Source organism: Phragmites australis, chromosome 10 (genome assembly GCF_958298935.1).
Source record: "Phragmites australis chromosome 10, lpPhrAust1.1, whole genome shotgun sequence".
NCBI classification, from domain to species: domain Eukaryota; kingdom Viridiplantae; phylum Streptophyta; class Magnoliopsida; order Poales; family Poaceae; genus Phragmites; species Phragmites australis.
Window position 1 is genome coordinate 1501826 of NC_084930.1, and position 212992 is coordinate 1714817.

Genomic DNA, 212992 nt, shown 5'->3' on the forward strand with positions numbered 1-212992 from the left:
ATAGGATCTGTTTGGTTTTGTCCTCAATAGGTATAGCCAAATTTTGATAAGGAAAGAGACCGAGCTAAATTAGTACAGTGCCAAATTTTGACCGTCAAAATAGATTTGTTCGTAACCAAGCTAAATTTGAAATAGGTGCCAAAATTAGTGGAAAAAATGGTGTTTAGGTTGCAACCATGCTAAAGTCTGACAAAACTCTATGTATGACATGTGGGTCTCACTTGTCAATAATTTTTTTCATCAAAATATAATTATCTGAGATATTGTTTTGTAGATCTAATTATAAGAAATATTATGGCGCTAAAATATCATAAATTGGATATACGGTTTACAAGATAAAATGGTTTGAAATTTGTTAATCCTGAAATTTTAAAACTTGTGTACCCTATCACGTGCTGCCATGTCACACATGCAACTAGGAAATTTGGCTGGGCAGCTAGGGCGGCCGAATAAAAACAAATTTTGTAGGACCTTTCTACGAAAGATTTCTGTGAAACTCTGATCTAATCATATATCTTCTGATCCAACGACTAGGTTGAATAAGAGAGACAGAACGAGAAAAAGGAGAGACAGAACGAGAAAATACGTGTCATCATAGAAAAAAATGTCTTTTTTAAACCTATTCCTATAGAATTTACTTCGTTACCAAATTGCTCGCCCGAGAAAGAGCCTGGCTTTGTGAAGCAAAAGTTTGGCCTCCAATTATTTTTTGGGCTAGCCAAAATTTAGCTCCCAACCAAACTGAAGCCAAAATAGCCGGGTAAAGCCAAAAATTGGCTTGGCTAGGTTAGGTCAAGATCCAAACACGTCCATAAGGTGAAATGTTGAGAGCTAGCGTAACAGATCATGGACGTTGACACCGTGAGAGGGAGAGCCGAGCAAGCAAGGATTGAGAGAGACGGAGGCGATGGAGGGACGACACAGGGAGGCGGCGACGATGGTAGGAGCCGAGGAGTCACCGACGGCCGACAGCGGGAGAGTTTGGGGAATGGGGTGGGGGAGCTGAAGTGACGTGGGAGCAGGGGGGATGGACCTTTCAATATTAATGGATTAGTTATTTGTTTGAGACAATTGGGCCTTGAGCACTGAGCCTTCTAGGCTTAGGCTGAGAAGCGAATTTTTTACTAGCGCATCCAAACGTACAGTCTATGAGGATCGTTTATTTACGTTGAGATTTGTATTAAATAAATATGTAAAAAATATTATAGGATAAGTGAAAGAATAAATGAATAAAAAATATCAGTTGAGAGAGATAAATAACTAAGATAAATCATACTTACTTATGGACATGGACGTGCAGAGTTGCATTTCCCGCTGAGCTGCCGGTTTGTTGATGCGAAGTGAATTGCCGGTCAAGTCCCCGACTTTCCTGGTTCGCTAGGCTTCGTTTCCACACTGCAGAGACAGAGACGCACTCACTCCTGACCTGAAACATATTCTTCCCCAGTTCAGTCGATTCCATGTGCACATATCAGCTGCTGTGCAGTGCAGCCTAACAAAGTGAAAGTGAAGCGATGAGTTTTAGCTGCATCTGCATCTATTCTCACCCACGGCAACTCGAATCAAATTATATTCGGTCGACCGAGTTCTGCTTTCCCCCTGCAATGGCGATGGACGGACGCAGTTTTCTTGCGATAAATTAAGCTCCGATCTAGTTAGTGTGATTCTATTCCATCAGAACTGTAATTGATGCTCGCGAAAACGGCAAATGCTTATTGGCTAGCAATGAGCAGCTAGCCTTTTTCTCGAGCGCCCCTGTGGATCGTGCGCACTGATACATGTGTTTAGATGCTGAGAGAATATTAGTAACTGGTTGTTAATTGGATCAAGAGCAAAGGAGAGTTAATGGTGTCGAGAAGAAGAAGTGGGAGGGGAATGTTCTTGAGTTCTTGAGATTTAAAAATCCAGGCAAGAGATGCAGCATGCTGGATAAGCTATATATATTCCCTGTCATGATTAAACCTAACTATGAAGCTAACACCCGTGGTAAGTGCAGTTAACTTCCATGTATGAATGCATGCATGGCATGGCGCATCAAACTTTGTCGTTTGAATTTTCAACTGCTAATTTGCAGGTGACACGGATATGGATTCTAATTGCCTTTGTGTGTGCTCTTTGTTAGGCCAGCATATTGTCCGGTCTTATCTGTTGACATCCTCCCATTAAATCAGAAAATCTTTCTCTAGAGCCAAGAATCAAGGCAATGTAATGCTGCAGTGTCACTGTTCAGTTCTCCAGGGCCGAGGAAATTACTCCATGATCGGCACTCTTCATCATACAGTGATGCTGGTGGATGACTGAAATGCCTAATTAAGCAGCAGCACTACTACAGTAGTATTTTGGAATGCACAGAAAGAAGGCAATGACCTTAACTGATGCTCTGAAAGACCAAAATAAATAAAACCTGCCAAAAACAAAACATAATCTTGACAGTCAACAGTGCAGCAGCTGGATCATATCTTCCAGGCTCCAGTAGTTGCACAGTTCCTTCAGCTGGCAGGTCAACCTGTACAAAAGCGATGCCACTGCATCAAGTGGTACGCCCCTGCTTGCTTTGCTTTGGCTTTACGCGAAGACCAATCAGTTCGGGCCTGGTCGCCGAGGGAAAAGCCTGCAGCGCATCCATTCACACACGGTAGTCAGTCAAGTAAACTTCCAGCTCTCTCTCTCTCACACTACCTTGCAGTCTCCTATTCCGATAAGTGAGCAGCGAGGGAGAGAGTGGTCGAAAGATTGCATGAAGTAAATGCTGGGTAGATTGTACTAACTTTTTGTTTGAGTTTGAAGTAGGATTAACAAATACAACGAAAACCGTTCGAAATGCACGGTTTTAGACTGATTCAGTCTGGCTCATATTTAGAAATCAAGCGGTTTTTTATCAAATTCAAATTTAAAATTCGAAAATTCAACGAAATTTGATTGAATTTGACCGAATTCTCCGGTTTTCGAAGAATGCACTGGAGGTCCGATTTTTGGTCCTCAGACGCATTTTCCATATTTTGGAACCAAAATAATATTCCTTTCATCCATACATATTAATTAAGAATGGTAAGTATCTAGCTTAGTTGGTACTCAACTAACTTAAACTATCTCCAGCAGATACTCTAAAAATTCATCATTTATAATACTATTACAGTATTCCCTAATGCTATTACAGTATTCTTCTATATTTTTTCCATCTCCAGCAGCTAGTCTATTTCTTACCTTACCCGCTCTCCATTTTCTTTCAAACCTATAGTCACCTTCTGTGAACGGTTATAGAGATAGGTGAGAGAAGCGGTAAATATACAGACGACATACAAAATCCGCAACATTATTTGGACATTGTAGTACGTGAAAAAGGCTCCGACGAAGCTCTTTGTGGGCGTAGGAGTCCGCATCGGACACTGTAGTGCCCGAAAAAAAGCTCCGCTGGAGACGGCCTTAAGAATCCTGATCTTAGTGAACTCTATCTCTTGCAAATTCAAGGTAAAACACTTCCTGATCTTTGTTCATAAATATTTCAATCAAGCCACAAATTCAAATACTGTTCAAGTTCTCTCATTCGTGGCTCATTAGAATTTTGAAACTTAGATTTTACACTCCAGGTCCTTGTTCTTCTAAAACAATGCCACACAGATTTTGATCTGAAAAGGATATGCACAAAATCAATTTGTACAACAACATGAACAAATTTGAATCACAAAATTTGATCTGCACAACGGCATACGAATTTGTACAAAAAAAAATTCAAGAGACGTTATGAAGAGTTTGTACACATCGCTGATTTTCAATCACAATTCATCTATACAAATTTCAATCTCAAATTTTCATATGTACAAGCATCTGTAGTTCTTGTTCTCTCACTCATGCCAAAAATTCACACTGTTCATGTTCTCCCACCTATGGCTCCTTTCTTTTCTGTTCCAAAGTTCAAAAGAAATATTTGAGACTAGAATGTACACGATGTGTCCTGATAAGCATCTGTCCTCTCTCTCTCTCTCTCTCTCTCTCTCTCTCTCTCTCTCTCTCTCTCTCTCTCCTGATAAGCATCTGTCCTCTCTCTCTCATGCAGCCACGCTCCATTTGAACGTTAGACTTGAATGTACACTCTGTTCTTCACAAAAATAATAATCAAACATCAAATTGGAAGACGAAAGTACTGAATACACTCCTGATCATCAAAACATGAGATATACAATCAAAATTTCAAAAGAAAGCACAATTTGTTCGCAGATTTGATTTTTGATCTGTACAAAATTCAATCACAAAGTTTTGCTTTTCAATCCATGTTAGAAATTTCAGTGACATGAGCATGAACTTCACACACACACAAAAAAAAATCATATAATGCAAACAAGAGAGAATGAGGTGCGGTCGTGCGGCCCTGTGGTTGAAGGAGGTGGGTGGCGTGGTGCTCCGCTGCACTTGAATCGGCTGGACGGAGCTCCCGACGTGGAGCAGGAGGCTGAATCCGGCCGCCGACGGCTGCGGGGATGCCAGATCTAGCAGTACGACGGTCCGCTGCGCCACCGCTGTCGTTGCTCCCCAGACCCCAGTGGGCTTCGCCACCGCCTCTCGCCAATGGATGTCACCGGTGGTCGTAGATGAGGAGATTACGGAGAGAGGGGGAAAGAGAGGGTATACTGTGCTGGCGCGAACACTGAGAAGGTCAGCGCCAAACCTGTTGCGAACAGACATCCTTGTGAGTTCTAAGCGTATAATTAATTAGTCAAATAACTGACTTAAGTAGTTACCAACAAGGACAGCTATTCGGTGGAACTATCACCCGAATGGAACAGACATAGTTGTGTCCTTTAAACAGATGTGTGTGTGTATATATCAATAACGAATAGTTCTTTACTCATTAATTCTCTCTGTCTCTCTAATTTCCTAAATAATACATTATTAGTCACTAGTTATACCACTAATCGACCACAACAAACACAGAGAGGCACAAAGGTGTCGAGAGTTAATCTCTGACAATAATTCTGGAGTGTATCGGTCAAGGGATACATGAACAATACTTGCGAAGTGCATATGCCATAAACTTAAGAGCACATGAGTTATCTAGGTTTAAGCCTCTAGGAGTTTAAGGAAAAAATATAAAAATAAACAATATACGCTAGTGTATTTGTGAAAATAGATAATATATCGGCATATTTGTAAATCTAGCACCAATATTCGGCACCTTAAAATCCAAAAACTCAATTTCGGTACCTAAAACTCCAAAAATACGTCGGGCCCACTGATTTTGGTAACTGAAGTGCCGAATACGGTACGGTTCACCGTATTCGGCACCTCAAATACCGAAAACACTCTGTATTCGGCAACTGAGGTGCCGAAAGCCGTATTCGGCACCTCACTTGCCGAATACGGCTCTGCCCTGCGCGCTCCAGAGAAGCTAGCAAGCTACAGTAGAAGGAAGAAAGTAGTTAAAAATTCATGTTTTTTATTTAACTCACGATTTTATTTGGAAGTATAAAAATAGTCTAAAAATTCTAAACGTTTTCATGAGTAAAATAGAGGTCACTAGCAATCCGTTTTAATTGGTTTATCCAAAAAGCATGAGCCAATATTTAATTAAAATTCTCTAAATAAGCTAACTTTTATAAATTCTAGCAATTTTTAATGCTCAAATAAATTCTTAAAAATCTAAAAAAATCACTAATATTCTTCTAATGTGATGTACTAATTTATAAAAATATTTCCAACCCTATGTTATTTGGTGAAAAAATAAGTTCCTTTATAATGATCCATTTATATGCATTCTTATCATTTCATATGATATTCTCTTTTTAATTCAATTTGAATAAAAATAAACACATACATTCTCTTTTAATTCATTTCATGTGATATTCTCTTTTATGGAGGATGACCGCTCTTGTTGTCATGGGTGGAGTGGTGTGAAGATACACGACTGAGGAGATGAAAAGCATGACAAGGCAAGAGTATGTTGCGCACTTGCAAAGGTGTTTCGATCTACCGAGGAGTGACAAGGTTTGGTTGAGAATATTTTGCTTTCTTAGTGCAGACAACAAAGGTGCATGAAAAAATAATCTCAATATGTTCATGTTGACTGCATCACATGAGAAGAATATTAGCACATCTCATTGTCAAATGTGCTAGGTGAGCTTGAAATGATAAAAGAGAATATCACATGAAATAAATTAAAAGAGAATGTATGCGTTTATTTTTATTCAAATTGAATTAAAAAGAGAATATCACATGAAATGATAAGAATGCATATAAATGAGGATGTCAAATAGAGGGGATATTAGCACATCTCATCGTCAAATGTGCTGGGTGAGCTTGAAATGATAAAATATTAGTACATGAAATGAAATGAATTAAAAAGAGAATGTCACATGAAATGAATTAAAAGAGAATATATGCGTTTATTTTTATTCAAATTGAATTAAAAAGAGAATATGATATGAAATGATAAAAATGCATATAAATGGATCATTACAAAGGAACTCATTTTTTTCACCAAATAACATATGATTGGAAACATTTTTATAAATTAGTACATCACATTAGAAGAATATTAGTGATTTTTTCTAGATTTTTGAGAATTTATTTGAGACATTAAAAATTGCTAGAATTTATAAAAGTTAGCTTATTTAAATAATTTTAGTTAAATATTGGCTCATGCTTTTTGGATCAAACCAATTAAAACGGATTGCTAGTGACCTCTATTTTGCTCATGAAAACGTTTAGAATTTTTAGATTATTTTTATACTTCCAAATAAAATCGTGAGTTAAATAAAAAACATGAATTTTTAACTACTTCCTTCCTTGTACTGTAGCTTGCTAGCTTCTCTGGAGCACGTGTACGGCAGAGCCGTATTCGGCAAGTGAGGTGCCGAATACCGCTGGCACCTCAGTTGTCAAATACAGAGTATTTTTAGTATTTGAGGTGCCGAATACGGTGAACAGTGCCGTATTCGGTATTTCAGGTGCCGAAATCAGTGAGCCTGATGTATTTTCGGAGTTTGAGGTACCGAAATTGAGTTTTCGGATTTTAGGTGTCGAATACAGATGCTAGATTTACAAATACGCCTATATGTTATCTATTTTCGCAAATACGCTGACGTATGTTGTCTATTTTTGTATTTTAGCCGAAGTTTAATAGTCCTACGTCCTATATATTTGGTTTTGGTATTTCAAAACTGGTTACCCATCTGTTCCTTACAAATCGGCTCATCTCCTTTTTATATACTAGAAACAAGAAGAACTTACAAGTGGATCTTTTCTGCTGACCCATAACTTAGCTAAACCTTTCAACCCTAGGCTACTTAAAATGGGAGGCGCACATGCCTTTTTATTCTGGTAAAGCTACCGAGCTCATCCCATCCGCTAGACACCTCCACGCCTATGTTACCCCGGTCAGCCGGTCCGTCCCATCCCATCACCGATCTCGCATGCGCGTTTGTAAAGTAGTTTGACACGCCTGCGAGCTCATCCCGTAACGTTTAATGCTATGGAACAGGCTATGGCACTACTGCATCGGCCACGACCTGTCCGCTGGGGAGGAGTGACTAGGGAAGAAAAACACTTAAGTGGATTACATCTAATGAGAATAGACTGGTTTGATGAGTATATGTCCCAGAAGGTTGGTCGTGAGAATCCCTTATGTGGTAAGGATCCTTGTCGTGAAGATGCAGACTGGTTGCGCGGTGGGACTCAGATCTGGGAAAGAATCTTCTGCCAATTGGTATTGGCTGGTATGAGCCCTTAGAACAGCGAACCTTTCTATTTTATACACCGACAATGGCCCCTAAGCTCCCTCACGGATGTAGTGGTTTAAGTGGTTCGTCGCGTAGTCGCAGGATGGAGCTGTTCACACCACCTGGCCCCAAGTCAACATGAGTTCACCTTGGAACTGGCCATCAATGCAGTTCACTTTCATGATGGACTCATAAAACCACTGAAAGGATCAAATGGCCTAAGAGGAGGGTGAATTGGACAATTAAAAAACTTATACCGAAAACTAGAATAAAAGCAACCTAAGCAAGCAGAGACATTGGGAAAACACGGATCAAGCTAGCGATCGGGATAGGGGTTGGGGAATTTTGTGTAGCCAATCGGGATGGGGATCGAGATGTAGCCGATCAGAGAGCTTGCCGAGTTGGGCTCAGTGGGCTATAGTCAGTAGAAATTTGTGGGTTTTTTCTTAGTTGATATGAGCTGCTGAGTAGTATAAAAAAATTGGGCCGACATTACAGGGTTGTCCTGGGTCTTCCCGGACTACCTGTAGCTCCGCCTATGATTTGAAGAGCTACTGGAAAAAGTTTTTAAGATCAAATTCTCTATATTTAGCTATAAAAGATGAGTGAGAGGAGTTGGTGAAAATGCTCTAACCGGGGTACTAAAAGAGCCCTAAAATAAGAAGAAAAAATGCTAAAGGCCTTCACCCGTTGAGTGTGCCGGGTGGGGAGGGGGGGGGGTGCAGTGCAGTGCTCAACGCAGGTGCAGCCTACAGCTGATGAGTCAGTCAAGGGTCTCTCTGTCTCACGGCCAAGCTACTGCCTACGAGTAGCAGTAGAGCACTGCCGCGTGCACACTACTGTGCAGTGCTGGAGCTGCAGGACACGCAGCATGCTGCAGATGGATTGGGAAAGAAGACCTTCGAAGCGGACGCGGATCATGTACAGTAATGTACGAGGCTGACACGGTTTCAACCTGGCTGGAACTCTACTACAGCAATGGACCGGATTGATGGGCATAAGGGTTGCTACTACAGCAGTACAGCTTCAGCATCCTCTGTAGCTACATGCTATGCAGTTATTCATGTGTTTCCTTTTTTAAAGTACATTATAGGGCACACAATTCACTCACCCTTAACACACGTATACACATGCGCATCCTAAATATATGTTACAGATAAATACTTGTTAAATACATATGTATGTGCGTACTCTTAACTATTAGGAAAAATCTTGGTAAGACTCTTGGCCGTTCCTGGCACTGGGACACGCTGGGCGTGAATTTTCCTATCGTAGCCAGCCAAATCAAACATGTGTAAAATTACGGTCTGAATGGTTTTATCACCACAGGGAACGCAATTTTCATTTTCCACCCACTTTGTTTGACTGCTATAGTAGCGATATACCGCAGAGTAACCGCAACAGTACATGCATGCAGACGCAGCAGCAGCAGCAGAGGTCACGTTCAGTTGAGAGGACCAGAGCAGCTGACCAGATACTACTAGTATGCAGTACGTACTCAGCACGTATTGTCAGGGAGTGGGACCAGGTAGTCCTCGGTGGTTCACAAGCCATGAGGCACAGCTTTTGTCCCACACGACAAAAAGGAAAGGCCATGCAAGTACCCGAATCCACTTGGGCCTCCAAAATGCCCATCGAGTGCTAAAGGGAGACAAACGTAGAATAAAAAGTTCCCGTTGAAATTTCACCTGACCCCACGTCCTGATAAAACAACACAAATGTGCTGCCAATTTTGGGAATTTATCTTCGTCTCCTCCTCCATAACTAGTGATGGCAATTCACGGGTTCTATATCTATCGGATCTAAGTTTAAATTTAAATTTTTACTTACATGTCTGATGGTTTGATTATCATAAATGGATCAAATCGGACTGAGTTTTCAGTTCCACCTATGGAGGTCTACGGGTCACTTAAAATTCATTCTCAAATCATAAATAAAGAGTAACTTAACTCAATTTATCCATCAGCCCATCAAATACACACCTGACCTTCCCTCCACCCCCGGCCACTGCCCCTCCCCAACCTCCCTGATCGCCGCCACCTCGCCCCTCCTCTAGCCGTCACCCCTCCCTATCGTCGCCCCTCCGTGGCCGCCTTCTCGCTCCACCGCCATCTCTCTAAGGCCTTCCTGCCTTATCGTCGTAGCAAGATAAGCTGTGGTTAATGAGGCTCTCTGACTTGTCGGGCATCAAAAACCCGACGAGTGAGGTTCAGGTTCTAAATTTTACATATTTATTACTTTAGACTCGAGTCGAGTTAGGACTGCCAGGTGTCCGGATCAAGCATGATTTTGCTTCATCCGATCCCGATCAGACCCATTGTCTTGCATGTTCAACACCACAGGTTGACTTGGAGAAATACAAATATGCATGCTCTTAGAGCATCTCCAACCGACTACCCATATTTGACCTCCTATTTCTCTTATTTAGGGACTCCTCATTCAGATTTCATCCCCTATTTCTCAACGCGTTTCAATCGACCCCTCATATTTGACCCCCTATATTCGAATCACCTCTATTTTATTAATATTTGGTAACTCTCTCTCCTCTCTCTCCCCTCTCCCCCTCTCTCTCTCCCCTCTCTCCTAAATGAGGGGTTAGATGAGGAGTCCCTAGATGTAGGGGGTGAGGGATGAGATTTGAGGGTTCCTCAAATAAAGGGGGTTAGATAGAGGTCGGTTGGAGACCGTTTTTCATCGTTTTTTCCTCAAATATAGGATAGGAATGAGAAGAGGGCTCGTTTAGAGATGCTCTTATGTACCTTATATACACACGATCTACCTCGACCTTTCATCCATCTCCCTGTCTAAGCAAATGAGCAGTGCTGGTACAGCATGCGTCCGAGTTTTCATGTTTGGTTGATACTGCTGTCAAGGGAAAAGGAACATGAGTAATGCCGCATGGAAGCTGCTGCACCCTAGCCTGGAGCGGAGCTACCACATCCAAGGGAGGCAGAGCAAATGATGCTGCCTGTCCCGTCCCCTCCCCGCCGTCTCCGTCGCTACCTCGCTCGCCACCGTGTCCGCCATAACTGCCCCCGTCCTCTCCCTCTGCGCCTCTGACACCACACATCGCCATCCTCCCCGCCTTGACCCCAACTAACGGCGCAGCTCGTCTAGCCGTCAGCTCTCCGCCGGCATCGTTTGCTTCACTAGTGCACTACACGTCGGCTCACTTCGATCGATTCGAGATGCTCATTCCCTCCTCCACCACCACGGCCACCTCCGGCTCCTCCCTTTTATTCCCACCTCTCGCTCGCCACCACGCCGCAACCGCAGCCACAATGCCGCCCATCCTCCTCCTCCTCCTCGTTCTCATCTCCGCGCACGCCTCCGGCTCGTCGGAGCGGGACGTGTACGCGCTGGGCAAGCTCAAGGCCGCGCTCGTCCCCGCCACCTCAGGCCCCCCCTCCCCCGCGCTCGCCGACTGGGACCCGGCCGCCTCCCCGCCCACGCACTGCTCCTTCTCGGGCGTGTCCTGCGACGCGTCCACCTCCCGCGTCGTCGCGATCAACCTCACCGCGGTCCCGCTGCACGGGGGCTCCCTGCCGCCCGAGGTCGCGCTCCTCGACGCGCTCGCCAACCTCACCGTCGCCGCATGCTCGCTGCCCGGCCGCGTCCCAGCGTCGCTCGCCGCGATGCCCGCGCTCCGCCACCTCAACCTCTCCAACAACAACCTCACCGGCCCGTTCCCCGCGCCGGCCGCCGCGGGGGGCGAGCCTTACTTCCCGTTGCTTGAGCTCGTCGACGCCTACAACAACAACTTCTCCGGTCCGCTCCCGCGCTTCGGCGCCGCGCACGCGCGCCTCCGCTACCTCCACCTCGGCGGGAACTACTTCTCCGGTGCCATACCGGAGAGCTACGCTGACATCGCGGCGCTAGAGTACCTCGGCCTCAACGGCAACACGCTCTCCGGCCACGTGCCCGCCTCGCTCGCGCGCCTCAAGCGCCTGCGGGAGATGTACATCGGCTACTACAACCAGTACGACGGCGGCGTCCCGCCCGAGTTCGGCGACCTCGAGTCTCTGGTCCGGCTTGACATGAGCAGCTGCAACCTCACTGGCCCCATCCCGCCGGAGCTCGGCCGGCTCGTGCGGCTCGACACGCTCTTCCTGCTCATGAACCGCCTCTCCGGAGAGATACCCCCGGAACTGGGTGATCTCAAGAATCTTCAGTCGCTCGACCTTTCCATCAACGAGCTCACCGGCGAGATACCGGCGAGTCTGGCCAACCTCACCAACCTCAAGCTGCTAAACCTGTTCCGGAACCACCTCCGCGGCGGCATACCGGAGTTTGTGGGCGATTTCGCGCATCTGGAGGTGCTGCAGCTGTGGGAGAACAACCTCACGGGCAACCTCCCGGCCGCACTCGGAAAGAACGGCCGGCTCAAGAAGTTGGACGTGGCCACCAACCACCTCACCGGCCCAATACCGCCGGACCTGTGCTCCGGCCTGAAGCTGGAATTACTCGTGCTCATGGAGAACGGCCTGTTCGGGCCCATTCCCCAGTCGCTTGGCGACTGCAGGACGCTCACCCGCGTCCGCCTCGGCAAGAACTTCCTGAGCGGCACCGTGCCGGCTGGCCTCTTCGACCTCCCCCAGACGGACATGCTGGAGCTCAGCGACAACCTACTCACCGGCGAGCTCCCGGACGTGATCAGCGGCGATAAAATCGGCATGCTGATGCTGGGGAACAATGGAATCGGTGGCCGGATTCCTCCGTCCATTGGCAACCTCCCTGCGCTGCAGACCTTATCACTGGAGTCCAACAATTTCTCCGGCGCATTGCCGCCGGAGATCGGCAGGCTCAGGAACCTCACCAGGCTTAACATCAGTGGCAACTCGCTTACCGGCGCCATCCCGCGGGAGCTCATGGGCTGCGGATCCCTCTCCGCCATCGACCTCAGCCGCAATGACCTCTCCGGTGGGATACCAGACACCATCACGTCGCTGAAGATCCTATGCACGCTGAACGTGTCAAGGAACAGGCTTTCCGGCGAGCTGCCGTCGGATATGTCCAACATGACGAGCCTCACCACGCTCGACGTCTCCTACAACCTGCTGTCCGGCCCTGTGCCGATGCAGGGCCAGCTCTTGGTGTTCAACGAGAGCTCGTTCGTCGGCAACCCCGGCCTGTGTGGTGGACCTTTCGCCGACGCTTGTTCTCCTTCGGCTGTCGGGGCGGGCTCGCCCTTCTCCTTGCGGCGGTGGGACTCCAAGAAGATGCTGGTGTGGCTCGTGGTCATGTTTGCCTTATTGATTATCGCGTTCTTTGGCGCGAGGAAGGGGTGCGAGGCATGGCGGGAGGCGGCGAGGAGGCGGTCAGGCGCCTGGAAGATGACGGCGTTCCAGAAGCTCGACTTCTCGGCTGTCGACGTGGTCGAGAGTCTCAAGGAGGACAACATCATCGGCAAGGGAGGCGCGGGTATCGTGTACCATGGCGTGACACATAGCGGCACCGAGCTGGCGATCAAGCGCCTCGTGGGTCGAGGCTGCGGCGACCACGACCGCGGGTTCACGGCCGAGGTGACCACGCTCGGGCGCATCCGCCACCGCAACATCGTGCGGCTACTCGGCTTCGTCTCCAATAGGGAGACCAACCTGCTGCTCTACGAGTACATGCCCAACGGGTCGCTCGGCGAGATGCTGCACGGCGGCAAGGGCGGCCACCTCGGGTGGGAGGCGAGGGCGCGCATTGCGGCGGAGGCGGCGTGCGGCCTGTGCTATCTGCACCACGACTGCGCCCCGAGGATCATTCACCGCGACGTCAAGTCCAACAACATCCTGCTGGACTCCGCGTTCGAGGCGCACGTTGCTGACTTCGGCCTTGCAAAGTTCCTTGGCGGCGGAGGCGGCGGCGCCACGTCGGAGTGCATGTCAGCTATCGCCGGTTCCTACGGCTACATCGCACCAGGTGACCTGCCATCCCTGGAACTTACTGTTAGCTGCTGAACCATGCAATTGGACTGCACACGTGAATAAAACATCATCAAACTTTGCAACTACTAGGCATCCTGTGTTATTCAACTAGAATGTTAAATTTCTGCACGAGCAATAGTGTCTGGCTGGGTAAGGAAAGAATTTGATAGTAAAAACTGCAATTTTTGCTTTACCATCCGAGTTGTCTGTACAGTATTTGTACTAGCATTTTGTTGCCTTGTGCATGGTCAACTGGAGAGATGACAAAAGTTGCGTACCTCGGATCAAAATCAGATGGTAAACTTTTCCAGAGTCACAGTTACAGTTACTACTACCATCTTGCCGTTGCATGGCTGTAGCACTGACGATAGTGACAGTGATTAATAGCTAATGTCATGTTCTAGTTCTGTTTCTTGGATTGTAGCATGGATTTGGCATGTCCTATCCTAGAAGCAGATCTTGTTGCCATCTATGAGGTCAATGGCAGACATAAGACAAAACCTGCCTTTGGGTTACAGGATTGGGCATCCTGGCTTAGCACTCGTGTTGTTAATTTGTTGTGATGTGGCCTTGTGGGCCTCTAGGCTAATTGATCAGAGAGAAGAAGCCAGCGAGAAGGATTAGCTTCTCTCCATGCTTGAGTAGATCTGCCTGTGTTTGACTTGTCAGTTTCCTGGTAAATGGAGTTCACGCATCTATGGCTTCAGTTCCATCCGCGGGGTAGGATTTGGAACCATTTACGATTTACCACTGAATAAGTGTTTGTTCTACGATATGTCATCCATTGACACACTGATGGTATATCATAGAACAGTCAACTTATTCAGTGATAAATAGTATAATCTCCGGTAGGATTTAGGGTGCCAGGCGCGGTTAATTGTGATCAGCAGCTATTGATATAAACATTCACAGCTACACTAGGAGTGCTAGATGTTTATACTCGGTATCTCGTATGACGACCGACCGAAGAACGGTGATGAAGATAAATGGACTCCTTTTCTGTTGTCGGTGAAAGGTTTTGGTAATTTTTGCACAGATTGCCCTGTGTATGGTATTACTTGGACTGATTTTTATCAACCTCTTGTCTGATTTGGCAGAGTATGCGTATACCCTCAGGGTGGATGAGAAGAGCGACGTCTACAGCTTCGGCGTGGTGCTGCTGGAGCTGATCACGGGACGCCGCCCCGTCGGCAGCTTCGGCGACGGCGTGGACATCGTCCACTGGGTCCGGAAGGTGACCACAGAGCTCCCGGATACGTCCGACACCGCGGCCGTCCTCGCCGTGGCCGACCGCCGCCTGACTCCAGAGCCGGTGGGGCTGATCGTCGACCTGTACAAGGTGGCGGTGGCGTGCGTGGAGGAGGCGAGCACGGCTCGGCCGACTATGCGCGAGGTCGTGCACATGCTCTCCAACTCCGCCGCGGCCCAGCCCAACGACCTCCACACCTTCTGAACTTTCCGAAGCGTGTTCACTTGCTCTGCTCTGCCCTGCCCTGCCCTAACCTTCTGATTAATGGTATGATTTTGGTTTGCCTGGTGCGTTTTGTCGTGTCTATCATCGACTTGTATAATAAATAACTGCAAGGTGAAGGTTGCGTTCTTGTTGCAATGTGTAGCGGAACGAATATGAGCATATTGTAAAGTTGAAGTTGAAATATCTCAATCTCTATCTCTTTCTCGAAATGGAATCCGAAAAGGCGAATGAATTGATTTTTTTAGTTTCTACCAAGGATTATACTGTGATATGTGCCCGTCAGTGGGTGCCTGCAAGCCATCGCTGCAGAATAGAATCCCGGGAGAGCGGCGAAGAACGGGAGGTCGCAGACCTTTCGCGCCTTTATTCTCCTTCCATTTATCTGATCTGACTCGGACGTGTATCTCTCTCAACGCCCATGCAACCAACTGGACGGTATATATTCCCGATCTTTTTAAATAATAGTATTTTTGAAAAAATATAAAAATAGTAGTTAAATTCATAAATTTGTAAGAATAGTTATCTATCGGTACGTAGTATACTAATTATACCTGTCAATACTCCACATGCTGACATCCTACGTGGCAGTGAACTGAGATTTCGCATGCCGACAAATCCTATGACTTGTATACAATATTTAAAAAAAAAATCATAACTTTTTATATGCTTTTGGATTAAAATGATTTTTACATACAAAATATGGATCTTAAAGAGATCTACACATTTATAGTTTAACATCTTTTCATTTGAATCCGTTTAGATGATCAAAACTGGTTATAAATTTTAGATTTGAAAAATTAGATCTGGAACTGGTAGCCACCTTTTGGGCATTTAAACGGATTCAGATGAAAAAAATATTAAACTATAAAGTTATAGATCTCATCAAGAGACATAATTTTAATATAAAGATCATCTCCATCTGAGATCATATCAAAAAGTTTTCAAATTTTCTTTAAATATCGTCTACGGGATAGGACCTGTCCGCATACGAAATACCGAAAGGCCCCAGACTCACTGTCGCATGCCGAAAGGTCCTCAGACTCACTGCCTCGTAGGACGTTGGCACGCAGAATGCATATCGGCATTTTGCGTACTGACATATACTTATTTTTAAAATTTTATGAAATTAATTATTATTTTTGCAATTTTCAAAAAAATACTATTATTTAAACAAACTCTATATTCCCTGCAATTGCTTTGGTTCCTCAAGATAGATGTTTGTAATAGTTTTCTCATTTTCCCTTTTTTTTGTTTATGAGAGAAGCTATTTTGTGAAAGTTGAGAGGGATGGTGGATGCAAAATGTTAGGACGTGTTCGGATGGGTGGCTCAGCTCGTGCATGCACCCGTGGATGCAGTTCGCTCACGCAGAAGTTTGTTTGGATGCCTGGATCAGCGCTTGAGGCCTGCATCCACCCATGCAGTTGTATCCACTCAGCCAGGCTCGGGGAAACGCTGGAATCGGCCGTTTCCGTCGGGCCTGGCTGGAGAGATGCAAATATACTGTGTATATGAATTTTTTTATTTAACTTTCGATTTTATTTAGAGATCCAAAAATTCTAAATATTTTCGTGAATAAATTAGAGGTCACTAACAACCCATTTTAATTAGTTTGATCTAAAAAAACTCAAGTCAATATGTAATTAAAATTCTCAAAAAATCGTAAAAAATTCACTGATATTTTTATCCGGTGATATACTAATTTATAAAAATATTTTCAACCTAGATTATTTGATAAAAAAGTGAGTTCATTTGTATTACAACATATATTCGTGCAGACAACCAAACACAACCTCTTCTCAACCAGACTGAACACATGCAACCAATCAAACAGACCCTACCGCATCTCCCCAGCCTGCCTCAACTCAGCCTGTATGACTCATACAGTCAGACTGAGAGCATGCGACCAACCAAACATGCCCTTAAGTAGTACAGGAATCAGATCCAGAATGTTGTTGTGGGAGACGAAGTAGTCTGGGCATCTCCATGAACAGAGCAGCGATTCATGGACAGTGCAATGGACCTAGTTAATGAACCAACATATATAAATTTTCGAATTTTTTTATTCAATATATATTTTCGTTTTATTAAAGTTAGGTGGCCATTTCAAACAATTGATAAAATTAGGCGTTTGTCGCCTGCTTGTTATGGGACATATAAAAATCATCCAATCAAAGAGCGATGAGGTAGGGTCCACCTTTCTTTGCCTCATTTCTTATTTAAGATTCATTTGCCAATTCTAATCTGGTAAGGAGTACTTCATTTATTTGCATTGTGCAAGGAAGATGCGCTTAGCCTATCCTCTCATGGCCGTGTTACCGACCAAAGTCACGGGTAAGGATAGCAACGGATCGGATTAAGATTGGATGGAGCAAGAACACACTCAATCTGAAACTCGAGATCTTAAATCTGATCTAGCCTCAAAATTGTTACCAGATGCAAAATGACCCATGGCCCCAATGGGGACCTATGGACTCAAAACCTTGCATCCCTTTGTCCCTTAGCTACAGCCACACATCCTTCTTCTTTCCCCATCCAGAGTCGACACATCTCACCACCGCCTGCTCCTAAACTTTTCTACTGTCCCACGCTACCCCCTCACTCTCCCCTGCGGACCCCTCACTGTCCCCTTCTTAGTCTACAGCTGTTGTCGCTCATGTCTCGCTCCAGTAGAGTTGAGACCCACCCAAGCTGAGATCCCTAGTCTTCCCCAAAGGCACAGTGACCTCATGCAGCGGCCATCAGCGGCCCGTCTTCCTTGACGGCGCAACCTGATGACAACATTCTTGGCGGCAACCTCCTCCCTGGGGTGTAGCCAGTCAATACATGTTGAGTTACTCCACCTTGTCTAACACCATGTACATCCCCAAGTAGAGGTTGGTGGTCGTGCTGTTGCGAGGATGTTAGGGCAGCCAGGTGGGCCGAGGGGAGCATGGGAGGGAGGAGTGGTGCTCAGTTAAATCTAAATCAAATTAATTTGAACCCTTCGGGTTTAATTGGGACTATTTGGGATGGACAAATTTGCACTTCTCGATGATCTTCCTCGACCAATTCGACTTGCATGTTAAATCTATCCTACATAAATATACATATACACTATACAAAGGTTTTAGACTCAACTTAAACTCTAAACCCTAGCAATTTTTAAGCATATTTCATCGGAGTTTTCACTAGCTACCCGGACTATCCGGGTTCTGCTTGGACTATCCGGGTCCAGAGAGATTGCCTCAAGGGGGGAAACTCAGTCGATTTGATTTGCGAGGCTCACGAAACCAAAGAGAAATATGTTTGAGATAGTTCATAGAGTATAAAACTCACTCACCAATCTAGCAACACAATTTCTAACATAAAACTCATCTAAATCCTCTCTTTTTGTTCAAAAGCTCAAAAACTCGAGAACTCCACAACCTTAGCTCCAAACTCGAAATCGACCTAACAATTCATGCATTTTTACCGAGGGAAGCCTAAGAGACTTATCCATGATGCTTGTGGATGTTGGTGACCAACGGGTGATAAAGGAAACGAAGAAATCACTCGGAAAAGAGGAGTCCAACTGCCATTCCTCATGCTTCAAGCAACAACACCAATAAATGTCAAGAACGACTTGAATCTTCTAGGAAAACACAAATGAATTAGATGGATGAAAAGCTTATGAGCTAGTGATCACATGAACATTACATGCGTATCTCAATTCGGCTTCTAGAGGGAGGAATTAAGGGAGAAAGAGAGAGAGCTTGAGAGAGAGGGAGAGCTCTAGATGCACAATGGGAGTGACAGACAGCGAGGGAGTTGGTGGGGGCTGCTGTCTGAAGAGGAGATAGGTGGTTGGCCACCCATGTGGGCTCCACATTCTAGAGAAAGAAGCATGTTTCAACTGCGAATTCATTTATTTCTCTCTTGATTTTTTTTCTCTCATTCAATTGATTTAAAATCAAATGCTCTAATGCTTCGAAATAAAATCAAAATTAAACTTAATACTTATGAAACATGATTAGGCTTGATTACGTAATTACAACTTTAGGACGTGATACCCTCACTGTCCGCTTCTTAGTCTGCGGTGGCTGTCGCTCCTATCTTGCTTCAGTAGAGTTGAGACCCACCCGAGCTGAGATCCCTTGTCCTCCCCAAAGGCACGGTGACCTCGTGCAGCAGTAAGCGATGACCTATCTTCCCTGATGGCGCAACTTGATGATGGCATTCTTAGCAGTAAGCTCCTCCCGGTGTGCAGCCAGTACATGTCGAGTTACTCTTCCCTATCCACCACCATGTACATCCCCGAGTAGAGGTTGGTGGTCACGCTAGGGTGAGGGGGTTGGGACGGCCAGGTGGGACAAGGGGAGCAGAGGAGGGGGAGTGATGCCACCTAGGGTTCGTGTGGGCTCTGGGGTGGGTGCGATGATCTAGAGCTCTAGCGGTGGAGACACTATCATAACTATGTAAGGTGGGTTTAGAAATGGACCGTAGCTTGCAGGAGAAGTGGGCCAGGCCTCGAGATTTTGAGTTTCGGTGGCACCGCATATACAAAATATGACTCGAACCCAAACCTAACTTGAATTAAGTACCGACGTGATAACCCCGTGTGACAGTTTCTACACCGACCCAGCCCACTGTCATCCTTGGTCACGGGTGATTGACCGCAGGCATGGCCCACTGGCCAGTCAGATAGATAGTCGGCTGCTATTGGAGAACGAGATCTCACGTGGGTTGGTCGTGCCCTGCACGCTTCTCAATTCTCAACGAAAATTACTCGCCGACAGGTGGGTCTAAAAACAGTTAGCAACCCAGCAACAATACTTGGGGACCCATCAGTCATCGACAGCAGAACACCAGCCCAAACTACCCATCTACCCCAACCACAAAACGAGGCCCCACCTTCATCAACCGCGTGGACCCCACCACCTCCCTCCATCCCCGCGGTTCAACAACTATACAAGCGCTACGTCGCCGGCTCGCCGTCGCCGCCTTCCTCACGACTCTTCGTTCTCCGAGCTTTAAGCTCTCCTGGCGACGCGACACCATGGCATCACACAACTCCTCAACGTCGAACCCTAACCCTAACCCCACCCCCTCCGCCCCACCGCTCTACCCGACGCTCTCCATGGCAGACCTCGCGCCCGTCGCAATAGGGCCCACCTCGTCGCCGACAGCCGCTGACGAAGACAATGCCCCTCCGCCCTCTGAGGACGTCCTCCTCCGCCTCCCCGGCACGCAGCTCCACCTCATCGACCGCAGCCGCAGCCATCCGCTCGCCGCTGGCGATCTCTCCCTCCTCCGCATCCGCTCCGGCGACACCTCCCTCGCCGCCATCGCGCTCCTGCCCCCGATCCAGTGGCCACTCGCGCGCGACGTGGCCGCGGTCAAGCTCGACCCTTGCCACTACTCCTTCTCCCTCACCGTGCCCGCCTCCCCCGACGACCCCAACCCCGAGCCGCTCCACTACGGCATCACGCTCTCCCACCCCGACCCGCGCCTCGACGGCCTCCTCGCCACGTGCACCAACTTCTCCGTCCATTCCGTGGTCGGGACCAAGGAGTTGGAGAATAGGGTGCGCGACGAGGTCGAGGCCGCGGCGTACTGGACGGCGGTGGCGCCGAACGTTGAGGAGTACGGCGGCGCGGTGGCCAGGGCGATCGCGACGGGCGCAGGTCACTTAGCGAAGGGCATACTTTGGTGTGGGGTGGTGACGGTGGAGAGGCTCCATTGGGGAAATGAGGTCCTCAAGAAGAGGATGCAGCCCGGCGACACCAACGCCGAGGTCAGCCCCGAGATGCTGAGGCGGATCAAAAGGTAATGTCTTTATCTGTTTTTCATACTCAATGCCCTTTTGTCCCAGTTGTGCAACAGTATTATTAAGCATGCGTTCTAGCTATGCTAGCTTGATTCTCAAGTTCAGCACTTCGGTTGGCGTATTCTAGATGTGGCTTGGTTCTTTGTTTTGGTCATATAGGGAGCTGCCAATTCCTTCCTGTAGTAATGCCCAATGAAATTGTCATAGGAGTATGGTGTATTTTGAAATGGATTTTGCAGATGGACTAAACTGATGGACATCTAGATTTTTTATGTTACCATGATAGTGTTGTTTCTGAACCTGTAATTGCTTTAGTTCGGAATACATTATATTGATAGTGCGTTAAGATTTCAGCACATTAAATGTTGCTGTATTGTAGAAGTCTCGTACAAGGTGTTGAAATTGCTTTTGTGAGCAATTATACAAGTGCTGATCACCAATATCAGCACATGGTCTCTGGATGTTTAAGTTATATATGGTTCAGCTGACTGTCTCGTCTCAGATTCAGATATCTTGTCTTGCAAAATTTGACGATTTACATTTTTCTTTAGATTAGCTTCACAAAATTGGACATAGATAATTTAGGACATACATTGAAAATTATCCGCCTGAGTTATATGATTTCAGACAAATATTTAAGTTACATTCTTCTTCAAAGAATTCATTGCTTACAATTGCTCGCAGGGCTAAGAAAGTGACCAAAATGTCTGAGAAAGTGGCAACTGGGATATTGTCTGGAGTTGTGAAGGTCACTGGCTATTTTACAAGCTCAGTAGCCAACTCCAAAGCTGGCAAGAAATTTTTCAGCCTACTGCCTGGAGAGATTGTTCTTGCTTCTCTTGATGGATTCGGTACGTGTTCAACTATCCAGTGGTATCTCTATTAACATTTGTAGTAACATCATGTGTTTGTGACTTTGTGTGGCATTATTGATCTTATTTCGTGGCATCTTTATATCAATGCAAACATGACACCTGCCTTGCAGTTAACAAACTACCCTTGTTCTGAAGTATGCATTACCTACTGTGTTTAGACTGCATTTGTCTCATGAGGCAATATAAATCCTTGTTTATACTCTAATCTCGAGTCTGTGCATGTTTTTCTAGATCGTGGCTCAAATAAATAAATAAAAAGACGCCTTAGGTGCCCTTTCATAAGGTAATAACATTCTCATGGAGAAAAGTCTTACTGGTAAATTAACCTAGGATTTACAAGGAAAAATTGAATTTGGGAGTAAGATGGCAGCAGTTCTTGTTGTCTCTGTTCCCCTCCATTACCTCCACATCACACAGTAGTCATGTTTTAGTTTTGCAATACAAATGCCGAATCAGTGTTGCTGTTCCTACTCGTTGATGTTGTGATATCAGATCAGCTGCTGCCGCTACAATCTTCTGCGTAATGAGGTCAGTCACTGCCAGTGAATCATGCTTTTTCAGACGGAAGTTGGCTGTTACTATGTGCGATCTGTTTTCTGCTTGCTACAATGCTTTCTGATACGATAATGGTACAGAATTTCATATTCAGGTAGAACTGTTGGTTGCCCCTTATCTTTTTGTGCCATGGAGTTATAATTTGTTAGGCGATTGTATCACAAGAAGTTGATAGTCACTGTTACAAATTACTCATGTATGATAAGTTGCCAACATTGTTGTTATCTATTTTATCAACTCAGCTTATTTGGGCGGAGCTCTTAGTTGCACTGTTTGGCTGACATCTTCTCTGCTGCTGGTATTAAACAGGGAAGATTTGTGACGCGGTAGAAGTGGCTGGAAAGAATGTCCTGTCTACATCATCAACTGTAACGACTGGGCTTGTATCACACAAGTATGTGGCATTCTTACCCAAAATCCATGTCCTGCATCACACCACACGCACAACCATTCTTATCGAGTGGGAGTATATTCCTTACACTGAATTTGTCCTGCAGGTACGGAGACAAAGCTGCCGCCGCAACAAACGAAGGGCTTGATGCCGCCGGCCACGCCATCGGGACGGCGTGGGCGGTGTTCAAGATCCGGCAGGCCTTGAATCCCAAGAGCGTTCTAAAACCCACGACGCTCGCCAAGTCCACCATCAAGGCGAACGCTGCTAAGCTTCGCGCGAAGCACAGCAAGTAGTCCAGCGACACACTGCTTGCCACGAGCAGTCGTGCATCTTGGCTGATCCCGAGTCCACGCCAACAGAGGCTTGTTGGTTGTTCCAACTCTAGGTGTTATTTGTTAGAGCCCCACCTTAGATGGTTTATACAACTATTTTTAATTTAAAATAAGGATAATATGGTTTAATCAAATACTACCAATCTTCTCGGAGCTTTAACTCCAAAATCTTTTGAGCTATAGATGACACTTGTAATAATTTTTGGAGCTAGAGGTCTGCTAAATAGATTCTTAGTTTGGCAAATGCTTTGGTTTTCTCACGATACACGGGTCTAATGTTATTAGTTTGGCTTGTAAGTGTCTGTGCTGGAAATGAAAGCAACTCCTGATACGGCGTCCCTTTCATGCCGATGTAAGCAACTGAACACTGATGACACTTGCAATGTTTATTTTTGTCTTCCGGACTGTACCCGAGCCACCGGGGTTCTAATTTTTGTATCTTTTAATCATTAATTTGTTCTGGTACTGAAGGCGTAAGCGTGATTAGATTCCTGTTTTGGCGTGAAGGGGGGATTAACAAAGTTGTGCTGCTGCCGTGCCGCCCATAAGGTCAATTCTAATACTTTTGTTTCTTTGTGATATTAAGAAATAAGGTTTTAATGAATGCATATGTCTTACTAGTTTGTTGAGTTATCTCAAAGTAATTTATTGTTACAATCATTGAGTACTGCCTAAGGAGCTATTTTTTTTTATAGGAAACGAGTTCACTCTCTCTTATCTTTAAATTACTTATTATATTATTTTTTTACTTATGTAAATATCTAATTAATGTCTAAAAAATTAGTATTAGGAGTAGCCTAAGAGTATGTTTGAAGAGGGTGTCATTCTAGGAATTAAGTTTAACTTTGTATTAAATCCTAAGGATTTGGAGCACCAAACAACCTTTTCGAACAAGGCCCGTTAATATTTTTCGTTCATGCCCTGAATTCTGCCTTTCAAACAGACACGTTTTTGTCACCTCAAATCCTGTTTTCCTCTATCAAGTGCTTTTGTCCGCTAAACTGGAAACTTAATTTATGGACTATTTCTTTTTTATTGAATACTGTATTTTAGGGTGATTCAGACGACTTAATGGAACACACGCACCACCATAGCCTATTTGTTGCCATAATTTGTCCTCTGACACGCGTAGCGATGAAATCTAGAACTACTGGGATCGTTTGGCTAGACACTGTTTCCTGCCATCTCCTTAGCTATCACGCATATCTTTAGCCATCATTTGTCCTGGGATTTTAGAGTGTGCTCCCAATGGGAGCCCTGCTTTGTGTGTATTGAGTTTTTCATATAAATTCATTGTATTGGAGTTAGGACGAACTTATATTTGGTGTATTTGGGAGAAACCTATAGAGATTTGTATTTGAGATCAAATAGAGTAAAAAACAATATTACTCGAGTATATGACTGGAAATATTTTCCCCTTGTGTGGCATTCGCTGTTTGCACCATTTACTTATTTGCAGTAATATATTTTTTCCGTTATGAAAGTGAAACACCAACAAGCCAACAACCAACCAAACCCAACCGAGTCTATGAGGTCCACTCACCAATCGAGTCCATAGGTATTTATATTCGTGACTGAGACTATCTATGTTTATATCTATATCTGACACATCTATATTCGACTCCAGCTCTGATAAAAAAATATAAAATAAGATATAAAATCAACGATATCCGTTTGTATTCGATTCGATTACACCAACCAACCAAACCTAACCGAGTCTACGGGGTCCACTCACCAACCGAGTCTATATGTATCCGTATTTGTAACCGAGACTATCCGTATTTGTATATGTATCTGACACATCTATATTCGACTCCAACTCTGATAAAAATATAAAATAGAATATAAGATCAACGATATCCACCCGTATCCGATTCGATTACCCCATTACACCAACCAACCAAAGTCAACCGAGTCTACTGGGTCTACTCGCCAACTGAGTTCGAGCACCACTCATTCCTTCCCCCCGACACTTCACTTGTAGGCCAAGCACGTCTCTCCTGCAATACCTCTTCCGTCTGCCACAGTTCCACCTCTCGTCTCTTTCCCCTCCCGTCATCGCCCCCGCCCCCTGGATTGCTGCACAACGTAGATCCATCCGGGCTTGGATTGACTTCTTCGTTTGCTGGTAAGGAAGCTCTAGTGTGAGGGATATGTGACGTCCTAAGAATAGGAATGAGTGAATTAGGACACTTAAAACTATTTTGCTTTAAAAAATAACACAGGATAAATCTATATCAAAGTCTATCCAAAAGTGCTCTAGATTTATCTAGTGTGCCTACTCTACCGATCAAAACGCTTGCAACCTACCTAAAAAGGTAAATTGCAAGTAAGTAAATGCGGAAACATAAATAAGGTAGATAGAGCGAACTCAGCATAAGGATTTTTTTTCTGTGATATTAATGGCATGAATACCACCCCTAGTCCATGTTGGAGCTTCACAAAGGATATGCTCCCTAGTCTACGTTGGAGCCACCAAATCATAAAGACAAAACCTCCACCTGGATAAGCCACTAAGCCACCAAGGAAAGGCTCACTGCTAGCCTCTCTTTCGGTTCCTCGCCGTCGTGATCACTTCGGAGCTTGAGCCATAAAGGCAAGGGCTTCCGCGTCCCCGCACAATCACCTTACCGTTACTTCACACCAAGTCGGAAGATCAACAAGCTTGTCGGCGAGTTACCAAGACTCAAGGTGCCAGCGTACCAAGAGGTACACTGTTGGATCACTCCTTGATCCACTCTTTAGGCAGCAATCAGTTAGCAACTCACTCTTTAGGCCTACAAGCACTAATCACTCACTAATCTTGTGCTTAATCACCTTAGATGATTACTTTAAGCACTTTGGTAGCTTGGATGTATTCTCAGATATACATGAACTTCTCTGGACTCCAGCACCCTCAAATGACTGAGTGGAGGGGTATTTAAAGCCTCAAACTCGCGCACTAGCCGTTAACCCAACGGCTCTAAAAAGTTGTTAACATCGGATGATCCGATTAGAATAGTAGTACCATCACCGGATCACTCGGTGAGTACATTCTCAGAAACTAGCTGTTGGAACCCAACTCAAACCTCTGTGAACACTAGCACATACTACAGTGTGTACTCCACCTTCATCACCAGACTTTCTAGTGAGCATACCTTAGCCATCCGAGCCAACATCTTCTCTGTGTAAATTGCTCCGATGCATTCTCCGGTGCACATAACTTCATCACCGGACTATACAGTGGGTTAATCTTCCTTATTCAGTACTTAAAACCTTCTCTGCTGAAATTACTCTGGTGTGTATCTCCTCTAGTCACCGGACCATCTGGTGGGTTCAACTTCTTTTGTTCTGCTGCAAAGCTCACCGGACAATGAACAGTGCCAAACACCGGACTATCCAGTGAATTTATCTTCATTTTCCAATACTTGAATTCTTCTCTGCATGAATTAGTTCGGTGAGCATATTTGCTTATCACCGGACCATCCGGTGAGGTCTTCAGCCCTCTGTCCTCCTTTATCAAAAATGCTCCGGTGAGTTCAACACAGTGAATACCGGACCATCTGGTGAAGTAATTTTTTCTAGCACTTTTCCAATTCAACCAAACTTTTTCCTGATTTCAGTGGCTTTTTCATGTATTGCATCCATGAGAACTACTAACATTTATTATTGACAAACATGTTAGTTCCATTGACTATGCTGTCATTAATCACCAAAGTCACGATCATAGCCTAATAGGACCATTTTCGCTACACCTAGCTTTGCTTCAATGGATTGCTCGTCTTGTTCCCCGAAGTCTATTCGTTTTCTTTCTAGTATCAATTCTCTCCAGTCCGTCAGTTGCACATTAATTTGTTGCGCGATAGAGTACTAATAGCAGTATAGTATACAATGGTTTGTGGGTTCAAATGAACCCCCATTCCCCGCGTAAGATTTGCACTTGTTTAGGCTAATACTGATTGAAGGCACCGTAATGTTAACCAATCTGGTTCAATATTCATGGACATTTCTAAAAGAGGAGAACCGAACTGGACACAGTGACCGAAGGGGTAAAATTATTTAAAATTTGGCATCCATGTTTGGACTCTTATTTAGATTTGGGTAGAGACCTCAAGTTGGTTGTGAATCCAATCTATGTAGACACATGGTACCTGAAATCTTTTGTGCAGGTGATATGTTGTGCCTGTGATTCAAGTATATGGATATGATTATGACTTGGATGTTTCAGCATTTCATTCGTTAGTAAAGACATAATATTGCGTCATTTGGAACTTGCTCGAGAAGTCTAACTCAAGCTTTGATCGTACTATTGTGATGCTGTGGCTACCGACCAGATATAGTAGCAGATTTGGTGCAACCGAGCAATGATCCTTTCTTAATTTGGAAACTTCCATTTCTGAATGTCCATAGCCCCACTTTGACTGATTTCGGAGAATATTATCCGTAACAAAAGATTACCACACCACTACAAGGATTAGCTTATGTGGATGAATGCTTGGCTTGTTACTGTAGATAGTAACAAAAGTCACCGATTTGCATTCGACTGATTTTTGCGTAACTCGTTCAGCTTTTTTCTTACTGTCGGAATTCAGTATCCTGCGTTGACTGACGGGTGGGCCTGCACCTAGACGCCGCAGCTCCGAACGTTCTAGCACATCGACGTCGATTCCCCGGCCTCAGGCCAATCATGCCTCTCCACGTGTACACCACCGAAGGCACGCACGAGATCCCAGCCCTTCGGGGATCCAGATCTAGCTATCGGACGGCCGAGGACACGTCTCGCTCGCGCTCCACGTCAGGTTCGCCGCGCCGCCCAGTGACAGGCCGCCACGTGGAGTTATTCCAATCGGAGCCGTCGGTTTGTCCACGTGGCTATATCGCGCCCGCGGGGACCGGCCGCTCGGGTCTCCCGGGGGCGGGCCGTTTAAAGGGCTTCGGTGCTCCGTGCAAGAGGCAGTGCGCGACCAACACCCATCACGAGCGAAGCAACGATGCGCAAGTGGGCGCTCTCCTCCGCGCTGCTCCTCCTCTTCCTCCTCACCACCCTCCCCGATCCAGGCATGTCTCCGCCGCTGCAAATTTTCCTACCTCTTTTTTTTTTCCGAATTCTGAGTGATTTTGCGTGGGTTTAGCGCATTTCGGTGGTGATTTGTCGATCCGGTGGTTTCGGAGGCGAGTACTGACAGATTCTGTCTTTACTTGAACGCCCTTGAGTTATTGTTTTAGGATTTTTTCGAGGGACTTCCGGTATCATTCACTTGCGTTAGCATTAGATGTGGGGATGGATCGTGCAGTAATTTTGTCCCCAAAAAATCGCCTGTAGTTGCTCGATCCATTGGTGTAGTGGCGACTGCTACTGGGTGCGATCCCTGCTAGTATTTTAATTTCGATTCATTGCTGGATCTCGCGTTTATAGTTTTTTGCTCTTTGGCGAGGGGAGCTCGTGGCGACTCCGATCTGATGTAATGGCAGGGTTTAGTTGGGGATTACCAACTTATTCCATTCTTAGATCCGTCATTGAGTACGGCGCGTTATGAATTTTTCGGTGAATATGTGGTTGATTCCATCTGGGTTTTAATAGGATTTAGACCTGTACATCTATTTTTACCGACCTGTGTTTGTTTTGGGTAAATCTAGTGCTAACTGTGACCGATCTAGTGTTCTATCATACTATCCTTAGTGAATTTGAAGGACTCTACTCTTGTCTCTATCATACTATTAATAGTGAATTTAAGGGACCGCATACTCTAGTCTCTGCTCTGATTTCCATGTACTGCATAGTACTTGAATATCTAGAATCTACACCCACTTCAAACTATTTATCTTGGTCGGACTCTTCCTATGCTGCAGCTAAGAAGCTTCAAGTGAGTGCTGAGGAGAGCAGTGATGACTTAGCGAACCCGCCCAAGGTAGAGGAGAAGCTTGGTGCCGTTCCCCATGGCCTGTCCACCGACTCTGAGGTTGCCCAGAGGTGCGCACCATCTTCTGATATATGGTGATCATTATCGCCTTGTCATGCTGTTGATCTTTCTATGAACAATATGATTTTGATGTGTGCAGGGAAGCCGAGTCGATCTCTAGGAAGACACTCAGGAGCTCGGCGGAGAAGTTTGAGTTCCAAGCCGAGGTGTCCAGACTCATGGACATCATCATCAACTCACTCTACAGCAACAAGGACATCTTCCTGAGGGAGCTCATATCCAATGCCTCTGATGTATGCATTGCGTTTAACCCCCCATTTAGGCTAACATTCTGGGTGCTCGAGACTAAGTGGTGTTTTTCATGTTTATAGGCCTTGGATAAGATTAGGTTCCTTTCCCTTACTGATAAGGAGGTTCTGGGTGAAGGTGACACTGCTAAGCTTGAAATCCAGGTACGATGGGCTGCATCTTTGAGAGCCTATTTTTGTTTGGTATCATATCTTGCTTTACAATTGGACCTTAAGGCATTTGATCTGTGCACATGTAGATTAAATTGGACAAAGAGAACAAGATCCTCTCCATTCGGGATAGGGGTATTGGTATGACCAAGGAAGATCTGATTAAGAACCTAGGAACCATTGCGAAATCTGGGACTTCGGGTACTGCTCTTTTTTACTGATTGCTGCGCCCATGTTAAATTTCTGGGGCAAAATCAGCGTTACCTATTCATTGTTAAAGAGAATTGCACCAAGTACTATTTAACTAATAAGAAGATCCTTGGATGCTCTCAAATAACGTTAATTGCTTGCAACTTTTGCAGCTTTCATGGAAAAGATGCAGTCTGGAGGTGACCTCAATCTGATTGGGCAGTTTGGTGTTGGCTTCTATTCAGTATACTTGGTTGCTGACTATGTCGAAGTGGTCAGCAAGCACAATGATGACAAACAGTAAGACGTTGCTGCCCTTTTATTGTATTTTTGGTCCATTTCTTTCTTTGTCTTTTCAATTTGCTTCATGTTGTCGTGTTGTACTTCTCTTATAGATATGTGTGGGAGTCAAAAGCTGATGGATCATTTGCGATCTCCGAGGATTCATGGAATGAACCCCTTGGCCGTGGAACTGAGATAAGACTACATCTGCGAGATGAGGCCAAGGAGTACTTGGAAGAAGACAAGCTAAAGGTATTACCAACTTACCATATTACTGTGTCTTTTATCAGAGTTAATTGGCTTCTGCTGCAAATATGCAATGTGCACATACTTAGTTGTACCTGTTATGTGTATTTCAACTTGAAATCCAATAGTGTAGTCTGAATCAGCATCGTTTATTAGACTTATACTTGAATAACGTGATTATGCTTCAAACGCATTTGTGAGACTACTGCATTCTGTGTTGAAGTTATAGGTCCATCATGCCTTATAAATAGTAAAGCACAGCTGCCTTTTCACTAGCCACAAAATAATTACTGACAGTACTATTTTTGAGACTCATATTGACAGTCTACTAGGAATTTAAACCTGACCTCTGTTTTCACCGGATGATAATTATCATGTTACTGTCCGATGGCAAGTGAAACATACATACATGTGTCTTTTTTCCTGTCCACTGGCTGGGCTGGACACATTATACGACTAAACATATCTGTTATAGACATTACACGGTAAATTATATCTGTTATTTGTGCATCTGAGGTCATTACATGGCAAATTGTACTCCTTTTTGCAGGATTTGGTGAAGAAGTACTCTGAGTTCATCAATTTCCCCATTTATTTGTGGGCAACCAAGGAGGTTGATGTTGAAGTGCCAGCCGATGATGAGGAATCAAGTGAAGAAGAGGAATCCAGTGAGTCTTCAGTCAATGCTGTTTATTTTCTTAGATGAAAGCCATATTGTGTGCATGTGGAATGCTAACACATCATGTGTTTCTTAAAGTCCCAGAAACTTCGGAGGAGGAAGAGACAGAAGAAAGTGACGAGAAAAAGCCTAAGACAAAGACAATAAAGGAGACTACTTCTGAATGGGAGCTTCTGAATGATGTGAAGGCCGTATGGCTTCGTAGCCCAAAGGAGGTTACTGACGAAGAATACTCAAAGTTTTACCACTCACTAGCCAAGGTAATGACTTTAGTGATGAATTAATAGGAAAAATCAAATTCCCTGAGATAAAGCTTTGTGTGTGCGCTGTGTTGAAGAAGCCTTGTATAAATTAACATTTTTTTCTTGTAGGACTTTGGTGATGACAAGCCTATGGCTTGGAGCCACTTCAATGCTGAGGGAGATGTTGAGTTCAAAGCTTTGCTCTTTGTTCCCCCGAAAGCCCCACATGATCTCTATGAGAGTTACTACAACACTAACAAGTCCAGCCTCAAGTTGTATGTTAGAAGAGTTTTTATCTCTGATGAATTTGATGAGCTCCTTCCGAAGTATCTCAGCTTTTTGAAGGTACTGGATTGCTGTTTCAAGAATGTCATACTATTCTGTTTATCGATGTGGCAGACTACATCTTATAACGCGCTATTCTCTCTAGGGTATCGTTGACTCAGACACACTGCCTCTGAATGTATCACGAGAAATGCTTCAACAACATAGCAGTCTGAAGACCATCAAAAAGAAATTGATCCGCAAAGCTCTCGACATGATTAGGAAAATTGCTGAAGAAGATCCGGATGAGTACAGCAACAAAGATAAGACAGGTAACTGGGTTTGCTGTGAATGTCAAGTCATTGCCGTACTCTACATTTATGATGATAGTCCTCATAAAACATCCTTTTGTAAGCAGATGAAGAAAAAAATGCAATGGAGGAGAAAAAGGGCCAGTATGCCAAGTTCTGGAATGAGTTTGGCAAATCAATCAAGCTGGGGATCATTGAAGATGCAACTAACAGGAACCGCCTTGCTAAGCTTCTTAGATTTGAAAGGTTCGTACTGTATTACTGTCTTCCATTCATTTGAAATTTAGTTCTATATATTGGGCAAAAGAAAGCTGATCTTGTGTTTGTTTGTTTCAGTTCCAAGTCAGAAGGCAAACTCGCCTCTCTTGATGAGTACATTTCAAGGATGAAACCAGGGCAGAAGGACATCTTCTACATCACAGGAAGCAGCAAAGAACAGCTGGAGAAGTCTCCATTCCTTGAGAGGCTAACAAAGAAGAACTATGAGGTATGTCACTGAATTATTGTAATGTCCCTTCCTTTTGTCTCGTACAGCCAAGTTCAATAGAGCCCTGTGTTCTGAGGGTCCTCATTGTGAGGTCCAATATAATGTCATTTCTGTATGCTGATGTTCACATTTTCAGATGGCACTAGGTTTATTTCATGTGCACAATTTTTCGTTATGAGCCTTCTCTACTTCATCCTGCATTGATGATTAGAGCTTTTTGGCTACAATTGCATTCAGAAATTTTGATCTGAAGTCAGTCTGGACGTGTGTAGGATAAAACCCCGTGCCCTTTTTAATCATCCTTCAATCATGGATAAACCCCCATGCCCTTTCTAATCAGTTACATTAAATAAATAGCATGGACAAGGATAAAATCAAAATAGTCATCCATCCAGGAATCAGGACGGGGACACTGCATCACATGCTTTGCCCTTGTAGCTTGAATTCCGATTTGACTTTAGTCTGGACTCTGAAAATTCTGATACAGTTTGTGAATTAACTGTGAGCTTATCTGTCTTTCGCAGGTTATCTTCTTCACTGACCCTGTTGATGAGTACTTGATGCAATACCTCATGGACTACGAGGACAAGAAGTTCCAGAACGTGTCCAAGGAGGGCTTGAAGCTCGGCAAGGACTCGAAGCTTAAGGACCTCAAGGAGTCCTTCAAGGAGCTGACGGACTGGTGGAAGAAGGCCCTTGACAGCGAGAACGTGGACTCCGTGAAGATCAGCAATCGGCTGCACGACACCCCCTGCGTGGTGGTGACCTCCAAGTACGGCTGGAGCGCCAACATGGAGAAGATCATGCAGGCGCAGACCCTCTCGGACTCCAGCAAGCAGGCGTACATGCGCGGCAAGAGGGTCCTCGAGATCAACCCCAGGCACCCCATCATCAAGGAGCTCCGTGACAAAGTCGCCCAAGACAGCGAGGTACCTATTATATTTGCTTCCAAAGACTAGCGGTTTTGCAAAGAATGGGATGGAACCATGGTGGTTAATCTGTTTTGTTTCTTGATGCAACAACAACAGAGCGATAGCTTGAAGCAGACGGCGAGTCTGGTGTACCAGACCGCCCTGATGGAGAGCGGCTTTAACCTCCCCAACCCCAAGGAGTTCGCCTCCAGCATCTACAAGTCCGTGCAGAAGAGCCTGGACCTGAGCCCCGACGCGACTGTCGAGGAGGAAGACGAGGCCGAGGAGCAGCCGGAGATTGAAGAGAAGGAATCGGCCAAAGACGAGTCCGAGCCGTCGTCGCAGTATGACAAGGACGAGCTGTAGTGACGATCTCTCTTCCGAGCTGTTGTTTAATTTAGCTGCGTTAGGTGAAGGGGAGCTCGCTGCCTGGTGCCTAGGAATGTGACGGTTCTCAGGGACGCCCATTTTTCCATGCGAAAACGCACCATGATACGGGATTTTGTCTTTGTACCTATTACAGACTCTAGTTCAAATTAACCGTGGCCTATTCGGATCATCCAGAAGCCCGCCCATGTCTGCGTTTCTGGGCGAATGTGTTTTGTTTTCTTCTAGTGAGGGAACAGAGCTCGAGAGAACCAGGTTTATGTGTGTGCAGGAGCTAATCCTTATACCGGAACATGTTCAAGAGTATGCCGAATTCCTAGATCAGAAACAGGAACTGCAGATTTCAGTCAGTCGACGTCGTTTGCTCATGCAGTGTAGGCATTAGTTTCTATTTACCTTTTCCATTCCACCGAACCGACTCGAATTGGTCTGCTCTGGGCGGATCGACCGAGATGTTGTTTAGGCAATTAGGCCAGACGTCGCGCGGTACAATTCTACATCGTCACTTGTGAAAGCTCAAATGTACAATACAGTTCCGATCTATTTGAAAAGCAAAATTCTCTAACTTTCCAAAATTCTTCAAAACATGCTAGCGTCTAAGCCTATGAATGTTTGCATTGCATGCATGAGATCACCAGCGCCGAGTTGATACCACCGAGACGATGACAACCAGGAGGGCAGCGACGGCCTTCCTGCTCGCCAAGTGCTCCGCATCTCCGGAGAACGGCATTGTTGGGTTGCTGGGTGCCTCGGCATTCCCGCCAGATTTTTGGCTGCATCAATCATCAGGTCGCAAGAACCGCAACATTAGCTAATGAATGAACGTACAATTTTTTTTTAAAAAAAAGATACATTAAGATGCTAACGTTGCAGCGATGGTTACGGCTATTTTTAAAAATGAAATGAAATATATTAACGTGACGTTATGGTACTAATCGTGTGTAGATGCACGCCGGCCCTGTCAGGTTCAGCTGATGCACCCAAATGATGAATTGAAAAGTAACAACTTGCATTGCAACCAATCACAAGGACACGGTTGCCCAGATTGGACATATCTTTCGTTGTGTCAACTGGAACACCCAAACAAGTTGCAGACTTGAACCAGTTATTCGACTTTACGTAAGTTTAGGATATCATTTTAGTTTTGCTCCTGATTTATAATGACGACCTGGACTGCAGGAGAGGATGAATGAGAGCAACACATAAACTAGTTACAAACAGACAAGGCCAACTTGTCCAGCGACAAATGGGCAGAGCAACGACGTGCCGAAGCCGAACCCAAACCAGGCAAGGAATGAACGTGCTGAGCCAGCACAAAGAGGACAGGAAAAAGGAAAAAAATTACGTACGTGTGCGTGCATTGCATGCACGGACGTGCGAATATGCGAGCCCGAAAAAGCACAGCGTGCGTACCTGGACGTGCTGGGGCAGAACACGACGTCGTAGCCGCCGCCGGCCGCCGCGCAGGTGAACGTCGACGTCGCGTCGTCGTACGCGTAGCTGTACGCGCTCGGGCACGCCGCCTTGAAGAAAAGCGAGTACGACGTGGGCGCGCACGTCGCCGGCGACCCGTACGCGCCGCTGCAGCAGTACCGCGCCTCCCGGAACGCCTCGCACGCACTCCTGCACGCCACCGCCGCCGCGCCGCCGTCGGAAGACGCCACGCGGAGGTCCGCGGGGCACGCCTTGTTCAGGTCCGCGGGGCAGCCCGTGGCCTGGCAGCTACCGTTGGTCGCCGACGGCACCTGCGGCGCCACGAGCATCGGCATGTTGAAGCCGTCGACGAGGCTGACGTCGTAGAAGTCGTTCCCGCCGGTGCCGCCGGCGAGCGTGAACTCGGCCAGGGTAGCCGGAGGAGCGGCGCCGCTGCCGGAGCACTCGACGGCACCCGAGCCGCAGTCGCCCGTGGCGCAGGCGAAGCTGCCGGAGGAATCCGTGACGCAGAGCGTGCGGCCCCAGATACGGCCGGACCACGTGGAGGCGACGGTGACCGTGAGGGACTGGCCCGAGGGGAGCACGAAGCCGGTGGTGGACGGTGGCGAAACACCGGCGTTGGAGAGGATGCCCGGCCACATCGTGTAGTCGCAGCTGTTGGTTATGGTGAACGTCGCAGGCTCTGCACCTGGTAATTACAATGCACTGTGCACTGATTAGTACCAGATCATAGGAGAACACTCTGAACATTAAGCAACAACAATTAAGACGCGTGCATGGAACATAATAAGCGAAAATTTTGATCAACGACAAAGAAAAAAACTCCATTTAACACGAGAAAGAAATTGAATGTGATGCAGATGAACTGAAACTGTATGTGCTATTGCTACGTAAATCAATCCATGCTAGATGTTTGCTTTCTCTGAAATTAGTAGTTACCTTGGAGGAGTAATGTGAGGCTGCAGAGTAGAGAGAGAAGAGGGAGAAGTGCTCCCATGGAGGAGAAAGGGATGGAAGGGATACTAACCAGAGACAAGGTACAAGTCTGCTCATGCATGACATGAGAACTGAGATGCTAACCGGAGCTATTAAAATAAGAGGCACTTCCTTGCAAGAAACATTCAAGAAGGTTCTGCAGGCTCCAATTTGTAGTATAAAGAAATTTTAGTGTCAATATACACGTCTTGCATTGCAGGAGCAGAGAGAGTAAGACAAACATGCCGGGCTTAAAATACTTGTACAACATATACTCTGGCCTCTGGGAAACTGGGAGTTGCAAGTAGGTGAGCTTGATTTCATCATCTGATCATGCCAACTGGCAGGTTTGACCTGCAGTGCCTATTGCTGCCATGATTCAGGTGAGGTAAGCTCGATGCGAGCTGTTGATCGGACTTCACCTAGCTTGGTAGGTAGCTCGGCATTAATCCGAACCAGATCGACCAGACGACAGACATGTGATGCCATGAGCCATGAGACAGATCTGATTTGTTGCGTTGAGATTGAGATGCATGCGTGGTGGTGCAGTCCATGGCTCGGCTCGCTTGCCATTGCCGGCGGCGTAATTGAGTTCCACGTAGGCTAGGTTATTTGCATTGCAGAGAACATGCCGGGCCATCAGCCATGGCCATCGCATCATCAGCAGGCGTCCACAGGAACTGTTGCTGATGCCAAATTGCCAATCTTCCTGCAGTTCAACCATCCAAGATAGACTGATCTGCCGGCCCTGTTTCTGTCAGAAAGGAAGGATTGATCTGCCCGATTAATGACTGCCTTCCTCATCTGTGTTTAAGTTGCAGAATGGTCGAGTCCCACAAACAGATGTGCAGAGCAAGCACATGACGGCTAAACTTGCACAATATTCCACCGAAATGAGGTCACAGCGCTTCCACATTCACCTCGTCCTCGTCATCTTTGCTTGCCCAGAATGAAAAGAGTGGTTGGTTCCTTGATCATTTACAATCGAGAATGTTTATATTTACAAGGTGGTCAAATACACAAGAGATGTTTAAAATGCCTCTCTGGTGCACGGATCAAAAAGGAAGAGAAAACTGTAACTATGGAGCAGAACTGAAGACACAGACAAGAGAGGCAGGCATCCACCATGGCCGTCGTCGCCGCTGGTCGCTACCCAAGTTCAGGTGGGTCGCGGAGAATAACCGCGATCCACTTGATAGAGAATTGGGATCCTCTGGCTCATGGCGACTTCAATTCTTTATGGTGCTACAGTACTTTTCTCAATGAAAGATGTGAAGCTCCTCCATGGTTAAATGAGATGCAAGTCAACTTGCCAAACCGCTATATGGTGTTGAGATTAGTACCGTGAGCCATTAGATCCCAGATGGATAGATAAGATTTATAGGTGGGCTACTCCTCAATGTGGGCCGTCTAAACTGGATCGGATGGTGCGCAGTTGCCCGAGGGGTCGTTCAGTCAGCGACCAGGCTCCGGCGACTGCATCGCCGGTCGCGCCTGAGCAGGAGGCAGCGGAGGACGCGGCGCAATGGGCCAGCGGCTACCCTACCAGCACTGGTCCGTCTCCCACCTCCGCGGCTGAAACGCAGAAGGCGCCCGCCTGAACGCCGCGGGCCGGGCCACGGCGCGGTCGTATCGCGCGCGCTCGTCGGGATCGGCGAGCGTGGCGTACGCAGCGTGCAGCTGGATGAAGCTCTCGTCGCCGCATCCGGCGGCGTCCGGGTGCACCTCCCTCGCCAGGCGCCGGTACGCGGCCTTGATCTCCCCCCTGCTGGCTCCGGCCCCCACCCCGAGCACCTCGTAGTGCGTCCTCGCCGTTCCCGCCGGCGCCACCGCCACCGCGGACGCACGGGCCACGCACCGGCTGCCACGACGAGTCCCAGCGGCGCAGGGCGGAAGAGCAGCGGCAGCGGCAGACGCCGATGCAAACGAAGCCATTCTTTCACAGTTGCACTGCCTCCCGTGCGATTCCTGATTTCTTTGAAGAGTTTGGGAGCGCGTCGTCGTTGCTGTCGAGAGCACGATGTCGAGCCGCGAGCTGGTTCGTTAATTTATAGGGCATTGCCGGTGAGGAGCTTGTGGTGGCACTTGCGCGTCGAGTTCTTGTGCTTATCCTTTGGAGGACGAAGGATCTATCAGAGGAGGATGTGATCGAGTCCGTGCTGACTCAGCCAGGCCACCAGTGTGTCTTCCTTCTCCGCTTCTCGCTGCGGTTGCTTTCGCAATTAGCAGCATCATTGCGGTTTGTCAACTACGCCGACGGTTGTGACGGATCATGTATACTCTTCATCCCTGTTGGAAGTATTTACAAACGGTTGCGGTTATCTGAATTTGGAGCTCATCGGCCACTAAAACTTGCGGCTGAAAGCCACGGCTATGTTGAGTGATTTTGTTTTCCCACTGGGCTTGTGGTGATTTTGTTTTCTTGTTCTGGCACCGGATTTTCCCCGTGACCCGTTTTGCTGATGCTCCATTACTATGTCCTGCACCTCCTATTCAGATATGCAAGCGTATTTTGCATCTACTCTGAATCTTTTCTTATGCGGCTGTGTTGATTGCCTTTTGGATATTCACACATGCTTTGGGCTTATGCAATTATCACCGACAAGGCTCACATAGACAGAAATCAAGCTTCAAGCAGCAGACCAGGTAGGAGAAACGTAGCTCTCGGCTGCGTTTCGTTTCACACGGCTTCTTCTTTTTTTCCCCTCATGCAGCAAGATCCATACGAAGCTAAGCTGTGGGCCGAATTAATCTGGCGACGTCGGCGACGGCAAATGGCGGGAATCCGGTGCACCGCGTGCGGGTCTCTGTCGCCGCGGACAGTTGGGTGGTGGAGGGAGCAGCGCTCGACCAGGACGTCGCGGAAAATCAATAGTATTCGGTCGGATTAGAACTATATGATCATGATTAGAGACACAAGTAGACTTGGGAAGATTATTCTGTATATTTGTGGATAAACTCTTTTCTAGAAGGATATATGTGGACAAACTCGGGCCCACCCCTGCGATTTGTGGTCAAGAGCTGAGTCATGGGCGTCGGCGTAGAGTTCTGGCTCAACAAGATTTGTAGCTTCAGAAGCAGACATGGATGGACTGCTTGGGGCACCCGTCTTTGTTTTTCAGTTATTGTTGACAATCGTGGGTTTCTTTCTCTCTGAGCTGGAAATATCTTGCATAACTGATGGTTTTTAATTGTTAAATTCGAAGAAAAAACATTTTTCCCAAGGGCAGAAGATAATAACTTTCGTTCTGAACGCAGGATGAGAAAGAGCCATGGAACACCACTAGTGATTTCTCTATATATATTTCCACTCAAACGCAGTCTACAGTACTAAATTATATATGTACATAAACTAAGAGAATATATAGACAGATCACACATATACGAGATATACAATGGGCCGGGAGACGCAGCAAAAGAATACCTATATGAGCAGCATATATCTAATAAAATGTTGGGGATGAAGTCAGTCTATCCAAGCCATCTATTACATCCAGATCCCTCGTCTTGTCTCGACCCGAAATCGAGTTCCTACCGAATTCCCTTGCCGGCGAGTTGCCTTGGCTCCGGCAAGAGTCCCAGCTCCGGTGCGCCTTGTTCCCTCTGTCAGGCGGAGGCTCGCAGCTCGTGCTTCTTCCGTAGCTCGTCCTCTTGAAGCTCAGTTGGTCCAGCGTTTCGCGTTCGCAGTCCGACAACGGGCTTGGAACCGTGCCGTTGTTTATCGGAGATGTGTTGTGCTTGGTCTCTGCCTGTGAATCCAGTCCCTTGCGCGATCGAGACAGGTCATGCTTTGCGGATTTGTTTCCATAGCCTCTGTTCTTCACCTGGACCACCAAATGGTGGAGCAGCACCACCAGCTCGAGGATGTACTGCTCAGTCTTTGCCTTGTCTGCGTGATGAAGTGTCTGGATGCGGGTCACGCTGTGTTGGGAACCAGATTTCTTGCTCATCTCGCTCCTGTAACATGGCTAGATATTAGGTTATGCTGCAAGGAGAAATAGTTGATGCTATATCGTCAATGGGAAGTTCAAGACAAGGGAATCATGATTCGAATATTCCATACTAACCCATGGTTTGCCCATTCACCGACCCATCCAAAACCTTGGTGTGCTCTGGTCAAAGAATCAAAACAGCGAATTTTTAGGACAAAGTACTACACTATACTCAAGTCAGAATAACTCAAGAAGGTTCAACCCACCTTATTGTGTTTTCTGCTACTGGCAAAAGCCAACGAAGAGTTTTCTGCATTTCAGCTTTGATTTGAGCAACGGTACGCTGAGAGTAAAAAGGATTACATTTATTAGTGTGTTAACATTGACACACAAAAACAGCAGAGTCAAAATCAGGTCCTGGTATTTCATTCGAAATAAAATAAGGTTCTGATTCTTGTCATGAAAACATATGTCGATATGGACTGTTTAACTTCTAGTTCTTCAAAATTGAAGCATGCTTATGGAACTGACATAAAACAGAAATTTAAAGCTCGCCCCACCATCAGTTTTACAGACCTACTGCACATTCCATGTGCATGGAAAATAATAAGTACATTAACCACAGCAGGGTTGCATAAAAGACAAACCTCTTCTTCAGTATTAGATGATTGCAATCGCGATCGCAGAGCTGACTTTACTGTTTTTGGCAGACCATGGTATAAATTGTCCCTAGCACTAGGAGGAAGAGAGAGTGGCCGAGAAACCTGTACAACACATGATAGTTTCAGAATTTAATGGCTTTTTATCAGCGAAGCATCATCAATAGCAGGCTAAAGATTGAAAATGTAGACTTCGGTGATACAACATATGCACTATGATGTTGGAACTAGTACTTTGCTGCTAAGAGATAACATATATTCATGCTAGGAGACCATAAAATATTCATTACAATCCACAATTGCAGTTCGTCGAAGGGAAAGTAAAATGGATAAATCATGGCTTGTCAACATAACAGCAACAGATTTCAAGATGAACAAGAGAAAGTATGGAAACTGCCGCCAAGTCAATATAATGAAAGCAGGTCATCAACAGATAAAAAAAAAGACACGGCGTGGGTTATCAAAGGAACTTACTATGTTTTCAATTTGATTGATAATGTTAGCATAATGTAGTGCCAGACCACAGGAACCTAGCCTTTTGCTCTGAGCTTGCTCGGGATCAAAGAAGTCAGTTCCTGTGAGAACTTTATTTTTTTATTCAGAGAGGTGTTAAGATTTTATTAGGTACATTTTGTGTGAAGAAACATCAAAGTGTATAGTACTACTTACCAGCTTCATTAAATGCATCCCGGATTTGTTTATGTAAAAATATTACAATGTCCACAAGCTTCTCCACAATCTGCAATCAGGAAAAGAAATGCAATGTCAGCATTCTTCAAAAGGGAGAAACAATATGGGTAGCATATCCACCAAGAAATATCTAAGTAGCATAGCAATGATAACAGAGTCTCATCTCAGTAACTATAAAATAATGTAGCAAATATGGCTGAAGATTACCTCTTCTAAAGTTTTAGACCACAAGGATTTCTTCTTCAGATTTTTCACAAGCTTCCTCTGGCGTTTTAATTCACTATGCAATATCATAACGCTCTCTGAAAAAAGAAAAAGAGATAATAGAATTAGCATTCCCTCATAGCAGTTTTAGCTGAACATGGTGTGTAAAATGTAATAGCAACCATAAAAAAAGGTCATATGAAATAACAACTCATCCTATGAAAGAATTGATTATATCTATTCACACATTTTAAGTACTTTTCAGAATCTCTCCAATAAAACATGGTTGGAAGGTTCAGTGACATTTCTTGTGGTTCATTCTCTGAAAAATGGGGATTTTATTCTATGGTTACCCATGTAAGAGTCCTATAAGTCAGCCAGTCATAATTTTTATACCAGTCTATATATCAGGGGCTGCAAAAAGTTGGTTTAGTTGGAATAGAAAAGGTGAAGGATAATAGAATAGCAGAAAACATATAATGTTTTTTAATCAATGAACTAAGGGAGGTCCAGGGAAAAAGTGTGCACCACCATAACCAACAAAAGATTCTCCCTTATTTTTAACGCGAAACGGTAATAGCTACTTTGATAGCTTACTAATATATCTTCATTCTAGCCTCTGTTCACATAGTGAAATCACCGTTTCCCGGCGAGCTAATGGAAAAAAAACGTTGAGCTTGCATTCTAGCATCTACTGATACTGTACAAAAAAAATGGCATCAACTGATTGTACCTCGTCTAGCCGGTGGCACAGACTCATCTTCATGAAATTTCGTTTGAAAATCCTGCTCAAACCTGTCCAGAGCATGCAATTCATGGTAGAGTTCCTGCATTTATAAAAATAATTGGTCAGCATAAGTTTCACAGTCGGTGTAATGTTGCCAAAAATAGCTTGATGGTAGCACCACCCTCAATGATACTAGCTTGCTATTATGTTTGACTCTATGAAAGTAAGAAGTATTATCAGGTACAAGCAGGCAACTCTAACGGTGCAGAAATCAGGACATTAAAGAAAGCATAGAATATTTCTTTACAGCATACATACAGAAGTGCTTTGCGCCAAATTAATCAATTGCTGGACAGTAGCTTCCATACTCTCTTTTGAATGATCCTGAGGCGTATAATCTGTTGTTAATCTGCATATCATTATCAGAGTAATTCAGAGAACATGAAGTGCTAATACGATTGTAAATATCAGCATCTCAAATGAAAAGCATACTTTTCAGGGGCATACTTGTCAAAATATCGTCCCAAGTTATGCCATATAGGATCTTTACAGAGGTCACCAAACCGAATTACTTCTCTTGAAAAGATGGCAAGTTCTTCCCTGTTGGATTCCATTTCAAGTCCACATCAGCCACATTTATGACAGTATCAACCATAATTTTTCAAAGCAACTTCCGAAATCATACAGCCATACCTTTTATCAACAGCAGCAATATGCAACAGCTCACTGGAATTTGAGGAAACCAATATTCGCACTCCATCTGAATGCAAAATTTCTTCCTTCAACTCTTCTATACTCTCATCAGAGCATGACCTCCATAAACTAGAAGCTTTAGCTATGGTATTTGCAACTTCAAATGCTAATATACAGACTTTATTTCCTCGATTCGTTCCCCCAGAGAGAAACCCGCTGCCATGATTCAAACTTGTCATGCTACTTCCGAGGGTATCTAACACCTCAACAGCCTTTTCCAGACCAGCAATGCTAGCTCTTCCTAAAAGTGTACCTGTTTCTGATACCTGGCATAACTTAGTATGTCAGAGTTCAAGTGAAAAAACCTACTGCTATCTTCTCAGGAAATAATCTCTTATTTCTATGACTTCAGCTAGCAATAGAAAGATAACCAGTTATAGCACGAAGCAAATGGAAGAAAAAGGAGGTAGCATAGATTATTCCTTTTAAGAAACATAACATCAGATGTTAACTTACAACCTACAAAGGAAGATATCATGAAACAACACCATCTTTGAAAAACATTGTTACCATGGTATTATCTTCCATTGAAGTTCATGCAACTAAATGGAAACATAAGATATTGAATGAAATGATATATCAAAACAAAAATGGAAATATCACTCCTTAAAAGCTACTCCATAGCTATTCAGAGTTATTTGTGACAGAAGATCATCCCTCATGCTAATTGGCCAGGTCAAACTAGATGTGGAGAAATGATAGCAGAACAAAGGAAATTTCCATGGAGAACTAACAACGTTGAATTCCCTTAACCTGATACTTCATTATTCTATAGCCTAGTTTTGTCATCTCCAGCTATAAGATTTCGATCATGCTCAATTTCCAATCACTGTTTATCCAAACCAATCACTGTACATGTTGACTGTGAGATATACTACGCCTTGTCATGCAGAATGTACTTTGGCAAGCTTATTGCAAACCCAGAGCTTTCTTCTAATTGCCAATCAAAACTGCCACTTTCATGCATTTGCATGAGATGTGACGGAATAATTTATCAGTCTCCATAAGTGGCACAGATGAACTGCCAATAGCAATGGAAGGTAAAAGTTTGTGTCTGGGTCACAAGCTTGACCAGCCCAGGTAGTAGACTTTTGCTGACAGCAGCCTGAATGTAAATTAAGTGCGGCTGTCCTTCACTTATCCCGGTAAAAGGAAAGAATCATCGTCCTAGGATAAAGCTTAGAATATGCAAAACAAAGGCCGCCAAGCTTGACTTCACATTATATGCCGAAATGCAGATTTGTGTACTTTTTTTTGGCTTTGCTTGTTGTATCTGTTTCCCTATCGGCCTATCCTTTCCCTGCCCCGGTTAAAGAACACATGCAAATTTTTCATCGGATACTGATGGTCCGCGCCTCAGCCAATTGCCGAGCTATTTTGATGAAGTAAACTACAGCAGAAATCTTCACCGCCGCTTATAGATTGCGCAGCGGCGTCAAGTAAAGAACGCAGAAGACAGCTTAAGCATCGCAGCGACCTGTAGTATCACCTCTCCTCGGATCATGGCAACTCAAGAGCAGCAACTCGTTGGGCAGACAAGAGGTTCTAGCTGGACTGAAATTTCGAGCCAAACCTTCCAGCAGCACGTGCTCTGCGTGAATTGGTTGAGAATTGTCACGAACTGGCCAGCTGACGAATCAGAACACTCCGCAAACGAGCCGCGGCATGACATCATGCTGTCTATTGAAGCTGTCAGATTTTGCCGTGAACCAGCGAAGAGCAAACAGAAATCAAGCCCGCTGTCGCGCTTGAGCTCAACAAGACATGCACAAAGCGAAGAGGGGATGGAGGGAGAGAGCGGGGAAGGTGAAGAGAGAAGCTGTAGTAAAATTAAGTGAGTACCTTGTGCGAGGAGGGTGGCTTGGGCGGCGGGATGGCGAGCTCGCCGGAGTCAAAGTCCCCGGGCCCATACCTGCCGAGGCGCGCGTCGTAGGCTGCGGCGAGCGACCGCGGCGCCGCCTCGTCGGGGAACCGCCTCGAGCACACGCCCCCCATGGCTGGCAGATAGATACGCAGGTATCCAACCGCTAACCAACCCAACGCCTCGGCCTCGTCGTCGTCGGGCCCGCGCGGGAGGCTCCTAGCTCTTGCTCGCGGAGCCGGACGCGGCGGAGTTGGTGGGCCTCGGAGTTTGAAGTCGCAACCGTAATGGAGACGGAGCCGTGGCGGTGGCGGTGGCGGTGGCGGTGGGACTAATCGAGGGGTGGAATGGGGACGCGGTTGGGGTTGGGGTTGGTCCGGTCCTCTCCTCGGGTTGGTTTTGTTCTGGTGCGTGGCGTGCCCCATCCCGTCTCATCTCGCTCGCTCCATGGTCATCGCCGTTCGCAACCTTTGACTTGTTCCGTCACAGCCACGCTGCCTGCCCCGTGCGGCCTTGTCCCTCTCCTCTCGTCCTCCTCCATCGCCTTTCCCTTTCTCTTGTCCTCTCTCTTCCTTCTTCCACTCACACCTCCCTTTCCTTCTTCCACTTTAACCTCAGCTTTTCCTTTCGGAATAGTTGGTTTCACTTTTACTGTGTATAAAGTAAAAAAAAAGTCTTTTTTCTATTCCTGTATGTACTTAATTTTAAATAGTCTATGATGGATATTTTAAAAATTTGTTTTCTATAATACTATTACAGTATATCTTTTTATCTCCAACAGTTACTCTATTTCTTATATTCTATTACTCTTTTTCTCTCTTCAGACCTACAGTCATCCTATGTAAACAGTGTTGAGAGAGGGAGAGAGTAACAATAAATTTGCACCTATCGTATCACTATTGCGCTCCAGCCATATTATTGTAGCACTGAAACCGCTTCTGCTGAAGGGTGATTGTAACATCCTGAGTTTAAGCACGCTAATTAATTACAAATTTCACTCTAAATTAATTTTTTAGATTAATTAAGCTAATTAAGATTAAGAAAATATGTATGTGAATGTATATATACCATTATATATACATTCAATATATTAGATGTGCTAAGTTGAATAATTATTTCAAATTGCACTAGAATCAATTTTAAAATAATCTCTGCACTAAGTTGTTTCATCTACATTTGGATTATGGTTTTATGGTTCTTTGTGTGGAATTTTAAAATTGAATTTCTCTCAAATTTAAAACTATTCTTCATTTCTATTTAGCTCAAATCTAAATCGGATTCAAAACCCTTAAATTCAAGTACTCTTTCGAATATCTATATCCAAGTCCAAATCAAGGTTCAAATATTATAAATAGATTTGATCTTAATCCAAAGTGAAAAATCCAAATTCAAAATATTCCATTTTTAATTATTCCAAAATCTCTCTCTCTCTCTCTTCTTTTTTTCTCTTTCTTTTTCTCCTTCTCTTTTCTCCCGGTCCTATTTCCCTCCCTTCCTTCCTTTCTCAGCCCAGTCGGCCCGGTCTCCTTCTCCCCCTCCCCCCGGCGCACTCTCCCGGCCCAGCTCGCCCGCGCATCGCTCGGCCGTCCACACGTAGCACGTCGATTGGCCACCGCTGGTCTCCTTCCCCTTTCCAGCGCGACGTGCTCACCGGTCGCCGTTCCTCCTCTCCGGAAAATATCCCGCGCGCCGACCGGCCTCCGATTTTCCCTCTCCCTCCTCTCTCTCCCGCTCTCTCTTTCCGCACATTCCGTGCACACGCGCTCCCACGTGGGCGACGCAAAGCGCCCACGCCACGGGAAACGTAGTGAGCTTATCCTGCCACCTCGTTGACGACGACCTCATGATGCCCATAATTGCATCGTCTCTCTCTAGCTCCCTCTTTCGTCTATAAATAGCACATTCAGCTCCTTCTCCTCACCCTTTTCCCTATTTGTCACCGCTACAGGACTGTCGCTGCCACCATTCCCGCCGCTTCGACCCCGCCGTCGACGTGCTGCCGAGGAGCACCAGGGAGCCCTCGCTGTCTCGGTGCCACTCTCCATCCGCTGGAAGCTTGACGTGAGCCACCTGCGCATGGAGCCGAGCCGTCCATCGTCGCCTCTTCGACAAACCGCCAGCCACCGCAACCAACCCGCCACCGTTCTCCTTCTCGGTGAGCCTCTTGGTCCCCCTAGCACCCTCCTAGCTAGCATGTAGTCGCCCCGAGCCACTGATTGTTTGTCTCCACCACCGTGCAAACATCGCCACCGGTCTACGCCTTTGATCTGTGATGCGACCGATCGTCGTGCCATGATGCCTTAAGGCGCTAGGCCTCTTTTTCTTACAGGATTGGCACCTCCCCGTGCAAGGGAGGTGCTGCCCATTTTTACTCGTGCCACTATCCCCTCTCTGGCCATCATCTGGCACCACTCTCGCTGCCGGCCACCATCGAGGTGCTCCTAACCGAGTATGTCATGTCTGGTAGAAGCCTGGTGTCAAATTCCCATCGTGAAGCTCATGCTGGAGCGCTCCTCCGGCGAGCTTTCCCGTATGCGCCGTCGTGGATTCCTCACCATCGGCCATTTCTCCCTCCCCTTCGCCACTCGCACGGACCAACCAATGGGTCGTAGCTCGACCTGGCCGAGTGGGCCAAGGCTCGGCCTAGTGGCCAGCTGGCCGGCCTGGCTGGCCCAACCGCCTAGTGGTCGCGCCCCGTGGGACGGCCCAGCTTCCAAGCCCATTAGCTAGCCAGCCCAAGACTCGGGCGGGCCTACATTGTACGGGCCCAACACTGTGGAGCCTAGCCCATCCAAACCAATGCTCGACCCATCCAGACCCAGTTTGAGCCCTACTCGGCCCAAACCAACACTGTTCATGTGGGCCCCATGAATTCACTATTCAATAGGCCTCACCCGTGGGTCCTACCCATGAATAGTGACATGTCATATTTTCCCAATTTTATTTTAGATTAAATCTTCCAGGAGTCATAAATTCTCCGTTTTGGCTCCGATTTCGATGATTCTTTCACCTAAATTCATCTAAAATCATGATCTACTCATCTATCACATTGTGATATCCATTAGGACACATTCGGTTTTCCATTTGATTTTATTTGATTCTTCTCTGGTATAGCTCGTTGTTGATCGTAGTCATAATTGTAGAAAAGCACTTCTGTGAATTCTGCGTGGGTAGTGTCAGAAGCGAGTAAGATCCTGATTTCATCCAAGACTTCGAGAAAAACTCCGAAGAAGGCAATTCCTATCTCCTTGATCATATTGAACATGTGTTTTCAGATAATCCACATGATCAACTAAAACTTGACTTATTATCACATGTGCTATGTATTGTGCTTTTACAAACCACTTGCAATAGTTAAATCCTATTAAACACTTGTCATGCCACAAATATTATCATCTAGTATACATATCACCCTAGGATTACCTGTTGTTAACTATAATAACAATGGATGGTGCCTTGATATCTAGCATGATTAGGATTAAATACGTCTTCTCAGAGACGTCGCTTTTAAAATATATCTCTTCAGAGATAATGATTTACTGTTCTCCATGTTAACTCATATACCATAAATCCTTGATGGTTGTGAATTCTGTGATGGTTGTGAAATCCTTGAGGTCGTGTGGGATATGGTGGGAGACGTGTAAAAATCGGTGAAAACTATTTTTGGCAGGGGGCAGGTAGAGTATTCCTCCAGAGAGGATGCCCTTGGGGGCTTGAGATATCATTAGGGGTCTCGTTGCCAAACAAGATGTCTGCCTCAGTCGTATAAGAACCGAATCAATTGCTCTGACATGCTAAACCATCCCGTGCAACCATACGTCCTGAATGTGCAAGACTTGACTTCTTCTATACCGGACTGAGTTAGGCATCATAACAGGAGGTTGAGAGCAGCGAGCAGTCAAGTTGCCATCTTTCCCCATGTTTGAAGGTTGTTAGAGCAAGCTTAGGCTTAAAAATGGGACTGGCCTTCACTACATGGCAACTTTGGTGCTTGGGGGAAACTCGTGGAAATGCCTAGCAGGGAAGGTGTTTGGAGAGTCTCGGTATGATTCGCTCATCTGCTTGCAACAGTTGGAGACTGAGCATATTGCGTGGAAAAAACTGTACAACATCTGTAGAGTGTAAATTTATTCGAATAGCCGTGTCCACGGTCATGTACATGCGAAGCATGACCCCATTCGACTAGACTCAGGGTGCGCGTGTCTTGATGAGTGTGTGTGTGAACTAGATATCCATGTGCTGAGGTTCCTGGCCCAATCCGCCAGAAGCTTGCGTGGTACTAGAGGTACATTAGATGTGATAATAGGAACTGCGGAGTGAGACGTGACCCCTCCCAGGACCGAAACACCTCCAAATACAACTTGTTACCTTGGTTTTGATCGATTTAAACTGTTTTAAAGGTTAACAGTAGAGAATAGAATGGAATACATGCATATAGCTGCTTTACGCTAAAACTAAAACCGTAAAGTCTTATCCTTGTTTCATCCCTTATGCATATATCAAATATTTTGAAGTAGTATAGGACTTGTTGAGTAACTTTCGTACTCACTCTTGCTATCATTCAGATGAAGAAGCTGATGCCGACTTCACTAGAGGTGAAGGCAAGGATGAAAAGTAGTCGTAGAAGTCACGTTCACACCCTAGTTGCTTGTGGCTTAGGTCTCTACTCTTCGATGTGTTTTGTTAGCCGTTCGACCAGATTTGTAATGTATACGCTATGGTTTCTAACCTTTTGTACTCTGTAACCTTAATAAGCATATACAAAGTTTGACTATGATACTACAACTGTTATATTGTATGTATCAACTAGATCCAGGGACTGATACAGGAGGCACAGGAGATTTCGGGATCGGGGGTCTTACGGCGATATGGGCAACAGAAGTGGCATATGCGCCTGCTACAATGATAGTATCGGAGTATTGAGTAAGAGGACATTCTGGCTAATGGGTCTCACGAGAAATGCAACGACCGGCGAGGGATTTTTCCTAAACCCTGGCACATGGGGCGATCATCACTTGGCTCACAAGACCAACACAAGACTTGCACGGTCAGCCTCCTTGCGATATAATATGGGTTGGTCGTGGGACGTCCATACCTAACCTGTCTAATCGTATTATTGATATCTACTCAAGTATTTTCCTTTCCGAAGTACCTCCTCCAGCGAATAAAGTCATGAGCAGCGCATATGAGCAATGCCCTGTCATGTAGCATTAATAGCTACGAAGTGGGATGTTGCAGACAGACTTGCTTCACGCGACGGATGGAACATGATCTGCAGAATGACTAGGCAAGTGGATGATTTTGCAGGTAGACTCACAAAAAGCATGGATGGGGTGGCTTGGTAGATGAACTTGCGGCGCATGGCAATGGGACAGGCCAATCTAAAGCATCTAGGTTGCTAATTCGTGTTTTGGTAATGAATGACAATAAGAAATTTGTGGATTAACATGTTTATTTGAGTTATGAAAAGGTTAGTCACAAAGGGGTTGCAAAGCTACAAGAAACATGTGTGGAAAATATAAAAATGGCTAGCTCAATACAAAGGTACAATTGTAGGGTATTTTCTTTTACCAGTTAAAGGAGATTAGAGAAGAAAATTGATCGAATTGATAGGATAAGTGTCATACTATCAAGAGAAGTTTATGTGCGTTTACTTGAGATATCTATAGTACAATAATTGGTCAAACTTACATTTCATATAGAGTGAGAAATTTAGTTTGAGAGGAACCAAACAAAGACGTCCTTTGGGGTGTTTCTGAGTTGTGGCAATTTGACCGTCGAAACGGACGATCTGGCCGTTGTATAGCAAAGGCTGTTCTATTCAAGTTTCAAGTGTCACGGTCTGACCGAAGGGCTTTGTGGATCTGACCGCTGTATAACCATATTTGAGATGTGTTCAGACCTCAGTTCCAATCTGTCCGCCAAGGAATAGAGGGGTTCAAAACGTTTGCTCTGGCTAGCGGTCTGACCACCGGGCATGGCCGGTCTGATTGCCCAAGAACAGAGAGTTTTGGCACTCTATTCCCTACTCGTGATTTGATCGAGAGAGTTGGTGGTCTGACCGCTAGCCTGTGTCATAAGTCATCATCACGACTTTATAGCTGTTGAACGGCTAGCGGTCTGACCGCCAGTGTCGCAGATGTGTCAAATCAACAGAAACGGTCACATTTTGGAGTGTAGCCTATATATAGTCATTTGGTTGGTTCAAGGGAGCCCTCTAACACTTCATTACAACATATTTGAGCTCTTGCCTTCCACCTCTCCCTTTCTTGACTTAGTTGTTGCATTTTTTAAGTGTAAGAGCATCTAGTGCGTAACTTTGAAGAGTTTGAGCATTGAGGTACTAGTGATATTTCAAGCAAGTGTCATCAACTTGTCACTCTTGGATTTTGTCGCCTCCTAGATGGCTTGGAGGTTATTGCGCGGTTGAGCCCTTCAAAAAAGATTGTGAAGGAGCCATGATGGTGATTGTGAGAGGCTTTGAGCACGTTTTGCCGGAGAGGCAAAGTGCTACTTTAGTGGAATTGATGTATTGAGTAGTTCTTGTTCTAATCCGGTTTAAAATCAAGTTGTTCGGTGTGAGCCATTTCTCGTGTGAGAATTTGATACTTGATAGATAAGCGATTAGAAGTTTAAACTCATCTCAACGTGGATTAGTGATGATCAGCAAATCACGATACCACGGGATAAATTTCGTGTTTCATCTTTTGAGTAATTTACTTTCTTGCAATTTATCTTCCTAGAATATAAATTGTTGCATGTCATCCTATGATTGCAAACTTTGACATAGCCCTTAGTTATTTTTATATTGCTCTAGTGATCTTTAGTTTGTTTTCACAAGTTTTTTGATCGCTTAGTAATTAGTTTAATATCGTATATTCACCCTTCTTCTAGTCGGTATCCTTGATCTTACACGAGCGATCGAGGAAGGCAGGTGTGACAACGTTCCACGAATGGGATGGACAGGCATAACTCTCAGGGCAAATTGGGTTCACCCGATTCTCCATGATAATAATATAAGAGTAGTAGAATATCTAGCAAGATATAGATCTGCTAAACAAGGCTTACTTGTAAGTTCTCCTTCTTTCTAGTATATAAAGAGAGGGGGACCCGATTTGTAAGAGGGAGGAAGCAAGAGTCAAGAAATCTCATTTGTAACCAGTTCAAAAACACTGACAACAAAATACACAGGACGTAGGGCTGTTATCTTTAGAGAGGTTTGAACCTGGATAATCCATGTGTTTTTGAGTTTATCACAAACATACGCACACCACAAACGTTGTTCACACGTCCATCGACCGGTACATCCTGAAATTATTGTCAGGGATTAAACCTCGATCAATATTGCATACTTTGTAGGGCTCTCTGGAGCTAGCCTTAGTATTAACTAGCTAAGTGCACGTGTTGTAACTAAAACATAAATATTGAACGTGGTAACATCAAACACAAACTTAAGGTATGGAGATGTGGATGTATCATAGGAGCGCCGCCAAACGAATACGTTAGGAGCGATGCCGTAGTTTGATTTCAAATGAGATACAAAAATGAGGAGGATATTATCCGCTAATTTCCCTCTTAATTTCTTTCTTTATTTCTTATTAGTAAAACTAGTCTTACATTCGTGGCCGGTAATGAGACGGGGAGTTTAGAGAACGAGGGTGGATGATAAAGTAGATACATTATTCAAATTTTAAGAGTTTTTATTAAATGGGACGATAGTAAGAGAATGTGTGATATTGAAAAAAAAAATCGTGTTTTACATGATAGAGATAATAAAAAGGAGGAGTATTTTACTGTAGATTGGTTTTATAATGGTGGCCTGGGGCAGCCCTGAGTCTTGACGAAAAATGTTTAATACTAGCTCACGGCAGTGCTGGGATTGGATTTGGCTTTCTCAAATTAAACTTTGACCGTTGACCCCCATGGTGCCAACCACAGCACAGCAGCAGGGAACAAAGAGGAGGCAGCGATTGGCGCACTGGTGGCGGGACGTGTGAATTGCGTACGACGCCGTGCGAGCCGCGGCGACAGCGGCCGCGCGTCGCCGGCACGGCACGGCGCGACCGGGTGCTGCCTTTGCGCGGGGCCACCATCGGAATCTTCGGTCAAGGTCAAGCGCGTCGCCGTTGCTTCCGAGCAATTTGGTCGGCTTCTGTCTCCGGGGCCGACGTGGCAGCGGCTGACTCACCGACGAGGCGGCAAAAGCTTCTCCTAAATATTTTGGAAGCTATGATCGTTAAAAATCCAATCGGATCTTAATTAAAAAGATTAAGTCTTTATGATCCAAGAAAGTAACTATCTGTCGAAAGTACACGTGGAAATTTGGATCGGAGGAATCCCATATTTTTCATGTGTTACCAATCACTTTGTGGTCAAATTCGTAACTGCCTCTAGTAGTTATTCGTGTCCTTCTCCGTATCTCCTTAATGACATAATTTTATCTTGTATAAATGTAACATCATTCAAAGTAATGGAATAACAATCTCATTATTAGTTCATCTCTCTATCTGCAATTTCTATTTACCGGTCGTGTCCTTCTCGTATAACGATACAGAATAATCATTGTCACTGTCATGGCGCCAACATGTGCCTTAGAGTAGTTGACCTAGAGCGTAAATAAGTTTGAAGTTGCTGGAACCTAATCTCTCCAGATTAGCAACTAAACCATCTAAGAAATGGCAGCTAAACCATCCAAGACGAGAAATTGGTGAAACACGTGTGCGCGTGCATGCAAAAGAAAACCGAAGAAGCAAAGAGAAGCAGGTGATCGACTGCTGCAAAGGTCTATGCGCACGTGCCTATATACACAGCCAACTACTAGAACTTGATTTTTTTTAACCCATTTAATTTTCATATTTTAATACTTAGCCACTCCCTAACTATATTTTTAGGTTCTAACCCCTTTGGTCATGGCGTGACCAAATCCTTCTTATGACAGCTCATTTAGTCACGTCACGGCTCATGATGTGATAAGGAGGGGTTAAATGTTGAAAATTTAGTTATGGATAAATTAGTATTAAAAATTAGAATTAATAGAATTTTCACTATTTACCACTAATAACTTATCATGTTCTTTATATATCCTTATTATGTCAATGATATGTACATTTAGGTCCTATATATTATCCGTATAATAGATATCATGCCGTTGGTTAGACAATTATTCGGTGACGTATCGTAAATTTATCCTATAATTAAATAGGTTAGAAAAAAAAATCTAGTAATGTTCCCGCGCTTAATTGGTGTGGAGTTTTTGCCTGTTGGACAGTGTTGCCATGCAATCAGACTGCCCTTTGTCGATGGACACGCAGGCTGCAAGCTATCTAGATGCATATCAACGGGATAAAAATAATGAGATAGTTGAATTTTGTTTAAATTCAAATTGAATTAAAAGAAGAATATCACATGAAATGATAAAAATGCATACAAATGGAGCATTACAAAGGAACTCACTTTTTCATCATATAACCTAGGGCTAGAAATAATTTTAGAAATTATTCCATCACATAAGAAGAATATTAGTGATTTTTTTCAGATTTTTGGGAATTTATTTGAGGCACTAAAAATTGTTAGAAATTATAAAAGTAGTTTTTTTGGAGAATTTTAGTTTAAAATATACAAAGGATTTTTGGATGAATTCAATTAAAATGGGTTCTACATGAATTATGGAACAGGTAAAAAAAGTTTTAATTTTTTTTAAGTAACAGAAGACCACCGTTTTGAAGGAGAGAGAAGACAAAATTTAAAAAACGTGGTACTGTTCATTGCAAACTGGAGTTGACGGGCTTGTTGTATTCGCCATGTCAGTCGTGGAATATGACATTGTTTATTATATTCGGCATCTGAGGTGCCGAATATAGTTGATATTCGGTATCTCAGGTGCCGAAAATGATGAAAGTATCATATTCGGTATTTGATGTGTCGAATATGTCACTGCTCACCATTTTCGGTAAATGAGGTATCGAATACGCATGCTAAATTTATAAATACGATAACATGTTGTCTATTTCGGTAAATACGGTCGAGTATATTGTCTATTTTTGGATTTTTGCCTACCATTGCTTACACTGTGGTACGCCAGACTTGACCAATCCTTCAGTACGGAATGGCTGGATCAGTCAGATCGAATCGAATGGAATGTCTCTCTCAAAAAAGAATCGAATGGAATGGATGCAATCATGCAGGGATCGATATCGCTGGCCTCTCATCTCAGGTTTAATTCGACGATGCTTCGAATAACGCGTTGTGTATGCGCGTCCCGTGCAGCTGTATGCAGCTACCTTGCGTAGCACAATGCAGCACGTAGTCGACCAATATTCATGCCCAAGCCAGCAAAATTCTGCGTTCAGAAGGTTGATTTATGCCCAAAATTAAAGCTCGTAAAATGATCATGAGAAAATCCCGCATGGGACCTGGAGACCGGTAGCAACGCTTGAATAGTTCACCTAGCTAGTTTTGCTATTACTTTCTTTTTTTTTACTTATTATTTAGAACATCGATACGATTTTTAATATATGTTTTTATCGATTGCTTTTTCTAAGCATTTATTATTAAAACTTGTACTACTTTTTGAACGAATTGTGCATATTTTTCTGAATAGAGAAGAGTTTTTACAAGTGGCAGGTGAATTCATGGGTGACCGGGATGACTTGCCCGCCCGAGCCGTGGAGGTCGACAGAGGCTCCCGTGCAGTCCTCGATGAGCTCCAGATGAACGATGACATGATGCATTGATGCTTGACGCCCCTCTGCCATCTGCCAACGTTCCGGCGGGACCGTGCCGTCGAAACTCGAAACCTGCATGGATCGGAGGAAGCAGCGTCCATGTCCACAGCTTGATTTGCTCGGGCGAAGCATGTCCGTTTGGACGCAATGGAGAGAACACGCGCGGCCAATGATGCGCTCGCTCGCTATATGATGTCCAGGCTGAGCTTGACGCGGAAGAACATGGCAGCGCCGCTGAGGCTTCTCCAGGGGATGAAGTGAATCTCCGTAGCTGCTGCTGAAACTCTCCTCAATTCTCTTTGGTTTCCTTTTTTTGGCGAATGGAAATGGATTATATTAAAACTTTGAGAACAGTAATGTGAATATGTGATCACCAACAGCTTCCCTGAATATATATAATTCCATCAAGTGCGTTTTTATTCGAGAGATATTTCTAAATATTTCTGAATAGGATATGACTGTAGGCCGATACAGAGGGAATGGGCTTGAGCCCCTATCCACAAGCACACGTGACAGCCCCTCTATATTTTTTGGGAACCCAAGGGAAAGAAGAAGCACACGTGACAGCCCCTCTATATTTTTTGGAACCGAAGAGAAAGAAGAAGAGGAGCAGAAAGAAGAAGAAGAAAAAAAAAAAGAGAGTGTACTACTTCTTGTTTTGAAATATGTTCTTGGATATAGCCATCTAATTTTTAAAGGTGTTTGATTTAAATATATATACGGATGGAGTGATCACTTCAAGGAATACTCTTCTAGATGTTGGATGAGTACATAAAAAAAATACTGGCCAGAGCTATTTATGTTTTGGATGAGTTTTATCCCTAGTGATATGCACATTCTAGTTAGTTAAAATAAATATTTTTTGTTAGCACTTGTTGAGGGTTAGTCTCTGACAATAATTCCTGGGTGTACCGATCGATGGATGCGTAGACAACGTTTACAGTGTGTTTGTTTGTGATGAACTCAAGAATACATGAGTTATCCAGGTTCAAGCCTTCTAAAAGATAATAGTCCTACGTCATGTGTATTTTGTTATCAGTGTTTATGAGCTGGTTAAAAATGAATCATTTTTTGCTAGACTCGTTCTCCTCTTTATATACAAGAGAAGGAGAACTTACAAGTACAGCCTTTTCCGCTGACTCATATCTAGCTAGATGTGATTTTCTCAGGACATCATCACGTGGGGTATGCACGCTGCACCTTACGCTGGTGGTACTGTGGGGCCCATCCTATCCTTTTGGATGCCCTCACTCTTACCTTACCTCGGTAGTCTTGCATGTCCCCTTGTCGTGCGCCGTAAGCTTGTCACATTCCAAAATACTAATTATGTAATTAGACATGCATAATCATCATTGCATGTGCTTGCACGTGTTTCTCTATTAAAAACCGGTTAAACATATCTCAAACACCTTAGAGATGGTTTAAAGCACTTCGGAGAATCCCTACATGCCTTGGAGAAGGAAAGAATAGAAGGAGGGTGATGAGAGGAGACTTAGAAAAATTTCAGCAAAAGAACTCCCTCACGGTCTGACCGGTGTCACCCATGGTTTGACCGCTAGGTGCGTCGCCACGTGGGTTGCCACGTGGATTTCCCGCAGTCTGACCGCCTGAGCTCGCGGTCTGACTGCCCAAGCTCGCGGTCTGACCACCTGAGCTCGCGGTCTGATCGTCAGCACACAGAGGCTCGGGTTAAGTGGATCGATCACTTCCTTTTGCTCTCTCCCTCTTACTTTTCTCTCACTCTCCGTCTCTCCACCCGACCCTAGAGAGAGAAAGAGAGCTCTACTCATCACGTTAGAAGGTCGAAGATCGGAGGTGGGAACTCTCACGAGCTTCCCAGAGGACTTTCCCATGTTTCCCCCCTCTTCTCCCTCGCCTGAGACCCGTTCATCGATCGCAAGCTTCACCACCACTCCGAGAACTGATCCGTGAATCGGAGCCTCCCCGAAACATTCCAATCTAATAGAAAGCTTCTATAAGCTGAGGTGAGTAATCCCCTACCGTTTCTCCATTGTTTCCAAGCTCGATTCTACCCTTGTGTCGTGTAGGCCCAAGTTCAACCTAGCATAGATCCAATTCATGGGGTGTTTTGAGTTTAGCTTGGTGAATGATGTCTAAATCACTTTAGAAACACTCCACTAGTCTTATAGAGTATTTTGATACCCTTCGTTGTTGAAGGTCTCGTCAAAATCCTCGCGACGACCCTGCAAAGGCGCTGCCGACAAGGTCTAGCGGTCTAACCGCCGCTAGGGCTGGACTGAGTGCCAGTTGAGGACCGGAGAATCCAAGTTGAAAACTGATACAAGAGTCTGACCGCCACTTAGGCCGATCAGACCGTTGGTGGGTGATCTAATCGCCACCATATCTATAGTTAGACCATCAGAGGCCAAAACTCTATGCACACCGGCGGTCTGACCACCACCCTAAGGCCGGTATGACTGCCAACCTATGAAGGCTAATGTGAGGCTAGGTTAGCTTATCCGAGGTTTCAAACTTTGAAACCTAATCCTTTTGCAGATGTTTTCGAGTCGTAGCACTCTATTATTACTTGAGCATGCATATTGCATCATTTTTCCATTGTTTGTTTATTTATGTATTGCGCCAGTGTTTCTTTTAGAGAGTGTCGATCCGATAGTTCAAGCAAGCGAAGATGACGCAGGTCTACCACACTTCTATGAGTTTTGTGTGGGTAGTATCAGGAAACTGACAAAGCAGCAAGGCAAGCATATAAGCATATTGCACCCTTTGTTCAATTGAAGGGAGTCTAAATTGATAAATTATTCTTTACATATGTTTTCATGTGTTGAGTCAAGTATCGGGCTTATTCGGGTAGAACCTATGTTGAATTGCATATCCTCTACCTAAAGTTGTTGATTTTCCTCGTCCTTGTCGTCTCGATAATGTTGTTGATGTCTAGCTTAGGAGTTGTTCGATATGCTTAGCAACGCATAGGTCCTCGGTAGAAGTCGAGTGACGGTGATACAGTTGTTCGTGAGCATAGGGCTCACTTATGGTTTACAAATATTTTTATGATGTTGAGATGGTTGGATGAGTGATGAGTATGAGGCGAGATGTGGGCGGTGTTAGGGGTGTTTTCTGCTCAGGAGGAGTCCTCAGGGTAGTTCGGGAGAGGAACCCGGATATCGTAGACCGCCTTGCATCATTTAAGTATCGATCGTTGACCGCCGTTGGCTTTAGCACTTCCCGCACTCATCACATATTGATCTAATGGTAAGACGAGCTAAATACCTTTATAGCTGTGATCATTTGGGTCTGAATATCAACGGTGTGAGCGGGCGGACTAGTAGGAGTATCTAGTTTGCTCTGGGAGTAGCTCTAGATATCCTCATGCCGAGTGATGTACGATCCAAATGGTTGGGGCTTATTAAGAAAGGTTGTCACGAGTACCCCTCTTGTGCACTTTAGCGGGTGGCACAAGCCGAATGATACTCGTGTCGTGTGGATAAAGGAATATCCCTTGTTGGGGGTGGGGCGGCACGACGGCAGGGTGGAGTGAGGCGGCTGGGCAAGGAGGTCGGAGTCGGGGTGGGGTGGCCGGCGGGGGGGGGGGGAGGTGCAGTCATGCAACGAGGCGTGGCGACTGGGCGATGGGGCGGATAGGTCGGGGGCGGGGTGGCACAACGGCGAGGCGAGAAGGCTGGGGGCGGGGTGGCATGGCAGCCGGATAGGTGGTGGGGTGAGGCGACCAGTGACAGGACTTGGAGACTGGCAAGGCGGTCGGGCGGGGCAAGCTGTGATCATGCTAGGCTGTGCTCATACCGTTCTGTCTAAATTAGGTCGTGCCATACCGACTCATCGTACCGAGACATCAGCCCAAGCACGATTCGACTAGTCATACCGTATTGATCTAGTCCATCTACTATTAAATCATATCGTGTGTAGACCGTATCTATAATACTGTGCAACAGAGCAGTCCAATCGACACAACCGAATTGGCCATCTTTAATCCCCTCCTCGTGGCCCGCACGTCATCCGAAGCACCCGTGCGCTTTCCTTTCCTCCCTCCTCGCTGGGTCGTTCCCTAGCGAGCGGATGGAAGGAGCCAAAGCCAACCAACCAACGACCGGCCGGCAATAGGCCGCTGCTGTAGCGGAGAATAGCAACGACGGACACCAAGGAGACGGGGTCAAGCGCCGGACGGGCCCCAATCCTTGTCCCGTTTCCCTCCTGTGTCCTTCAAATTCGAAGGCGGGAGGGAGGGAGGGAGGGAGGGAGGGAATTGTTGTTTTGCTTCTCTGCCTCCATTTCTTGGTTTCGAGCCTTTGATTCGGAGGGAGGAAACAGGAGGATGGAGGTGTCCGACAACACCAAGGGGCTCGCGCTCGCGATCGCGTCCAGCGCCTTCATCGGCGTCAGCTTCATCCTCAAGAAGATCGGCCTCTTGCGCGCTGGCAAGGGCGGCGTACGCGCAGGTAGTTTGTACACACATGCTTAATTGCTCAGATGTTTGTATAATTCTACGCAAATTCTTCATCTTTTTTTACGCGGTTCCTGGGATCCGTGGGCAATATGGGCTATGGATTCGAACGAACCCTCTGATTTGTTCGGGGCAGTGGTACATTCCTCTGATTTGATGCGCCGGTGGGTCATTCTAAGATTCTTTGTTCTCGATGCAATGCAGCTGTACCGGCTGCTTTAGCCAATTTAGCAGGCAATGACTGTTGGATCCGAGTGATTGATAGAACGGGACCTGAAAATGTAATGGCGTGCCGGTGCGTGATTCGACGTGATGTTCGTACGATTGGGGGCGGCTGTTGTGATTCTAGATCTTGACCAGCCCGCGCTTCGTTAGTCAAGTCAGAAACTTGTGCATATGATGAGCGTATCAGTCGTCGAGTTGTCACTGTCTTCTAGAAGTGACCGAATCTCGTGCTGGTTGAATTTCGAAGATGAGGTCAATTCGATTGCTCTGAGATATTCGCTCATGCCGTGTTGAACTTCATTATTTTCTATCATTATTTTTACTTGTTCCAGACACACTTCTTCTTTCGTGGGCAATTGCCCTCCCATTTCAGCTTATGAGGATCATTTGTTCTACATTGCAGGTGGTGGAGGATACACTTATCTTTGGGAGCCTCTGTGGTGGGCTGGAATGACCACAAGTATGTTTATCTACACAACATTTACTGTGAAATTAAATTTGACTATGCAACTGAATTTCCTTAGTGTTGACCTTGACAAGTGCTGCTTGGGGAGGTTGCAAACTTCGTAGCATATGCTTTTGCACCAGCTATACTCGTCACTCCTCTTGGAGCATTGAGCATAATAGTGAGGTGAATTTTTTTCAGACTAAAACTGTTAGTTTGAACACTGTCTTTGATTCTCTTATGCTTGACATATAGTTTTTCTGAAATTGGGCAGTTCAGTGTTGGCACACTTTGTGCTGAAGGAGCGGCTTGAGAAGCTCGGGGTCCTTGGTTGTGTATTGTGCATAGTAGGTTCAGTTGTTGTTGTTATGCATGCTCCTAAAGAGCATATGCCTAACTCTGTCAAGGAAATCTGGAACCTAGCTACTCAGCCAGGTGAGTCACTGACATCTAATTGTACACTTTAATACTTAACTTTTAGTTACAGCTGCATGTCTTACTAACTTTTTCCATTCTTGTCGTGTCAACCATGGGCAGGATTCCTAACATATGCGACAGCAACATTGTTACTTGTGGCAACATTAGTAGTCTTCTTTGAACCTCGATATGGTCAGAAAAACATCCTGATATATCTGGGTATCTGCTCTTCAATGGGATCACTAACGGTAAGTGTGCTTTGATTAACAGACGCACAGTCTAACTGCAGGAATATTTAGTTACTGAGCTTTCATACTCTGTAGGTCGTTAGCATCAAAGCCATTGGTGTTGCCATAAAGCTTACATTGGATGGAATGAATCAGGTTGCTTATCCATACACATGGCTTTTTGTTATGGTTGCAATTATCTGTGGGGTTTCTCAAATAAATTACCTCAACAAGGTAAGCACATCTTTTTCCTGTAACTTGCTTCACCTGCGAATGTGTTTTGCTCACCTAGGGCTTGTACTTCAGACTATTGACAAAAAAATTCAAGGATATATTATCTGCCATAAACTTATTTTAATTTTTCACCACATCTATTAAGAAAACTAATAGTATCTTTTTTACATGGTCTATTACATTTCTAATCATTATAGTGTATTTCTCAGTTTTCAGGTTATGCTGACTTCCTTATACTTTTGCAGGCACTGGATACCTTTAATTTAGCTATTGTATCACCTATTTATTATGTAATGTTTACGACCCTTACAATAGTGGCGAGTGGAATTATGTTCAAGGTAGGAACAAATCTTAATTGTTTTGTTAATTATGCTGAACTTACTGATCCTATTGGCCGAGGTTGCAACTTATTCTGCTTTTTTACTGTGAAATGCAGGACTGGGCTGGTCAAAGCTTAAGTAGTATTGCTTCTGAATTATGTGGCCTTATAACAATCCTTTCCGGGACAGTTTTGTTGCACACAGCAGAGGAGGGAGCCACCAATTCTGCAGGTAGAGTCATTTAGCTCATTTTCTTGTTTTACCTACATGTGTTCTTTTTTCCCCCAAAAAATACAACATGCTCTGCTAAATTGCTAAGACCTCTGAATTCTTTTTCAAGGACTCATAATTCCTCCAATTTCATGAAAAAAGCAATAAAGCTATCTACAACTACTCATAACTTATGCCGCCCCAAAATTTGCTAAGCTATGTGCTTTATCAGTTAATAGTGTTAGGAGTATAAAATTACTCCTTAACATTGCCAGCCTAAGTTAGCATTTAGCTCCCTTGGAAATTCTATAAGATAAACATGTTTTATTCCTTTTCTGTCCCACAACCTCATTTGAACTGATGTGTTCGTTTTTTAAAAAAACTTTCAAAAGCTGTTAGATCTGGCGTAGTTTCAGTATTGACTTGCCTGTTGGCAAAGAATCGGAAGTTGTACACCACGCCTTTTGGCAGCAATATATTTTTGGTAAGACGTGGTTTGAGCTGAGCAAAACTTGCCTCTTGATTGCAGCATTGTTGGCTTGGCCTTTGGATAAAGGATCCATATCGTGGTGTATCAGCTTAAGCAGTGACAATCTACTGAAGAATGTTGAAGAGGACTACTTCGCAGCTCTGCAAAGTTCACCTGCCCCAGTATGACAATACATTGCCTCTACTTTGGTTGTACAAGAAACCAATAGACTTTGTAAAAATCATGCAAATCGGAGAGGAATCTTAACTGTGCCAACATTCTGGCAGTTTTGGTTGAGGAGATTTCATCTGCCATTTTTCAGATTGTACAGAGGAACCTGTAAATTTGTGAATTCTTTTTATACCCGGGACAAGATTGGACTTGCTATCCATTGTTTGTTCAAAGGCAAGTAGAGTTGCTGCATGCATGTTGTAGTTTGTATAAATGTTTCTTCTTTAACTTAAGCTCAAAAGTGAAGATTGATGTATCCGAGCTGTGTTCTGCATTAGTATCACATATGCATCCAAAGTGAATGGTTTCAGTGTTAAGCTCAAAAGGGAGGTAATGCACTGCTGCATTTGCCCATTAAGTGGCATCGAGGGATTAAATTCATGTACTTGACTGGCTTATTACCTACTGCTTTTGATTAGCTCAATTGTTTTATGGAGTTTGCTGGATGAGAAATTATTTTTAAAGTAATCATATTTAGCCTGGTACCATCCACTATTCCACTGATAGGGTAAAGTTTGCCGATTTCCAAAACTATTACTTTTTGTGAAAATTTATGCATATTCTCATCTTGTATTTGTTATATTCCTGTTTAGCCAGATGAGGTAAATTCGTTGTCCCATTTTTGCACTTGGACTTTGCCATACTGGTGTCAATAGATACATCTACAGGTTAACCTTTGAAGTCAGTGCTTCCATGGACGCAGACATGGGCACGTAATGATGGTGATAAACATCATATCAGCAAAATTCAACTGGTCATGCCCGGTTGAAACTTGAAATTGGAACTCTAAAAGATTGATTGTCAAAGGCCTCTTGACCGTAGTTTTTTTTAATCAGAGCAGTAACCACTTGAACATTTCAGAAAGGATAATCTGCATCTTCTCCAACTGAGATACTATGCACATTAGGACCGTGCATAGTAACAAAAGATAAACGCACCTCCTATTGTTCAATCGCCTGAAAACATCGATACTTATAGTCGATGGCAGATTTGGAGCACGCCAGCATGGCTGGGGTTGAGGATTCGAGATGTGGGAGGTCTCTGCCTTAGAGGGATGGCCCGGGCAGCTGCTGGACTGGCGGACGGTGACATGGAGGTGTGGTGAAGTGACGGTGGTGGCGCTGGCGCCGCAGGTGGCAGGAGGGTAGTGGGTGGGGTCGGCGATAGGGGTGATAGAATTAGATTAGTTAGCATGGCGAAGAGCAGCGGCGAGAGAGCTGTTAGAGATAATGGAGGAGGAGGAGGGGGGCAGGGCAGGGCAGGGCAGGGGCGAGTTCAAACAAACGGATTCGTTTCAAAGGTTTTTTAATTAATAATAAATAATGTCATGTCAACATTTACATATTTCTCCTCTGATCTCTTGAAGATCACCATGGGGTTGAGTTCTTTGCCAAGTAGTCTCCTGCAAGGCTCTCTAATACCCACAATTGTCAGACTTCAACAAAACCACAAACCAAATAAGTTATTTTTGGATGTTTCACAATGATGTTTGACTTTTGTCCACGTATAATTCTAACACACTCCAAGAAATAAGCGGAATAGACTTTGACATATCATTTTAGCATAAAACGTTATCCTACATGAAACAAAACATGACTTTAATTTTGGAAAGTACCATGCACCAATGTGTTAAAAAAAAAACTTAGTCCTGCAAAAACGATTTTCTTACCGTTCAAAATAATCTAACACTTTTAACCCAAATTATTTCTTTAGAGGAACCCAAATGAACTTATTTTTTTTATAGAGGATAATTAAAGCTAAGTTACTACTAAAAAGTAAGTTAAGTTTATTTGGGACCCGTTGGGCTAGCTATTTTGGGTTTAAATTAGAGTTTTTGTTTGTTATCCCGACCCAAAATGCTGCCCTAGGAAGCTGTTTGACCTTTTTCTACTTGTAAACTAAACCCAAGGGGGGACAGACCAAGAGAAGGAAAAAAAAAAAAAACTGGTGTTGTGTGTCCTTTGGAATCCATCGCCAGCGACAGCCGCCATCGGCGATGTCTCCGTCCGCCGACACGGCCGCGCCGGCCTCGACCTCCGGTCCCCCACTCGCACCTCTCATCGCCGCGCAGCTCAACTACCTGCTCTCCCACTCCAAGCCCCCCTTCAGGGTATTCACTTAGCCCTTCCTCTTCCTCGCCTCGCCTTTCCGCTCCCCGTCTCACCGTGCTCTCTTGCAGGTGGGGCAAATCTGGTCCGGCTGCCGCAACGGCCGCTACGCCGATCGATTCACGCTCGGCATCCCCTTTTGCCTTGACTATGTCCACTGTAACGCACCCTCGCTTGCTCGCTCGGTGTAATGGTTCTAGGGTTCGGGCTTGGATTTCGTGGCTCTGATTCTGCTGCTGCAGGGGACTTCGTGTACAATGCGCTGTCTCCCAAGGTGGCGCCCGACGTAGTGTTTGGGCCGGAGGACGAGGGGTTCCAACCGCTGGTCGATTATGCCGAGGCTGGAAATGGTGACAAGAGTTGCTTGGCGCGTTGGGATTGCCGTGACCCCGGGGGACTCCTCTCCCTTGTAGAAGAGCTCCGGTGAGGTTCTTCTTGCTTCTCTTGTTATCCATGCCAGTGTTGTGACACTGTGATCATCGTTACTTGTTAAGGTTGGGGTTAGTAGTACTAATTGATTAGAAACACGGGAAGTCAGTTTAACTATGTTTATGAAGAGTGATTAGGGATGGATATTGGCATTGTTGCTTGCTGTCAGCGTCAGTATTGAATGTGTGCTTTCACTGCTTTGTCTAATTTTGTTTTTGAACCATAGTTTGACGGGCTGACTTGTTGGGAAAAAGATTGATATCATGAGACGTTCTTGTTGGTGGTGCCGAAAGCTTGTTTCAAGTCTTAGTATCTTTGGTGCTGAACTTTCTTATAAAAACGTTTGGTTCTGACTTTGTTTGGTGCAGGGGATTGTACATTGAATACCAAAAGAAGCGGGTTGCCGAGGTGAATGATGCAAGATTGACGTTTGAGCTAAGCACGGTCCTCTCTAAGGAGGTAATGCACTTCAACATTTGCCCATTCAGTGGCATTGAGATATTAGATTTATGCACGACATATCTAAATGTATGATGAAGATTTTATTCTTAAACCAACCTTTATATGATATGTTGCAATATAGTAACAAACTGACATGGTATTAAGTATGTACCGAAGGTTAAGCGATTTGACTGGCCTATTATCAACTGTTTTTCCTAATTAGTTCAATTGTTTTATTGAATATGTTGGTTGAGAAATGACTTTTCGAAATTGTCACATTGAACAGGGGATCGAAGTCTGCATGGTACCATCCACTGATAGGGTAATTTTACCAGTTTCCACAACCTTTTTGCTTTTCATGTAAATCGATATTCACTCTCACCCGGTACTTGTTATATTTTGTAGCCAGATGAGGTGAAATTTGCTGTCCCACTTCTGGACTTAGACTTTGCCAAACTGGTGCCAGGATGTCCTTGGAGATTACCTCAAAAGATCCATTTACAGGTTAACCTTAGCCACTGCTTCCATGGACACAAACATGGACATTTAATATTAGTAGCAGAAGTGATGATAAATATCATATTAGCAAAATTTCAGCTACTTATGCCCAGTTGAAACTTGAAATTATAACTAAAATATAGATTGTTAGAAAATGCATCTAGAGTTCGAGACCATACTTCATCTGGTAGTAACTACTTGCTACATCTTAATCTGCATCTTCTCCACTCGAGATATATGCATAGTAGGACTGTGAGCATTATTCTACCAGCAGGTTAAGAATATTCCTGTTGTTGCACATTACACTGAATATTCCATTTGCTGCATGTTAGACTGACCAGAGCACCGTATCATTAACCACAGCATGCAACAAACTGAGAGGAAAGGAGGATCAGAAATTTCACATGCAACAATCCCATGGCTGCATTTAGATATTCTCTTCAGACTGGAGTGCCTTGCGTTGTCGTGGGATTTCAATCAGATATTTAATTAGAAATATTTATCTGATTTTTACATTCAAACAAACTGAGAAATCACATGCAGAACTTTCCACTTAGTGGCATACACATCCTGGTGCATAAATAATGTATTTACTGTTGGACATCACTTTCCACTATTTGTCTTTCTATAGTTTGGACAACCCGATGGAATATAAGAGCTTCTGTTGTGCACTTGAAAATATATCGCCTGTTTGTTATGCAGGTCATATTTCCAATCAGCAGAAGCTACTCTTCTGTTCCTTCTGCTCCACCGCCTCCACGACTCAAACTAATCTCAACACCAGATTTAAAGTCACTTTTTTCGGTGGAGGATGTGAAGCTTCCTCCATGGTTAAATGGGATGTAAGTCAACTTGCCAAACCGCTATATGAAGATTGTCTCTCCTTCTGCATTATTTTGTTGCATGTCATGTTTTGAAACATAATCCACATGGCCACATGTTATATCCTCATCTATTACAACATCTCATGAAAAGAAGCAAAATAACTTAGTAACTGATGTGCTCTCCTCCTTGGTTTATCATATGAAGGTGTATGGCGGAGTATCTTCCTGCCTTAGAAGAAAATCTTAAAATACTGGTGAGTTGTTGTTTGTGTTTACTGGCAGTTGATCTTTTCGTGTTATCGCTGCTGCTGTTATTATTTTGCACTATCTTTGTAGTCTTCATGTCAATGACACGCATATTAGTTATGATATGGAGTTGAGGATTGTGGAATATTTACTGGTTGTCTGGTTCTGTTGCATTAAGTATGTTTGTTCAAGATTCGTTTTGCGATGTTCTTTTGGAAAATGGGGAAATACATAATACAAGGAAGAATGAAGCAGGGAGACACAGTAGACTTATACTATTATTGGATTATAGCTGTAAGCATGGCTGTATGGCTGTATCTGCATGAGAGCTTTTCCTATGTTCTACTACTATTGGATGACAGTTGTAAACATGGCTGCATCTGCATGAGAGCTTTTCCTATTTTCTACTACTTGCATTTCAATCCTTCTTAATGCTGCAAATGCTTTGGTTTATAAAACCTATGGACATTTCATTTATCAAAGCATGTTGGTCAAGCATTTATTATTAGTTAAACAACACATGGTTGGCACGGTGCCCAAGTGGGGCCAGTCGCTGAGGCACAGATTGGACATAGGCAACATCGTGGATTCTTGGTCAGCTAAATATCTCCTAGTCTGGGGGATAGGCAGGGGGTGGGGGAAGCAGAGTTAGAAGTCTTAGGAGGACAAAGCGGTGGTGACTGTCTGCTGTCTGCCATAGAGGAAGAAGAGAGGAGAGGAGAGAGAAAAAGAGCCCACAAAAGAAGAGCCCGAACCTAATAACCTCGTTCCTCTGCCGCTCCCTCTCCCTCAAGCCATAGTCACTAGAAACGGGGTCGAAGCCGCAATCCATGACCCCGGATCGAACGACCCGAATCGTGGGTCTGGTTTGCTGCCGGGATGCCGCTGGGAGAGGGAAGGGGGGGGGGGAACCTGAGATGTGTCGACACCCCAGTCGTACCGTCGGAGGCAGCAGCGGCGACGACGACCTTGAGGAGGACAGAGGAGCCGGCGGGGCCGGCGTCACTGATGGTACTGGAGGGGAGAGGAGGACATGGGGAACCAATTTTATTGGTCGTCAATGGTAGATGCTGGCCGGCGGCGCTTTGTTGCGTGGGAGAGGAGGAGAGAGAAAGCGAGGAGGAAACAGAGAGCGGTAGCGTGCGGCGGTGCTTCATTGCGTGGGATAAGAGGTGGGTTAGGGCAAAAAATAATTCGGTGGGCTGGATGGGCCAGAAGATGGCAGCCCATCTCATCTCCCCTTCTCTTCCTCCCCCCCCCCCCTTCTATTTAACTTATGATATATCTTCTATCTCTACTTGCACGTGGCATATTACAGCTCATCGACCCGGATGAATCGGGGTCGTGTTCCGCATCATTGATTTGTCGTCCAGAGGAGGTGTACCCCTTTTGTACCACATTTTTGTTAGATGTCGATCCACGTCCCGCGACCCTGTTCCTCGACCTGATCGACTCGAATTTCTACTGACTATGCCTGAAACTCCATTTACCTTGTGAGCTCTTCTGCTGAGGACAGTGACCCTGACCTGCGATAATGTCTAAAGCCCCCCCACCCTCCGTTCTCTCTCATGGTGACCACCGCTAGCCGGCTTGCCACCTAGTTGTAACAGCCTACCTGACGGCTACATGATGCCGTGACAACCATGAAACAGGGAATTATCTTTTCATAATTTCAATGGTATCGTTTGTTTCTTACATTTTTTTGTTAACTATACTGAAGGTTGTGGATGCATCAGCGTCAATTGGTTCCAGAAGGCGTTTTATTGAAGCACTGGCTCCTACTTTCGGAAGACCAATAGAGGCTGATCCAGTACTTATATGATGTTTTTTCTTACATAATGTTGCATTTTACCAAGTTTCCTAACGATACATCTATGCATCAGATTTTTTGCAGGAGAGCTACAGTTCTTTCCATTTCAGGGACTTTCACATTTCTGGTATGCCTTAGAATGTGTTTTATCTGTTTTTTTCCTATTCCTTGGTTTTAATCAGGAAAAAAAAGGAAAGAAATGCATTTATTTTTCTGGATGTGTGTTCTCTCTTTGCACATAGCTGCGTGCAAATCTGTGTTAGATTTATATGAATTTCAAGCACATTAAACAAATCACATTAATGCCTAGAGATATCGAAGAAAACAAAACCAGGCATCTGAAAAGAAAGGGATCATGCTTACAAAAACTATGTTGATTCTCATGACAATGCACAGTAATGCTGCATGTGGTGTTGGCCATCAATTTCCAGAACATTGGCGCTGATGCATTTCCCATAATTCTTATGCTGAAACAATTTAAAGCGGTAAATTTATGGAGTGTGTTTTCCCTACATTTCTTGATTTTGCATATTACTGACTGTTTTTTGTCATACGTTAAGTAAAGAGTGTTTTGTATAATTTAACAGTTCTTTTTTTGTTGACAATTGCATCATCCCTTTTGATTCTTTCATGTTTAGTCTTACAATTATGAAATAACAAGTGACATGGAACGCAATTTGATGCTGCAGGTTCACTTTGCCATCCCTCTTCAATTCCCAAAGCAACAACCTGTCCTCACACTGCAGAGTTCTCAGGTGGTTATTTGGCTCCTCACTTCTTATGCTTATTTGTAATTTCCATGGTCAGAGGTCTCATTCTTTTTTAGTTTGATGTATCATGAGAAATACTCTGTGAATGTTAAGAGGAGCCACTTGAATTCTGAAACCCTTTTTTTCACTGAATACGCGTAGGTGTTTGGAATAGTTTTGATTGGTATGCAAAGAACTACAGTTCTGATTGTTACTAGCCTAGCATAAGCGCATATAAGGGTTTAGCTTTAGCATCTAGGGGCTAGAAAGGCAGTTCTTGCACTTGTAAGCGTAATCTGTTGTTCTGTAGGTTATAAGAGTGCGGAGCTACATTGTGGCCAAAGAGTGCCCTGGTCTCCCATTTTCTTTCAAGTGTTTAAAAAAAAATGTTGATCTTTTGTGACTAATGAAAAATCTTCACTATATAGGCCTTCTCATTAATGGTTACAAAGTATGCTCTATAAATGGGCCCTCCATGTTTTTTAGTCAGACACAGCCTCTGTGGAATGACACTTGTTTTCCTGATTTGCTGCAGCACTGTAACGCCGACGGGATACCTGTTATGTCACCTCCGACAAATGACTATCCCTGGAGTCCTAGATGGGATTCTACAGAAATGGTTGAACGGATATAGTAAGTCTATGGTCGACCCATAGTACATCTGTGACGCCTTTCAAGAATCTTGTTTTAAACTCCTGTCAAAATTTGCAGCGACTTCCTGACCGAGGACTGCCAAAATTTCAAGAAGTTCTGCACTGATGCTATCACTCAACTGAAGTAGCTTTTGAGGTGATTTTCTTGAGAACAAACTTTTTCCTTCTCAGCAACTGGTGCCTCTGTGTCCGCTTCTGCACTGCAACATCGTTGATTGACCGGTGCCCATCTGCTGCTCTACCAGGAACATATCTTGGCTCTTTGATTGCTCTTTGTTTGTAGCCTGTACATCTCATCTTCTTATGCGACGCTGGAAGTTCAAGGAAGCAACCTTGGGCGGTAGAACCTAGATGGGTACGCTAAAGCGTGACAACACTGTTTGTTGATTCTGATTTTCACCCCTGTAGTCATGGTGATTGTTTGGGGTGAATGCAGTCCAGTTTTTTCCTCCTTGTACATATGGATAAATGGTATCTCTACCTCCATTGCATTATCCTATTTTGAGTATCCTGGCAGTGTCAGTGGAAAGATGGAAACATTTTTGCTCTTTCGTGTTCATAACAGCTAGGGTGGCAAGCCGAAGAACTGCGCTTGCTGCTGTTGAGCAATTGTGTTGGTTTTCTCGTACTCATCTCCATACCTGCCTCATACGAGGTCCTGAAAAACTTTACTCACACTTGTCTGATGATTGAAATGTTTTACTCAGAACTGAGAGCAAGTGGATTGAGAGTAAAGTGTCTAGGAGTTCCTAATTCGTACCATTTTTGTCAGGACCGTGAGGCCCTCAACATTCATACATCTCAGGTATAGATGTATTTTTTTTCATCTATACCATCAGTTTGTATCATTAACCTAAAATCTGTTATTGACGTATCACGTCATGGCCGATGCTAGATTCGCTTGTAATCTCATAGTGTGTAGCATCACTCCTCTTCCTCCAGTTGGGGCCCAAACCGGAAATTAAAAAAAAATCAACTCACCTGCTCGCCTTCTCTCTCCTTCCCCGTACCCTGCTTCCCGAAGCCTGCACCATTTTTTAATCATCAGGCAGGAAAATTTTATCAAGTCAGTGGCTGCAACGTTGAAGCATTGGTAGGGGTGGTGCCTGAAGCCCAAAAAACGTTTTGAAGCATCGGTTGAACAGTACACTGTGGAGAGCTATAGTTTCCGAAGGACTGCCACCCAGAGAAGCTGCCCTCATGTAGTTCATTTTGTTCTAGAGCTATAGGAATTAGGATTTAGGGGCTATTTGGTTTTTTTGTCCCAATAGGCCAAACTAAATTTTGGCAATGGGCAAAATTGAGGTAATGCTAAAATTTAGTGGAAAAAATATTGTTTGGTTCATGGTCAAACAAAAGTTAAGTGACAAAATTAAAGCTACAAGAAGACGTATAGTTATACCAAAATTTCTAAAAGTTGTGAGCATGATACTTGGAATCTATATGTAACTAATTTTTTAGTGTTAAAATATAATCAACATGTATCTTGATTTGTAGATTTAATTATAAGAAACACAACGGTTCAAAAGGATTACAAATTAGATACACGGTTTAGCAAATAATCTAATTTTAAACTTGCTAATTCCAAATGAAACTTATTTAAAGACACGTCAGGCTGTGCTGCCCATGCAGCCAGGCCGATTCCCAGGCGAGCAAAATGCTGGCCCTGGTCGACGCTCGCGCTTGCTGTTGACTGTAGATATGTGTGACAAAATTTTCTCGAGGTGCAGTCAAAATTTGTCTATGAACCAAACGCTAATCAAATCATTCGGGTACGACGACCGTGAACCAAACACGATTTTACTAGTAGTACTCAAAATGTTGGGTCATAATCCTTTTGGGTTCCGGCAAACAAACTCCATCAGAACCCAACCAAATGGCAGTTTTTGTTTCGAAATAGAGTAAAACCAAATGGCCTCGATGTAACGACACAACACAAGTAGCAGGCTGTGGTGGCGTGATTTGTGCTGTGAAACGAAGCTGGCGGCGCACACAGCCGGCGCAATCTCAGCCGTGCAGCTCGCGGATCTGACGGTTGAGAGAGATCCAGATGTCACCCTGAGAGTCAAGGCCGAGGCCACTCAACCCTAACACCCCCCCCCCCCTCATCCATAAATACCGTAGCATCTTCAGCCCGCCGCCAGCTATCCCATTCCCATTCCGTCTCGCCCCCAGTCGTGTGGTGCTCGGCTCCTCTTCTCGCCCCCTCCATTCTTTGCGTTTTCTTCTTCGGAGAGCTCGAATGTTTCATGCCACTAGTGGAATTGTAATCCTGCTCCTGAGTCTGTTTTTTTTTTTCACACGCCCACTTGCATGTTTTTTTTGCTCAACTTTACCGATTTGTGTCTGATGTTCTTCGATTTGGTTTGGTTTGGTTTGGTTTGATTTGATTTGATTTGCGGGGGGAGTTGTGGCAGATGACGACATGCATCTCCTGCTTACGAAGCAGAAGCTGGCTCCTCGAGGCAAGCCGTGTTGCTCGTCTTCCATGACTCTGATGCTATCATACTATCCCCCCTTCCCCCAAGTCTGATTTCCTAGTCTTTGGTCCGTGGCTCTGGTCTCTGGAATCTGTTTTCCTTTCTTTTCTGATCAATTTTTGCTGATCTTTTGAATTTCTTGATTGCTGCGAGTGGTTTGTGGGGTTTTTCTTTCTTTCTGTAATTTGACCGACGCGGAGTTAGAAAGGAGAAGAACGATCGACCGGGTCGATGAATATGACCACCGACCATGTATGAATGAATACCTTGATTTCTAAAAGAAATGTTGAATTTTAGTGTCAACAGGTAACAGTTAAAATGAATTAACTTGAACCATGAAGTTATATTAGGAGAAAATTGCTCTTTTGACCTAGCCAACGACTGGCTTTGACGTTTTGACATTTTCGCCAAAATGACATAAAAAACTATATAGTTTGATTATATGACGTTTAGCCATTTTTAATCGATCTTCTTTTCTAACTTTTTTTGTCACATAAAAAGACAATATTGCTCTCCATGCAACATATTTATCGAGCATATGTTCTCTATTTCCCCATGAAAATAGCAACGTCAGCTATGTTCTCTCTCTTTTTCCACGGAAAATATGTTGCTATTTTCACAAAAGTGCATTTTGACAAGATTCAGGTGTATTTGCATGTATAAACTGGGTGCTCAAGCATGAATCTCTTGCTACATTATTTTGGACTCAAATCAAACAATGTAAAGCGCGCACTGCAAGTGTTGTGAATAGACGATGATATATCAAATGACAAGGAAAGACGCACAAAACACTTTTGATTTTTCCTTAAAAAATAACTATTTTGATGGCATCTAGCCTGTGAAGCGCTGTTTTCGAGCTCAAGCAGACATGATCTCTACTGTACCATCTAGAAAATTGAGCAGGCACTCAGTCCTCGCATCAAGATTTGGTTGGAGCAGGGTTAAAAAAACCGTCGGTTACCGACCTTCCCGGTCCGGTCCGGTTTCAAAAACCGCTCGGTAACCGAAATTTGAATTCAAAAAATTCGAAAAAATAAAAAAAATTAAAAAACATTCAAAAAAATCTTTAAAAAAACTAGACATAATTCTAAGAACTTCTGTGAAATTTTTTTTCAAAAATAATGTTGTTTGCATCATATTCTATAGGGAGAAAGTTTGAAAAAAATTGAAGCGTGCGGCTCAATTATTAACTCACGTTAAGGAAAAGTGTAACATGCAAACACATATTTTTCTTGTATAAAACGTATTTTAACAGAAACTTTAAAATTGATTTCACTTTATTTAGAGTTTTATTAAATTCTCTATGATTTTTACAAAGTTCACAAGCATAAAGTGAATATGTTAAGAAACATCACTGTAATTAATTTTTTCATGTCTACTATTATTTTTTCTACGTAAATCATAATATAAATAAGCTAATGAAAGTGGTTTCACTAATTTTTAAGGTGTGATGGGTCAGTTATGAATTAATCTAGTCACAACATATTTACATAATCATGCATGTTACAATAACTAATTCATTAGTTCATATATTTTTAAAAGATATAGGATCATGTAAGAAGACTAACAAAATTAGTTTCATGATTTTTGGATTAGCAAAGAGTAAACTATGCATTTACCTTGGTTTAACAAATAAAATTTCTCACAGAAAATTTTGAACTTTTTTATGAGTATAAATACTTTTATCATGTAGATCATGTTACAAGGAAGCCAACAAAATTTATTTCACTTGATTTGAAGCTCGGATGAATTAGTTATTGATTTTACAAGATTGAACCATTTTTTAGGTTTTTTTGTTGAACTGCGCTGAAATTCGATAAAACCGCTCGATAAATCGAGAAAACCGAGCGGTTACCGACCCAAACCGCTCGGTAACCGACCGAATCAAAAATGCGAGAAAATCGCTCGGTAACCGACCCAAACCGCTCGGTAACCGACACAAACCGCTCGGTTACCGAGAGGGCAAAAATATGATTTTTTTCGCAAAAATTTAAAATTTGCCAAATGAATTTTCTCCGAATTTTTTTGAATTTTTGACCGATAACCGCGGTTATCGCGTATTTTCGGTTACCGCCGGAGCTCAGTAACCGAGCTCCGATCGGTAAATGGAACCCTGGTTGGAGCTCGTTGCATCTTTTTCTACCTTATTGTGTAGTACTTTCGAATGAAGTTTTCATAGAGCACAATTCTGTTGACGGCCTGACGTTATTTGACCTGAGACTCTGAGAGGTCAGGTGCCAGGCTTCCCATCTAATTGTGTCGGCTATTCATGCTTCAGCTGCCGGCATATTTTTTTCACTATTGAAAATTCTCGTCCATTTGAATGAGTTATATTTTGAAAAAAATCTATGAAAATTCTAGCTTTCTCATGTAATTTCCATCACCTGACTTGATACTTATCTTTCGAACACAAGCAACGTTGTTGTAAAGTGCCAACTGGCCCATTAGCCCATCTTCGGTGTGAGTATGGGTGTGTCTCCACGTTGTACTAGGTTTGGTACAGCAATGGGCATATTTTATTAGTGTGTCTGGGTAAAAGCGGCGTGAGTTTAGTTTCCAATTTTAACTGTGGGTATAGTGTGGGTTTAAAGTGAAGCACAATGGGTATATAGAGATGGTATGAAATTATCTTACCCGTGATTGATTTGCTTGTGTATCTGTTTCACATATATGATATGTGGGTCTACTTTCTATTTGATATATAACTTGTAATCCTAACTCTAGCCGTTAGCGCCCACCCCAATCGTCAGCCCCCAGTCGACTGCCAATCCCTCGCATGTATCCCAAATTTAGACAATCGTTGCACCCTCTGCCCTCCATCACCATTGCGCTCTCCGCCCCCCCTAAGGACGTTGTTCATAGCTACATTGCTCCCCTGACCACGTCGTCCACAGTCTCGCGGCACCCATCCCTGATTTCAACTGTGTCTTCCACTCTTCCGCACTTGTCCTCGATTTCGACCGGTGACCACCGTTCGCGTCTGTCCTCAACAGTGTCGCTCGCCCACCCATGGGCTTAGATGTCAACCCCCACAAATAGTGTCACTGAGGAAGTCTGGCAGTTGCAAGCGTTCGCTTTCGCCCCTCTTACATTTGGATCTCGTGATGCAGCCGCTCTTGTTGAATCAGGTAATGAATATGTCCCTCTACATTGGCACGAGTTAGAACAATAGAAATTGGTTGATTTCATGGTGTGGAGATAGAATGCTCTACAATTCTTCCTTACACATGGGTGGTGCTCTCTTTTCAACTTATTTAGAACATGTGTTCTTGAATATGCTTTTCTCTTCTACATTGGCACGAGCTAAAGCATGCACTCCTGTTATTAAAGTATTAGGTCGGCCAGTTCATTTTGTAAGTCTAGGGATTCTTGATATGTTTGTTCGGACACCACTAATGATGTAAGTAGCTTATGTGGCCTCACTTTCATGCTTGATATTGCTTATCTTATAGGAAGGTTTTTTTATCGTTTGAACAGCCTTGATAGTAACTTTATTTGCCAATCTCCAAGTAATTGGAGATTTCCTTCTACTGTTTGTGATAAATTAGACCGAACTCACTGAATTGTTTTCTGGAACAAAGCATGTGACAACCAATATTTTCTTCCATGAAGTATGTAAAATCCACTTAAAATTAATTGTTCAAAAGAAGACGAAGATGAGATAATTAGAAAAATATCTGTTGTCATGACAGAAAAGTATGATAAGTATTGATCTGATATCTAAGGTCTCATGGTTGTTGCTATTATTCTTGATCCATATTAAGACGACAATGTTACATGCTTGCTACATTGCTCTTTTGGGGGAAGAAGCAACTAGAAAATATGGTATAAAGAGCCATAAATTGCTAACTGATTTGATGAATGAGTACCAAGTACAAGTTGAGCAAGAGGGTGTGGGTACATCATCTAGTGGTCATGCTTCTTCAATTAGTGCAGCTGCTGTCTTGATAATATTTGAAACACTCACTACTAGTCTTATTAAAGCCAAGAATGAGCTAGATCGCTATTTAGATGAAGAAACTCTTCCTCATAATTAGAATGAGTATTTTGATATCCTTGATTGGTGGAAGTGGCTGTATGGCTATTCTAATAACCACAATAGCTTATGAATTAGCTTTTAGCACTGATGCGAGGGTTTTAAGTGAACATCGTAGTCGTCTTACTCCAAAAATGTTAGAAGCTTTGATGTATAACAAATTTGTATTTCTATGTATGCTATTTTTGTCTATAGACTGCAGCTACTAATGTACATTATAATTTGGTTGTAGATCAAGATGATGGAAAGCTCAATAGCTTCCGATCATGCCTCGAAGACATTGAAGAAGAAATAAAGGAAGAATCTTGCATTAGTTTTATTGACTCATATGGATGAACTACCTGTTGTAATATTGTTTAATGATGTTTTATTGATATTTGTTTGTACGGTTTGACTTGTGATGTTGAACAATATTCTATGTTGCATTAAGTATGATTGTGAAATAATATGTTCTGTGTGTTAATGTGTCATGTGTGAACTGTGGCCAACTGGTAATGCACTAATGAGCAATGAGAATATGAGATATGCATGCTATTTGGCTATTTGCTATATATGATATATATGTCAATATATGAGATATTTGTAAGTTAATTATCTTTAGTTTAGATGCATATTTAAATTGTTGATATGATGAGTTACTATATTTACAGGTATATAGGTGTGTTTACGAGTGATAAGTACGTGTTTCAGTTTTTATCTGTAAGACTGTGTCCAACGGTTTTCTTTCAGGGGCTAAAATCCCTTCACGATGGAATTTTTGTTCCCTTCAGCGCTCCAACGGATTCCCTTCGCGGTTCTCGTCGCGAAGGGATTCCCAGGGTCATTTCCTCTAGCACGGGATTCTCTCTCCTTTCCCTTCGCGATTCCACTCGAAGGGAAGCTGTTGGAGATAAGAGGAAATAAAGGGAATAAAAATGGGGAAGGGAATCGAGAAGGGAACGAAATGAAGGGAATATTGTTGGAGACAGTCTAACAGGTAATATGTACAGGCATAAATTAATTTAGATAGCTTCTGTCTATAGGCATATATTTATATAGCTCGCATGTACGGGTATTGTACCGTTACCATCCTGTACTGGTTTTTAAAAAAACGGGTCAGCGTTGTTCAGTGCGGAGGAGGGTTTTTTTTTTCTTTTTTTTTTTACGCTGACCTGCGGAGGAGTTGCGGACAGAATCAACCGGCAAAAATCTCGTGCCAATTCGAGGGGCCCACAGCCAGGCTCCAAATCGAATCGAAGCGTCGCCTGTACGCTACCACGACTCCTCCCGCTCTCGCGGCCGCCGCCTCCCTCCCCACGCCGCAAGCCCTAGCAATGGATCGGTCGGCCTGGAATGAGAGACTCCCTCCCGGGCGTCCCCGCACCGCGGGAGCTCGCCCCCTCCTCTTCCCGTGCCGCTGCGCAGGTCCTCTCGTCCCTCCTCGAGGCTCCGAACCCTAACGAAGGGGCGGGCCATGGGAAGGCAGGCGGCGAGGTCTCAGCCGGGGGGCGCGCCTCCGCGTGGTCGCGGCGCAGTAGGAGGATCACGGCGACGGCGTGCGACGCCTCCACCGTCTTGTAAGTGACGTCCCCCTCCACCGGTATGTTTCGGGATGCCTGTTTGTTTCGAGCCCTACTTGTTGTGCACTTGTGCTCATGTGATGTGGTGAATTCGTGTCGTGGTGTTAGGTTTTGGTAGGGCTGATTGTTTGTTTCCCAATCGTGTTTTAAAAGTTGTGTAACCTGCGATTGCTGTGGGGTGCTGAATTACCTGTGGTGGTTGTATTAGGGTTCGAATGTGTTAGGGTTTCCATGAAGCAGTTTCTTAGGCACAATCTCGTTAGTTCAGGTTAGCGCTGTGCTTGCTATTGCTTTCTGGAATGGAATAGGTTGGGATTGTCTGTTGGAACGGTTTAGGGGCATATGGTAATATGGTATTTGCCTATTTGAAACAACCTTGCAGCTGCAAATTGTGCCTGCCTGACTGAATTTTGTTGTCCATTCTCTGGATGGCATTAATAGATTTTGTATATATTTAGAAAAATATCGAGATTAATTAATTATTTTTATGTGATTTTGTATACGCGTGGACAAACACGTTTATTCGTGCTCTTTGTGCGTTGTGCAGTGTGTAAGAGTTTATCCTTTATGTTGGTTGCACAACGTGATCTTATTTCTGGACGTCTGGCTTTGCCACTCACCATTTAGTTTTATAATTATATACTAGACTTGGAATGCGAAATAGATGAATGATGAAGGCTAGCTGGAGCAGAAAACTAGATCATGTAATTCTGATTGTGAGCCCGGATACGACAGTGATACTGAAATCTCTATGCCACTAATTTAACCTAGAATGGATGCATAAAACTTTTCACGAGCAGAACCAAGTGTCGCTGAGCAACAACCTTTTTTCTATAGGTTTACACTTTACACTAATGTATTCAATGTTCCAATAGTGGTTGATGAGAATATCACACCACAAGTGCTTCTGCAGAGTAGTGGTTTTTGTACATGGCAGCTGGGCTACCTTAAACACAGGACACCTCCCAGTTGTAGTATAACCCATTTTTACATGGTTGCAGGCTTTAGGCTATTGTATATTTGGGCATTATGGCATTACAATAACTTTCATTGTGTGGTTGAATAATATGGGACAATTTTTTATTTGCCATTGCATATGTCCCTAATCCAAAAAATGCCATCACAAATTGGCTAATCTGGTCTATGCCATCGGGTCTGCAAACCTTGTCCTTATTTGCCATTGTCGACCAAATTCCGTGAGTCAATCCGTGAAATAGTAGTGCAAAGACATTTATGCCCTTGTTAGTTTCATTGCGCTGATTTGTTAATCCCTTGAATGCCATTCACCACAGGATTAACCATTCGGAATATTCCATCAGGCCCACATGTCATTCTGTCCCTTCTTTCTTTGTCCTCTCCTTCTCTTTCTTACCGTTGGGCCCCATGTGTCATCCTCTCCTCATTTCTTCCTCCCAACTCTTCCTCTACCCTACAGAGGAGCACGCTGCCACCCGAGGGCACCCCTCGCCAGTGAGAAAATCTCAATCACCGCGGCTCTCTCAAACGATCCACGATGACACACGGACCACCAAACTCTCATCTTGATTCAATTGGGCAGAAGTGTACGACCATGAGCAGAAAGGAAGACAAAGCATCCATCCATCATTATGAGCCCCAAATACAATGTCAGATCAGGCTTCGTGCAGCAGTGTTAGGAGTAGACATCCGCAATTCGGCACAAAAAAAATCCAAAACCAACAAAAAAAGAACTCCCAAATGCGATGTCGATTTCAATCCACAAACGCAAAATATGATGACTGAGCAGCAGCAGTAGCAATGTGCGGCGGTGGGGAGCCAGCTGGTGGTGCTCTCGGTGGGTGGACCCTATGAACCTTCGAGCCCGTGGTTTGCCCAGGCAGCACGCTCATGGTGCCGCCTCGACCGTGTTTGCGCTCCGCTGTTGTTGTCTGTGGCCGCATCTGGTGCATAGCGCGGACATGATGGAGTGGCTCGAGATCCGCCGCGGGTGACGCGAGGTAGGTTGTACTCGCTAGGGGTCAAGGACGGGCGCAATCAGCGGCGAGCGCATGGTGCGGTGTTGAACTACTGGAGTAGCATCGTTTAGGAATCTTATTGCAAGACTGCTCTCATAAATGTCATATTTCTATTACTGTTTACTTTTGTTGCAAAATGAATTTAACAGCATGCATGTATTGCAATTGAGTTCGGCAGAATGTTTATATTGTGCTTCACAGGAAGTACTGCAGCACTTGTGTACTTCCATGTAAAGTACACAACAAAATTGTATTATACTTTTATGAAAACTTCATGTAGAGTACACTCAAATAACCATGCCTTGATGAATTCACTGCTAGTTGTCTCTTTTATCTTTTCTTGTTTCACCTTTTGTTGCTGCTGCTGTTATGACTCAATTACTTATTTCTGACCATGTGATTCTTTCTACTTATGTTGATCTTGCACTATTTCCATGCTTCTCTGCTTTTAGATGCTATGTTCTTCATAAAAGGAGTGATATAGGGCCCCTTTCTGAATGTTTTGGGTACATTTTTAATTTTGTATGTTGCAGCTTTTGTGTTATTCAAAGGATATTTGGTCTTAGCTAAACATGACAAAAAAATAGAAACTCTAGATGTTAGCCAATGGCTGGCCATTTTTCATGTCCACCCAAATATGGCAATGTTTAATTGACTGATTATATCAATTTTTTGGGGGGTTCGAAGAAGACTGATGTTTTTAGTCGAGTGAAGGGTGGTGGGTGGTGACTGGTAGCGAGTTTGCCAATTCAGATAGTGTTTTATGTAGGTGTGTTATGGTCTAACTTTGCGAAGGGTAGGTGAGGTAGGAATTGTAGAATGGAGTAGATTGGTGGGGAAGCAGCAAGAGGAAAGAGGAAGAACCAACAAGACACAGAAGACAGAACAGGACGTAGGGCAGAGACAGAGAGTGACAATGTGTAAACAAACCCATTGCTATTCAAGGGTAGATGTGTAAACAAACCCTGCAACCCATGTAGATGTGATAACAAGCATGAGTAGATGTGTAAAAAAACCTCGACCACAGGGAGAAGGCATTACCTTGGCTTCGAGCCCACCTCTCAACTTGAGGCTCTACCATAGAGCTATCACTCGGTTCTCAGAGAGTAGATGTGTACATCTTAAATACTTTCAATTGGTTTCTCAAGTATGTTTTATTAAATGGTTGTTAGAAATATATTGACTCTTTCCCTAAAGTTCTCTTGTCCCAGTTTGTAGTCTATCTCCCTCTGGTGATGACCCTCTACAAGATCTATACGTTTTCTGATCTATAATAGTTTTTTTTGTGAACAGTATTCTCAGCACTATGTTTATGTCACCCTGAGTCTTTGATTTCCCTAAAGCATTGATGACTTTAGAATCTTCTCCTATGATAACTGAAAGGGAAGAGATACTCGAATCTTTATTTAACTTACCTTTTGTTGTCTCATGCTCGTAATATGTTTATGAATATACATCTGCCAAACTTTTATTTTCATCTTTAGAAGTTGACTAGTTAATTTTTTCCAAATATTCGAGATATGCTTTCTTGTACGTATCGGAAATCATAATGCATGTTGAATTCCTACACAGGAACATCTAAAGGGATCAACATGCATGGTAGTGAGCTGATCATCTCCTTCATTAAGAACCTATAAGTTAGCAGGGATTCTGATGTCTTCACTTGCGATAAATTCGTATTTTTATCATTCTATGTGTCAGGTAATCTAACACCTACAATAAACAACTCCTTTTAAATTCTTTTCTTCCTTTATTTTTTGTTTATCTATCCACAGGCATCGTAGGTCTACTTGGATCAGTTCATTCTAATTCGCACATAATGGCAGTTGGTCTGTGCTCATTCAATATTTATTAGATTTGATGTCATGAGTGTGCTGTGTTTGTATTACTTGTTTCATTCATGCCCCTCTGTCCTGATTCTGTCTTTTGCTCCCTGACCAAACAAGCTTTCATGTCTTAAAAAACGACCTTATTGATTGTCTGTTAACTTGGATACCTAGGTCGAAACCCTCTCCAAATGTCATGTTTGCTTCTTATGTACTGCTAGGTTTTAGCCTGTATATACAGGCTACACTTGTCTAGTCAGGTTTGTTGCAGAGACAAACTATTTGAAGAGAATGCATTTTACATATCAATCTTGCTATGCCATAATTTATGTAGAAAGATAGGTGTGGTATTTGGTACAACTAACTCCTAATGCAAACCTTTTAAATTCTGGTTGAAGTCAGCATAGATCTTTCTATATGTTAATATAGTTTTCATTTGGCTTGATTATAATTAGTGTTCTAGTCTACCCCAACTTGCTCGAGACAACATTTTTGTGGTTGTTGATTATAATCAGTGTTCTTAAAAGTGGTACTGATATCTGAAAGAACAAAAATCCTCTGTTCTGTTCATTTTCAGTTTTGCTAGTTCAATAAACCCATTATATGCCACTGATATTTTGATTTTAGTTTGGAGTGAATAAACTTATTGTGGTGAACACATGATCTTTGCACCCATCTAATGCTGCAGAACATCACTTCTGAGTTCTGAAATCTGAATCTGAGTTACTGGTTTTATATCAAAACTGTGCTAGGTTGGGAAAGCAATCAGGCACGACGGGCAATAGAGCATGCCGCCAACCATTTTTAATGCTCCATTGGTTTGCCTACACTTTCATTTGGGGGTAAAAGAAATGAACTTGTATTTTTGGGGGCAAACAGAGAAACTAGTATTTTGGGGCTTCAGTATAATTGAGGGATGGGCCATGGGGAATCACTAGGACTTGTGTCACTATTATTAACATTGTTCCGATGCAGGCACAAATTGCTCTTGCCATCTCAGTCTACTTTACATTATATGGGACCCAAATTTTACATTGTGTACCATGGCTAGTACTGTAATCAATGTTATTTTCATGATTTTTATTACTATAAGCAACACTTTTTAAATATATAATCGTGTTTGCTCTTGAATTTGTCCCAAATCACTGTTTGATGAAGACAAACTGTTATCTTAGCTCATGTATTGCATATTTATTCATTTAGGCCTAAGGTACCATTATCAGCAAAGATGGATTGCCCTGTTGTTCTAATCCGCGCTGTTCTAACGTCTAAGCTGTGGGTCAGTGGGTTATGCATGTTCCTCCGATTGCTCAGTGGGTTATACTTTTTGCATGCCTTTTCTAATGTAAAATAATCTTGTAATTTGCTGCGTGCTGTTCTTTTCGTCTTTAACCTTATATTCTGTGTCTGCGTTACTCCGAAATCTTTTTCCAGCAGATTTTAACCGTACCACGGAGTGATGTTTGCAGGAATAATGTGCGTGGATCGTGTTGGATGAGTGCTTACTGGCTGGGCCTATTGGTGAATGTGAAAGAGCAGGAATCTCCATTTGGGGTGGGTGCTTTTGATTTTATTATTAGTAGGATTCCTTATTAGTATGTGCTGGGTTGGGGTTACTACATTTAATTCGGCCATCTTTGGTCTGTAATCAGTTCGTAATGGGCCGTTAACTATATTGCTCGTGGCTCTGCGTGGCAGCCTCATGCTTGTTTTGTTTTTGCCTTTGTGTGTTTGCAGTAAACATAGAGTCTGCATGCGCTTGGTCTCCTAAGGTCGTTGTCGTTTCGGAATCATGTGGTCCTTGAGTCTCATTAATTAGTTGCGAAGCCCGAACCTGAGCTATAACGTTGCGACACCTGTACGATAAATAACTATGGGTTAAAAAAATCACAACCTAAGTTAATCTGTGATTGACACTGCCAGATTCTATGCTACATTGTTAACGCAAACATTCAGGAATAGGCTTTAAAAGCATAATAATTTACTCAACTATGGGTTTCAAAAGCTCAATATCCCCTAAATGGGCTTAAGGAGCAATATAATCATAAATGGGCCAGAGGTTGTTGGTTGGTCCAGCATAAAAATACTTGGGCCAAAATATATGGGCCTAAAAAAGCCCAATATGTAATGCATGGGCTTATAATGGGCAAAAGAAGCCCAATATGATCAATATGGCTTACAAGGCCAGTATTGGGCCAAGTTGGGCCTGCAATTGTAGCTCATAGAACTGCGCTTTAATGGGCCTCATGTGATGGGTATTGGGCTTATGCAGCCCAACATATTAATGGGCCATCTTCAAGAGTAGGCCTTAGTGGGCAGCAAAGAAGGGCTTAGCAGACTACACTTCAGACCGACTTCGTATGTCTTATTGGGCTTCAACGGCGGCCCAGACAGTCCATTTCTTTATGTTGGATTGTGTTGTCTAGCATTCGAGGTATGCATATAAGTCTCCACTGAATAAAAGGAAAGTTTCACTATAAGACGGTAATGTACGGCTTATATGTTTACGCTCTGGACCTGAATAGTTACACAACGAGCCGCAAGCTAAAACCGGCTAAAGTAGTAGCAGGAATAATGCTAAATCACTAGTGAGGCGTCAATGCGGTGCCATTGAGGCCTCATGTTGCAATCAATCAGCATTCACTCCCCTATCGACAGTCTTCCATCTGTTATACAAGCAACGTTAAAAAAATCACGCCATTCTTAGGTTGTGGTTGGATTGCAAGTGCATGGCTGTTCCTGACGTGCTGGCAGTAACGGCAACCCACCTGGCATCAGAACATTACATGAGCTTATGCCCAAAAAAGTAGAAACGAAAGGTCAAAAACAACGTATTTCAGAAATATGAATTGGAGCAAGAAGTATATCCGATAAACACTACCAATCTAGCATTCTAGCCTAGTCATCTAAGATTCCATAAGCAACAATAAGGCAAGTGCGGTCATAGATTATTAATTCTCTTCGTACCTGAATCCATCGCCCCACGTCCTTCAGGGATTTGGCTTTCCTTTTACCAGACAACAGAGGAACAGACCATGACCAGGCATCAGTATAATCCAATGACCTGCAACTGGAAGCATCAGCTGCTGCGTGTCGATCAAATATTATGATAAATACCATGCAGCACTGACCATACATGATAACAAAAGATTTGGTCAAAACAAATGCACACAGAAAGTAAATCAGGAGTGGTTCATTCTGTGGTATCATTGAACAATGTTACACAATTATATTTGCTGTAGCTGGCTTGGCAACTACAGATAGACTTTTGCAGCTAACATCCCAACTGGATTTGGAGGCTATATTCAAACTGAAATATCCAGCTCTTATCACAAATCTTTTATCTTTAACATGTCTGGGGGCTGCTATGTTATACAGTGATCTACGCTGTCATGGATTTCAGTATCAAATACAATCAGACAGCTAAAACTACATTTGTAAATGCCTCCATGGAATTATGCAGGTATAAGGCCAACTTTTAGGGCTGGGTTCCTTTCAAACTACAATCTTTCAACAGTTGAATTAAAACCATTCAATTCCATGTTCGGCCAAATTAAACAACTTTCGAGTCACAAGTACTGAGGCCAACCGAAAGATTAGCCGCCCCACCTGACAAAGGCCCATGTAGAAGCATATATTTCAAAGGAAAGCTCTTTTGGACAAATTTCAAGAGTTGAGGACTTTTCGGAGCCAAACTGGAACTACAAGCATTAAAGGTAGAGATATTCTCTGACTTCAATTCATCAAAGAAGAAAATATCAATGGAAATAAAATACCAATAAAAAATAGCTAATGACTACAGCAATAACTTGGAGTTTATGCTAGAGTCAATAGCAGAATTTAGACCAAATAGGGAAAACTTGGCTACATAGAATGATTTACAGCGCAAAAGGAAACTCAGATGGGTAAGTACTGGTTCAAGTTTGCAACTCAGATAGACAAGTACTGGTGCAACTTTGTAAGTTTGCAAGTAAAAAAATAGGTAACAACAAGTGTTGCATTTATAAGCATCCGTTCATGCACAATATCCATATTCTATGAACTATCTGAACATGGGGTATTAAAAATGAGGTGTTAAATGATAATCTACAGATCATCTGCAGACTGGGGATGGACAGACCTACCTTATCAGAAGCACTATAGCCTGGCAAGGGCATCCATGTAAATAGTTACTTATCGACATCTGTGATCTCTAACATCCCAACAGTTGACACCTGGGCTTCTATGTTCACCTGGAAGAAAAGGAATATCGTTATTTCATTATACAGTAAAGAGAATAATAGGTTAATAGTTGCTGGTCACTGGTCAGTGACTGATTGGTATGTGTTGCTTTTTTCAAATGATGATAGGTGCATGGCAGGAAATGTTCCACCTGAATGAACTGAACAAACATTTGAATCAAACTAAAATATGAAGTACCAGATCATAAGGCAATAAAATTCTTCCCATGACAGAACAAAGGGAAGGGAGATTGATACCCCCACATAAGACATTACCCAAATTGACCAACTGGCCAGTGGCCACCAATCACCACCCTCCACTCAATTGGTAACATCAGTCTACTCCCTCACCCCCAAAAAAGATATTGATAACAGTCAAAAAAGAAAATTTTAGCAAACATCAAAAAGTGACAAGCCATTGACTAAACCTCCAGAGTTGCTAAAATTCAACATGAGCTGATATCCACAATGCTTTGAATAACACAAGCTGCAAAACGCAAAATTACAAATAGCAGAATAATTCTTATACCTAAAAGGCTAAAACAACCAAAAGAGGGGTCAGTCTGTCATCCTTTCTATGAAGTATTCAATGGCAGAAAATCAAGGAAATAGTGCATGATCAAATAACTTATTGTTATAACAGCAGTGGCATCAAAAAGCAAAAAATGAAGAAAAAAGAAGGTGAAGCCATCAAGACACTATTTTGTAGTTTTCATAAAACACAATTTTGTTGTGTACTTAACATGGACACAATGATGCAGCATTTTCTCGGAAGCACGATACAGACATACTTGCTGTCAAACTCATTTGAAATACATGCACGCTGCAAAACTTATTTTGCAATATAGAAAAATAAGAAAGAAAATATGACATCACTTAGAGTAGTCTTTCTATGAGATTCCTGAATGGGTGCCACTTCGTTACTTCATAAATGGTGTCACTCCAATAGTTCAAGCAACTAGTGTTACAACCAAGTACACTGGCTTTTCACAATTTTGCCATCTACAAATTTAATGTCAATTGTTTTTGTTAATTTTGTCAGAAAGGTAAAGGCATCATCGCACGTGACAGAGATGGAGACATTGCTACCGCATGGCACAAAATGCTCCTGAATGTACTGACTACTGAAAAACATTAGAATCACAGATGGGAGAAAAAGGTAGCCTTAGTTAAACTCATAAAACCTTCATTATTCTATGCATTAAATCACAAAAGGTTCAAGGTTGTAAATGAGCCATTTAGCACTACAAGTTTCAATTTACAAAATTTTAAGGTTGATTGACAGTGTTCAGACAGGCAGAACACTGTCAGCACAAAAGTACCCACAACAAATTCGGCATCACAAGTCAACTCGGACTCACGAGAACATTACAGAACTTTGAATACAACGTGAAACGGGAGAAAGATATTGGCCTAGCATATCGCCTCATGAAAACCCTAAAACTGTCCTTACCAATTCGAACCCTAACACACAACCATAGCCTATTCGGCAGCCCACCACTACTGCAGGTTACACGAATCACATCATAGACATCGAATTAAAGCATGATTTCGAGCCAAACAACCATCCCTATCGAAACCGAACACCACCATAATGAATTCACCACTCAAATCGCATGACCTCAACAACTACGGTTCGAAAGGGATTCCAAAACGTACCATGGAGACGTCACGGCAAGGTGGCGGAGGCGTCCCTCGGCGGAGAGGTCGCCGCCTTTCCCAGAGCCCCTCCGTTACGGCGAAGCGGCGCGGAGTGGTGGGCTCTCCGTCGGAGTGTTCTCCTTCCCGATAGCTCGCCCGCGCGCTCCATCGCTAGGGCTTGGCATTTGGGGAAGGAGGCGGCGGTGTACATCCGAGAGGGGTGGATGGAGACGTGACGGCAAGGGGGCGGGGGCGTCACAAGCCATCGCCGTGGACCGCATGCGCCGCGACCACGCGGAGGCGTTCCTCGGCGGAGAGGTCACCGCGTTCCTTCCCCATGGCCCGTTCGTTAGGGTTTGGAACCCGGACGAGAAACAAGAGGACCCACGGCTCGGCGAAGCGGCACGTAGGCGCGGCGGCGGCGAACTCCGAGTGGCGCGGGGAGGGAGACATCGGTGGCGGCGTGGGCTCCTAGGGCTTGGGGCGTGTGGGGAAAGGCGGGGTGTCCAAGCGCGCGAGAGAAGATAAGAATGGGAGCTGCCTCCCTGGTAGAACTTGGATGTGTCCTCCTGCAAAATGAAAAGTAGTTGCATATATATCTGAGATAGTTGAAAGGGTACGAAGAAAACTATTTTACATATAATTTGAAATTTGTTGTCGTGGTGTTTGTCTTGGAAATATAGAGGTACTTTGTACGAGGAGTTATATAACATGTTTACTGATTATAAGAGTTTGAAGTATATCTTCACTCAGAAGGATTTTAATTTAAAGCAAAGAAGATAGTTATAGTTGATCAAGTACGTTGACCTTAATATCTTATACAAGCCAGGTAAAGTTAATATGGTGACCGATGTTTTGAGCCGCAAAAATGTTCTCCCAACCTCGAGCTATTTGATAATGGAATTCGAATATATGGGTATTTCATACTGCTATGCGGGAATGACAGAAGTAGGGATATATGTCATTGTTGAGTCTACCATACCGGAGCGTGTGTTACATTCACAACAACATGATTAATTAATACAGGAGGTGAAAACACGTATTGGAGAAGGGAAAGTACGAAATTTCACTTTGGATGCTTCTGGAGCGGTACGATTTCGTGGTCGCCTTTGTGTGCCATAGGAATCTCAAGTCAAGAAAAATATACTTAGAGGGGTCCATCGCACGCCGTATGTGGTACACCCGAACAAGAACAAGATGTACCATAACCTAAAGAAGATCTTTTGGTGGAAGAGAATGAAGGTAGATGTGGCGTACGTGGCTTCATGTGGGGTTTACCAGTGGGTCAAGACTGAGCACAAGCATCCTTCTGAGAAATTACAACCACTAGAAGTTCCCCAGTGGCCCTGGGATGACATCACCATGGATTTTGTTATCGAACTACCTCGTACACCATGAGGAAAAGATGCTATCTGGGTCGTGGTGGATCGCCTTAGTAAGGTGACGCACTTCCTTCTTATCTGGTCCACCAATTCAGCCAATGATTTGGTCCCGCTCTATATACGCGAGATAGTGCGTTTGCATGGAGTGACACGCTCCATTGTTTTTGATCGTTATGCTAAGTTTGTCTCTAAACTATGGGGAGGCTTGCAAAGCGTCTTGGGTACTGAATTGAGACTTAGCATCGCCTTTCACCCTCAGATAGATGGACGATCTGAGCATACCATTTAGACCTTTGAAGATATGTTACGATACTATGTCCTATCCTGGAAAGGCAGTTGGGAAGAACATTTGCCACTCGTGGAGTTTGCCTACAATAACAGTTATCATGTGAGCATACATTCCACACCTTTTGAGACTCTTTATGGACGGAAATGCATATCAACACTTTGTTGGGATGAAGTAGGTGAGAGGGCAGTCTTGGGACCCGATTGGGTTTAGCAGTCGACGCAACACGTGGCTGAGATACGACAACACATGTTAACCACCCAGAGTAGGCAGAAGAGCTATGTGGATGTTAGGAGACGGAATTTGGAATTTCAGGAGGAAGATGAGGTGCTTCTTAGGGTGTCTCCTACCAAGGGTGTGGTAAGGTTCAGCACCAAAGGAAAGCTTAATCCAAGATACGTCGGCCCCATTCCCGATAGTTGCACAAGTTAGGAAGATAGCATATCGCCTGGAGTTACCCGAGTCGATGGGAGGCATACATGATGTATTCCATGTTTCCATGTTATGAAAGTATTCGAGAGATCCTAAATATCATATGACATTAGAACTAGTGACCATTGATGTTAGAACTAGTGACCATTGAACAGAATATGATATTCGAATCCCGACCTATGAGAATTATGGAAGAATCCGAAAGAGTGTTGAGGCGTAAGACACTCAAGTTTGTCAACGTTCTTTGGAGAAATCAGACTGAATGTGAAGCGACATGGGGAGCTTGAGTCACGCATGTGGGAGAAATATCCGGAGTTGTTCATGTCGAGCATGTAGTGGTGTTCTTGTTCTTATCAAGTCGTTTCCCCTCTATGTGTAACGTGAATGATGAATTCGAGGACGAATTCTGTTGGAGGGGGGAGGGGGGGGGCGAGTTAATACCCGAGTTTTGGGCAATGTAATAAGAACGATGTAATATGAAAATTATGAAAGAAACGGCGTTTACCACGTGAATATCCAAATAGGAGAGAAAGGAATAGAATCTATAGCTAAGTTAGACTTGTTTCTCTTGCATGCGGGGCCCATCTGATCGGCTCACACCACTCCCTCTCTTTGACCTGCAGCTGTAGCACTCTCTCTCTCTCTCTCTCTCTCTCTCTCTCTCTCTCTCTCTCTCTCTCTCTCTCTCTCTCTCTCTCCACCTCACTCCCTCACTCTCACGTGCTCTCTCCCAACCGGCCAGAACAAAAGACAGCAGGAGCTGCTTTCCCTCTCCCTTAAACTTTCCCCCATTTCTCCCTAAGTCCCACCTCAAGCAACAAGATTCGAGGTATGCATGCTATACTACGGCGTTCCCTAGATTCTTAGCTCCCCATACACCCAAAAATTTCTTGCATGCATGAACTTTTAGGTGGTTTCCAAATCAAATTAGTCACCCACTTTGCTCTGGAATTTTCAGCAACTATTAGACTTCTTCTTTGAGCTTTTCCTTCCGATTTCTTCCCCAACTAAAGGTTACCAATTACAACAAGGATCTTGGGTAAGTTCTCTAGGATTCCATAGGAGAATACACATTTTAGTTTGAATTTTGGATAGGTTTTGGAGCTGTTAGTTGGTTTGGAAAGAACCCGGGGTTTATGCCGATATATTCATCGAAATTCTAGGATTAAACAGCATGGAATCTCAATATGGTGCCAAAAAAAAAAGTTATAGGTCTTGCCAGTATCTTTCTAATGGGCCGGTCTCATTCAATTTGGATAAGCGATTGGGAAGTTATCGCCGAAACTGTACCGTAGTCCGGAATTGAAAACCTACGCAATCGATCTTTTTAAATCTAGGTGCGATAGAGGTAGAATTTGGATTTTTGCGCAACATGAAATTTGTAGATAATTTTCTCGAGATATCCCAAATGTATTTATTTGTCATATTTGGATAAGCGGTTTGAAAGTTATACACAAAATAGCGCAGAGCAGTCAACATACCTTCCTGTGTTCTAGAGGTCCGACGGCGAGCGAGGGGGTCAGACCACCAATAGTACACAGAGTTTTGAGGGTTCTGAGTGTTTCTCACAATCAGACCGCCCAAGGTCATGGTCGGATAGTGAGATGGCGCTATCAGACCGTCGACAGACAGAGACTTTTTAGGGACTGCGTATTCTGGTGGTCAGACCGCCTGAGGAGCTGTTGGACCACCAGGAAGGGTGTTTTCCGACTGAGGGGGGGGGGTTCTAAGCGTGTTCCCTTTAGAGTTCGATTAGATAGCGTAGTTCGACATCCAATGTAGATTCGCGTGAGTATTATGGAGTAGATTTTGAATACAATCTTGTTCCATAGGTTTCGGAAGTGTTAGTACTAGCGATGCGAGATCTACTTCGCACCAAGGTTAAGGAAAGTGCATGATGAACCGGTCTGTTGGCACAAATTTGCTCATTGGTTGTTTCTATTGTTCATGTGATTCAAGTTTAAGAATGTGTTTCAAGATTCTGGTTTCTAGTTCAAGTATTCCTTTACATTCCATTCAAGTTCTCGGTGAATACTGGCTGTGCAATTTAGTTCTTATGTTCATGTTCCTATGAGTAAGTGATGGCCCTACTTACTCAGCTTTATCGGTAAATGCAAAGGAAATTCAGGATGCCCGTCTCAGATGGAAACTACGTGGTTTATTGTTGAAATTTAGGATGTCCGTCTCGAATGGAAGCTACGGGGCTTATTCTTGTCTTCCAGGAAAAAGAAACCTCAGAATTTCTCGTTCTTCCTTGGTGTTATTGACACATCTGTTCTTCCGGTTTAGTTTTGTAATTGTTGAGTATTTTTACTCACCTTGTGTTTATTTGGTTTTTAGGTACTTTTGAATGCGGCATTTGTGGAAGGGGAAAGTAGCAGCACATAGTGATAATGATCATATTTAGCTCACTTTTGAACTACATCATAGTTGTATCCGTAATCCTTTTGCGCCTTACTTGGTTACATTGATCGATTGTAGCTCATGGCTCTTTTGGTGTAATGTTCTGAACCATGAGTTGTATCGAGTATTAGCTTTTGAACTGTTAGGGCTATCTTTCCGGTTATGAATTCCATGTTGTTGTGTAAGTTTGCTTTTGCTTATGCAGGGAAATGACGGTTTGAAAGGAAACTATGCCAAAATTTCAAATAATTGCTATGTTGGATAGGTTTGTAGATGATGGTTGGTAGCGATCTGGGTTATAGGACCCTGGGGCGTTACACGAGTCTTCGCCGCATCACTGTAGAGCTCAAAGCTGACTCTGTTGAAGCGCAAATACAGAGCGAGTATGACCTGCTCTGACGTGGATGTGGATGCCGCTCCGAATAGAGCTTCTGCTGGAGTTGTTCTTATCCGGCCTGCAAACACGCTTCCACCATTTGTCTCTGCTGCTCCTTTCCAGAGGAAGTTCCTTCGGTATCAATACTTACTGATTTGCCGAAATGCACGTTTCTTTAGACCATTCGCAACTATATTCTCTTCATTTCATTTCCTTCCTGATTCTCCTCCCCGTCCTCATTCCTTTTATTTTCTCTTATCTCTAACAGTTTTCTTTTGAAGGGATTCGTGAAGAGAAAGAATAGAGAATCTTATCCTAGAAGGAATGGTCTCAGAAATCCTTTCATGACATGAACCGTGAAGAAAAACAGTTGAAATGCTGAAGGGAACGAAAATCTCTTCGTGAAAGGGATTCTCGTCCGTGAAGAGGCTCCCTTGGGACGGTCTTAAGGGCAAGATGGTGAGGTGATACGTTGGATGGATGATAAGACTGTATTCACTAAGGTCAGCCTTCCTGATCTAGCTAGCAGCAGTCCTTGCCAACCTGGTAATTTTGCTGCAACTTTGTCAAGGAGCGGCTGAATGTCAGCTCACCTTAGACGCCGTGTGCTTAGAGGTAAACCGAGGCATTTACATGGAAATTCTTTGATTGCACAAGGGAGGAATTCCATGATATCCTGTATGTCCAGTCCCTCGCGATTTTATCCTGTCACGCAAAATTGCAGGCACCAACGGCGCTGTTTGTGTAGATCAGACTACGAAGGAAGAAGAAAGCAAAGACAGGTGATGCGTGTAGCTATAGCATAATCTCACCAAGAAACACAACTGAACCTATCGAGTTTCAGTGGCAGCATTTCAGCCAGTGTTTGGAAGGCAGTTCACAGGGCAGCAGCTGATACGGTACAAGTGGCATAGATGATCGATACCATTATATACGAGAAGATGAACCACGAATCTTCCATCCTCCATGCTCAGGAAATTCTAGGGCTATAATGATAAGACAAATGTTAAGCTTGGCAGCACCCAGTTCAAATAAGATCAGAAATCCGAGTGATATTAGTATAGATCAAACCGAACCGGCAGGTTAGTTTGGTAATTGACTAATTAGTTGTAAAATTTACATCTCGTGCCACCGAGGGACAGTTACATCTTGTTCCCACTCGAATGGTTACGAGCCTCTTGCCGTCACCCAACTCACTCGACGCTCGACCCGCCATTAGACCAATCTTATACCGTTTGCTTTCATTTCGTTCATTCTTATCCTAAAATCCCTTTTGAGAGGAATTCCCTTACTAAATTCGTTCCGTTTGAGTTCATACACTTCAACGACATTCCTTTCCCTATTTTTTTCCCTAATAGACTTCTAATATTCTATCATTTTCGTATAACTACCATAATACATACAATACAACTGCAATATATGATACGTATACACTATACATGCAAAGTACACAATGCATACAATACGACTGCATATACCTTTTTAACAAAATTTTGTTTCAAGAAAACTTCCATGTAAAGTACACAATAAGGTCGATAACAGTGTCAACAAAGATGTGCAGCCACGAAACTACAGTTTGAACACCTCCGTTCCCATCTATCTTCTGCAAAAGTCATTTGTGAAGACGGCTACCCTCATTTGCCTCATTCTAAATACTGAAATGATTAACTAGTCGCAAGAGCCTCAGATCTATTTCTTCTTCTTGGATTTGCTTCCCTGCGCAAATGAAGTACCCTGCAAGATAAAAGGGAATGAATATTAGTCAGTCCTTGGCATGGGTCTCATTTCAGATTTAATTGCTGAGCAGAAATGCACCTCCAGCCATTCATCCATGTTGGCATCAGTTGTTCCAGTTCCCAGTTCCACCTTGGGGGCCTTCTTTGTTTTCTACAGCCAAGAAACAAGTTAATGAGAAAAATATATGTGACTCTACAACGAACACCAAAAACAAATTAACCACACAGCATCAGTGTACGACTTCAGTTTGTATATTAGTAAACACAGAAACAAGTTGATGAGAAAAATATGAGCGTTAAAAACAAACTATGCACCACACGGCATCAGTGCACGAGTTGAGTTTGTGGATTAGTTTACCCCTTTGTTCTATAATGAACATCCAGCGACACCAGAGGTCAAGAAACCATTAACAATAACCTCTCAGCTACTTTAACTCACGGGGATTCAGGTAAATCACTAAGAAACAACCTATATTACTGGTTCCCGATGTTTCCAGAAGAAAAGAGACTAAGAGACAAATGCTACTAAGGAAATTTAGAAGTTAGACGAAGGGATTACCTTTGAGAGCTGCTGAACTTGGCCATATGCCCACAATCCGAAGAGACCAAGAAGTGCAATTCCAAGGGTAATAAGGAACACAGACTCAACACTGAGAAACCCTCCAGACTCAACGACCTCGATGGTGCCATTGTAGAATACATTCTGGTAAGGGTGCTGATCGATCTCATACACTATGTAACCAACTAGATCATAGGCTCCAGGCTGCAAGGACACAAGCATTAGATCTTACAATATAAAGAAGTGAGCATCATCATTTGCATTAGTTGTTTCAAGGTAAAAGAAACATTAGTATTGTGAACTGACAGGCTATTTCAAAGGTAACAGAAAAATTAAGATAGTGAATGACAAACCTGCAAGAACTTGCTCACAACAAATGTATAGGGGAAAGTTGCTTGCACAGAGACAGGAACTGATGCATTGAAGAAATTCTGTAGAAAGAAGACATGAAATAATAAGGTTATTAATAGTCTTTCTAAACTAATATGCGCTCTCTAAACCATGTGCCTTAACTTGTCCACCTTAATCCCCCTGATTCCCAAGCACCAGCTCTATCTCTTACTCCTGCATGGTTGCACCTTCATTCCACTCAAGCACCTTCTTAGTTCCTATATTGGCAAATCCTAGAAGGATTCACATACTTTCACCACCTTTCACTCCCCCACCCTGTAATCTCCCACATCTTCCACCTCCAGCTCCCCACACTCCCAAAACACACCCAACCGCCATCAACCAAACCCTGGCTCACCAGGTCAACCTCATTCAGTGGAGGCCAGAGAAAAATCAACAAAGTAAGAGCAAACTCCCAACAATCATGTCTCAACACTACAATAGAATAAAAATACCTCTCGAGCAAACAAAATTTAATATATGATGAATGAGTAAGAAGGTTGGATGATGCTTGATGCATATATCTACCGGTGCCAGTTTCAGTTACTTCAGCTGATAACTAAGATAACAAGAAATAAGGAGCCTCTATTTCATTACTTACCTGAACAGTAAGGTTTTGGCCATACATACGATGGTCATAAGGAAGATGGAGAGTTGAACGGACAACAACAACATTCAAAGTTGATTCACCTGTAAATACAATGTAAACGAAGGGTGTAAGACAACCATCCACAGGAATTAGCATGATACTGATATGTTAAAGGCGAAAAAACAGTGAACCGACATAGCCCAAGGGGGGTGGGGGGGATTGCTCATATACACGTGCCACAAACTGTGAACACTGACATAATCATGCCTCTATTCTTTTGTACATGGGGTCTTGGTTTTTCTTCTAGCCACAAAAGAACATGCATTAAACCTATAATTTGATTTGAGATGAACACTATGCGAGCATTCATCACCAAAGAAACCTCAAATTGGTGCTTTCAAGGGCCAAGCATGTCTTGCAACCTATTGCTCTCCATTTGGTCCAACATAAACCCAGTTTTTTCTAATGATGTGATAACACACATGATGGTTACACAAAACTAGTTACATACAAGCTAGCCAGACAGAGCATTGAACAACTGAGACAATTTTAAACACTGCATGCTACCCCAAATAAACATGAACTTGCAGCAAGTTACTACACATAAAGCAAACAGTTCACAGAACACATGAACATGGAACATCCAGTTACCAAATTCAAGGTACATAGAAGCAGCCCAAGCTTACTACTAATCCTACACTGATGTGCTAGAGAAAAAGAAAGAAAGAAATTGGAGGAAGCATCATAGGTTACCCATATTTTGCAGACCAACCAGTAGTTCAGTTTCTTCACCTGCTGGCACAACTGCAACCAAGGAAGAGGGATACGCTATTGGTTACTGAACTCGTGAAAAGATAAGATGCAGGTTTTCAAGGGTTGCCCTAGAACATGGAAATATTAAAGGTAGCATTGCATCCTACAGATATTAATGGAGTTCTACCCGGTGAGCAAAGTGAACAAATTCAGTTTAGAGTTATCGTAGGTGATAAAAACAGAAATTGAACTATAAGATAAACAATGTATATTACTTTAAAATGGTATACTCACTTTTGCCAGCATTTTTGGGGAAAACACATACTGTGTCTACACCAGGAGCAGGGCTTAAAGGTTCATCACTGGAAACCTGTGTATCATCACCCACGATTCCTAGATCAGCCCCTTCAACAACCTCAGCTGTAGCAGCATCTTCCTCTGACTGAGCTCTAGCAACTGTAGAAAGGAAAGAGAAACTCAATTCAGTCCGAACAGACAAGCTAGGAAAGAATAGTGCATGTGGAGTCATATCGATCGTGGAAATGGATAATAGGAAATAATTAGTTGAAAAAATGCACAAAATAAAACCTATTCTATTAGTCAACCCAATAGGCCCCAAAATTTTCAGCATGAAAAAACTACGCTAGCGTGAAACAGGATAAGGCATCCTTACAGCAATAGAAACATAGCCTTCAACATTAGAAACAAAATCCACCTGAGAGACTTGTAATAGATGATTAAAAGGTATGCGATGTGGGTACTACATCATTGGAGCAGTTAAATTAAAATGAATTTCTAACCATTCGTGTCGCACTAATTCCTCGAATGGATTCACAATCTCGACATGCAAGCACAGACGCATGCGCTTTGCATAATTCCCTAATGTAAATTTCGCCCAAAACCCTACCAACAAACCCTCCTCAAGGCCCCAACCCGTCGCATCTAGGATCCCACTTCTGCGTCTCACCAACGCCGTAAAACCCTCTCAAAACCACCGATCTACTCCAACTATACTAGCACCAAAGCCCGATCAACTCCACTGCGCACAGATCTACCACCGCTCCGGCGCGAGGTCCACGAGCGGATCTGATCGGCGGAAGCGAGAGAGAAGAGGGAGATGCGGCGGTGTGCACACGGCTGTCGTTACCTTGGAGGAATGGGGAAGCTGCGAGGAGGAAGGCGAACAGAAGGGCGGGGAGCCAAACCCTAATGGCCATGGCTGTCCGGCCCAGATCGGATCGGAGGGGGCTCGCGCGCTTCTGTGTCTGTGTGCGGGAGGAGAGGGCCGGGCGTGCGGGTACAAGGAGCAGTAGCAGTCGCCGCGGAGTCACTGTAGAGGATTATACTGATATGTAGTTGTGGTAAATTGTACCCGTTCGATCTGAACTACAGTAAATGTTACAGTGAAACATCCGTACAATATGTTGGACACTATAACAACCATTATTGATGATTAATTGATATATTACTGTAGCACTAAACTCATTTTACTGTACAACCAGTAGTCATTTGTAGTAGTGGTAAATCTCAGTCGTTCGATCGGCCGAGAGCGTTCCGGAGTAAAATGTTACAATACAAAAATACTATGTACAGTACATTAAATAGTTTAGAACAGTAATTGATGATTAGTTAACGTGAGCTACTGTAGCAATATATTTGTTTTACTGTGATCCTCTGCACTAATCCATCGTTAATACAGAGGATCTAAGTCTTAGGTTTCCTGCTATCGCTTGTTTTGACACATTCAATTCAGCGTCAATCGATCGTGATCTGTGCTGTAAAAGCGTAAATCCCCTTATAGGTGGGGCCCACTACAAATTGCCTGAACGAACCACTGCAGTGGTGTAGAGTATGGTGAAAACAGGCGGATATTTTCCATCCTGCTGACCGATTGAAGGGCTTGCAAAGTAAATATAAAATAAAATAATTATTTGATATTATCTGTGTCGAATTCTAGATCTCGAAAAAAATAAAATACAGGATGATTTGTATCTATCCCAAATATCCAAATGTTAGATATTATAAGAAAAATTATTATAATCTTACTTAAAAATACGATAATATGATAATATATAGATTAATTGATACATATCTGTAAGTAGATAATATTAAATATTCTTATTTCACATCTTAGTGATCACTCTTTCTGTGCTTACTTGATTACACAGCTATATTGTTTAATGTCCTGTGTAGAGATACCAGTGGAGTGAAAAAATTTCATCTATCAAACTAATCGAAAGCTCGCGACACTATCCGCTCTGATTATGACTCAAGAAAAAAATATAGGATATGATACAAAATGAAAAAATAATTATCCGACATTATTTTTGTTCGACTCCAAGAAAAAATATGAAATAAGATACTAAATGAGTTATATCTGTTCGTATATGATCCGATTACACGTGTGAAGCGTATAGAAGCAGAGAGGCAAAAGGAGCATACCTACATTTCAACCTTGCTACAACAAATGTTCAGTATTACTGTAGCATATCCAGCAATACCAAAAGAGATAGTTGTTTAATTGTCACTTTCAGAAAGTAACAATTACTGCTAAGATGATATACGAACCGTCTTGAATCTATACATGTTAGACAGAGCGGCAAATAGAATGACACCCGAGGATCACCAGTGGCAAAAAAGCGAATTCCCCTTATTAATAGCAGGCTAAAGCAACGCGAAAACACATTGATGTCACAGGGATAGCTCTGTTTGGTATAGCTCTAGATCTAAGATTTCTTAAAACTGATCAAATATAGCTCCAATAAATCTTAGATATAGAACTGTGAGTGGATTAAAGATATTTAATTGAGTCATCTACTTTTTATTTTAAATTAAAAATAAAAATTTAAACTACCTTATTTTATCAACCAAACTATACCAATAGCTCAGTGAACTTACGAAATGGGACAGACTGCTTCCAGTATTCTACACTACACACTTTTTTCAGGAGAGTTACAATTCCAGCAGACCAGCACACCAAAAGAAACAATTGGTTGCGTCAAGAGCCACAGCCCTGGAACTAGACTGTAGCATGAGTTACCTCACGGCATCTGTTCTTGTTTTTCTTTCTCTGTCACAACAATGTAATTGTAGTGTGTAAGGTACATCAGTAGCGCAAGGGCAGCCGCCTCAGGTCCATCACCAGCTAATTGCGGTGGTTCAGCGCCATGAACTTGCACTGCTCACTCATCGCCTGAAGCTGCGCCTCCTTCTTATCAAGCATGGCACGTAGCCTCACATTCTCCTCCATTACCTTCTGGACTTCGGCTTCTTTCTGAGCTTTCTCACTCTCAAGCTGGTTAGTCTTGGCAACTAGCCTGTTTGGAAACACAAGAACTCAAAATCGGATTGATTACAGGTAAAGGATAGGATATAGAGAGACTTGCCTGGCGGATTTCTAAATTATCTGCCATTACTATTATCCGCATGCAGTAAAGTAAAGACTAACAGTGGGAAGAATACCAAGTACCAACGCGTCCTCTCTCCATTATGCCAACAAATTTGTTCATGCACATGCAACAAGATCATGGACTTTTCTTTCATGTGGTTGGAGGAGGAGTTCACCACTACAAACTGATTACACCTGTATCAACTATCAAGTAGAGAAAAGGAGAAGAATGTAGGCAGAAGACAATGTCACAACGGACATATCATATGATTTTTCCTCCTCTCCTAGAATGTGATTTCCCATGTTTTTTACCTCTCAACCTCTCATGGGCATTTTCTCAACTAGATGTCCAGTTTTGAGAGTAAACAAGTAGCAGGAAGCTTATTAAATGTCAGATCTCAAACTAAAAGACCTATCAGGTTCAAAAAGCAGCATCACCTGGCATTCTTTACCAGATGCAGCCAGTAAGAGCAGGCTATTAGAGTCAACCACTCAATTATATATCCGTTTTGGACATAATCGATTACATTTTGGACATAATCGATTAGCATCACCTGTGCATCTTCTTGATCATTGAATATCCATTACATTTTGGACATAACTGAAAACACAAACTTCTAAAGTTAAGTGAGAAGTTGGAGCAACCGAATTGGATGTGCTACCGCATTACATTATTTTAACACCATATTTTCTGAGTGCTGACAACAGTCACTATCAGATCAAGGAGTATCAATTTTAATCAAAGATTGCATGACAGTTATCTGGATTCAAAGCAAGCATCAGCATCACGAAATACCTTCAGAAATTATCAAGAATGAAGAAAATGGTGAAGATATGTGATAGAAAAGCCTGCTGAAGATGTAATTTGAATACTAGATGTAGTTCAGAGCCCTATAGAATACAGATACTGCAGTAGAGCCTACTTAGCCAATAGTAGGGTGAAGTTTTAACAGAAGAAAACACTCTGAGCAGCAGTCAGAACTCATGCCAACATATAGTACAAGACAGTAAGAACTACAAAGTATTATCATTGTGCATTTGGAAGAAAATACTGTTGATGCAATGTCATTAAGGAAATTCAAAGGGAGATAAGCATATGACCCCAGTAAAAAGCAGTTGGGCTCATGATGCTGTTAGGATACTAGCTGACTTTTAACAACATTTTGTGGGTTTTCCTGAACTAAATCAAGCCTTTAGAGTCACTAATGCATCAAAGAACGAAAATTGTAAAAGCATTCTGTGTAGCACTAGCTGCATATCCTCTCATGGCAATGTTGCCAGAATTTTATGTAATGAATGAGTTGCCCTGCTTCTTTGCTCAAAAAATGGGAAGATGGAATTAAATATTTATAAGTCGTCCATCACCAGACCATTTCTTCAAGTTCTTTACCAGAATGTAGATGGTTTCCAAGGCAAATTGACCTTGACAGCAGACACATAATAACAGCAATAACTAAACACAGAAGAATACTAGAATAGTTGCAAAAGTACCTGTCAAAAAGTTTCTCCATTGTTTCGAATTGCTTCTCTGATGAGAGAAGAGTTTCTCTGACACTAACAAGAGTGCTAACATAAGTTCTCAGCGACTGAAAATCCTGCTTCACTCGGCTGAGCTCCTGCTCATTTTCAGCAGCACGCTGCCGCTGCCGAGTGGTCTCCAGCACCATATCTTCAACCCTTTGCCTCATCTCATTTAGCATACCATTTGTACCCACTGCAAATTTTTCCATCTCCTCGACTTTCGCAGACATGGTCTCAACCTGCAAAGTCTTCCTCCTGATCTCTTCTAACCCCATCCTCACCTTCTCTTTCTCATTAACAACTTCCAATTCAGCCACAATTACTCTCTTCACAAGTGACTCCATAACATCCGTTACCACACGGATGGATTTGAGAATGTCATCCACATCCAAATCCCCCTCACTGGCATCACCATGCTCAGGAGCACCACTACTCTCCACCATCATCTTGTCATCCGAACCTCCACAGGACACGGGCTCGGCGCCCTTGGGCCAATCCGCCAGCCGCACCCCATGCCGGTCGACGTATCCCACGCCGTCCTGGTGCCTTATCCCGCAGGAGGTGTGCGCGAGGTGCGGTATCGCCATGATCCTGGCCTTGGACTTGAGGTACGCCAGCAGCGTGGCGATGGTCTTCATCCTGCGGCACAGGTACTCCAGCTCCCTCCGGGAGTCGCCCTCGGAGCACCGCATCCCGACCTTCACCTCCACCAGCCTCTCGCGCAGCGCGTCGACCTGAGACTGCTGCTGCCGCAGCTCCTCCCTCCACTCGCACTCCCCGACCGGGACGTCGCTCCGATCGGGGGAGGTACGCTGCTCCATGAGACCTCTGGAATTGGGGAAAGCAAACAGGAGCACTGCTCATCACCTCTCGAACGCATTTGAAATCGGGTCGAGTAAAAATGGATCTATGCATCACCGAATTTGACCGGACGAGCGAGTAATTGGATGGATTTTGCGCGAGGAATGGTGGGGATTTGGGGAGTCATACCTTCCGATCGAAGGCGAGGAGCGCTAGGTGGCGACGGCGGGTCGGATGGGCTCCGTCGCGGTGGTGTTGCTTTGCTTTCTTCGCCTGCCGTGCTTCGGCTTCGCGTCGCTAGTTGCTTCTCTTCGCCATCGCCTTTCCCCCTTTCCTTCCTTCCTCTACCCACCCTGATTGGGTTTTGCTTGCTCTTCCTCTACCCACCCTGATCGGGTTTTCGCCTTTGCCACGCCGGTCGACGTATCCCTGCGCATGATGGCATATCATGCGCAAGGTTTCATTTACCGACCGGAGCTCGGTTACCGAGCTCCGGCGGTAACCGAAAATTCACGATAACCGCGGTTACCGGTCAAAAATTCAAAAAAATTCGGAGAAAATTCATTCGGCAAATTTTAAATTTTTGCGAAAAAATTATGTTTTTGCCCTCTCGGTAACCGAGCGGTTTGGGTCGGTTACCGAGCGATTTTCTCGCATTTTTGATTCGGTCGGTTACCGAGCGGTTTGGGTCGGTAACCGCTCGGTTTTCTCGATTTATCGAGCGGTTTTATCGAATTTCCGCGCAGTTCAACAAAAAACCTAAAACAGGGTTCAATCTTGTAAAATCAATAACTAATTCATCCGAGCTTCAAATCAAGTGAAACAAATTTTGTTGGCTTCCTTGTAACATGATCTACATGATAAAAGTATTTATACTCATAAAAAAGTTCAAAATTTTCTGTGAGAAATTTTATTTGTTAAACCAAGGTAAATGCATAGTTTACTCTTTGCTAATCCAAAAATCATGAAACTAATTTTGTTAGTCTTCTTACATGATCCTATATCTTTTAAAAATATATGAACTCATGAATTAGTTATTGTAACATGCATGATTGTGTAAATGTGTTGCGACTAGATCAATTCATAACTGACCTATCACACCTTAAAAATTAGTGAAACCACTTTCATTAGCTTATTTATATTATGATTTACGTAGAAAAAATAATAGTAGACATGAAAAAATTAATTACAGTGATGTTTCTTAACATATTCACTTTATGCTTGTGAACTTTGTAAAAATCATAGAGAATTTAATAAAACTCTAAATAAAGTGAAATCAATTTTAAAGATTCTCTTAAAATACGTTTTATACAAGAAAAATATGTGTTTGCATGTTACACGTTTCCTTAACGTGAGTTAATAATTGAGCCGCGCGTTTCAATTTTTTTCATTTTTTCAAACTTTCTCCCTATAGAATATGATGCAAACGACATTATTTTTGAAAACAAATTTCACAGAAGTTCTTAGAATTATGTCTATTATTTTTTAAGATATTTTTTGATTTTTTTTTAAATTTTTTTATTTTTTCGAATTTTTTGAATTCAAATTTCGGTTACCGAGCGGTTTTTGAAATCGGACCGGACCGGGAAGGTCGGTAACCGCGATTTTTAAGCGGTTACCGACGGTTTTTTGAACCCTGATTCATGCGGTGGCACGGTTAAAAATTGGTCGGTAACCGACAAAAATTCGTCATAAGCGGACATTTCGGTCCAGAAAACGAACCGTAACCAAATTTAAATTTAAAAAATTTGAAAAAATCAAAAAAATCCTTAAAAAACTGGACACAATTCTAAGAACTTCTGTAAAAAAAATATCGTTTGCATCATATTATACAGGGAGGAAGTTTAAAAAAAGAAAAAAATTGAAGCGTGCAGCACAGTTATTAACTTATATTAAGAAAAATCTTAACATACAAATACATATTTTTCTGGTACAGAACGTATCTTAAAAGGATATTTAAAATTGATTTCACTTTATTTAGAGTTTTATTAATTTCTCTATGATTTTTATAAAGTTCACAAGTATAAAATGAATATGTTAAAAAAAATATTATAATTAACTTTTCCATGTCTACTATTATTTTTCCTACATAAATAATAGTACAAATAAATTAATAAAAGTGGTTTCACTAATTTTTTAGGTGTGATGGGTCAGTTATGAATTAATCTAGTCATAACATATTTACACAATCCTGCATATTACAATAACTAATTCATGAGTTTATGTATTTTTAAAAGGCATAGGATCATGTAAGAAGACTAACAAAATTAGTTTCATGATTTTTGGATTAGCAAAGAGTAAACTATGCATTTAACTTGGTTTAATAAATACATTTTCTCACAGAAAATTTTAAATTTTTTTATGAGTATAAATACTTTTATCATGTAGACCATGTTACAAGGAAATCAACAAAATTTATTTCACTTGATTTGAAGCTCAGATGAATTAGTTATTGATTTTACAAGATTAAGATAATTTTCGGATTTTTTATTGAACTGCACTGAAAATCGAGAAAACCGCTCGATAAATCGAGAAAGCCACTTAATAAATCGAGAAAACCAAACGAATAGTGATAAAACCGAACGGTTACCGACAATACGAAAAATTCAAAAAAATCACTCGATAAATTGTAAAAACCACTCGGTAACCGGTCCAATTCGACCGATTACCGAGTTAATAGGAAAAAAATATTGTAGACACGGTGGTGCAAAAGCATGATAAGAACAAGGGAAATCACTTGCACTTGAGATCTCACAAAACTGTTACCATTTGCCTGGGCCGCATGTTTGATGGAAGAACCAGAGGGTGTGTCCTCAGAAAGATAAACAGGCGGATATCCGCAAATTAGCTTTTCCCTACCCATGGTTCTTTAAAAAAAACTGGTCTATAGCTCCATACGCAGAAGACAGAGACTCCTCAACTCAGCTGCTGGCACTCCAAACGGAAGCATATATTAGCGAAAGCACACAATGATAAAGATTGTTTTAAAATCTAGATGTAACTTGAGTTTCCATCAAATTTACCTGAGAAATCCAATAAACTAGCAAGGTGGGCTACGCTAATAATGTGACTAGTCTCGTTGTAATATTTTGTCATGATAATCTTTGATTAAAAATTAGTCTTTTATTATTATTAACTAGTTAAGTGCTATTGCGTTGCAACAAAAATACAAATATTAGGAGCAATAACATCAAGTACCAACTCAAGATATGAAGATGTGGATGTTGTAGTTTAATTATAGATGGGATTCGAAAAAGATGAGATTATCTGGTAATTTCTCTTATAATTTTTTAATTTATTTTCATTAGTAAAATATGTCATATATTTATAACCGGTAATAAGACGAGAAGCTGGAGGACGAGGGTGGATAATAAAAGTGAGTAAATTATTCAAATTTATGGATTTTTATTAGATAGGAGAAAAGTAGGAGGAATAGATGATACGAGAACCAACTCGTGTTTTATATAGTATATATTTTATTTTATTTAAACTCTTTATTTAAATATTTTGTTTCCCTAACCGTATGAAAATTGAATTGCTATTTTTTTCATAATTTTTAATTCTAAATTTAGTTATTTATTAATTATATTTGATATAAAACTCTTTAATTTAAGCTAGCCTGTCAGATGTTTTTAAGCATGAGTGACCTAGTTTATTTTCTTTTTTCGATCAACGTGATAATTTTGTGCTTTGAAAGTGAAGCTTCTTTTAACATTTAAATAATAATATAATATAAAATTGGGCTCGATTTGCTAGGCTCCTTGGCCATTACGTTATTTTGCTCAACAACACAAGGAAAGGCGTAAATTAAATTAGCGAAATGACAGAATAATCGAACAAATCAAATTAATGCACTGTCGTTGAACTAACCTTGGTCAATCTCAGCCGTGCCGTGCGTGCTCGTGATTATATGTCCAGGTGTCAAAAATTTCTGCATGCATCTGGTTGCTGACCCATAAAAAGGAACCGCAACTGATTTGAGACGAGACGATCATGGCCAGCCTCTAACTCCCCACGACCTCACGACGCCATTGCCGGCGGCACGTCTGGGCGCACCTGGCTGCTTCGTCGCGCGCGTACGTGGCGGTTAATTCCTTCCCGAGGCGCGCAGTTCAAATTGTTGGTTGAATTCTCGATCAGTTAATGCAACAGAGGGGATCGGATCGTGTCCGTTCTCGTTCTTGCTCCTCTCGCGACGAGTTTCTGCCGGGAAGCTCCGTGAGCGATCAATGGCGCATTGCTGCGGCTGCAGCGTGCGGTGCTGCTGCTGGCTCCTGGTGCTGACGCTTCTCGCGCTCGCGGTCACGGCCGCCGTCGTGTTCGTCCGCATCAGGAACGGCGGCCAGGTCTTCCCCCTCCCCGGCCTGCCGGACCACAAGTACGCCGAAGCACTCGGCGTCGCTCTCCAGTTCTTCCAGGTCCAGAAATGTACGTGCCAGATATCTCCTCGATCTCAAATCTTATGCCAATTGCATGTCACCTAAATGGTTGTTGTGCATCATGCATGTCTTGATCGATGAAGCCGGGAAGCTGGTGAACAATGGGATCCCGTGGAGAGGGGACTCGGCGCTGGACGACGGCAAGGAGGCCGGGCTGGACCTCTCCAAGGGGATGTACGACGCCGGCGACCACATGAAGTTCGGCTTCACGATGGCGTTCACGGGCACCATGCTGTCGTGGTCCGTCCTCGAGTACGGCGAGGCCATGCGCGCCGCCAAGCAGCGCGACGCGGCCCTGGACGCGCTGCAGTGGATCATGGATTTCCTCGTCAGTGCGCACCCGTCCGACGACGTCCTCTACATCCAGGTGATTTTGCATTCATATTATTTCGCCTCTGATCCTTTCCGATGTGGTTGTTTGGTCATATTTGAATTCATGTCCATGTGTCATTTCCTGTACTTGACTTGATCCAAGTTTCAAGAGCCCAGTTAAAATTGCATACCAATCATGCAAAATATAGCAACTGAACATAGATAAGAGAGCGACGCTAGCAAAATTCAGATGTACATCGGTACATGTCATGAACAAATCAGTTTTCTATTTATCTCTCGAGTGAATCAATTCTGAAAATGGATTTGATGTCCTGAACATCAGGTGGGTGACCCCAAAGCAGACCACAAGTGCTGGGAACGTCCGGAGACAATGGCTGAGAAGAGGCCGCTCACCAAGATCACCGCGAAATCCCCCGGCAGTGACGTGGCCGCCGAGACCGCAGCCGCCATGGCCGCGGCGTCGCTGGTGTACAAACCCATCAACGGGACGTACTCGTCGTCCCTCGTTGACCACGCCGAGCGGCTGTTCGCCTTCGCCGACAAGTACAGGGGCGCCTACACGCGGACCTTCCCGGAGCTCAGCGCGTACTACAACTCCACGACGTACCAGGACGAGCTCCTGTGGGCGGCGAGCTGGCTGTACCACGCCACCGGCAACCGCAGCTACCTGAGTTACGCCACCGGCAAGAACGGCAAGGAGTTCGCCGACCTGGGGAACCCCAGGTACTTCAGCTGGGACGACAAGCGCGCCGGCACCGAGGTAATCACGCAGTTCATGGATGATAACTTTAAGACATGAGATTCTTGGAACTTGGCAATGTGACTTAAGTTGATTATGGTGTGGAATTTTTGCAACATTTCCCTTGAATGGTAGGTTCTCTTGTCAAGGGTAAGCTTCTTTGCCTCACATGGATCCGATGTTGGACAAGACCAGGGGCTTCTGTTGTACAAGCAGACTGCCGACGCCGTCATGTGCATTCTCCTCCCTGATTCAGACACTGCTGCTTTCAGAACAGAAGGTAAATGCAGTTACTGTCTTCTTCCTTTCCCTTTTTTTTTCTAAAAAAACAAATTCCTTTCCGGTTTCCAAGTGCTGGAAATTGGCATTGATCAAACAAGCAACCGCAACGTGACAGAGTATAATTGCCACAAGTGATATAGCATGATCACCGATGCAATGCGCAATTGTGCAGGGGGGTTGCTGTACGTCGCCGACTGGAACTCCCTTCAGCACCCTGTTGCTTCCGCGTTCCTCGCCGCCATTTACAGCGACTACATGCTGACATCGGGGAAGACGGAGCTGACCTGCAGCGGGAAGAGCTTCACGGCTGCCGATCTACGCAAATTCGCCAAGTCCCAGGTAACACGACCAAACCGCCTCCAACATTGGCAGATATCAGTCTACTCAAAACTGTACAGAGAAATGGCTATGTTCAGAACTTAACATGATCAACCTTACGAGAAATGACTATGCGCAGGGATTAGTTTGAATTATTCTTTTTCACATCAATCTTGAACAGGCCGATTACGTCCTGGGCGACAACCCGATGAAGCTGAGCTACCTCGTTGGCTATGGCGACAGCTACCCTCAACAGGTGCACCACCGTGGCGCGTCCATCCCTGCGGACGTCGACACCGGCTGCGACGGCCAGGAGTGGCTTAAGTCGTCCAAACCAAATCCAAATGTCGCCGCGGGGGCGCTGGTGGGCGGGCCGTTCAAGAACGACTCGTTCGTCGACAACAGGGAGAACGTGAGGCAGAACGAGGCGACGACGTACAATAGCGCGCTCATCGTCGGCTTGCTCTCCAGCCTCATCTCCTCTTCCAACGTGGCGCAGTCCTTGTCGTGATTCCATCTTGCTCAATTTCTTTCTAACCGATCGATTCCTTGTGTAGATAAGCCCTTGTGGTCGGACTACAGCTGATATATATCTTTATTCTTCTGACGAATTAGTCATTACTCACTAGATGCTATGGAAGTGCTGAGCTCAAAGTGATCAGTGAGTGTTAGGGTTATCGTGGAAGCATTCAGAGATTTGTATATGAGAGCAGGAATCACTAGGAATTACATTTAGTTTTCCATTTCCTGTCCATAATGGGCTCTTTAAACTTCAAAATTGTTTCTGTAAGATTTCTCTGTTTTTCTGAAAGGAACGACAGCAGCATGACCCCTTATCTCTGAGAAATCAAGTTCAAATATACTTTTATTTGTATATTATAAGTCGTTGATAATGTTGTATTTAAAATGATTTTAGTTGGCATGAGCTCGTGTGTGTAAAATCTTATTTATGGCTAACCAAAATTTAAAGTAGAGCAGACTGTTTCAGAGTCTAGGGAATTATACCTCACCGAAACATCCGATGTGTGATTTTTTGATCACATCAGATAATCCGGTGTTACGGTGAAGTGAGCATCGGAGAATTTTCAATATTGAAACAAAAACGAAAGCAAACACCGGATGGTCTGGTGATGGATTTTGAGAGCGCCGGTGTATTTTCTACATAGAGGAGATTTTTTGCGCTAAGTTTGATTATGTACGCGGATAGTTCGATGCTGAGATTGTGAACACCGAAGAATGCACCGAATCTTTTGTTGTAGAGAGGTTGCAGAAGGGTGGTTCGTTGGATTGGCACACACCGGATTATTCAGTGATGGATATGAGATCACCGAAAGTTTTTGCTGTAACTTTTCTTATAGAGAGCAAAATATAATAGAATAGATAGTGTTACACTCACCTAGATGATCTGGTGTTTAGGAGCAGAACACATCGGATGTTTTTTGAGTTGAAGTTTTTAATTTTATGCTAACTTGAAGATGTTTTAGAGTGTGGAGAAACTTGTTTGCTTGTTTCAAGGTGTGCAGGTGATGGATGGAACTTGGCGGTCAATGACGGGTGATTGGGGCTAAGCGGGTGCTTGGTGTCGGACGATCAAGGAGGGTCAGACAGAGTCAAGGGTAATCCTAACTATACACATGAAGGTTAAGCAAGATATGAAACAGATGATGAACACGGCGTGTTGACAAAGTCAAACGAAGGACATGCCAGTGCAAGTGACAAGGCGGCCCGAGGGATCAGGAGCGGGAGAGATTTGTCGGCGGCCAAGATCGCAAGATGGAGGGCACGCATCATCATCGGAGCGTCTACTTCATGTGGAAGCAAATAGCAGCTAGTCACGCTTTGAGGACTGCAGGAGTACGTATATCATCGTAAAGCCTGCGTCGAGGTAAAGATAAGTCGTGAAGGTGCCGAGACCATCTAATAAATAGAGAAAAAATAAACTAAAATATCCTCGATGAGAGATATGAGTGTACTACAATAGAGGAGTATTTTGAAAAAAAAGATAGAAAACTTGGAGGTCAAGTTTTCTATGCCTATAAATAGAGGGGCGTGGCTATAAGAGAGAAGTAACCAGTCATTTGAGTCTCCCGTGCTACCCATATAAGAGCATTGTGTTAGGATTTTAGAGAATGAGAGAATGAGTGTTTATCCTATGTAATATTAGAGAATGGTGTGGTTGAGAGAAAGAACAAGATTTTAGTTGAGATGGCTAGGACGATGCTCGATGAGCATAGGACTCCTAGAAAGTTTTGGGTTGAGACCATTAACACAACGTGTTACATTTCAAACAAATTTTCTTGCGCTCGATCTTGAATTTTACTTCTATGAGTTGCACTTTAGGAGAAAGTCGAAGGTTTTGCATTTAAGAGTTTTTGGGTGTCGGTGCTTTGTCCTAAAGCATGACAATCTTAACAAAATCGAGTCACAATCTTTCGATGGTATTTTCTTAATGTATTCTCTTCATAGTCATGCTTATAGGGTTTAGAATCTTGACACTAACACTATAATAGAATCCTGTGATATGACTTTTGCTGAGTCAACCCCCTATGCTAATTCTGTCCTTGAGTGTGCAGGTGATCAGAAGATAAGTGAGAGCATCTTTACAGATGACGGCCTTCTAGCTCTTGGTGATGAAGAGGATATCTACTACTTCCCTTGACTATACCTGCTCTAGAGCTGTCTCCTACTTCTTCTACTTCAGCAGAGGGTCCTGCAGCCTCTACTTTCACTTCAGCTGCTTTTGAGTCTGTACCAGCAGTGTTTGAGAGGGAGGTATACTCGCAGCGTGAGGCTCCTCAACACATTCAGCGGCGACACTCTCCACAGACAATGAACGGTGGCAACAATGAGAGGGTAACGAGGTTCAAATTTGTTTCTTCTGCTAATTTTACTGATTCTGCATTCGTTGCTTTCTTTGAGCCTATGATGTTGGACATATTTTATTTGATTCGAGTCGGATCAATACCATCCATAAAGAGCTTGAAAATTTTGAGAGAAACCAAGTTTTTATCCTTGTAGAGCCACTCTCTAATGTTCACATAATAGAAACCAAATGGGTTTTCAAAAACAAATGGTGGAGCATAGATCTGTAATGAGAAATAAGGCTAGACTAGTGACTTAGGATTTCACTCAGGTTGAGAGGATGGACTTTAGAGAGATCCTTGCACTTGTAGCTAGATTAGTGACTTAGGGTTCCACTGCGTATTTTTGTTGCGTTCTGTTATGATTTTTTTTAAAGATGTGTTGAGTGTTTGAATAGAAAAAACTATCAATTTCATAAAAAAATTATTAAAACGTCTATTCATTTTATAGTCGCCACTCTTGATCCTATTATCCAAATTTCCCAACCTCAATCATGAAGCATTGCACCCAAAACATACAAAAATTAATTACTTCTATATACAAAACCAATCAGGTTTGCAAAGATAAATCAGGAATTTAGGATGCAGTAGTAATTATGCAATGTGTCTTGAAGCTCCAAAACTACGTGTCCGCAATTCACAGTGGCCAGCAAAAGATCGAAACTTTTACTCCAAAACTGCACAGTGCAATCCATTCCTCCATTGGTTGTAACAAAACACACATCACAGCAGCTCACTGAAGCAATTAAGCAACACTTACTTAAATTTGTAACCTCTTCTCCCTTCACATTTTCCTTATCCACTACCTATCTAGATCGAAAACTCAACTCACCAAGAACATAGCTGGCGCTCCTCAGCAGCTAGCCACTGAATACGACAGTGGGCGGCAGCGGTGGCGCGTCGAGCTGGTAGAGTCCGAGCGATGGCCCGACGAAGGAACATGACCCAGGTGCCGATCATGATGAAGGTAGAGGTGTAGGCGAACTTGTTGAGTCAGAAGAGCAGCCCCTTCTCCCTGACGTATAGCTCCACGGTCTTCTCGGTCAGGCTCATCTCCTCCCACTCTTTCTTCCCCCTCTGCCTCTCAATCCGCGGAGCCGCCGCCCCCGCTGCGGCCTTCTTCTTCGGGGTCACCGGCGTCGCCGGGGAATCCAGCTGGATCCGACGGGCCTGGTTCCTTGTCCTGAGGTGGTTCTTGATGTCGGTGGGCTTGGAGCTGGAGGGAGTCGAGGGCTGGGTGACTGTGTCCGCGGAGGACGACCCGGAGGCAGTCGGAGACGGGTCGCCATTGCCGTCGAATGATCCGTTGGGGATGCAGTCGCACCGACGAGCGTGTAGGAGGACGGCTTTGGAGGGGCGGTGGAGGAGAGGGAGCAGGGAGGGGAGTAGGAGGTGCTTCATGGCGGAGCGGAGATGGTCGTCGTCATGTCTTCTGGTTTTTGGCGCCGTTTTATTGATAAGGTTTGGGTGGCTGCGATGGCCTGTTCAGATTAAAACACTCGGTAGAAAATGGAAATAGTGTTTTTAAAAAACAAAATAAAAAATTGGTTTAAAAAAAATGAAAATGGAAAGAGGGCGATTTTTCTTTTTTCCTTTCAGTTGAAAGCTGAAGCCGTCCCTCTGCCTTTCGGTTTAAAAATTTAAGTTTGGTCACACGCAAACGATGTCAATCCAACGAGGAAGCTAGGAAGATCCCCCGTAACCGTGCCTCCGACAGGCCTGTCGGTGTCGGAGACCACCACCGCCACCGCCTCCCCCACCTCGGGCGTGGGATCGATCCCTCTCGATCTGCGCCCGGCGAATCCAATCGGGCTCCGCGCCGCATCCCCATTGGGCCCCCTCGAGCCGCCGCGGCCGTCCCCATCGATCCGGTTCTCGTGGGGTTCGGCTTGGCCCACGAGGAAACAAGCGTAACATTTCTTTCTGTTTGGATTCCGCTTTCTTCTGTGGGGTTCGGTTGCTAGTGTGGTTGCCCGGAGTAGGAGAAGATGGATTTGGCGTCGGTCAATGAGGAGCTGGCCGAGATCGACGGGCAGATCGGCGATATCCTCCGCGTATTGCAGTAAGCTCCAATGATTCTACCTGCTGTGATTTCGGTTGTTAGTAGTTTGTTTATGCTGCCTGCGAATGGTCGTTAGATCTCAGTTTGCTTCCTGCGATTTCGCGAGTGGAGCACAAGTTTAGGGAGCAAATTGTTGGCCTGTAGGGGCCAAAAAACTATTTCTTTCTATGTCCGTAGGTTCTGCTTCGTGATCTCTGTACAAATTGTAGCATAATCTGGCGAAGAAACGGGGCTGAATTGTTTGATGCATTGGTTGAATTGTCTGCAGAAATGGCTTTCAGAAGCTGGACAAGATCAAGGATGCCAACCGCCGGAGCAGGCAGCTGGAAGAACTTACTGATAAGATGCGAGATTGCAAAAGGTGCAGCTTGAAGAACTTACTCATTCTCTTTTATCCCCTTTCTGTACGATTTAGCTTTTAGCAACAATAGGGCAGTTGGAGATGCTAAACACAAATGCGGCGCTTGGCATGGGTAAAGAAGTGTCACTGCTTGGCTCATGTTAGTTTATTTAATTTTCTCACAATCATTTTTGTAGCTTATAACAACTATACTGCACTGCATACTACCTTGTTCCAGTATTTCTGCTGCTGGTGACTACCAGCAATTTCTGCTTCTAAAATCTAGGTGATGGGGCCAAGCATTAGTTTGCAGGATAAACAGATACCTGGTCGCTTAATTTCGGTGTTGTATGAGTACCTTCATGAAAGCTGACATTTTGCTCATCTTATGTGGTTTTCTAGACTTATCAAAGACTTCGAGCGAGTTACCAAAGATGAGGCAGGGCGAACTGATCCGGATACCGCAAAAATGCTGCATGACAGAAAGCAGTCAATGGTACTATTACCGAAAAGTGTTCTAAGACATGTGACTATACACCTTCCTGTTCTGATTCAACAACTTCCACTAAACCAGAGATTGTCTTGTTTTGCAGATCAAAGAACTAAATTCTTATGTTGCTCTTAAGAAACAGTGAGTGTTGACCTATCTCGTTACACCATATTTCTCATAGTATATCCAACTTTCGCTTATGCACCCATAACAAGTTGCCCTTGCACTACTAACTTCTACATCATAATTATCTTGCTCATAAACTTTGTGGAATGCATCTCCTCTAGTTTTTGGTAACATTTCTTGATACTTAAATAGAAGATCATTTGGGTTGCAGACATGCAAGTGAAAATAAGCAAGTTGATCTATTTGACGGTCCAAGTGTTGAAGATGGCTTTGGTGAAGAAAATGTCCTGTTAGCATCAAGTAAGTTGCAATATCACGGTCCCTATAAATGCACCAATGTGATAGTATGTTCTCTTTCAGGTTCAAAGTTTAAGAATATTTAAGACAAACCCATTTCATTTTGGGTGTAATGTTTTAGCTATTGGAAGTTTTAAAAGAAACAAGCCTCTGACAACCGGCATGGATTTATACAGCTCTTCAGATTACTAAGCTGTGCTATCCTTTCTTTTTTGCAGATATGACAAACCAGCAGTTAATGGATCGTGGCAATCAATTAATGGATGAGACTGATCAAGCTATTGCACGATCTAAACAGGTTAGTTTTCTGTTGCTGCAGTGTTTATTTATGACTTACATCTGAGCTTCTAGCATCATCTTCCAAGGAACACCTGTTGATCTTGCGTTAAGAAGTTGAGAAATTTGTGCTCAGAGGGATAACTGTTGCGTCCCCATATGATCTGTCAAGGTCTTTGTTTCTTGTTGTGCCACTACGATGTTGATATTGCTATGTTGTCCCTCTGTATCTCAAAGAGATAACTTTTGCATCCCCATATGATCCTGTCAAGGTCTTTGTTTCTTGTTGTGCCACTAAGATGTCGATATTGCTATGTTGCCCCTCTTTATCTTCCCTTCTCCTTTTTATTTCGGTTGAAGATGAGGAAGTCTTTGTGCTGCAGTCAGTTATACATATAGATGTAGATAACCTTTTCCTAAACTTATTAGCTAATGAGAGGTCACACTCTCGAGCCTCGACGCTCTGTGCTAGGTTTGGAATTGAGACTACTGCTGGAATCCTCAACATTTCTATTCCCTAATTATTGTAGCTTGTACAGAACAAATTGCTGTAGTGAACTCTCAAATTTCTTCCACAAATTGCTGTGCTCATGCCCTCATAACAGTGGTGTGTTCACACTTCATTTGCTGTCTATTTTGTAGACTGTCAAAGAGACCGTCAACGTAGGCACAGAAACTGCAGCTGCTCTGAAAGCACAGGCAAGGCACTCTTTCTTATTTTCAGAAGCAACCGGTTGGTTTCTTATGCTGTCCAATCAGAATCTCGTAAAGCTAATTTTGGTTACTTCTTGTTGATCAGACAGAGCAAATGAGCAGAGTTGTTAATGAGCTGGATTCCATCCATTTCTCCATTAAAAAGTCATCTCAATTGGTGAAAGAAATTGGTAGACAGGTAAGTGTACGTCACAAGTTCTTCATTTTCTTTGTCCACTCTGTTCTTATTTATTGTTGCTTTTTTAAAATAGGTTGCAACTGATCGCTGCATCATGGCCATGCTTTTTCTCATAGTTGCTGGAGTCATAGCAATAATAATTGTTAAGGTGAGTGCTTAGCCTCTTCAGACATTTCTTGCTCGACAATTACTTTGGTGTTTATCTATCTGACATTCTCTTTTGACTAGGCTAAAATGACTAGAAATTCTACACTTAAAACCCCTTCACATGATTGTTACCACCCTCCTTTTTGGCTGTCTGGTTTGATTTGATGTTAAGTTTACCGAAGTCACAGGAAATGATTTTGTCCTAAAATGGCACTTCGTTCTTGTGGGAGATGAAGTGGACGAAATAGTTGGTCATAGTTGTCATCACTCTGCTCCATGGACTGAAACAGTTCCACGACTAGTTAGCTAAATATAGAGACAATGAAGCCAAAATATCAGACCAACCTACCATCTGTGCACCAAATTACTAATTGATTGGGCCAACTGCTTCTGGTACAGTTCTTTGTGGATAAAAATACTCTGTACACTACTTCACTTACCCTAGACACCATAGGGAAATATGATGGGAGGGGACAAACTGTATGTGCATAAAACTCAGCAAAGTTCTGGGTAGAACTTTAGAAGAGCCATTAGCACTTTCCTAAGTCCTAACAGGAAGTGTATTGAATAGTAATGGCTAAGAAATAAGTCAATTAACCAATAAATAACATCCAAGGGGACAACAAAACACGTAATGGAACTTCGGGCCCTTTTTGGTTGTAGTGGCTGTTGATGACTGATGTTCGTACTGTTCCATTGCCAGATTGTAAACCCACACAACAAGGCTATTCGTGACATTCCTGGACTTGCACCACCCGTCAGCAGGAGGCTGTTGAGATAGAAGACACGTGAATTTCTTACTTGTGTGTAAATTTATGAGGCGACTTGGTAAGTGCATCTGTACTCATGTGGCATAGTGTTGTGATTCTTCCTATGGGATCCATCCGTCGGCTGCAGTTCGTGTATGTTCTTATTCTTGTGACATGCCATTATATTTTGCAAAGAACCAGCAACCATGTTCCCTGTAAACCGTCACATCTGTACACAAGTTATCAATCTTCTAAAACTCAGAGTGACCACATCATATGGATTACTCAAACAATACGTACGTGAATTGCAAATTTGCAAGCAGAAATATTCAATTGAGGCATACTGTTTTTTGTGATGAAATTTCTGTATAATTAAGCTTTCGTGATGCTGTTGAGATTAACACTGAGTCAAGAATCAAGATGGCTCACTTGATCCTGCATGAAGTTTAGGATCACATTTAGTTACCTTATCTATGCCCCTCTTCCCCATCTGCCCCTTCGCTGTCAAAAGTCACAAGTTTAGGATCAACAAGCGTCACATCTGTACATCATTCTAGCCTAACTTCAAAGCAAAACAAGTTGTAATGCTGCAGAATTTTAGGGCCCGTTTGGATCGTGAGATTTTTCGCCCTAATCATATGGGAATTCAACAGTTCTCTATAAGTGTGGATTCTTGCTTTCGAAACAAGTCCTTGGACTTTCCTGTGGCTGCTTGTATTAGACGTAGGTTAGACGCTGCAACCTACAGCTGTACTATACTGGGGTTTATAATCACAAGTTCAGATCCATTGAAACACGGGGCTGTCAGTATCAGTAGACTGTGAGATTAGCTCATGATTCGTTTTCTGGAGTTCGTCCGAAGAGAGAAGAAACGAACAAGGCAAACGATGGATAGGACATGAACGAAGTGCCAACCTTTGAAGAGAGAACCGTCACCTTGCTCTCCTGGTTTCTTCTACAGGATTAGCACGAAACACAAATGGCAACAGCTCAGCCAGTGAGGAACGTTTAATTAGCAGTAGTGCTAAGACCACAAGTCAACGTGTCGGCTCATCTGTTGCAATGCTCTTCACCGTCTGAACTGAAACAAGGCAGGGGCTGTTCTGCTCCTAATCGCACCGCCAACGCTAATCTTTTCACTAAATAACTTCTACTACCAGTATCTGTGAGCTAGAAGGTCTCATCTCACGCTGGCACGCACCTTGGAAAAATGATGGTTAAACTAAAAAAAAAAGATGGTCAGATCGATGATGATTGTCTTCTGCTACTTCCGGTAAAAAGTCACAATTTTAGTCCTAGCTAACGGACGGAGCTCTGAATTTGTTCAGAAGAACCGCCGACCATCGTGGATGGCGACCAGTCTGAAAGAATACACCCTGCCTCTCAGGAGTCAGGACATGGCCGGGCATCTGAATGTGACTTGTCTGGTGCTCCAAGCCACTTCAAGTGATTGGATATTTGGGTTGGGTTGGATGAACTCCTTCGATTCCAAACCGATTAATCCGTTGGGAACAGCTTGATGTAACCAAACACACATCCAAAACTGCGCAGTGCAATCCATTCCTCCATTGGTTGTAACAAAACACACATCACAGCAGCTCACTGAAGCAATTAAGCAACACTTGCTTAAATTTGTAACCTCTTCTCCCTCAATCTTTTCCTTATCCGCTACGCTAGCTATCTAGATCGAATACTCAACTCACCAAGAACATCGCCGGCGCTCCTCAGCAGCTAGCCGCTGAATACGGCGGTGGGCGGCAGCGGTGGCGCGTCGAGCTGGTAGAGTCCGAGCGACGGCCCGACGAAGCGGAACAGGACCCAGGCGCCGACCATGATGAAGATGGAGGCGTAGGCGAACTTGTTGAGCCAGAAGAGCAGCCCCTTCTCCCCGACGTACAGCTCCACGGCCTTCTCGGCCAGGCTCATCTCCTCCCACTCCTTCCCCCTCTGCCTCTCAATCCGCGGAGCCGCCGCCCCCGCTGCGGCCTTCTTCTTCGGGGTCACCGGCGCCGCCGGGGAATCCAGATGGACCCGGCGGGCCTGCTTCCTCGTCTTGAGGCGGTTCTTGATGCCGGTGGGCTTGGAGCTGGAGGGAGTCGAGGGCTGGCTGACTGTGTCCGCGGAGGACGGCTCGGAGGCGACCGGGGACGGGTCGCCGTTGCCGTCGGATGCGGCGTTGGGGATGCAGCCGCACCGGCGGGCGTGCAGGAGGAGGGTTTTGGAGGGGCGGTGGAGGAGGAGAGGGAGCGAGGAGGGGAGGAGGAGGTGCTTCATGGCGGAGCGGAGATGGTCGTCGTCAGGTCTCTGGTTTTTGGCGCCGTTTTGCTGATGGGGTTTGGGTGGATGCGACGGCCCGTTCGGATTAAAACACTTGGTAGAAAATGGAAAAAGGGTTTCTTTAAAAAAACAAAATGGAAAATTGGTTTTAAAAAATGAAAATGGAAAGAGGGCGATCTTTTCCTTTTTCCTTTCAGTTGAAAGCTGAAACCAGCCCTCTGCCTTTCGGTTTAAAAATTTAAGTTTGGTCACACGCAAATGATGTAGAGTTTGGTAAATTCAGAGGTCAGCATGCCAGATTAGAGGGCTAGGACATCTTTGTTTGAACGTTTTTAACCATGGATGTATGATTTTTTTTTAAAAAAAAAGTCGATGGCTCATGAATGATGTATAGCTCGGTGAATCGTGATGGCAATAGACTGCCAGACTACTCTGTTTGAAGATCTAAATCTTAATTCATGATTTGTATAAATCGGACCGATCTTTCTCACGAATGGGTCACATTACTTCAGGTCAAATGCTTAGAATAGATTATTAGGCAAATGTAACACTTTTATGTATGACCAGTTAAATTGTGATGCAATGCTCAACAAAAAGCAATCCTAATTTAGGATATTTAGGGTGAGCTTATGCTAGTCTGGATTGATACATTCCAACAACTATATTCATTCTCATGCTACATTACAAAAGTCAATAATAGCCAAGCGCACACTCTAAAAGAAGAGTAATATTTTGGTTGATATCGGATATTTTCTCAGATCTTGGGTAATATTTTGGTTGACGTTACACAATCATATGATGAAGTAATGTTTGCTTATAGATTTTCCATTTCTACTCCACTTGATTCCCCACTTCGAAAGTAAATTCACTTAATCTGGCTCCATCTCATATATAAGGATTTCATACCAATCTTGCATGAGTACCACTGCTTCATACTATTCAAAACAGTGCCAATATGTGTGAATTTGCGTGGCTCAAACAATCATTTCTCACTGAAGAAATGAGTACAACCTCTTTGCTGCTAGGTACTAGATGTGACCACCTCATACTAGTGAGCATTAGATGAGGATCGTACGGTCAGGATAATCGGATAACCCAAATTTAGAGTGGGTTTAGTTGTGTGGATTTGGCTTGGTCTGACAGGTGGGATGCATGCATCAAGTATTTAGTTGTTTATATGTCATCTTGAGTCGGGCTCATGAATGCAAAAATGGTCTCTCGGTCTAGCTCTGCAGAAACATAGATTTTGTACGTTTCTGCATAGATATACTAGTTGGATGCAGGACAATGCCCAATTAATGATGTCATTAGTTCGTGATTAGGTATATTAAGTAATATTAACATATTTTGATAAATATCAATGCATAATCAAGAACTTTAATTTCATTTTGGTTATTTTTCATCATCTGTTCTATGGATCCTACGTAGCAGTGATTTTTTTTTCAGAATTAGATATTTTGTTCCTCTTCAAAATTCCTAAAACATACAAAACTTTATCAAAATTTTGATATATCCCTAAGATTAATAGGATATAATAAGTTCTATAAACATATAGTTACATAAAATAAATACTATAGTAATATTTATTTTCCCACTGTTATCTCCTATAATATGTCTCCAATAGACAACTAAACACCATCTCAACTTCAACCGGGTTGAAGATCCCCGTAACCGTGCCTCCGACAGGCCTGTCGGAGTCGGAGACCACCACCGCCTCCGCCTCCGCCTCCGCCTCCCCCACCTCGGGCGTGGGATCGATCCCTCTCTATCTGCGCCCGGCGAATCCAATCGGGCTCCGAGCAGCATCCCCATTGGGGCCCCTCGCGCCGCCGCCGCCGTCCCCATCGATCCGGTTCTCGTGGGGTTCGGCTTGGCCCACGAGGAAACAAGCATAACATTTCTTTCTGTTTGGATTCTGCTTTCTTCTGTGGGGTTCGGTTGCTGGTGTGGTTGCCCAGAGTAGGAGAAGATGGATTTGGCGTCGGTCAATGAGGAGCTGGCCGAGATCGACGGGCAGATCGGCGATATCCTCCGCGTATTGCAGTAAGCTCCAATGATTCTACCTGCTGTGATTTCGGTTGTTCGTCATTTGTTTATGCTGCCTGCGAATGGTCGTTAGATCTCAGTTTGCTTCCTGCGATTTCGCGAGTGGAGCACAAGTTTAGGGAGCAAATTGTTGGCCTGTATGGGCCAAAAAACTATTTCTTTCTATGTCCGCAGGTTCTGCTTCGTGATCTCTGTACAAATTGTAGCATAATCTGGCGAAGAAACGGGGCTGAATTGATTGATGCATTGGTTGAATTGTCTGCAGAAATGGTTTTCAGAAGCTGGACAAGATCAAGGATGCCAACCGCCGGAGCAGGCAGCTGGAGGAACTTACTGATAAGATGCGAGATTGCAAAAGGTGCAGCTGGAAGAACTTACTCATTCTCTTTTATCCCCTTTCTGTACGATGTAGCTTTTAGCAACAATAGGGCAGTTGGAGATGCTAAACACAAATGCGGCGCTTGGCATGGGTAAAGAAGTGTCACTGCTTGGCTCATGTTAGTTTATTTAATTTTCTCACAATCATTTTTGTAGCTTATAACAACTATACTGCACTGCATACTACCTTGTTCCAGTATTTCTGCTGCTGGTGACTACCAGCAATTTCTGCTTCTAAAATCTAGGTGATGGGGCCAAGCATTAGTTTGCAGGATAAACAGATACCTGGTCGCTTAATTTCGGTGTTGTATGAGTACCTTCATGAAAGCTGACATTTTGCTCATCTTATGTGGTTTTCTAGACTTATCAAAGACTTCGAGCGAGTTACCAAAGATGAGGCAGGGCGAACTGATCCGGATACCGCAAAAATGCTGCATGACAGAAAGCAGTCAATGGTACTATTACCGAAAAGTGTTCTATGACATGTGACTATACACCTTCCTGTTCTGATTCAACAACTTCCACTAAACCAGAGATTGTCTTGTTTTGCAGATCAAAGAACTAAATTCTTACGTTGCTCTTAAGAAACAGTGAGTGTTGACCTATCTCGTTACACCATATTTCTCATAGTATATCCAACTTTCGCTTATGCACCCATAACAAGTTGCCTTTGCACTACTAACTTCTACATCATAATTATCTTGCTCATAAACTTTGTGGAATGCATCTCCTCTAGTTTTTGGTAACATTTCTTGACACTTAAAGAGAACATCATTTGGGTTGCAGACATGCAAGTGAAAATAAGCAAGTTGATCTATTTGACGGTCCAAGTGTTGATGATGGCTTTGGTGAAGAAAATGTCCTGTTAGCATCAAGTAAGTTGCAATATCACGGTCCCTATAAATGCACCAATGTGATAGTATGTTCTCTTTCAGGTTCAAAGTTTAAGAATATTTAAGACAAACCCATTTTGTTTTGGGTGTAATGTTTTAGCTATTGGAAGTTTTGAAAGAAACAAGCCTCTGACAACCGGCATGGATTTATACAGCTCTTCAGATTACTAAGCTGTGCTATCCTTTCTTTTTTGCAGATATGACAAACCAGCAGTTAATGGATCGTGGCAATCAATTAATGGATGAGACTGATCAAGCTATTGCACGATCTAAACAGGTTAGTTTTCTCTTGCTGCAGTGTTTATTTATGACTTACATCTGAGCTTCTAGCATCATCTTCCAAGGTGCACCTGTTGATCTTGTGTTACGAAGTTGAGAAATTTGTGCTCAGAGAGATAACTTTTGCATCCCCATATGATCCTGTCAAGGTCTTTGTTTCTTCTTGTGCCACTAAGATGTCAATATTGCTATGTTGCCCCTCTTTATCTTCCCTTCTCCTTTTCATTTCGGTTGAAGATGAGGAAGTCTTTGTGCTGCAGTCAGTTATACATATAGATATAGATAACCTTTTCCTAAACTTATTAGCTAATGAGAGGTCACTCTCTCGAGTCTCGACGCTCTGTGCTAGGTTTGGAATTGAGAGTACTGCTGGAGTCCTCAACATCTCTATTCCCCAATTATTGTAGCTTGTACATAACAAATTGCTGTAGTGAACTCTCAAATTTCTTCCACAAATTGCTGTGCTCGTGCCCTCATAGCAGTGGTGTGTTCACACTTCATTTGCTATCTATTTTGTAGACTGTCCAAGAGACCGTCAATGTAGGCACAGAAACTGCAGCTGCTCTGAAAGCACAGGCAAGGCACTCTTCCTTATTTTCAGAAGCAACTGGTTGTTTTCTTATGCTGTCCAATCAGAATCTCGTAAAGCTAATTTTGGTTACTTCTTGTTGATCAGACAGAGCAAATGAGCAGAGTTGTTAATGAGCTGGATTCCATCCATTTCTCCATTAAAAAGGCATCTCAATTGGTGAAAGAAATTGGTAGACAGGTAAGTGTACGTCATAAGTTCTTCATTTTCTTTGTCCACTCTGTTCTTATTTATTGTTGCTTTTTTAAAATAGGTTGCAACTGATCGCTGCATCATGGCCATGCTTTTTCTCATAGTTGCTGGAGTCATAGCAATAATAATTGTTAAGGTGAGCGCTTAGCCTCTTCAGACATTGGCTTACTCGACAATTACTTTGGTGCATATCTATCTGACATTCTCTTTTGACTGGGCTAAAATGACTAGAAATTCTGCACTTAGAACCCCTTCACATGATTTTTACCACCCTCCTTTTTGGCTGTCTGGTTTGATTTGATGTTAAGTTTACCGAAGTCACAGGAAATGATTTTGTCCTAAAATGGCACTTCGTTCTTGTGGGAGATGAAGTTGGCGAAATAGTTGGTCAAAGTTGTCATCACTCTGCTCCATGGACTGAAACAGTTCCACGACTAGTTAGCTAAATATAGAGACAACGAAGCCAAAATATCAGACCAACCTACCATCTGTGCACCAAATTACTAATTGATTGGGCCAACTGCTTCTGGCACAGTTCTTTGTGGATAAAAATACTCTGTACACTACTTCAGTAACCCTAGACACCATTGGGAAATATGATGGGAAGGGACAAACTGTATGTGCATAAAACTCAGCAAAGTTCTGGGTAGAACTTTAGAAGAGCCATTAGCACTTTCCTAAGTCCTAACAGGAAGTGTATTGAATAGTAATGGCTAAGAAATAAGTCAATTAACCAATAAATAACATCCAAGGGGACAAAAAAACACGTAATGGGACCTCGGGCCCTATTTGGTTGTAGTGGCTGTTGATGACTGATGTTCATACTGTTCCATTGCCAGATTGTAAACCCACACAACAAGGCTATTCGTGACATTCCTGGACTTGCACCACCCGTCAGCAGAAGGCTGTTGAGATAGAAGACACGTGAATTTCATACTTGTGTGTAAATTTATGAGGCGCCTTGGCAAGTCCATCTGTACTCATGTGGCATAGTGTTGTGACTCTATCCCATGGGATCCATCCGTCGGCTGCAGTTCGTTTATGTTCTTATTCTTGTGACAGGCATTTCTATTTTGCAAAGAACCAGCAACCATGTTCCCTGTAAACCGTCACATCTGTACACATGTTATCAATCTTGTAAAACTCAGAGTGACCACATCATATGGATTACTCAAACAATACGTACGTGAATTGCAAATTTGCAAGCAGAAATATTCAAGTGAGGCATACTGTTTTTGTGACGAAATTTCTGCATAATTAAGCTTTCGTGATGCTGTTGAGATTAACGCTGAGTCAAGAATCAAGATGGCTGTCAGTGTCAGTAGACTGTGAGATTAGCTCATGATTCGTTTTCTGGATGAACGTTAGATCAGCGTTGGGCCATTTGCACAGTTCGTCTGAAGAGAGAAGAAACGAACAAGGCAAACGATGGATAGGACGTGAACGAAGTGCCAACCTTTGAAGAGAGAACTGTCACCTTGCTCTCCTGGTTTCTTCTACAGGATTAGCACGAAACACAAATGGCAACAGCTCAGCCAGTGAGGAACGTTTAATTAGCAGTAGTGTCGGCTCATCGGTTGCAATGCTCTTCACCGTCTGAACTGAAACAAGGCAGGGGCTGTTCTGCTTCTCTTCTTCTTTGACCACTTTCTGCTCCTAATCGCACCGCCAACGCTAATCTTTTCACTAAATAACTTCTACTACTAGAATCTGTGAGCTAGAAGGTCTCATCTCACGCTGGCACGCACCTTGGAAAAAAGATGGTTAAACTAAAAAAAAAAAAAGATCGTCAGATCGATGATGATTGTCTTCTGCTACTTCCGGTAAGAAGTCACAGTTTTATTCCTCCTAGCTAACGGACGGAGCTCTGAATTTGTTCAGAAGAACCGCCGACCATCGGTGGATGGCGACCAGTCTGAAAAAATACACCCTGCCTCTCAGGAGTCAGGACATGGCCGGGCATCTGAATGTGACGTGTCTGGTGCTCCAAGCTACTTCTCTTCAAGTGATTGGATATTTGGGTTGGGTTGGATGAACTCCTTCGATTTCAAACCGATTAATCTGTTGGGGACTGCTTGATGTAACCAACGGCATGGACCACAGCTTGCAACAAGATGCTGTGGTGCCGGCTTGTCTTGTTGCCACTGAAGAATGGAGATGCATACACTGTGCACGGTGTAGTCCTGGGAAATTCAGCTCAGGTAACATCACTCTGATCAACCGATCATTACTTTGGTAATTTTTTTTGAAAAAGAAAGATCATTAATAATTAGTACTGGCCAAAATGGATGCAGGATCGGTTTTAGCGAGAAAAAGAAAACAGATGCACAATTGGTTCGACGTGAGTGACCTCAGAATTCAGCAACTGAACACTTCAGCAGTCGAAAAACTCTGCAGAAGCCATCTCGAACATCTCGGATCTCTGAATGGTTGAATGAAACAAGCTCCAGGTTTCAACGTGGATACGTGAGCTGCAATGAATTTCCCAGCTTTCTCATGCATCCCATCAACTTTCTCATCGTTCCGTTTCACAGCTCACTCGCGTCCTCACCTCGCTCGACACCTCCCTCTTGACCATGCATCACAAGCAGAGTAGCAGCGCTACGTAACGCCATTGACCGTTGCTTGTTCTGCACTACTACACATGAACGCTGAATTTCTTGCACATGACTGTATATAGGGATAGTAATTCGGTTTTTTTATACAGCGGCGCGTACTTTTCTTGAGGAAGGATGAAGTATAGACCTACGTATAGCTACGAGGAACCGTCTAAATTATATTCGAATTAATTATTATGACGACTATTTAATAAAATAAGAGATAGCACACGTCTATCTTTTCACATGTCACATGCTAACCCACATCTCAGCACAACGATCGCGATCAGCAATGATTAATCAGAACCAAATTTCGATAGTCCCGGCATATGTTTTATATCCAAGATCGAGACACACATATTTACAACAAGTTTTGTTATATCAAGATATACTAAAGAGCGAGTAATATAAATATATTATAAATCTTTAAGTTATTACAAGCTCAATAATTCATAGAACAACGAACACTAGGAGAATAAAATATCATTTTAATCTCTCAGTCAGTTAGAATTACTACGCAGCGGAATTAAAGTTCATAAACAACAAAAGAGAGGTGTCGCTATTTGCCCTAAGACACCACCAAAATACCATGAGTAGCTCATACTACTCTTGTCCATCACCGACATCGACAAGCATGAAGTAACCATACATTATTTCTTTCTCACCTGTAAAACTCAACAAAGCATGGTGAATACGGAGGTACTCGTAAGACTCATTCTATATTGGTAACATATAATAACCCGACTCGAAAGATCATGTATTTGGTGATATGTGGCAAGGAATCTGTCTCAAGTTAAATAAATTTATTCGTAAAAAGACATTTATCGACTCAAGAATGTGAGCATCTACATATCTTAACATCTCGTACCCTCCTATCATAAGATCATAACTATAAACATAACTATTATTCGATCATACTCTTCTTAATAGAACTCACCGCTGGCCACTTCCCAATATAGCACATACATCCTAATATCGGAACTCTACGATTGATATAGATGGACATAAATATGCTCATAAGCAAGTGCGCGGTAATTCGAACTGATCTTACACCATGGAAGGGTACATCTTTACCCACACGACTCATGTCCATCCTCTTAGCCTCCGAGACAATATTTCTTATACTTGAAACTACCCACTTGCACATGCTCTTATGACACCGGGGTTATCGCGAGCGTGTCACAGACACCTCTAACTCCCCATCAACTTGTTTCTCTTCATTAATTTTTCATTAAAAAAAATAGATGAAGAAAAAGAGAAAAAAAAAGAAAATAAAGGAAAATAGTTTTTTACTTCTGGATTCTAAATTCGTCACTGAATATGTATGTCACCTTTGTTGAAGATGGATGTCATCTTCTTTGTCCTCCAAAGATTATCTATACTATGCAATTTAGGCCCCATGGAGTAATTTTAACGACCAATTGGGAACTTCACACGAAGTAACTGTAACTCCATACAAAATATACTCGGTACATGTACAGTTAGCTTATTTATACAAGCCACGCAATTGCGGCTGAAACTGTGAATTGCAGAAAGAAAAATAAATTATCGTTCTTTCCAAGCCTCCATCATCTTCCTTGGTTCCAGCACAGTCGTACCACTACAGTAGGCAGTAGCTGAGCAGGAGCCGTCAGCCGTGTGGGTGTGCGTGTATATCCTGCCCGCGGTGCACGCCAACGCCGGAAGGAGGAACGCCTCCACAAGCCACGAGGGCCGAGGTACGATACGATTCCCATCCCCCCCTCTCTCTCCCTGTCTCCCCAGTCCACGCGAGTCTCAGTCTCTCCTCTCGCTCTCAGCGAGAGTTGACAGTAGTTCCATGCATGACTCCATTTCCGTCCTCACATGGTTCGTATACCACACGCCACTGCAGTCTCCGTCTTCGTCGTCTTATTTTACGGGGGGGGGGGGGGGGGGGGGCACATGATGCGTACCTCCACGTGGTAGTGTACTAGTGTGTGCTCATTTCCCTGCACCTGCCGCGGGTGTCTTCGTCAAGGCTAGTTCCTTCCTTCCCGTTCGATCCTGCTCCTGGGCCGCCGCATCCTTCCCTAATTCCCTTCACCTGCTCTGCTTCCTTCCGATTCTCTGTCCGTTGCTTCCAATCCATATTCGCCTCTCCTCTGATATGAGCTCTAATCAACAGGGCTCCCTGTTGGCTTCAGTCAACCTGTTCCTGTTTCTGTCCCATGGACAACCATAACATTTATTATTTCTTCACCCCCAAAATCTTCTTTTTTTCAGAGTTCTTGATCTTTTGTTTGCATGGACTACTGAAAATTAGGCGAAGCTTGCCATTTCAACAATTTTTTTTACTGGTACAGCGATTTTCTTGTCCATTTATTTCTCCTTTTCTTGATGAAATTTCCATGCTCCGTCTTAATCAGTGACGAGCTCTCTCCGCCGCCTCAATCTGTAACCCGTCTTGTGATCAGATGGGGTGCTTCGCCTTCAAGAGCGGCAAGAACAGGTCCAAGAACCAGCAGAAGGCCGGCGCCAAGACGCCGCCAGCCAAATCGCCCCCGGCGTTCGATTCCAGCGGCCAGAAGAGCAAGGCCTCGTCTGCGTCGGTGTCCACGCCGACGAGGAGCATACAGGAGCTGTCGGAGGAGAGGGGCGCGCAGCGGCTGCGGGTGTTCGACCTAGAGGAGCTCAGCAGCGCCACAAACGGCTTCAGCCGCGCGCTCAAGGTCGGAGAGGGGGGATTCGGCTCCGTCTACCGCGCCTTCTTCCGCTCCGCCGGCGGCGGCCGCGTCGTCCTCGCCGTCAAGCGCCTCAACCAGCGCGGCCTGCAGGTCAGTTGCTTCCATACATCTCCTCTGCTCTCTCTTTTTCAGAGGAAAATCTCTTCTGTTCTCTTGTTCATAAGTCTCAAAATTTGTCATGTCATGCTGCATTTGGGCTTAGATTTGTCATGCACATCAAGTTTGTTCATCAAAAAGCTTAATTTCCCTTGGTTTAAAAAAAGCTTGAATTTTTTGACGATAAATAAAGAGTAGTTAGGTTCTGTTTCTTTCAGCAGTGGATTACGAGATTTTGAAAAACAGTCTTTGAATTCTGTATTGTGAAAAATTAGATTGTGAAAAGTTAACCATCTAAAATCTTAGAATTATTTGGTAACCTAGATTCTGAGGGTGAAAAGTTAACGATCTAAAATCAAAAAGCTTGATTTCCCTTGGTTTTAAAAAAGCTTGAATTCTTTGACGATAAATACAGAGTAGGAGGTTCTGTTTGTTTCAGTCTTGGATTCTGAAAAGTAGCTTTTGAATTTTAGATTGTTTCTTTTAACTGTAGATTTTGATAAACAGCTTTTGGATACTAGAGTGTGAATAGCTGGATTGTGAAAAGCTAAACTGTTTGGTAACCTGAATTCTAAGTGAGTTTGATTGCTGTTTGTATAGGTAAAAAGTCTGAAACGTCCTTATACAATTTTTTTAGTTCCTATTTTATAGATTTTTTAGATTACTCTTGAACCACCAGAAAAATTCATGAATACAAATAAAAAAAATGAACACACTAGTACCCGCAATACCAAACATTAACTAGCTTTCTTCTTCCTAGTTCGTTCTCCCGTCTCTCTCTCCTGTCTGTTCCCTCTCTCTCTTATCTTCCATTCCTCCAGACGCACACCACTGAGCAGCAACGCGAGCTCCACCACAGCTCCACTTCGAGCTGTCCAGCAGCCCAGAGCTTCGGGAAGTCCACTGATGCCCAGGAGCTCGGCTGTAATTACGACGGTGATGAGCTTAGCCGTTGTGGCAGGACCTCGTCGGCGGCGATTCTGACGGCGGCTTGGCCAACCGGTGGCACCCATAGTACCAACGCTCAACGGCGAGTTCAACCAGAGGGTTCTCGACCACGGGGCCCGACTGGAGCACAACCGGCGGCGACGAGGCCGCACGACGGCGCTCGGGCATCACGGTGAAACCTGCACCGACGACAGACTGGAGCCAAACGCACGCGCACGAGTATCTATACATCTCAATAAGTAGAGGAAGGGCCACGACATTAGCGGACGCAGGAGGAGACGCGCGGGGCGAGAGTTGGATGGAGAGGTCGGGGGACGGGGGCGCGTCGGTGGACGCATCGCAAAGGAGGGAAGGGGCGCGACAGCGGCGACAAGGCGTGAGACGGCGGCGAGGCGACTCCCTTCCTTGTTGTGCAAGGGGAGGGACGACGGGCGTGGAGGCATGTTGGCGTGGATGCGTCCTCGACGTGGAGAGAGAGACGAGTCAGGGAGAGAGACGGGAAAAAATGGTTCGATGTTGAAATTGTAATGGCATTAGTGGGTAAATATATCAAAAATCCATACCCACGTTGGTTTGCCTAGATTCATAATATGTCAAAAGTTGTTCTCTACCGGATTGTGGAATTGTGACAATCTAGAAAGCGTATTATGGAATCCGAACCCCAAAAGCTGATTATTTGCTTCCACTTCAGTTTATAAAAGCTGCTTTCCACAATACGTAGTGGAAATAAACAGACACTTAATTACACTTACGCAGAGTAGCAGTTTTGTAGAAGTCATACAAATTTGCAGTGTCTTAGAGCATCTCTAAGAGATTTTCTAAATAACTTTCTATAGCTAAATATAGGGATTTTAACCTTAAAACACATCTCCAACATCTTTTCAAAACTACTCCTAATATTTACCAACCCCAAAATCACCTATCTCACTATCTATTTGTAGGGAGCATCCCTTCACTCCCAAAAAGCTCGAGCGCCTTGAGCCCACCCCTCTCCAAGGCACCTCGTCATCCTTCTCCCGGTTGCGGACACGATTCGGAGATCCGCAAAGGCACCTGGCAGCTCAGGGATGGCGCACACGCGGCAGCGACGGCGGTCGCGCGGCTCGGGAGAAGCGAGCTCGACCGCCTCCCCTCCGACCTCCACGGCAAGCTCAACCTGCCTTCGCCTCCCCTCCGACTGCCTTTACCTGCCATTCCTCAGCGCCCTTGAAGCACACGTTGGTCGTGCCGGCTGTAGCGCCCACAATGCCACACCGCCAAAGCACATCGTGGAGCCACACGCCGCGCCACATAGAGGTGGAGCCGCCACCTGCCGCACATTGGCTCTGCCTACTGCCGTGCTCCCAGTGTCGCTAGCTTGTGTCACGCTCGACCTCACCGTGCTTAGGCGAGCTCTTCGCGCGAGGCCATGGTTAGCCTCGCCGTCTTCTCTAATCATGACCGCTCCCCATCGGCCTCCTCACTGAGCTGCCTTCCGACGGGGCCAACGGTGGGCAGAGCGAGGAGAGCTTGGAGACGGCAGACTTCACAAAGCCGATTTGGGCGGCGCTAGCTTCAACGGGATGGGGACGAGGTCCTCGTTGTCCTGAATGTCGAGCGATAGATTGTGCTCTTGTGTGCTAAACAGAAGAGAGGGAGAGGAAAGAGAGAGAAAGTGGAAAGAGATATGACAGGTGGGGTACATCTATATGTGAGATAGGAAAGGGAGCCGTTGAAATATAGAGAGTGAGATACATGCAGTCTGTTGGAGAGTGAAACAATATATGGAGTGAGTTTTATTGTGAAGGCTCCCTATATAGAAAAATAGGGAGTGGATTCTAGAGAGGCTTTGATGCTCTTACACCTCATCTTGGAAAAAAGAACTAGCAGTTTCGTCAAACTTTTCACTTTCGTATATTGGCTGAAACTTCTCAGGCTTGTAGTCCATAGGATAATCATAGAGAACTTTTACTGTGTTTCATACTACATGTAGGCATGAGGTAGTATAGATTTAATCCTACCGTCTATGTGATTAGGTATTTTAGTAATTATCACAATATTGTTAATATTTATCCATCATGCTATTGAAAGGCACTATAGTTTTTTTTACGCAATCCACGGAATACCCGGTTCCTACAATCACACGAGGGCTATGGCGGCGCTCGTGAGAGCAGGCTACGACACACGGGAGGGGCGGCAGAGCGTGCGAGCCGCAAAGGAGCACGCGAGCAGCGGCAGCACGTAGGGGCAGCGGGGGTGACGACAAGCTGTGAGGCGGCGGCAAACATTTCTTTTTTTCTCAAAAATATCACTATACTCCCTATACTATTCTCATATACTCCATATATTACATCTGAACAAATAGAGAGTATTCTAATCTATTTGGACCATCTAATTTAAAAAATAGATGACCCAAATTACTCTAAGACTACCGTAAAAATTTTCTAATCATATCTCCGTGGATTTGTCATTTCTGGTGTATGAACATTACAGATTTTAAATCATTTTTTGTTTGTTTGTGCACAAACTGCCGCGAAGTAACAACTTCTAAGACTTTAGGCGCCCTGATTTGGATCAAGACCTAAGACGAAACTCAGGAAATTGTTGTTTTGCAGTGAAACCATTATAAAATTTGAGTTCCATGACGATCTTAACACAAATATATTTGTCCAGACAGCTTCAGTGAGAATATTGGTCCAACCAAGTGGACAAGGACACCCACTCATGTCAGCTTCAGTGGGAATCGTCGAACGAACCACGTGAATCAATACTATTAGTCAAAGCCAGCATCACAAGTCAACCTATTAAACAACGTGCTGAGCCTGATCACGCCAACAATTAGATGGCAGTGCGTGAAATAATTTCATAAAATTTGAAGTGTTGAGCTGTGTCCCTTAACAATTCTGCTCATCTTTTTCAGGGGCACAAGCAGTGGCTGGCTGAAGTCCAATTCCTGGGCGTTCTTGAGCACCCGAATCTCGTAAAGCTTATCGGCTACTGTGCAGTGGATTCAGAAGCGTGCAAGCACAGGCTGCTGGTCTACGAGTTCATGCCCAACAAGAGCTTGGATGAACACCTGTTCAACCGAGCACATCCTCCCCTTTCGTGGAGACTGAGACTGCAGATCATGATAGGCGCCGCACGGGGCCTGGATTATCTCCATGATGGAGTGCCGGAAGTTCAGGTTTCCTCGAACACATTGTTCTTTCTCAACCAAAAATATGCATTCTCTGAAACTCTGAACTGAAGCGATTAATAAACTGTAGACTGAGCTAAATGCATTCCCTGAAACTCTGAACTGAACCATGTTAAACCATGCATTAACACACGGCCTTTTTAGCTGCGTTTGTCTGCACAAATTTTCAAGACTAAAAGATGATCAAGATCTGATCCACAGCATTTTAATGTGGCAGGTGATCTACAGAGATTTTAAAGCATCCAACATTCTTCTCGACGCCGATTTCAAGCCAAAACTCTCAGACTTTGGCTTGGCAAGGGAGGGGCCAACTGAAGGGAAAACACACGTCTCCACCGCGGTACGTACACGAGTTATTCACCCAGCATGCATGCATGCATGCATGGATGAATCTTGCCAAAAAAGAATTTCGGGGCATTTCACTGCCTCTTGCTTGCCATGTTTCTTGCATTGCATCTGAATCGACTGGCTGATGATGGCGGATGGATATCAGGTGGTGGGGACGCACGGATACGCAGCGCCGGACTACATCGAGACGGGGCACCTGACGGCGAAGAGCGACGTGTGGAGCTTCGGGGTGGTGCTGTACGAGATCCTGACGGGGCGGCGGTCGCTGGAGCGGAGCCGCCCCGCGGAGGAGCAGAAGCTGCTGGGGTGGGTGCGGCGGCACCCGCCGGACAGCGCCGGGTTCCGGGCCATCATAGACCCGCGGCTGGGCGGGCGGTACCCGCTGGCGGCCGCGCGCGAGGTGGCCAGGCTCGCCGACCGGTGCCTCGGCAAGAACCCCAAGGAGCGGCCGGCGATGAGGGACGTCGTGGAGGAGCTCGAGCGGGTGCTACAGATGGAACCCCCGCCGCCGCCCGCCGACAAGAAAGGAGGCGACGGCAGGCCGCTGCCGTCGGCCAAGAGCAGATGCCATCATGGGGTTTCACCTCCAAGGACTGCGTTTCACCTCCACGGCGTGCCAAACTGTTGATCACCACTGTTCTCTCCACTCTGTCCATATCCTCCTGTTGTGATTGCCTTCAACGTCATTGCTCTCTATCGTTCGGAAAAAAAAAAAAAGAATTCCTTGCATTCCACTATCGGTTGAGTCGAATGTATTTTTCGGGCCACGGTTAAAAATAAGCTTCATTTATTTATCATTTTAGTCTACAATTACAAACACAGACTTGCCGACTTGGGTGATATTATAATCAAAAGGGCCAAAAATTTGGAGGACAAAGCATCATCCTTATCCTGTCTGTACCAGACGAGTAAGCTCTAATTGGTACGGATTGCCAGGGCAAAATTGAGAGCATGGCGTGTGGGCTTGGGAAAAACATCAATGAGCCTCAAAGCAAATCGACCTCCTCCTAGTGGGACTGCTGGTCCTCAGCCGGCCGCCTGGCTGAGGTGCTCCTGCTCCCGGCTCCTCTTCGGAGCTTTTTTTATTTTTATATTTTTTTATTAAAAATTTAAATAAATAGATTTCTCGTAAAAAAAATTACAAAACTAAACGACTACCGCTCTCTCAAAGAACGAATAAAGACCTTATCATCCTCTGAAAGAGCAGTAAGCAGTCCCACATACTCTTACCGCCCTTTTAGAGTGCGGGTAGCGTTACAGGCCACTGAGTGGGCGGTAGCTACAAAACCTTAATGAACAGTACTTCAAAGTTTAATTTTGCTCATATCTTCTCTATTCAAAATAGTGATGTTCTGTTACTCTAAAAATCCTAAATTTTTTTGTACGTGTTACATAATATATGTGCAACCCATTTTAATTGAATTCAACCAAAAATCCTGTGTAGAATTTAAACTAAAATTCTCCAAAAAAAACTACTTTTATAACTTCTAGCAATTGTTAGCGCCGCAAATAAATTTCTAAAAACCTGGTAAAATTCACTAATATTCTTCTTATATGATGTGATAATTTCTAAAATTATTTTCAGCCCGATTATATGGTAAAAAAGTGGATTCCTTTGTAATGCATCATTTATATGTATTTTTATAATTTCATATGATATTCTTCTTTTAACTTAATTTGAATTCAAACATATATAAACCTAGTACTAAAAATAATTTTAAAAATTATCACATCACATAAGAAGAATATTAGTGAATTTTACCAGCTTTTTAGAAATTTATTTGAGGCGCTAACCATTGCTAGAAGTTATAAAAGCAGTCTTTTTTGGAGAATTTTAGTTTAAATTCTACACTGGATTTTTGGATGAATTCAATTAAAATGGGTTGCACATGTATTATGTAACACGTACAAATTTTTTTAGAATTTTTAGAGCAACAGAACATTACTATTTTGAATAGAGAAGATAATAATAAAATTAAACTTAAAAGAACAACAGAATATCACTATTTTGAACAGGTAAGATGGGAGCAAAATTAAACTTCCAAGTACTGTTTATTGAGGTTTATTGTTTATGTACTGTAGCTACCCGCCCTCAGCTTACCGCCCTCTCAGCGGTGGTAAAGCTTTTACCGTCGCTGAGAGGGCGGTAGACGTCTAATTTTGTAATTTTTTTCACGAGATATCTATTTATTTAAATTTTTAATTGAAAATATATATATATAAAAAAAACTCCTCCTCTCGCAGTGCACCCGAGCCCGTGCAGTGGTTACGGAGGGCGCATCGGCGCTTTTCCTCGACCTCGGCTCTCCTCCGCCGCAGCCACCGAGCTCGGCCTGCTCTCCATGGGTCGAGCTGATATGGCCCCGCTCAAGGTGAAGCTTTTCTTTTGGATCTTCAGGCATGGCAAGACCCGAACGCGCGCGTTCCTGTTCCGGTCCACTTTGACGTGCTACAAAGGCCAGAAAAGGCCCAACAATTCAATCCTCCACGGGCCGTGGGCTTGGCTAGAATCCTCGTCGGCGGCCGCTCCCCGGAGCCGACCCTAACCTGCCGTCTCTCCCGAGCATCGCCGGTCCCGTCGCCTCATCTTCCTCCGCTATCCTCGCAGGAGCTTTGCGTGAGCGTGGGGTGGGGAGAGCGGAGAGCTCCCCGCGGCCACTCGTGTGGGCGTCGCAGTCACGCACAAGCTCTTGGCTCTCGTCCTCACCTGCCCCGCCGCCTTCTCATGCTGCCGCCGGCTTGAATCGGCGCCGGCGCCAGGAGACCGCACCGCCGCTGGTAGCCCACGTCGCCACCGGGAGCCTCCTGGAGCTCGCAACGATTGGACCTCGCACCGCCACAAGGAAGCTGGAGGCAAGAGGTACTGATCACTGATCTTAGATGCGATTTGGGGCTGAAGTTTGATGCAATTTAGATCTGGTTCCTTCCTGGCTTCCTCTAGTAGAGTTTAGATGAGGAGCTCAAGTTAGGACTTAGGATGCAATGCAAAGGAACGCAGATTTCATTGTTTTTGCCATGGTGTTTTCATTTTTCAGTCTCAATATTATCTAACCTATTTACATTTTTGTAAAATTTAAATATATATTTATATATACTTGCAGTATTGGTGTATCCTTGTTTTGGAAAATGCCGTATCGGCGTACCCGAATCGCGTATCGGTGAAACATAGGTCGCACAGCGAAGGTGGTGAGATCGATCAGCCTTTTCTTGTTGATCTCCGCCTGATTTTGGAGGATGCCTGTCGTGCTAGTAGGATTTGATTTATCGCACAAGGAGGCGTGGCGATGCTCACTTGCGCCATCTAGTACACATGCATTTTCGTCTTCCTTTCGCTTCTGTACCTAGGAAAGAATCCATGTCTGTCAAATTTTTGCAACAATCGCATGTGTCTAAGAAAATGATAGCACGATGATATGTGCTAGTGCCGCACTAATTTGTTTCTGCTGTTTTGAGTGCAACATCTTGAGATATCTATTACCAATTAATTGTGCTTTGCCCTTTCCCTTGAATTTATATAAGCGAAGCGTATCCTTTCCGTAGATTGCAAACACTGAGTTAATCAACCAAATTAAATGCGCTGTTAATGATCGAGTACTCAAAGTAGAATACATCTTATAACTAAAATGCACACTCCTACACTACTTTACTGAGTGGGGCTGTGGGGGTTTCTCAACTGCAGTTATCTCTTGACCAAACTCCCAGCCCTCCCAAATCTCAGCGGACGATGCAGGCGAAGAAGCTAACACTGCTGCAGACGGTGGGCGCTGCAGGAGTCTTCTCTGCTGTCTCCTTCTGGTAACATAACCTGATATAATCTAGTATTATCCCCCCTGCAAATCTTTGTTCAGAGCATTTTAAATCTCCCACCCCTCTTGTGCTGCAGGTATGGCTTCATGTTTGGGAGGGAGTCCGCACGGCGTGAGCTTGGTGGCATCATCGATGACCTCCGTAGCAACAGGTCCACCACTACCTCTACCGCTTCTTCTGAACCCGATGCTCATTCCAAACCATAGTACGGTATGCTATTTCCCCCTCCTTTTCCTTTTGAGAGAGAAGTATGTTGTTTTTGTGTACTAAATGTGGTCCTTTTGTTTTGTGGATCTATTAGTTAAATGGAATGATGAGTCTTGGAGATTTTTTTATTGACTACTACTTATTTATGTTATGCGTAAACAGCTTCAAGCCCTTCAACATCTAATTAGACTGAAAAAACAAGTTAAAGATGCATTTGATTGGTTAAGGAGATATGAGATTGATGCTTTTTCGTCGCAAGACAAACCAATTTTGGGCCTTTTGGCTTGATTTCTGTTTTTGACAATTAGTGTGGGTGTAGACAGATTGTTTCATGGTGCTGTTTCATATGAAGGGAAAAAGGGCTAAAATTTGATGTCTATTGAGGTCCGCGAGAAACCAATTTATGGTTTGCCTGTTGCCCTGTTTTGAAGCGATGGCTGGCAGGATTCACTGCAACATTGCCTATTCAGTGACCAGTCAGTTATGGTTGGTGATTGGTTGGGACCTGGTATTTGCCATCGAGCAATATATGATTCCACGCTGATTTTAACAAATTGTCAGTAGAAATTTCAAGGATTGAGGAGGCTACCAGCAGTAAAGATAACATTGTTCTTTATCTTGCACCAAAAAGCTAGACTTCGTTGACAATGTCAAATGCATGGAAAATTGAATTTTGCAGTACAGTATTGTTAGATAAAGCATGTGAATAATTTATTTAGAAACCAGGAGGATAAGATCTCAAAGCCTCAAGCTTCTAACAGCATGTATGGCAGCCAAAGAACTAAGGTGGCTGCTGGTGATGAGCATTAGGACATTTGGTGTTAGCACAATGAGTGTCTTAGTCTTAGAACTTACTAGGGACATTTAATGTTCACCGTGTTATGTTCCATTCGATCTTATTCATATCGCCATGAGGTTTTCCTCGCACAAGTAGCACAGATTAGTCAAGTTAACAAGAGTTTACATATAGACCTATGTGATGGTTTTTTTTTTTGTTGTTGTTGTGTGTGTTTACAGGTCCAGCTCTGTGATGCCAAGAACAAGAATGGATATTCGTCATAATGACAAGGTTAGCTATTAGAAGAGTTCACCAAGGGTGAAGATTGTCAGAAAAAAATCAAGGCAGTTAGACTTATGTTTGGTAGGTTTCTGTTTTGCTGAGCTGCTTTTTGAATTACAGAAATGAAAGATGGTATCATTTGATCTATGGCGTCAATACCTTCTCTTTCTCAGTCTTCAGGCATATAAAAATTACCGATGCATTTAACCATTGATATGTGATCTTGGAAATATGAGTCTTCCGCCGACAGTTAGTTTTCTCTGTACCTGGCTGAGCTTGGAAGTTCCGTTTTAATGTTTGCCTTTTGGCATCTTTTATGCTGCGCAGTCTTGCGTATGCGTGCTTAAACATGGGTGAGCTTTTTAGCCTGCTGTTTTCTGTCCTACAATGAAACCTTTTGTCCCATCTGGAAAAAAGCACTTCCTGATGAATTTAGTGGGAAAAGAGCGATTCCTGCTGAATTCCTGTAACTGGTTGAACTACACTCCAGAATTCCTTGTTGCTGCAGACAGGATTGTAACCCTGCTTTATATTAATAGAGCTCTTGTGATTGGCCTTAAAAAGAAGTTACATATATAATGTGCTAGAAATAGGAAGCAAAATATCTAGTGCTATCATGTTGAGGTGCTTCTATATTAATTGTTCACGTTGGTCTCTTGACTCATATCAACATTTCAAGGAAAAAGGGGTCATATTGAGTAATCCTGACTGCATAAACTCAGTTTGCTTTATGGTTCTCAGATAATTTAGTTAGGTGCACTTTTTGAACAAAATAAGACAACTTGACTTTCCTAAAAACGACCACTCTGGCTGACGTGCTCATCACCATCTTTCACTCTGGGGTTGGGCAGGACTAAAATAGGGTCAGAATAGAATCAGATTGCTACAGAGTATAGCGATCTTGTGTTCCTGTCTTACTTTTACCTTTTTGTTTCTAGTATGCTCTATCCTGTTTCCTGATCCTAGTTTGGGTGCAGAGTTACTTGAACCATGCAAGTTGGTTATTATCAATTCGCCTTAATCTTCCTTTGATCTGCTATTATTTTCCTTTCCTTCTCTGTTATGAATATATGTTTTTGTTCGATCTGTGTCCACATTACCACATAGCTTGGAAAATCTTGCACATAACATGAACATCCCCTCACACTTCTTTTGTTAAGTACTCTGCAAATAATTATACATCTTGTATCTAAAAGTTTAAGATATTGTAAGTAGGATCCTCACTGATTTTTTGTTTGTAGAGAAGGGATAATGAGACTATCTAAAACCTGGAGCTCCACATAGCACTGGTAGTAGTACAACCTCAGAATGGGACTGGTACCAGATTGAGGGCTCCCATACGTCCCTCTCTTGAGGTGGTAATGGAGCAAAACCAACCAAAGATCAACGCACTTTAGTGTAGAAGGCTAGAATAAAGAGCACATTGCTATCGACTAGAGGAATCCCTTGCCTTTCCATCTGTAATTCTCTCACTCCTTTGCAAGCACTTGTTCCAAGCTTGATAGGCCCTCTTGTCCTTCTCATGGTGGTGAGCATGGTCAGAATGGGAGGCCCCATGACTTGATCTTTTCTTGAAGTCACACTCCAGCTCATGGAATATCTCCAGTGGCACGATATTATCGCATTATTTTATTCGCATGTTAAGTTGTTCACGTCACATGAAAATTTTAAGTCTAGCCTCGAAGCATCCGCAATCATGACGGATTCTCGTACATTGTATCGACTTGGATTGAAGGTGTTATATATAATTATGGTTTTTTTTTTCTGTTCTTCTGCCGAGCATTCATTGGCTCCACTCATCAGTCACTAGAACATCTTAGAGTCTAGAAATTGATTTTTGGATCGCGCATGATTAATTTGTAAACTTGGATCCCGGAAAATTAGTGCCAATGGGTGTGCTTGGGTGTATATGATATACTGTAGTTACTACCACTTGCTCATATATGACTGTTCATTTGCTCACAATATTCATTATTCAACATGCATGGATCATACGGGTCAAAAGTACACGTGAGTGCCTGTTTTTTTTTTTTTTTAAATTGTAATATCCGAATTCGTGGCACTATGATAACAAATCAATGAGAAACTCCTCTTTGTATGTATGTATTTTCTTTGTAAGAACTGGACAGATGTAGTCCAATCATCATAAGGAGATGTCAAAGGGAACAAAAAAAAGTGCATCTAGAAAACATACACATTCTTCTGCTTTCTTGTGAACTGTTGCTTTTCTTTTCCAAGAAAAGTCAATTTTCTGATATGTAAAAGCTCTCATAGCTGCCGCATCCCAATGGCTCCCGCTCTCACGAACTCGCATCCCTCCGTGCCTCTTTTCTCCAATCTGCCACCGCCCCCCACATCACTGCTTCTTCTGTCGTGCATGGAGTCCCTAAGGGTGTGCTCTTCCGTCATGGATGGAGATCGCTTCTTGGCTCCTCCCTCTTGGGATCTTGAGTCAGGTAAGAGGTTTCAGGCTAAGGTTCTCTCTCGCTTTAACTCATTGGTGTATCATTATTTCTCCTCCACTCATTTGTTTTTTTCCGCTAGCGGTTTTCTAGAGATAAACCTTTCATCTTTTGGAGCTTTATGTGAGTTTAGCGCTTCAATCCATTTTGGGTGGCTCCCCTGCGGGGTTCCACATCTGCCTTGAATCTGATCGCCGTTTCAGGTTCTCTGTGGCCTCCTAAGAGGTGGGGTTCTTCATTTACTCTCCCTGGTGTATGATTCCTACACACTTTGATGTTTATTTTTATCTCTGGCAAGATGGTGGAGCAGACTGGAGAAGGGAAGAGAAGCTTTAGAGAGACAAAGAAGAGAGAAAATGGACTCTGGTCTCGTATGGCAAGAAGAAGAAATCTTCTTCCGTTGAGAATGCCTCGTCCAAAAAGGTCTCTTCCTGTTCTGAAAAGGTCTCCTTTGCTCCTGTTTTGGAGCTTCTTTCCCCTGTCAAAAAGTTCTCCCCAAAGCTTGATCATCATGCTATCAAAGTTGGCGAGTTTGCTTGCCCTATTACTCAAGGATGGTGTTCTTCCTTCGGTTCTTGTGCCATTCTGGGACAACCATTGATTAGTTTAAAACAAGTCTTCTCGCGGTTTGGGAAATCACTTCCCTCGGGCAGACTTTCCACCTTGTAGTCTTTTCATACTAGACCTTCTCTAGGTTCTAGTTGGAGGCAAGTTGGCTTGCCCCCGCTTGAGTCTTGTCCGAGGACTCAAATGATCTCACGGGAATGCAATTTTCCCCCTTCACCACGCTCGCGTGTGCATCAGATATCTCATGATGATCTCGAAAGGGGTTTTTCGAGGGAAAGTTCCTTAGTGAGAAGTTCCTTAGTCCCAAGGCAGCAAAGGGGTTTTTCGAGGGAAAGTTCGAACTTGATGTTACAGAGCCTTTTCTTTAGCCTGCAAGTGCTTCCTCAGTTTTTTGCTCGTTGTTTCAGATGTTTGGGGCTATGCCATTTTTTCAGAGATTGTATGGGAAAGCTTCGCTACAGAAGTTGTTTCAACTACGGTCATCTGGCTAAATTCTGCTTCAAAAGAAGAAGAAAAATCATCAACGACTCAGATGAGTGCTGAAGGATCACACGGTGTCACTATGTGAGGAACTATCCTCCTGAGTTTGCTGTTAGCAATGAAAGGGGGGCCACCATCTCTCCGTCTTCCCCAAGGCCACTATGTGAGGAATGGTGACGTTCTAAGAGGGGGGATGAATTATGACACTTGGAAACCTAAACCAAAATGACTCTAAAATCTTCACAAGATAAACCTATCTCAATTTCTATCTAAATATGCTCTAGATTTATCTAGTGTGTCTACTCTACCGCTTAAGAGGATTTCAACCTACTCTAGCAAGATAAATTGCATATATGTAAACGTGGAAACGTTAACTTGGACCTCAACTTGCGGGGCCTCCACGAGGGCATCACGCCACTCCCCACCAGAGCCAACAGCACGGCGACGTCAACAGCGACGTCGCTAGCCGGCTTGGGTTTCCGCCATGGGAGGGAGGCCCAAGCAGCAGAGAGAGGGGGAGCACATGCGAGGGATATGACGAGCTGCACAAGCTTCGCCCTGGAGGCGGAGGGTGGGGAGGGATCGGGATTGGGGTTGCAACTAGGGGTTCAGGAGGCGAGGGGAGGCTAGGAGAGGCGGGAGGTTGTGACGACGAGGGGTGGGGGAGAGGTGATGTTGCGGGGAGGAGAGCGAGAGGGAGGTGTGGGGGAGGGAGAGGGAGGCGGGGAGGTGGTGTAGGTGGCTGCGGACGTGGGGAGGCGACAAGGAGGAGGATGGGGCAACGGAGGAAGGAGGCGGTGCTGGGATTGGCAGTGAGGACTCGGGAGGAGCGGACCCACCTGTCGGCACCGATCAGAGGAGCGGAACGCGAGAAGCGAGCAGAACGCGGGGGAGAGAGGGGAGCGTTGGATCGGATCTGGATGGTTGGATGGAGGCAGACCGCAGAGGATGCGGGAAAGTTTCAGGAACCACTACGTATTTTTTAAGTAGTATGTGTGTGTATATATATATATAGGGAAGTCCTCTACTGTTTTTTTCTAAAAAACAGTCGCTTTTCTTTTCCAAGAACAGAAATGGTTGGTTAGATTAGCTGCTTTCCTGTGCTTTGTGATTGCTGCGAAGCGAAGGAAGTACATGATGCGTATATGCGCAGCCTTTGTATTACAACCATTTGTTGAATATTTTTAAGAAGGCAAAAAAAGAATTGTTTTAGCTTCTTGATCACAAAAACAGACGGCCTCTAAGATGAGTCATCTGAAAGTAAAGATATCAGTACAGAACATGAAAAGTGAAGGCTGAAAGGACCAGGAAGAAATCTTGCAGTCTAAGCCCTGGAAAAAGGCAGGTAGTACAAAACTGGTTAGCATCGCCTGTGCAGAGTGGTTGAAGGACGGGCGTGCCACCTACATCCTTCAATTTGTTCTCATCCATCCATCCATCCATTTTTGAGGTGATATCTCACGGAAAAAGTGCTACAACGAAGAGGAAGTGAAGTGGAAAGCGCAAGAACGAGAGGAAACTAGGAATCAGACACTCACTGGTCACTGCGTATGACAGCAGTCTCATTCTGATAATCTTTTAATTTGTACATGTCGATAGATAGATCGCCACAAAGCTTCGATGGCTACATCTTCGATTACTCACTCATACCCTCTCTCTAGCGTGTGATGGATCAACTGCTCATGAGTTCAGTTCTCTACTCTCATAGTCTTATCTCATCTCCTAGAAGAAATCATGCTGCAGAGGAAACCAAAACATACATGCATGCATGCATGCATGCAACAAGATCCGATCCCCAGATGAGAGAAGAACACGATTACATGCCAACTAGGCCAAGCAATCCGTACGTGCTCCTGGCTTGCTATATAGAGTACTTCTAATTGCCGGTCCTGACTGCAACTGATCGCGTCAAAGAATCACTGATCCAACTCCAGCTTCGACGCACACACGGATTGATCATTGATCAATAGCATTAGCTGGCGGTCACGGGAGGATTGCGCGCCGCGAGGTTGGCGATGGTCGGCCTGCGGCGCATCATCGGCGGCCTGGTCGCCGCCTCGCCCCGCGGTGCCGGTGAGGACGGCATGCGCAGGAGGCGGTGCCGTCGCGCCACCGCGTGGAGCGCCTCGTCCATGTCCATCTGCTCCCCCCTGCAGTCCTCGCTGCAGAACGCCGCGTCCCCCCTGCGCCCATGCACATGCAAATTAGCACAACGGTCGCCACATCACAACCATGCATGCATGACCCCAAGATAGAGAGATAGATAGATATGCATGGAGCTATGGAGGCCGTGGAGGGGAAAGAATCAAGACACCTACTTGTACATGAAGATGTTGCAGTTGCAGGCGATGTTCTTCTTGCAGAGGAAGCAGGACTTGAGGTAGTGGAGATGGGCCATGGCGTCACCGCCGCGCGGCTTCACCCGGAAAAACCTCGACGCCACCTTCACGTACCGCTCCTCCTCCTCCTCCATCTCCGGCACCGCCGCCTTCGCCGCCGCCGTAGTATCTTGCATGTGCGTGCGCGCGTGCGTGATTGCTCTTGTGAAGCTGTTGCATGCTACTCAGCCCACTCCATGATTGGCTTGTTGATGTATGCCGGGTACTTTATCAGCTGGTTCTCGCAAGGAGGAGGAGAGGAGAGGAGAGGAGGACCTAGTCCTCCTAGGAATTGCGATGCGTGTTCTAGTTTGGTAGATGGAGCTGTCCAGCCCAAGGAGGCTATATATGTGCGTGCACTGCCACGCTGGTTGATACATGACCGGAGGTCTGTGTCGCAAAACCTTGGGTGGTAAGGTAGAAGAGCATGGGCAGTGTCACGGAACCTGTTGGCTGGGTGTCGTTGGGGATTAATATCTAATCGAAACTGCAGCAGCAAGTTGATATATGTCTGAATAATCACATCCATCCATTGGAAAGAAGCAATTAAGGGAGATAATCATTGATAATTATTTATGTCTCATCAAGTCCTGAGCTGGATTAGGATCAACCGGGCAGTCAAAAATTTCACTATACCATACGGATGTGTGACTCATTAAAACTATTTATTTACGTTGATATTTGTATTAGAATGATAGATGAAAAATTATAAAATACATAAAAATAGTTAATAAAAAGGTAAGTATCAGGTAGGACAGTCTACATAGCCGGTGTCCAGTTCCCGTGGGCTATCCACCCCGTGTCTGAACATCTGGGAAGCCCAGTAAATAAACAGCGCACAGAATGGAGCTTTGCCGCTAGCTGCTACCCCGCACGCGCGTCAGATGTCATCCTGCCTGTCGCGTTGCCCACCCCTGAGCTGAGCCGTCACCCTCCGTCCAGTCCACAACGCCGGCGCAGTCCAGCCGTCGCGACGCCGTGTGCGTGTCCGCCTCGTCCACCGCACCATCTTGTTCCTATCCCCTCTCCCTCCGTGATAGCACGCGCGCCAATCCAACGAAACAGCGAGCCAGTCACTGGTTTCTAGCCTCCTCGGCGCCCCAATGGACGCGGCCGTCTCCCTGCACCACCACGGGGCGCTCCCGCTCCCCGCCTCCCTCCCGCCGCCTCACCACCACCGACGCGCGCTCCCGCTCCCGCTCCCCCAGAACAGGCGCCCCTCCATCTCCTCCTCGTCGTCCAAGCCCCCAGCCGCGCGTCTAACTCTAGCCGCGCGGCCCACGTCGCCCGCGCGCTCGGCTCCCGCGCACTCCAGCCGCGCCGCCACGGGGTACGCGGCCGCGCTGGCCGACGCGTGCAGCCGCGCGGGCACGCTGCGCCGGGCTTCCCGCCACGCGCGCGCCCTCCTCTTCCGGCGCCAATCACCATCCGACATGGAGGAGGCTGCGGCTGCGGGGCAGTTGGACGCGCGGGTGGCGGCGCTGGTGAGAATGCTCGTTGGCAAGGGCAAGGTCGGGATGGTCGCCGAGGTCATGGCCGAGTTCGCCGCCATCTGCGACCAGCTGCTGCCCCTGCCCGCTCGAGCTCACGCCTACTAGCCGCACACACTCACACTCGTGTCCGCTACTCTGCTGCTGTATTTGGTAGACTCAAACTCAACAATGAACAGCACACCTGTTATCCAGAAATATACTTCAAATTTGCTGTCTCGTTCGTCATGCTCACGCATGTTTGGACCGTGCTACTGCATTTTGTAATTGCCAGCCGTTCTTGTTTGTTTTGGAAAGCCACCGTGTGGACGATTATATTACGAAGAGTAGCAGAAGGCCTCCCGGCCGAGCCCAAGACCAAAACATAGAAAAATTGGGGGAATATAAAAAGCGAGGTCGGATGAACAAATTAAGATGAGATTTCCTGGGTATCTGTAAGAGTTGTTAAATAAAGTATGGGGCCTCCTCTTGTATTCTGTTCAGCACTGCATCTTCAGTGAGTTTTTTGCTCTGGAAGATCCTCGGATTTCGTTCCTTCCACCACTCATAGAGAATCGGTGTCTTGATGCCTTTTTGCAAGCTTTTCAGTTGGCAGGCGTGATCTTTCCAACGAGCTGCAATGGAGTCTGTGCTGGTCGTCCATGCGGCTTGCTGTAAGGAAGGTAGATGTAACTACCCGGCCGTTCTTGATTATATGAGAACTTCTTGCTTTCTACGGTATTAGTGTTTCTTCTAATCGTGCCACAAGACTGATCTTCTGCAAAACTGCTACTCAGCATGCACCTCCTAGAAGAAGAGACCTATTGTTAGCATGCATGATAAGCATCAGGAATTCAAGGGGCTACCAAGTCTGAATCTTCATCTGAGAAGGCATCTACCCACAGCTGCATTAAGAATTCAAGGGGCTACCAAGTCTGAACCTTCATCCGAGAAGGCACCGACCCACAGCTGGATGTAACCATCATGTCAGTATGATTCCATACCGAGTTAGCTGCTTTGATTAGTGAGGTTGCCTAAATTCTTTTGTGCCCAAGTTCCAAAAGTCCATTAATTCGAGCTGCCTCAAGCCTGACCTGACGGGCTTAAACCACTGCTCTCTTTCTGAAATCTGAGCAATTCACAGCAGTTTTGACACTACCCATGCCTTGCCTTCAAATTGCATGATTTAGGGGAAATTAAGCGCTGCTAGTGGTTGTTCGTACGATCCAACACAACACCAACCTAGCTTTTCTTTTCCCTTTCGCCCTACAACACAGCCGGGGGATCGTTCTATCATACCCCGAGCACGGCAGATCAATTCCTGATCTCCTTCCGACCAAAATTTGCACAACAAAAAATCTACATGGATTTATAGAGACTATGATTACAGCATCGCATAATACTACAAGAGTTCAGACTCAAATGAATTCGGAAGATGGAGGAAGAAATGTTTGTGAGGCCGCTCGTTATTTTGAAACTCCGACCTGTAGCAAATCGTTTCCCTACGATCCGTTTGACCACCAAAAATTCTAGAAAAAAATCTATAAAGATGGAGACCGCGGTTGCGAATTATACTGAAAGTTTTCAAAATCAAATAACCACTACAGAGGGGGAGAGGAAAAAGAGAAATGTTCCTGATATACTGACCACCCTTCTTTTTTAGCAAATCGTTTCTCTGCGATCCGTATCACAACCAAAAATTCTAGAAATATTTACAGAGACGCGTAATGAAGTTCCTGGTAATCCTGCAAAATATCAGAATCAAATAAGCTCTGAGAGCAGCTCCAGCCGGATCGGCATCCCGCTCGCCATCGTCAAATTTACTGAGTGGACGAAAAAACACCACTCTAACGAACTGGCTATATAGCTCTCGCTATCCCTGTAGCACTCGCTATCCGTCCACCTCGCCCGCCAAGTATAGCGATCATCGCTATATGCACTATAGAAGAGCGCTTTATGCAAATTAAAACAGTGATATTATGTTACTCTAAAAATTACAAAAATTTTTTTTACGTGTTTTATAATCCATATGCAACTATTTTAATTGATTTACTAAATAGACTGTGTAAAGTTTTTTTCTCTCGAACGTGTAGGAGAGCTCCGCATCATTATATTAAGAAGAAGGAAAGAGTCTAAGAAGACTCAAACAATCCCAAAAGGACAAAGTTTAGTACAAAGAGGTTTGCCAAAGAGCACTACAAACAGCGACCGAAATAAACCCCATCTACAGCCAAAAGCTGCTAAGGCCTTTGGCTCCCGTCATACACCATAACCTAGCCTCATCCCTAATGTTTTGCATGATGACATCGTAAATAGGTGAGGCCCTCTCAAAAACACAATCATTCCTATGCTTCTATAACCACCAAACCACCAACACAACTACAGAATTAAAACATTTACGGTGTTGCTTCTCAACTTGCTACAACGCTCTCCACCACCAATTAATGAAGTTGACATCATCCGGCCCTGGTGTTTGTTGTTGCAGCCCCACCGAGGACAAGACTGAGAACCAAACGCTTCTTAAAAACACACAAGTAGAAAGCAAATGTTGCATGTTCTCCTCCTCCTGATCACAAAGTGGGCATTGGTTAGGATGGTCAAGACCTCGACGAGCCAAAAGATAGGCCATCCAACATCGATTAAGGGATGCCAACCAAATAAAGAATCTGCAGTGAGGCGGAGCCTAAGTTTTCCAAATTTCCTTCCATGGCTCAAATTCAATAGTCCCAACAAAGAAACGACAGTAAGCTAATCTAGTTGTGAACATACCCAAAGGAGTAGGTGCCCATATGTGTTGATCCTCCACTCCAGGAGTAAGATCAACACCAGTTAAGATATCCCACAGCTGAAGATACTCCAATAAAGCCTCCATTGACAAGCCACCTCTAATGTCACAGATCCAGGTGTTATCAGTTAGAGCATCCTGCACCATTCTTCGGTTTATAATTCTCAAAAAATACTGTGTAAAGTTAAAACTAAAAATCTAAAAAAAAAAAATACTACTTTTATAACTTGTAACGATTGTTAGGCCTCAAATAATTTTTCAAAAATATGGAAAAATTCACTAATATTCTTCTTATGTGATGGACGAATTTCTAAAATTATTTTCAGCACTAGGTTATACGGTAAAAAGGTTAGTTCCTTTGTAATGCTTTATTTATATGTATTTTTATCATTTCATGTGATATTCTTCTTTTAATTTAAACATATATAAAATTCATCCAAATGTCCATGAATGCTTATGAAATGCATGTGAGTACAAAGGTGTACAATTTTAAAACTGCATATATTACCATACAACATTAAAACTATATACATTAACATACCATGTGAGTACAAAGGTGTACAATTTTAAAACTGCATATATTACCATACAATATTAAAATTGTATATATTACCATCTAATATTAAAACTACATACATTACCACACAATATTAGAGCATAAATTTGATTCTAAAAAGAAAAAAATCATGAATATTCATCTAAACTAATGCACTAATTTATAGTCGTTGCAAAGAAAAAATAGCCATTTAAAAAACTAACCGTTATGAATAAAATATAGATAAAACGGATATAGAGAATGAGATTTGATTAGTCTGTTAAATTGTGTAGAAATAGGAAGAAAAAAATCTTTTAAAATGGATAGCCAAATGAAAATATAAAGAATAAAATTTAACTAGTGTATTAGAGACGCTCTGAATAGGGAGAATCTAAAAGATGTTCACGCGGGGTGGTCGTCATTTCGTCGATTACCAACCACCCTTCTTTTTGAAGTGCTAAACACTCGTCACGGATAATCACTTCCCTACGGTCCAAATCGTCACCTAAAATTCCACAAAAATTTCTAGAGGCGTGGATTTTGGTATATAAGAAACTCACAAAATTTCAGACTCAAATACATTCAGTAAAGCAAGAAGTAAAAAAACGTTGGTACTTTTTTCAAGGAACGGGCCATTGAATTCCCGACAACCCTAAATCATTTCCCCAGCAATTCTGTAGGATCGAGAGAGACAATTAGTAGAAGGTGAATAGATACCTCACAAATTTTGTTGATGCTCTTTTTTTATTTTGATCATCCAACGTATTTTAAGACTAAGCAAAAGTAAAAGCTAGACAGAAACTAATTGCTAAGGAAATCTACAAGCATGACTCTCTTAGTTGTAAGTGAACTTTAGATTCTATTAGCACATATGTCATGAGTCATCGTCATAGAATACTGAAAAAAGAAATTCTCTAGGTCGATGATCTAGAGGCAAGATAATTCAAGACTCACTTATACATATTTGTATATGAATTTTATGTGTCTAGCAATAAGAAGAACAACTTTTTAAGGTGTAAAAAATTTCAGCACAACAACCGAAACGAAAACACAAACAGAAAGAGAAAAACTCCCGACGAAACAAGGAAGCCAATAGATGAAGATTAGAAGGAGATGAAGACAAGCATTGAAAGAAATAATCTCTTCATTTCTTATGGAGGACAGCCCTATTTTTAACAGATTATAAAATATTTTTCTTACAAAAATCTCTCACCAATTACAAAGGCTAAGCTCTCCTTTCATCTTCTCTAAAATATATCTCTCAAGGCTCAAATGGCTAGCTCAACTCTCTCACACAGTCTTACTCCTCTATTTATAGGTCTAGGAAGGCTGTTTAACCCTTAAACATCTTTGTTCCCAAAATACCCATCTTTTCTAATGATCTCCTACCTATCACCGGGATATTTTGGTCTATTTTTTCCTCCGTCTATCGAATGGTTATGGATTTTTCATGACTTAGTTTCGTCTCGACGCAAGCTTCACGATGATACCACGTGCACTCCATTCGTCCACGGTTTTAAAACCAAACCGTGAAAACATCTTGCACGCTTCTCAAAGTGTGACTCACTGCCGCTTGCTTAAGATTTAAGCAAGCATCACGATATCACGCGTGTACTTCATCTTGCGATCTTGATCATAGGCAAGTTCCTCCCGCTCCCAATCCCTCCGGTTGTCTTGTCAGCTGCATCGGCATCCTTTTTGTTTGACTTTGTTAATATGTCATTTTCATCCATCTTCACATGGTTTGCTTGACTTTCATATACATAGCTAGGATCACGCTCGTCTCCACCTAACCTCCTTGATCGTCTAGCACCAAATACCCCGCTTAGCCAAGATCATCCCACCATCAGTCAATAAGTTACATCCATTATCTACACATCAAGAGACAAGCACATACATATCTCCAAAACATCTCTAGTTAGTTGCAAATCAAAATCCTCAATTGAAAAAGACATCACACAGAAAATGTAAACGACATATGTCATCCAAGTGTCCAAAAACTAAATAAAGAGAAAAAATGTTAACACTTGGCATAAGAAGGATCGCAAAATCTCGAAGAGAGGAAAAGACAAGCCAAATGCAAAAGCTTCTCCTTGATGAATGCACATATTTTAGGATTCCTCTTCTTCGTGAATTAGTGCATATGTTCTCCCCTTTGGCAATGCAAATATCAAGGACAAAAATTTCATGAAATACATGAATGTGTAAACCTAATAAGCTTTCATAAGTATACTACAAAGTATTTATAAAAGCTAGAAGCATCAAGGATCTATGAAGAGTAGAATGTGGAGCTCACAATCCCATTATGGCTCAAAAAGACATAGTGACATACGAGGATGAAGCTTGACAAGCTAATCTTGAAGAATTGTTGGCTGTCAGTGAATCGGGAACCAGGAGTCCCCGAATCCCGAGGCCAGACCAGCAATCCGCCACGTGGCGTCTTCCCGCGGGGTTCATCTCCGCGAGGTACGAAAAGACTAAGTCCCGGAAGAGGGCGCTCGGGGCCACGAACAGTGGTCCCTGAGTACTCGGGTTCCCCGATGATTTGCGAAGACCAAGTGATCGGGAAGAGAGTGCTCGGGGAGGTGAACAGTGACCCCCGAGCACCTAAGTCCCCCGACGACCAGAAGAGCCGAGTACCGGGAAGGGTGTGCCCGAGGCTGCGAACAGTGGCCCCCGGGCACTCGAGTACCCCGAGGACCCAAAGAAGGTAGTTCTGGGAGAGAGTGCTCGGAGCTGCGAACAGCGGCCCCCGAGCGCTTGGTTCCCCGAGGATTCGAACAGTCAATTCCGGGAGAGAGTGCACGGGGCCGTGAACAATGGCCCCCGAGCACTCGGTTCCCCGAGGACTAAGAGAGGACGTTTCCGGGAGAGAGTGCTCGGGGCCGTGAACAGTGGCCCCCGAGCACTCGGTTCCCCGACGGCCCAAGAGGTCCTTCGTCGGTGGCCCCCACAGGGGTCCAGCGGTGAGATGTCCGCCTGTGAAAGGCCCGATGCCACATTTAAGAGCGTGCGTGGCCTGTTACCTCCAACTGCTCCTGCCACGCTCGGTGTCAGTCCCTGCCACATTCTGGCAGAAGGGCGTGGGGATATTTAATGCATGGGTCCCATCCCGCGTCATCCGGCGTGCCTCGGGATAGCATCGCGAGGCCCGAGGCGCCCCGTCTGCCGTCCTGCTGTGGCAGGCGTACAAGATCGAACGGGCACGCCGGGCCGCTCTGTGGCTGCCCGGTGGGCCCTCTCCACGACGCCCGTTGCGAGCGTCATTATGACGACCAAAGACCGGGCGGGGGGGGGCGCATTTTCAACCCCTGTCACTTCGCGCAGAGGCCATGATGACTGCCTTTCCATTTATGGCGCCTTGGAACTCGTGCCCTCTCTTTCGGGGCACGCTACCGCCGGCGGGTATTTAAGGGAGCCGACGGGCATGGACAAAGATAGCAAACAGAAAAACCCGAATCTGAGTGAATCCAGGGAAGAACAGAGGAAAGCTCGAACTCTCAGACACTTGCTCAGAGACCGAAGAACATCTTGTACAAGCATAGAAGTTGAGACCACCGAAGAACAAGGAGCCCAAAGCTCTAGGATAGACAGACATTCTTGTAACCAGCATATTCCTGAGAGACATTCTCAGGCATTTATAACATCCACCCAGGAGTAGGGTATTACGCTCAGTGCGGCCCGAACCTGTCTAAAAATCCCTTCAGTGCATTTACTGCGTTCTGCATTAGATCATTCCACCACACCTGCCATTGCATTTATATCCATTTATTTCTACAGCAAACATATTCACTATCATCACTCCGACCGAATCTCAAAAAGGGGTCCCTCAGGATCCCTGCGATAGGAGTGAACCCTCCGATATTGGCGCATTTAAGTTTATATAGCTGAATCATGTTAAAAGTGATCACCACATAAGCATCCACCCGAGCTGAGGCAATAAAGCATTAAGAACTAGCAAACTTTAATCTCGAACTAGGCATACAAGAATTTACAACAGTAGACTTTGCAAACGCTCACATATATCACATATGAAACCAAGAGTTAATTAGATCAAGTGATTAGAACAAGATTGATCATTTAGGTACATTTATTTATTATTCTTTTTATCCTCAAATTATCTCTTATCCAAGCGAAGTGTCGCCCAACTGGGGACGACCAACACCTCAAGGCTTCAATATAACCATATTGGATCTCATTTGAGCACAAGAAACTTGATTATTTAAGATTATTCAAATTACACATATTATCAAGTTTTCACAAGATAAAATCAAGTAGTGTATTTGTGACACAAGTAACACGTGTTACTCCAAGATTTTATTATACGCAAAATATTTGACAAAGATAGAAAATATAATGCAATATTTTCCTATCCACAACCTTGAATCAAGAAACTTAAAGTAAGATATTCATCAAACTAGCCTTAACACAAGCATTGACTAAGTCAAAGCAATTACAAATATGATGATTAAGAATATATTTCATAGTCTACATGATTCATAAAATTACCAAATTGTATCTTTAGGAAAACTAGCTTGCTTGGAACGATTCATACTAAAGCATCAAGAGGTGTCTAAATTTAAAATATTGTTCCGAACAACTACTCAACTTAGTACAAATTCAAGTCTTACAACGAAAACGGTGAATTTGAATTTCAGTGTCAACTGTGTAATATTAATATCAAAATTGAATTTTAGGTTGCAAGTTATTTGAATTTGTAATATTAATGTCAAATTTGAATTTATAACATTAATGTCAAATTTGAATTTGTAATATTAATATCAATTTTGTAATATTAATGTCAAATTTGAATTTGTAATATTAATGTCAACTTTGTAATATTAATACCAAATTTAAATTTGTAATATTAATGTCGAATTTTTAATATTAATGTCAAAGTTGCAAAATCTTTCGGTAAAAAGTGACAAGTGATATAAGTCATAGGATACGAGTAATATTCTCAACCTGTCACATATGACTTATATGTATATGGGCGACTCGTCACCTTTTACTTACAATAAGTGACGGGTGATAATCATAGGTGATGGGTGACTGTCAACCGTCACCTATGACTTATATATATATAGGCCGAGTCGTCCCCGCGCGCACTCCTTTAATTTTGCCTAAGTCATTTTGCTCGCGCGCGCTAGGGTTCACCGCCTCCCCGTGCCCTCCATCGAGCTGGTCGCCGTCGCCGCCGAGCCCATCGCCCCCGTCAGAGCCTCGCCGCTCCGAGCACCGCCATCATCCAGATCCCGTCCCGACGCGGTTTGCCGCCGGCCATATGCCCCGACGTAGTCCGCCGCCGACCATCTGCCCCGACGCCGTCCATCGCTGCATCTTCCCTATGCACCCTCGCCGCCACCCTGTGCTCCTTGGCGTCCTCGCTAGTAAGTACGGCCACAACATCACCTTGTGCATCCTTTAAATACTAGGTACATTTGTATTCATTCATTAGATATATTGATCCGTAATTTCAAACATGAACTAATTTAACTTAGACTCGTGTATTGTCATACAGCATGACATTATGCTTCTCCAAAGAATTCAACACATGCCTAGTTTTACGTATGTATATAGATCCATATACGAATATATATATTAGGAATTTTTGTCTCTGGGACACAAATAAAGTGTGACTTGGTTCACACTACACCGCAGTTGTTGTTTTTGTCCTAGCAGGACCGCGAAAATGTGGCTTGGTCCACAGCACACCACCTCGATTAAAATAAGCATTATCAGCTGATAAGGTGAGAGAGTAGTCTTAAAATGACACAAATACCCTTGGTCCCACCTCTCAGCTTTCTCTCTCTTCTCTGTTTCTCTATCCCCTCAGTCAGAGCAGCAGCGCAGCCAAGTCTAGCGAAGCGGAGGTAGATCCAGGCGGCATGGAGATCCACTTCACCTGCGCCTCTCTGCCCCTCCTCACCTCTGGATGTCGTGAGCTCACCATCAAGAATAGGTCCACCCTTATCCCCTCCCAACCTCACTTTGCTTTGTCTCTATCCCTCATTCTCCCTCTCGGTTCCATAGCAGCAGCAGCAGCAGCTCCAAGCGCCACTACGGCTGCTCCCCTCCGCGCAACCATCGATGAGCTGCTGCAGGAAGGTCGCCCACGACCTCCAGCTTCCATTTTTGCCGCTGGTTCATCGTCTCTCCGTCGCATTCCCGTGAGCGGCGACCTTTTTCCTCGGTCCTGGCCGCGAGACCACCTCCACTCCGACACTGAATCCACCGTGCCCGGTGAGCCATTGGTCGATTATCTTCGTGAACACGTTCTACACTCCCATGCACACCTCCCTAACCCCCTCTCAACCTGGGTCAGTAGCTTACCGCGCCGGACTTGAAGATCCCATCGCCGCCGAGCTCTGCCGACGTCCGCCAAAGACCTCACCGTCGACACACTGCTCCAGCCCTTCTCCACGTCGAGATCTACTTCGGTGAGCTTCTCCTCAGTGTGTAGATGCTAGTGCGCATGTGTGTTTGGCTCCGGCTCGTTGCCGTGCTTCGGTCGGGCTTCGTGGTCGAGAACCCCCTAGTTGGATTCGCTGTTGAGCGCTGGTGCTATGGGTGCCGCCGGTTGGCCGAGCCACCGCGAACCCGCTAAGCTCCGCGCTCTATTCTTACTTGGCTTGGTAGCGGGAACAAGGGGATGGAGGCGGGGAGCAGATGGGCGAGGTCGGAGCGGAGCTCCCTGGTCCACCCTGGGCATCCCCTCCCCCTACGCATCGCCGGTCGCCGCCCGACCGAGCCGCCGCGTCCCCCTCTCTCTCTGCTTCGGTGGAGAAAGGAAAAAGAAAGAGAAGGAAAGAAGGGCACCAAGGTCTTTTCTCTCTCCAAGTCAGCTGAAAATGCTTATTTTAATCAATGCGGTATGGTGTAGACCAAGTCACGTTTCCACGGTGCTACTGCGACAAAAATGACGAGTACGATGTGGTGTGAACTAAGCCACATTTTATACGTGTTACAGAGACAAAAATCCCTAAATAAGGGATAAATAATGTGTGGAAAGTAGCAGTTGAGGATTGTACAGCTCAATCGATTTATGCCAATGCAGACTTGATCTTGATTCATCTCTCGACCAATCAACTTTATTCTTGTGGTCCACTTGCAAACCTAACCGGCAGCGTAGCGTCATACGATGGTGATTAGGTAAAGCATTGCGTGATGAGACTGTGACACCTGATATCTGCATATCCTTGCTTTTTCTTCCGATTCTTTTGTTTGTATATGACTTGAGAAATATCTTCCATTTTATCTCTCCAAGGAAGAAATAACCACTTTTTTTTTTTTTGAGCGGAAGGGGCAGGAAGCCCAATTAAAATAGATTAAAGCACAGAGGCTACACCCCTGGGTTGAAAGAACACTCCCTGGAGAAGGTTAAAATTACAAGAAGGTCCACTACCACCCCTTCTCCAGTTACAAACTTTTGCAAGAAAGATCCTAGCAAAACAGAAAAATACATTGAAGCACCACAGGGTCTTCCTCTTCACGACCGATCTTTGCGCCGCTCGTCGGACCACAAAACAACGGAGGTACCGTGAGAAGAACCGGAAAGATCGGGAATTCAAAGCCCAGAGCCACCGGAGATGACATCAAACTCTGTTGAAAAACCACAAGACATCGACCCACTGGAGCACATCAACCACCATCCCCCTCGACTTGGACAGGCAGAAAGCCGACACCGCCGACAAAGTCGTCGACCCGGAAGACGAATCCACCTCGCCAAAAACTAACCCAGAGGAAGCTCTGGTGACACGGATAAAACAAGACTTCACCCAGGAGAGCAAATCTACGTTCGCCCCAACCATAAGTGTAAGTAGAACAAACCTCACCGTTGCATCGTCGAAGAGGACGCAAGAACTTATGTCGTCGCCGGAAAGGCCACTTAAGGAAGCAAAAGCCCCAAACAGTCACACCACAAGGGACAGAAGATTTATACCAGCATCAGAGAAGGAACAAATCGCCACATCGAAAGTGGTGACGATGCAGCTAAATCGGAGCGAAACAAACCTAACTAACCTACCAAGGAAGCCTAAATTAGGTCGTATATACAGATCGGCTAACGAGAGGCCGGTTCCTTCCGCCCGCCGGTACCGGAGAGGCCACCGAAGGGGAGGGGAACCAAAGAATCCAGCACCGAAACGACCCCTCTACTTTCCTTCGCCTCTCTACTGTAGCAAGGTGATGGGGAACGCTCGTACGCGTGTGCTATCTGTTTACCGTTGAAATAACCGCATGTTGGCATGTGTTGTCTTTCACCACCTTTTATATCTATCCCTCGCAAAACTGAACTGGATGAAGATGGAGTGGTACACACGCAGGGGCGGATCCCCAGTGGGCTGAGGGGGCTCGAATCTCCCCTATTGGCTGGAACGTCATTGGAAGAAAGAGTTAGAGGAGGAGAAAGAAGGAAGAAGAGGGAGAGAAGGTAGAGCAGAGGAGAAAGAAGAGAAGAGCTCCCTACATTTCATTCTACGTCCGCCACTATACACACAACGATCAGATGGAGAGGATGAGGTTTTGTGCACTAAACACGAATGAACGATTATTACAAAAATAATGCATGAAAAAAAGAAACGTCGATCTGCTTATCAATGAATGCCGAAAGAGAAAAGTGCCAGAGGTACCAAACAACGGAGGTACCGTGAGCTTGCCAAGTCACTGTAGCACACGCTAGTAGTAGTAATTTACAATCAATTATCGACACCAAGAAGTCTTTAATCTCTATCAGCGCCTCCATTATGAAATTGAGACATCACTACATCAGCACCTCCAATAGGATTATATTATAGGAGCAAGAGCAACCTCTCCTCTCAACCACTCTCCCTCTCTCCATATAACCAGAGTGATACATATCTACACACATGCTGCAGATATCACATACATGGCTAGACAGACATTACATTTGGATCGATCGGTAGCAAGTAGGAGATAGCAAGGAAGAAGAGGATATACGGTGTAATATGGAAGAGGACTACGTGTTCAAGATCGTGGTGATCGGCGACTCCGCGGTGGGGAAGACGCAGCTGCTGGGGCGCTTCACCCGCGACGAGTTCTGTTTCGACTCCAAGTCCACCATCGGCATCGAGTTCCAGACACGCACCGTGGACATCGCCCGCAAGCGCGTCAAGGCGCAGATCTGGGACACCGCCGGACAGGAGAGGTACCATCTCCTTTTCATAGTCTCATGCTGTAGCGGAGCCAGGTGAGGTTCCTGTATGCCTGAGCACGTCTAAACTTTGCTAGTATTAGTGAAGATCAGCTCTATATATGTACTACAGTCTATAGGGTGTCGTATTTCGATACACTCATGCACACCCAATAAAAATTCTATAGATCCGCTACAGGTCTCATGCACCATGCGCACACGCTTGCTAGCTGCTACACTTCATCGTAACATGGACAGAGACAATTTGGTGTGTACGAACGAGCAGGTACAGGGCGGTGACGAGCGCCTACTACCGGGGCGCGCTGGGGGCGATGCTGGTGTACGACATCACCAAGCGCCACACCTTCGAGCACGCCGCGCGGTGGGTCCACGAGCTCCGCGCCCACGCCGACAAGTCCATCGTTGTCATGCTCATCGGCAACAAGGCCGACCTCGGCGTTGACGGCGGCCGCGCGGTCGACGCCGGCGAGGCGGCCGCCTTCGCCGAGGAGCAGGGGCTCTTCTTCTCGGAGGCCTCAGCGCTCAGCGGGGAGAACGTGGAGCGCGCCTTCCTCAGGCTGCTCGAGGAGATCCACGCCAACGTGTCCAGGAAGTCGCTGGAGACGGAGGACGAGGTGGCCGTGAACGGCCGAGAGTATGGTGCCGTTGATGTGCTGATGCTCAAGGGCACTAAGCTGTCGCTGTCTGAAGAGATGTCCATCATGGAGACGAGCGCCATAAGGAGAGCGAGCAGGTGCTCGTGCTCGTGATGGTTGCTCATGGCTGACGGCCACCGATCACTGAACTGCTCAAGTATCAATGTTTCACGGCAACCTGCTTCGATCGGATCAACCCTTGAAAGCTTGCGTGGTTACAGTTCGAAAAAGAACTCAACAAATTCTTGAGTGAATGGACACAAACGTGCCTCTGCCTCATCATAGTATTGATTTCAAGCCTCAACACTTTGTGCTCTGAAAGAAATTTATTGACAGGAGATACAAGGGATGAAAAGACAAGCGTGCCTCATCGTAATATCTCTTTTCAAGGATCAACAGTTTGCGTTATGAAATAATTTCTCTTTGACAGATATAAATAAATGTAAATAATCAGACAAAAATACGTTTGTGAACGTTGGAATGGAAGAGCTTTTTTCTTCATTATGTATAGCGTCTACGCTAAAGTAGTTAAATTAAAAATTGGAACAGAATTTTGAATTTTGGCGCACAGGAACATATAATTTTGAATAAACTTAAGCATCAGTGCAAGCTTGCCAGCTGCAATTAGCTTCAAAAACCCGTGCAGCCTCGCCAAGCAAAAGACATTATTAATACATGTGCTGAACCTTTCGAGCTGCACAAGAAAACCTAACGATATCGAGGTAATGCTTGCGCTTACTCCACTGCAGATTTTCACGAGATCTAGCAAAAGGATTAGACTAAGGTGAAGAAGGCTCTTGCGGTTCTGACTGACTGTTCTGAACTATTTGGGACATCAGCTTAGATATCTCTAAGATTGCGCTCTGTACCTGATCATCTTCTGAATCTGACGGCCGAAGCCACACGGGTGGCTGTAATCCCATACTTGCAGCCTTCTTACCCTTTCTAGATGTTGATAAGGCTCTCTCCAGGTCTGATTGTCTCAAGGGTCTAGGTTTCTGAAACAGCAGTAGGAAGTCGAGAATCAAAACCAATGTGAGATGAACGACAACATATGTAACTAACTTTACAGCAACTTCGCCAGTATCCAAATATAATCAGCATGACTCCTAATTACCAAAGCAGATAATCAGAAGTCCAAATAGCAATGCTATCTGAATTAAATCAATGAATTCAACATATATGATCAACAGATTTGAAGTCACAAATAGATTCAAGCATGAAGAGTAACAATCAACAACCTTTTTCAGGTAACGTTAATAATTAGCATACAAGGAAAACGCTACAGAGGAGATGTTAAGTGATTGTAGCAAATACTATTGAAGTATCAGAAGTGAATGTGTAATCTAGTTTAGCACTGAATGGAAATGGATGTCGTAAACAACAGTGTGCGATCTTGTATAGCTCCAAACAGGGTGGAAATAGAAGGAATACTCACATCTAATTTCCCCCCGTTTTTCTCATTATCCAACAGCTCCCTGATAGGGTAGAATGCTGCCTGCTTGCACAGTTCTAGGATGTCTGATCCAGTGAAGCCCTCACACAATCTTGCAATGTGATCGTATTCAATATTAGGCTCGACATCTTCTCCCTTCAATACAACCTGAAGTATCTTGCTCCTTTCACTTTGAACAGGAATTCCAATTTCAAATATCTGAGTAAAGCGCCTGACGATGGCCTCATCTAGCTCAGAAGGTCTGTTTGTTGCAGCAAGGACCGTCACACGAGCATTCTCTGAAAAGGCATACAAGTTATCATTAAGTATTGCCAGTACTATCCAGGATGTAAGTTTGTACAGTAAACAATTTGCATATTCGTATGGAAGAATAATCATTTATTCAGAAACATCTGCCTGCAAGGAAAATCTCACGTTGTAACCAACAATACATCGTGGCAAATAAGTATAGTTTGTAAACTGGCTTCTCATGTCCACCTAAGACATACTATAACTTCATGTAAAAGTAAAAAAAGATATAACAGTATGGAAAAAGGCTATCCTTTTTATTGGTTTAATTTCTCCAAAATTTTACACCCTTGCAGCATAAAAAACTTTTGAAAACATGCTAACTATCACACTAGTACATGCTATAGTTAGCATCACATACATGTGTGATGTACGGACATCTCAATTTCGATATAGATACTAATATCATCAAGAGATTACATACAAATCATGTGAGCAAAAGCAGATTACTTTCATGTAAGCTAGCTCATCAATGGATGTACGTTAGTTGCTCCCTGTTCATTGAAGTCATCCCACATGACCAGGAAATATAGCTAAACTACAATGTAATAACTGGGAATAAAATCCCCACAGTAACCAGCCAGTCAGTCACCACTGGCGATCAGACCTCCTGGTTCCCAGGAAAATATAATCAGCTGGCATATTAAAAAAAAGATGAATATAAATCAACAATCAGCAAAACCAGGTCAGCAACAGGTCGAGAATTGGAGCCGGTAACATTCATGGGTTGATATTTTTCCCTGAAGGCGGAACCAGTTTTCAGTTCCATATTAGTAACACACTTCATTCTCCTCATTTTCGTCTCAAACTGTACAATTTTAACTACGGATGTTGGGTAATGATATTATTTCGCAAACTAATGTCAAGGTTACAAGAGTCTTCATTCAGATATACAACAAAAAAGTCCTATTTACACATCTATAAATATATTTGGTATTACAAACCAGAACAAATAGAACTGAAAAACACAAAAAAAAAAGCTTGGGTATTAACATAAGAGTTTGTTAGGAGCAATGAAACAGGTGGCTGCAGTGGGATCATTATTCCCACAAAGCTTAAGCACAAATCTGTATTTTATTGGCTTCGATCACTAGTTTGGAAGAGGACTGAAACAGGTGGCTGCTGTGAGATCATAATTCACGCAAAACTTAGACACAACTTCATACTAGTTGGCTTAAATCATTAGTTTGGAGTGTACTGAATTTAATAAAACATGAAGTGCATCTTATTTTATAACTTTAAAATGCAAAATCCATTGTATTATTGAGCACTACTGTACAGTAGACAAAATTTATCGATAACAAATGAACTAACGCGAAACAAAAACAATCTTAGATGGTGTTGCTGATCAAAATTTGTTTATGCTACCACTGCTTATTATTGGGCACTTATTGAAGTAGGGTTAAGCTGCTGCACTCATAAAGGGCAAGTTTTGAGCTTTATATGCATCCATAATGTTAGCCTAAGCAATGCTTTAAATCATTGTAAACAAATGTTATAGATCATGTATCATGGCAGCATGCGAAGAAGAAGAGCACTCACGATCGGTGGTGAAACCATCCCAGAGGGACATGAACTCCGTCTTCATATTAGTCATGGCCTCATGGTCCGTTGTCCGTCGCTGCCCCAAGAAGCTATCAACCTCATCAATGAAGATAATAGCAGGCTGGAGCTTGTGAGCAAGACTAAAAACAGCGGCCACTGCCACAATAACAACAACATCAGTCTACACTCTACAGCGGCCTACACAATTACTATAATTGGCATCGATCCTGAAGAAAATTTGTAATTTACAACAAAATTAGCATTAGGACACTAGCATCAAAAGCAAGTGTTGTCTTACCGAGCTTCTGCGCATCGCCAAACCACTTGCTCATGAGATTGGATATCCTGACATTGATGAAGACGGCACTGGACTCCTTGGCAATGGCCTTGGCCAGCATGGTCTTTCCGGTGCCAGGCGGGCCGTAGAGGAGCACGCCCTTCTGCGGGCTGAGTAGCTTGCCGAAGGTGAATAGCTCGGGGCGGCGCAGGGGCAGGATGACGAGCTCGTAGAGCGCCTGCTTGACGTGGTCAAGGCCGCCAATGGAGCCGAACTCGACGTCGATGTGGTCCGGGTTGATGACGTCGCACGCAATCACATCCTGCAAAGCGTAACAAGCAACGAAAAGAACCCTAGGTGGAGTGGATGCGGATCGGAGGAGGAGCAAAGCAAGGAACCTCGTAGGGCGTGGTGGAGATGAGGGGGCGGCCGAGCCGCTTGGCGATCTCCTTCTTCTGCTGGAGCGCCTTCTGGGAGGCAGCGCGGTTGGGGTCGAGCTGGCGGAGGCCGGCGAAGAGGACGAGGCAGCTGAGCGCGGCGCTCGCCGCGTAGAGCACCAGCTCCTGCACGAACCGCGACTCCGACTCCGACGACCTCATTGTCCCGGCAAGGAATGAATCCGATGGTTTTGGCTTGCGGCGGAAGGAGTTCGTGGAGGGGAAAGGGGAGGAGACGACGGGGAGGAGGGGTGTGGGTTTCTTTCTGGGGGGATTTCGTTCTGTACCTTGTAAGCGACGTCGCTTTTGATAAAAAAGGAAATTTTGATTATATGATTTAAAGTTGATCGATTTTTAATAATATGTTTAAAATTAATTATCATTTGATCATGTACTTTATATGGACTAATTTGTAATAAAATTTTGTCTCCATCCCTCTTACTCAATATTTTGTTACCAACTAGTCATTATGAGATATATGATCAAAGGAGGATCATCTTTGAACATAATGTCAAATATTAATCAATTTTTTCTTCAAAAAATATTATTACGCTACCGAAAGAATAAACCGTTCTGGAATCTAGCCCTCTATTACAGTTTGCTATTAACATTGTTATAAATTGGACCATACTAATCTTGACCTATTCGACTCCTCGGCCTGCTCTGTTCGTAGCCCTTGACAAGCAGACAAGCCGCCCAGAACTAAGCACATTCGCTGCATAAAAAAAAAGTTGATAGCTTCTTGGGGTAGTGACTCCACCGCCTCATCTCTGAACGCTGTCTCATTAAACTCGGCTAACGCCATGACTCTCTCCCCTCACATGCCGCCTCCATCGTGATGGACATGCTACCTTGGCCTTCTTGGCCTTTAGCAGCCGCCTCTCCTCCCCATCATTCCCCTTGAACGTCGTAGATGTTGACTCTAGGAATCACCACAACAGCTTTAGTGTCACCATGAACTCGATTGTCGAGGTGCCATCACCCCGGCCAGATTAGAGGCAGCGCATAGTGGGACGCATTAGGGACAAACAATGGGATGAAGCAGGAAAAACCAGTCGGGGTAAACAAGGGGCGTCAAAAGGGTCAGAGCAGGACTGGAGTGGACCCACAACAGGGGCGCAACATGGGGGTGAGGCGAGTGAAGCTTTGTTCGAAGGGTATCAGAGTAAATAGATTTTAAGAAGCCTTTTTTCTTTTCTTTTCTTTGACCACAAGGGCAAATTTGATATTTCACATATTCATCCACCGCCAAATGGAGAGAAAAACGTCGGGTAGCCAAACGGTGGGTAACATAATGCTAGATTCCAGAACGATTTATTCTTTCGATGGTATTTTACGGAGACACAATCTCTCAATGGTATTTTTCGAAAGTCGCATTTTTCGGTGCTACCGAATGAAGTTTCCCTTCTTTCTTTCCTTCTGTTGCTTTTGGGAAAGTTTTTTTATTTTTATATTTCTAGAATAATTACTGGTACAATCAGAACTAAAAAAGAATATATTTTTATTTGAATTTTTTTTAGAGTTAGAGCATATCATTCTCTACACCATATATTTTTTTGAATTTTTTTCATTACTATTTCAATAGTATTTTGATTTTTGAAGTAATGGAACACAATATTTCTGATTTTTAAACAATGAGCGATATTTTTAACCTTTTAAACATGCCGCGTGCTAGGAAGGGCGAAAGTAGTCTGATGTGCGATATTTCAAAATGATCCACTATTTTTACGATTTTTTATTTAAGAAATATAAAAATACAAAAATCGCTTTTGTGGGTTTCTTTCCTTCTTGAGAGTCACGACGGTTCCAACCCAATCGCAAGATGGAGAAATTCTCCTCGGCGGGAGCCCAGCCACGAAGCCTTTCGCCCCCTGGCCACCGGGGCGCAGGCCCAAAGCTGCACCCGCACGAACGAACCAAGCCATGTCGCACTCCCTGTGGGCTTCATGCGACTCTTGGTTAAAATTGAGGCAGAGTTGCTCTCAAACTTTTCGACCGACTTGACGTCTTCCGAGCAAAGCTAGTGGCTCCGGACAGAACACACAGACAGCTACCTCCATCTCCATCTCCATCTGATCTATCCATCGATGTGGTCGGCATGGTCCAACCTCGACTTTGAGCAATGATTTTTCCTGGTGCAAGATCGTTCGAATAAAAGCATTTCATACCAACTCCTACTACCAGATATATAGTTTTGAAAATGCCTGTTATGTTCTAGAAAAAAGCCCTTAGATCTTCGAAAAGACATATACCGGCATGCTATGCTACCAAGAGCACTCACAGCTTTCTCCAGCAGGCAGATGTTCATGAGCAGAGATATCTTTCGGCAGTCGGCATGCACAATGTTCTGCAAGAACTAGTCTGGTCAATTCCAAAACCACTTTGTGACAAAAGTACTCGAGATCAAAGTCTTATTTTACCTGCTACCTAGTTTGACTACATGTACACATCAAGCTGGCAAAATGGTTGCATCTTTTTTCAGAATCGAGATATGTAGTTTACCAGTACTACATGCTACTCTGTCCACCTCGATCAATCTACAGCAGTCCAATCTGTCCTGTTGATCAATGGGAGCCCAAAAGCTAAGGTAACAGGCTATCAGCAATAAACAGTGCGTGTGAACAAGAAAGCTTGCGACAGCACAGCCATCTTCTGAACAGAAATGAAATGAGCAGGGCAGGCAACGCATGCGACAAGAGACCCCACGGCATCTCAAAAGGGCATTTGATAACATGTGTGTGGCACCAGCACGGGAAGAACCCATTAGGCCATATAACCTTTACTTATCCACACTTTTTAATGATTAGACATCTAAAATCTCAAACGATTCTAGTCGACGGCGTGAACACGCGTTGAAAAAGGAGAATATGCGACAGAGAGGTTAGGAGAGAGGGATTAGGGTTCGGAGTGAGTTCACCGGACGCTGGGTTTAGAGGAATGCTTAGGGAGACGGCTAGACTTACGATGGGTGCTGGTGTGGTTGTGCAGTAAGATAGCGGTGGTGCCGCTGAATCACGAGTGACTAAAAGCGATGGGTGGTGCCAACAGCAGGAGAGTCATCGGAGACGGTAGAAAGCAAGCGGGCAAGGGCGAGCCATGGGACCAAAGAAAAACTCATGCGGAAAGATTCGTCCACTGAAAAGATGTAAAAAAAAACATGCACCCAGGGATAGCAACTCCCAGCTCAGCTAGGCTCGTGAGCGATGACATACAGCGGCAACATTAGAAACCCAGCAGATCTTGCGACCACATGCCAATTAGCTAGTCCTCCTCCGGTGCGGTATGGGCCGCCTCTGCCAACTTCTAGCCTCTTCTGAACGCAAGCATCATGTGCAAATCGATTCTTTAAAGCATAAACTGATTAATCAGGGTGAGAGATAGAGTTACTGAATATCATGTCAATCGGTTTCAGTACCATCTCATATTAATACTATGAAATCCTGCACCATATATACTACTCTACTGGTAACTGAGTTATCAAATATTCGCCAGTTAACCTGCAAATCAAGCATCTTGCAAGATATGTTCATCAGTTGGGTCGCTTGGTGCATGCTGAATCACTGATTGCCTCCACCTGTATGGTAACTTGGCAGAATTTGTTTTCAGGAGATGTGCACTTCATTTATTTTCCTTCAGACAGTGCAGAAACACTTCCTCTTTCTACAACAAACTGGAAGGACTTGTCAACTCTGCCACCACCCACCAAGCTATAATGCCCTGAATCTGCATGCAGCGTCACGTACGTGCCGCACATCAATCGATCCAGTCACTTTTCCGGAACTCGCATGCACGAACGCATAGCTCCAAGCCTGAAAATAATCTTACAAAACTTGATCTAATATATTTGTAAACTGAATTTAATTTATAGCATGATACGTAATAAAAATTATAATAAAACCTATAGTAGAAACAAAGGAAATCATATATAATAAAATAAGAAAAGAAAATAAATTATCACGTGTCTTGCTATAAATTAAATTTAAACATCAAATATATTAGATCGATTCTTATAGAATTTTTTTCCCTCGCAGCCTGGCATTGATCCATCGATGACACATCCAAGATTAAAAGGTGCCTTAATTGCATATGCACATCGAGACGTATCCGCTCCTGAAAGGCATGTGCGCTCTTTCTTGTGAGCAGAAGAGCTGCAGCCATGCACGCACAATAGTCGCATACAGTTCAAGCAAAGTTGCAGCACCCAGCAGACAGCAGGAAACGATCGTCCGCTTAATGCATGCTCGTTACGTGAAAAACAGATCACGAAGATATTATATAAGTAATAGGTTATAATATAACTCATTATTTATGATAAAAATAATAGGTCGTAATTATGATCCGTCATTAATAATATCTTATCAGTGACGAATCATTCTAGACGAGTAATTGATGATGGGTAAAAATTTGACCCATCATCAATAATGACTCATCAGTGACGGATCATCCTAGACTAATAATTGGTGACGGACCAAATTCATCAGTGATGGATCTTCTAAGCCAGTTATTAGTGACGGATCAAATTATTACCTGTCACTAATTATAGTATTTACAAATACTTAGCTTAGTTTTGATAGTAGGATAGTTATGACCTGTTACTTATATATTCTACAGTCTTATACAACATACTTGACATAACACTATCCTACTACTGTATTGATACAAGAATAATATAAGGGCTACAAACTCCAAGTATCATCGAGCCAGAAGATCTATATTTTAAAGTGGAAGTGTATGAAGAAAAGCAAGTCAAAAGTGTTTGATCTTCAAATTGATGTGCGTTCAGTTTCAAATTAAAAAAAATGTTTAATGGACGGCCTTGAAAGTGCTTCGAATTCCTTGGAAGAAATAAATTTTGAGTTGAAAGTGTTAATTCTCTGTTGGATTTGCTTTTCATATCTTGCTTGAAGTGAAATATCTTGAATTTAAAGTGAAATATTTTTTTTATTTTCTCTTATTTTTTCTCACTTTAGCAACACTAGATATGAATTATTATATATGAATCATTATACAATTCTGCTCAAGTTTGATGTAAGAGGTGGTGGTTATAGATACAAACTCGTGTTTCAAAAATAGTACAGAAACTTCTAGTAGCAAGAACTAAATCTTCCCGCCCATTTTTGGTCTAAAAAAATCCGCCAAACCAAAAAAGTTAGGTAGAAACGGATATAACTTTTTATATAGATGTCCGTAGAGTCAATAAAAATGTCGAATTCGGAGCCTGTATGCAAAGGTTATATCTGTTTTATCGAAGTCACTACAGGTCAACTGGTTTGTATGTCTATTGTAACAGAAACACTAATGACGGATGTGTGATGGGTCATGGTTATGACCTTTGGCAAAAAAAGTTAAAATTATATTTATCCGGCTCCCTTCAGAACACACGTGAGGGTGAGGTGGTAAGGCTGCTACGCGCGCGAGGGTGAGGTGATTCCTAGAGAACTCAAAGTATAAAAACAGTATGAAAAATTAAATGGACATGTGGTGAGTGGTGAATCTGGTGATGGCACTGAGTTGGGTTAGCTCGGTTGAATTTTTTTTACTTTTTTATCTAAAAATCGTGAAAATTATTTGTCAATTATAAATGACATGTTATAGTAATTAATAACGGGTCAGAGTTACAACTTAATTAGTAATAAGATATTATTCATCATTTATAACTAATTATTAATAATATATTTAAGATGAGAGGTACGAAATCTATCATTTATAACTTGTCACTTAATGATATTTTTTACCTAGTGGTTGATGGTCATATTGAAAGAGATGCACGGATGGAGCGTGCTCTCTCACGTGCAGGCGGCGCGGCGCGGCAGATGAGCGAGAGCTCAGGAGGGATACGCGCGTCAGGGGACGCGTATGCGTGCAAACTTACGTAGAAGAAGATCCTGGCAATGGCGGTGGGGGCCGGCCGGGGCTTGGACGACGACTGCGTCGTGGTCACATCGGCCTGCGGAGTGAGCAGTTAGCAGGATGCCGCTGCCGCCGCTGCTATGCAGTTGCGTTGCTGCATCTGCCTGCCTGAGAAGTAAACAATGCTCCATGGATTGCACTTTACGTGTGTCCTCTCCAGCTCTCGGTCCACAGACCACGAGGAGTTTATAACTAGCGGCCATGGCGTACGTCCTCCTGCTCTGATCCGTCATGTCCTTTACTAGCTCGTCTTCTTGCCAACCAGGTGGGGCTGCAGGCCCGGTCCCCCACACAACCAGACCATCTCTCTCTCTCAATCACGTCCTTCAACATAAACTCTGCATTTAAACTTGTGTCTGAACAGGGAAGGGTTGGATGAAATGGAGGAGGAAGAAAGGCGTTTCGGGTGTCGTGGGTGCATGTTCCCCTGCTTTATTGGTCATTTCCAGCCTGACATGTGGGGTACGGCATGGGTGTTGGAAAAAATTCTGTAGCAGGAAGGGCTCTTTCTAGGCTTAGAAAAAGATACTCTTATCGTCTTAAAATAGGTGACTTTTTAAAGGTGAATATAGATATTAAGATGAAAAATAAATAACTACCTTATCATCTTTTTAATAATATTAATTGCATGGTAAAAAAAGGATTGTATCAGGAAAAATTATTTAATGAAGAGGTAAGACTAAAAAAACTAGACTAAAGTTACTAAAAACTGTAGAGCGTTATATATTTTGAATATTATAGAAAAGACTAAAATGGTGTTTATTTTAAAATAGAGGAAGTATTTAAAGGTATTTTTAATTTTTTTGAGAATGGCTTTTGAATCTTGACTAGTGTAGGAGTACTATTTCATCGCGTGGACGATGACTTGGGTTCAGGACAGGCCAATCATACGCTTGTAAAGATGAGGGTGTAGTAATCTAGAGTGCAGATTTAGCTTCAGAATGGACAATTCTGAAAAGGATTGAATAGTTGGGACTAACTCGATCCTTCGAGAAAAACTCGAACTATATAAATAAAACTTTGAATAGTTTTAAAAAATAACAAAAACTTTCTATTACCGCACATTATTATGTTTGTGGCCCTTAATTTGGACCAAAAAAAGTAAAGGAATCTAAAGAACTTGGCAGACACAAATCTGATGATAAGGGAAAAAAAAACTACCCTTGTGATAAATAATAAAACCATACGCAAATTTGGCATCATCGTCCCATATTTCTTGTGTTTGTGCTCCTTCGGACCCAAAATAGAAAAATAAACGAATCTTAAGCAATCGACAAACATCTAATTTGATAGATAAGCAAAACAAAAGTTACCATGGCAGTAAATAATTAAATCATTATGCGGTTATTGCATCAAATGATCAGCTACAATCTATTTCAAAATTCTCACCACAAGGGTTTCAAGGGTGAAAAGAAAAGTTATAATGAGGGGTTTAAATGGGTACATAGCTGGATTTTTTAGATAATCTTGAAGGACTTGTATTTTCTTATGAAGAAATTGTTGTATTATTCTAATGTTCAAGCAGGCTTTGGACAAAGCTATGTGTGAATTTGAATTTATTTAAAACACACGGCAACCTAGAATGCATGGAACGAAGCATTTAAAACTTTAATTTGCTATCATTATAAATCAAAATATGTACATTTGTCACATGAGAACGCTGTCAACAAATTCATGATAAATTTACTTATAAATTATCATATTTTTGTTTTTTTGCCAATGCATATATCTAGAAATACAAGGGTTAAGAAAGGTTTACTACATACTCCATAAGAGGTCCTAAACTGCTAGGAAAATCAGACCGGAGCCGGTACAGTATGTTTGGCACATCTAGGTTGTCACAGTACTGCAGGTGAAGAAAAGCAGGCCGGAAGAGTCGGCCGGGGTGGGTAGGTGAAGGTAGCAATTCTTGTGGGCAGAGGTCCACCATATAACTCCCCTGATTAAGAGCTAGCTCCTCCTCATCCCTTCCCCAATGTACAATGCCCGGACAGCTTCCCCTTGGAACCAGCCGTGCCTCTTGGGGGCCGGGCCGCCCTGCTGGCTTCGATTCCCTTCCTCCTCTGGCCATTCAACTCACTCATTCCTACCTTCTCTTCATCCTAACTAGCCTCTCCATATATGCATGCCCTTCTCTCCTCCTCTTCTCCCTTCCTCCCTCGTACCCCCAAAAGTCCAGAAAATTAAAGTGAGAGAAAAGGAAGGAAGCCAGAGGAGGCTCCTCTGTGAGAGTGAGAGACATGTAGCTAGTATCAAGAAGCTGAGAGAGAGAGAGACGATGGAAAAGTTGGCTAGAGATCGAGATCAGGGAGCCTTTTCATTTTTGAGGGGAATGTTGTCTGGCTCGGGGCGCTCTTTATCTCTCTCTCTCTCCTCTTCATCTCTCTCTCTCTCTCTCTCTCTTCTCTCTCTCTCTCTCTCCCCTTTGGAGATCAAGGAAGGATCAACGAGATCGAGTGAAGAGGAGATGGGTGTAGATCTCGGACCAGGCTTCATTCCCCCCAAACAGAAGGGCTCCCATGCATGATCTCTTCTTGACCTCCATCAGCTGAGCTAGCTAGCTCACCATCGCAGCTTGCTTCTTCCAAATCTGAACTGAACTGAGTAAGTAACTGCTGCTGTATGGAGTAGTATTTTCTGCTCATCTCCGGCCTGTTGCTTTGCTGCTTGTTTTCGGTGTATGGGTAGATAGATCTCTTGTGAGTCGCATGGCAAGATTGCATGAGATGCAGATTGGTGTAATGATTGGGGGCATGACTGTGCAGTTGCACACATATCAATGTCTCATGGGGGCACATCTCACATTTTCCCTCCCTCCCTCCCTTCCTCTCTTTGGCAATAATTAGCCTGTGATGAGAGACTGAGAAGAGGTGAAGGAAAAGTTGGCATCATCATCATCACCTCGTTAAGGGCATGCATCTTCTCAGGTCCCCTTCCATGGATACAGATCCTTCTTGTACCCTTTGGTTGGTGACTTGGGGTATTCAGGTTGAGAACATTTGCTTTATTTCTTCCATATCTTTCGAGTCGTTCTTATTTCTATTTTTCTAAAAAAGTACTTTTGTGATGATGCTCTTACTCCTAATATAAGTACTGTTGGCCACCATATCCATTGCGGTTTCTGTTGATATAGATGCCTTTGAAGGCCGCGCCTGAGTTTTTTTTTTTCTCCACACTTCCAAAGATGACTTGATGTCTAGCTAGTACTTAATTATGAACCATTTATTTGTATTAACATGATTTTTTCAGTAGCAAAAAACCAAAAATCTAATCACATTGAAAGAAGTGAATGTATATATATGCTTCTTGCAATGGATTAGATGTAGATCTTGAAGCCTCGGATGCACTGTGCATATGGATTTATTCCTTCCTGTCTCTCCAAAATGTTGCATTTGGCCTTAATTAGATTCTAGCTTAATTATGGGAACGGTGAATTCATGTTCGTCCATGCTGAGAACCAAGTTTGGCATGTATGGTTAGTGGAGGTGACTCTCAACCCATTGGGTTTTGCTATTTGTGCGTCTCACTAAACCAGAATTTTCTTTTAATGATAAATGATGTACTTATCGATAACGAGTCGTATATGGTAATTTCGTTAATCTTTAAGTTTTGCATCTTTGATCTTCAGTAGACGATATATGTGCGCATGTGGTGGTGTGAATGTGTATGTGTGCCTACGAGTTGTACTAGTTTTTCAAGAAAAATATCTGTCCATGCTTTGCTGAAACTATTTTCGTGCGTGTTGTAGAGCCAGCTGTAACGTAAGGGAAAAAAGTGTAAAAGAAATTACATGCATTGTGTATGCTTTGTTGAAGCTCAAGAGAATGAAGATAAGGATTTGATAGTAGTTGGCATTACTATACCGTACTGCTGCAAATGTTGTGCTGTTTGCTTCCAGTGTCTTGTGAATATATGTGTTAAGCACAACATGTAACAAGACGCAGTTCTTGAGATGTTACTCGGCCAGTATGTAATAGACAGAGAAATGCTTGGAGATTTTGTCCACTTCTTGGAAACATGAAATGTAGTAGTATAATCCAAGCGAAGCCTGATTTCTTTGCAATCTTCTATTGGTCTATATTCTACAGTACCATGTCAGAACCATGAAGAGTGAGATAGTAGTTAAATTGTTCAGGTCTTGACACCGATCGATGCATACATTGGTGTTGGTGCAGTGTAACCTTGTTGCTATTCAATCAGCTCTGACTTGCTTCCTGTCTGAAGCCTTGAACTGTAGCTAGAGTTCCCATGCAGTATTATGCTTATTATTTTTTGTGTCGAGATGCTCTGACACCCTTTGGACTTGGCTACAGGTTAGTGCGTCCTAGAGCTAGCAGAATTGTGTTCCCAATGCCTCCAAATCCCTACAGATTCTCTTGCTATGTTGCACACATTGTCTTTTGAATCCTCCCCCTTTCTTCCCGATCGATCCTCTGTTGGTCGCGTTGCTTCAGGAAATAAAGGATTAAACATTAATTCTATCTCCATTTCCAGCTTAATTTGCTTGATCTTATATTTCCGCTTCTTCAGAAAACTAATGGGACGCTTTGCTGCCCTCGTCACAGCTCTGTTGATATCTTTTTATATGTTTTACGACAATATGAGTCTAAAGTAAATGCTTTTTTAGATGTAGTAGAATAAAATGTTTAGGCTGCATATTATATATATATATATATATATATGATGCACTAGAATCCAGGATATCATGGAGCCCTGCTGGACAGGCCCTAGCGAGATTAATACACTGTATCATAGGCTCAAAGCTCGCGATTGCATGCATTACCAAATAATTAACCTTCGTCTCGTTCTGTTATGATCAGAAAGAAACGCAAGCACAAACGCTGACAGCAGTGCTGTTGTTATACACGCAAACGTACGCAAGCAACAAGACTAGTGCTTTGTTTGGTCAGAAAAGGTATATACGAAATGCCTGCACACGAGCAACGAGCGTAGTACCATGCACTCTGCATCAGTCTGCACTCCACATATATATATCTATTCGTCAGCCGTCGTACATGGAGCCATTTTTACACGCATCCGATCCGGCCGTACGTGTACCTGATACATGCATGCATGATGCACGCAGACGCCGAGCCATGACTATACGGGCGGCCAGCTTTTAGCATCTCATGCCGGCCGGCTGCTCTCTCTGCACCTTTCCTCGCTCCTCTCTCGATCTTGACGTGAGGGCTCATGCTGCTAGATGCATGCAGGGACGACACCATTGCAGCTTCCATAACCATGAATACCGATTCTATTCGGCTTTCATGTCATCGAACAGTCGCCTTTTCCATCGATTTTCTGCATATCCATCCATATATGCTGATTCTGCTACGCAGGAAGGAAATATGCCGAGTGCAAATTGAAGTGCAGCCAATGCTCGCACGCAGCTTCTTTAGCGACAGCCCACGGGTTGGACGCACGCAAAAGTGTTGAGATCATGCAATTGGCCGCGGAATAGAACACACGAACTGTGCTAGCTCGGCAGATATAGAGTTCGTCTTTTTTTTCTAAAAAAACCCCAGTAAAATCATGTGTTCATCTGTATGCAGAGAGGCATGAAACGCAATGCCCTTGATGGATTGACCGCTACCGTACTGCATTGCCGTCGAGGCATGTGGCCGTGACTGTGAAAGAAATTGAAGGCATCGTTGCCTTTTTTTTTTAAAAAAAAAAACATCAGAAGAACTCTTGAATTTGAATTGGGCCATTTTGAATTGGGTAGAGAGTCATCGTCTCAGCCCATTTTGAATTTGAGGCCGCAGAAGTTAGCCCGAGCGGTCCACTTCGCGGATGTGACGACCACAGCGACGGGTTCGGTCATCTCAGGAGGTCTACCGGTCCCGTGATGCAACGGCGACGTCTCTACGATCGCCGCCACCGCTCGCCGTGGATATCTCGCAACCACTTCCGGCAGCGGACTCGCACGGCGAGGAGCCCCGTGCATGACGGTCAGGCTGCTCGATCTTTGCTTTGTTTTTTTAAACGGGATACCCCTTTTCTATTAACAAATAACGGAATAAACCGTTTCACTATCTTAGAGCAACTCTAACACTCACGCGTTCATATCATATCCTCTATCTTTAAAGTAACATGTGTAGATCAAAATCAATATCTAATAAATGCAGTAACACATATGCTTTTTATGAATGCCTTCCAAATTGCCTTGCTCGCACACCAAATCTAGCATGCCTTGCCTGAGCCACCATGCAGCAACCGTAGACTTTTGGTTGCTTCAACAACCAAAGTCGTTAGCATACAATTAGTCATTATCTTGCTAATCGAGGGTGATTAGCAGATAATTAGCCATTATCTTGCTAATCGAGGGCGATTAGCAGATAATTAGCTATTATCTTGTTATCACCGTCCACTGCTCGAATAATCGTGGTATAGATATGTAACCACTTATTAGGATTGATCTTCCCATCATACTTCTGAATCAGGCCCACCTTGAACCACCGTATCGACCGAAGCTCATATAGGAAAGCTTCGCAGCCTCCATCTATTTTTTTAGGAGGAGGTGGGGGAGGACTATCACACCTGTTTTTTCGAGCAGGAGTCATGTCGATCATCTCGTCCTAGAGATCTATGATCCTAATAACGGCGGACGTCCTCGCGGCGTTCCTCACGACAGTTGTCTATCACTGTACGTAGATCATACCGATTGTAATCCTCAGGTCTTCCTGGTTCCTGCACCTATGGATAGGGCAATTACAGTTTAGCCTATAAAGTGGTGCTCGGGCTCAATCACCTGAGCTTCCTGCCTGGGATCCCTCGTTTTGGGGATGCTCAAGTCCGTGGCTCCTCGAGCTGGTGCCTTGCCGGTTGGGGCACCTAAAGTTGGTAGAATTGTTCGCTCGAGCAACTTAGATTTGGGCAGCATCAAGTAGGGTTCTGACCTGATTAACCATAGAGGTTAAGGGATTTGTTGAATCCAACTCTAGAAGGGATCTTAGAATTAGATGGGCTCCCTAGATATTAGCATCTAGAGTGCTGAAAACATCGCTGCCCAGACTTGGTTGTGGTCGAGATGATGCTGCTCCATGGTTGCTATTTTGAGGGAGCTCGTTCATCGATGCTTGAGCCATTGGCGGTGGAGGTGTGCCCACTTAAAGTCATTGTTGAAGACCAGGAGGTAACTAACCTCCTACGATCCGTTGATGGAGAGTTGTGTCAGGGATACGTAAGGCTCCATCTGCAGATGTCTTTGGTGGTATATCGTTGGCAACGCCGGTACCATGAGAAGTGGCTAATGCTGTTGGATCCTTGGGAATTTTTGTGCCATTGTGTACCACAGCGTTTGGATCTACCGCCATTGGGTCAACAGGTGGTATATCAACTCCTCTGGCTATGAACACGAATCAATCTGTTCTGCTGCTCTGGCTGGCAGCAGAGTCATCGTCGTCACCCTATTGTCACAATGCATGACATATCCAGTGAAGTAAAAAACCTTAAAACCCACTACAGTTGACATCTGTGATTCAATATACAATATCAATATTTCGCCAGCTAAATTATACTAAAAAACTATAAATGCTACAAAAAAATATTATGTCCAGCTACCTAAATATTCCAACTGACAAATCCAATTTTAAACATACCTCATATTCCTATATACTCTCTATATTCTATACCTATAATTTTCACCAACATCTAGTACCTAATGCAAACATTCTCCTCTAGTTTTCTAAATTACCATAAATATTATAATCCTAAATTTATACTAAACTGAAATAAAGTACTACTACATAATACATTCTAAATAATATATTTCCTTTATATTCTACTATATCATATCAAAATTATTCTTACTCGAAAATTATCCTCTAATTTCAACATTTTGAACATACTCTATTGCAACTATTCTACTTTATATATTATACATTTCCTCTGCTGTAAGTCTATGTCTCTATTCCTATGTTTATATCTAAATTTCTATAATCCTAAATTTTATATATACATTCCCTAATCTAACCAAACCTATAAATTAATAATATATCGATGAACACTGTTGTTGCATTCTAGAATCAACGCTACATAAAATCATCAAATCTAATCAAAACTATAAATTAATAATAAGCTGCACCTAATCAATAATATGCCTCAAAAATATTTTATCAAACACTACCAAATTTCTACCAACTCTTTAAATAAATAAACCTAATTTACGTTGTACCGAATCTTGCCTATCTTAATTGTATAGAATATTTCTACTCTAAAAATACTAAAACTTCCTAAATTATAGACTAAAACTATTTCCTATTCTACATGTACCACAAAATTCTAAATATTCTGTAAAAAATTTCTACATATTCTACCTACAAATTTTAGTATAAATATTCTTAACATTCAACTCTAAACTTTCTATCTATATTGCGAAAATTATACTCTAAATTTTCTATCTATACCACGAAAATCATACACAAAAATTTCTAAACACTCTAAATTTTCTACCTATTATTCTACACAACTATATCTCTAACCTAATTTTATTCTACCCAAATTTGTCTCTACTCTACCTATATTTTTTCTATTATACCTACTACTATTCCTATTCTAATCTAAATAAAAAAAGAAAAAAATTACTGGCAAATATAGCCATACAACGTTGCTGGTTCCTCCCTCCGTGCGCCACCTCTCTCTCTCAGATGCGCACTGCAGCTCCCTCTTCTTCGTGTGCCCTGCGCCGCCGCTCTCTCTCCTCTGCGTGCCACTGCTCTCGGTCACAAGCGCTGAGTGTTCGAGAAGACGACGAACCGATCGGCGGTTGTATACAGATAACAAGTCTAAGTTGACACCTGTCGACACTTACTAACACGCCATGATGTGGTACCTGTCGGTACTCCGAGTGCCAACAGGTATCCTCAGTCCGTCAAAAGCCTCCGTCGCACTCCCGTTTTGTCAGGCTCATAACATGTCGATACTCCATATGGCGATAAGTCCTCAGGCCTACTAACACGTAGAAAATCGGTACGTGGAGGACTGACAGATACCTATTCTTACAATTTAGTGAATTTAACTATTATTTTTATAATTTTCTAATAAAATAATATTATTAAAAAATCGTAGGTTCAGGGAGTTCTTTTTTGCACTCTTACATTCTTTAAAAGATAAAAACTTGTTTTAGTCTCTGTATCATAATCTGGTTCATTGTTACATCATATTCGGCCTAGTTCGTTATGCTGCACTCTTACATGACCATTGCATGCCAGATTCTCTCTGAATCTCAAGTTGTAATCATTGTTGCAGACTTAACTACATCACCGTCGTGTTCTCACTCTTCAACAATCTACTTGCAGTTCCTCAAGGAAAAAAGGTGCCCAATTTGCCATGGTTTATCACCCATCCGATGAATCGACAAGAATCGCACACTGAAGAGCATCGTACTGTGACACTTTCTTGCGCTACGTTTTGGTCCTGTGAAATCGATGAACACTAACTGTGAAATCGATGAACACCCATAGTGCCCCCAATCATTCGTCTTTATCTGTCTACAAAAGGTCTCCCAAAAAAAACACAAGGAAGGATCGAAAGGAGAAGGTGAAAGCAAGCTCGATCGACACAGTCGCTGCAATCGATAATGGTCCAAGGTTCGATCGATCATTGAAGAATCGTCGTTGTCGAGAGCTATCTTAGCCAGCCAGCAATGATTTAGATGCAGTGACTGTTGTCTACTGCTGCCAGTACGAGTTAGCAAATGGATGGCTAGGAGCTTTTGCTTTCCAGGCCATCATTTGCGAGTGCAAAAAAATTTTCGAAAGGAAATTGCGAGTGCAAATTCAGCTAATCAAAGGAAGAGGCCGACTCATTCCATGCTTAGTCTTGCTCATTATGGCATTGATCATGTCAGAATTGTTGGATTCATCTTGTTTTCGTCACCTGATCTATCACTATTCAGTTCGCACTTTTTTTCTTTCTTTCTGCAGACTTTCAAATCGAGCCAGACAGAGCGCACGGCGGATCGCTTATCTGCGCTCCAAATCACCACCGGAAAATATGAAAACTTTCGTCGACGACGGGAGAACAGAGTTGCGTCATCCCACAAAATTTCAAACTGAAACGAATTCGGCAGAGGGAGAATGAAAAAAGAGAAATTCTCATCTGGGGTGGTCGTTATTTGAAGTACCGACCACCCCTCCTGCTGTATTGCGCTTCAGATCCACAATCCAAATGTGCACCAAAATTCTGTGAAGAATGTTAGAGATGGGGATTCCAGGGACGCATTGCGCTACGAAATTTCAAGCTCAAATAAATTCTGCAGTGGGAGAAATATAAAAGAGAAATGTTCACGGGTGGTCGTTATTTGAAATACTGACCACCCTATAAAAAAATCACTTCCTACTCTCCAAATATACCAAAAAAATTCTAGAAAAAAATTTCAGATGGGGATAAAAAAGAAGTAAAAAAGATTGTGCAGATGGGGATTACAGTTCAGTATCATCTTGCAAAGTTTCAGAGTCGAACACTTTGGGCGAAGGAAGAAAAAAAAGAGAGGAATTATAGTGGCGCCTGGTCACTAGTTGACACAAGGGGGATGTGACGCCCGTTTTCCCCCTCCATCTCCTCTCTCTGTCACGCCGGCCCCACTCGTCATCGCCCTCCTCTCGCCTCTGTGCAACTGCCGCTGATCAGTCGTCGAGCACGATCTTCGCGTCGCGCCCACGTCGCCCGCTCCCTCTCCCCTCTATGTAGGCCGCAGCCCCTTCAGTTCCGCACTCCATCCACCGCCATCGACCTCAGCGCGCCGTCACCAACCTCCACCGCGCGCGCCTCTCCGCGATTCCGACCGAGCCAAGCAGCCCACAGCCTCACCACGACGCGGTGACCTCGCCAGCACCCCTCCTCGCCGCTCCCTAAGTCTCCATCGCCGACAACCGTCGCCGGGGAGAGCACGGCCGAGTCCTGCTCTGCTCTCCTTTCTCTTGGTAAAATAGCAGAAAACCTCCTCCCTTTTCTTTCTTTCTTATTCCTTTTAATTCATGTTTAGAATTCTTTGAAGTTAGCCCCTGTTCTATATAGTTAATTCTGTTTCTACTCATTTTAGTTCAAATACAAGTTATCTCTTCAATTCTTTCCAACGAATTTCATCCCAATTCAAAATCCACTCCAGATATTCATCTTATTCATCATGTTTCAGCGGTTCGTACTCTTTCATGTCTGGTAATTAAATTTTGTCGCGTAGCACTATATGATTTCTAAGTACTATTTTAATAAGTTGGATGCATATCATATGACTCCGATGTGTAAGAGCTCACATATCGTTGCACATCATACATGAATTCAATATTAAAATGGTATTTATAAAATTATATAAGATCTCACCTGTCAATATTATCGGACACCGTTGTACGTTCATCGCCAATAAAACCCAAGTTTCGGTTGTCTTCATGTTAAATCCAGTCAACCCAGTTCTTCCTTCATCGAAAACCCCCACCCTTTTTGTCCTTTCCCCTTTTTAATTGCAAATTGGATTTTATTTTGTATTTATTTAGTTTTTCTCTTATTTGCATGATTTCACGAGTAGAGTACAACGTGTCTAGAAGAATCGATGATCTGCAAAGTCAATTGTCGGGACTTTAGGATATCCCAGGACCTAGTTCACAAAGATCACTGAGCAGCATCGAGGCAAGTATCCTTGATCACATTGAGCCTATTATAGAGTACTATGTATTTTACCTTTTAATTACATGCTTTGTCAATATGAATCCCATGTTGAGGATTTATTAGTACTTTTGATGATTATCCTTGTTGCCAGTATTGAAGTTTGAGTGTCAAGGGTAGAAATGCTTAGTTGTGCTGTCAAGTCGGGTGGGATAAATATTAATTTGATTAATGGTCTATGCAACATAAATTAGTTTGGGTAATCTTTTGTAGCAACATGGATCATAGGGATCTAGGCAGGTTGGTTTGGTTGGTATGGCTACTGTGTGCATATTGGGTGATGTGCAAGCACCTACTTTAGATCCTAAGGACCGGTTCTTGAAGCCTGTAACCCGACAGAACAGTGCAACCACGAGGTTTATATAGGTACGACCTGACCAATTAATTAGATGTTCTCCATATTCTGTATGCATCAGTGGATGGTTAAGTGGCACAAGAGGGGGCCTCTGCAATGGATGTAATCCATGTTAACGGTGAAACCTTAGTGGGTGCATATGAATTTGGAGGCGCTTTGTAAAGGTCTTGTAGTGAGACCTTGGCTTTACACCCCGGAAGTGTGAAGCAAAACGGGAATCACGACTCGTGGGTAAAGTGTGCAACCTCTTCAGAGTATAAAACTGATCGATCAGCTGTTCTCACGGTCAAGAGCAGCTTGGACTTCTTCTTGATTAGTTGGGATCAGATTCTGGTATGGATGATCAGGTAATGAGATTATCTGGTGAGTTATGGTAGCCGGATATGGAATATCTGATGCGTTTGGTAGTCGGATGGAATCTAATGAGCTGTTTTTGTAAAGTATTGTCATCACACATAGTAAATAGGCTGCTAGGTTCTTTTGAGTCCTAGGTTAGGATGGTATAGATGTAGTAAATCTGAGTCAAACCTTTCTTGTCATAAACCCTCATGTCATATCTTTCTCACACTTACGGAGTACGATATGTACTCACACTTGCTGTTTCTAATAATAAATGCTGCTCAGTTGGAGAAGACTACGTGAAGATCAAGGAAGCTGAAGATTACAATGAAGTCCAAGCATCCTAGGTTACGTTGCCCCTAGTCGATTGCCTGTGGTGTGCCTTAAAGCTTTCGTTAGAGTTTTCTCGAGTTCTTCCGCTGTTGTTCAATACTCTGGTATTTATTTCAATAAAGTTATTTTTGTTCAATATATAACTGTATATCACTGATATATCACCGCGTGTATGATGAAACAGATCTTGGTATACATGTAGAATACACCTGGTTGTTCTTTTGAAAAATCGGGTGTGACAGGGGAGACGTGCGAGCTCTAGCTAGGCAGAGGAGTGCAATTGAGGGAGCCGGAACTGGGAGGAGGAGGATGTATAGGGGAACATGGTGCGCTGGTTTAGATGGTGGCCCTAAGCAGCTGTCGGGGACGCTGCTGGCTCGGACGCGATGTCGCGGCCTGTACCGTGAGAGGGCGCGAACGGTGAGGATGGCTGGCACTGTAGAGTAGCCCGCGGCCCTGTCGCCTGTTGGTGTAGGCATGCGTCTTGGCACGAGCTGGTGCGTGCGGAGGTTGGAATGCGCGGGATTTTCCGTGGGTCTGCGGCCGGTGGGAGCGTGGGACGTGATGGCGACGTGGGATGGACAATTGACATCTACGGGCGGACCGAGGTTGTGGCGAGGAGTAGGTGGTGATGGTGAGGAGACGCGGGAGATCCGAATGCTATTGAGATATATCTATGATACGAGCAGGCGCAGCCGGCGGCGCGGCGACCGACGGTGCAAATTTGCTGTGTTCAGTGTTTATCGAAAGTCCACTGGGTCTGTGTTGGTTGACCTCCTTGGATCTTGCTGCATGGATCAAATATACAGTTTAAGCGAAAAATATCGAGCCAAGTCATATTTATTAAAAAGAAAAGTATTTGATTGGTTATATCTGTTTGAACAGGCTAAGCTGAATTTCTATTTGATTAACTAAATCTAAGGTCGTTTGACTGGATGCAAGAGCTAAGATTTTGATTAATTGCTCATTAAAAATAATTTTATGATATTGATAAGTGGAACTGGCTATATGAACGGGTGCAGAATATTTGTCAGGATAGTCTACATGCGTACATTTATATCCACTAGATCATATTAGAATAATACATATAGACAATTAAAATTATTTTTTATAAGATTATACGCATACGATCGAGCCAAGGTTTATCTATATAGACAACTAATCACACCTAGTTGTTTGGATGTCTGGATGCATACATGCATGACATGCTGTGACATGTGAGGGCCGGGTTGTTTATGAAGCTGCCGTTCTTGTTTCAGTTCCATTCCATTCTCGGATTCAGCAATGTCGCTATGAAGCTCCACCATTCAATTGAAAGGTGAATACATGCTCAGGAATACGACGGGACGAAGAAGAATTCGAGTGGCCGCACGCAGAGATGGCCAAATGGGTCATTCGGGCTGGCCTGGTATGGTCCGGCTCGGCACGGCCTGGCTACGGCACGGTCCGAACGGCCCAGCTACTGTAACGGGTCGTGTCGTGTCGGCCCGCGTGCCTCCCCCTCGGCCTACGGCATGGCCTGTCGGTCACCGTGCCGTGTCGGGCCAGCCCGGGCACGATTTCGGCCTGGTGGCACGGTCGGCCTGACAGGTACGGTGCCACGGGCGGTCCGTCGGCACAGCCAACCTGAAAAAATAAAAAAAATAGCTACAAAATTAAAAAAATATATAAAATATAGATAAAATATAGCTACAAAATAAAAAATATATATAGAAAATAGAAAATAGCCGGGCCTATGTGTGCCAGGCACGGCCCGTGGCCTCGTGTCGTGCAGGCCCGGCCCGTCTCGACTCGGACCGTGCCGTGCCTGGACCGTACCTATAGTGTCGTGTCTCGGACCGGCCTAGTAAACACAACCCATTTAGACATCTTTAGCCGCACAATCGAGAAAGCTTGCCGTGCATCGAACAGGAACACTGGATGGTTTAGAGTTTTTTTCAGAGGTCCTAATTTCAACACCCCATATTTCAGATCCTCTCTGAATCACAAATGATAAACATTGTTACATGTTCAGTTACATCATCTCATCCCTCCATCACTCTGCAACAATCTATTAGCAGTCTCTCAGAAAGAAAAAAAATAAGGGTCTATTTTGCCATTATTTATCACCCAGAGTTGCATACTGTACATCATGCGGATTTGACACTTCCTCCGACTTGGACGTGTGAAAGATCTGACCGCCAGCCCAATGGCCCAAAGTGCTCCAATCATTCACCTATTTGTCCACGAAATATCTCACCCCAAAGAAAATCGATTATTAGAGAATCGTCGTTGTCGAGAGTTCTCTCATGATGCAGATGCAGCAGTACGAGCTGGCAAATGGATGGCTGGGAGATTTTGCTTTCCAGCCCAGGCCATCATCTGCGAGGGCAGATTGAAGGAGACCGACACTACTACGGCGAGCATGGCCAGGTCGTCTCGTTCCATGCTTAGTCCTGCTCATTATGGCCGTGATCCTGTCTTTCAAAATCATTGGATCCATCTTCTTTGTCACCTGAATACCTGATCGATCACACTCCTGCGCTTTCTGCAATCTTTGAAATGGATCCTAAGGGTTCATTTCATTTCTGTTTGGAGGATAGAACATAGACACTAGTCTGTCCCAAAACTACCGACTTCAGCATATATATAAATCATTGGGCATTACATCTTAGTCAGTAACCAAATGAAGACATGCACAATTTATGCTCTCCAGAAATGATACACGATACGAGTTCAGTCGACCTATCTATCAGCAAATACCACATATATTTCAGAAACTTTACGATTCAGATTTGTTAAATGAAACACAAATACTTATCAGTCTCCCTTCTCTTGTGTACATATGATGATTGGTGAGGTGAGCCATAGTTGTATGTACCACTGTACTTTCTGTACTTGACAAATTTGACGAATATCGCAAAGGAACTAGGTGCGCACTGACAAACCTTGCACAACACACACAGTGCTCACCTTTACAATACAGTATATTATAACATGACCTAGAAAAAAAAACAAATGTCTCACTTATTAAGGTAGAGACTTATTAGATTAGAGATGTCCTATAAATCTAATGATAAATCATTGAAAAACACAAAATTACCTAATATCCTATACATCCTCTGCCTTGCGTCCGCCACTAACTACAGCTCCAAAGTCTCCATCCGGAAGCGAATATTTTTTTTGCTGTCGATCGTTTTTCAGGGCCCGGAGCTTTACAATAATGGAGGAGGGATTCGATGTTTGACCGCCACCCACCAACCAAAACCCTATCTCTCTTCCTTCATTTCTTTCTGCAGCTAACTTTGGCCAAATTATTGGAAGCAAAACAAGGCTAAGCTAAGTGCTTGTGAGTAATCCAGGATTCCATTTGTCCTAGTTCATGCTACTTGACTTGTGCAGTTTCTTCAGTGACAAAATATTCTTAAACGTAGTCATCGGTCCAAATCAACTGTGTGCAATGATTTGTTGAGTGTACTTCACCTCATGTTTGAGTAAAAAATTCTTCCGCAACCTTTTCTTCTCATAGACATTGTTCTCCACAGCTTTGCAGATTTTTCTTTTGTGAATTACTTTGGTTTTCTTGTGTTCATATTTGTTTCGGTTCAAGGTTGACCACTCCAATATTCAGAAGGTCGATGTCCCCGTCAGACAGTTCAGATACAATTCACAAGTCCTGTTTGTCAGAGTACAGGGTAAGGATCAAGAAGGATGGCTATTACGGTAGAATAGAGTTAGTCTCTTTAACATGATTCTATCTATCTCTAAGATAGTTTGAGATCAAAGTCATTATATACTCTATATAAATAGTCCACGAGACTTAATACAAATCATCCATTGCAACATATTAACCTTCTTACATGGTATCAAGCTGGCGCCGTTCCTAAGCCGCTGTCTCCATAGCTTTCACCGTGACTCCCTGGGAGATAATTAGATCTCTATGATCTCTACCGGGGACTACACAACTCTTAGTTTAGTCGTGTTGCTGATTCATAGATCAGCCACCAATTATAGTTTTTTTTCAACCATCAGATAGAGTTTTCTCTATTTTTTCCTATCATATATCGGTTTACGTCGTCATGATGACCCGTCGATGCTACTCGGCTACGGACTTCACCGCCTTGGCTTTAACCTATCCGATGCCACCTCTCCTCTGATGGCGTTGTGGGTGATGTGGCGTGCTCATCAACATGATCCCTCCTGCCGAGCACCCTGTCTACACGTCATCATCATGTCAGATCATCGTTGCCGCCCCGTCATCTGTGAGCATGAGCCTTGCACCACCAAGAACGAGGATGTTATTGTGTGCCCTTCCAAGCTGCAGTGCCAACGCTCATTGTCACGCCATCATCACCGGGGTCACCACGCTCTTCGGGCAGTGGCTCCACCCCAAGCTACCCATCCTCATTCGAGTTAACGTCTTCCTCCAACACCTCTAGACTATCGCCCCATCGAGGCCACCGTCAGTCGAGGTCCTCAGGCAGATGAACCTAATTTTGTATATGTGTGTGCTTGTATTGGTGCTTTGAGCATGCAACCTCCTCCACGGCTACAACCACGGTCTCCTCGGTCTTGGCTACCTTGATGACAACAGGGCTATCATCCACTTAAGCAAACTCCTTGCTTCCACTTCGGTCCAAGTATCCACGTTGCTCGCACTACGATTATGGAGGATGTTAGAGTATACGGTAATGATTTTATTGTTATGATAGGATAGGATTAGACTTCATGATATGATTCTATCTTATCTTTAAGATTGCTTGAGATAAAGTTATCATATATTCTATATAAACAGCCCACAAAACTCAATACAAATCATTTGCAAGGTATTCATCTTCTTACACTGTTTATGGTCCATACTAGCCCTTGAGACCATTCTGTCAGCAGTCAATTATTGTCAAAAGGAAACATAATTGAGGTTCATAGAAAGAAGTGCTCTAGCCTCTGACCCTCTACCGTCAAAGGCTCAAAGCTATGGAAATATTTAGCCACACAGAGGTGGTTCGCAAGTCGTCGAGCGTTGGTAGTGCGCGCACCAAATTAAGAAAACCAACGGTGCTGGATTTTTGTCTGGAACCGTGTCGGTACGTTGCAAAGCTGCCGTATTTTTCGTGGTGTCCTTGCCGTCCTTTCTTCCTCGTGTCAATCCCTAGGGAGGGCTTCGATTACTTCCAACATCCATAGCTTTTACATTATTCTCCGACTGCCCCACTAACAAACGTAATCAGCCAGCTAATTCTACTTTTCTTTTCTCAATTATTGCTCGGATTGTAGGCCATACGCACGACTTGAGGTCATGAGCCTATTTCTTATTTTGACTATATGTCAAATGGCGTTTGGTTTGGGAAGGTCAAAGATGTGCTCGATTGGAGCTTTTTTTGTGATTACAAGGCTCGACTGCTGGAGCAATTTGTAAAGACAGAGATGTGGAACGAGATATTATTCCTTTTTTCTTTGTTTTTTGTTTGTGAGTAATCTTGCATGTGCAGTCATGTGCATGGACTGCGAGGCAGGTATGTATGTACGGCTGCTTTGTGGGACCAAATCAAAAGGACATTAAACTTCATGAGAGAGAGATTATTCGCTTTGCAGTAATCTCAAAGCAGACCGCTATAAGACCATCTCTAATTATATTATCTTTATTTCATTCTCTTTCTGATTTTCTTCTTGGTTCTTATTTCCTTTATTTTCTTTTATCTCCAACAGCTTCCCTTCGAGGGGAATCGCGAAGTGAAAGGAGAGAAGAATCCTATCCTGAAGAGAATGAACTTGGAAGTCCCTTCGTGACAGGAACCATGAAAGGAAACCGTTGGAGCGCTAAAGGGAACAAAAATCCCATTGTAACGGAAATTTCGTCCCCGAAGAGAAACCGTTGACTTTAGTCTAAGGATTCAATACTACATAAAAAAATCATAAATAGCAGCTCATCACTGCCGATTATGTAAAAATCGTCATTAAAAATATATAATTGCCGGTTCTTAACCTCATGCGCTAGAACAGTGATCGAGCCGTTAAGAACTGACACTGAAACCAACTTCAGTGCTGGTTGGTGTTACAAACCGACACTGATATAACACGAACTGCTACTGATACTGAGTATCAGTGCCGACTCCGAAAATAAATCAATGTAGATACCAACGAACCCGAAATTTTAATACTCCCTAATTTTAGCTCGTGCCTCAGGTCCAACTCATCTCTCTTTCTCTATCTCTTATCTCTTCAGAGTGACGTTCACCGGCTCTCTCTCTCTCTCTCTCTCTCTCTCTCTCTCTCTCTCTCTCTCTCTCTCTCTCTCTCTCTCTCTCCCTTATCTCTTCACGCTCGCACTCACTGACCTCCTCCTCCCAGCCTCGCTCACCGGTCCATCTCCCTCTCCCCCTTCACCAACCTCCCTCATCGGCATCTCTCTCCCCTCACATGACTCTCCCTCTCTCGCCCCTCACCGGCCACCTCCCAGCCTATCTCACTAGCAACTCTGCCCCTTTTGAGATCCACAGAGGGATTCGACAGATTCGGCCATGGATGTTGCTAGGGTTGAAGATCCACACTGGCTGCAGCCACAGGGGCTGTCATCGTCGAGGTGCCACTGACTCCAGCAGGGAGATGTGGGCGTCGGATGTCGGGGAGGTACGGAGGAGGGATGTGCCGATGGCGACAGAGTTCGGCCTGACACCTATTGGTGGGGCTAGTGTGGGCGACCTAGGTTGATTCTAGGTATGGGAGCGAGCCTGGGTACCAAGGCAACATGAAGCTGGGGTACAAGGATGAAATCGATGAAAAAGAGGAGGATGGGAGGCAACAAATGGTCTGGGGAGGTGCGGATCAAATACTAGCATGTATTGTGGCGGTGGCTTTTGAGCCACTGCGTTATCTTCTTGTTCAGGTGTTCATCGCTATCTCGTGTGTCATCCAATGTAGAGCTCATCACCGACCACACGCTCTAGGCATCTCTAGAGCCCAGCGGCAGGGGTTGTAGCACGGTCAGAACACTGGCTCCCTCTCCGATGGTGGCGATGCCCTGCAATAGTGGCAATGGGAGCGGCATCCAAGCCAACTTGAAATCAAGCCGGCTTAAAATCAAGCTGACTCATTATATTTTTTAGCTCCCCATAACATCTATCACTGCCGGTTCTAGACCCGGAAGTGATAGGTATCGATCAACAGTGCCGAGTGATCACCCTTTTTTGGTAGTGATTTTAATTTTGTTTTACAATTTTTTCATTCACCGACGAAAAGACCAAAATTCATAAATTTCATTACAATTTCAGTCATTTTTCGTCATTTGCTATGTAGATCTCACGTGTCAGTGAAAAAAAATGAAATTAGATAATTCATTCCCTCTAAAATTCTCAAAATTCATAAAATTTTACCAAAATTTCAACGAAATTTTCCACACCTACCCACCTGGCCCCTGAGATGACTGTCACATCCAAAATTCCATAATCACATAATTAAGCATAATTATACTTCTTAAGCATTATATTTAATTTTGTGTAATTCATTTGGTGACACTAATGCAATTCGTTGGAAATCATTTGGATGAGAGAAAGAAATCCGGGAAAGAAAAGGATTAAATTCACAGCAAAAACGGACTCTTTTCACTTACCTGTGGGCCCTACGTGTGACCCCACCCTCCAACCACTCCCTCCACTTGGGCAGCAGCCCCACCTGCCCTCTCTCCCTCACCTCTCTCTCGTGCTCCCCACCAGCCAAGGAAGCAAGGGAGCTCCCTCTCACTCCCCTCTTAAGCACTCTCTCCCTTTCTCTCTCAAATTCGCGCTCTAGGAGTCGAATCAAGGTGAGTATATGGTACCATTACGATCACAAGCTCACAAGAATTCTATTCCTCCAATTTATTTGCTCATTCCCGAAGGATTTGAGCTAATTTGGATGTCTTTTGGTGTTAGGGTTGAAAAGTGAAGAACGCAGGAATTCTTCGATTTCCCACCGTTTTCTTCATCACCCGGTGGCTACTAACCTTCACAAGTGCCGTGGGTAAGTCCATTAGACTCCCCATGGCAGGAATTCATGATTCGATTGGTCGATTTTGCAAAAGAGTGAAATTCATGAGTTTTTATGAGTTTAGCCCTAAATTGAGGAATTGGATGAATTTGAGTTAGGAATAGAGTTTCTAGGTTGTTAAGTGAGTTCTAGAACCCTTTAACTAGCTCAAAAATATTCCCTTTGGATTGGAGAAGATCGCAAATCAAATCGGGCATTTTTCGGCTCAAAACGGGCGTTTCTGGGCCTAAACTGGAGTTTCCGGACTAGTCCGGAGTCTCCGGGCGAGCCCCAGCCGGAAATAACAGAGAGGCGCTGCCAGAGAATCACCCGGAGTCTCCGGGGTACCGGAGTATCTGTACTAGACTAGAGTATCCGGGTGCACTGTTCATCAGAGGATTTTTCTCCTCTGCTGATAACTTGTAAAATTCATAATTAATTCATACAAACTCGAAAAATCATGAAACCAATTTTTTTGGTTTCATTGTAACATTCTCTACCTGTTAAAAATATTTCCATCCTTAAAATGATTAATTAACTTTTTAAGGCTAATTAATTATGCTTAAGCTTCATTAATTCACCATTAATTCTTTACAAGTCCAAAATGGATGAAACCAATTTTTCTAGTCTTATTATGACTTATTCTAGCTATTAAAAATATTTTCCTACATTTTAGAGTATATTTTCATGGTATTTCATCGTTTGCATATCGTGGCATGTATAGTTGCACTTTGTTCATACTCATTACATTGCACGCGTTATTCTTTTTAGAGAACGTCGAGTCGGTGATACGGGAGAGCGAGGAAAATTTTGGGCAGCCACCTGAATATCAAGGCAAGTATCTATCATATTGAACCACGTTAGTTGAATTGAATGGAGTCTAAATATTGATAAATTATGCTTATGTATAGGTTTGCATGTATAGGGAATCAATGTCAGGAACAAATGGGTAGAACCTACGCCAATTGCATTCTTCTACCTTGATAATTTATTCATCCACGTTCCTTGTAGCTTTGAGATGATGTTATGTCTAGGTAAAAGTTCGATTTATATGCTTAGCTATGCTTAGGTCTTTCGGTAGAAGTCGAACGACAGTGTTTTCTATTGTTCGCGAGCATAGAATTTACTTTTGTCGCACAATTACATGGTTGAGGTTGTTATGGTTGGTTGAGTGGTGAGTATGAGACGAGTGTGGGCGGTGTTAGGGGTGTTATCTGCCCTCAAGGAAAGTCTGGGGTAGTTCGGGAAGGGAACCCGGACACCGTAGGCCGCTTGCATCGTTTAAGGTCGATCGTCAGGGTAGTTAGCTTTAGCACTTACCTTACTCACCACATGTCGATCTAATGGTAAGGCGAGCCGAATACCTTCGCAGTTGTGGCTTTGTAGGGCCTAAACATCGACGGTGTGAGCGGGCGGGCTTGTAAGTGATACTAGTTTGCTCCGAGAGTAGTTCTAGTACCGTCGTGCCAAGCGATGCATGCCGCACACGGTTGGGGCTGGTTAGGAAAGGTTGTCACGTGTACCCCCTTGTATGCACTTTAGCGGGTAGCACAAACCGTATGATACTCGTGTCGTATGAGTCTAGGAGTATCCCCTGCAGGGTGTATAAACAGTTCGAACTGTCGCGCTCTCGATCATGAGCATGCTATTATTTCATTTGCACCCGGTCGTAGAGTTCTCACTTGTGGATGATGGTTCGGATATGTGGTTTGTTGTTCGGATATGTGGGAGGTGGTCGAGATGGTACTTGTTATACATTGATACTATTATGGTTACAATTTTGTATGATCAGTTGGTAGTTGCAGGGTAATTTCATATATATTGGTTAAGTTAGTTGCTCACACATATGTCTAGGTTGCTTACCGCTTTAATTAACTTAACCGTATATTTATATTTTTGCTAACAGCTCAATGCATAATCCTTGGAGTTGGGATATTATATACCCATATTGTGTAAGACTTGCGAGTACCTTCGTACTTAGGGTGCTGCTCTTAAGTTGATGCGGGTTCAAAAGTCGGCGAGGAAGGGCGGTGTTTGGCTATTTTGTGCTTGCCAATCAGGGTGGCGGGCAGGAGTAGCACACTCTGCTCCGAACTCAGTATTTTGGTATGGAGCCTAAGGGCATATGGCTCTATATCCTTTTGTTGTATAATGTTTAGTCTTCCGCTGCTTAGTTATTTTGCTGGTTATGAGTTGAGCAGGTTTTAGTCTCTTTCTAACTCTCTTTTGTTGTAAATTATGATAATTTGTTGCATGCTTAAGAACTTGTAATATAATGTTAATTATTTGCTCTTTCTTAATCTTTGTTGGGATGTACATGTTGGGAAGGCATATGTTCCGATCTTAGACACAAAACACATGCAGGGACTATCGGAACAGGATTCTGGTTAATCGTCGAGGTTGGATTATGAATAATGATCCTCCTGATGATAATTAGAATACTGTTTAGACGGTTCCTTACAATGATGAAGCACCTGACGCGCTGATCTATGCGGTTTGATGGAACATTTGACTTTTTATCACTCTGTTATCCAATAAATAGCAAATTTATCACCGGTTCAATATCATAGACTTATCATCCGCAATAATAAATTGTCACTGAGTAAAAAAAGTAACGTATTCCGCGGCTGATCGGGTCGGCATGACGTGCTCCGTGCATGGCCGTTGGAACTCGCATCAGGTCGCGCGCGCGAGACCCCCCGGGCCCGGGGTTGGTGGCCTGCGTGTGTGGGTAGGAGCTCCCATGCACGTGTGCAGTACCTGCTCCCGTTGTCCTCCTGGCATCCGTGCGCGGCGACACGTCGCGGCCGATGACCTCGTCGCGTCCGGCCGGCATCTTGGGCTGTGTATATATGAGTACTACTACGTAATGTCTAAACCAGTAACATGTTGATGCCAACTTTTAATTTGTAGCCAAAGCGCCATATTAGACACATGTCTGGAGTTACTCCTCAATTTCTAGAAACAACTTAATCCGTGCCATGTCGTCTTTAGCATGAATCTCGAAGCCATGTCGACGATAAACACGGATAATAACAGTGGTCGCAACTCGCATGCACAAGTAAGAAACCCGCTCACATTTCAAACAAAGTTTCAAGAGATAATTATTCCTGTAGCATGTATAAAATTCTTGTTCCTCCCGTATCTCACGCCAGATGGCTGTGGCACACTTGGATCGATGCATATCCTACTTATATGTTTCATATTTGACTTCTAGGCGCAATATGATAATTATTGTCACACTTACAAGTGTCATATGTCGTAGCTCTACCCTCCGCTTTCTAGCTAGAAGGCCGTTGTGTTTAATACTCTCTCTATTCTAAAATATAAGATATATTAGAATTTAGAAAAGTCTTTAAAATATACTTTGGTCATTAATTTATTTTGAATATATTATCAATTACTATAAAATTAATATAGTACTAAAACATCTATGAAATAAGGATCTATTGATATAACTTTTGTATGTTAAAATATATGTATAATTTGACTAATTATTGATCAAAATTTATGAAATTTAATCTTTTCAAATATTAATACGTCATATATTTTAGAACAAAGGGAATATTGACTACTACCAAGCACAATAGTCAATTTCATTATATTTTGGATTCTTGAGTTATTGATTGTGTGCCATATTGCCTACTGGAGTCAACACATAACGGCATCAGACAATGCGTTCCTAATGGGTAGGCACAACATGTAGAGGTATCGTACGTTAGATCCCGGCCACCGATTGACCTACATGGTTTGTAGGATATAGCATGCACTTCATATTGACTTCTTGCATGTTAAAAAACCATCGAGAGGTATCTTGTACATAGGGAGAAAATAGTAGGAATTAAAGTTTAGAAAAAAAATAAAAAACGAAATCAATAAAAATAGAAACAAATGCTCCTCATTAGACAAATTTATGATGAGATTCTATATCTCTAATGTCATTTATTTATCATGCCTCATAGAGTTCTGGTGGCTAAAATCATGAAAGATTTCAGACGATGCTCACCTCTGACTGCCATTGTTAGGGAGAAAGGGTTTTGGGGGTGTTTCATAGTTGTCGGGCTTAGCTGAGATTCTCAGGAGGCAGGCGTTAGGTGGAGGAGGCAGACGTGGAAGGCGGAGGACCGTTGGTGGGCTAGGGCAGGACGAGGGCGTCATAGCATGTCAGGGGCCGTGGGAGTAGATTCGAGCAGTGTCCTTGTTGTCAAAGATGGGCGGAGTGGGGCGAACGTGGGAGGAAGAACGACAGTGAGGTTGAAGGTTAGAGATGATGGAGGTTGAAAACGAACTCGGATGGTCCAATCGTGATATGACGGTCCAGATTCATTGACAAAAAAAGAGGAAAATTAGGGGGAAACAAGCACCAGAGGATAGCATCTCCCCTTATTTATTTACAACCAAAATTGATATAGATACACAAAGATAAAGAGAGAGAGAAAATCCCAGATACAACAAACGCAACAGTCCTCTCCCACACCTCATATACATGTGCAAAACTACGCCTCCTCCCCACAGACGCTTCAAGCCGAGAAGCCAGCAGCCTTGCGGAGCCAAGCACACCTCGCCCGGCCCCAACAACCCTAACCAACCGCCGTCTCCTCGCTATGCAGCAACCGCCGTGCCGCCACGCTTCGCCGGCGGCGTCGCTCTGACGTACTCCGTCGTCGGTCGTCGTCGTCGTGTCTCGTGTTGGAGCCCTGCGAGCGAGCGGTTCTTGGACCGGACGTCGGGACAGGGGATCGATGGGGGTCCACCTTCTGAAGAAACAGCACTCGTCGGCGTCGATGGGGAGCTCCAGCGGCCGGTCGTCGTCGATGCCGCCAAAGGGTTGCATGGCGGTGCGGGTGGTGGGGCCTGGCGGCGGAGAGGAGGAGGAGCGGTTCGTGGTGCCGGTGGGGTACCTGAAGCACCCGCTGTTCGTGGCGCTGCTCAAGGCGGCGGAGGAGGAGTACGGCTTCGAGCAGAAGGGCGCCATCACCATCCCCTGCGGCGTCGACCACTTCCGCCGCGTCCAGGGCATCATCAACCACCAGAAGAACCACGGCCACTGTCTCATCTCCGGCGGCGGCCACCATGGCTCCGCAGGGCACCACAACAACCACCACCACTTCCACATCGTGGGGTGCTTCCGCGCCTGATGGGGAAGGGAAGGGAGATCGATGCATGGCCATGGATGGATCTGGCAGATGCTGCTACTTCTCGTTCCCCTTGAGTGAATCGACCGAGGAACAATCATAGTACTTATTTAGGATTCTCTTGTTTAGGATTTAGATGCAAGCCGGTGATGATCGAAGGATCATGGTTGCTTGAGTAGTTTAAATCGTGGATCTGCAGGTTTGGACGTATGGATCTATCATTAAATTTTTTCTCTAGGTTTTTCTGATGATGATGAAGAAGTTCAAAGGATCATGCATGTTTCAATGCTTAGACTTTGTGTTGTCTTTAATTTCCCTCTTGTTATTCTTTCTCTTTTGTGAATACTAGCTAGTACCAGTTGTTGACATATTGTCATATCTTTCCTTTTTTTTATTTCTCTGGTTCTGGTTGGTAGTATTCTCTTTAAGAAAGAAACGGCTCTTCATCCCCATCAAGATTCATAGGGTGAAGAGTAGAAAGCCTGCTCATTTGGAAAATTTATAGAATTTTTTTAGAGGAAACAATTCAATTCCTACAAGACTCGGAGAAATTTATGGTTCCAAATTGTTGAATCTTATAGTTTCATCTCTAGCTTACCCAAATTTGCTTAGAAAAGTCTCGATTGTTGCTGTTGTAAGCGGTTCTTGCGCCTCCAAGCTAGTTCAACAACTATGAGGAAATTAAAGACACTCCTTGACAAGAAAAGAAGGGGCCAGAGCAAAAGTTCTTTTCCTTTGTGTTCCCTTCTTTTGTCACATCTCTTCTTTCTCCCAATCAAGCATAGGTTAGTGCTGTATTTAGTGCCACTAATAATTATTCTTTTGAACTTGCTAGCAGTACTATGCTAATCATAGTTCAATACTAGTAGCATTATATCCTGCCGTCCAAGAGCCAGAAAGTAGCAACGCGATACACTCTTGTGAAAACAAGGGCGCCATATATATGCTTAAATTTTTAATTGAGGAACATGTGTGCATAGGATAGAGAGACCTGGTACTGCAACCGTTAGGGATTGTAGTGCCAGAGAGACCTGCTAGCTCTGTCAGAGAGAGAGAGAGAGAGAGAGAGAGAGAGAGAGAAAGAGAGGAAACAGAATATGCTGCAGGTCTAAAGGGCGGCGCCGCAGGAGAAAGGAGTGAGACAAATTTCTGTCACCAAATGGAGGATGGGCAGTAAGTACGGCGAGAAAGCAATGGGCACATGCAGGTTAGCAGATGGGCTTGTTGAAGTTAATCTCCTCGGTGATCAGTATCTTCTCTTCTTGTCGTTAGTAGTTTAGTGGAGTAGTTTTCTTGGTGAATCTCTCTTGTTATAATGATCTTCTGAATGGATGAAAACGATGCCCTCCCTGTTGAACATGACAAAAGTGTAGATATGATCCTCTGCATGTTTACATGTCGATCCTATATAACAATGTAAAAAAATCCAACGCGTTGAAAAATCACGTCATGTTTGAGCTAGACATGTACCACATATTGACGTTCGCAAATCCAAGATTGGACAGATATAAACTTCTAGTGCCGGTAATTATATGTTCCCCAATAATCTCTCTTTTTTTAAACAAGGAGGTCGATCTTGACATGCATTTCAAGAGTTCCCCAAAAATTCAACCACACAGCTTGTTAAGTATAGTGACACAGATAATTATAGGACAACACTTAATATATTGGCATATATGTCAGAGAAAGAGATGAAGAAGGATAGCATGCATTATTGGCATACCGAGTCTTTTTCTGTACGGGTAAATCATGCAGATGGACACAAGGCTGCGACAACAATTTTTGTGACAGGTGACTGATCCACTGTAGTAGCTGTATATATTCCTCCCGGGCATTGCAGCAAGACAAAGGCATAGCCGTCTCATGCCGATATATATGTGCGACTCTTGCTGCTTTGCTAGCTAATTGCTACGGTCCATTCTGGTCTGGACTGTTCCACTCCATTCGATCCCTCTGTATATATGCCTGCCTTGCATGGCACAGCCTCTGCCTGACCTTGAACCTCCTCCTCCTCCTCTAGATGTTGACCTGAACCCGGAAATATCGATCTCTCAGCCTCTCTGTCATCATGTACAGAAATGCATGGACAGAGAGGAGCCTGATGGTAAGCGTCAGGGCGCTGTTGTTCAGCTAATCATGCATGGCATGCAAAGTCTGACGAGTCCACGAATGCATTTATCTCGATTAATATTGGGTGTCAATTGTCATGATGAATGCCATTGGGGTATCGATCAGCATCAGCTGGTAGAGTCCGGACAGTGAAATTAAGGAATATAATGGACCGACTAACCCCCTGTCAACGTTGCCACGTCGGTGTGATTAAGATGTTGGGTTTTTGCTGATAGGTCTACATGATCCTGTTACCTTAGCTGCATCCACATCAGATAACCGGGTTCACTCCATCGTCATCAGGTAATTTTCTTTTACAAGTTTCTGCATCCGTCCAGCCGTCATCAGAGCCTACCAACAATACGACTGGATGGATTTTTATTTTTTACGCGCGTTTGGACCCACTTGAAGGACACCTGATTGCACGGATTGTCCAATGTAAAGATTGTTTTGGCTTCGTGTATGTTTTTCTTTCCTTCATACATCTACAGAGGATATGTAACGGCTACGTGCATCTTCGGGTGCAGAAGCCTGAAAAATGGTTTATTCTATTGTCCAAAAAATCTCTAGACAATATGCAGTTCGGTGGCGGCAAATATGACATTTTTTCTCTCAAGAAAAAGGCATTGCACCAGTTGCAGTCGCTATATATAACCGATGCTAGCTCTTGCAGAACGTGGCCTACGAGAATATATACATGCAGATCATGTAAGCTGATAAAATAAATCAGGGCGCTCCATTTCCGTGAGAAAGAATGAAAGATAAAATAGGTTTCAGCAGGGGCAGAGTTGAAATTGGATTCCGGCAGCAGCAAACCGGCTCTCTCTGTCTGGGCTCCCACGCGTGTCAACTTTCAACGGTTGCTGCCTACTTGCAACAGATGTCCTCTTCATGGACATGACTACATCTATAATCAATAGGATCAGGGTACATACAGACACAGCACTCCGATGTATACTAGCTAGGGTCGCCGTTTGGCATATGCATGCATGCCCAGGACTTCTGCATAATCCAAGAACTCACGACACATAATATCTTACCATCAGTCGAGCAAGTTTCTACTTAATTTCTGATTGGGAAGTAGAACTTGATCTCTAGGAGCATCGATAGATAATATGTGCATCGGCAAAGGTCAATTTTGACAGCGAAAAAAAAAGGATAATCTTCGCTTTCAAGTTTGACCTTAAGATTCAAATCATTGATGCTGGCTATGCCTGTTATGCTTCCAACTAAATGCGTTTGGACTCCGAAACCGGCTGGCGGTGGTAACCACGGTTTCCGTCGTAATTGTACAGTAATTTGGTAGAATTTGATAAAAATTGGATTAAATTTTATTAGATTTTTAATTTTTTTGAATTTTAAATTTGAGTTTAATCGGTAACCACTAGATTTATAAATACGATACGGACCGAATCATCTAGTAATCACGATAATCGAGTGGTTACCAATGATAATTGAATCTTGCTTGTAGCACTTTCGGAGAAAGACTACATATGTGAACACTCTTGCGTTAGTTATGGTCCACGAAAATAAAGCTGCTCCACATCAGTATCGATGCCGGTCTTGGATTATATATGCCTTAGCAAGCGTATATGTCTTACTTGCTTCAGCAACCTAAATATTTGTGGCCAAAAAACACTACGTAAAGTATAAAAGATAAACGATTTAGTAACAGATTATACGACTCGTTATTTATATAGCCTTATATTAGGACCGGATATAGATCTCTCACTAATTAAAGGTTATAGGTAACGAGTTATAATACTGACCGTCACTTATGATATGGTCATAGGTGATAAGTCTTCCTGTACCAGTTATACATAACGAATCATATTATGACTCATCACTTATAATATGATATAGGTAATAGGTCTTCCTGCATCAGTAATAAATGATAGGTCATATTATGACTCGTCACTTATAACATGGCATAGGTGACGGGTAATTTTATGACCCGTCACTTATGACTTAGCTTTGTTATAAGATCTACTCTGTTACTGTGCGTGTTCAGATTGGCCAGTACTATTTACGCACAGTAGATCAGTGATTTTCTCCGGTTCCTCTGAAGACTCTCTAATATTTTTGTTGATTTGAAGTTTGAATTGCTACTAGGTCTTTGAAGGTTTGCATCTCTCTTTCCTCCTGCTCTAATCCCTATTTGGTAGATTTATTATGTTTTCAGGTGTAATCAACCATTTTGCATCTTTATCCAAAATCTTAGTACAAGTGAGTTGTATTTGTGTTAGATTTGGTACTAGGTTTTTTTGATCTACCACGAGATGCCATAGATCTAGTGTAATTGTATGAAATTTTTAATCGCATGTTTAACCACGAAATTAAGGTAATTATTAATGAAGAATGAATATTTTTACATTAATTATAGATGACAGACAGAAGTTAGATGTACCTTAAGACCCGGACTTGTCCGGAGTACGTGAGCGGGGTGAAGCATTTCATGAGTGCTGTATTGGTGGATATGAAAGATCGTGGTAAAATGGCAATTTATTGTCCATGTCACGACTGCATGAATAATAAGAAGTTCGCGAAACCAAACAATATCCATGCATACTTGGTCATACGTGGATTTAAAGAGAACTATACATGTTGAAACAAACATAGCGAGAAAAGCCTAAACAAGGGAGAGATGTATCGGGCCTTCCATGCTGATATTGTGGATCAAGAACTTACACCCGGTAAAATAGATCATGATCTCAGAGACGATGACATATAAGGTTGGAAAGTTCGCATGACGAGCTATCTTGAGGCTATTTCCCCTGAAGTTTGGCTAGCCATTTTCATTGGGTTTGATCAACCATTTACCGAACAACAAATTAGATAGAATGTTAAGACTAAAAATATTATTGTTAAGAGAATTAGTGAAGAAGTGTTTTCTAAAGTAAGGAGCAAGGAATTAGCTTGTGGTATTTGGACCGGTCTTTGTGAAATTCATGAGGGTTTTATTAAAAATCCGAAAGGAAAGATATCATGTGCTAACAAACAACCTTAATCAATTTAAGATGCTCCCCAATGAGCTATGCAATGATATGTATTCTCGCATAAATATGCTTGTTGAATAAATCAATTCTTTTGAACTCACTCAATTATCTCAAAAAGACATTATTCGTAGGGTCTTGATGGTACTTCACAAGTCGCAATACAACATTGTCATCTCTCTTTATGAGAAAGACATCAATGACATGACTGTTATCGATGCCGTGAGCAAGATTTGTGCTCATGAGATGTTCTCGTTTGGAGATCAAGAAAAATCCTCCTTTAAGAAGAATCTTACTCCCAAGGCCAAAATGATTGACAAGAAGAAGAGGAAGAAGGTAAAGATTTCATCAACAAGTGAAAGCAATGAAGATGACGATGATGACTCTGACACCGAGCTTACCCTACTTATGAGAAGAACCACATTGATGATATCTAAATTAGGTACGAAGGACTACAACTATGACCCCAAGAAAAACAAATTTCATTGTAAGAAATTTGATAAGTTCGGTGGCAGAGACAAGAACAAGTGCTACAATTATGGTGAATATGACCACATATCATATGATTGCCCTCATCTTGATAAGAGAAATAAAAATAAGAGCAAGAGGATTGATGCAAATGAGGATTAGGACAAGCACAAGAAAAATGATCAAGACAAAAAGAAGAAGAAGCTCTTCAACAAGAAGGGTGGAGGCCACAAGGCTTATATTGTTGGTGAATGGGTCTCTGCCGAAAGCTCAAATGAAGATTTAAGTGATGATGAAGACAAGTACTTTGTGGGCCTCGCCATCACAAATGATGATACATCGCTACCTCCACCACCTATGTGCCTCATGGCAAAAGGTAACAACAAGGTGAGTAGTGAAGATGATGATGGTTTGTAATACCCAAGAATCCGAATCAATGATTTCCGCAATTTTGTCAGGGTTGAGTAGTTTTTCGGTCTTCGACAAATTGTGGAAGTTGGAAATTTATTTTTTCTTCCATTGTGTTTATGTTTAAGAAAAAAAAAGGGGCTTTTGTGGCCGTCTAGGCCAGCCTTAGGCCCATCCCAACCCTGGCCGACCCCTCCTCCACCATCTAATTCAGTCCACCCAGCCCAAACTAACCCCGTGAGCCCTAGTCGACTCCCCACTCTCCCCCACTAATTCCCCTACACCCCTGGCATCTCCACCCTCCAAAGATCGAGTCCTCCTCCCCCCAGGGCGTCCCTCCTCCTCCTCCCTCTCTGACCTGTAGCAAAAGAACAAGAAGAAAGGAGAGAAAAAAGAAGAAGGTGGTAGGGTGCTGGAAATCGGAAGGGGAATCCATTTTGCTGACGTTTCCTCGTGTTTTGCCACTGTTCTCCTGAGGGATTCCCTAGGTATAACCCCCCCCCCCCTTGTTGTTCAAGGTTTTTTTGGATGATTATGATCTGTAGATCACGATTTGTGGGGGATTTGATGATTGATATGGATTTAACTGTTCTGCACATAGGCTGATTAGACAACGCTATTGTCTTTGTGGTTTTTGTGACCTATATGAATTTTCTTGTGGCAACCATCAGCTAGAAAGTTGTAGCTAATGTCAATACATAGCTTACATAACTTTTTTGCGATTTTATCCCAAGTGGTTTAGGAGTCATGGAATTATGAAGTTGGCTGTCATGTTCTGATGTGGTGCGAGTGTAGCATCTAGGCCCCTACGTAAGTGGTAAGTGTTTCGGTGATTAATGACAACCATATTACTGTGACTAACAATTTGTTTTGAAGGGAATAAAAAATTTAGTATACAATGATATTTGGGTAATCTTGGTCCCTAAAGTGCTTATATGGACAATCAAAGGACATATGCTTTAAGATTAAGGATCTTCTAGTTCTAAGTGTCACAAAGGAGATGGAGGACACTTAGAGTAGTATAGGTCTTCTTTTCTTTTAGTCTTTTGACCGTACTATAAAGGGGGGCTAAAAGTAGTAGCTTGACTTAGTGAGTCTAGACATAGCTGATGCACACTTGTTAAATTCTAGCACTAGGTAGAGCATACAAGTCCATGGTGAAGTTGTCGAGGAGTTAGAGCTCAAAGAGAGTTGAATTGGACGAGCTCAGAAAAAAAAATATATATCACTCACCGGATTATCCTCTGATGGATGTCTAATACTCACCGGATAAACACTAATTGAGGCATCCGAATTATATGAAAAATTTCAGAAGTGTTACACCGGAACATCCGGTGATGGAAGCCTGGTGACCACCGGAGCTTTTCCAGCAGAGAAAATTTTCGGAGAAAAACAATTTTGTACCCACCGGATTATCCGGTGACTGCATAATATGAACACCGGACTATTTCTTGCAGAGAGCATTACTTCGGGCCACAGTGGAAAATTACGTTCACCGGACTATCCGGTGACTTAGCTGGCAGACCACCGGAGAAATGTTGTGAAGAAACTCAGATAAATTGAACTCACCGGATTATCCGGTGAGAGCAAAAATATCACCGGAGTATTTCTTGCAGAAGGTTCTGAAATTCAAAGGGTCGGGTGAGTTGTACTCACCGGATTATCCGGTGATGACTGCGTGTTCACCGGAGTTTATCACCGGACAAATGTTGCCGTGCAACGGCTAGTGACAGCTGGCTCTGGGTTTGAACCCACCGGATTATCCGGTGATCTTAAGGATATAGTCAGCGGATTATCCGGTGATTACAGAAAAATGAGAGTGGTTAGCCAACGGCTAATTTTGATCTCTAGGCTATAAATACCCACTCAGTTGGTTTCAAGAGGTGCTCTTGCGACACTGTAGCAACTCATACACTTGGTGTGATAGTTAGAAGCAAGAGAGAGCACTTAAGTGAATTCCAAGTTCTTGATTGAAGGTTAAGGACATCATTAGTGCTTGGAGAGTAATAAGATGTGCATCTAGCTGTAGTCTAGGCTTGGTCTCTGTCAAGTGAAGCTTGAAGCTTGTTACTCTTGGTGGTTGGCAACACCTAGACGGTCTTGGTGATCGGAGGTGTTCTCGGTGAGCTCTTGGAGGTCTTATGGGAGCCCCAGGAAGAGCTTGTACTTGGTTTGATACCCGCCAATCCGGAGATGGAGAAGTGGCAATCCGGAGAGAGCACTTGAGTCTTGGTGACTCAAGGGGGAGCTATATCCTTGGTGGATACTCCAACGAGGACTAGGGGGAAGTGCCAACTTCTCGATACCTCGGAAAAAAATCGGTGTTCTCTTCTCCATCTATTTACATTCCCGTAATTTACTTTGAGTATTTTCTTCGTGCAAGCTTTCTATCTCCTCTTGTTCTTGGTTTTTTTGCTTGCTTGCTTAGTTGCTTTGTTCTTTCTTGTTCGTTTAGTAGCATTTCATTTCATCTAGGATAAGGTTGTCTTGTGCTCTAAAAATCGGTAAAAATTTGATTAGTGCCCAATTCACCCCCCCCCCTCTTGGGTCACTCGATCCTTTCAGCGAGATATTAATAGATCTATTCAGTTTTTGACTAACTTAGAGGTCGGACCAGTTTCTCCAATGTGAGGATAAGTTGCAGAGGTTTTCTTATGCTTTCCATATTGATAAAGAACGGAATTTTTGGTTAAGTAAAACTCCAGTTATGCTCCATCAAAATCGCATGTCCTATTTTGGCCATCAGAAAATTCAATCAATGTTCAAAGCATGTTTAGTTCTGATTAATGACCTTTTATGTTGATTAATTTTATACCAATGTTGTAGCTCTTGTTGTTATCTCCATGTCCACCCAATTTTAGAAGTTTTAGTTAAGTAGTTTTGGAGATATTCAGTTTTAGATGACCGATGTTTGAAATCTGTGACAATTTGTTAGTGCTGTGTTGAGAATCTGTTTAGGCGACTTTAGAGGCATGATAAAATTACATTTTCTCTATGAACGTTGTAGATATCCTTCTGTAGTTTCCAAATATGTATTTATTTGTTATAATATCTATGGTAAAAAATAGATATGAAAAAGTGAAGAAGCACTGCTGCAGTCAAATGAATGTGAAGATGTCGGTTTGTAGGTTTAGTAGGTTGCGAGGCGTAGGACCGTGTTTCTTGCTGTTTGTATGTTATTTGTTGTGTTGTGGTGCTGATATGTGAGTGCATAAGTAGGTGGTGTTGCAACAAGGCATGCAAATCTTATCTTTATTGTCGGTAAAGGCAAGTGAGCGTGGCGGTTGTTGCCACAACTTTAACTTGTTATTTTTGTTACCTCCACTTATAATAATGCAGCACACATGATTATACTTAATAATTTAGAAGATTATACCTACTTGCTCTGGATATATGAATTTGGCTTAATGCTTTTTGTTATAGTTGATGAAGGCTTATGAAATAGTGATGATGCTTTATCGGTTTAGTCATTTCTAGCATAACCTCATCTTATGCCTAGTTACTTTACTTAAGAATAATGATGTCGGTTATGTAGAAGCTTATAGAAGAGGATATGCTTTGACTTGTCAGTGGGCATTTATTACTTTTTGAGACTGTTTCATATGTCTATAACTAGTTAGAATGTAAATTTTTAAAACCCTATGCATGTTAAATGATAAGCTAGCAGAAGCATAGTTGTTATCTTTCTGTACCCTATATATATTTACACTTGTAATATATGATTATAAAATGGGGTAGGTCTTGCTCTTTCAAAGTAAGTTTATTGTTGCTGTATGTGTATGTTCATGTCATTTGCACTTTAACATGAAGAAGGAATGGACTCACCGTGTGTGTCTGTGTCGACGTGAATAATTACTACATGCAAACTGCTGGAGATAGCAATGCTCAATCCATAGTCGTACAATATAAACGATGCTACTTCTTAACTAATGACGATGGCTACTTCATTGTGGGTTTCAATGACTTATATGACCTCTTCAACCTTGATGTCTTGGACGTATCGTTATTACGGATCTTCACATTGTAAGTATCTTGGAACTGGATATTCATTAATTAATACTACTAAGTGTTGAATCTAACTATGTTCTTATCTCTAGACACATGATGAAAGAAACAAAAAAGAACCAGAAGCCCATCGCGTTTCTTGACCATGACGCCCTTACAATATCAGTTATCCAACTTCACACTGACTACGATGTGAACCATATGGCTAGAGCAATGCAACAATATTCTAAAATGCACTATTGTTGGGCGCCCACAACGCCGATGATCATTAGATTTTATTGGTTATTTGCCTCAAGTGAAACTTGATATGGTACCTCGACTCGTTAAGATCAGTAGCACCAAAAGGCAATCTTACACAGTGTGATTACAACGTTGTAAAAGGACTGCTCGACGCATAAGTTCTGTCTGACTTAGTTTACATATTTAACTTTTTCACATTCAAATGTTCTCTAATTGGTCCCTCTTTATGCAAAGATTTTGACAAGTATCTTCGATGTCAACCTGACTACAACGCGAAAGACGAACGCAGACTAACGCACAAGACCAGATTCGTTGTAAGTGCTACCAAACAGATTACCAAATACTCTCTTTTACTATTTTTTTCCTTTTAATCTAACAATAAATTTTCTTTTCAGCAATGCTACCAACAATTACTAGGTGACGCTTGCAAATTCTATGTTGCATAGAACATGCTCCTCACGCTTTGTATGAAGAATGTTAAATCCCCCGATATAAGTTTAATATAAGATTATTCGTAACTAATTTTAATAATTAGTTTAATTTCATGATAACATGATATTGGTTATGCGTCAAATTATATAGGAATTTTCAACTTCTTTTTTCGACGACGGTGAAGTCCCAGGGATTCGACGACGAATCACCAAGTTCATGTGTCTGAAGTTATCAGCCCACATAAAGAGCTATACTGTAGAATTTCTAGGTTGTGAGATCTTATATAATATAAGTTGATCAGAACTTTACAATATGAGCTAGATGCATATATGTTACTAGCTACAACATGCCATTATCCACGTATAGATCAGCGCATTGGCAGAGAAAGGCAAATGCATTGCATATTCCTGTATCAAGTTAATTGCATAAACTTGTATCACTAATATAAGTGAAACTATTTACATCTATTACATGGAAATAGCACTATTAGGTTTGTTAAAAATTCTTCTCCTTATCGAAGGGATAATTATTAGTAGAAGTCATGCAGCGGTAGGAAAATAATACCCCCATGTAGTTGGGACTTGATCTAATTCATAACGTGACACAGATAATTTATTTCTTTCCTTATTCATTACAACAACGGTTGCTAATATACATTCATATATAATTCACCAATTGTGATAGTTTTGGATGATTTTTACTGTTCACCCGAGTTGATTAAACAGTCATCGTGTAAAGTTAGATTCCGTTTCTCCTTTCAAAAATATATTTAATCTCTCATTATTTATGATCCGTACCTAAAAATCTAATATTTATCTTTCGTACATTCTAAAAATATATTTAATCTTATATTATTTATGTTACATATTTTTTCAGATTGATGTATACTGGATTTACAGTCGTGGAGAAGAGCAACTTTTACCTGTCTCTTGCGGGCCGAAAGGCACAATCCCAAACGCCATCTCCTTTCCGCGAAAGCGAAGGGACCGGGGACTGAACCTGCCACTCGAAAACGAATCCCAGTTCATGGCGTTTCTTCGAGACAAATGACAGCATCATGCATGCTGCCATTAACGGGAGGGAATTTATCTGATCAGCATCACACATCTGTGTGCCCATTAATTCCCTCATCATCTACTCCGATCGGCCGTCCATAGATCGACAACGATGTATTGTGATTCACCGACAAAGGGGAGCTCCCAGTCTGCAGATGCCGTCTGACGAACTGAAAGAGACAAAGAATTTCATAGACGGGTAGCAATCGTCCAGTTGGAAACAGAGGATTAATGGCGATGTAAATCGTTCGATTTCTGGAACCCATAGAAATGCAGGGCCAGTGGTGGTATTAGCTGGAATGGCGCCTAATTGTGCCATGAAAAGGACGCCGACGTTTGTTCGTTTTCGAGAGCAACACCGAGAACCTCTTCCATTTGCAGGTGCGGGGCAACTGAAGGTTCTGGTGCAGTGAGAATGGCGTCTGAAACAGAACATCATGTGAGGTGCACTTGAAGCAGAGGCGTCACAGCGTCAGCATTTGATCGAGAGGGTGCCATGAACATAACGGAGTTGGTGTCCTCCGTGCAACTGCTTCGACCGGCAGAGAAAGGATGGCAACGAACGTGGCTGTGACTGATACGACAACAGAGCTTCAGAATTCAGGGTTTCAGGTGCGCTGTGCCATTGCCCTGTTCCATTTTATAGCGTGAAGATTTGGATTAGAGAAGCCCACATATGTTGTGAGCTCGGTACTGGCACTGCAGGAGTCAGGCCCTATCTTCTAAAACTCTGCGCGCCATGTCAGGGTTTCGGCTGATTTCTGTCCTGCCAATTAGCTCGTTCAAGGTTACTTTCAGCTAGCTAGCTACAAAGGCAAGTATATTGGTACCGTTTTATACATTGATATATAATCTTGAATAGATTTAACATAGGAATCTTACAGCGAGTTGTCTTTTCGACTGTCTCATAGTAATTCCGTGGTCTCTTAATTTGTGCATGAAATATATAAATATTATGGGTTGTATGATAATAATAAATTGTATGATGATATGAAGATAGTCTCGTAATCCTAAATTTTAGTTTATGAGACATCTTTATCTCAACTCCCTCTTCCCTCCACATCGCCTAACGCGTAAGAATATACTTGCCCTAACAAGTTTGTATTGTAGCCACCTGTGCCCAGCAACAGTACAACAAGCTTACTGGATTAATTGCCAACAGGTACTAATCCATCTGCTACGGCAAAAAATCATGAAAGATTATTAAAAAACTGTACTTCACTAAATTCACTAAATCCTCTCTTAATTGATTCCGACAGAGCTGCTGCCGTTCCCTCTCTTAGTGGATTCCGACTGAGCTGCTGCCGTTCCGGCAAAAAAAACTTCATTAAATCCAAGCGTGGACCTGCATGACTCCAGAGTCCAAAGTATACGTGAATTTTAGCACTTGCATGATTTGGTGGCGGCTGCGAAACAAACGAGTGCACCGGGTCGATGCCGGAGGCGAAGGCCGCGGCGACGCGAGCAACTGTAGTCTAGTCTGTGGAGGAGGGATCCCGGCAGGCCACGCGATGCGGCGGACCATAGGAGGAAAAAGGTAAGGATAGGAACAGTTTCGAGGACGGCGGCTGCCAGGGCGGAGTGGGCTCCCGTGCTGCTGCTGCTCCCTGACCACCAGTCCACCATAGGCCGACTTCCCCTGCGTCCGGAGGCGGGCCGGAGATAAGTGGCGATGGCCACTCCTCACCAAAATTCTACTAGGTATGTAAACGTATAACTTATCAAAATAGTTCATTTATATTAACATTCGTGTTAAAAAATTAAATAAAAAATTATAAAATAAATAAAAAATCAATAGATGAATAAATATTAGATGAGAATGATAGATGTCAAGCAGGAGCGGAGCCAGGCATTGGCCAACCTGGGCTCCGACCCCCTTACCGTGTAACATTTTCTGAAGAGTGAAGAGGCCAGGACACGCTACGAGCTCTGCGACGATGTCCTCCGCCGGATCCTCGCTACCGGTGGTGGACTCCCCGCCGAGCTCGAGCTCTCCGACCTCTTCTTCTTCCCGGCTTAGCTCCACTGCAACAACAGGCAACAACTCTGCCGCCATCGCTGAAGCAACTCCTGCAGCACCTCGCTACTCCAACCGGTCCGAGGAGCCTCGTCACGATTCTCTACGTCGACTCCGAGTCTCAATCCACTCCTTCCCGTGGATCGACCCGAGCTACGCTGCCTTCTTCCCAAGTCCGATTCATCGTGCTCCCAAATTCGTCAAACCCGGTGAGCCATCCCTCGATTCATCGCATCCACGAGTTCCTAGCTTGATCGCACACCTCTTTGACACCTACTCCTTTCGAATTCGTCGCCGGACAAGGCCTTCTTGTCCATTTCCATGCTACCGGTCTCTGGGCGTCACCATGCTATAGTAAATTTGGCCCCTTAGTGTTGAACCTGGCTCCACCACTGATGTCAAGATAGACAGTGCGTGTATAAAGGCATGCGAGATTGTATTTCCCCTCGTCCGTTAATGCTTCCTAATCAAAATTATTTCCTCTCGCGCCTCTCACACGCTGACAATTTCCAGAAACTGGGTGTGCACGTAGAACGTAGAACACGCATGCATGTACAGATGTACTCCCTCTCCGTCGCGACGTTTATCAGGGTGCATGTGAGGTGTATGTAACTTGTGGATTATTATGCCACCAAGCGCGCACAACGTAATAATCTCACGTGAATATGCATGTGAGCTCAGATATCAAGTGGGCACCTCAGACTACCAAAAGATACATATGACAGCAATGATAAAAATGTAAAAATAAGCCAATATATTATGGCTGAATAATATTTATCTTTCTGGCATAGGCAACCACATGTGTCTTCACTTGATAGCTCGTCCTGGAGGGAAATTCGCAAGATTGAAGGCAGCTGACAAATAAGCAGAAAAGACATACAGCCCAGTCAATTTGAGCAGCCAACACATGGTGTCAGCAGTTCCGATCTCCAGGGCTAAGATTTCCTTGCTGAGACTGAAAATGTCAAGGATGAAACTTACCAAAGATTTCCTTGCTGCAATTTACCAGGCTGCAGCGAGTCCTGAATAGCAGCACCTCACTCAGATTTTGAGAGAGTGGATTTTTGTGGAACAGTTTATTCTTTGTTCCAGTAAGACCCACCTCGTTTGATTCTGAAATTAATGGCAGAATGCAATTATCAGATGAAATCATGAAAAAATAATCCAAGAAAAGCTGTGCTTCACTACATCCAGGCATGAACCTGCATGACTCCAGAGTATATGTGAGCTAGCAATTGCAAGATTTGGCGGCGGCAGCGAAGCGATCGAGTGGACAGGGCCGGTGCCGGAGGCGAAGGCCGTGGCGACGTGAGCAGCTGTAGAGGAGGGATCCCAGTCCCAGCAGGCCACGCCATGCGGCGGAGACGAGGAGAAGCTCGAGAGGGCAATGGTATGAACAGTATTGAGGGCGGCGGGAGGCTCGAGAGCACTCCGGTTCATCACCGACACGCGCGCGGCGGCCAAGGTAGAGCGGGCTCCCGTGCTGCTGGCAGCTGCTGTTCCCTGACCAGCGACCACCACTGCGTCCGATTTCCCCGGCGTCGGGAGGCGGAGATAAATGGCGATATTGTCGACGGCCGCCGCAGCCTCCTCCTCCTCCATCTCTCTCGCTCGTCTCCTACCTTCTTCTTCTCATTTGGGTGTCCCCGTTTCGGCATGGAGGCCTTCTCAGCACCGACCCGCGCCCGCCATGGTTGGAGCTCTGCTCCACCCTTCCGCTCCATACCTCAATCCGAGCCGCACCCTTATGATCCAACGGCGGTAGCTTGCCTCGCCCCGTTTTACCCGCGGTCAATCAATCTTTCAGAAAGCCCCCTAAAAAAGATCGCGCTAATCACAATCCAATATTTTGCATAAAAAACCCCTGAACCCGTTCTCCAAGAAGCAGCCCCTACCACGGCGCTGGGTCGCGTGCCCCCGCGCACCTTGCCTAGTTCGAGGAGTACCTCGTCTCCCGCTCCGCCTCGAGAAAGCTCTAGTCACCATCGACGCATCTATTAGATTTGCTTATTTGTCAGCTGTCCTCACGGGCGGATGCACGCATGAGCAGTGGGGACCTTAACTCTAGTCAAATTTTTTTTAGCTAACGTGTTATATATTGAGTAACTAACTGTTGGATCTTTAGTCCTGCAATGCAGATGTCCTCTCTTATCTTCTTTGTTCGCTGTCTAACGGTCCAATCGTCATGAATTCGTTGTCCACGCTTTGTCCTTGCATTCGCATCCTGAAATCGGGCCATCACGACACGCGGGGCTCCTCCGCTTGCCCGCTGTCGTCGTGCAGTCACACTCCTCCCTGTTTATCGTTGATCCAGACTGTCCTTCCATCGTTATCGGTTTGAGTTCGTGCTCACCATCTTCATCACGATCTGAATCTTTCTCTAACTCAACTCACGTAACGATGTGAGGCTACTAGAGATAGAAGACAGCAACGTCGAGCTGATCCTACTCAATAGCGCTGTGGAATCGGAGAGTATCGTGTTCGGCGTCGGCACGAGTGATGAGGGGTCATACACGGCCCCATTCATTTTTATCCTGTGTCAGTCCCTGGCTATCCCTGCATATCTCGCCGAGGCCTCCATCGTGCTCTCCGTCGTCGTCACCGGGGCCGCTGCTCCGTCGCCCTTTGACGTTCGAGATGTGCTCCGTTGGATTTGCCACCACATGGACGCCGATGGGCTCTAGCGTTTCATGATCGCACGCCGTAGGAAGCTCATCGGCATCGCTCTCTTTAGACATACAAATGAACACTACCGCCTCTCAGATCTGATAGAACTGCTACCTATGAATATGCCTGTGGACGACGAGTATAGCCTCCTATGTTCGCCCGTGGGTGCTAATGGGCCACAATAAATTTGACAGGTACGTATATGAGCGAGCTCTATCCGTACCGCCGTAAACCATTGTCATCCTTAATTGTGATTATTAACAGCGGTCCAACGTTTTTCAATAAACCCCCTAACCTTTTGCAAAATAGTCCCACTTCGCACCTGCCATCCTCCGCGCTCTCTCCCCAGTCCCCATGTCTTCCGCTTCGCTCCCGGCGGCGGCGGCGAGTCGCGGCGAACCCGCTACTCCTCCAGCTCTCCCCTCCCCCTTCCCCGCCTGATCTCCCTCCTTCTCCATCTCCCATCGCCCCGTAGTAGTGTCCATCCTTCCCCAGCTATCCCGCAGTCCGATTCCCGTCACGACCATCCGTTCGTCCTGGTCCTGGAGGACGATGACACGCATACCCCGTCGTCGCGCTTCTCTCCTTGGAGAAGAGCTAGCTAACGTCTCTCTGGTCTGGTCTGGTCTCAGCTAACACTACTCCAGTCTCAGCATTTCTCAACTTGCCATTCTTCTCAGATGGCGCGGCTCTCGTCCGCCAGGCAGCACTGCTTGCTGGGCCGCATGGTGCCATTGCGGATGTCCTCCAGAATCCAGATCCATCTGTATGATCTGCATCAGCGGCTCGATGTCAACTCTTCACCGCCCATCTTGTCATCTTTACTGAAGGTGTCCTTATCGAAAACCTCCTATTTCAGCAAACGATACAGTTATGGGCAATTTTGCATCTTTGCATGTCTAATCTATGGAGTAAGTAGTTTCTCTTCAGTAACTGTATCATGACGTGACTGTTGATACGTGGATCAACTTTTATTAGTCCCTGTGTGTCAGCGACGAAATAATCCCACACAGAGGAACCGCTTCGGTCTACTCTCCAACTTCTTTCGATTTTTTCATGTTTTCTATTTTACTAGGTATACAAAGATTCACCATGGTAGAAACCATATGGCTGCGACGAGGAGGTGATTACTGTTATAGTTTTACGACAGAAGTGACAAATATGCTCACGAATTTGCCGTAACAAAGAGGGAAATGTAACGTTCAGAGACTATATTGTCTAACGACCACTCTTGGAGAATTTAACCTCTTACCATTCTATCGGATCGAGCATGGCAAAAAGCCACTCTACCAGATTTTCACTCTCAAATACCACCGGCCCGCGCGGATGAGCAATATCCACTGTGAACAGTACCCAAAAGATCCTAAAAGGCACCAAAAAATATATCAATTTTTGTACCTACTCTATAATTCATAAGCAACCTATTTAACAAGATTCATCTAAATTTTTTATGTATAATTCAAATTAAAATTCCTCAAAATGTGTTACTTTTGCAACTTCTAACAATTTCTAAGGCCTCACAAAAATCCAAAAAAAAACTAGAAAAAATCACTAATGTTCCTCTAATACAATGTACTAATTTCTAAAACTATCTCCCATCCTAGGTTATACAGTAAATTAGCATTACAAAGGAACTCATTTTCATCTTATAACATAGGGTGAGAGATAATTTTAGAAATTATTACATCACATTAGAGAAATATTAATAATTTTTTTTAAATTTTTTGGGAAATTTTATTAGGCCTT

At 43.6% G+C, this 212992-nt stretch overlaps 22 protein-coding genes, 2 long non-coding RNA genes and 1 pseudogene across 38 annotated transcripts; 14 read left to right on the forward strand and 11 right to left on the reverse strand.

Annotated features, from left to right (window-relative positions):
* Window positions 1-10594: 10594 nt before the first annotated feature.
* Window positions 10595-15310, forward strand: LOC133931243 (leucine-rich repeat receptor-like kinase protein FLORAL ORGAN NUMBER1). The gene is made up of 2 exons (XM_062378085.1): window positions 10595-13622; window positions 14725-15310. Exons 1-2 carry the CDS (start codon window positions 10901-10903, stop codon window positions 15078-15080), a joined length of 3078 nt encoding a protein of 1025 aa, XP_062234069.1. The 5' UTR covers window positions 10595-10900; the 3' UTR covers window positions 15081-15310.
* Window positions 15311-19982: 4672 nt separating this feature from the next.
* Window positions 19983-23474, forward strand: LOC133931244 (protein EARLY-RESPONSIVE TO DEHYDRATION 7, chloroplastic-like). Its single transcript, XM_062378086.1, has 4 exons — window positions 19983-20887; window positions 21573-21739; window positions 22628-22712; window positions 22816-23474. The coding sequence occupies exons 1-4, from the start codon at window positions 20118-20120 to the stop codon at window positions 23003-23005; spliced, it is 1212 nt and encodes a 403-aa protein (XP_062234070.1). The 5' UTR covers window positions 19983-20117; the 3' UTR covers window positions 23006-23474.
* Window positions 23475-27921: 4447 nt separating this feature from the next.
* On the forward strand, window positions 27922-33572 carry LOC133931245 (endoplasmin homolog). Its single transcript, XM_062378087.1, has 15 exons — window positions 27922-28081; window positions 28874-28994; window positions 29084-29237; window positions 29316-29396; window positions 29492-29603; window positions 29765-29891; window positions 29987-30125; window positions 30670-30787; window positions 30877-31058; window positions 31170-31385; window positions 31471-31636; window positions 31723-31861; window positions 31952-32102; window positions 32627-33031; window positions 33131-33572. Exons 1-15 carry the CDS (start codon window positions 28015-28017, stop codon window positions 33377-33379), a joined length of 2427 nt encoding a protein of 808 aa, XP_062234071.1. The 5' UTR covers window positions 27922-28014; the 3' UTR covers window positions 33380-33572.
* Window positions 33573-33775: 203 nt separating this feature from the next.
* Window positions 33776-36613, reverse strand: LOC133931248 (thaumatin-like protein 1b). Of its 4 annotated transcripts, none has more exons than XM_062378096.1 (3): window positions 35862-36613; window positions 34814-35522; window positions 33776-34173 (listed from the first exon to the last, which is right to left on the reverse strand). In XM_062378096.1, exons 2-3 carry the CDS (start codon window positions 35473-35475, stop codon window positions 34032-34034), a joined length of 804 nt encoding a protein of 267 aa, XP_062234080.1. In that variant the 5' UTR covers window positions 35476-35522; window positions 35862-36613; the 3' UTR covers window positions 33776-34031. The 4 variants fall into 4 exon arrangements, with proteins under 4 accessions (XP_062234080.1, XP_062234081.1, XP_062234076.1 ...); XM_062378097.1 differs by having other exon boundaries at window positions 34814-35539; XM_062378092.1 differs by having other exon boundaries at window positions 35774-36613.
* A 146-nt stretch (window positions 36614-36759) lies between these two features.
* Window positions 36760-38310, reverse strand: LOC133931249 (chaperone protein dnaJ 11, chloroplastic-like). The gene has a single exon (XM_062378098.1). It carries the CDS (start codon window positions 37742-37744, stop codon window positions 37352-37354), a length of 393 nt encoding a protein of 130 aa, XP_062234082.1. The 5' UTR covers window positions 37745-38310; the 3' UTR covers window positions 36760-37351.
* Window positions 38311-39082: 772 nt separating this feature from the next.
* LOC133931246 (protein PSK SIMULATOR 2-like) lies at window positions 39083-45200 on the reverse strand. 4 transcript variants are annotated; one of them, XM_062378091.1, is made up of 12 exons: window positions 44617-45200; window positions 42715-43040; window positions 42529-42621; window positions 42340-42430; window positions 42028-42121; window positions 41298-41392; window positions 41070-41139; window positions 40875-40975; window positions 40389-40505; window positions 40008-40084; window positions 39877-39921; window positions 39083-39766 (listed from the first exon to the last, which is right to left on the reverse strand). In XM_062378091.1, the coding sequence occupies exons 1-12, from the start codon at window positions 45058-45060 to the stop codon at window positions 39253-39255; spliced, it is 2067 nt and encodes a 688-aa protein (XP_062234075.1). In that variant the 5' UTR covers window positions 45061-45200; the 3' UTR covers window positions 39083-39252. The 4 variants fall into 4 exon arrangements, with proteins under 4 accessions (XP_062234075.1, XP_062234074.1, XP_062234073.1 ...); XM_062378090.1 differs by having other exon boundaries at window positions 40875-40984; XM_062378089.1 differs by having other exon boundaries at window positions 42514-42621.
* Window positions 45201-59353: 14153 nt separating this feature from the next.
* Window positions 59354-62831, forward strand: LOC133931252 (probable magnesium transporter NIPA6). Of its 2 annotated transcripts, XM_062378102.1 has the most exons (10): window positions 59650-59792; window positions 60002-60274; window positions 60426-60482; window positions 60563-60653; window positions 60742-60902; window positions 61005-61132; window positions 61208-61345; window positions 61591-61683; window positions 61782-61896; window positions 62405-62831. In XM_062378102.1, the coding sequence occupies exons 3-10, from the start codon at window positions 60473-60475 to the stop codon at window positions 62530-62532; spliced, it is 864 nt and encodes a 287-aa protein (XP_062234086.1). In that variant the 5' UTR covers window positions 59650-59792; window positions 60002-60274; window positions 60426-60472; the 3' UTR covers window positions 62533-62831. The 2 variants fall into 2 exon arrangements, with proteins under 2 accessions (XP_062234085.1, XP_062234086.1); XM_062378101.1 differs by lacking the exon at window positions 60002-60274 and having other exon boundaries at window positions 59354-59792.
* Window positions 62832-64479: 1648 nt separating this feature from the next.
* Window positions 64480-70855, forward strand: LOC133931251 (uncharacterized). Its single transcript, XM_062378100.1, has 14 exons — window positions 64480-64685; window positions 64755-64842; window positions 64926-65106; window positions 65481-65571; window positions 65840-65875; window positions 65959-66057; window positions 66754-66893; window positions 67081-67129; window positions 68842-68931; window positions 69005-69058; window positions 69621-69686; window positions 70216-70313; window positions 70392-70469; window positions 70579-70855. Exons 1-13 carry the CDS (start codon window positions 64572-64574, stop codon window positions 70459-70461), a joined length of 1176 nt encoding a protein of 391 aa, XP_062234084.1. The 5' UTR covers window positions 64480-64571; the 3' UTR covers window positions 70462-70469; window positions 70579-70855.
* Window positions 70856-78046: 7191 nt separating this feature from the next.
* Window positions 78047-83969, forward strand: LOC133931256 (uncharacterized). 3 transcript variants are annotated; one of them, XR_009911865.1, is made up of 3 exons: window positions 78047-78428; window positions 81975-82103; window positions 83698-83969. XR_009911865.1 is itself a non-coding variant. In XM_062378104.1 (2 exons), exons 1-2 carry the CDS (start codon window positions 78182-78184, stop codon window positions 83822-83824), a joined length of 351 nt encoding a protein of 116 aa, XP_062234088.1. In that variant the 5' UTR covers window positions 78055-78181; the 3' UTR covers window positions 83825-83969. The 3 variants fall into 3 exon arrangements, 1 of the variants encoding a protein (XP_062234088.1); XR_009911864.1 differs by having other exon boundaries at window positions 78048-78405; XM_062378104.1 differs by lacking the exon at window positions 81975-82103 and having other exon boundaries at window positions 78055-78405.
* A 725-nt stretch (window positions 83970-84694) lies between these two features.
* On the reverse strand, window positions 84695-88650 carry LOC133883710 (uncharacterized). The gene is made up of 4 exons (XR_009902950.1): window positions 88108-88650; window positions 86353-86460; window positions 85196-85292; window positions 84695-84996 (listed from the first exon to the last, which is right to left on the reverse strand). It is a non-coding gene; the product is annotated as an uncharacterized LOC133883710 (long non-coding RNA).
* A 5776-nt stretch (window positions 88651-94426) lies between these two features.
* On the reverse strand, window positions 94427-98317 carry LOC133883183 (translocon-associated protein subunit alpha-like). The gene is made up of 8 exons (XM_062322415.1): window positions 98143-98317; window positions 97290-97451; window positions 96996-97046; window positions 96255-96343; window positions 95617-95694; window positions 95264-95467; window positions 94784-94855; window positions 94427-94702 (listed from the first exon to the last, which is right to left on the reverse strand). Exons 1-8 carry the CDS (start codon window positions 98210-98212, stop codon window positions 94658-94660), a joined length of 771 nt encoding a protein of 256 aa, XP_062178399.1. The 5' UTR covers window positions 98213-98317; the 3' UTR covers window positions 94427-94657.
* Window positions 98318-99619: 1302 nt separating this feature from the next.
* On the reverse strand, window positions 99620-103142 carry LOC133931260 (uncharacterized). The gene is made up of 3 exons (XM_062378109.1): window positions 102895-103142; window positions 101875-102732; window positions 99620-100312 (listed from the first exon to the last, which is right to left on the reverse strand). Exons 2-3 carry the CDS (start codon window positions 102723-102725, stop codon window positions 100141-100143), a joined length of 1023 nt encoding a protein of 340 aa, XP_062234093.1. The 5' UTR covers window positions 102726-102732; window positions 102895-103142; the 3' UTR covers window positions 99620-100140.
* Window positions 103143-106934: 3792 nt separating this feature from the next.
* Window positions 106935-109572, forward strand: LOC133883528 (endoglucanase 18-like). The gene is made up of 6 exons (XM_062322876.1): window positions 106935-107133; window positions 107228-107511; window positions 107800-108237; window positions 108352-108496; window positions 108671-108837; window positions 108998-109572. Exons 1-6 carry the CDS (start codon window positions 106935-106937, stop codon window positions 109325-109327), a joined length of 1563 nt encoding a protein of 520 aa, XP_062178860.1. The 3' UTR covers window positions 109328-109572.
* A 2740-nt stretch (window positions 109573-112312) lies between these two features.
* LOC133883654 (uncharacterized) lies at window positions 112313-113084 on the reverse strand (annotated as a pseudogene).
* Window positions 113085-113309: 225 nt separating this feature from the next.
* On the forward strand, window positions 113310-117558 carry LOC133931262 (novel plant SNARE 11-like). Its single transcript, XM_062378111.1, has 10 exons — window positions 113310-113739; window positions 114008-114100; window positions 114482-114575; window positions 114673-114710; window positions 114907-114995; window positions 115211-115290; window positions 115911-115967; window positions 116068-116160; window positions 116234-116308; window positions 117011-117558. Exons 1-10 carry the CDS (start codon window positions 113666-113668, stop codon window positions 117086-117088), a joined length of 771 nt encoding a protein of 256 aa, XP_062234095.1. The 5' UTR covers window positions 113310-113665; the 3' UTR covers window positions 117089-117558.
* LOC133931263 (uncharacterized) lies at window positions 117367-119412 on the reverse strand. The gene is made up of 2 exons (XM_062378112.1): window positions 118760-119412; window positions 117367-117557 (listed from the first exon to the last, which is right to left on the reverse strand). The coding sequence occupies exon 1, from the start codon at window positions 119328-119330 to the stop codon at window positions 118788-118790; it is 543 nt and encodes a 180-aa protein (XP_062234096.1). The 5' UTR covers window positions 119331-119412; the 3' UTR covers window positions 117367-117557; window positions 118760-118787.
* A 1534-nt stretch (window positions 119413-120946) lies between these two features.
* LOC133931266 (novel plant SNARE 11-like) lies at window positions 120947-124950 on the forward strand. Its single transcript, XM_062378115.1, has 10 exons — window positions 120947-121376; window positions 121645-121737; window positions 122119-122212; window positions 122310-122347; window positions 122544-122632; window positions 122848-122927; window positions 123449-123505; window positions 123606-123698; window positions 123772-123846; window positions 124550-124950. Exons 1-10 carry the CDS (start codon window positions 121303-121305, stop codon window positions 124625-124627), a joined length of 771 nt encoding a protein of 256 aa, XP_062234099.1. The 5' UTR covers window positions 120947-121302; the 3' UTR covers window positions 124628-124950.
* Window positions 124951-128225: 3275 nt separating this feature from the next.
* LOC133931265 (probable serine/threonine-protein kinase PBL19) lies at window positions 128226-134381 on the forward strand. Of its 2 annotated transcripts, XM_062378114.1 has the most exons (6): window positions 128236-128306; window positions 128552-128625; window positions 128743-129102; window positions 132956-133219; window positions 133449-133571; window positions 133725-134381. In XM_062378114.1, exons 3-6 carry the CDS (start codon window positions 128743-128745, stop codon window positions 134205-134207), a joined length of 1230 nt encoding a protein of 409 aa, XP_062234098.1. In that variant the 5' UTR covers window positions 128236-128306; window positions 128552-128625; the 3' UTR covers window positions 134208-134381. The 2 variants fall into 2 exon arrangements, with proteins under 2 accessions (XP_062234097.1, XP_062234098.1); XM_062378113.1 differs by having other exon boundaries at window positions 128226-128625.
* Window positions 134382-135818: 1437 nt separating this feature from the next.
* Window positions 135819-137307, forward strand: LOC133883444 (uncharacterized). 2 transcript variants are annotated; one of them, XR_009902877.1, is made up of 3 exons: window positions 135819-136439; window positions 136681-136765; window positions 137259-137307. It is a non-coding gene; the product is annotated as an uncharacterized LOC133883444 (long non-coding RNA). The 2 variants fall into 2 exon arrangements; XR_009902876.1 differs by having other exon boundaries at window positions 136681-136762; window positions 137259-137295.
* A 6375-nt stretch (window positions 137308-143682) lies between these two features.
* On the reverse strand, window positions 143683-144874 carry LOC133883511 (FCS-Like Zinc finger 6-like). Its single transcript, XM_062322860.1, has 2 exons — window positions 144481-144874; window positions 143683-144345 (listed from the first exon to the last, which is right to left on the reverse strand). Exons 1-2 carry the CDS (start codon window positions 144675-144677, stop codon window positions 144135-144137), a joined length of 408 nt encoding a protein of 135 aa, XP_062178844.1. The 5' UTR covers window positions 144678-144874; the 3' UTR covers window positions 143683-144134.
* A 586-nt stretch (window positions 144875-145460) lies between these two features.
* LOC133883417 (uncharacterized) lies at window positions 145461-146250 on the forward strand. The gene has a single exon (XM_062322742.1). The coding sequence runs from the start codon at window positions 145644-145646 to the stop codon at window positions 146136-146138; it is 495 nt and encodes a 164-aa protein (XP_062178726.1). The 5' UTR covers window positions 145461-145643; the 3' UTR covers window positions 146139-146250.
* An 11797-nt stretch (window positions 146251-158047) lies between these two features.
* LOC133931268 (ras-related protein RABA3-like) lies at window positions 158048-159637 on the forward strand. Of its 2 annotated transcripts, none has more exons than XM_062378119.1 (2): window positions 158048-158537; window positions 158767-159637. In XM_062378119.1, exons 1-2 carry the CDS (start codon window positions 158296-158298, stop codon window positions 159248-159250), a joined length of 726 nt encoding a protein of 241 aa, XP_062234103.1. In that variant the 5' UTR covers window positions 158048-158295; the 3' UTR covers window positions 159251-159637. The 2 variants fall into 2 exon arrangements, with proteins under 2 accessions (XP_062234103.1, XP_062234104.1); XM_062378120.1 differs by having other exon boundaries at window positions 158062-158495.
* Window positions 159311-163423, reverse strand: LOC133931267 (uncharacterized). Of its 3 annotated transcripts, none has more exons than XM_062378117.1 (6): window positions 163101-163423; window positions 162724-163024; window positions 162423-162581; window positions 160575-160870; window positions 160006-160134; window positions 159311-159451 (listed from the first exon to the last, which is right to left on the reverse strand). In XM_062378117.1, exons 1-6 carry the CDS (start codon window positions 163299-163301, stop codon window positions 159437-159439), a joined length of 1101 nt encoding a protein of 366 aa, XP_062234101.1. In that variant the 5' UTR covers window positions 163302-163423; the 3' UTR covers window positions 159311-159436. The 3 variants fall into 3 exon arrangements, with proteins under 3 accessions (XP_062234101.1, XP_062234102.1, XP_062234100.1); XM_062378118.1 differs by lacking the exon at window positions 159311-159451 and adding an exon at window positions 159504-159898; XM_062378116.1 differs by lacking the exon at window positions 159311-159451 and having other exon boundaries at window positions 159504-160134.
* Window positions 163424-194160: 30737 nt separating this feature from the next.
* LOC133883744 (auxin-responsive protein SAUR32-like) lies at window positions 194161-195220 on the forward strand. Its single transcript, XM_062323161.1, has one exon. The coding sequence runs from the start codon at window positions 194460-194462 to the stop codon at window positions 194853-194855; it is 396 nt and encodes a 131-aa protein (XP_062179145.1). The 5' UTR covers window positions 194161-194459; the 3' UTR covers window positions 194856-195220.
* Window positions 195221-209386: 14166 nt separating this feature from the next.
* LOC133931086 (uncharacterized) lies at window positions 209387-210355 on the reverse strand. The gene is made up of 3 exons (XM_062377912.1): window positions 209782-210355; window positions 209561-209692; window positions 209387-209433 (listed from the first exon to the last, which is right to left on the reverse strand). Exons 1-3 carry the CDS (start codon window positions 210179-210181, stop codon window positions 209387-209389), a joined length of 579 nt encoding a protein of 192 aa, XP_062233896.1. The 5' UTR covers window positions 210182-210355.
* Between the last annotated feature and the right edge of the window lie 2637 nt (window positions 210356-212992).

Excerpts from the sequence above, each read along its gene's own strand:
- LOC133931243 (XM_062378085.1), top strand. The coding sequence starts at position 10,901 with ATGCTCATTCCCTCCTCCACCACCACGGCCACCTCCGGCTCCTCCCTT. Across the intron at positions 13,623-14,724 it reads CTACGGCTACATCGCACCAG|AGTATGCGTATACCCTCAGG; the intron begins GTGACCTGCCAT and ends CTGATTTGGCAG.
- LOC133931244 (XM_062378086.1), top strand. The coding sequence starts at position 20,118 with ATGGCATCACACAACTCCTCAACGTCGAACCCTAACCCTAACCCCACC. Across the intron at positions 20,888-21,572 it reads ATGCTGAGGCGGATCAAAAG|GGCTAAGAAAGTGACCAAAA; the intron begins GTAATGTCTTTA and ends AATTGCTCGCAG. Across the intron at positions 22,713-22,815 it reads ACTGGGCTTGTATCACACAA|GTACGGAGACAAAGCTGCCG; the intron begins GTATGTGGCATT and ends TTTGTCCTGCAG.
- LOC133931245 (XM_062378087.1), top strand. The coding sequence starts at position 28,015 with ATGCGCAAGTGGGCGCTCTCCTCCGCGCTGCTCCTCCTCTTCCTCCTC. Across the intron at positions 29,397-29,491 it reads CTGCTAAGCTTGAAATCCAG|ATTAAATTGGACAAAGAGAA; the intron begins GTACGATGGGCT and ends GTGCACATGTAG. Across the intron at positions 31,059-31,169 it reads TTTACCACTCACTAGCCAAG|GACTTTGGTGATGACAAGCC; the intron begins GTAATGACTTTA and ends TTTTTCTTGTAG.
- LOC133931248 (XM_062378092.1), bottom strand. The coding sequence starts at position 35,891 with ATGCATGAGCAGACTTGTACCTTGTCTCTGGTTAGTATCCCTTCCATC. Across the intron at positions 35,523-35,773 it reads CCTCACATTACTCCTCCAAG|GTGCAGAGCCTGCGACGTTC; the intron begins GTAACTACTAAT and ends TGTAATTACCAG. Across the intron at positions 34,174-34,813 it reads TTCTGCCCCAGCACGTCCAG|CCAAAAATCTGGCGGGAATG; the intron begins GTACGCACGCTG and ends TGATTGATGCAG.
- LOC133931249 (XM_062378098.1), bottom strand. The coding sequence starts at position 37,744 with ATGGCTTCGTTTGCATCGGCGTCTGCCGCTGCCGCTGCTCTTCCGCCC.
- LOC133931246 (XM_062378088.1), bottom strand. The coding sequence starts at position 45,060 with ATGGGGCACGCCACGCACCAGAACAAAACCAACCCGAGGAGAGGACCG. Across the intron at positions 42,622-42,714 it reads ATTGCTGCTGTTGATAAAAG|GGAAGAACTTGCCATCTTTT; the intron begins GTATGGCTGTAT and ends GGAATCCAACAG. Across the intron at positions 41,393-42,027 it reads TGTGCCACCGGCTAGACGAG|AGAGCGTTATGATATTGCAT; the intron begins GTACAATCAGTT and ends TTCTTTTTTCAG.
- LOC133931252 (XM_062378101.1), top strand. The coding sequence starts at position 59,669 with ATGGAGGTGTCCGACAACACCAAGGGGCTCGCGCTCGCGATCGCGTCC. Across the intron at positions 59,793-60,425 it reads CAAGGGCGGCGTACGCGCAG|GTGGTGGAGGATACACTTAT; the intron begins GTAGTTTGTACA and ends TCTACATTGCAG. Across the intron at positions 61,684-61,781 it reads CGAGTGGAATTATGTTCAAG|GACTGGGCTGGTCAAAGCTT; the intron begins GTAGGAACAAAT and ends TGTGAAATGCAG.
- LOC133931251 (XM_062378100.1), top strand. The coding sequence starts at position 64,572 with ATGTCTCCGTCCGCCGACACGGCCGCGCCGGCCTCGACCTCCGGTCCC. Across the intron at positions 64,843-64,925 it reads TTGCCTTGACTATGTCCACT|GGGACTTCGTGTACAATGCG; the intron begins GTAACGCACCCT and ends CTGCTGCTGCAG. Across the intron at positions 69,687-70,215 it reads TCACACTGCAGAGTTCTCAG|CACTGTAACGCCGACGGGAT; the intron begins GTGGTTATTTGG and ends GATTTGCTGCAG.
- LOC133931256 (XM_062378104.1), top strand. The coding sequence starts at position 78,182 with ATGAGAGACTCCCTCCCGGGCGTCCCCGCACCGCGGGAGCTCGCCCCC. Across the intron at positions 78,406-83,697 it reads TGCGACGCCTCCACCGTCTT|GAATAATGTGCGTGGATCGT; the intron begins GTAAGTGACGTC and ends TGATGTTTGCAG.
- LOC133883183 (XM_062322415.1), bottom strand. The coding sequence starts at position 98,212 with ATGGCCATTAGGGTTTGGCTCCCCGCCCTTCTGTTCGCCTTCCTCCTC. Across the intron at positions 96,344-96,995 it reads GGTTGGTCTGCAAAATATGG|GTGAATCAACTTTGAATGTT; the intron begins GTAACCTATGAT and ends TTGTATTTACAG. Across the intron at positions 95,695-96,254 it reads GCCAAAACCTTACTGTTCAG|AATTTCTTCAATGCATCAGT; the intron begins GTAAGTAATGAA and ends TTCTTTCTACAG.
- LOC133931260 (XM_062378109.1), bottom strand. The coding sequence starts at position 102,725 with ATGGAGCAGCGTACCTCCCCCGATCGGAGCGACGTCCCGGTCGGGGAG. Across the intron at positions 100,313-101,874 it reads ATGGAGAAACTTTTTGACAG|GCTAGTTGCCAAGACTAACC; the intron begins GTACTTTTGCAA and ends GTTTCCAAACAG.
- LOC133883528 (XM_062322876.1), top strand. The coding sequence starts at position 106,935 with ATGGCGCATTGCTGCGGCTGCAGCGTGCGGTGCTGCTGCTGGCTCCTG. Across the intron at positions 107,512-107,799 it reads ACGACGTCCTCTACATCCAG|GTGGGTGACCCCAAAGCAGA; the intron begins GTGATTTTGCAT and ends CCTGAACATCAG. Across the intron at positions 108,497-108,670 it reads TGCTGCTTTCAGAACAGAAG|GGGGGTTGCTGTACGTCGCC; the intron begins GTAAATGCAGTT and ends GCAATTGTGCAG.
- LOC133931262 (XM_062378111.1), top strand. The coding sequence starts at position 113,666 with ATGGATTTGGCGTCGGTCAATGAGGAGCTGGCCGAGATCGACGGGCAG. Across the intron at positions 114,576-114,672 it reads ATGACAGAAAGCAGTCAATG|ATCAAAGAACTAAATTCTTA; the intron begins GTACTATTACCG and ends CTTGTTTTGCAG. Across the intron at positions 115,291-115,910 it reads CTATTGCACGATCTAAACAG|ACTGTCAAAGAGACCGTCAA; the intron begins GTTAGTTTTCTG and ends TCTATTTTGTAG.
- LOC133931263 (XM_062378112.1), bottom strand. The coding sequence starts at position 119,330 with ATGAAGCACCTCCTCCTCCCCTCCTCGCTCCCTCTCCTCCTCCACCGC.
- LOC133931266 (XM_062378115.1), top strand. The coding sequence starts at position 121,303 with ATGGATTTGGCGTCGGTCAATGAGGAGCTGGCCGAGATCGACGGGCAG. Across the intron at positions 122,213-122,309 it reads ATGACAGAAAGCAGTCAATG|ATCAAAGAACTAAATTCTTA; the intron begins GTACTATTACCG and ends CTTGTTTTGCAG. Across the intron at positions 122,928-123,448 it reads CTATTGCACGATCTAAACAG|ACTGTCCAAGAGACCGTCAA; the intron begins GTTAGTTTTCTC and ends TCTATTTTGTAG.
- LOC133931265 (XM_062378113.1), top strand. The coding sequence starts at position 128,497 with ATGGACAACCATAACATTTATTATTTCTTCACCCCCAAAATCTTCTTT. Across the intron at positions 128,626-128,742 it reads TTCAACAATTTTTTTTACTG|ATGGGGTGCTTCGCCTTCAA; the intron begins GTACAGCGATTT and ends TCTTGTGATCAG. Across the intron at positions 133,220-133,448 it reads ATGGAGTGCCGGAAGTTCAG|GTGATCTACAGAGATTTTAA; the intron begins GTTTCCTCGAAC and ends TTAATGTGGCAG.
- LOC133883511 (XM_062322860.1), bottom strand. The coding sequence starts at position 144,677 with ATGCAAGATACTACGGCGGCGGCGAAGGCGGCGGTGCCGGAGATGGAG. Across the intron at positions 144,346-144,480 it reads TGCAACATCTTCATGTACAA|GGGGGACGCGGCGTTCTGCA; the intron begins GTAGGTGTCTTG and ends GCATGGGCGCAG.
- LOC133883417 (XM_062322742.1), top strand. The coding sequence starts at position 145,644 with ATGGACGCGGCCGTCTCCCTGCACCACCACGGGGCGCTCCCGCTCCCC.
- LOC133931268 (XM_062378119.1), top strand. The coding sequence starts at position 158,296 with ATGGAAGAGGACTACGTGTTCAAGATCGTGGTGATCGGCGACTCCGCG. Across the intron at positions 158,538-158,766 it reads TCATGCTGTAGCGGAGCCAG|GTACAGGGCGGTGACGAGCG; the intron begins GTGAGGTTCCTG and ends ACGAACGAGCAG.
- LOC133931267 (XM_062378116.1), bottom strand. The coding sequence starts at position 163,301 with ATGAGGTCGTCGGAGTCGGAGTCGCGGTTCGTGCAGGAGCTGGTGCTC. Across the intron at positions 160,871-162,422 it reads GGATGGTTTCACCACCGATC|AGAATGCTCGTGTGACGGTC; the intron begins GTGAGTGCTCTT and ends ATGCCTTTTCAG. Across the intron at positions 160,135-160,574 it reads AAAACGGGGGGAAATTAGAT|AAACCTAGACCCTTGAGACA; the intron begins GTGAGTATTCCT and ends CTGCTGTTTCAG.
- LOC133883744 (XM_062323161.1), top strand. The coding sequence starts at position 194,460 with ATGGGGGTCCACCTTCTGAAGAAACAGCACTCGTCGGCGTCGATGGGG.
- LOC133931086 (XM_062377912.1), bottom strand. The coding sequence starts at position 210,181 with ATGGAGGAGGAGGAGGCTGCGGCGGCCGTCGACAATATCGCCATTTAT. Across the intron at positions 209,693-209,781 it reads TATACTCTGGAGTCATGCAG|AATCAAACGAGGTGGGTCTT; the intron begins GTTCATGCCTGG and ends CATTAATTTCAG. Across the intron at positions 209,434-209,560 it reads TTGCAGCAAGGAAATCTTTG|CTGCCTTCAATCTTGCGAAT; the intron begins GTAAGTTTCATC and ends CTTATTTGTCAG.